Source organism: Urocitellus parryii, chromosome 16 (assembly GCF_045843805.1).
Source record: "Urocitellus parryii isolate mUroPar1 chromosome 16, mUroPar1.hap1, whole genome shotgun sequence".
In the NCBI taxonomy this organism is placed as follows: Eukaryota; Metazoa; Chordata; class Mammalia; order Rodentia; family Sciuridae; genus Urocitellus; species Urocitellus parryii.
The window spans coordinates 3,733,888-4,020,822 of NC_135546.1; the positions used below are offsets into that span (position 1 = coordinate 3,733,888).

Here is a 286,935-nt window from a genome sequence, read left to right on the forward strand (position 1 = left end):
TTACAGAGAAGAAAGCAGAGCTCCCAAAGAAGGTCCCCAGAGAGGGACAGCCGGAGGGCCCTGGTCTAGGGTTCACAGATCCAGAGGTTCACGGAAGTCAGCGCCACCCGGTCCTGCAGAGGGCACTCAGCGCCACCAGGTGATCATGCGGTCCAACCAGGAGGCCCAGGGCCCCTGCCCTCTCTGGCGAGGCTGGACCCCACTCAGGCAGGTCCCGAGACTTAAGAGTAGCCTTCTTCTAAGTTCTCAGCACGTATCTGCAGGTGCTGTCTGTCTCCGCTGCCCAGGAAGTCGCCCAGGGCCCCCTCCCGCCCCCAGGCTCATCTCTTCCTCTGAGGTCACCAGGAGACACAGGGTCAAGGTAGGAAGGTGAGCCCCAGGTCTCAGCGGTGCGTTCCCTTTCGTGGAATCGCTGGGGACCAACAGAGAGGAACGGACTGCGCTCTGGGCCCAGGGCTGGGCCTCCCAGAGCCCCCAAGGAGGGCCCACTTCCCGCATCACAGAGGAAGAGGTGGAAGACCTCTCGGGCAGGTTTGGTAAGACGCCAAGGTCACGGGGCCGCGGCAGCAGATCCCAGTCCACCTTCCAAGCAGGCGGCGTGCGTCCCTGACCAGCCTCCCATGCCCCTGGCCCACACCACTAGTCCCCTCTCAAGTAAAAGCAAACTCAGCTGCTGAACCAACACTGAAGAGCTTCCCGCGCACTTTCCCCATCTGTAAAAAGGCACAGTCTCCGCGTCCCTGGTGGGGATTCGGGGCCGGTGCTAAGTGACTGCTCTATCAACACGGGCTGTCGTTAGCAGCGACCTCGGGTGGGCAACGGTGAGCGACTCCTAGCAGATCCCAAGTCCGCAGGGGCAGGGCGCGTCTTTGGGGCCAGCCGTGGTCAGAGTGTGACGGGCAGCACAGAGGGAGTGACTCAAAGACACAGACGGGAAGATTCCACTGTGCCGCCTGGCCTTACACGTGACACACATGGGGACCACAGTGAACGGCCACTGCTTCTCCACGGGGTGGACGCTGGGCGCATCAACCTTCCCGTTCTCTCTGCAACACGCTGACCCGGCGCCTTTCTGGGTTGCCCATCTACTAGCCCTGCTGCTGCCCCTTCTGTCCCAGCCACCCGACAGTCTGTGTCCCTCACCTGCAGGGTGCAGTCCCCTCTGCCCAGCCACTCGTCCTCCCCGTCCTCTGGACTGTCTTCCTGTCCTCTCCTGCCTGTGGGGGGGCCTCCGTGGCTCCCGCCGGGACCCACACGCTGCCAGCTCCCGCCAACCCATGTGTCCTTTCTAAATGACATTGCAGGGGGCTTCCATCTCCACCACCGCCCAACCCACAGACCCCCTTCCAGCCTGTTGAACACGAGGACAGGCAGGAGAGGAGGGCCAGGCACCTGGCATGTGGTTCCAAGAAGGGCCCAGTGTCACTCGCCCTGTCCGTGCCACCCTCTTCAGGGGGAACTTGGCTGAGCCCGGTTTCCACACAGACAGAGGACTGTCACAGAGGGGTGAGGGGCACCTGCAGTGAGCATTCTGCTCCAAGCCGGGTGACACCTCGCGCAGCTGGGGTGGGGTGGGCCAGGCCCCGAGCTTCTCCCCAAGACCAGTCTCCCATCTTGGAAAACCCAGGCTGCCTGACTCCAGCTCCGCTCACAACCTCTGACTCTTACACACCACAGCCCCTGTGTTCAACAGAGCTGCAGCCTTGGGAGCCTGGCATCCGCACCTGCCACGTCCCCTTCCTGCCACACCTGCTCGGCGCCCCACCCCGGCCCCGCGGCACCAAGAGCAGATGGGTGATCACTGCCGCCTTTGGCCAGAGGCCCCTGCTGGGGGAGGGGCGCGAGACACTAGTCAGTCAGTGGCCTATGGCGCAGGTTAGTGGGTGGCCTCACAGCGCAGGATGGGCACTGTCACCTTGAGTATGTGGGGACCACGGCTCAGGCCCCTCTCCCCAGGGCCAGAGGCTGGGCCACCGCCTGCCCGTGCAGTGTGGGTTTCCTGGCCCTCCCAAGAGGTGCCTGGCTTTGCCTTTAAGCATCACCAGAATGAGTTATGTACGAATTAAGCCACTCATGTTGGCATGTCATCTGTCAAGTCCCCAGGCACCACGTGGCAAGGCCTCTTGTCTGCACAGAGGACAGGTGGTGGCATGGCAGCCTGCCTACCACCCTGCCCTGCCCCGCCCCAGGTGAGAGCTGTGATCCGGCCTCTCCCAGCAGGAGCCAGGTGTGGCTGTGAGTGACAAGGAGCAGCACCTAGTGTCCACAAAGCGCAGCTGCAGAGGTGGAGCTGCGGGCCCAGGGTGACAGAGGCAAGTCACGCAAGCCCCAGCCCAGCTGTCTGCTCCTGCGAGGTGACGGTCTCCACCCGGGCACTGGGCAAAGCGCCTCGTGGAAACCCAGGGATCTCTCCAGGCAGCTCAGGAACCAGAGGTCAGCTTAGTCCTCGGGAAGCAGGAGACGCGGCTGCCCATGCAGCGTCCCCGAGGATGGAGGCGACGGGCCAGGAAGCGGCGGGAGGAGGGAAGATTGGGCCTGAGCCAGGCATCAATGGGCCGGGGGACAAGGGTGTCCTGGTGGCCCCTGCCAGGCTGGGGCACGTGCCTGTAGCAGCGGCCCAGCTGTCGCCCTGCCCAGGAGGGGCCTCTGTGGGAGGGAGCAGGGCCTGCAGCCGGGAAGCCAAGCTGCCGGCTTCACTGCTGTTCTAGGAACCTGGGGCTTGGTGCAGGTGGGCAGCGCTGTGCCACTGAGCTACTGTGCCACTGAGCCGCGCTCCTAGGAGGCAGCACACCCCTGCTGTTTCCAGGCAGAAGGCAGGTGCCCCTGGAGCCCCTGATCCAGCAACTCCGGGACAGGGCCCAGAGTCTGCGTCTGCAAGTCCAGGTGGGGTGCTGCGGCAGGTGGACTCACTCTGAGGATGCTTCTTAGTCTCAGGCTGCGCTGGGGCTGGGGACAGGGGAGCGGCCACCTCCCTGGGTTAGTCCTCCAGCCTCATCTCCCAAGTCTCCCGACTCTGTCCCCGCTCCAGGGGTGGTCAGTGACTGCGACAGCCAGCCAGCACACCAGGCCACAGCGGTCCAGCGTGGACAACCGGCCAGCCCCTCCACTGGCCCCGAGTGAGCCTGGGTGTGAGAGAGAGTAGGCGGCTGCAGGGTGGAGTGGTGTCCGTCCAGCGGGATGAGGTCGACGTGGATCACGGCAGCGCAGGCAGAGCCCAGGAAGCAGCGGCTGTGGGCACACCGTTGAGTGGCGGGCAAGCCCCTCCTGAGAGCCACCTGCTGCCGGGCGCTGAGCGCTTGATCTAGTAACTTCTCCTCGCTGCTCGGAGTAACAAACTGTGAAGATCAGCAACAATTGGGACCAGTTCAGGAGGCACAGGCTCCAGCTAGCCACCCCAGCCCAGGAGACTGGAAGCCAGGTGGCAGTCCCCAGCCATCCCTGATGTCACTCCCACAGAACCAGTCCTAATGGTCGCCCTGGAAATAGGCTCCAAGACAAGAGCGGCCACTGGGGACACTTTCAGTACCAGGTGGCAGCAGTGTGGCCCCCACGGGCCCCTTCCCAGGAGCGGATCCTTCCTGCTGCGTCCCCGGTGCCTGGTCCCCGCCCACAGCCATCCCTCTGCAGCTTATCTTCCCGTGACTTTGGAGAGCAGCCTTCCTTATCTCAGAAACGAATGGCCTCCGAGAGAGTCGGAAACGGCAAAGCCATTTATCTGGCCGACACGTGTTTCCCTGTTGGGTTCTCCAGCCTGGAGACGCGCTGTCGGCGTCCACCGCCGTGCCCCTCCTGTCACTGGAGACGTCCATCAGCCTCCCCGCTGCGTTTATCACCGGCTGCCTTAAATCAAGCCTCATCGACGCCTCCTCCACTGGCTGTAGGCTGGGGCCGTAGATCACCCACCGGGAAGGCGGGCGGGCGGGCGGAGGGGATCCCAGGGCAAACTCCCACCTGGGCAACACCTGCCATCTCTGATGGGCTTTCACCGGGACCCTGGCCAAACGATCAGAGATCTGTGTTCATGAAGCGCACCTTCCGTTTACCTGGCGTGCGGGGACTTCTGTGGCAGATGGTTATTCGGGGAGATTCCTGCGTCTTTCAACATTTTATAATATATTCCGAGGACCGGTGTGTTTTAGGTGGACTTTTACTCCTGTATTAAGTCATCGTCTCATTTCTATGTCCTTTAGAGGTGTCTGGTTCGTCACCGTGACTATGCAAGACCATGTCTAGCGGTAATATCGCGGTAATATCTAAAATTGAAAATCCCTCTCTACAGGACAGCTCGGTGGAAGTCCCTGTTATAAAGTACGGACTCCACAGTCTCAGGCCTAAGAAAGCTGACTTTCTCTCTCTCCCTCGGTTCTTGGTAACAGAACCTGATCCACAGGACCACAGTGGATTTCTCACCAGCAGGTGTGCAAACCGCCCCCAGCTGTCAGCCATGTGGAAGGAGCAGCCTGTCTGACTGGTAAATCCATCTTGTGCCAGTGACAGATGACACGGGCTGAGTTAGGGCTCCTGCAACGCCCACAGCGTGGCCCATGAGTCTTCAGGGACCCCGGGAGAGGCGAGAGGACCTGGAGGAGGCGGGCGAGAGCAAACCGTGACGAGGGTTCACATTTCTAGCCGATGGCTGAGCCCCGTGGACTTCCACCACCGGCCTGCCTGCCTGCGGCCGGTGCCTCTGTGAGGGAGCAGCAGTGTCCTGTTCTGCTCTGGGGCGGTGGACACCGATGACCCCCTCCCCGCGCTGCTTCACCACGTGCATTTGAACAGTCTCACGGGCCAGCAAGAGAAGCAGCAAAACTCACTCATGCCCTGTCCTACAGCGTCTTGGCCGACAGTGGACTGCACGCACCACTGTGCTCCCAAAGGCCGTGACACATAGCCCATAGGTGCACTTCTCAGAGTGGAGCCCCCTCGTTGGTGACCCATGACTGTAGGCCCACTCCCATTTTCCAGACGGAGGGCGAGGCCTGGGGCCTGGTGTCCACCCACCCTCCTGGGCCGTCACACCTGGACTCAGTGCTGTCCTGCCCACCTCAAGCCTTGGTTCTCCCTGCCCAGCTGCACACAGGTGTCACAGCTCGCCTCCCTGCTCTTCAGCTAACGTCCCCTGCTTGCCCCCGTCAGCAGGGACCTGGGAGACTCAGGTGGGTATAGGAGGTGCCCAGGGCTGCCTGGCGGGTTGCCTACTTTAGCTGTGAGCGTGCTCTGGGTCACGGAATGAAGCCGCAGTGAGCGCAGAGGCTCAGACAGACGGGGAGTGGGAGGCAGCAAACAGGGGACTGCCACGGACACGGAGGCCCAGGTTGGGAGCTCGGGCGTCGTCCCTACCACCACAAGTGGCCTGCGGAGCCCGTGGCCATGGGAAGCCGGGCAGGGATCACACCTGCCCATGGTTTGAGGAAGGAGTCTCACTGAACCAGGTCCCGCCGAGGTTCCTCAGGACAGAAACTGAGGAAGGAGGACAATTTCCACCGCTTGAAACTCTGAGGCAAGGCGGGATCGGCCCAACCTTCGGGGCTTTAGTAGGAGCAAATGACTGCAGTGACAGATGGCGCCTTCCAGACTGTCCCCAGGGACGGTGCTGCAGAGGAGAGACGCCATCTCGATGGCCACAGCCACCTGCCGCTCTCCAGGGAGGCTGCGTCTGGAACACGTCCCGCCATGCTGTTGGTGGGTCCAGGCACTAACACCCACGTAAAGTGGCATCGTCGCCCACTACCAGGTTAACGCCAGCTGGGATTTTACCAGAAACACAGACCCTTGCAGTCCCCCTAAATCCAACCCTTTCTCGGAATAAAGATGCAGCTGAGATCAACGCGTATCAGATTTCAGGTCCTTTCTTCCCCAAGAGCCTGCGGTTGGAGGAGAACACACAGGTGCGTCAAGGCTGCAGACGCTGCTCCCGGTCCAGGTGGAGTGACGGAGGCCAGATCGGCTCCCTGGACAGGCACAGCCAAAAAAGAAACAGGGGACGCACGGGACAGTGGTGGGCACCACACTGAAGATCCGCAGGACTGACAACGAGGGACAGGGGAGGGAAGGCCCCACACACGGCCCTGAAGGACCCCAGCCTGGGCAGGAGGGACAGTCCAGGCAGAACCCAGTGGACCCCGGAGTTCACGACACAGCTGAGGGCCCGCAGGGACCAGGATGGGGCCCAGGGAGGAGAGGGCCAGGACAGGGCTCAGGCCTGGACAACCACAGGCAGCTGGAGGGAGAGGAGGCAGGGCTGGGCAGGGGACAGGAGGGCCCTGCAGCCCTCAAGAGCGCAGTGAGAGACCAGGCGGGGCGAGACCACCTGAGACCACAGGCAGAGGGGACGGGCCCAGGGAGGACACTCAGGAGGCAGCCTCCAGGAAAAACGCCCTCGGCACCACGCCTTAGACCCACCCGGCAAACCACCAAGGCCAGGCACACAGGGGGACACCACAGCAAGCCACCGAGGGGCACCCCAAACCAGGTGAGGAACAGCTGCAGGAGTCCAGGCCCAGCACCCACAAGATAGGACCAAACCAAGGCACCCGAAGTGGCAGGACGCTCGACCCACTAACAGAGACCCCCAAGACAGAGAGACGAGAAAACTACCTGTCTTCAAAAGAAAACTGGCGGAAGATACACAGACACTTCAAAAAGACGCCACCACCCAGGTGTCAGGAGAAGAGCCGACGCCACAGGAGCAGGGTGTGGGGGTGCAGCCTGTGGTCCCAGCAATCAGAGGCCGAGGCAGGAGGGCTGCAGGTTCAAGGCCGGCCTTGGAAAGTCTGCAAGACGTCTCAAGAGAAAAAAGAAAAAGAAATGGGATGTGGCTCAAGTGGACCGCACCCAGTGAGGGGGAGCCCGGGGAGGAGCTGGACTCCAGTCCTGCTGCCAGGACAGCAGATGGCCAGCTGTGAGCAAAGCTGCTCACGGGCCCTGGAAATGTCACGGGGCACAACCTCCTGACGGCTCAGCCGCTGCACTTCCAGATGATTACCTGAGAAACGAGAGCTCTGTCCACACCTCGCCTGAGCACAACCGTCACAGCAGCTGTATTTCTAACAGCCCCAAACTGGGAACGACTCGGACACTCACCAGGAGGTGAGAGGAGCAAGCTGTTCACCGACACGGCCGTCAGCAGTGGAGGAAAAGCCCCCGGAAGCTCCTGGCCCTGCTGCCACGGGGGTCAGCATCAAGGCAGCTACGAGGGGAGGCCTGGCCGAGACACGAGGACAGCCCAGGGAACCCAGTGCTGCGGGAGGGGCACATTAGTGGTCGCTGGGGGACGCGGGTGGTGGTGCTGGCTGCGGGGGAGGCCAGGACAACACAGGCTGGAGGACACCAGAGGTACGGGAAGCCCCCACTGTGGTGACGGCTTCTGCTGGTACTCAGCACGCTGCGCAACAGGAACGCGAGGTCCTCGACGGGGCGGAGGGCAGCGGCAGGACCCCTGTTCCCCCTTAGACATCAGCTGAACTTCAGTTACCACACTTCACAACTTTAATTTTCAAGAAGCAGCAAAGAGACCAATATGTATAAAAATCAGCTCACTAAGAACAATGTTGTATGTACAAAGAAAAAGTGCCAAGCCCACACAGCCCACGGAGGGTTCTAGCTCAGGAGAGGCGCCCGGCCCGAGTCAGTCCCCGGCGTCGCCTGCCGGTCTCCGTCCTGCGTCCTGCGGTGGCTCCTTGCAGCGGCTCCCTGAGACGTGGAAATCTGCAGGGTCGTCCTCAGATGGTCGCCGAGCTCCTCGATCAGAGGCCTGCGCCCTGCAGGCTCCTGGGGAGCGGCCAGCAGCGCCCCCTGACCCACGGTGGACCCCAGGCCGGCCTCGCCACCAGCAGGAAGCGGGGCACCGCTCTCCAGAAAGGGGCCCCGCAGAGAAGCCCCAGGTGCACGCTGCTGCTCTGCCCGCTCGTCCTGCTCTGAGGCCGAGTCTTCAGAGTCAGAAGATCCCGACGCCCCGGAATCGCTGGGCGAGCAGGCTGCGTTTCCGGCAGCTTCTTCCTCCTGGACGAGAAGGGCCGCAGCCTCTAGCTCCTCCAGCTCCAGCCCCAGCTGCCCCTTGGTGAGGGGGACTTCTCTCAGGGCTTCCGCAAGAGCAGACAACTTCTTGGACCTTGAAAATTCATTAAGAGGAAAGATTAATTAGGAGAATCATTAATTGGCTGAGGACAACCGGGCGATAGGGCTTCAATAAATAAATAAGCGAATAAAACAACACTTGATCCCATACTTCTACATGACACCCCAGGAAAACGCCTCCAAGCCATCAGTGTAAAACATGAAGCTATTAAAGCATCAGGAGGAAACAGACCTTCCTTATGACCTCAGAACGAGGAGGCCCAGCTATGTCTCAAATTACGGAATCTACACAAGAAAGATAAACCCAACTAGATAAAACCCGACAGCTCTGTCTGCACGGGCAAGAAAAATCGTCATGAGCCAGTCGAAAGGCTAATGCAAAATAGAGACCATTTACAGTGCACACCCCAGGCCAAGGCCTAATCTGCTGCGAGTTCCTGAACAGGGATGTGACGGGCCAACAGAAACAGCCAAGAACACCAGCAGGTGATCATCAGAAAAGGGAACACGACGACTCACATGTAGGATGTCCAACTTCCGTTAAATAAAGAAACACAGTTTAAAGTCATGTGAGCTGCGTCATTCATCAGACTGGCCAACGAGCAGACATGCCATGACACCGTTAGGAGGCTGGGGTAAAGGCTCCACGCAGGGAGATGAAGCCCGTTACCCCTTGAAGGAGAACGTGGCCACTGCTTCCAGGATTGAAAATGTACGAGCCCTTGACCAGGTCTGGACCTCAGGCACAGGCCTCTGCTTCCCTGTGGCCACAAGGACACTGTGCCTCCTCGGACACACTTCCTCCATGAGGTACAGTGCGCCCCGGGGTGACAGCACAACAGAGCAGCCCTGGACCATGAGCAGAAACGCCCCCTCCTCCTGCTAAGCTGACCGCGTCAGGTTCTCTGTCACTGTGACGGAGAGCTGGCAGACTGTGTTCCACAAGTGTCACCACGCTGGCTCCTGGTCACCTGCCGCACCACTGCATCATCCCCCAGACCCCGGGGACGGCTGGGGGCCCAGGGCCCACAGCTCCCAGCCAGAGGAGGAAAGGCCAGCTCTCCCCTGGCTTCTTCCCAGCCGGGCTCCCCTCACGCTGTCGAGAGGCAGGCTGTGACCTCCCCAGGCCCTCGCTGTCTGGAGAAGGTGGGGCTCCAGCCTCAGTTCAGCACCACCGGCTGGGTCCCCTCCAGCTTTAACTACGCAGACTTAGGAGAGCAGGGAACTGAACTGCTGTGAGCACCTGGGCGCAGTCGGCGGAAGAGCCTGCGTAGTAAAGCACTGTGAGGGCTCAGATCCCGGCACCAGCAAGAATAAAGGAAAAGCCAAACACCACCAAAAGACGTTCTCATGAATACCCCTGGATACACTAGCTTCACCCGCTCTCCAGCGGGAACCGGTTCAGCTTTCTCACTGTCGAGCACCCAGAGGCTGCAGGGTATAAACACTGTCAAAACTCCTCGCCTGCAGCCCGGCTCTCTTCACAGGGCACACCCCACTGATGCTGGGGCTCAAGTGGGAATGCAGCAGGTAGGAAAGGGCGAGGCCAGGCCACGGGACCACGTCACAGCCTCACCTGGAGCCAGCCGATGTGAAACTTCACACCAGGGAAAGCTTGCCCTCACTTAGCCGTACAATACGACTGCTAAAAAGTGACCTCTTTACCCAAGAAATGCTTAAAAACACTGCACGTCCATTTGTGCTCCGTCACCAGCTCTGGCTGGCTGGCTTCCGCGTGACCCCGAAGCTCTGATGGGAACTTGGTTCACAGACGCAGGGCTCCGAACTCTCCCTACAGAGCGCCAGGGTAGAAGCAGCTGGCACCTCGACTCAGCGCTGGTGCAGAAGGGGCCCAGGAGGCGGAGGGACGGAGCTGGGCGTGTTGCTGCTCAATATCCCACACAGGTGACTCAGCAAAAAAACCAAAGTCCCCGTGGGGGAAGTTAGGCTGGGACAGAGCGGCCACCTTGCTCCTTCAACCAGGCACCACCGTGAGCTCTGACCCACGAGTCCCCCTCAGAAAGGGTCACTATCACAGAGAACAGCTCCTCGAAGGTGGTCAGTGCTTTTCCCTGTCATATTCAAAAGGGACCTGACTACTTCACATTAAAAAGCTTCGTCATCAGCATCATCAGACTCCGGGTTCTACAAATGCAGGGACCTTCTGACATGCTCAAGGACTCAGGCTGAAGGAGCAGTTATAGTTACAGTAAGCCCCTGACACCTAAGAACATTTCACCTGTTAACAATGTGTTTAAAAGAGACCTGACAATCAGACCACACCAGTGTTAAGATTTTAAAAGTAACTTTTCTTAGAAAGTTACTAGAACGTAATCCCACCGTGTAATTAATGACAAGAAAACTTTTATTCGTTTCGTGGAGGTGAGATATCCTGTTTAATGTTGGTTTCTTTGTAAATCAGAGATGGCTGACAGGTCGCAGTAAGTGAACTACTGTGAAGGAGCGGTGGTGACAGCCGAGAGCTCACAGCCCCGGCAGGGCTGGCCTGGCAGCTGAGTGCAGGGACGGGTCCCCGTCTGTGAGACAGTCAGCCGTGGGCACAGAGAGCCTGGAGGGAGCGTGCGGTGCCTCCTGCTGCGGAATCCATCTAAACCACCACTGGCTTCTCTCCACTGCCTGCAGAGCGGGCCTCCTGTGGGTCTCACTTCCTCTGCCCTAACCGAGTAGCCGAGTAGCTGGCCAGGTGTGACACCTGAGACTCAGCCAGGGGCTGACCAGGCAGGACGGCGCTCCAGGGAGCAGTCTAGGCACCGGCACAGTGGACGACAGGGCTCCCGGGCTGCTGGGCCAGGACACCACCCCTTCTGTGGGTTAACCTGACAAACACAATCTCAGGTTCCATCAGGGCCAGGGATTCCTTGTGAAGGGCACTGGTGATGGTGGCCTGAGGTCATTATTCCTTCTCCTGTTCCAACCCCAGGCCCTCGGCCCAGGCACTTCACGGCCAGACCAGGAGGACTGCTCTGGCTCCTGGTGGAGGCGGCCAGCGGGTTCCCACCTTGCACCCTCCACTGGGTGACAAGAATGGCAACAGGCGGGCATGTGCTGGCACTCGGCAACAGCGGTCATTAGCGAAGGTCTCCCTCGCTGATTGAGGCTCCTGGTTGACAGGCAAACTACACCACAAGGCGCCCACTCTGGGCTCCTGGGCCCACCACACGGATCCCGAGGCCCAGGCTCAGCCACCATCTCACCATCTGGACACTGCGAAGCTGGGGTTTCCGCACGTTCTCCTGCATACTCTCCAGCTTCCACAGAGACACTCCTAGGGCAGGATCCAGAGGCCACTCAGATGCCACCAGCAGTATGTCTCCCATCACCTCCTCACCTCCCCTACACTGCTGGCCTCCAGACCCGTGGGAGAGGGCAGCAGGCCTGTCTGCTCAGGGGCTGCGCAATCCAGACAAGGATCCCGTGTGCAGGGACCTCACACCCTCGTGTCAATAAACACCAGGTAAGATGGAGCGAGCTACACGGTGCAAGTGCCTCGGAGGAAAGGGCTGAGCAGGGGTCGGGGTGCTGGGAGAGGGGCGCTTCGTTCGGGAAGGCCTCGCTGAACGGTGACAGGAGCACCACCCGAGTGGCCTCCATGCTGGGACCCAGCCCAGCCCTGCTTCTGGCCGCTCTGCTTCCTCAGGCCTGAGTGCAGCAGACGTGTCACCCCTGCTCGGCCCTTCCCACCTGGCTGCCTCGTCTCCAGGTCACCGTGGACCCTGTCCAGTGCTGCGGCCAACTCCAGGCCCCATCTGCCCAAGTCCACCACCAGTGCCTGAGCCTGACCTTCAGCCAGCACTGCCTCACACATGGCAAGTGGCCACGGGTCCTCTGGCTGCTTAGAGGAAGATCCGGAGGGCTAGCGGAGACAGGAAAGACCCTGCCCGAAGTTTACGTGACTTTATATCATAAACTATAAAACGACTTGAAGGCTCACGCTGCGTCATTCCAGAGATGCCACAGGCAGGACCCACATCCTGCCACCACGAGGTCAAGGAGAAAAGACTCTGCACACCCAGGCTCGTGGGGGCACTCGGGACAGTCCCCCGCAGAGAGCTGCGTCGGGGCTTGTCCGTCTTCCCGAGGGCTTTCACGGGCCCGGCCTGTGGGATTCTCTCACGTCAGCAAGCGCAGCTCTCCGTATTCCAAGACGCTCCCACACGTGCCTGGCGAGTCCCAGCTTGCATGAGCACAGTCCCCAGGCCATGCCACTCGCACTCAGGAGTGACACCACATGAGACTCCACCACATGAACACTGTCCAGCACAGCCGTGGAGACTCTGTCCCAGTCTCTGACACACTCTTTACGCACAGACCCCAGGGCAGTTTCACCAGGCTGGGAGCTTGGACTTGTCCTTTCCATATTCTATCCTGGTGGTTGTGACCCTCAGGATTAGGCCTCTACTAGTTGGTTGGGCATCTCTTTAAACCCACATTCACTCCATCCTCAAGACTTAGGCAAAAGCTCTTCTATAATTGGAACTGAAGAGCTGCCATCATGTCCCAATCAGACCCAAATTACTATCTACAAAAATTACCAGCTACTAAAAATAAGAAGGAAAAAGTGGCTCAGAGATATTATTTTGCTAAATATAGGAATACCCATGCGACTTGAGGCTCTGCTGTCAGATGGTCGTCAGAAGCAAACCTGTTGGGTGCTGAGCCTCTCGTGCTCCTGCAGGAACTGGATGCCAAGGCCCAACTACGGTGTGACTCAAACGATGGCGGAAAACGTCTTCTGCAAGGGACGGAAGGGCTCTGCTTCTTTCAACCCTTGCAAAGGGAGTCTGGGTGTGTTTTCTTGGGGCCTCCTCAATCCAGAGACAAATCTGGCCCCCAGGGTGCAGGATGCTGCAGGAGGGGCAGAGAGCTCGGCTCTGATCACAGCTGCAGACCCCACTGCTGAAAGAAAGCAGCAGCAGCAACAGAGCCCCTCCTTGCGCTGCTCACAACACAAGAGATCAGCAGAGACAGGCGGGCGGGCAGGGAACGCCCTGCCTGGAGGGCTGCTCGGCTCTGCTCTGGTGTTCCCACCATGCCCGAGGGACAGACGGGCAGCCTGACTTTCTTCTCCCGACGGCGAGGCACAGGCAGACAGAGCCTGGAGGATACCAAGTGCAGAAGAAAGGGGATAGATAAATAACAAGACGAGAGCACAGGCGGGGGGGGGGGGGGGGGGGGGGGGGGGGGGAGCGCTGCCAGGGCAGCCATGAGAGGAGCACGTGCCCTGCAGAGGCCGCGCGGGCTCAGGGGTCTTGCCGACACTCAGGCCTGCAGCGCTGGCTGTGGTCTCTGTGGGTGCGGGAGGCGCAGAGGCATGCGCCCAGCCTTCCTTACGCACTTGCTGCTCCACTGTTCAGCCTGTGTCCAGAGAAGACAAGAGCCGTGCCAGGGCGGCCACCAGCCCACCATGGGGGTGGGGACAGGGCAAGCCTGGAGCAGCAGTTCCTTCCTCTCACACACAGTTGGGGCATGGGGGCCGCCTATTCACTGCCGTGGGACCAGCTGCGGTGGGCTTGAGAAAGGCTCAGGGTGGCCGCCAGCGGCCCTGTGCGTCATGGTGTGTCCTGGAACTGCTGCAGGACACGGCCCGCGGCCACACAGGTGCCACATTCAGAGTGCTCCGTCTGCTGGGCATGCTGCTAAGCCCTCACCGGCCAGCAGTGCAGGACAGAAACAAGCTGCAGCGTGGAGGGAGGAAAGCACAGGGCCTCGTACGGCACCAGGCTCCCAGCCATTAGGCCAAGGCCACCAACTACAGCCCGTGAGGCCAGGCAGATGGAGTCTGGCAAGCAGGTGGGTCTGAACACAAGGAGAGCACACGTCCTGCCTAAGGGAGACGGCTGGCCCCAGCTCTGTGTCACCATGTGGGGAGGGGCTGGCAACTGCCAGAACCTCCTCCCTTGGTTCCAGGGCAGCTGTAAATCCCACTTACATAAAACTCCCCCAATCTGTAAGTGTTGACAGCCAGTCCAAAGTCCTTAGAAACCAGGAGAAAACGTGACCCGAGGGCCACTGGCTGGCAACCGTGACACTCACAGACCCACTTCCACCTCCCTAATTCCCTGACACACACTCAACCCGCACCTGACCAGGCACTGAGCTCGGCTCCCAGCCCAGCACAACCCCCTTTCCTTTTCTCTGCAGCTGAGGACTGACCCCGACCTGGAGCTGGGCGGGAACAGGGTACCACGAGCTCCAGCCCCAGCCTTCCAGCATGAGTGTCTGCACTCCGGGGATTGCCCCAGGCCGTGTCCTTGCCTACCCCATGTCCACTGCTGCTTCCTATGTCCACTCAGGCCCTGCCTGTCTCCAGATGCCCGCTCAAGACCCCAAACCCACCAAGCCTCGCACACCAGCCTGAGGCCCTCCTCCCAGTTACTGTCTGGAGTGGGGCAGGGGTCCTCGAGGTCCTCTGCCTGCCTTCTGCATGCGTGATCATCTGCCCCACCACGATGAATGCTCAATAGGAGACACCACGCTGGATTCTTTGCCAACAAAACATGTAGTGTTCTGCAGGGGCCCTGTGTTCTAGAAGACTCTAGAAGATGCCAGAGGACTGACATAGCAGGTGGTTAGGAATTCAGGTTCTGAAGTCAAACAGGCCAGGATTAACCAATCTCTCAGCCTCAGTTTCCATCTGGGTTACCTGGGGTTGTGATAAACGGGGTTCACAGCCCAAATTCATATGCAGCCTATGAGATGGAGTGGGAATGTACACAGGTCCCAGCACGAAGCCCGGTGTGCAGACCGAGTGTGTTAGGTCACCCCATGTCTCGGATTCTACCACATTTATGGAGAGCTGAAGCCAGAGTTCAAAGGGCTTGTCCAGGGACACTGAGACGGGAGGGGTGAGGCTGCTGAGTGCTGCAGAGCACACCCGGCCATCTACGGCCTTGCTGCACACAACTTCCTGGCCTTCGCCTTCCCCTAGAGAGCAGAGCTGGCTTCACGGACCTCAAGGGAGGATGGAGAACAGCCAGGGGCTGGCTTGGGCCAGGCTGCCTCTCAGAAGTCCAGGACGGAGTCTGCTTCTCTGTCATTTTGACCAAGGGCTCTCAGTTCATTCAATGAACTAAGATGAAGAAGGAACCGGAGACCCAGGAAGCCCGTGAGACCACAGCCACTGTGCGGAAGACAAATCTCCGGCACAGGGTAATTCCGGTGGTGAAGGCATCTGCTGGTAAGGAATCAATGGACCAGCCTCCGACCCCGAGCAGAGAGGAAAGCAGCGAGCGTGCCTGCTCACTCGCAGACAGGCAGAGGGACATGACGGGCCTGCAGTCCTGAACCAAGACTCTCTGGGGCGTGGGCAGAGAGAGGTGAAGTGGCGCGCTGCGGAGCTGCCGTGGTTCTCGGGACTGCGTCTGGGTTTTAACAAGGCCCAGGGCAGTCTCCTGGTGGGCAAAACACAAGGTGCAGGGGTACTGATGACGAAGCTGACCGGGCGCAGGCGAGATGCGACTCAACCTGAGGAAGGTGCCCGGTGGCAGGGCGCAGGTTCCCCTTTCAGCCTGGCTCACTCGACATTCTGTTGCTTTCTTAATGAAACACAAAACCCTCTTCTAGTTCCTGGAGGCCAGGCGCCAAGTCTATTTCTTCAGTTCCCCAGTGTCTGGCCTGGTGCCTGGCTCACAGCAAGTGTCTCAAAACGATTACTGAGGGGTTCTGGGGTCAAGTTTTCAAAGAGCACCACAAAGGTAACAGACAGGAGTAACCCACACCCAAAAGATCACGACCAGTGGACCGGGCACCCCAACCCACAGGGGACCCAAGCATGGGCAGAGGCAAAGGCCCGCAGGGCTGGCACAGAGCAGAAGGACGTCTGAGGCAGGGACGTCGGGTCCTGGGCGAGTTTAAGCAGCATGTCCAGCCCCGTGGTGAGGAGCTCCTAGACCAAGGAACGCCCCTCAACACAGCAACTGCTCCCCCGACTTCAGCCAGGCCTCGGGGGCTCCTCCCTCCTGAGTCTCCCCGGCCAGCCCAGTATTTCCAGCCATTGGCCCATCCTGGTCGCACGCAGCACACTCCTGCCGTGGCTGAGGGCTTTTAAAGGTACCTTCCAGGTTGAAGCCAGCACTCGAGGCGAGGGACAGAGCTTACGGGATGGGGAGGAGGACGCAGAGGGTCCCGGCGGTCAGGCTTCATCCCATGGACAAGAGAACCCCGGGAACTTCTCCACCAATCCGTCATGATCCAACGGCATCTGGTCGATGGGCACTGGTGTGGGAAACCTGGCAGGGGAGTGGGCAGCCTGGGGGCGGAGCAGAGGAACAGCCCGAGGAAAAGGAGGGCAGGGGGACCCCAGGCCGGGTGTACGTCTACAGGAGAGAGGCCATGGGCAAGGACTCGGCCACCGACCCCTGTGGTCTAACCACAGACAGAGGGCAAGACTCCTGGGACCCAATATGATACCTGTGTCACAACAGACCAAATCCCAAATAGCCCAAGTCCCAGTGGTTTCCAAATTGCTGATTTATTTACATTAGATGCTTCAAACAGATCTTTCACATACAAAACAATCGTAACTGTAAGTGAATTTGCTGGATACCAGAAGTTTACTGAAGCAATGTTCACAAAGACTCAATCTTCCCAGGACAAAGACGACGACACCCCACAAATACTGATCCAGAGGAAGCTGGGCTGGCCATGCTGACCTTAGCCCGACAGACTGAAGGTGGTACCCTCCTCAAGATGAAATGAAACCTCTGTGAAAACTGACTGTATTCTAACAATAAAACCCATCTCAATTCTAAAACAGTACAATTCTTTGACAGAAATGAGCTAGAAATCAGTAACAAATACATGAGTATAAAATCCACCTACGGGAAAGGAGAAAGAAACACAGTTATCACATCCACGTGCGAGGAAGCACCTGGAACGGAACAGGGAGGGCGAGTCAGCACGCAGCCCAGAGACCCAACACACAGATCCAGAGGGGACGAGAGGGAAGGGGGAGGGAAGGCTCAAGGCCGACGGGGCAGGCTTCTCCGTGTCCGGGGAGAAAGGCCAACGGGCCCTGGACACAGAGAGACTCTAGTGACACAGACAAAAGCAAAGGAGTGACGGATGGCAAGCAGAAGGGAGGGCTCCAGAGAGCCAGAGTACCGACGGGCAGCCAGCACCCTGCACCTGCAGGTCAGAGGGCAGCAGGCAGTACAGTAGAGGTGTGGATGACACGGTCACAGGCACTGTGGAGGACAGGCAGGTCAGGGTAAGTACAGACCACTGCTGGCAGACAGCTGGGACATTCAGAAGAAATGGACACGTTCTTAGAAAAAGGGAACCTATCAAAACGGACTGCAAGAGAAAGAAGGAAACAGTGTTTCTATAACAAGTAGAAAACATCAACCAATCTTTAAAAATCTCCCACAAAGTACTTTTATTTTTGATCCTATCAAAAACTCAAGGAGCAAATAATTTTCATCTTACATAAACTACTTACAAATCCAGGAAAAGCAATGCTCTGAGATCCCGGTATCAGGCTGGTATAGCCTCGATAACAATCCAGAAAAAGGAGGAGGATGCAGCGCTCCAGGCCAGCCACCCTCTCCCTCCAGCAAGGGGCATGCGCACCGCAAGCCCGGCCCAGAGTCACCATTTGTACAAGGGGTGGAGTGTCCCAGGAAAGCCAGGCCCCTCCAGCTGGACCTTTATCCAGGCCGTTCATCACATTAACAGATTAAAGTGGATAATGTCTAAAGATCAGCTCAAAAATGAGAAAACACAATAAAATCCAATCACCATTTGGGAACAAAACTCTGCAAACTAAAAATAACAAGAACCTTTTAAGGGCCGGGGATGTGGCTCAAGAGGTAGCGTGCTCGCCTGGCATGCGTGAGGCCCGGGTTCAATCCTCAGCACCACATAGAAACAAAGATGTTGTGTCTGCCGAGAACTAAAAAATAAATATTAAAATTCTCTCTCCCTCCTCTCTCACTCTCTCTCTCCTCTCTCACTCTCTCTTTAAAAAAAAAAAAAATTCTCTCTCTCCCTCTTAAAAAAAAAAAAAAAGAACCTTTTAAAATTTAACTTGATGAAGACTATCCTGTAACGCTCGCAGTAGTCATCCTACTTACTAACTGTCCAAGCGTCTCCTGAAAGACCCAGGTGGGAGATGCGTTTCCACATACCCACCCGGAACCGTACCAGACGGCCTGGCCAGGGCAGCGAGGTCAAGAAGGAAAGGGAAAAACAAAAGGACACGAGGGCTGGACAAGGAGAAGCTGGAAGCACCCTCCCTTGTCCAGAAAACACAGGTAAGAATCAAAGTAGAGGGGCACGGCAGCGGGCACGGAATCCAGTGTGGAAGGGGAAGGCATCTCTAGGCACCTTAAATGGGCTCTCTGAAAGTCACTGTTTTTTAAAAAAGAAGTTCCCGTTTACAGAGCAATCAAAATATGACAATAAACCTAACGAAACGTGTAAGCCTTTTATGGAAAAATCTTGAAATTTTATTGAGAAATATGAAGTTTAGGAGACTAAACACTGTAGTGTCCCCAAACTCATGAACAGATTCAAAGCGATTCTAACCAAGATGCTTCCCATGGCACTTGACAGGCCGACTCTGAGGTAGAAAGCCACAGGAATGAGGGCAGACGGGACTGGCATATGACAGACCAGCAAGGCGTGGGACCCACAGACACCGAGAAGCAGACCCGCCCCCCCCATGTAATCCTGGTGTAAGACAGTGTCCCAGGGAAGGCCAGACTGTTTAACCTCTGAAGCGGGGACACGTTATCCACATGGGGAAACAAGGAAACCAGACCCCCTATCTCCTAACATAGGAAAAATCCATTCCAGGTGGACTAAGAACTTACATGCTAATTGCAAGAGAACGAAAATTTTAGAAGATACTAGAGCAGAATATCTTTATGACTTCCAAAGCATACAGAATTTTAACAAGAAACAAAAGCAGAGCCATAACAGAACACAGCGATAAATCCTACAGCGCTAAAATTAAAAACTTCTGTTTAGAAGACACTATAATAAGACTGAAAGATAAGGTTCAAACTGGGAGAAAATGTGTACAACATATTTAACCAATAAAGGACAAATATCCAGAGTATTGGAAGAATCCTATAAATCAAGAAGAAAGACAGCTTTACTGAAAAATGGGGAATATGGTTCAGCTCACAGAAGAAATGCCAATGGCTCAAAAATACATGAAAAGATATTCAGCATCATTAATAATCAGGAAAATACAAGTTAAAATAACAGAAAGTATTTCATATCCCTTTGGATCATCAGATCTTAAAATATGACTATGTGTTGGCATAAAAGCACAATCAGGGAAGTTCTGCACTGCTTGTGGGGAGCATGAGCTGAAATAAATCGGTGCAACCACTTTAAAAAACCACTGGCTGTTACCCAGGGAGTCCACTTCACAATTCTCACCAAATCCCAGCAACTCCATTGACAGGTACAGGGCTCACCCCCGAAAGCTGTCTCAGTGCACCATGAACACGCACAGAGATGCGCAGAGCAGCCCGCTGCCAGCTCTAGAGCAAACTGTAAACCAACAGGAACAGGTCAGCTCTCAGAACAAGGAACACTGCAGCGCCCTCCCTCACACAACAGGACAGCCCACGGCAGGAAGATAAAAGAACCAAGGACAACTCTGTGCACGATCTCGAATACATGTTTAAAAATTAAGGGCAAGAAGCAAGTTAATAGAACAGATACAATATGATTTCATTTGTACAATATTCAAAAGCAAGTGAAATGGGAAGGTAAATCTGGGAGTGGCTGAATAATAGGAAAAGCAGTTGCAGTTGGGGAGGGTACGAGGAGGAGAAATGGTCTTGCAGGAGCCTCTGGGAAACATAATATTTTTTTTCTTAGGATCAATGATAGGAATGTGCATGTTCAGTTTAATATTCCTTAATTTGCACGAACACACACACACACACACATATAAGTAGGTGTATTTTATTCTTGTTTATAAGAAAATAGGGACACTCTGTAAACATACAAAAATGGCCTACCAAAGGTAAACCTTGAACAGAAAACAAAGTCCAAAAGTTCTTTTAAATAATCAGAGGCAAAGAAAATCAGTCACTACTTAGAATCATGAACTGAAGCACAAATGGCCCCAAAGAGCCCAAGCCCTGCAGACAGGAGCCAACACGCTGAGGTTTCTTTTCCCAAAACCAGTTTCCACCATTCCTTCAGCTATGCCAGCCACAAACCCAGGCAAGGCCCCCTCTTCATCCCCCTAAATTCAGTTTATTTCCTAAATCCTACCTCCCTAGCAGGCAACTCTTGTCCTGCACAGGGACACTATTACCTGCCTCGAAGTTGCCTCAAAACCTTCCCCACACGCCCCAGGGACCTCCTCCCAGCATGAACTCTAGGCCCTTCCTGACTTTCTGGGCTCTTAGAGTAAAGGTAACAGCTCTGACAATGACCGAGAAGGCACGGTGGGGTCGAGCCTGCCTACACGGCCAGCCCCACCCTGACCCCTTCTCACACACAGGCGCCCTTCCTGTCTGGCTCCCTGGCCGTCTTTTGATTTCTTGAACACACACACACTTCCCTCCTGCCACGGGGCCCTGGCACACAGGAGCTCTGCTGCACCTTCCCAAAGCCCACCGCCCCTTTCTCCTTGATCTGGCATGTCTTGAGTCACTGGCACACCTGCTTCTTCCCAGGGAGGCCTCCCAGGCAGACCCCACCTCCTGTCCATCAGGACCTGGGTCAGCAACACACGCTCCTGGAGATGCGCGGGTCCTGTCACCGCACTTTCCACGGCTCTTACTTTTTGTCTGATTCTCAGACCAAGGTCTCCCTCCCCCAGAGGCTGGAGTTCCAGCAGGGAGGGTCAAGTCTGGCTTTTGCTCACCACTGGAGGCCTGGGATGTAGGCCTGGAACCGGGCACACTTAGCCCTCCGTGAATGATGGACTGAGGGATGGAAGAGACTCGGGTGAAAGAGCCTCAGTTCCAAACCCACCAGCACCGCCGCTCAGGATGACCAGACCCCAAGAGCCTCGAGGACACCTCTAACCTGGCAGGCGCTCTGCCACGGTCCACCGGGGACGGCAGCACACTGACCTGCGCTGTGATGGGAGGAGCGGGGCTGTGTTCAGGACTAGAGAGGCACTTCCTCACGCACATCTGGAGCCAGCTGAGGGCATCCTGGTAACAGAGGCCTGGCCACAGAGTCGGGGAGCAAAGCTGCTGGACTGTGAGGAGGGCAGCGCCACATTCAGAAGGAAAGCCCCCCGGGGACCACAGCCTGGCCCTCACCATCAGATCAGGCTGAACAGTGCAGAGACCCTGCGCCGAGAGCCCATCGGATGGCACCAGCCTACATGGCTCCGAGCTCTCCGCGTGCAGCGCCCACCATGGCGGGTGCTGGGTACACTTGGAACTTACTCATAATCCAAATTCATTCACGAAAATAAGGCACAAAGAGCAGAGGTGTTCCCGTGGCTTGATCCAGGCATCTCCACCACCCACAGGCATCCACCTGCCGTCCTTCAGTCCCCTCACACATCACTCCGTCTGCCTCCCACTCGGGCACATCATCTGTAGGGGACAAGGGCAGGGAAAACTCCCTGGGGCTGAGGTGCAGCGCCCTTCCTCTCCACTGGTTCCTGTCCCCTGACTCCAGACACAGCGGCAGCACTTGCCTGAGGCCCCAAGAGGGCCACTTCTGGGGCTGGACTCCTGGAAGCCCCGATGCCTGGTTGGCACTGCTCAACACAGAGCAGGTAGCATCCGAGTGACCTCAATGTCCACCCAACACACCCACATCCCCACATCCACTCTTATCAGAGCGTCCAGCCCATTCTGACTTCTTTACACCCAGGTACATGAGCATCACGAGGAGGCTCTTTCCTGTCACCTGTCTGGATACTCGACATCTGTGTAGGAAGTGCATGTCCCCATGACCGGCACGTCACAGGGCATGCACTGAAGGTCCTCCCAGACAGGTCTGCCCTGTGGAAAGAGGGGGTGAACTGCTTACTGCCACTGGACCTTCTAACTGAGCTGAAAAGAAGCTTCTCAGGAAGAGCCAGGCTTCGGAGCAGGTGCTGGGCACGAGGTGGAGGAACTCTGACCTCTAGGACACCCAGAGTCCTGATTTCTCTGGGCCCTTCTTCCTTGCATCAGTAATTAACAATGAAATCAGAAAATCATCCCTTATGGGACAAACCTCTATCATACCCTACCCTACATGACTGTCCATTTCAAGTTCAATTCTTTTTATTCCCACAAAATGATAGCTTTTGTTCTTTAATCTTTTAAATTAACTTAAAAAGGAAAAAACATAAGAATCCCCAAAGCAAAGATGAGGGAAGCCAGGCGTGTGTGCCCAGCTGTGCACACTGTCACCGAGGCCAAAGCCCGGCCTTCAGCAGGCAGGCCACCCTTTCTATCCCAGGCCACGGGAACTTCCACCAGAGAGCAGCGAAGGAACTGGGTCCCTGGCCACAGAGTCTCACGCTCCAGCAGCTGAGACTGTCTTCAACTTTAAGCAACTGTCAGAGACGCTGGGAGTCCCGGAAGCCAACCCTAATGTCCTAGGAGAGGCCACCCCACCCCTTGTCTTATTTCTGGCTTTGAGAAAAACATAGATGCTTCTCTTTGGAGATGGATGGTTGGTCCATGAAGCAGTGGCCTTGAAGCTTCTCCTGATCAAGTATTTCATCACTAAAAAATGTAAGGTACCTACCTCCTAAAGAAGCTTTTTGTCTTATATAAACATCAGTGAAGCTTAATTTCATTCCTAAAAATAAACTTAAACAGAAGGTCTATAGCTGGTGTGGGGGGCACACCTGTGATCCCCGTGACTGGACAGACTGAGGCAGGAGGGTCACTAGTTCAAGGCCGGCTCAGCCACTTGGTGAGACCCTGCCTCAAAATAAAAGACAGAGACGGTAGGAATGTAGCTGAGTGGCAGGGCACCCCAAAATGACTGTCACATGTGCCTCCTATGGTTAAGTGCACCTCCTCAGAAAACGATGATAGAAAGTCTGGAAGATAAAAGTGGACCTCGACATCACAGGTCAGGATATTAGGAAACTCTCCAGGCACAGGAGGTAAAGCAAGCACAAAACAGAAAGCACGTCAGTTCGTGAAAGAACTAACTACATTTTAACCTCAATAAAAAGCACACAGCTCCTACAAAAAGACACGGGAATACATAAGGGCTAATATTTTTCTTTAAACCATCTAAAAGGTCACATTAAACAAAAACATCTGAACATGGACCAGAAATTTGCTGATATTAAAATTCAATCTGTCAAACTCTTCTAACACTCAAAATTTATATTTCCGAAATTATTTCTTGGAGAGCTGCTTAAATTGAAATCAATAAAATAATAATCAATGATAAAAATCATCTAAAATAAGGCTCCTATAAGTCACTAAGATCTGGAAACGCGCCTTGCGGAGGTTCCTTTCCAACTTTGGTGGCCCACAATATGCTCCAGAGCTCCATTTATTATTTTCCCAGCTTCTATTTATTCAAGAAAGTAGTCAGAGCAGGAAATGGGACAAGTCAAATGATCACAATCAATCTCGTCACCTTCACAACACACTGTGACTGTAATTAATCCTCTGTTTGTTTAGGGGATTTCACACCCTTACATCAGGGCAGCAGCTCCCTGCTGGCTTCAGTTGAGATAATGATGCCATAACAAGGATTGGGTTTCAATCATAATGGGCAGAAGAAAACCAAATTGTACTTGAGGTTGTCAAGTTTTTTAAAAAAGCTTCCTTGTGACTCCATTGAAAGGCCTCTTGACAAAGCCCCCCCTACACAGGGCCCTTTCTAAGTGCCATAACCACATCCAGGCCACATTAATCAAGGAAAGCCTCTTCTCCAAATAAGACCTAGGACAGGCCCAGCAGGAGGAGGTTCTGTTATAAAACCTGACTGAGTCAATCACCGCCCACACCCCTTGATCCTGTGGGCCTCTTCCCCTGAGCTTGGAGGTGCAGGAACCTACGAGCAGGAGGAGGAGGAGGCAGGGAAAGTGCCCTTGCTCACTCTGCAAACATGGCTCCAGCCAGCCCAGACCCAGACACAGAGGGGCCCGGTCCCGCAGGACCCCAGGGGTGAGGGCCTGGCGCTCCACACCCACCCACTTGAAACCGGTGATCATTTTACAAGAACTCCCATGTAGATCCTCTCCCCAACCTCCTCCATCTTAAAAAATTAACACAAAAATGTAAACGCTCAGATTATTTTTGTAAGTCACCTCTGCTTTATCAATAAACCAAAATCATAATGCCCACAGGATCCATATAATTAAGAATGAAAAATGAATTCTGTTTGTAAATTCCTAAAAAGTCTCAAATAGTCAGATCTATTTTTTCAAGGCCTGGATTCCTGACGGATTGTCTCCGGGTTAACTCCCCGGCAACGGGACACCTGGAGTACTACGTTACCCCCCAAGGGTGTCTCAGCTGTTAGACGCCAACACCACCAAGAAGCTGGCGTGACTGGCAGGAGCTCTAGATCCTACCAAACATGGCCGACCCAGCTGGAAAAAGGACAGCAGGTCAAAACTAGAAGGGTCTAAATCAACCTTGGTTAATAATCACGTTTTAATACAAGTCCATTTTCCAAGGGAATCTGGAGGGGGCATCTGGGAACTCTCTGTGCCCTCTCTGTAATTTTTATGTAACTCTAAAGCTACTCTGAAAAAAAGTTTATCTGAAAAAGCCCAAGTAGGATAAAATTACAAATGAAAAAAAATGAAACAAAGAAAAAACAACCATAAAAACCCCAACAAAACTTCAACATTCAGACATATAATTCTCTTGTTAGTTTTCTCAATGCACTTAGTTGCAGGGAACATTTGCATGTTTACCTAGGGTTATTTTAGTCTTAGGTCTGCAGGAACATTTGTAATCCTCTGATTTATTGGCACATTCCTTGTAAGAGAGGTCTAATGAAGAGCAACAGTCCCCAGCGGCACCGCTGAACCGCTGGTGATAAGGTAAGGAACCCCTGAGTAAATCCTTTCCACACGGAACCGCGCCGAGCAGAGGCAAGCGACTGGCGTGTGCTAATCTTGTCTTGTGGAGATAAAACCCACTTCCATCCAGGATGAATTTGTGGGTTTAATTAAAAGTAAACAGTAAAACTAAAGAGCAACTTGACATGCCAGAATAGGCACCTTACCAGGAATGATTTCAATTCAAGGGAGGTTTAACTTGCTTGAAATTGTGCACAATTGTTTCTTGAAATTTCTACATGCTGATAATTAGCTGCTAATGTAACACTTAATGCTTCACTATTTGTCAGAGGAGTAACTTGCTACTCAAAAGCAAAGCCACTCAGGTGGCTGAGGAGCACCTGCATGCCTGACATAAGATCCTGCCAACTGCCTTGGGTACTGCAGGGAGGGTAGGTACCACGGATCCTCCCAGTGCCGACTCAGGTGACGGGAACTGCAGCAGTGTCCTCATGAGGTGGCACTGTTCTCTGAGGAAGAGTGCAACTTATTATTGTAAAAAGTGGGTCCTGGAGCTGTAGGACTGCTTTAGGGGGTACCCTTGCACCCACTGTAAACCAGGCAGCTGGACAGGAGAAGGCACTGACCCACATGGGCCAATCACTGTCTCCCTCCCCTGGGGCTCTAGCTCATCTTTAATGAAAGTAAGACTACCTTGCAACTGTGAGTGGCCGCTCTCTTCCACGCGTAGGGAGAAAGAATGGCAGAGCCTGCAGAAGAGGGCGCATGAGACCTGTGCGGAGCAGGCCGCACTCTAGCAAGACATCAGCTCCTGAGGCCCTGCTCTGCTCCAGCACATGGGCACCAAGGGAAGCGTCAGCCTTCCAATAAGGCCCGCTGGTACCAAATCCAGAGGAGATTACTATGTGACCAGCTGACTTAAGAATTCTGCACCCTCCGCAGCACACATACCGGAGACAGCGATTCTATATGAAGCCCCGAGGGCTCCTCTTCTGCTGTACAGGGATACTCTGAGGACGACACACGCCACAATACAGCTGTGTGACACACAGGGTTTCCACATCTTCCCACTCGCCAGGGACTATTCCCAGACCAGAACCCCGCCGCCTCTCCTGCTATTTGTTCCTGTGGGCAACAGTACCCGGCCAGCAGGGCGTCTGCATGGTCTGCTGTGATTCGGACCACCTGCCGGTGCTCCAGTGTCTGCACTCCCCTGCAGCTGTGTCTGGACAGCCTGATATCCTGCTGAATCCTGCAGTCCCCCGAGATGGGTCTCCCATGCTCAGAGCATCCCCCACACCGACATCGGTGCCTGCCACAGCAAGGCTCACAGGTGTGGAGAACACACACCACTCTGCTTGCACACCCAGCACCGTGATGGACCTCTGCACACACATCAGGAACCAGCAGGAGCCCAGAGAAAGAGGTGTAAGCATCTGTGTGGTTCTGAGGGGCATCTGACCCACAGAGCTCAGGCAGAAGAAGCAACCCAGGTGCAGAGAGCATGCCAAGAGTTTCCCTTAAAACTGAGGAAACATTTCCCTCTACAGACTTCACTCCAGTGCCTGAAGGGTCATGAATCGAGACTTCATTTAGGGGGAAAGATGTCAAAAAGCCATGGAGAGGGGCTGGGGCAGGGGCTCAGCGGTGGCACACTTGCCTGGCACGTGTGAGGCACTGGATTCGATTCTCAGCACCGCATATCAATAAATATAATAAAAGTCTATCTAACTAAAAAAAAAGCGATGGAGAATTAAGTGCCTCAAGAGTATTAGAGAAGTACAAAGCGCACAGGAAAGAGACTCGCGTTTCATACACTTCCCCCCTCCCCCACAACGGCTGACCTCTAAAAGGTGCCTCACTAGCTGGGGTGGGGGTCGAGCTCACAGGCAGAGCACCTGCCTGGATGCACACACCATGGGGTCAGTCCCCAGCACCACATAAACAGTAACACAAAACTCGATCAGAGAGAAACAGTGATCTCACACTTTGGTGACAAGCTCAGATTTATACTGAAGAAAGCAGGCATTTTAGATTTCAGTGTTATGAAAAGAAAACCAAACTTTCCTATGTAGAAAGACAAAATAAAAATATACCATGAGTTATGACTATGTGTTAATCCCTAAGCTACCTTAATGCCAACTTTTCTTTAATGGGCGTATGTTCCTTTTACAATGAATTTTAAAAAACATATGTAATGGCTGTACATTGTAAGGGGAACTTACTTGAATACTCTCATAATTAAAAAACAGGTCATGAAATGATACATGTGATATTCCTTTCAGTTGTTTGAGAATGCACTGGCAGATAACTGGAGGAAATGTCACAATACTAATACCGGTTGCATTAGATGAAATGACAAGTCACTTACTAAGGTCGCATGGCTAAAGGGGAGTAGAGCTGAACGTATCTATCGCATTTCACTTTCTCATCCCGGCTGACTTAGAGGGTATAAACTGATAAACCTTCACCAGGTCAGAACGATCACTGCTCCTCCCAGCCGCAGCCCCCTGAGAGAAGCAGAGGAAGGCCAGGCACAGCGGCCACACAGGTAATCCGGCTGCTTAAGAGGCTCAGGCGAGAGGACTGCATGTCTGAGGTCAGCCTGGGCAGCTCAGCGAGACCCTGATGGGAAGTGAAAGAGAAGGCCTGCCTAGGAGACGTGGCTCAGGTGCCGAGCGGGGCCTGCCTAGCATGGCATCCCCAAACAAAAGAGGGAAGAAGAAATTTGATATTGAATGTGGTTGAAAATCTCAATAAAAATAAATGAGAGCTGGTTCACATTTTTTAAAGTGCTACATATTAAAAAAAAATGCTCTTTGAATTGGCTCTAAAAGGTACTATTCAATTCAACTAAAATTTACTGTGCTCCCAAGGAACTGTGAGGGACTAAGACGGGTGCTCTCTTGCTTGGCCCTTAAAGCTCCAGAAGGAGAAAGAACATGCACTTGATTCTGCAACCAGGGGCCGGCAGGAGCTGTGCCTGGGGGTCTCTCACCCTGGGGAAGACAAATGCGTCATGGATTTCTTTTCCTGCAGGACAAGACCCCTGCAGGGAGGGCTGCCTTCTTTGGCTTCTCTTCCATACCCCTGAATGAACCCAACTGGCTGTGCAGGATGTCTGTCTGGAAAATGTCCAGAACCAACCGTGACAGCATGGCAGGCCTGCTCACAAGCCCTGACCTCGAGCAGGTCACCGCTCAGCTGCCACCCAGGGAACGCTGTAGGGAGCCGCTCACAGGACGCTTCAGGAGGGCACTTAGCGAAGGGTGGTGGGAAGCACTCTTTTCCAGCAAAATAACTGGCAGAATCTGTAATTCAGAAGCATCAGGAGAGTCCATTCCCAGGCTCACACAGGATAGCCACCCAGACTGAAGCAGAACCCACAGGGCTGTCCTCCCACTGTACCACGCCTACCCCACGACAGAAGGCCCGCAACACCCGCATTCCAAAGAGTGTTTGCCAAAATAAAGGTAAAAACAGAATGCTGTGTTCTTTGTGCCAGTCAGGATTTCATACTTGTCTGGTATTCAAATAAAATTTTATACAGTTTTCAGGATTATAATCAAAACCATCAAATATATAGACTAAGGATAATTCACAACTATTTTACACACAGAAAAATACAAGGCCAGGTTTCATGGGTGCACTACCTGAAGCAGCAGCAAACCAGGAGGCAGGAGGTGGGGGAGCAGAGACACACACCCCCCACCTCGGAGCCCAGCAGGCTCACAGCAAAGCGCAACCACCCGAGCTTCAGACTCAAGGATGAAATTAGAAAATTTAATAAAAATTAGATAAACAGAAATATTTTACTTCAAAGGAAGAAAAAACAGCTGGATCATCATTGAATTTGACATGCAAAGTAAAAACAACACAGTCTATTTAGAGACACACTCTGTCCAAAGTGGTGAAGTGGAAGAAACACTTTTACAAAGTGGTGTGAAGAGCTCCTGCTGGTCTCCTCCTCTCCGCCTCTCCCCAATACATTATCCATTTTCAAAAAAAAAAAAAAAAATCACCGTTGATAGACTAAATACTAGAACCTATGAGTTTCACTTCATTCCCTGCAACTTAAAATCAAGAGAAAAAAAAAAAAAGATTTTAAGAGAAATAATTCTGACAATCCCCACACTGACCCGAGGTGCTGTCTCCTGCACTTTAATGAAATGTGATTGTCACTGTAGTTAAGAAGGAATGTCACAAATAGAGAAACGAAACGCACACTCTCTGAAATGGGATCCTGGTACAAACTTGATACCAATTAGTTTGTAAAATACCTACCCTTAAGAAGAACTACCCGCCCCCACAGATAGACTATTTCAATTTCATTTTATTATGAAAATGAGAGAAGCCACAGGAAATGGCAGCAGCCGGTGTCTGATGCGTTCCATCAGCAGGAGGGTCCACAACAGGCCATCATGACCTCAGGGGTTGAAGATCTGACCTTCCCTCTGGTGAAACCTAGACTTCCCGCCCGCCTGCTCAGGTGTGAGGATCCCTACGCAGCACTTTTCACACAACAGACACAGTGCCCAGGTTTTCCATCTTTCACTCTGTGATATGATCACTTACCAACAGTCAAAGCGGACATTAAAAACCAAACCAGCCTCAGCAACAGCAAGGCGCTAAGCAACTCAGTGAGACCTGTCTCTAAATAAAATGCAAAATAGGGCTGGGGATGGGGCTCGGTGGTCGAGTGCTCATGAGTTCAATCCCTGGTACCAAAAAACCAAAACCATACTAAAGTATTCATTGACCAATCACAGTAATAATAAAAACTCATGACTGAAGTCGTGCCATCGATTTCTATGGCACGCGGGAACCGTTCCAATCAAGAGCTCAGTAACAGACTCTTGGTGTGAAAGATACTTGGCCATGTCTGAGAATGCCCCCCTAGTGAATTTCACTGCCTTTTAAATTTAAATTTTATTTACTAGCTCCCTCAATTGAAGAAATGGTAAACACTTTTTAAAAATGCTGCCTCCCAAGTGCTGGAACCCATCTGCAGGCTCAGACTCTTGGATGTATAGGCCATCAGGAGCCCTGCTCTTAGGCTTTGAATATTTTTTGTACTTTGAAATGTGGACTCTGAAAACCAGCAGGAGTCGGGTGGTCAGCTGGTGATGCGTTTTCCACTGGGATCAGATCTGACTGGTGTGCCTCCCCGCTGTCTACACACGCCAGTGAGTGGGCACAGCACACATATGCTCACACCCACTGTTTACACCAGGGACGGAGGTCGGATGCTGTCGGGAGCCATCCTGTTGGGCAGCCAGGAGCGCGGTTCGAAGCCACGGCTCCACAGCTCATTTTAATCCCCACCTTCCAGGTCACGCCAGGGCCAGCTCCTTCTGATAAAACTGACTCCTGGGCATCGGCACTCCCTCCTGTCCCAGCACACGCACCAAGGTCCCCGCTGATCAGCCACTTCTGAAGTGCTACCTGCGACTCTCCCTCGTTCCAACTTACTCTAAATGAGAGCATCTAAAAGTCCAGTGGACAGAACTCACTTGGCTTTCTGAATCCACACACAGTAGTCTGAGATGTAGAGGTCGTTCAGAATGTAAGCAGGGTCATTTTCCTGAAATATTTTGTGAATATCCAGTAGACACTTGAGAACTGCACTTTTACCTGAAGGCAATTGAAGAAAGAAAAAAGAGGAAAATCAAATCATCCTAAAGAAAAAACACCTGATATTTTTAACTCAGAAATTCAGACACCAAGGAATAATATATCTAAAGCAGCTTAGAGTTTTAATCATTTCTTAAGAACATTTTTTTCTAAGCAATATTTTTAATATTCCTTTAGTATATGAAAAAATACCAGTCTTATTAGGTCCAAACCCTTCCTTTCCTTAAGGATTATGAACACTCTCTATTGTTACAGTTGATTAATCATAGCTATCATAAAATACCATAAAAATTCTACAGAATATAACTGTCAATTAAACAAAAGGAGAGTTTTCGAAACTAAATGGCTATTTAACAGCATCATATTTGTTTGTTTATTTGTTTATTTATTTATTTATTTTTGGTACCAGGGATTGAACTAGGGGTGCTCAACCACTAAGGCACATCCTAGCCCTTTAAAAAATTTTTTTTAGATGCTTAGGGCCTCACTAAACTGCTCAGGCTGGCTTTTTTTTTTTTTTTAAATATATGAGAGAGGAATGCATTACAATTCTTATTACACATACAGAGCACAATTTTCATATTTCTGGTTGTATACAAAGTATACTCACACCAACTCATGTCTTCATATCTGTACTTTGGATAGTAATGATCATCACATTCCACCATCATTAATAACCCCCTGTCCCCTCCCTTCCCCTCCCACCCCTCTGCCCTATCTAGAGTCTGTCTATTCCTCCCAGGCTCCCCCTCCCTACCCCACTATGAGTCAGCCTCCTTATATCAGAGAAAACATTCGGCAGCATTTGGTTTTTTGGGATTGGCTCTGAGGCTGGCTTTGAACTGTGATCCTCCTGCCTCAACCTCTTGAGCCGCTGGGATTATAAGCGTTTGCTCTGGCCAGAGCATCATATTTTTTTTTTTTTAAAAGATGGACAGAATATCTCTATTTATTTACTTACTTTTATGTGGTGCTGAGGATCGAACCCAGGGCCTCACGAGTGTGAGGCAAGTGCTCTACCGCTGAGCTATAACCCAGCCCCACATCATACTTTTAACTAGATAGTATTTTTCAACCCAAGCTTTCAAAATAACAGAGAATTAAATTCAGCTTTCAAACTTCTTTACTCTTATGGCAACATTTTTCATCAAGGAATTACCTAGAAGTATTAAAAGTTTTCACCTTAAAAAATTGAAGAAAACTGAGATTGAAACTAAAACATCATAGCACTAGTTGCTCACAGCGTCCCCAGGTCCCCCGCCCCCCCGAAGCGTAAACATGCCTATGCGGATTTCAGGGAGCCTCTCGCCTTGTGTCCGCTGCATTTCCATCTGACTTTTAGATTTCACAAGAACCACTTTAGTACAACTCACACTAGCAAGCCAGCTTGGAAGAGCTGCCACTCTGCTGAAGAAGCGCTGACCAGGGCCGAGGGAAGCCTGCAGCGGCCCAGGCCCTGCCATCAAGAGCCAGGAGAGGCATGAGGTCACAGGCCACCCAGCCACACCCTCCAGGCGCTTCCCCATTGGCCATGGTGATCCTTCTTGGACATGCCCTTCCCCCACCTCCTGAGCCCCTGTCCCATTCGGACACACAGCGGGCTCAGAGAGGATCCCAGCACAGCAGGGCATGTACACTGCTTTCCCTCCAGAGACAGCATGGCAGGTCTTCTCACTGCAGGTCCCCAGCCCAGCCAGCTGGCCTCCAGCTCCCAGGAGTGGGGCAGGAGTGGCTCCCTGGGACTCCCTTAGGAGGGACTTAACACTAGCACCCTGGTGTTGTAAGTGACAAGAGGCACAGACGGCTGACTTCAGGGAAAGGACTGTCTAACAGTAACACGTGGAAACGTAATGACGACACAAGGAGACACTGCGTCCCTAAAAGCCGGGGGCGGTTCACGGGGGTGCACACAGCCTCTGGCTCTGCTGTCACAGGAAGGTGAGGTCAATGCAGTGCGCTTTGCTGCCTGGGCAGACGCGGCACCGCAGGGTCACACGCCTCAACATGAAGACGAGCCGCAGCTGCGGTCAACGGCCATCCTTTGGCTACCCAAAGTCCTCTCGGCAGACCAGGCTTGGCAGTCACCTCCTGACAGACCGGCTCCTGGTTGGAGGCACTTAGGAAACGGCTCCCATCCCCACAAGAGATCAGGGCACTGGATGTTTCAGCTGACTGAAGGCCAGCTCAGGAGGGGGCGTGCCCACCACCAGCTCCACATCTCTCTGCAACTGCTGGCACCACGGCAGCCGGCGCCGGGCCCCGGGACGGCATTCCACCCTGGCAGCTCAGAAGTGCACGAGAGGAGAGGCCGAGGAGGCCGAGGAAAGGCAGGTGGTTATTTAAAGACCTCAAGGAAAACACAGCGTGGTCCTTATTTATAAATAACCTCAGAATGAAGGCCGACCTCCCCGTCATCTTCACATACGTAACTTAGACACCTTGCTGGACTCCTGGGTTCTGATGAGAACTTAGGACCAAACGGATCCTAAGGACTTTATTTTACATTAATTTTCATAAGCTAGAAACATTGTGTCAAATTAATTAAAATCTAGAGAATCAAAGCAGGTAACCCACTTTAGCATCAGGCTGCATTAGGTCAGAGAGTAAAATCAAGTCCCCAATGAGTAACACAGACATACACGATAAAGTCAGCATTAAAAAGAAAAGCTTCTCAGGGCAGGGGGTGTGGCCCAGTACCCAAAAAAGGAAAGGGAAAAAAAAAGCTTCTCCATCTGTGTAATTTTAAAATTCTCAAATTTCTCAGATGCTGTTCAAGTTTTTACATTTCTGAGTTGTAAGAAGAAACACATACTTCAAGCAATGAGTTACTATTTTAAGGACTAGTTGAGTCTTATAGCAACTGAAAAGTACTCCTGTGTTATTAAGATTATATTTATTATTCCTATATTCACAGACAAAATTAACATGAAGCAAGAGCCTGTGTAGATGCTCCCTTTGCTTAGAATCAACAAACCTCAACCAATCCCAAGCTACCACCCAGGTCTCAATCGGCCACGACTTCTGGGAACAGAGTTCCAATTCTCCCAGGCTGGCGTGGGGTCCCTGTGACAGCAGGCAGTAGCGACCCAGTGTCCTGCAGAGGGCACTTCACGCCCGTTACGTCATCAGGCCTGGGAGGTAGGTCCTTTCTTCCTTGTCTCATCAGAGGACGATGAATGTGGAGACTTTGAAGGAGCCGGCCCAGATCACAGCCAGGCCTGGAAACCAGGAGCGTGTGACCTGCAGCCGCTGTGCCATACACACAGGGTCAGCGTCCACCACCTTCTGAGCTGAAGGGACATGACAGTTCATCCTTCCTCCCTGGTCCAGAACATTGTCCTGCAATTGTGTGATCTTCTTCAATAAAGTGTGGGTCAATCTGCCCCAGAGGACATGCCTCACTCCAAATGTACCTGGCCAAACTGCTGGTCATGTCCCTTGTGCTCTGAGGACTGGCTATCGGTTACTGCATCGTGACACAGGCAGAGCAGAAGTTCCATGACTCCTTCCCTTATGATATTTACCCCCGAAAGAACGTGGCTGCCCGACTTTCTCACATCTCTGCATCATGAAAGTTCAATTAAGAAATGTAATCCTCAGGAGGCTGAGACAGGAGGATGACGAGTTCAAAGCAGCCTCTGCAAAAATGAGGCCCAAAGCAACTCAGCGAGACCCTGTCTCTAAATAAAATTTTAAAATGGGCTGGGATGTGGCTCAGCGGTCAAGTGTCTGAGTTCAATCCCTGGTACCCACCCCACCCCCACCAAAAAAAGAAACGGAACCCAAGGCTGCTTTTTGCCTTTTCTGCAGTAGCAGTCCCTGTAGGATCCGCTGGTCTGGAAGGACAGCCCTGACACCAACTCCAGCCTCCTCCCGGGCCACCTGGGAAAGCAGTGCTTGTGCCAGGCGTAGTGGCCCACGCCTTCGATCCCAGCTTCTCAGGGGCTGCCGCAGGAGGACTGCGGGTTCAAAGCTAACCCCAGCAACTTAGCGAGGCTAAGGGAGACCCTGTCTCCAGATGAAACATAAAATAGGATGGGGATGGGGCTCAGTGGTTAAGTGCCCCTTGGTTCAATCCTCAGCACCAAAAAAAGAAAAAGAAAAGAAAATTACTAATGGCAGCATGTCTAATTTAGGAGGGAGGCATCCAAGGTCAAGGCGGAACACGCAAAAAAATCCCCATTTACACAGTACGTAAAAAGGTAGGAAGGCTCAGAAGTTGACAATCTAAGACGGTCTTTAAAATCCAGTTGTGCAGCCGGAGCCTGCAGGCGCCTGTCTGGACTTAATCTGAGTCTGTTCCCACAGGGCAAACGGAGAGACAGTTGTTCAGAACTCACTGGGACTTAAAATGAGACAGTGAGCACGCAGGTGTTCACACATGTGGCAAGGGGGACGAGGACAGAGGTCTCGTGGGACCCAGGATCCTGGCACTCCTGTCCTGCCTCCAGCCTGCTACCTGCTGGGCTATGTCCTTCCTCCTCCAGGCCACACTGCCTGTCCCCGGCTACCTCAGGCCCCGACAGGAGTGTCTGCTCCCTTCAACGTGCCACCAGCCTCATCTCCATGCTAAGTGCCGCTGCCAGATGGACTGGGCTCCACGGGTCCATCAACAGGTGACACACGCTGGCGGACCTCCCCTAACGCCCCATCTCCTTGGCGAGCGCCTGGGGGCACAGGGCCATCTTTCCCATCTCTTCTCTCAGCCAGGCCCGCAGACAGATGGGCAGAGGTGCTGCGTCCTGGACACAGAACCGGTTACGTCTCTCTACCTAGTGCCTCCTGTGGCAGCACCACTCCCCCACTTTCCCAAACACTGGGAAGGTGCCAGGTGCCACTGGCACCTCACTCAGCAGCCTGTGCCGTCGGCTTCCTCTTGGCACCCCCTGCACACACAGCTCCTCCTGGAGCAGAGCAAGGAGTGGTCCTAGAGCTCCACAGCCCACCCTGTCCACCCCCCTGGGCTTTCCCACGGCTTTCCTGCCTGAGCTACCTAAGACGCGGGAAGGTACCCCGTCATCCCCTGACCTCACCCTGGGTCCTGCCCAGGGCTGAGACACGGGTGCACGCTGGGCCTGGAGGAGCAGAGCCCTAGTGCAGCCCTTGTGTGGCTGGAAACCGGCAGGTCCACAAGGGTGTGAGAGCAGAGGCTCCAGAGCAGACACAGAGCAGGCTGCCCCCCGCCAACGCAGGCTCAGTTGGGCTAGGGCTCTTACTGGCCGTTTACAGCCTCTTCCTTTATCAGACATCCACACCAACGACCACTACTTCTGCTTCTTTAACCACACCCCACTCTCAAGGGGAAAAAAAAAAAAATCAAACTGAACTGGCTCCACAGGCCCAGTGGGGCCGCGCCTCCCCAGTTCAGCTGGGCTCCTCACTCCTGTGCCCAGGCGGCCATGCAGGCCCCTGAGCATGCGCCTCCTAACTGTGAGCAACAGGGTCAGCCATGGCTCACGATGGGGTGGACAGCAGAAACTGCTGCACTGACCTGCGCCTCCACTTGAGACGGGGCGGCACTACTCTGTGAAGAGCTGGAAGGGGAGGACTTTAGCTTTGAAGGCCAGGTAGTACTTGTTGGAACCCTGCTGTGAAGCCACAAAGCAGCCACAGACAGTACGCACGTGAACGAGCATGACTGTGTTCCAATAAAGCTTTATTCATGGGCGCTAATATACGAACCACACACAACTTCATGGGTTACAAAACACTCTTTTCCTTTTAACCACTGAATTCTTAGTCCAAGGGCCACAGAGGTGGATTTGGACTAGTCGGGGCAAGTACAGTGCTTTCTTAAGGGACTGTCTGCTTTGTGTCTTATAATAGTGTTTTGTATCTTATCTTTCGTCCTTTCATTCCTGTTCCACAACAGACTCCATGAGCCGAGACCAAGACATGCACACCCTTATGAACCCTTCACTGATTCTATTACAATGCCTCTCAGAGAACAGACCCGTTCATGTCTGCTGAATAAATACATGTCTGTTACTTGCCACATTTTCAGTATTAATTTCTTAAAGAAACTCCAGATTGTATATTAATTCTTACACGTTCTCCAGATAACACATAAAATATTCCTCAAGTCCCAATGTTAATATACAACAGAACTTTAATCCACTAATGTCAAATAAATAAAAGATTTCTTTCTTTATTCCCCCAAATTTGTCTTAAACATATACAATTTCATGGCTTTACCTTTTTACTTTAAAAAGTAGGCAGAAAATTATTTCCTAAAAAGAAAGATCTCAAAACTGACTTTAACCCAGGAGCAGTGAAGCATGCCTGTCATCCCAGCAACTCAGGAGGCTGAGGTAGGAGGATCACAAATTAAAGGCCAGCCTCTGCAATTTAGCGAGACCCTGTTTCAAAATAAAAAAAAAAATAAAAAGGGCTGGGGATATAGCTCAGTAGTAAAGTACCCCTAGGTTGAATCACCATTACCAAAAGATCAAATTAAAAAAACATCAACAACAACAACAAAAAACCTACATGACTTAAAAAACTAACCTCCTAAAATTCCTGCACTGCTCAGCTCACAAACTGCAGAAATAAAACCTACCCTAAATAGTACAGAAATAGAATGCAAACTTTATAAAAGCATAGGAAATCAGCTTATTTTGTGCCATCGCCACCCCTAAAGGTAATACTATTTAACTGAAATTTTCAAAGAATACTAACATTAAAAATATTATAAGAAATTTTTTTGTAGTCGAATAACGTTAATCATTTGTGGCAATTAAAAGGTAATTTATTATATATAAACCATGCAGAAAATGCTGCAGCCTATAGTGCATTTGTGCAACAAAAGAAGAATTATGTGTACATAAATGTAGCCCCAACCTGCCAGGAGAGCACCCTGGACGTCTGTGGCTGACGACGTCCCCAGCGGGCAGGCCTCCTGGAGGCCTGTGGGTGACTAGGACCTGGCTCTCCCCTCTCGCTCACAGGCAACACCCTCCTGTGCTGGGACAAGGGCAAACCCACCCGCACTGAGGGTATGTGGCTTCTCAGGGGGAAAAACCTGCCACTGAAGACATTCGGAACACAGGCCTGCACCCTAAGGAAGGGACAAGACTGAGAGGAACCTGCTCTGCCGAGGACAGAACCCCGAGACCCACCACCTGCAGCAGCTCCTCCCCGGGGCTGTCTGCGTGTGACGGTCGGCTACACTGGGAGAAGCCCTGCTTCACTACGTGACTTCAATCTCACCCATTTTGAATTTACTGAAATGCCACGACTGTTCCAGCCGTAGAAAAGTAACTGCTATAGGGGATTCATTAGGAAACAAAAAGCTCAAACCAACTTAGAACAGGAGGAAGAAACAGGAACAGGACCGTCTCCTGCCGGGGAGCTGGGAGTTCAGTGATGACATTAAAGCAACAGACATAATTCTAAACGACTAGGGACTACCAACGAGTGTAGAGGATGCAGGGCAAAGGCTCAGATCGGAAGGCTTACGGCTTTCCATCATCTGGTTCCAAAAGATAAATTTTGTTGAAAAAAACCGCGCTGCTCTGGGCTTCCTCACGCTCTTCATGACAATGACCACACTGCCCTGCATCTTCCGTGACCCAGCACCATGCTTCCCCAACCCCAATTCCAATCCCTTACCCTGCAGAGCACTCCCTGCCCCCCAGGGACACCCACCCCCCCTCTGTGAGCCACTCAGTCATCCTTTCTTTATGATACCCCCCTGGTCTTCGAGGTATTGGCTAGTGACTGCCATCTCAAGTGTCCCTGCTAGTGCTCAGACTCTGCGCGTCCAGTACCATCCACCTGGTCAATTCCTTGCTACTGCTCTAACTTCCTGGGCGCCCTGCACAGAACGGCTGCTGAGTAGGTGATCATCCCACACACCGTGGGGTGAGCCAGTTAACAGATGAGCTCGTCAGCCAGGCTACACGCACTCTGGACGAAGTCAGATAAAGCAGAGGGTCCCCTTGTAGGTGGCTACGTGTCCCATGCTTTAAGCCCATCTGGTTCCCTGGCCTACCCTTTCACTCCCCATACTTCTCCTCTGAGTTTCTTACTACAAGTAAAAACAGAAATTATTCTTTAAACCTGCAGCATGATTCTGTGCCCCCCCCCCCCTTAGAACTACTGCTGGTCCAGGACCCAGTTCAGTACGGCAAGCCAGTGGGAGCCTGCTGGGTGAACGCAGCGCCACAGGTGGTCTACAGAGGAAAAGTTGAAAGGCGTAACAATTCCTCAGAACGTCCCCAGCCAGGAATGCATGAAAATTAAATAAAGATGAATATCAATATCGGACAGTCTTAGACTTCAGCCTTGCTAGTCTAGTTGTATGTCATCCCCTCTACAGTTCCATTTTCCTGAGTGTTTGCTAAGCTGACCGGAATAAATAGAGTGTGAACATTAAACAGAAATCCCCGTCACGCCCTCATCAGCATCTGGAGCTCCTGCAAGGAACTTAGCAGACCTCAATTTCCTGCCCATCCGTTTTCGTAAAGAAGATCAACAGCTAGCCCTGTGCTTGGTGCCCTGAGCCCTCCTTTCTTTCACACTGGTCAAGTTCTAGCTGTGGAAGGGTTAGGAAGCAGTCACTGCTGAGCAGCTGGCTATTACTGAGCTCGGGGATCAGCTGACCGGAGGGCTACTGGCTGTCTGAAGTCAAGCCAGACGCCTAGGGTGGCTTCCCTACCTGGGCTGCTAGTGGCCAGACTCCAAGTGTCTGCGGAAGTCAGGTTCCCACCAGCCTGGACAACAGACAGGACAGACAGAAAACTACAAGGTTTTTATTACCCAACATTCTCATACCACTGCCCAAACGCACATTTCGTTTTCCACACAAGGATAAATTTAAGTTTGAAACATAAAGTGGTGAAGAACCCAGACTTGCAGGAAACAAAACAAAGCAATGTTATTTATAAAGGAAACTCTCGACATGTACAAAACAGGCCAGTATCGTGAATACCAAGCCCTCAGTGCCGGCCAGCAATGATTACCTGTGACCAACGTGCTTCAGCCGCACCCACCACTTCCCACCATCCACCAGGAACTGCGGAGGCCAACCTCAGACTCCATGTAGTTTCGTTTATAACGATTTCCATGGAGATGCGGCCCAGACTTGGGTTGGAGCTGGGTCAAACCCAGGCTGCGCCATCTACAGCACAGACGGTGGCCCTGGGCTACTGACGTGGCTTCCTGGACACTCTTTTCTCCCTGCCCCTCAGGGTCACGGTGCATGGGAAACGTGATGAGGAGGCAGCGAGGAGCGACCCAGTGGTGGCACCCAGAAAGAAGCCTGCCCCAGGCTGTCACTGCTCGCTGTGCCAGCTTGTGAAGAGGCACTTTCCGGTTCGTTTGCCCTGAAGTCACTAAAGACAAGACGGGTACCAAACACGTATCTGAAAGAGGCTTGGGGAAGGGGCAACCCTGTGCCCTGGAAGCTGTAACTGTGAGGGACGAGGACGGGTACAGCAGCAAAGAGCAGCCAGGTGGCTCCGGGAGGGGCTGCTCTGGGAGCCAGGGGTCCTTCTGTGACAGGAGCAGCAGTGGGGCCACCTCCTCCCTGTGGCTTCCCAGCAGCTGGACCCAGGCGGTGGAAGCCAGGGGGGCTTTTTAAGTAAGTTCAAAGTGAGTGTTCTAAGTCCTGAAGTTAGACTCCGCTTGCAACTAGAAGGGATGAGAAGACTTGTTTGCTATCTAAAGCGACAGAGAAGAGTCACCGGATGTGTATTATAGGAGACCTGGTGTCACAACTCTTCCACCCACGGGGGCAGGACGACAAATGGGCTCCCAGGGGAACGGGAGGAAGACCGAGCCTGAAGAGCTTCCCCCTCCTCACCCTCGGCCGCCTCACAGAAGCAGGTGAGGACCCCTTCGTAAACCCAGGGCAGCCAAACGTCCAGGAAGGGTCTTCGCAGAGTGAAGTCGGCGTGATCCGCCGTGAGCCAGAGGAAGCCGATTCTGGGCCGTGAGGCACACACGAGCACTCAGTGACCTGCACATGTGACCTGTGGCCAAGCGTGAAGCTGAGGCTCGTCCCTCTGAGGTCGAGCAGGACTTCTGAAGTCACCAGAGAGCTCTTCCCATCCCTTCTTCTGTTATTCCCAGGTGCCTCCCCACGGAGTCCACCTCTCCCTTCCCAGAGGCATGGAGCGAGGAGGAGGTTGTGAAGGCTGCTGGGAGACGGGGACAGAAGGAGAAAGGGGAGAGCTGAAGATGAAGGGGGAGTCGTGGGCCACAAGCTGACAGCTGGAGGGAGCGCAGCGCCGTGGGCAAAGTCCAGTGTAAGCACTAAGCAGTACTTAGGGGGCAAAGCCGGATTTCCTGCCCCAAAGAATCAGGATCGACATTGGGAAACTTCAAGGGATAAGCACCGCCTTCTGGAAGAGGGAGGGAGGGTGGGTGGTGCACAGACCCCTAACAGGCCAGAGGTGTAGGAAAGGGTCCACACAACGGCGTGGGAGTCAGGTGGAGCCCAGGCTGGGCTCCGGGCAGACTGCGACTGCAGCCCCTGGGTTACAGTGAAGGTTCTGCAGATGCTGAAGCCTTGTGGGGGTTTGGGAAGCTCACCGAGACGGACATCTCTTGGGGGGCGAGTTATCCACGTTCTCGTCCCCACTGTGGAAGTACCACGCTGGCGTGTGTGAAGAAGCGGAATGCTGGGGCTGCGCTGCGAACCACCCGCAGGCACCAACGCATTCCAGGGTGACACTAAATGCCACAGCAGAGCCACCTTCACTTACTTATGGGTGTCCGTGCAAACGAGTCTAGAGTGACAACACTGGTGTCCCTGTGCTGCCGCAGGATCACAACCAACAACAGGACCCTAGCATCCTCGTCTCACGGTGTGGACTCGAGACAGTCCAGTCCTGTGTCTGGCACCAACCAACCACAGCCCAGATGAGCCACAGCACCCCGCGCCTTCTACAGGGGGCTCTGACACAGTCCCAGGAGCGAGGCCCACGCATGTTATTTCAAGTTTCCTGCTGCTAACACAATACTGCCAATATAACTACTGCTTATCAGAGTGACAACGACGAAAAGATAAGTCTCAATTTCAATTCCGATCTACTAAAACTGTTTGATTAGAGCATAAGTCAAGGCAATCAAGTTTATTTTTCAGTTATGCAATCAAAGAACTGATTACTTCTCAAATAATAAAAAAAAAAAAACAGAGAACTGGATTATTTCCCAGAATAAAAAGAAACAAGTAACAGTTTCTATGTAGGAGAGCAAGCGAGTGAGCATGAGTGTGGGTGCAGCCACACACAGGTCTCGCTGGCTCTGCTCCGGAAGCCGTGATGTAACAGGATAATCACATACTGCTTAAATCTAGGAGTTCTTGTGGTTTAAATCTATGAATCATGCCCAGATAATCTAGCATGACTTACAAAACAATTAATTGTGATGTGCAGCTCAAGCCCTACAATCATTCTTTATAGTACATTGATTTTCAAGGTGATTTTAGAAATACAAGAACTATCTTGGACAACAGGCAAGAAGAAATAATATATATATATAAAAAAAAGAGGCAGATTTTCCTCCCACTGGTAAAGAAGATTGATTTCTCAATGATATTAGCTCTTTTATCCTATAATCAACAATCTTTCGAAATAGTCTAATCTAACTAGATGACTCAAAAGGCTTCTTTCATTTAACTATGATTCATTTTTACAATTATTATCTACTTTAAGAGGATCTTCTTCAGACACGCCTTTCTCCCCCAGGGCAAGACAACTCCAGGTCACACAGAGGACAGAGAACCTCACAGGAGAATCATAACCACTGGCGACAAGAGTCTGCCCACTGAGCCAAGCCAGCACCTGGATCCCCAAGCAGGGACTCCCTTCTTGCCCTCTATCCTCAAGTCTGAGAACGAGGCTCCCAGAAACACTTGTGTCTAAGAGCAGAAGAAGGACAAGACTCCGCAGGGGGACATCTGAGAAGGACTATGACGCCCTACAGTGACTTCTGCATGGACATACTGCTGATCACACACACACAGATGCCACCCCCCAAAGTCATTATCTTGGCAACTAGACCCTTAACGTGCTTTGGAATTTGTTTCGGAGCCTGGAAGTTCGCATATTCTTCAAGCTAGTGAGTATCTGTCTTCTCAGGCTGAATTTAGCAGCAAAGTCACTCCAGTAGCTGTACTTTTCTCTGGAAGTCCCTCCTGACCTCCCAAGTCTAGGTGACAAGTGCTCCCAAATGGTCCCTGCACTTGCCCAACGAGCTCTTCTCACTGCCTCGAGCCACTCGCGAATCATCTGACACAGCGCCAGCTCTCACTGGGCAGGTAGTTATTGTCAGGCCCACAGTCCACCGCAGGCCTCGGAGGAATACTGAACCCATTACCCACCGGAAGGGCGAGCTGGTGTGCAACACGGCGTGCTCTTTCCTACCCTCTACTCTTGGAGAAGAACACTAGGCCTCTGGGTGAGTGTGTGTCTATGCAGAGGGACAACTACTTTATACCCCCGGGGAAGGCGTCACTCTGACTATTTTAACTATTATCACTTACATACAGGCAAAAGCAAAAAACATGATTAAGTCTTCACACCCTAAAAACTCACGACTCTCCCACTCCCAAATTTGCAAGCCCGATATCTTACCTAGCTGCAAGATCTTTATTACATCTCTGTAGGCCTTTGTCACCAGCTTGAAATGGCGATAAAGTGGGTAGCACAAAACTCTCCTTCCAAAAGACACCAGGATTTCATGAATATCGTTCCAAGTCTGTGAAATGCCATTTTAATCAGCAGTCATTTCCATAAAGTGTTACCAACAAAAGCATGCAATGAAACAGGAAGCCATTCTCAATCAAACACTGTGAACCTGGTCATCATGAAGTAAAGTACAAGAGAAACAGAGAGCCAGGAAATGAGATTCTTTTTGAACAGTTCACAATATTTTACTGCAGTCTTTGGAATCTCTCATGCTATATCAACATATCACAAATGCTCCTTAAAAGTCACTTATGTAGCAGGAAAGTTTTAAAGAGTCTCCAGAATTACAAATAAAAATCTAAAACACGTGGCACTAACAAAATGCAGGTGCACATGAAGGATATTTTTAACTGGTATGCGCTACGTCCTTTGTCTTGTTCTAAGATGGCAAAGATCCAGGATGAGGAGACTTGAGTCAAGCATGGTCACAGTCTCTGCCCTCCTGTGTGTCTTTATTTCTCCTTGGGGCATGAGTGGCACCTGTGATTCACCTCAGTCATCTGCTTTCACTGATAAAGAAGACTGGACTGGTGATTTCTGAAAAAATGTTTTATCTTAAAAGGTAACAAACTGATACCATTAGCAACTCAAAATCCACTGAAAACTCTAGATACAGGCGCTAGAGTATTGAGGTCCCAAGTTCAATCCCCAGAATCCTTGTAAAAAAACAAAAATTGAAGGAAATTTTCTACAAAATCGTTTTTAAATTGGTTTGGGTAAGTATAAAAAAGGAAATCACATGTAAAACTTGAAAAATAAAATTAAGACTAAGGGAGTGAGATAATCTCTACGTATCTTAATTCTCACAGCCATGAAAGCTCTGATCAAATATGCTGAATATTTAACAAAGAACATTTTTATCTAAAAGGAATTCTGAACTTTAAAAAACTCTAGCAATAACCTAAACACTTATGCATTTAACATAGCTGTTAATACATGGGAATTAAAATTATCTCAATTCAGAATTATCTCAGAATAAAAACTTCTAAATAAACTCATAAATGTGTGGATTTTCATGCAGATTTTAATTCCTTAATGAGGAAATGACTAGTCACCGACTTTCAAAATACCCATTGGCAGAAATATTACAAAGCCCAGCCCCCCTACTGCGTGCTGACAGTGGCCAGGAAGGAGATCTTTCTAACTATCTCCCTTGGAGGCTGCGGGTCCACAGCCAAACAAAGCTTCCGTGCTCATCAGGGTCTCTGACGAAATGCCTTAGAGTCCTGTCTCCTCAGGGAACAAAGTGACACCACACACAGCCTTGACTTGGCATCCCAAAGTATGAGGGTCTTACCTGATGTCACTGTGACCAATTGTCTAAACTGATACTTTGGGTTTTTTTTAAAGCTTCTACTTTTAATTACTGAATGCACGTAAAACAGTTTGTTTAAAAATTAGTAACTGTACAGATATCACCCTTTGATATTTCAGGTGAGACCTGCACATCTATTTTCTAGAAAACAGACATGAGAACAATCATTACTGCACTAGGACTCATCCGAGCCACCCTGACTGAGGGACGTGGGGTGTGTTGTCTAAGCTGTACGATCTCGGTCCCCACGTGTGCCACAGCGACACTCAGCTCACAGACTCGCTCAGAGGAGGAGCTAAAGTCACAGGCACGCAGGCCTGCCGCAGGCCCTGGGGTCCACCTCCCGAGTGCTGAGCTCCAGGACAGGCCACTCTGCACACCAGCTTCCAGTCCACCCACGTTCTCCCCCGACCACGTCCCTCTTCTTCCTCCAAGCTACATTTCCCCTCCCCAATTTCCACAATACCTAGTCGGCTCCATGACCCCGAAAAATGAAAAACAAACTTGCAAACAGAGCTTCCGTGCTGAGACAGAGTAGCTTGAATTACGCAGAGTGAAGTAAAGATAACCGAAAAATAACGTTCTGAACAACAAAAGTCTAAAACCTGCAGCCAGAACCATACCTCAAACCAGCACAGCGTGGCACTCAGTTTCCTGAGATTCCAAGAGGACTCCACCTTTGTTTTGGAGAAAAGAGTAACATCTGTTTTAGAAGCAAAGTCATTTGAAAATAAAACAAATCTCTCTACTCAAACTTGTACCTGAGTAGAACTGACAAGTACAAGAACTGAGAAGCGTGTATGAATGTTCAAAATGACTGCTTTACTAATACAGAGGCTATTAGACGTTTCTGCTTAGTTTGCTTAAAATCTTATAAAATAAAAATTTCTTACTAATAAGAATACCAAAACACAAAAGCAAATAAGCCGGGGCTTTAAAAGCTAAAGGTAAAAAACGCTTGTTCCGTTTCTGTCCCTCTCAGCTAAGCCCCTTAGTGCCACCTGTGTCAACTTCCTAGTGATCAAGAAATGGCCCTTCCAGAGAATACCTGTGAGGTTAAGGGTGTTCTAGAAAAGTTCTCCAGGGTGTCAGGTATCACAATTTCAAACAGGTAAACAGAAGAAAAAAAAAGGTAAATTTTATCAAATATAACCGAATGCTCTCACTCACCAAGATTCAATAATCGGAAGTACTTTCTGGTCAAAGAAAACATTTTATCCAACTATAGTGTCTTTATACAAGATGAGTGAAAACAAATTATTTTCAGATGCTCGGGCACCTAAGTGACCCTCAGGATAGGTCGGACCCTCGCCAACAGAGCTCAGGAGCCCATGTGTGTCCCCAGTGTAGCAGGTGCAGGGGTGTGCGCCCACATACACTTACATTCCTCTCACCCTCGGTGACCCGGGTCTCGTAGCAATACGCCAGAAGAATGTCAATTAAACCGTAGCACACCTGCCGGCGAGCTCTCTTGTCCAGCAGGAAAGATTTATTGACAAACTTCCGTAGCTGATATTTCTCTTCTTCAGAAAAAGACACTAGAAGAGAAAACATTTAAAAATCACAGTCTCATTCAGTTTTATAAAATCCTCAATGTGGAAGATTTGCCAAAATTAGAACATTGAATATAGAAACTGGAATAAGAGTTCTTTCTACTTAAGTCTACACAGCTAAACAACAGTAGACGGCACGGTTTTATACGGCTTCTGTTCTGGACCTAGTAGCACTGAAGGAGAAAACGCTAAGTGTCTGCTCTTCATTCATTTCCAGGCCCCCACTGTTCTGTGCTTCAGGCATTTAAACTCACAGTCATGAACTTTAATATTAAGACAATACATCTGGACCACAGAAAACATAACAAGTCATAAAAATCTCTATGACAATATTCATCATCCATTTTGAAAATTCAATACAAAGAAACAGAAACATTCCCATATCCAAATCAGTTTTATTTTTTACCACATAAACACACAGATGTGACTCCATCACACACCTCAGACTCAGGAAGAGGGTGCTTCTCTCCAACAGTTTCCTTCCCACCTTCAGCTTCATGAAAAGCTTTATATTAAAAATCTAATACACATCCCTGCACAGTTCCCTCCACACCAGGTGACAACATACAGACACACCAACAGGCAGGTACCACTCCACAACACGGCTGGTAACCTGCTAAGTCACCTGGAACAGCTCATTTTTGCAGTGGAGTAGAAGATTCCGTGATGGACTACGCTTTATCCAACCACGCCCCCTACTGATGGCCAGTCACCTCCTCCCGCCTTCCTGCTACTCAATAATAATGCAAAAAATGTCCTTGCCACATGTCCTTGTGTATTGGAGGCTTTATTTCCATAAGGTTCCCAAGAGTACATTTATTGAATCCAAAAGTTTATCTGGCTGAAAGCAAACACTTTAAAGGCTACAGTAATTCTCCCTCCTTTGTTTCCAGACATGGATACAAGATCCCTTTCTTACACAGACCTCCCATCTCACCTGGCAGGAAACATAACGATTTCTCCCCAGTCATTTCCAGGGTAATGGATTGACAATAATTATGGGAGGCAAAATCCTAAGATGACACGACCTCTCCAAGGGGTCCTATAACCATGCAGGATGGGGCTGGTGCCTTGCCTCTAAGAATATGGCAAAGGTGGGGCAGTCACTCCCACAGTAAAGCCCTCTATATACGCAGACCTGAGCCGGGCTTTTCCTGCCCATCTTGAAGAAGTGAGAGGACGTGTGGGGAGGAGGCCTGAGGGGGCACTTTACAGCAAGTGCCTCTGGTGGCCCCAGCAGATAGCCAGCAGCAGAGGGAGGCTTCTGTGCTACCATGGCAGGGGACAGAATTCTGTCAGCAACTGTGTGAGCCTGGAAGAGGACCCCAAGCTCCAGAGAGGAGCCAGCACCTGTCTGAAGAAGTTCAGAGCCTCCTGAGACCCTGTGCAGAGGACCCAGCAGAAGCAGCCTGACTTCTGCACGTGGAAACCATGAGGACATGAATGTGTGTTTTGTTAATTTTTTATACTGCAAGATAAAAATAAAACTGTCACACACCATGGCTATCTCATTAGCACCTTAATGCTAAACTTCAAGCATTTCATAAGTTTATTGGAAATCTGCTTTGCTCTCCTGTGAATTACCCATCTAAATGTGCTCCACCCATTTTTTTCTGCCAGATGCCTTGTCTTATCAAGTTGAAGAGCTCTTTGTGTATTAGACATAAATCCTAACCACCTCTCCAAATCCACTGTATCTCGATGACTTTGTTTACGGTTCCGTTTGCCATTGAAGTATTTATTTTTCATGTAGCCAAATAAATCTATCTCTTAAAAAATATTCTAGATTTATAACCTCAGTTAGTGTTTTCCCAACCTCTGAATTGCACATGAAGTCTAAGATTTATTATTTTGCTTTCTACATTTATGCTTTAATCCATCTGGGAGCTATTTTTTCACATTTTAAGATTTCAGTTTATTCCAGATGAACAGTTAATTGTGCCAGCAAAATTTGTTTAGTAATCCATTTTTTCCCAGTATATTGAACCACCAACTTTGTCAAACAGATCTGTTACTTTTCTTGCTAAAAATTACATCAAAGTATTCTTGTTTGTTGTCACTATTGTGAATACAGTATTTCCCCCCATTTTCATAATTAAGTACTTCTTGATAAGAGAAAAAAAGTATCTTATTTCATATATCAGACATTTGGCTAATATTGGTACCCTGTACAAGACAACAAACTTGAAATACTTAGTGCGGATCACAAAATACCTTAAGCTTACGTAAAGGCTAGCAAGCATGAGACTGGCGATCTCTGCCCACTTATCGTAAAGCAGCCTCTAAACACCATGTCTTCCTGTGCTTACACAAAACGATGCACAAGACGCTTTCCTTTCCAATCACGTATGTTCTCACATTAATGAAATATAAGTATTAGTTCATTATTTTACAAATGAAGCAAAATACCTTGCCTAGAGCAAGATGCACAGAAAGAGTAACAGCTGGAAATGGGAACTAAAGGCTCAGTCCTAGGTATTCTAAGTACAGCCTTGTCTTTCTTCCTCCCAGGGTCAGGGACTGAACCAGGGCCTTGTGCAGGCCAGGCCAGCGTTCTACTGCTGAGCCCCATACCAGGCTTGTCTCAGAGCAATTTTAAAAAAATCTAAGCATATATATCCTTCTAAGTAAAAGAGTTACTACTCTTTCATCTTGCAAAGTTATTTGTGATTTTCCTTCTATTTCCCTCAATCACTTTCAAATTCTCTAAGTTTTTCACCCCAAGAGGAGCATTCTGCTTCTACTTTCAGGGCTTCATATCAACATAATGTCAAAGTGACTTTCGAGTCTTCTTCTCCAGGTTTAGAGTCGTCCGTGAAGTTCAGGTAAAGACAGGCTACACGCCCCGACAGAGACCCCAAGACAGGGGCTGACGAGACAGAAGTCTCTACCACTGTGGCCCGTGACTCAGGCTGGCTGGACACCAGCTTCCTATCACATAACTCCCACCCATCCGCCTGACAGCACTACTCTGGCTTTTAGTAATCTCCTGGCCAACTAGAAAGCAGAAAGCAAGAAACGTCATCCGTAAAGTGCACCCAGCACCTCCGCTCACTTACCAGCAGGCACACGCCCCATCAGCTGAAGGAGGACAACCGTCATCAGTGAGAGGTTACAGCTGAGCTGTAATTAAGAAGGCCTCCCGCTGAGAGAGAGGAGAAGGACAATGAAAAGACCCCTAGGCTCTTTGCCACCTTTTCAGAGGCCAGAACTTATTATTCTTGATATTCCCAAACCAAGCTCTAGGTGGCCAGCTGGCCACACAGTCCAGCTCAGCCGGACTGCCTTTCTGCTCTTCCCAGCCTGGTCAGGGCAAGGGAACGACCACACACAGAGGACAGGCCCCGGCCTGCTGCACTGTCCCCTGCTGCACTGTCCCCTGCTGCACTGTTCAAGGCTTGGTCTCCACGCAGTGGCCTGTTGGTCGTGCAGTCTTGTCAGGGCTGGGCTTCCTGGGAGTTCTACATCACTGGGGTGCCCTGGATGGAGGGATGGAGCCCAGCTTCTTCCTGTCTGTCTGCAGCAGCACGGCTGTGAGACAAACAGTGTTCCAGACATTTTGGCCCTGACATTCTGTCCCATCACTGGCCAAAAGCAACAGGTCCAAACATGGACGGAAATCTCTAAGTGTAAGCCAAAACAAAACCTTTCCTCTTTTAAACCAATTATCTCAGGTATTTTGTTATAGTAATAGAAACCAGCAAACAAAAGCCTTTTCACATATAATTTTCCAAACTCACTTCCGTCTGTCTTAGGAGCCTTAAGTTTAAGATGGGTTCTTTTTATTTAAATGCTTCCAGTGTTTTAGCGCCCTGTTCTTGTGTTGGGGTGTGAGGGGGTGACACTTAAATATTCTTAATTAAAATACTGGAAGCAATACTCCTTTTACTAAAATATACTTACTGCAAGAAACAGGATTTGAAATATATTTATGTAATTATTTTTCAACCTATTAGCAATCCTATGCTAAAAAAAAAGGGAAGATAGGTACTTGTATAGCATTGCTTATATAAATAACAATAATTTAAAAAATGTATTTAATTTGCTGGCCAGTAATGTCCTAAACACAAGTTAAAATACTGGTAGGTATCAAGTCAAGCATTCTTTAAAGATCAATGTTCAAAAATTAAATTGGTAAGACAAATAAACCAGCTGTTGACGCATCTAAAAACACCTTAACTTAAATAGGAGCACTCAGTTCTCTTTAAGCAATTTGATTTAAGGCAGCTCTCCAAGGGGCGCACACTGAGGTATGAAGAAGGTCTGCTGACAGACTATCTGAAGACCCAGGTATTTAGCAAAAGACCAGAGACGGCATTCCCTTAAGCACATTTTTTCAGACTCATTAATTTAGCTAAAAGGATAGTGCCAGGCGTTCAGGGCACTATCACTCACTCGAGAAAAGCCTTTACACCCTCGTTGGCCAGCGAAGACCTCTGCTTTCACAGCTCTGAATCACACAGTGAGTGTGCCCAGAACCACGTGGCGACAGGCTCTTCCGCATGCTCTGCCTTTACACTTACCCCGTCATCCTGCACGTCTTTCAGCTGTCTGGAAAGGCTGACCCAGACGTCACACTATCCACATGCAGGGACATGCCCATGTTACATGTCACTTTCAACCACAGCACAGCACACGCACAGCTGACCCGACTGCACCCCTGGTTCTCAGGTGCCAGGTGCCCCAGGCTTTCCTGAAAACACCAACTTTTCTGAACATTTTTCAAGTTCCATTTCAGCCTGCTTAGTTCACTGATGATACACAACACACCCACATACTGAAATTCATGCCAAGAGACAAGAGAGGATGAATAACCTAAAGGAGCCAGGAAGTCTCTAGAGAAATCAAGAGTCTGGGCTCCCAGAGGCCTTCTTATTACAACTGTAGATCCTAGCACCCGGGGGAACTCGGGGAGGCTTGCACACGGCCAGATCTCACCACGCAGCATCCTGGAAATACCTGCAGGCCCAAGCCAGCAGGGCTTGGATGATGGCCACCACACGTGACATCTGCCAAGCACTTGTATGATTCAGACACACTACAGAGTGGCTCCGCGGTACAGTCCCCAACATTTCAGTTAATTATACTTGTAAAATAGTCGGCAGTGAACAAAGCCGGCTGGAAGCTCAGCAGGTCTGGGAAGCACAGTGTTCAGAAGATGCCCACCAACATGTGCAGGTCCGCCAAGGCACTCCCACCAGCAGGGAAAGGCGCAGTGGAGCCCAGCTTCCTCCCAGACTTTTTAAAATTTTGTTAGTTTCCAGTCCTCCCCTGCTCTCTAAACACTCCCCAGGCACCCTGTCTCTGGTCTGGGTCAGAGACTCAGTCACCATGGCCTGGTCCTGCAGAGCACTGTGCCCCCTGGGGGCAGGTCAAGGGAAGGAGAAGTGTCCTGCACTTGGGCCTCCCGCCAGACGGCCAGCCCTCAGTGCTGTGATGTCAAAGCTGGCGCCTAGAGTATTTATGCCAACAGGGTGTCCCTGCCAGGAAGTCCACTGATCGTGAACGTCGCAATGAGCCAGTATGTGCCAAGATGCTTGGGCTGAGAGTGACCACTGAAAGGCACCAGGAGAGATGTGGCAGGGCCATCCTCAAGAATCCAGCGCCCGGGGCTGGGGCTGGGGCTCAGGGGTAGAGGCTCACCTCGCACGTGCGAGACCCTGGGTTCCATCCTCAGCCCCACAAAAAAATAAATAAGTGAAATAAAGGTCTTGTGTCCAACTACAACTAAAAAATAAATATTAACAAAAAGGAACCAGAGCTCCAGGGGCACAGTGCTCACCACGGCCTCTATGGCCTCAGAGAGGCAGCCTGAGGATCACTGCAGACAGAACCGAGTCCAACCACAGAGTCAGGAAGACCAGGACAGAGTCACAGCCCAGGCCAGGCCAGCCATCGTGAGACTGCAGATGGTACAAAGGCCCCACGGAACTCTGAGCCAGGAACACTAAGTGAAGAACCACAGCCCAGGCCAGGCCAGCCATCGTGAGACTGAAGATGGCACCGAAAACTTAGTGTTAGGAAGACGGGGAAAGAACCACAGGTCGGCCAGGCCAGCAGCTAAGGCTCCCACCGAGGTCCACATGGAGTTCAAAGCAGGTGAGTAACTCTCAAGGTGAAGAATGGACCAAAGGAGCGCCCTAGCACAACACCACGCCCCGCCAGGAAGTGTTCAGGAGGCAGCGCCCACTGCCACGACCCAGGGGAGAGACCAGAGAGGCAGAAGGGACACAGGGGGGTGGGGGCAGAGCAGGCCCACGTGCCTGGGGTCAACAGAGATTTAAAGGTTGCTTCTTGGTCTGCTTCTTTCCCCCTCATTTTATCTGCTTCAGCACACTTTAATTTATTCCTCCAATTCTGAGTGTCCCGAGCACTTGGGTAGGAAGCCAGGCCCAGTGTACACACTGTCGTCCCAGCTTCCTGGGAGCAGAGGAGGAAGGACTACTTAAACCTAGGGTAAAGGCCAGCCTGGGCTACCCTGTAAGACACTCTCTCAAAAAAGGAAAAAAAATCAAACATGTGACTAAGGAAAGGGGGAGGAGATATCTCATTAACAAAATACTTCCCCTTAAAGCTTTATAAAGTACACAAAAATGGCAGTTTCACAGGTGGGCCATTCGACTCCTGGCTGGCTCTCCTACCACTGATGTACTCTCCGATGATGACTTCTAACGTTCACAATGCACAACACCTCATTCAGTCCTCGTGACAACTCAGAGACAGGTGTAGGATTTCCATAGCAACCAGAAGTCAGCAGACCACACCGCTAGACGTCTGAGCTCAAGCCGAGTTTAGCTCGCCCGGCACCTCGCTGGACAGACTGGAAGAGACGCCCCCTGCTCAGCAGAGCCCAGGCTCCCCTACCTTAGGTCACAGCCCTGGCTGTGCCTGAAGCCGCACCCCAGTGCAAGTCAGGGGACAAAGGGGGATCAGGAGAGCCCGTGGCTGGGAGGACAGACTCTGGGTTAACCACAGAGAGCAGTGATTCAAACGCAACACTGGACCGAGAAGGAGCTCTTCCCCTAGAGTGAGAATGTGAGTCCAGGGTGGCCTCCCTAGGTAAAGCCTTCCTTAGATCCGAGGGCAACTAGCTCTCCCTGGTGGACAGAGAGCTCAACTGCGTGGCTGCCAGGGTTTCCCACCCCACCTCCCTGAAGTGCTGGGCTACACCTGTCCGCCAGCAGACATCCTGCGCCATTTCAGCCTGGGCTACCTTCCGAGAAGACACACAGGCACAGAGCTAACTGCCCAACCATGTCAGCAACTCTACACCTGAAAATCTGCCGGTGACATGGGGGAACTCTCTGAAGGCTTCTTAAATTATATATAAACCCAGGATTTGTTGAAGAAAATAAATGTATCAAGGGTTATTATAAATGAGTTTTTCTCATGCAATAGAACCAATTATCTATTTTGTAAAAGCAACAATTTTTTGATCTACGAGAAATCACCTAAACTCTAACAAAACTACAAAAATAATAACTATTTTCCCATAAATACTTATTTTGTACCTGTTGCATAACAGGCACTTAACTAGATACTACTGCACTGCTAGGCCAAGAATTAAAAAAGATACCACACAGACCCCGCAGCGACTGCAGATGGAATGGGAATGCAATGGGAGAGAATTTAAAAATACATAAAATGATTACCAGCAACTACTTTAGGAAGAGGAAGCTGGGGTAGGAAAGGTCTATATTTCATTAAATATTCTTGAGAGAGAGAAAGAGAACCTTTCATTTACCCAATGAAATTTTAGTTTTAATATATGAGTCAAAGCCAAATCAGTATGTGGGCCAAAACAGACTCTTGTTCTTGATCTATCAGAAACGGTTACAACTCGAGCATGCAGACTTAATATGCAACCTAGAACTTAGAGAAGGAACTTCTTATTTTAACTCGGGCAATAACATGCGCTCCTAAGAAAGGACTCTTTGTGGGCCACGTCTGGCTGCGTGTTAAATATGGCACAGCCGTCCCTCTGGCTCATAAAACCCCAGCTCAGCTTTCATGGGGACATGCTGGCCCACCCGTCCCCTGGAAGTGGTGGGCATGAGCACAGCCATACTGGCCTCCTCATACAACTGGGTGTGAAAAAACAAGGAGGGCATATCAAATTCATTCAACAGAGAGAGACAGAGAACTGGGTCTGTTCCCACCATTACCAACACTTAAATGCCTCCCCACGGGACTGTGTGTACCTCTCAAGCAGTTTTTTTGAAAACCACAAATGTCCTGAATGTTAATACCCCTGAGTTTACTACAAATTGATAAAAAAAAAAAAAAAAAAAATTTAAAAGGACTCCAATGGTTCTAAAGGAAACTGAACTTCAAAAGCATTTTCCAACACAAAGAAGTGAAATGTAAATTTAGTGGCATTTTCAAGGAGGAGGATCTCTTTTCTAGAATCAACAATACAAGATCATATCTTCACATTGTGAGATAATTAAAACCATGTGTTTAAGAATAGGGAAGGCAGCAAACTGGGTACTCAGAGATTTTTTTTTTATTTTAAAAACTTTTTATTTTGGGCTGGGGATGTGGCTCAAGCGTAGCGCGCTCGCCTGGCATGTGTGCAGCCCGGGTTCGATCCTCAGCACCACATACAAACAAAGATGTTGTGTCTGCCGATAACTAAAAAATAAATATTAAAAAATTCTCTCTCTCCCTCTCTCTTTAAAAAAAAAAAAACTTTTTATTTTAAACTGATTTTAGATTTACAGGAATATAGTTGCAAAAATAGAAGACAATTCCAGAATATTTCTCACCCTGCTTTCCACCATGAGATTTTAAAAGTTTTAACAAACGAGTCTCATTGTGAGTTTCTTACCTAACGCAGCATGACTTTCTGGCTGCCGACTCTTCCCCAAACAGGCCATCATTTCTGAATATGGATCATTCCACCAAGGATTATATTTCAAAATCTGTTCGACTGCCTCGTCTTCAAAGAAGTCAGCTCTGAGGAGGAACAGTGAATGGCTCGTTAGGCAGGACTGGCTGGCTTCCATCTCTCCAGTTTTATCTTCATTCATCACATTTCCACTACAGACATGGACTGTTAATCCAGAGTTGTTTCGAGGAAAGACGGAGCCCTTATTTACTCCTTTCACTACCCCCGCACGAGACCGTGTGGAAGCCGACATCTGTGACATTTGTGATCTCTTTCAACAGAAGCACTGGATGGTCATCCTGACCTCAAGGCACATCCCTTCAGTGTCGTGGGAGAAGTGAATCTGAACACACTCACTGAGACCCAGCACTCGGGCTCGGATTTCACGCACCACAGATTTTGGAAAGGTGTCAATAAAGGAAAAGACCTTTCAAACCACCAGCAAAGGAAAACAGAGCAGGAAATTCAGGACAACTTCAAGAGAGGCGCAGACACACACACACACACACACACTTTTTATCATGTGCATGGATACTTTCTACGACAATGCAAGCTATTTTACTGGGTTTGCTAACAGTTCCCTGATTTTAAATTACTGACAAAGATAAAAGAAGTCAGCTTTGTAAAGAACAGAAAACTAATTTTCCTGAACTCCACTTCCTCAGTTTTAACTAGAAAAACCACAGCTATATTTAAAATATACGTCTCACTCTCGGAGGACACGTACTCAGAAAATATGCTATCTTGCATTCAAGGCTGGAAACTGGAATTCTTGGGAAAAGAGTGAGAAAGCACAGCTCATGAAAAATTCTGTCTATGTTTCAGACAATGAGAAATTCAAGGAAATGCTTGCTTTGATAAATCAAATTTGCTAGCTGATATTTTTATGACTTTAGACACTTTTTTCTTTCATCTGAGATACTGAGATCTTTTGAAAATCAGAAAGACCAGGTAAGAAGTGAGTCCATCCTTGGTTCCAGCCACTGCTCTAAGTGCTGGGCACCTTCCCTCCTCCCACCATCACCATGGGTGTGTGGCAGGGGCTGTTAAAACGCCCATTTTACAGGAGGAAACTGAGGCCTGGAGAACAGTGAGCTGGTAGGAAGTGTGGCCAGGATGTGGGCCCACTTGAGCCTTGCTCCAGAATCCAAGCTCCTACAAACACAAACTTCCTGTTTTTGTTTTTGTTTATTAAGGAAATAAAAAAATATGGGTCAAGACTGAATAGCTAGTATCTTAAACAGGAATTCCCAAATCCATTTTCGCCAGGCGCACAAGGCATATGGCACTAGGGTAAAACAGTGGCTTTACAAACGAATCCTCTTATTAGCTATTTCTTTTTCCTTAAAGTGAACAAAAAAACCTTGAAGTTCTACTATAGACTCATTCTCAAATCAGAAAGTGAGCTTTTTCTAAGAAATGACTTTCAAAAATGATGAACAAGAGAGTAAATGGCTAAAATGCTTCAAGAACTCATTCATTCCACAAAACTCTGTGCCACGTTCCAAGCTGCATGTGGGGCACCGGGCGCCGCTGCCCTGGCCCTGAGGGAGAATGAAGCGATCACAGCAGCACACGCTAGGGCAAAACGCACCCAGGTGGCAGGCAAGGGCCAGGAGGAGCGAGAGCTAACGCAAGACTGAATGGCCACTAGTTTATATTATTAAGAGGGAAGAATATTCTGGGCCGAAGAATAGTTGTCAAAATCCAGGTAATAATGCCACACGTTGAAGAAAAAGGTGCTGAGAGGAGATGAAAATAATATGCTGTGGTGACAACAATCTTGTAATTCATGCTTAAAAATATAGGGGTTTATCTGTAAGAACTGAAAACTTGAACTCCCACATAGGGGAATGACATGTTGAAGGGGCCAACAGGAGGAGCAGAAACAGAGTGGCCGCAGGAACAGCGTGGCAGTGGACATGAGCGAAACCACCCCCAGAACCCTGGGGTGAGGGGCAAGGGGTTAAGGAACTAGAAGAGTCAACAACCCAGTGGACACCCACCATGTCACTGAGACGGGGCACAGGCTTGGGACAGGCTGAGTTCCGGTGCCCTTATGTGACATAAAAACAGACAGCTGGACACGTAAGCTGGGTACTTGAGGAAGGCATGGGAGTTACGAGTATTTGGAGCAAGGCAGAGGACAGACCCACCCAGGAAGAAGGGCACACTGAGAGACAAGGGCCTTGGACGCTGGAGCACCGGGGACGCCGAAGGCAAGGCCGAGGGCCTCCAGCTGCCCGCCCCCCCCAGGGCAAGTCGGCTGGGGAAAGCCATCACCTGGCATGGTGGACGGCTCTCCTACCCCGTTTACCCGCCTCTGCCAACTCTCTAACTGGTGACTGTGAATAAGATCCACTACTCCTATTCCAGTAATCCAACGGGGTGGTGCCCTGCCCACTAGGTCCGTGAATTATGAGTTTCCTAAGAAGATTTGAGGCTCGGGTTCGCCTTATCAGCCAGGAGCACCAGGTGCAGGCGGGAGACCTCACTCAGCACAGGATCTGCCCAGCCCTGCGGCGGACAGGGCTGAAGGGCCCTGGCCTGGGGAGCCGGGCAACACGTCGGTCAATCATGGAAGGTGAGAAGAGGGGGTGAGGACAAGGGAGAGGAGTGGCACCGCCGTGGGACTGATGGATGTGGGGCAAAGGAAGAGCCAAGAGGAGTCCTGGCTTGGGAACCTAGGCGGCTGGGCTGGGAAATGGGGCAGGACGAAGGCTTCAGGGGGGACGGGAAGAGTCCCGCGAGCTGAGGCAGAGGAGTCGGTGCCCGGTGTGGTCGTGCTCCAAGCCCTAGGCGGCTTCTTCACAGCCCTCATCACCACAGAACTGTCCCCCTACTGCCATCACGGCAACAGGCCCCCGTGAGCCAGACCACCATCCTCGCACCACGGTGGTCCCCTTGTGCCCGAGGCACTGCCTGGCACGTGGCTCACTTAAACAAATGCCTGCCATCCTTAACAAACGCTGGATAATGTGAATTGTAAAGGGTCCCCAAATGGTGGATGGTCACTTTGTCCTATTTTTTTCTCAGAGATGTTCATGATTTTTATTAAATTCTACTGTTTTCTCCCAAAGAAAGAGGCACGGTCTCATGAATTGGTTAAGGCAAAGACTATGTGAACAATTAAACGACAACTTAAGTGTGTCATATGCCCAGCACTGTGCGGCCACAAAACCCACCAGGAGAGAAGTCCCAGCAGGAAGCACCCAGAGAGTACAGCACAGGGTTTTAGAAATAATAATCCAAAGTCAATTATTTTTGCCTTTGAAATTTATGAATTCCTTTCTATAATCAGTGGACCTCACTATGTTCTGCTTAGGCTGAAATCAGTTGGCTTTCATCATGTGCCCCCCAAACCTGACATCCTGAGACCTCATGACCTCCAAGGACAGGTGAGACGACTAAGAACAGGGACTGTCTGCACAATGCAGCACGTATTAGTGTCACAGGTAGAGGTTACCCATGCTCATGGAGGGGTAAGAGCATGAGAGCGGTGCACCACCTCGGGGTCACAGGACACAAAGGGACAGGTTTTCTAAATTGTATTAACTCTAACAAAAAAAGCACTGAACTAAATTTTTTTTAATTAAAAATTTACAAGAACTTTGTGTTTCATCAAATATAAATGATATTTGGGCAAGTCGGCCAGCTAATATGAATAATGAGTAAAGGATCCCACAAATCACAACTAGCCAGAGTCCTACTGCCTCAGAAGTCACCAGGAACCTGGACCCTGGGACTCCACTCTTCTGCCCCAGCCCAGGACTACACGGAGGGGAGGCCCCTCCTGTAAGAAGTCCTCGGTGAGCAAGGGAGAGGACCCTTCCCACATGCTCCTGAAGAAGGTGAGCTTCCAGACAAGAAACAGAGGTGAAGAACAAGGGCTGCTTCCGATACCACCCCGCCAATTCTCGGTCTCAATCTCCCAGTTCTCTCGGGCCACACTCTCGTTCTTCCAGCTTCAGAATAGACAGGCACTTCTAATTAAGCCTCCCCCTCCCCTCCCGCCACCTGAAATTTCAGTCTTGTAAAGCTCATTCTGTTTTCATGCTAGCCGGAGAAATCTGCTGACAATGAAATTTCCACCTTAAATATCCAGCATGATTTTAAATGGGTTTCTTCAGATGACTCTTCAGTGGACCTTTAAAACCACAACTGGAGAGAGAAAGGTAATTAGAAATGGCAACGTAAGTGGAGCTCAACTTCTCAGACGCCCTCCAAAACGCAACACAGCCTGCTCTCCCTCGGCTGCCTTAGGGTGGTGAGGAGGTCCACCCACCATTGTCACACATCACAAACAGATCTCTGCCAGTCCAATCAGCATCCTCGTGTCACAGGAGACAGCACGTTAATCACAGAGCAACCGCAGTTCAACCAGAATAGTGTACACAGAAAGGAAATACCAGTGACAAGGGCAGAGACTCTCTCCAAGTCCTGGCCAGGCCACTCAGCAGTAGCATGACCTTGGTCAAGTCTCTGGACTTCCTTTCCTCGTCTGCTGTGAAAACTAAATTAAATAATCCCACGAGAGCACTTGATAAGTGAAAGCCCAGTATGGATGTGCGGGGCTGTGATGATTAAGTCGCAGTGTAGCTGTTGGAGCCGTCAGCCTCGGGGAAGGTGAGGGAGGCCCAAGTCGACGCACAGGCCCGTCCTCCACAAAGGGGCCAGCGAGGATCGCACAGGGCTGCTGTCATCACAACCTCTCCAGTGATGGTGAGTCACGTAAGCATGCTGTGTAAATGGAGCCTGAGAGGATGGCACTCTGGCCAGACACCACTAAGGCAGACTGCAGCCCTCAGGTTCCCCTCGTGCTCCACCACAGGGACACACACTCGTCATCTGAACAGACTGCTCATTACAGGGAAGACCCTGAGCCAGCGAGAAATGCAGGACCTGAGGTTCAGCCTCGTCAGGAAAAGGAGACATTCCTTCATCACCCTATACCACCATACGCAGCAAACGTCTACTTAAAAGGAGGGTAAGATTCTCATGGATTCACTCTTTTCTTACTCGTAGTGAGAAAAACCTTAGAAAAGGATGTTAGGGAGTCCTCTGTTGCTAGGGTGAGCGACAAGACGCGAGAGCTTACAAACATCACCACCTTGGGGGCAGCTGCAGCTAACCCCAAGGTCAATTAAGTTTTCAGCCACCACTAATTTCCAGCATCCAAAATGTGTCCAATCTGTAGAGTCAGACACTCCTAAATGGGTGTCAATAAACTCTTTAGTCCTCAGAAAGCTCAGTACTCACAGATAATGATCAGGGTCGAATTTAGCCAGCTCGGCAGCCAGGCGCTTCTGCCTTCGCACAGCCGCAGGGGTAGAATCTGGATCCTTAACGTCAATGACGTCACTTAGCTCATCCTAAAGCACGCAGAAAAAGAAAGATAATTTGCTATCTCCTATTTTTAGCATTTAAAAACTCAACTTTTTCAAGGAAAAGAAATTGCAAAACACAGAAAGATTCTTAATGGATCAGTGAACTATGACGGTGCCCATGACCCAGAGATTCAGATCAGGCAAATGACTGTGAAGCGCGCAGCACTCCCTAGGCCCTGCTGGAGGTGATCCATCTAATCCCTACAGCAAGCAAACCGGTCAACATTACTACAGCTCCAACAGCTTGACAGGAAGCCACAGTGGAATACAACCCCTGCAGCAAACAGGACACTTGGTTCTCCATCATCTCCCAAGTGATGGAGATGCCCCTCAGGTCTGAAGGCTGAGTACAGACAGCCACCTGCTGCTTCCCAAGTCTAGCTCGGCAGGTCTCACAGAAGGGTCCTCACAGGAGGCCGCACACACAAAACGACACGGGCTACTCTGGAGGTGGACTTGACTAGTTTGTTTTGTTTTTCAGTACTGGGGACTGAACCCAGGGTCATTTTACCACTGAGTTACACCCCCAGCCCTCTTCTGTTTTGAGACAAGATGTCACTATGAGTTGCCAGGGCTGGCCTGGAACCTGTGATCCGAGTAACTGGGATGAAAGGAATGCACCACCATGCCCAAGGGATCAAAGAACTTTTGTGGGCTACTTTGACGTATATGACTTTCCACTGAAAAATCTAAGAATCTAAGAATCAACTTTACCATAACCGTCATTACAGAAATGAGTACATGTTAATACATGGCATGTTTTCCAAGAGGAATCCTACTGAAAATAAGTATATTAGAAAACTGCCTAGAATACCATATTGTCTTTATTCTTTTGGTCACAATTGTGAAGCAAAGAAACCTATACAATGTAAAATATCCCATGACTGTGCTTCTCGTTTCTTCAACCGCCCCATCTCCACCACCACGCCCAGCTGAGAAGTAGAGAAGGTGAAAGAAGCCTAAAGGACATTACTTGAAAAGAAACCAAAGGAAACACCTAGCTGGTCAAATAATAGCAATAATATCTAATCTTAACACATTCTAATACAATCAAAGGGACCAGAGACATTTTTGGAAGTCACTGGAACATCTAGAATACCTTAATATTTCCAAGTACAAACATTTTGGGCAAAACCAGATTTCTGACCGATCCCAAATTTATAAAAAATTTGCATTCCAAAAGTTTCCTTGCAATTTTCTTTTTGGAAACCTAACATGTCTTTTTTTTAAGTTTAATATTTTACTAGTTGTTGATGAACTTTTATTTATTTATGTGTTTATACATGGTGCTGAGACTCGAACCCAGTGCCTCATCCAGGCTAGGCAAGTGCTCTACCACTGAGCCCCAGCCCCAGCCCTTAACATATATTTTTCTATTGAAATACTAGTAAACAGTAGCTAGATTCTCAGGGCAAGCCACAAGTTTGTGCCCTGTGCAATAACCCTTACATAGAGGACCCCGACAGGGACAGCCCAACAAGCATGCAGCAGTGTCTGCCTGGGAAGTACGTGCAGAGAGAGAATCCACCAGAAAAGTCTCCCAGGGTAGCGCAATCTGGGTCCTTCCTGTCTCCCTGTACTTCCTCACTACCTGAAACTAGCGTGTGTAGTCAGACTGGGTGGGGTGCTGGCGAAGGCTTGGGAGAGGAGGTGTTAGAGAGCATCTGGGCTCACTGGCTGGAGAACACTAGAGCCACCTCCCTGGATGCCAAGTCCCTCCCCGTCACCAGAGGGCCACCCCTTTTCCTCCCTTCTTCCAGCCCCAAGGAGTGCCCTGGCCCCAACCCTCACTCCACTCTCCCCAGATACTTCTGAAGACAGTCTGATGAAGGGGAAGGGCAGCCCTGGAGTGAGGCCTGCCCAGCTCTGCAGCCCAGCTCCAGCTGTGCCACCCACTGTGAACCCCAGCCTGCTGTGTGAGATGAGTCTCGAGGCACCTCCGTCATGGGACTGGGATTGGGTTCCCTTGCTGCCTCTGCTGTGGCGATTACCACCAATTCACTCTCCTACAGTTCTAGAGGTCAGAACTCAATGAGTCTCAATGGGCTGAAGTCACTGGCTGGGCTGCATGCCGCTCTGCAGGGTCACAGGAGAATCATTTCTTCGCCTTCTCCATCTGAGAGGTGTCCCCATTCCTTGGTCTGCAGCCCACATCCTGAGACCCTCCCTCTGAGGCTTCTGTCATCACGTGGCCCTCTCTGATTGACCCTGGTCTCTTTAAGGACCCTGTGCTCAGACTGGGCCCACCTAGATAACGCAGGGCACTCTCGCCATCAAGATCCTTCACGTGATCATGGCGGTACACACTGCTGCGCTGCGGAGGTCCCCCGCAGGCACCCACAGGACGCCGCATGCCAACGGCAGCTCGACAGTTTGCCGTCAGCCAGGCTCCCGCGCCCCAGCCAACCAGAGCCCACTGCTGCAGCACACCAACCCCACCCCAGGCTCTGCACTGACCGTGCCCGCTCACCCTCCAGAGCGCAGCACACCAACCCCACCCCAGGCTCTACACTGACCGTGCCCGCTCACCCTCCAGAGCGCAGCACACAGCACAGTCCTCAAGGGGCCTTCTCTGTACTGAAGGAGTGGCCCCGTCTCTCACCAGCACAACCTGTCATGACCTCACTTATCTGCTGTCTACCTGCTTACTGTGCCACCCACTAGAATGTTCCACAGGGCAGGGCCTGCTCTACCTTCTGCACTGCGCCCCGGGAACTGTGCCTGGTTTGGTATAAAACCATGAATGAGCAGAGGCACGGGGCTGCTGCGGGCGGGTGCCGTGCTGGGTGGTGGCCTGGAGACCCAGCACTACACACACAGATAAGCTTCCTGCTCTCTTGGGGGTGAGGACTGACCCGTAAGCAGGCGGCTCTTTTCCTTCTCCCTCCTCTCACGGCTCCTGTCTCAGGGCCTTCAAGTGCAGTCACAGAACACGCACATGGTCAGCGTGGAGTTCACGGCAGTACAGGTCCTGCCAGACCTGCTCTGCACACAGACATGGTGGGAAACTCAAATCAGACCCTAAGGAACTGAAATAAACTAAAAAGCAAAAGCCAAGTTGGCTTGGAATATAAAAATGTAAGACACAATCAACAGAAGGAAACGAGGGTAAGCATTCCCCTCCTCTGCCCTGGTCCCCAGCCGTCTGAGCATTTAAGACAAGCACTGCCAAGGAAAGCTCAGGGAGGATTTCAGTCGGGCTCATGCACGCTACCACAGGGAAGGCAGAGCAGCCCAGAGCAAGAACGAAGCCCTGCGCACACATCTGGCCACTCCGTCCCCTGGAGACAAAGGCCAGGTCCCCAGTGCAGCCAAGGGCAGCAAAGAGCCAGCAAGCCCAGTGTTCCACAGCTGCTGGCAGCAGGGCCCCCAGGGCTGCTGGGTTGGCGCCCAGACTCTCTGGGACTGTGGTTGCTGGCAGCCTCCTGTGCCAGAAGCTTGTTGTGCAGCCCTGACTCTGAGCAGCCAGGGACGTTTTCCAAAGGCGCCCTGGTGGCTGGCAGTAATTTCAGAACGGAAAGAAAGAAGGGTGTGTGTGTGTGTGTGTGTGTGTGTGTGTGTATGTGTAAGGATGTGGGGGGAAGAAGAGATTATGTTTCAGCAAAAACTTTTTCTTCTCATTTATCAGTGTAAAACACAGACATTCATGAGCTACTTAACAGGCTGGCAGGAAAAAACAGGAGAGACTACACCACTTGTCAAGGGTTAAGTTACTCCATGAAGACAAGATGCTTGGGTGTTGGAATTACGAAAGATTTAATTTCTTCTTGTATTATATCTTTATAATGAATCTATATCTCTTTTATCATCAGAGAAAAAAAATAGTCATTTTTAATTTTAGAAGGGGGAAAAAAGAAGCTGTCAGAATACAGGTAAAACCTGAGCAATGAACAAACAACAGATACCTTCTCATCCAAAGGCAGAACTGGAGAGACTGAACTTGTGAGGAAACACTGTATTTTAGAAGACGGTGAAGTTTTAAGAATTACTTTAACTTAGAAGAGAAGTTCTAAGATCTCTTCCTTGTGCAATAGTTGTTTTCAGCATTTCCCACCTGCTTTACTGGTAGAAAGGGCCACACTGATCATCTACGTAGTCACTCAGTTTTCAACTGTCACACACAGGCAGCTGTGAAGACAGAAAATCTCCAGTACTGCCACTCACGTAGGGCTCTGTGCCGACAGCCGGCGGGACACCAGCCCCCTGCAGAGAGCAGCCTTCATGCACAGCCTTGGTCTGTGTTTCCTAGCTGTCAACAACACCATATTCCTCAAATTTAATAAGAAAATAAGATTCTCTGTAAAGACTAACATCCCCTGGTTGGTCCCAGGGTAAAATGCGCACCCATCACAGGAAGGAGCCGTGACCCAGCAGCGATGTGGGCCGGTGCTGAGTGCCCGGGGCCGTGCCCTCCAGGTCCTCTGACGTGGGTGGGATGCAGGCTGCAGCCCCCATCAGAATGGAGAAGGTGATAGGGTGCAGACACCACACTTTATTTAACTTCCTCCAAGAAGTCAGATGCACCCCCTGGCATCCAAATAGATCACTCTAATTTCTACAGTAAAGATTCAGAATATGCACACTACTTGCATATTTAAAAGACAACTATTAATTGTGTTATAAATATGTAACAATGAATCCCACTATTATCTATACTTATAACTCACCAATAAAAATATGAAAATATATTAAAAAACCTATATTACTTCAGATAAGGTGTTGCCACCAAATTAAATATTTTTAAATGTTTCGGTTTTCAGGACTTTTGGGGGTCCCAGTATTGCACACGTGGGGTGAAACCCTGTGCCACCAGCAGTACAGCAGGTTCACAGCTGAGCTCCTCGGACAAACGCTCATGCTCCCTCCAACTCTGAGGAAATACAAATTGTTTATAAAAGCAATGTTCTTTCAGTTAAAACTTGAAGACGAGTTTGATGATTTTAGACAACAGAGCTAAACGATGGGGAACTATAAACGTTAAATTCAATGGTTCATTTCTGAGGGGGAAACATAATGAGCGCAATTAGGAAAAGTTCAATGACACTGAGAATGTTTCCTTTTCAAGCAGGTGACAGACTTTTAACACCTGAGTGAAGGCATCAGGGTATCAAGAACATTTCACAATTACTTGTGTTTAAAATCATTCTAATAACCGTAGAGAACATTTTCAATAGACACCAGCACTCTCGCAGGGCCTCAGCTGGCGCATGCCTGTGTCCTTCAGAACCCGTCAGAAAGCCCCCAGGGCTCCTCCCTTCACAGCAGCAACAATCCCAGGGCCAAGGTCCCTGGCTGGGGAGACACTTTTAACAGGGATGTACAATCTGTACTTAGACTGTGTGACATTTACTACCCTTTATTTATGGCTTTGGACTGGAAAGCCCCTAGACCGACCACCAGCTAGATCTTGAGCAAATAGGTGACAAAGTGGCTCAGGTCTGACTATCTTCGAGCCCAGCAGGGAACATGAGCAGGCTGAGGAGTATGCAATTCACGATGCACCAGAAAAACACCCAGGCTTTTAGGAGATGTTTCACCAGCTACTCCTATATAAATCCCAGTTCTGTTTCCTTTAGGAGTCTTGAGAGTACTTTGTGTCCTAAAGACAGGAACTGTCAGAGCTTTCTACACTTTTCAGAGATTTCAAATGCATCATCTCCTTAAGTTTTCCAAAGAGCACACTGACCCCCCATTTTACAAGAGAAGACAAAACATTTGTGGTCAAGTAGTTGGCACAGCATCCCAAATTTAAACAGAGGCACATATGGAAGCACAAGCTAAGTCCTTCACCTTTCCTTGGTAAACCCAAATACAGCTTAGTGCAGACGGAGCATCAGTAGCTAGAATCCCCAAATCCAACATCTCCTGAGCAGCACTCAAAGGAGAGTCTCCACGTGAGCTCCACACGGAGGAAACGAAGAGCACCTATCCTACACCAGGACGGAGCCACCGATCCAAACACTAGGAAAGCATCTCATGTGCATAGAAGAACATTTCACATCAGAAGTATGTCTCCATTTTCCAGAAGTACTAATCAAAGCTTTCCAGGAGGCATTTGGAAAGTTCCTCTCTGAATTAAGGGGCAGACAGCACAAGGATGTCTGCAACAGCAGTGAGGCGGGCAGACAGCCAACAGGGGGGAAACACCTGGGGGACAGTTATGGGCAAGAAGTTGTGCCAGGGGCTCTCAACACACCGTCTTGATCCAAACTGCCCAGCACAAGCAGAACTGAAATAGAATGCCCACAGAGGAACCCTGCGTCCCCGCTCTGCCACAGAGGCCACGTACCTGCAACCGCTGAACCACTCCTGCCCGGGAGTTCCCGAACCCGTAGCTGCACTGCGGACTCAGCGGGCTTTCTGGTAACTCTTCATAGGGGGTCTGCTCAATTTCCCAATCAAACTCTCCATCGTCGTCTTCTACTACTTCTTCAGAAGCACCTGTGTGTATTAAAAGGTAATCATTTTTAAAGTATTGGATTTCCTAGGTAAAACTAGAGGAAGAAAAAGTGTACAAAAAACCTGCCTGCAGATATGCACTGAAAGACGCGCACAAAGATAGCCACAGCTCCATTATTCACGACAGCCAAGCAACTGGGGCCAGCCCAAGTGCTCATCAGTGGCAGGACACATAAAGAAACGTGGACACCACAGAGCAATGAGAGCAGGGGGCACGGCTGCAGGAGGGACGAGGCTGACAGAGTACGTTGAGTGAAAGAGCACACAGCCCGTAAGAACCACACATGCCACTCCAGCACAGGCTAAACGAGGGCAGTGGGGCCTTGGAGAGGAGCCAGGGCAGCCACACAGGTGGGGGTCAGTTCTAGACCCTGCTGGTGTCCACACTGGGGAACTCCTTCCACCGTACACTTCTGATCTTAGCACAAAATGCTAATATCCTGACTGAGACAAGACAATGTTTTAGTTGGTCCAAAAATGTGGAGCATCTGCTGGTCCAGTGGGTTCTTTACATCTCTTAATCAGAACACCAAAGTGAGCTTATGTTGTCACCTAAGACATTCTCTCCCATTTGCTACTTACTAAATCGTTTCTCCCCCAGAAACACACAGCAATCTAAATATTTTTAATTATCTCCATTTCTCCCCAACTGCAAAGCACTTACCTATTTCTTCCACAAGTGGTCTGGCTGTCCTGAGTCTTCTGGGTGCCAGAAGAGCAGTCAGCATGTTCAGCCCCTCAAAATGCTCGCCAGGAGTTTCTTTGGGTAATCGAATGGTAAAAATTCCTTAAATATAAATTTGTTTTATGCTTAGACAAATTAAAACTTTCAAAGGTTTTGCAAATATACCTATGAAATATGTATCTTGGTAAAACAATTTTAACTCACTAGGCTCCAAAATGTGTCCTTGATACCGATTTAGCGAACACAACTCAAGACAGCAAGAGGCTCAAACAGGGCTTTTCAGGAGCTGTTACTTCTCCAAACTGCTCAAGGGCCTGAGTGCTTTAATCCCACCCAGTATCACCTCAGCCTACTGAGACTATTAAAGTTCCAAATCAAAACTTCTGAACATCAATGGCCTGAGGAGGTAACAGCTTAGAATTAACCAAGAGTTACTTATAAAATATATAAATGTAAAATATATTTCTGGGCTGGGGGAAAATTAGGTATCTAATCCAAGGAGAACAGCAGTTTAAAAAATACAAAATATTCTAAATAAAGCAACTGTGGCTCACAGGAGTGTCTCTGATATCTCAGGACTCCACCCCTGAAGTCTTCTGCCAGCACACTCCAGTGTATGCACACCCCCTTCCTGACTGGTCCATCAACCTTGTCCAGTCCCAACAATCCTGTAGTCACTACTCTGCATTTCAAACATCTCAGCTCTTTCAATGCATCAACTACATCCCAACATATCAGACACAACTCAACCCAAACATTTCCACGTGTCTGACCTTATTAAACATCCGTGAACTTTCACAATTTAGTGACTTCATTTCTATATGCCACCGATCTGTAACTAAAGGTAGACTTCCTTCTAGGACAGCAGGGTCACTGTTCTCATGCTGCACTGTGAGAACTCTGCTTTAACAACTTCCTGCCTCTCCTCTCTCTACCCTGGTGCATAATTACACAGCGTACACAAGACACTCTTACTACAGATCCAGTGGCTTTTAGAAAAGGAAAATAAATGGTTCCACAGTTAGCTAAAATGAGCTACTTATCAATCATGAGAAGAAATTCAATCAGGCTTTAAATGCCACCCATGGATAGTTTCTCATCTACCCGTTATTAAAATTCAACTTTGAAAATTGTACAAGAAAGATTCCATTCAAAAGCTTATGAATCATCCACACCTTTTATAATCAATCATCTCATTTTACTTTTAAACACCTACTTAATGTAGAAGAAGTACTTCTAGAAAATGGGGTCAGAGTATTTAACTCAACTTTGCTTTGAAGAAATACTGTGAAATACTTTAAAGGACTGAGGAAATTCTAACTGTCACAAAATCACGAATAAAGGCAGCAGGCGGTACAGAGTGTCAGGAGCCCACTGCGACTGCGAGACACCTAGGTCCCCGGGTGTACTCTGGAAAGACTACCTACAGACAAGCTAACAGGAAGAACCAAGGGAAGGACCACGCGCATTCCAAAGGGGTACCTTTATCTGCGTCGTAGGATCCCTGCTCACTTCCATTCTCCACAACTCTTCCAGGAAGGGTTAGTCTGCAGAGGAACACGGGGGTCATGAAGTCCTTTAATACAACACAACACAGAGATCACCAGTCCACCAAAACCCATCAACCAAAGCACCTCAAGAGGCTGAGGCAGGGGGATCTCAAGTGAGAGGCCAGCTTTGGCAACTTAGTGATTCTCCCAGCAACTTAGGGAGACCCTGTCTCAAAATAAAAAGGACTGGGGACATAGCTCAGTGGTAAAATGTCCCTGGGTTCAATCTCAAAAAACAAATAAATAAACAAATAAACCTTACTGACCTATTGAAAGAAATGTGAAAGCATTTCTTTCACATTTATAAGCCAAATAACTTAGTTCCTCCCCAACAAAGAAAGTAAAATTACAGATGACTCATCTTTCTATTTGAATGTCCCCAGTCACCAAAAAAATAGACACTGAAAAAAAAAATCCAAAGTATTAGCTATCACCACTGTAATGGCACTTCCCTTCTTAATGAGAATTATTTATATATCTGGTACCGACATAGCAGGAGCTTAATAAAGGTATACTGAGTTCTAGAGGGAGTGGGTAGAGAAGAGGGGAAAAAAAGATGGAAAAATGACAAATAATAAAAAAAACATCAAAACCAATTGTGTATATCATGCAAAATACTACTTTTTTTAAAAAAGAGAAAGCACAAGTGTTTCTGTCAAATCTCATTATTACTGTATGGAGATGTCCTCCTCTTTCATATCAGAGGAAATGAACTGATTTCCCTGCTTCAAACAAGTCTTCTACTGAAGCCTCAAAACAATTTTTCTAGAACAGAAAGCTCACTGTCTCTTCTATTTGAAAAAGCTCTTATGGCTGCCTGATGTTGATTCCATAACTACATCTCATCAGTGAAACTACGGGACACCTTCCTGGTACCCCAATGTGAAGCTGGAGCCTCTTCTCCTTCTATGCCTCACTCTCTTATCCAAGTTAAAAACAAAACACAACGTGACAGATCCCAAATGGCCCAGACCTCACAACTTAGCTGCCACCAAGGTTTCCTCCAGCTACATGCATTGTAATGCATGTTCAGAGCCAAGGTCCCTTCAAAGCCCAGAATAATCAGTTTATGAATCAGCCATAGTGGTTACAAACTCTACAGAGGCAGAGCCTGACTCAAGTCTCAGCTCTGCCACTCTTCAGCTATGGAACCTGGCTGGACAAGCTAGTTAAGTTCCAGAATCCTAAGACCTCATAACAGCACCTATCTGCAGGTTACCATGAGAATGAAGCAACAATGCAAAGAGCTTAGTGGCCAGCACAGCAGGTGAGCTTTCAGAAAACATAAGCACTGCTGCTAAACCCCTTCTCCCAATCCCTTTATAGGTACACTTATATTCTTACTTCATAGTAATAAAAATCATGTGTTTGCAGGTGTGCCTTCCCAACTAGACCCGAAATTCCTTAAGGACAATGACAACTTTTATTCACCTCTGATACACTGTAGCAAGCTGTATTTTCAAAGACTGCCATCTCACATCACTACTCCCAACCACAGGGTCAACATCCTTTCCCCTTAAAATTCAGCAGGCTTCTGGGGCTGTTTTGATTAATACCGTAAATCAGAGGTGACATGACACTCTGCCCTTTCTGAAGTGCTGTGGTCTTAAAAGTTGATACAGATTCTGCTCTGCTTGCTGGAACTGTTCTTGAAAACTTCAGATGCTTGTTATAGATCCAAATCTCCCAAGGAAACACCAAATAGACATGTAAAGAGACCACGTGGGGAGGTCCTAGGAGACTACATGAAGAAAAGACACTCCACTAGCCTCCAGCTGTTACATCCCGTACTAACCTATATTCCAAGTCAAGCCACAATTTAAACACAATGGCATTAAAATCTTTAAAGCCAGGCCAGGTACGCTGGGGCATGCTTATAATCCCAGCAACTTGGAATGCTGAGGCAGGAGGATTATGAGTCTGAGGCCAGCCATGGCAACTTAACAAAGCCCTGAGCAACTTAGCAAGACCCTGTCTCAAAATGAAAAATAGAAAGAGCTGGGGATGTGGCAGAGTGGTTAAGGGCCTCTGGGTTCAATCTCCAGTACCAATAACTAACTAATTAAATAAACAAACAAACAAACAAACCTTTAAAGCCAGAACAGCCCAGCCAAACCCTTACTGAATTCCTTGTCCACAAAAGTAGGGTAGATAATAAAATAACCACTGCTGTTTTACACCATGAAGTTTGACTGGTTATCTAGCAACAGATATCTGGCACCATGAGCTCTCAATAAGTAATAGTATGGTGGTCCTCCTTATCTACTTTAATTTTCTGTGATTTCAATTACCCACCCCAGCTCCAAAAATACAGTATAGTACATATGACAGTACAGTACAAATGAGAGTCTGAGAAAGAGAACACATTGACATAACTTTTATCACAGTATATTGTTATAATATCTCAATTTTATTATTATTGTTCATTTCTATAAATTAAACTTTATTTTAGGTATGTAGGTACATAGGAAAAAATACAGCATATATAGGGTTGGTTGCAGGCATCCACTGGATTTTGAAACACATCACCCTCCAACAAGGAGAGGACTGTATATTCCAGCAGGTAGATAAGTTAGGGTCTAACTGAAATCCAGGTAGAGCGTTTGAGGCACTGTGAAGGAATTGGCTTGAATGGAGGGGAAGGTGTGTACTACACAAGTACTTGACCAAGAAACACAGGCTGGAGCCACACAGAAGAGAGAGCAGACAATGATGTTAACCTAGTTAGAAGGGGGAGGACAAGGAACTGGCAGTGTCCTTTGAAGAATAATCCAGCAGTGTTCCCAGTAGCATGGGGCTAATAGCAGTGCCTAATCTGCAAGGATTTCTGTCAAAGTTAAATAAGATGAGGCACAAATCAAACCTACAGGTGCTACTGGACCACCTCTCTGAGGATGAGCAGAGCAAACCGCAGATGCTATTGCCACAGTTCTGCAAGGAGCTACACAGAAGAGATCAAGACAGTGATGTTAACCTAGGAGAACAATCCTAACAGGCAAGTTCTGGCAACCCTCACTGAGACGCCAAACAACCACAATTAAGGGGCACAACCAATCAATGAAAGGGCACACGGGGAGGCAGGGGGCCTGGTAAGGGGCACGACTGAGCAGGAGTGGTACACAGGGGCGAAAGCAAGCACCTGGCCAAGGGGCACAGCCCAGCATTGAGTGGAACATGGGGAGATGGGGGAGACAGAAGACCTGGCCCATAGGTACAACCAAGCAGTGGAGCAGCACACAGGGAAAGAGCGAGAGCCTGGCCCAGAGTAGAGAGGGGCACACGGGGAGGTGGAAGCACCTGGCCCAAGGGCACCACCAAACAGGGCAGCAGCACACAGGGCAAGCGCTAGTGCCTGGCCCAGGGCACTGGGCAAGAGTGGCACACAGGGCAACAGTGAGCGCCTGGCCGAGGAACAGCCAAGCAGTGAGGGGCACAGGGGGCTAGAGCCAGCTCTTAGTCCAGGGTGAGGCCAAGCAGCGAGGCCAAGCAGAGGAGCTGAAGGGGAAGCAGAAGCACCTGACCCGGGAGCACCACCAAGCAGCGCAGCAGCACAAAAGGCAAGAGTGAGCGCCTGGCCCGGGCACAGCAGAACAGCGAGGGGCTCACGGAGAAGCGGCAGCACCTGGACAAGGTGCACCACCAAGCAGCGCAGCTACGCACAGGGCAAGAGGGAGCGCACAGGGCAAGAAGGAGCGCCTGGCCCCGGACGCGGTCGAGCAGGGAGGGCGCACAGGGTAAGAGCGAGCACAGGCCGAGCAGCAAAGGGGGCACCGGGCAAGAGCGAGCGCCTGGTCCGGGCACGGCCAAACAGCGAGGGTCGCACGAAGAGGCGGCAGCGCCTGGCCAAATGGCACCACCAAGCAGCGCAGCAACGCACAGGGCAAGATAGAGCGCCTGGCCCGGGACGCGGCCGAGCAGTGAGGGGAACACGGGGCAAGAGTGAGCGCCTGGCCCGGGGCACCATCAAGCAGCGCAGCAGCGCACAGGACACATGGAACTCCGAGGCCCGGGCGAAGAGCACGCGGATGGCCACACCGTCAGGAAGCCGGCCCGAGGCACCACCAAGCATCACAGCGGCGCACAGGGCAAGAGCCGACGCTGGGCCCGGGGCGCACAGGGCAAGAGCGAGCTGAGCAGCGAAGTAGCAGTATTAATAATAATAAAAGGAGCTAGCCTCCCGGAAACGCTGTGAGGGTAATGTGACGTCATGCGTGCTGAGCTCCAGCGTCGCAGCTCCTGCTGTCACCACCAAAAAGCGCAGTAGCCCACAGGGCAAGAGCGGACGCTGGGCCCGGGGCACCATCAAGCAGCGCAGCAGCGCACAGGGCAAGAGCGGGAGCCGGGCCCGGGGCACCACCAAGCAGCGCAGCAGCGCACAGGGCAAGAGCGGGCGCCGGGCCTGGGACACCTCCAAGCAGGGCAGCAGTGCACAGGACAAGAGCGGGCGCCGGGCCCGGGGCACCACCAAGCAGCGCAGCAGCGCACAGGGCAAGAGCGGGCGCCGGGCCTGGGACACCTCCAAGCAGGGCAGCAGCGCACAGGACAAGAGCGGGCGCCGGGCCCGGAGCACCACCAAGCAGCGCAGCAGCGCACAGGGCAAGAGCGGGCGCCCGGCCAGGGGCACCATCAAGCAGCGCAGCAGCGCACAGGGCAAGAGCGGGCGCCGGGCCTGGGACACCTCCAAGCAGGGCAGCAGTGCACAGGACAAGAGCGGGCGCCGGGCCCGGGGCACCACCAAGCAGCGCAGCAGCGCACAGGGCAAGAGCGGGCGCCGGGCCTGGAACACCTCCAAGCAGGGCAGCAGTGCACAGGACAAGAGCGGGCGCCGGGCCCGGAGCACCACCAAGCAGCGCAGCAGCGCACAGGGCAAGAGCGGGCGCCCGGCCCGGGGCACTACCAAGCAGGGCAGCAGCGCACAGGGCAAGAGCGGGCGCCCGGCCCGGGGCACTACCAAGCAGGGCAGCAGCGCACAGGGCAAGAGCGGGCGCCCGGCCCGGGGCACCACCAAGCAGGGCAGCAGCGCACAGGGCAAGAGCTGGCGCCGGGACCGGGGCACCATCAAGCTGCGCAGCAGCGCACAGGGCAAGAGCGGACGCTGGGCCCGGGCGCACAGGGCAAGAGCGAGCGCGGGCCGAGCAGCGAAGTAGTGGTATTAATGATAATAAAACGAGCTAGCCTCGCGGAAACGCTGTGAGGGTAATGTGACGCCGCGCGTGCTGAGCTCCAGCGTCCCAGCTCCTGCTGTCACCACCAAGCAGCGCAGCAGCGCACAGGGCAAGAGCGGGCGCCGGTCCCCGGGCTCCACCAAGCAGCGCACAGGGCAAGAGCGGGCGCCGCGGAGGCGGGAGCGTCGGGCCGACTCGGAGTCGGGCGTAGGCGGGCGCCACCCCGGGAAGGCAGGCAGGTGGGCGGGGCGGAGGGCCCGGAGGCGGCGGGGCCGGGGGGCGCTCCGGGGCCGCGGCACGCGCACTCGCCTCAGGAAGTAGGGCTTGGCGTAGAACTTGAAATCCGCCCCCTCAAAGTACACGTCGAACTCCGAGGCCCGGGCGTAGGGCACGCGGATGGCCACCGTCAGGAAGTCGGGGTCCTGGCTGAGCTCGAACGCGGGGGTCAGCATGGCCGCTCCGCACGCCGGGCCGCGGCGATCGGGATGCCGGACTTTCAGACAAGTCCCGCGCTCCGGGCACCGAGCCGCTTCCGGCGCGAGGCGGAAGTGTGCACCGCGGTGCCGGAAGTCCCGCCCCTCGTCGGGCTCCCTGGAAACGCGCCCCTTTAAAAGGAGCGGCGGCGCTGTCTCCGGGGCGCTGAAGGGTTGGGAGGGCCCTGAGGAGTGGTCCGCCGTGACTTCTCCGGGCGTCCTGGTGACGTTGCAGGTAGACAGACGTTTCCGGTGTGAAACCTCCGGGAGGCGCTGTGCCTCGGAAACCTCTGCTGTGAAACTGAGGCTAGGCCGGGCGCGGTGGTGCCGCCTGCTGTCCCCGCCGCTCCGGAGGCCCAGGCTGGAGGATGCAGGTCCGAAGCCAGCTCAGCAACATAGCGAGGCCCTGTCGCAAAATAAAATATGAAAAGGGCTGGGAGTGTGGCTCAGGGGCCAAGCACCCCTGGTTAACCCCCCAGTACCTAGTAGTGGTGACAGTAGTAGTATTAATAATCATAAAACAAGCTAGCCTCGCGGAAACGCTGTGAGGGTAAGGTGACAGGGCGCGTGCTGAGCTCCAGCGTCCCAGCTCCTGCTGTCAGCGCTCAGTGGGGTGCAGCAGGTGCCGCAGAAGCTGAGGTTTCCCTTCGTTCTCACGTGTCTTTCATCCCCCATGCACACACTCCCTCCCTTCCTTCCCGGCTCTCCTTTCTCTCCACTTTTTATATAATCCCTTATTTGAATAGGGTTTTGTCATTAGCAGAGTCTCCACTGTGACATCTGGTCCACGCTATGAACTCCAAAGAAAACTGGGCGCAGAGAGGTTACGAAATATGACTTATAGTCTTTGCAATGATGAGAAACCAGAACGTCTGGCTCTTAAACCCTGCCCATGTCTGCGCTGAGGAAGAGGAATCGTGGTCCCTCTGGATTTTACCCCGTTTCCTTCTTGTCACTCTTCCCCTCCCACTTGTCCGAGGCTGGCTTTTGTCTTTTCCCCTTCCCTGCATGTACTCCTGTTAGTCTGTGTTCCTCTGGGTCTCCCATCGCCCCTCCCACTAGTCTCCCTCTTCTATATATTCCCTTGGACTACTTTCCCTCTCATTCAACTTTTTTCCTGTTATTTCTCCAGTAACTAGCATAACCCAGTGATCATTCCCAGGTTTCAGACGTCAGTGGGAAAGGGATGAAAATTATCTTAACAAGACAACTTCAAGAGTCTTTTCAGGGGCTGGGATTGTCGCTCAGTGGTAGAGTGCTTGCCTAGCATAGGTGAGGCACTGGGTTCGATTCTCAGCACCACATATAAATAAATGAGTGAAATAAAGATCCATCAACATCTAAAAAAAAATTTAAAAAAGAGTCTTTTCAACAACTGGTTTTCTATGCTTGTAAAGAAAGTCTTGAAACTTATTAGGATTCAGAAAAAATAATAACAGGAGTTATTAGTGTTAGTTGAATACTTATTATGTACCGGCACTGCAGCAGACCCTATATATGATCACATTTTCCCTCCTAACAGCTCTGTGAAGAAGGCGTTCCATTTTCCCTCGGCCTGCTCGGGATGCTCATAAGTGGTTCCATGGGAATTGAAGCCTAGGTAAGTGTGACTCCCAGGTCCAGGCTCTGAACTACTGACTAGGAGTTGATTCCCTCTCATATGACCTCTTACCTCCCTGTTTCACAATCTGAGGCCAAGCCGGCCTGCTTTAGACCACAGTGAGATCTACAAATCATAGACACTCAATACAACAATGAATTGATGCCGACCTGGAATTAGTACCGCCCTTAAAAGGTCTCTTGAGAAAGGCCTTTGGCTAAATCATTCCAAATTAGCTTCTCTGGAAAAAAATCTTTACATCCACCATGAGACCTCCTTCCTGTAGGTCACAGCATTCATATTTTTAAATTATTAATGCCAGAAAATTCACTGGAACAAGCTATGCTGTCTATGAGCAAACTCTAATTAAAAGCAGTTTACACACCAGAGCTGTGTATTTCCTGGGCACTTGGTTATGTGGTTAATGCACTCACTATACACACTCACACATGCAGAGTGATGACAGCAGACTACATGGTCGTGCTGCTATGATTTATGAGAAATATAAATTACAGCTGCCTCATCACAAAACACTGACAGTTATAACCATCTGGTGGGGTTCTATGGTTTGGGGGGAGATTTGGCTGTTTTGGTTTTTGTTTTAGAAAGCAACAGTTCTAACTGTATTTTGCATTTCTAATTGTGGTAAATTACACACAGTTTAAAATGAATTTTAAACAGACAAAATTCCCTTTGACTGCATGTAGCTTTTTCTCTCTCCCCCAAAGATGACTTTTCTAGCCACCCTTCAGACCCTTTTATTTTTCTCAGGACATCTCTTTGTACCCTTGTGACTTCGTGCTTAGACTCTTTTATGTGGGTGCATTATCACACTATAAATGTAACGCTGCAGTTTTTTTTTTACTTTACTACATTTTTGAGACATAATTGTATTGCTATATAGATCAAAATTGAAATCCTTTTTGTGAAAACATAATGCTTAAAACTAAAGACATTATTGACAAACATTTCATATTAACTCTGATTTAGAGGTGGAAAACAAGAATGAAATATCTTGTCATTTTTTAACCAAAGCTTGCAGTATTAATTTTTTTATGTGTCCATATCCTTGAGTCTTACTTTTGGGTAGACATTCATTACTTTAAAAATAGTTGTGCTTTTTTGTTTTATTTTTTTTTCTGTAGCCAGCTTATTGAGGTCAATTAGGTAGCCTGTCACCCTCAATTACTTTAAACTGGTCCTTTCCTGGTGTACTGATTGAGGTCCTTAAGGTTCAAATTTAAATAAAATAAATTTTATAAACAATTTTAATTTCAGCTTCTGTTCCTGGAAGTCCTTTAATGTTGAAGTACCCTTGGTTTCCAGAAGGTGGCGTCTATCAGGGTGATTAAGACAATGTGATCTCCAACAACAGTTTTAACCTGGAGAGTGGTTTCTGAAAAACCGTCTCACTCCAGTTCTTCTCTAAGGTGTTTCCAGGAGGAGGTGACTCACACAGAACTGGCAGGTGACAGCTCAAGCACTATCACCATTTTGATAGACAACTTTTCAGGCTCTTGCTCAATAAAGCTCAATAAAGCCCCGAAGAATATGCAGAATGGCAGCCCCTGACCCCGCTGCGTCTGTTGACATTAGTCTGCACAGTGGAACTGAGGGCTGAACAGCACACCTGTGGAGATGCTAGCCCAAGCCCCGCAGACAAAACGTGAGGTGTCCTAGGAGAATGACCAGACAGCATCTTGAGCTTCCTTTGTTTTTTGACGTCGTATTTCTGAAAGACACCTCCAGAAGACACTGTTTTGATGTCCTGTCCAGATGCTCTTCGTGGTGCCCGGAACCCATCCGTCACTACTAGCAACGAAGGGTGCTAGCGGCTCACCACTGACCCCTTGTGCGCCAATTGCCCAAGCCCAGGGTTTCTCACCTCAGTATGGTGGGCAGGTCACGCTGCCACTGGAGGCCGTCCTGTGCATTGGCAGGATGGTTAGCAGTATCCCTGCCCACTCGTCCCTCCATTCTAGTCCCAGTCCCCCTGATGTGACAAGCACAATACCTCCAGACTGTCAAATAGTCCCTAGGGGACAAATCGCCCATGGTTGAGAACAGCTACTCCAGACTGATGGAAGCCACCAGGAAGTGACTCCACCACCATCCCAGGCTCCCAACGGTGGGGCTGATGTGGGGAACTAAAGCCCCTCAAAGAGGAAGTTGACTCTATGGCAGGAGACCGCCTGCTGGGATGCTGAGAAGGTAGCCCCTTTCTTGATGTGGATGGAGTGACGTGGGTCTATCCCCAGGTGACAATCCACAACACCATGGATTTAAGGTTCATGTGCTTTACTGTGTATCTCGATGAAAAAGAATCTGTGGGTGTTTGGTCGACTGTCAAGACTGGGTGCTGGAAAGGCAGGCTGCTGCTGCCTCGTGTCTGTGTTTTGCACAGGGCAGTGCCTGTGGCTGCAGAGCACAGCCCTGTCCAGTGTTACACCTTGGGTGGGCCACTGTACCCAAAGGCCTGACTCCTGGTTTCAATGACAGCTCTGAGGAAACTGCTAAATATTGGGGGCAGGGGGAGCCATCAGAGCTCCGTGGACTTGGCTGAGGTCTTGGTTTCAACTGTATCATCCAGTCCCACCTTCACCTTACAGGTGTTTCTCAAAGAACACTCCCTTCAATACCATATGCTCTCCACCCTCTGTAGGGTCTGTTTTCAGGTGTCCTATCTAATAACCTCTGGGGATGGGAATGTAGCTCAGTGGTAAATCACATGCTTAGTATGTATGCATGAGGACCCAGGTTCAATGCCCAGCACCCTAAAAACAAACAGATCTGCCCCATACACTAGAATCCCTCCAAATAGACCAGAATGCTGACTTTACTCTCCACGCTGAAATTCCCAAAATTCACTCTGTTCTCCTTGATTTTCCTAGAATTAAAGCCATGAGTTGACTTGTCTCTGAAAAACCCATGGCCACGGTTCACTATCTTCCTGAATGCCTCTGTGATTGCAGCAGCCACCCAAAAGAAACCAATCTCATGGAAAAGAACAAAACTGGGAGCTCTGTGCAGGGGAAATACAGGCCCTCCTGCAATTCAAAACCATCTCTGTTGATTACACGTATCATAAACTCATGGCAGGCACTTCTCTCAAGTGGAGCTAGCATAACTGGCTGTTGTGCATTGTGTCCCCAGAAGAGTTCACATTAGTCACTTTTCCCTGAATAAGGACAGATCCTTTCAACAGCTGCACTAGTGTTTAAAATGCAGGTAGTAATTATGTTATTGTCAACTGTACACAATCAAAACGCAGCTTCGGCCCTTCCCGGCCTCTCGTCTCTGTGCCACGCTCTGCACTCTGTGCTTGCATATCCTCTGCGAATCACATCTGTCCTTCATTTCCTCACACTCCACACCCTGCACGACATTTTCTTTGTTTCACATCAATGTTTTGATGATTGTTTTGGCCATATGGGTTTGGTTTATTTACACTGGTTTTCATGGTTCTTTCAGTATTTAATAGCTTTTTAGTTGTGATTTTTTTTTGTTGTTCAATCATGATTCATAGCCAATGAGGTATATTTTCTCTCTGGGTGAGACATGAAGAAACCAGACAATTTAAACTTAAGTCTTCCGGCCTTCAGGAAGTTTTCAGCCAATGGACAGTGCCTGAAGAGACATTTATAGAGCCAGTTGCTTCCATTACTATCATTTATGGAGTGGATTTTTTTTCCAGTTCAGAAAACAATGTTAAGGGTCTCTTCTTTTTCTCTCAGCAATACTGCCCCAAATCATGGAAAATTATGATATAAATTAAATGAGCAACAATTTGGCTGGTATTTCTGGATGTGTATTGTGTGTACAAGCCATTTTTCTAAGTGATTGGTAAGTGATCACGGTTTCATGCCACATCAGTTCTGCAAGTAAAGTGCTGTTGTATCATCTGTCCCATGTCACTTGGCTAGTAAGTGACACAGCCAGGCTAGGGACCCCATTGCTTCCAGTCCATTGTCCGTTAAAATATGTGTTTCTATTTTTGATGGTCTGGGAAGAGAGAGGGAGAAGAGAGTGAAGATAATAAAAGATGAAAGAAATGATTCCTAAAGTCACGTAATTTAGATATTAGTCACAAAAATAAAACACAGAAGACTATTTCCAAGGAGTCTCTCTCCCACCATGAGCTAGCACTCCCAGGGATCACACCTGCTGTGGTACCTCCACAGTGCACTGGGCTGGCCCTGTTTGACCAGTGGAATGCAGCAGAAGCCATGCCAGGTGACCTCTGAAGCCAGGTGACAAGAGGTCTTGCTGACACCCTGGACTCCTGGAACGTGGGCTCTGAGGGAAGCCGGCCAGCATGTAAGGAATCCAACCCCGCCCCCCAAGACCGCCATGCTGCGGGAGCCCACCTCACCAAGCAGAAGGGCAGTGGCCACCCTAAGCCATCTCAGCCGGCCCAGCCCAGCCGCCATTCCCATGAGTAAAGAGGACATCTTGGGCCTTCAAGCCCCAGAAATCGCCAAGTGGAGAACAGCAGAGTCCAGCTGAAAGAAAAGGGCTACAGGCTCTGAGCCGCCAGGAGAGGCAGGCCACCCCCAGTGCACCTTTCCGATTGGGTAATTCACAAAGCTGTGAGCACAACAAAGTGGTGATTGTTTAAAGTTAGGGGGTTTGCAATGCAGCAACTGATAAATGAAATAGCAGTTCTTGAAAAAACACTCACCCAAGAATGTACAAACTAATATCAGAGAGCTCCAGAGATGGAGAAATGCTTCGGGTTGGAACAATTAGAAAAATCTCCTTTCTGATAAGGAGGTCTGGAACTGGACCCAGGGCTTGGGGAGAAAAAGGGCAGATCCGTGGGGCAGACCCAGGTCACTTTATCTGATGTGCAGGGTACAAGAACGTGGAAGCCCAGGATTGGAAGGAAAAGGCGTCTAGTGCAAAATCACCGAGGGTGGGGAACGCCAAGGAAAATAGTCTCACAACGGAACAGGACCGTAAAAACCATCTAGCAGCACCCACTGGTTTTCTTCTTACAGATTCGGAAACTGGAAGCCAGACAATGAGATCACTTGGCAAGTTACTCGAAGCCTCCTCCCTCCCAGAGCCGCAGCTGCTGGGCCAGCAGGGTCTCTGCGCGGTGCCTTCTCCCCTGGCGTGGGAGACACTCTGGTGTGCCACCCTGTATTGTGCAGGCATGGGTGGGCGTGTTTAAAGCCAAGTTCTCTGCTTCTGTGGAGCGCAAGTCTCTCCATCTCTCTTCATCCTCCCCCCTCATGTTAAAGAGAAAGCAGAGCCAAGGCCTGAAACCTTCCAGCCTCTGAACTCTCACCAAGTGCTCCAGTAAGTGTTTTAAAGCAACTTTTCTGAGGTTTGATTTGCATTTCATAATATTCCCTCTGTTTTAAGTGCACTACTCAAGTGATTTTTCGTATCAAGTTACGCAACCAGCCACAAAATCCAGCCCATTTCCATTACCACGATCAGATCTCGGCCCATTTACACTTAACCCTGCTCCCACCCAAGCACAGGCTGCCCTTCTACTTTCTGCCTCTGGATTTGTCTTTTCTGCACATTTTGTATAAATTCTCATACGATGCACGGGGTTTTGCGTCCGGCTCCTTCCATGTGGCCCCGTGGTTTGGGGTCCACCAGCGGTTCATCCCCCGCCCCGCCCACACCTTTTTTTGGGTGAACAGCCCTCCATTATATGGATTGCTGTGCTTGGTTTCTCCATTTACCAGTTAAAGCACATTTGGCTCGTTTTCACTTTTTGGCTCTTATGAATAAGGCTTTTTCCACAAAGTTTTAAAAGTAGTAAGGATTGCTAAGTAAGCAGAGTCCCAGAAATTTTGAGTTTTCTGAGGAGATTGCTTATTAAAATAAAAAAAAAAATACAGGAAAACTTGAAGAAGAATGTAAATGTCCCGCTTAGCTATGACCACAAGGTTACCATTCTACCGTAAGCGTCTATGCTTTCTATAAGATGAAACTGCACATACTTTTTGATAGTTGATTTTAAAATTAATGTCGTCATGAAAAATCTGCCTATGCCAGGAACATTTTATTGAATTAATGTACCGTAATTTGCTTATCTAATCCCAACTATTAGACAATTCAGTTTAGGTAATTTGTTATTATAAACAACAATGACTATTGCCATGCTTACAAAGGTTATTTACAAACAAAAACCATGAAGCTGGTTATTCTATTTTATTTCACTTCCTTTATGATTTTTATTTACAGTCAACCTTTTATGCCATCCTGGATTCTATTTTTATTTAGTTTTGCATGCTGGGGATCAAAACCAGGGCCTTGTGCCTGCCTGACAAGAGCTGTACCCCTGAGCCCCTCAGTCACGTCCCCAGGGTTAGATTGCAGGTGCCTTTTTAGACAGACACATGCAGGAACGTCCAGTCCTGTGTGGTCCTCAGGCACGGTCCTCTTTCCATCCTGGGCTCCAATAAGTACCAGAGTCCTAAATAGCTCCTCAGCCTGTTCCAGTTTCCACTGAGACATCCCCGGACTGGCCCCAGGACCTGTGCTGCCCTACACCTAGCTAGAGGGGCCCCTACTGGCCCCACACTTTACAGAATTCCTGGTCTGGCCCTCTTCAGTCACTGCCCAAGCCTCCCATCTTCTAGAACACTCCCCAGACAGCAAGGCCCCTGAATTTCATGAATCTATTGCCTCCGCTGGTGCAGGCCACTTTGTGAAGGGGCCCTCCTAGAGGCAAACTGTGCCTCTGGTGTCTCCAATTCAGGCCTGAAAGGTGGCCAAGGGCAGCAGTTGGAATGGCCCTGATGAAAGGTGGACATATGGGCAGGGGTGGGCGGGAAAGAGGATGGGCCAGAGACTGGAGACGGTGTCTGCACACCCTCCATGTTCACCTGTAGGGCTCTTCAAGTCTGCCTGGCCCTCGAGGTCATCACACTGCTCACCTGTCAGGACTATGGAACATACACTATTAGCAGTGGTTGGTTTGACTTTGAACTCCTGAATATTTAAACGAATCGCAGGTGGGCCTTTGTTTATGTTCTTGCACCAGATCCTGAGAATACTGTATTTCACCTAAAAAATTCTTCAAAATTCTGTTTAACATTAGCTTTGTATTTTGTTAAAAATAAACAAAAAGACCTCTAACTTTAGATTTTTTTAAAAAAAATTATAACCAGTATTTCTATTCTCCTAAACAAAATGAGGATCATAACCTTTCATCTTTCCTTGAACTGTCCCCCAGTTGCCCTGTTTTGGTTTACAGATGTTAATCACACCTTGATTATAAGCCTCCGCCAGGGTGATTTCTATTCATGATTCTAGATCTGTCAATGTGTTCCACCTATTTCTTCACTAGCCTCTGCTTCTTGCATAGCACCCCTTTGCATTCAGTTTGCTTCTTGTTGAAGTATATTTTTATTCATTCACAGAGTTGATGAGACAACTTTTAGATGGTGTATCTTCAGATCATGTCTTACCCTCTGTATGAGTGCCCTGTGTCTGCTATAACAAGCTGCCCCAGGCTAATGGCTCAGAACAATGCAGGTGTGTTCTCTGACAGCTCTGGAAGCAGGTATGAAGCTAGTTTCAGCAAACTAAAGCCTGTGGTTCCAAATGCTTCGCCTCTGGGCCTGCAGGGGGCTGACCTCCCCTGTCCTAGCTATAGGAGGCTGGCAGCATTCTTTGCCTCCTGGACTTGTACCTGAAATCACACCCACCTCTTGCTTCCAACATCTTTTCTCTTCTCCCCCCTTGGACCCTCCTGCTGCACTTTCTGTGGCCTTGGTGACTTCTTGGAGCATCTGTTTAAAGTGATGTAGGTCCTTGCCTAAGCCGACCTTGCTTTCTCAGGCACACTCCTTTGATTCCTCTGAGCCTCTCCAGCAGCCTCTTCAACCTCCATTTTCCAACAGTGGCCCTTCCTGGAAAACTGGGCCCTTCTGAGGTGTGCCTCAGTCCCCGGTGGATCCTCAGACCCACTCCCCACTTGTGGGAACTCGTTCCCTCCCACCCTCCAAGCTGAATGACGTTGGTGAGGAGGTCTTGGTGGTGGGATCCGTCTCCCCTCCTTTGTCTCCTGTCTCTACCGTGGCTGGTGAGAAACCTGGTGTATTTGCTTGATGGTGTGCAACATTTTCTCTCTGTGAACTTCAGGGTTTTTCTTTTTCATTCATATTCTGTATTTTTGTTGAAATATCTAGGTAACAAGTTCCACATGGAATAAATTCTACTTTATCCCATGTGGAACTTGTTATGCTTTTACTATCTCATGAGTTCATCTCTTTTGCATCTGTAGACTGTGCAGCCATGTTCGTGAGGTCTGTTGCCGCAGTCGGCCTTCTGGAACACGCTATAGTCACGTTAAGTCTCACTCTAGCCTCGTCCTTCACCTCCATTCTATTTTGCAGTGCTAGGGATCAACCTGAAGTCACAAACATGCTGGGCAAGCTCTCTACCACTTTGCTACACTCCCAACCTTTAATTTTTTTACCCTTCTTTTTTCATCTTAGTGCTACGTGTGAGTAATTTCTTTAGATCCAACTTTCAGTTTTTTAGTTTTCTCCTCAGCTAGATTTAACAGACTCTTTAACCCACAGGTTGGGTTTTTAGTTTTAATCACTACATACTTTGAATTTTTAGATGTTACACTTGCCTCTCTCTCTCTCTCTCTCTCTCTCTCTCTCTCTCTCTCTCTCTCTCTCTCTCTGTGTGTGTATGTGTGTGTGTGTGTGTGTTTAATCTTCCCAGGTCCTGTTGATAGTCTCTTATATCCACAGTCTCCTTAGCCTCTCTCACTTTGTTAGAACTATCGAGTGGACTTATTTGTGTCCCACTCCGGCCACCCAGGGCCTGTACTGTCTGAAGGTTGTTCTGAGTCTTGCTTAGCATGGATTGTTTTCTCGTGTGCTTTATGGCTTGGGAGTATAAAATGAAGATTCTTGCAGTCTTACCTGTGTGGCTTCCTTGAACCTAGTGTGTCAGTTTGCTAGGTCTGCCACAGTGAGTGACCACACAGGTGGTTAGACACAGAACCTTGCTCTCGCACAGTTCAGAAGCCAGAAGTCTGAACTGTAGTTCCAGCAGGCCAGGCCTCCTCTGGAGGACCAAGGGGAGACTCTTCCCTGCTCTCCAGCTCCTGGCCCAGCAGGATCCAGTCTCCGGGTCCACCATCACATGGCCTTCCCTCACGTGTGCCCTCTATGTCCTCTTCTGATGCTGATAGAGACCAGTCCTTGGATTTAGGACCCATTACAACCAGAGTGATTTCACCCTGAGACCCCTCACTACCTACATCTGCAAAGACCCTATTTCCAGATGAGCTTACTTCTGAGGTTCTAAGGAGACATGAATTTTAGGCAGACACTATTCAGTCCATCACACCTGGAATTAAAATGTGTTTGGCCAATGAAAATTGATTTTTGCTCTTTGGAATTAGAGGAACTACCAACTTGATACCACTTTTTAATGTATTTAGTCTGCTCTCTTTAGTTATATACAACACCAGGATACACTCTGACATTCTTACAAAAGCGTGGAACACAGTTTGCTCCAGCTCAGCCCCAGCACTTCCCCCCTGCCCTCCCTCTCCACTCCACCGAGCCCTCTTCAAACCATTTACAGTTTACTTTTTTAACCTAAAATTTCTTCTTGGATTTTTTGGCCCCACCGAAGGTAAGCCCACGTGAGGGCCATTAGGAACTCCGAATCCTCAAATCCTCGGCTTCCTTTTCCTGCCCCTGAAGAGCGCGGTGGACGCAGGCGGTCTCTCTCCCACCTTTCCTGAGGTGGCTTGTTTTCTATGTTCCTACCACAGTGCCACTCTGTGGGGGACTCGCTCTTATTTAAGCTTCCTAACCTCATACCTTACCTGGAATCTAGGGCATTTCCTGTCCAGAGACGCGTTTGGCTTCAGTGCTGAGTAACCTCTCTGGTTTCCAGCCTTCTGTGGTTTCTTGGCCTCCATGATTTTCCTCATTTCCCACCAGCTCATTCATGCATATCAAAAGGACTTTATGCACCATTTAAGGACACCAAATTAGAGCTGAACAAACAGGGACATGTAATCATGTGGGATAGAAAACTCAACACCATGAGAACGTTAACTCTTCATAAGTTAATTTATCAATTAGCCTCAGTACCAATAAAAACTTTTTAAATTTTGGAATGAGACAAACCAATTCTGAGTTCCTATGGGGAAATAAATAAAGCTCTAGAATGCTGAGGCTTGCCCCACTGCATATTTAAGAACGTTGTGAATGCCAAGTACACAAGATTCACTCACACTCGGGAGAGGGGCAGGCAGATCAGAACAGCAATCCCACCTCAAACAATGTGGGAGACACAGACGGACCGGGCGGTGTTGGCGTGGAGAAGAGAGTGCCATGTGGGCCGGCTCTCCGTCACCAGCGTGAACTATCACGAGAGTTAACTGACAAGGAGAAAAGGGTTTGGCTCACAGTTTAGAGTTTAAGACTGGACAGATCGGTTGCTTTGTGCTTCTGGTGCACACGCCAGAGGGCCAGGGCAGGGTGCATGGTGGAGCAAACTCTCACCCCATGGCCAGGAAGCAAAGGAGCCTCAGGACTGTGTGTGTGTGTGTGTGTGTGTGTGTGTTCTTTTGCATTTTCCACACAGATAACCATGTTATCCATCATCAAAGACTGTTTTATTTCTTCCTTCCCAATTTGAATACCTCTTATTTCCTTTTCCTTTTTATGGCATTAGCTAGAACTTGAGGTCTAAAACACTGAGAGGACTCCCTACCTTGTCTCTGATCTCAGCAACAAGACTTTGAGTTCCTCCCATTCGGTATGATGTTAGTTAGCTTAACTGTAGGTTAATTGTAGATGCTCTTTATCAAATGGAAGAAGTTCCCTCTATTCCTAGTTTACTGAGAGTTATTATTATGAATGGATGTTGGATTGTAGCAAGACTTCTTTTCACATCCATGGATAAGATCATGTGAGTTTTCTTCTTTGGTCTGCTGACGTGGTGGATTACACTAGTTGATTCTTGAGTTTCGAACCATCTTCATACCTAAACTAGATCTCAGTTGATTGTGATTTATGACTTTTCTTATACATTCTCGGGTTTGATCTCCTAATGTTTTGTTGAGGACTTTTGCATCTATGTTCATGAGACATATTGATCCATAGATTCATTTTCTAGTACTGTCTTTGGTTTGGATATCAGATTAATCCTTGCATCCTAGAACAAGTTAGAAAGTATTTCATCTAATGTACCTTCTGGGGAGATGGTAGAGAATTCTCATACATTCTAACTTAAATGTTAAGTAGAATTCATCGGTGAACCCATCTGGGTCATATGTGTGCTGTTTTGGAAGATTATTAATTATTGATCCAATATATTTAACAGGTACAGACCTATTCAGATTGTCTGTTTCTTCTTGTGTGAGTTTTGACAGGTTGTAATCTCTTACAACCTGTCAAAACTCACACTGTCTGCCTCAGCCACTTAGCAAGACCCTGTCTCAACATAAAAAGTAAAAAGGCTGGGGACATGGCTGGCCTATGTGGGCAAGTCCCCACATTTATTTATTTTTTAAATATATATACCAGGGACTGAACCTAGGGGTGCTTAACCCCTGAGCCCCATACCTAGCTCTTTTTATATTTTGTTTACAGACAGAGTCTCACTGAGTTGCTTAGGGCCTCCCTAAGTTGTAGAGGCTGGCCTCCAACTTGCGATTCTCCTGCCTCAGCCTCCCGAGCTCCAGTTATTCAAAGTGGGTGACAGAGAGTCGGAGAACAGAGAGCCATGTGGAAAATGACCAGCCCCCTCCCCCTGAATCGAGCGCTTCTGATCACCCCCAACCCCTAAATCACACCACCATCTGGTTCTTACTCAGAGCCTCGTTTTTCAACAACAAGCTGAGCTATATTTAGCCCAGAAGAAGAGACAATGAGGACAGGGACTCAGATCCCTGGAATATTGTCCCTGTTGAAAAACTGGCTTCACAAAGAAGGTGGCAGCAGGAAAATTCCAGAAGCAAAAGCTTAAAAGCAAGTCCTGGGCAGTGTGGGGTTATTTTCTGTCTCTGTGGAGATCATCTGGTGTCCAAGGCCTGGGGACAGAGGTGAAGTCCTCGACTGTCCATCCAGGAGACGTCACTCACAGTCCTGACCTGTGCTCCCCCAGGATGTCGGTGGGTAACGAGCAGCAGGTCACAGGGGCCCCAGACCCTCCCTGGGCAGAACCCAGGGCTGAGGGTCAGCGGCCAGAGGAGAATCATGTCAACCACTGGCCCTGCCTGTGGTCCCTGAGGTCCTGGGGCAGTCAGCGACGCAAGATGTCCCCGTCCCCAGCCCGGCCTGGCTGCCTGGATAAGTGAGGACAAAGACGGTGTCCCTCCTCCGGGCCTGGCCCCTGCACCTGGTCCCGCTTCCTCCATGGCACCAACTGGAAGGGGAGGAAGTGACACCCAGGGGAAGGCCGGGAAGTGAGGCCACCTTCATGTTCAAGTTCAGGGTGTGACAGCTCAGTCGGCCCCCAACAGGACCCATGCTCAGTCCCCCTCCAAGGGCCACGTCCCCTCTGAGGGTCACGCCCTGCCCTTCATAGGCACCAGGACCCTGGATTTACCAGGGCACGTCCATGTTTAGGCCCAGGATCAGGAAGTTCCTCAAGCTCACGTCCATGTTTAGGCCCAGGATCAGGAAGTTCCTCAGGCTCACGTCCATGTTTAGGCCCAGGATCAGGAAGTTCCTCAGGGGCCCCTCCATATTTAGGCCCCCGGATCAGGAAGTTCCTCAGGCGCACATCCATGTTTAGGGCCCTGGATCCCGAAGTGCCTCGGGCGCCCATCCATCTTTAGGCTCCCCGATCTGGAAGTTCCTCGGGTGCACGTCCGTGTTTAGGCCCCCGGATGGCAAGTATCTTTTGATAGCAAAATATTCTTGCTATCTTTCCTCCTTTCCTTTGTACTATTGCTGTTATTTCACTTGAGTTTTAATCACCAAATACATTGTTACCATCAATACCATTTTGAACTATTTCTGTCAGATCAAGAATAAGAAGAACACAAATGTTTATCTCACCTTCATTTATCCATTTTCTGATGCACTTCCCTTCTTTAAGGTTCTGAATTATATCACTTTCCTTCTCCCTGAAGCATTTTTAAAATATTTCTTGTGAGGCAAATCTAGAAGCAACAAATAACCTCACTTTTTATTTAAGAAAGTCTTATTCCTCCACTTGTAGAGGACCAGTTAGTGGGATACAGAGTTCTAGGCAGGTGTTTTGTCCTCTCTCCTCACACTGCCAACTAAAGAGGAATCAGGCTGTAGTATGAGCAGAGGAAACATTTATTTGAGAACAGGAATTGTACTTTGGGCACCCGGCCAGAGGTGGACCCAAGGCACGTTCCCCTGGGGATCCAGGGAGAGGATCTGTAAGGGTCCAGTGGACAGGAGCCTGACCTTCCTCTGCTTGTTCTGAACCCTTTGGATTGGCTGATGGGGCTGAGGGAGGGGGTGCAGGGGAGTTTGGGTGCCGTGGCAGACGGTCTCAAGGGCTGCCGACTGGACAGTCACGCTCACTCACTGGTTCACCTTTCAAAAGGACAGAGACAAGGCAGAGCCTGCTGTTGGCTTTAGGCAAGCTCCGCAGTTTTCAATGTTCCCCGTCCTCCCTTCTCGCCGGCATCATTTCTGAGGAGCCAGATCCAGTGCTCATCTCTGCTCTTCCTCATGGCTGAGGTGTCCCTTCCCTCTGTCTTCCTGCAAGACTTCTTGCTGTCCTTGACTTCCACTCACAGGTGACATGCCTAGTATGGCTTTGTTGTTTCTGCTTTCACATTTACCTGCGTGGTGTCCTCTGAGCTCCTGGGTTCTGTGGTTTAGTGTCTGACATTAACTTGGGGAAAATTCTTAGTCATTGCCTCAACTATTTCTTGTATTTATTTCTCTTTTTCTGATATCGCCGTTATACATGTTAGACTTTGCAGTTGTCCCTTGGATATTCTGTTCTTGGATGTTCTGTTCCACTTGTTTTTCTCTCTTCAACTTTTTGTTTTAGAAGATTCTATTCATCTATCCTCCAGCTCACAGTCTTTCAAGGGGGACGTTCGTCTGTTAACAAGCATATTAAAGAGGTATTTTTGACCTCTAGCGTCTCTTTCTAATCCTGTCTCTAGTTTCCGCCTCTTGGCTTACCTGAGCATCTCTTCTTGCTGGTTTTTTCTTTAGAGCCCCTGGCCTAGTAATCACAGCTGTTTTCAATTCCCCATGTCAGTTGCATGTCAGTCTGGATCTAGTGCACATGCTGACTTTTCAAACTCTGTTTTCTGCTTCTAGTACACCTTGTAACTTGTCCTTGAATACCCAATATGCTGTCCCAGGAAGGGGATTTAAGAAAACCCAACATGCCGTCCCAGGAGGGATAAGCTGTGGGGAGAGGAAGCCTTCCCCAGGCCTGTGATAGGTCTCAGTGTTCCAGTGGTCTGTGCCCATAAGATGACTAGAAAGGCCTGAAATCAGGCATTTTCCTTCCCCGGGTGGTTGGGCTATGATAAACCCCAATAAATTAGTTTCTTGGTTTTTTTTTTTTTTTTTAAAGACCTAATAAAAGCTTCTTGTGAAGGGGCCTTGTTAGGAAGGCCTGATGTGTTCCCAAATGGTTCCTTTGAGCACCCGGCCAAAGGTAGACTCCAACACTGTGTGAACCTGGGAGAGCTCCTGGAGGCAACCTCACAGAGCATGGCACCCCTTAAGACCAGGGCCCCTGGGCATTCTAATTCTCAAGGACACCCACACGGAGCCTCCAGCGATTTGTCAGTTAAGTTTAGGTTTTCCTACCTTGCTACCGATTTCTGTGAACGTCTCTGCACAGGTGGCAGCTACATTTTAGAGGTAGATGTGACAGAACTTGGACTTTTGCTGGGTATGGGAGGTGAGGAGTACCTTCTAGAATGGCTTCCAGTGACCCCATATCTGGTCCTTGAGCCCCGTGGGATTCCCTCCCTGAGCATGGGCTGGTTCTAACCAGCGGCAGAGCCATGGTCTGCCACTCGTGAGGTGAAGCTGAGAAAGACCACTACTTCCATCTCTCCAGCTCTGTCGCTCTGGCTCTTCCTGTGTGCTTGTCCTGCAGGGAGGGCCCCTGGCAAGGAACGGAAGGTGGCCTCTGGCCAGCAGCCAGCAAAGCACTGAGGCCCTCTTGCCAATGGCCTGAGAGAACCTGGGTCTTCCAGCAGCCATAGGAATGAGTCTGGAAACCAGTGGTTCCACACTGAGCTTTCAGAGGAGACCACAGACCTGGCCCACACCTTGAGGGCAGCCTGTGGGGGCTGGGGGAGCAGAGGACCCAGCCAAGGTGGAATCCTGATCCCAGGAACCATGCGCTTATATGTGTGTTATCTTCAGCCACTAGGCTCTGGAGTAGTGTGTTGATTTTGTGTCCTTAACATCTGGCTGAGGCACCCACATCTGGGTGGGCCATGGCTCTGGGAGTCTGGACTGCTTTTCCATGGCACTAGAGATTGAGGTTTTCTCCCAGAGTAGTGATTCCAAAACATGGGTTGGCCTCGGGGGCTGGAGGTAAATCAGGCCTTTCTTTTTACTTTCAGTGGGATTTAAGAAAACCGAGTCCTCTGTTTGGTTCAGTCTGACTGTCTTGGATCCTACTCAGGTTTGAAGCCCTGGCTACCATCAAGTGTTAGATTTACTTGCTGGGCTTTCATATGGCCTTGAAGAAGGAAGAGGTGGCAAGGCACATTTATGGGATTCCTGTTCACTGGTCCATATATCAAAACAATGTGGCATTTGTAAATTGAAAGGTCTGAACAGCGGGTCTTGTCCTGGCCCAGCCTCTCTCAACAGGGTCTCCATATTGGCCCTTGACCCATGGCAAATGTTCGTTTGTGCTGCTGTGTGCTGGAAACCGCAGTAGGGTTAGCAATGTGCTGCAGAACCTGCGGCTATCATGTCCACCCAAGACATCCTCCCTCTTATTCCAGATGCCCTGCGGTGGGTGCCACCTCCCCTCTCCTGGCTCCATTGAGAACCAGTGCATCATTTATGTTTGCTCACCAGCAACATCTGCCACCCATATTTTGAGCTTGCACCTGCCATTTCCTAGATGCCTGCTTGAGGGTTCAGGTTATTAAATATTCTTACTCCTAGGCATGTGAATGCAATGGGTTGCCAAAGAATTAAGATAAGAAGCTATTATGAGAAAAATTCAGAATATAATTGAATTTGAGATGATTAACAAGGCAACTTAGAACCTTGTGGACACTTAGGAACATTGTTATAACGAGTGTTTTTTCTTCTGTGACTGTGCTGCAAGGAGAGTCAATAGACAGCTGCTGTCAGTTCTTGCAGAATAATGGGAGGATGTGTGCAGATGTTTCCAATCTGTAACTGGGGAGGCCCTGGAAGAATAGGTAGGAAATCCTGACCTTGACCTGGTGATTGTGGCTGTTAAAGTCTCCAAAGAATGAATATATTCTATAGATAGGTAGATAAGGGAGGGAGATGGGGATGGATTTAACCCAGGGATGCTTTACCTCTTAGCATCTGTGGAGTCATTTGTTATGCAACAGAACATCACTGCTCTGGGAGGTAATGGAAGAGAAGGGTTCCCACCTAATTTCTGGCCTGAGTAACTGGATAGCTACAGGTGTCCAGATTCCAGAGGGAGAAATATTCCCATCCCTTTTTGTTTTTATTATTCTGAGACAGAGTCTCACTAAGTTGCTAGGGCCTAAGTTCCTGAGGCTGGCTTTGAACTTGCCATCCTCCTTCCTCAGCCTCCGGAGTGGCTGGGATTACAGGGTGCGCTACTATGCCTGGCACACTGAGTCGTGGAGTTGTTCATCTCAAAGCTATGAAAGAATATAAAATTCGCACTTACGTCTATAAGATAAACTATGTTTTCTTGTACTAATGATCACGGGGAACTGTTAGTGGGCACTTACTGTGAGCCAGACACTGTGCTAGTTCCTTTGAATGTATTATTTGGTTTGGTATCTATCCACAGAATGCCTCTGTAGTGAGCAGCATATCATTCCCATTCTGCATTCAAGGAAATTGAGGCTTAAGAGAGTTCTGCAGATGGCTCAGGATCACCAAGCCAGTAGTGACAGTGTCCGATTTTAAATCTAGACATTGAAATTCATTCTCTCCTTTCTGTATGCGGATCTAGAGTGCTTTTGCCCAACATACTTATTGGGCAGCACCGTGTGCAGAGCCGTGTTCCGGGCAGACAGGACAGGGTTGCCCCCCCCCCCCCCCCAGCAGATGTGGCTGTTCAGGCAGCAGCGCGGCTGGGTGGGAAATGCATGGGATAAATGGATCAACGGGCGAATCGTCGTGGCGACAGCGAATCAGATGGAAGAGTGGCGGGAACGGGAGGTAAGTGAATAAGCGAGTGGATGGCAGATGACCAAGTGGATGGATGAATGGGGTGATGTGTAGCCGGTACTACCTGAAGTTCCAGCGCCCGGCGGCTGGGGTGGGCGGACCGCGGGCGGCTACTCCACACAGTACGGTAGGCGAGGGCCGCTCCTCCCGGAGCCCTCGCGCCTCCTCCTCGCCGCTCTCCTCCTTCGCCGCCCCCCGGCCACCCGCCAACCTCCTAGACCCCAGTCCCTGGCCGGCGGGCAGAGGAGGCGGCCGCGGCGGCGCAGCGCTCGTCCCCCGCCGCTGCCGCGGGGCACGCCGCGATGCGCAGAGGGGCCGCACCGCACCATGAAGCTCCGCAGCAAGGCGGCGGCGCTGCTCCTGCTCGCGCTGGCCGCGCTGCTGCTGGCGCTGCTGTCCCTGCGCGCCGGCCGCTCCGAGCCCCCCGCATCGCCCGGGCACCCCGCGTCCGCCCCGCAGCGCCACCCTGCGCCGCTTCCCGCGCGCCCGCCGGGGTCCCGCGCCCTCCCGGGGGCCCGCCCGCGCGCTCCGAGGCGCAGGCCCCCGCGTCCGCGTCCCCGAGCCGGCCGCCGGGGCGCCGGCAGCCTGGACAAGTTGGCGAGGTGAGTCGTGGCAGCCCCAGAATCCCATCTGGGGACCGGTGTCTCGCCGCCTCCACCCTCGCCAAGTCTAAGGGAGGCTCTGGTCTAGAGGATCAGACTCCAAGTTCCCCCGCGCGCTGCCTGTCCCTCTCGGTCCCTCTCTGCCAATGAAGGAGCAGCCCCTCGGTGGAACCTTCAGGAGCCCGGGCTGGCAGTGACCTACCTTTTAGAAGAAGTGTTAGGGAAAGTGGTTTGTGTATTGCATTTTTAAACGGTCAGGGCAAAGCGGGGGTTTGTCTTTCTTTTTCTTTTTCTTTCTTTCTTTCTTTTTTTTTTTTTCATTCTTGCAAACATACGCCCTTTGTTTAATTTTCAAAAAGTCATCTAGAGGCAAACATGCCTTATCTCGTTCTCACGTTCCGCTGGAGCATTTGTCCCGAACTCAGGTCTGCTGGTGTGGAGAGCGAGCTGTTCTCCAGCGCCGGCCCCTTCTTCGGGCCGCGAGAGCCCGTGCTCAGAACCCAGAGGCGCTCCGAGCGCCCGGGGGTGCGGGGAGGCAGGCGGGGCTCCAGAACGTCCAGGGGCCCGGCCAGGAAAGCATCTTAACCAGGGGCTTTATCGATGTCCTCTTTCCAGACACCAAGTCAAACACGCCGGCTTTTCGTCGGAGCCTTGGTCTCTGGCGTTAGGGCTGCCGGAAGCCCGCAGGTCGGGGGTTGGGTCGTTCCCTTTGTTGTGGGGAGCTGTGGAACGATCCCCGCCTGTGCGGCTGTGTCCTCTGCTGTTCCAACTGCCCTTGCAACGTCCGCATGTGCTGGGCTCCTTAATTACTTGAAACGAGTTGAAGAATTCTTCTTGACCATAATGACTAAGTCTGTTTGGTGCTTTTACTGTAACTCTGAAGACACGAAACCTCAAAAAGTAGCTGTGTCAGCTTTTGTTTCGCTTCTGCCTCCCAAGAGTACAGATGGAATCACTTTTAAAGTATCTACACTTCGCAAGTTCGGAACCTCCCAGTTCTTTAAAATAAGGGTATTTCTATTAGGAACTTGATAGGATTTTCTCGATTGCATTTGGGACTGAGTTTGAGACACCTTGTAAGACAATAAAAACTGACACCACTTCGAACAGCTATGTGCAGTAGCAAAATGACATGTGTAACTATGTAGTCTATGCGTAACCCACTGAGAGTGGATCAAGCCTTTTGGGGAGGTGGTGGGAATTCAACCCAGGGCCCCTGAGTACTAGGCCAGCGGTCTACCTCCACACCCCAACCTCTCTCAAACTTGGAGACCAAGGGCATCAGTGTCATCTGAAGACATGTTAAAACGCAGATTCTCAGGCCCCAGCCCAGCCCTTACAGAGTCAGAAGCAAAGGGAGTGGAGCCAATGGTGTGTGCTTTCACCTGCTTTCTTTTGGAAACACATCAAAGTGGAAGAACCTGCTCTATGATGTGAGCATTAGTTTTATCCCCATTTTAAAGGTAGGGAAGTGTCACATCACACTTTGTCCAGGGCTCCTGGGTAACAGGAGGTAGGTAGGATAAGGATCCAGGCAGCCTGGGCGCAAGGTGAGCTCTTGCCTGCTATAGTGATGTCATACAACAGTCTGGCCTGCGACTCTTGGTTTTACTGAGATTTTTCTGAAGAAACGCCATAGCTTTTTGAACTGTCTCATTCTTCAAGGTGTTGGGAACATTGGGGCAGCATCTTCTTGTCTCTCTCTGAACAAATTGGCTCTGACTAGGAGGAGATCATGAACGGAATCCAAATGGATGCTGTGGGGAAGGAGCATTTCTGTGAGCAGCGGCACCCTGGAAGCCATTTTTCTTGTGAACATATCTCTTAGATGATCATGGAAATCAGGCCCAACACCGCAGGAATAAAGAACGGAATTTACAAACTTGGGAAAGATTAAAAAACAAAAAGCCACAGGAAGTCTCAGGCTCACAGGCATAAACAGCTGCCATTTTCCAGGACTTATTTATTGTTCTTTTTGTTTCTGTTTTCTTGCTACCTCAACAGAAACTATCACAGAAGATTCTGAAGCAGGAGGAGCAGGAGGACAAACATCTGTATGGACTCCTTTATTGCTTTCCTAATTTTGCCTGGGTTAAATTTTTGTGGTTTAGGAGGAATTTCATTTAGGGAGGGAAGAGAGAGCCTCATGGTTTCAGAAAACGAGCGCTTTAATCTCTTTCTGTGGCCAGAATCCAGAAGAGAGGGAGGCTACGTGATCTCATTTCTCTGGCCCGGGAGGTCAGGCTTGTGGCTGCAGAAGCAGAAGGCCTGGAGCTGGGAGCGACCCAGCCCACCACCTGCCGACCATGCGTGCTGGGACTGCCTGGCCTCTCCAGGTCCCTCGCTGGTGAGGTTCTGCCACGTCAGCACAGGAAACAGCCCTCTCCTACCACATCTTGTTTTCATTTCGAAGTTTCCAAGGACTTGCCTAGTTAGCAAGCCGACCCTACAATTTTACAACTGTTCATTTGTGTGCATCCATCCTACGGTGGCCTCCTTCTCTATAAATACGAAAGTGGGAGGCAGAGTCAGGGTCAGGGGCGGTATCTGAAAATGGACACCACACTGAATGTAGCAGTCCTGGTGCCCAGGAGAAACAGAACCTTCCTTCTGTTTTGGTTATTGGTGATTTATACCTGGCTGACTTCCAAAAAAGGATTTGAGACAATATATAGTAAAAGACACACAGACAATAAGACTATTGGAAAAAAATTTAAAGAAAAAAATCATAAAAAAAGAGGGTAAGTGCTGTTTGTAAAAACTGAGATCACTATAATTAGGAGGATTAAGTGTTAAATTTAGCTTTAAGCTTCCTGGCAGCCATGTCAAAAAAGGAACCATCGTAGGGGCCTCATTTTCAATGAAGGAGAAGAGGAAATGTTTATTAAGAGGTTTTTTTTTTCTTTATTTCTTTCTTTCTTTTTGATGGAACTGAATTCTAAAATGAGAATTTTACTTAGGAATAGATTTTAGACTTTAGAAGACTAATCTTTGCACCTGACTTCTGAAAACTCCTCTCTGAGCCTGTACATGAAAAAAGAAGTTTAATTTAACTGGTAATCAGCATAGTATAAAAAAGAATATGACCAGGCAAGGTGGTGCGTGCCTGTCATCCCAATGGCTTGGGAGGCTAAGGCAGGAGGATCTTGAGTTCAAAGCCAGCCTCAGCAAAAGCAAGGCGCTAAGCAACTCAGTGAGAACCTGTCCCTAAATAAAATACAAAATAGGGCTGGGGAGGTGGCTCAGTGGTCGAGTGCCCCCGAGTTCAACCCCCGGTGCAAGAAAAAGAAAGAATATGGCCAATGGAACCCAGCAAATTGGGTCCTGGTCGGAAGTCATCACACCTTATTTCCTTCCTCTGTCAAATGAGCAAATGCTTCTAAAAGTTTCCTCAGATCCCCTCCAGCTCTCACATTTGTGGTCCTGGGATGAGATCATCAAGCTGAGCAGCAAAGTCCCACCTCTGCCAGTTGCGTGGCCCTTTGTGCTAGCTCTTGCAAAATCAGTTTCTTATTTATTGGCTCCCGCCCAGAGCTCTCGCTGATTGCTCAATTCCAACCCGCTCCTGAACTTTATTCTTGTTCCTCTGCATTGGTTTGGACATTGCTGCTCTCACTTGAAGAATAGATTCCCAGGGAAGCTCCCGCCACCTCTAGGCCCCGCAGTGTCCCCTCTGTCCATGTGTTCCATAGTGGCTCAGCAAATATGTCGATTTGCCAGACATCACTGTACAATGGTGAGTGGTATTGCTATCCCTCCAGGGTTTGGGGCAAGAGCAGACAACCCAGAAACACGTTAGGTACCAGTTGGCGGCTGCGCCAGCTGGCCCATGGGAGGAAGTGGGCACCCTTGCTCATCAAGAGGCACGGTTTCCTGCAGTGCCCTTTGGTCTCTGAGCTAAATCTTCTCAGGGAGTTCAAGCCTGAAAAAAGGTCTCAGCAGATACGGGCGATGTTTCTGTGAAGAGCCCCCCGTTTTTGTCGACTGGTCCATGATTGGTCCTCTAGTCCCCCCGCCCACCCAGTCAGGAAGTCTTCCTCAGGTGCACGTTCCAGCCCAGCACTTCTGCCCCCTCCAGGGTGGCTAGCCAGTGTCCTCTCCTACTTGGCCACTGTTGCCACCTATTCTGGTTTGGGTGGTTCTGTTCTCATGCCCCCAGTGCGCCATTTCCATACAGCTGCAGAGGTGATCTTAAATGAGTGGCCAGAGCAGGGCCCTTCACTGGCTGAAGCCCTGCGATGACCAGCTTCTATCATGTGGGGAATGTGATTGAGTTCTTCAGTGCTGTTTGAGCCCTGCCTAACCTCAGCCCCGCTGAGCACTCTGGCCTCATCCCCACCACTCCCCACTCGCCCACTCCCCGTGACCCCCACATCCTGGCGTGGGCAGCTCCCACACTCCTTTCCGGTCCACGTGCAAATGATTCCTCGTCAATGCGTCCTCCCTGGCACCCAAGGAATCCCAGCCCTTTCTTGCCTTCTCTGCTCCCTCACCCTGGCCGGGGTTTTGTTGTTGACCACACTCTGCGTTATCTGGATATTGTATGGTATTTTCTCCTCCCGCTCCACGTGCACTTCCTGTCTCACTCATCGCTGCTTCACTGGCACCCAGGAAGACATGACCTCAGAGGAGGTGCTCAGCAAATGCTTGTGCAGTGAACTAATGGGCCCGCGCAGCGCCCAGCTGCCCCGCACCCACCTGCCCCGCGCCCACCTGCCCCGCGCCCACATGCCCCTCGCCCACCTGCCCCGCGCCCACATGCCCCTCGCCCACCTGCCCCGCGCCGTGCTCAGACTTACTTAATTTCACACAATTCAAAATTCAAAATAGTCTTTTAGAAGAGCAGTGAGGATCTTCAGTGACAACATTAAGGATTTTTTCTTTTTAACAGATTTTTTGGATGATTTTACATTTATAGCAGAGTTGATAAAATGCAGAGAATGTCCATCTCCTTTGCACTCAGTTTCCTCCGTTGTTGACGTCTAGTTCCTGCAGGATACACTGGCCACGGCCAATGAACTCATGTCAACATGTTGTCCACGTTCATTCAGATGTCCTTAGTTCTACCTGATGTCCTTCCGGCTGCGGGATTCTATTCAGGAGACCATATTATACTTAGCTGTCACTATCTCATAGCCTCGAGTTGGCTATGACAGTTTCTCAGATTTATCTGTTTCTAACGACCTTGATATCTTTTGTTCAGGCTTGGTTTGGGTTTTTTATTGTGTGTATTAAGGATCTTGCTCTGGTACTTTTCCCTCTTATTCTTCTCAGTATGGGGTTGAACCCCGGGAGCTCTGCCACTGAGCTACATCCCATTCCTTTTTTATTTGGAGACAGGGCTGGTAAGTCGCTGAGGCTGGCCTAAACTTGTGGTCCTCCTGCCTCGGCCTCTCAGTCACTGGAATGACCGCGGGTACCACCATAGCCAGAGGCCCTGGCAGCTCTAAGAGCACTCTTCAGTTACTCCAGGGGATGTCTCACCACGGGAAGGTGCCTGATGCTTCACCTGTGACAATCCTGGGTTCTGGACCCTTAGGAGGGAAACCGGAGGGGTAGGGTGTCCAGGACTCAGCCATCGATCCTTTCATTTCTCCACAGAAGTTCTTGGTGAACAGGTGTCACATAACCTGGGCTAGTCCGTGGGCCTGAGGGAAAGGACTTAGTCCACTGACAAGAGGCTCCCTCTCATGTGCTAGATAGGACCTAGAAAACAGCCCCAGCCGGTACCAGGATCAGAGAGAACCATTCTGGGATGACGACTTGACTCTGGGCAGTGGAGGGAGAAAGAGATGACAGAGGCCCAGGGTCAGCAGGTCTGAGGTCTGCCCTGCCTGGGATCCTCTGTTACTGGGTTGGAGTTGAGGTTTCAGTTACTAGTATTCAAAGTCATCTTGCTGAACCAGAGGTTTCGTTTAAATGAAGATCTAGGGACTGTTGATAGAGACCCTAGAAGGAAGTGGTTTCAGGGCTATGCAGGAAATGAGCACCACCACGCCCTGGGTGGCCACTGGCACCCTAGCCTCTATCCTACTGGGCCCAAATAGAGCCCGTGGCGAGCTTTCAGACCTCAGGGAAAGCAACAGCCAACTGTTTGTAAAGACTGAACGAGACGGTGGGAAGCCCAGGGACTGCAGCTGCGTTTCTGCCTGAGGAGAGAGCCGGTCAGCACTGAGAGGACGTGGAGGAGTCATGCAGGGCCCCTCTGACCACCTGGGCGGCTGGTGCCAACGCCTTTCCGGATTCCAGGATCGAGTGACTTCCCATGTTTTCTTAATCCAGCGTGACATGGATTCTGTCAGATGGCACCCAAGAATCCTGGCTAACTTTGATTTGCACCATCTGCTTTAGTACCTCTTCTAAGTTCAGCAAAGAGTGGCCGTGCTGGCTTTCACCAGCCACACTCACTGGTGAGATTCCTTGGAAGAAAATTGACCTCACCCTATAAGGCACTGCCAGAAAAGAAGAGACAGAAGTTTATAGTGTATACCTATTGTCACGCCCTCAGAAGTCACAGCAGCAACCACCAGCACCACGCAGGAGAACTGTCTTGAAGGTCAGCGTCGGTTTGTGTCCCTCCTGAACACTCTCCAGCATGTGATTCAGTGCAGACTGTGAGGCTCTGGAAACTGCTCCTACAGACAGAAGTTTCTTGTCTTGACACCTTTATTGGGACCCTTGATTCTGTGCCAGCAGAAAGTGAGTTTGATGTGTCTAAAGGTGGCCGTCTCTTTTAGCAACATAAGAGACTGTAAACTACTAGTGGAAATTCACGTTGCACAGTTCAGAATCCATGCACTACCTGAGCAAAAGCCCCTGGAGGACACCAATCCAAAATATGACCCTTTTCTGAGTTGCAAAATTGAACTCCAAAGAGGAAAAATAAAAATGTACACTAAAAGGGCCGGCGTTGTGGCTCAGAGGTAGAGCACGCGCCTAGCATGTTCGAGGCGTTGGGTTCAATCCTCAGCACCGCATAAAGTAAAATAAAGATTGGGTCCACCTCTAACTAAAAAAAAAAAAATAAGTATTAAAAAAAAAAGACTTACTTAAAAATGTACACCAAGCAGCAGGGGTGGCTTGGGAGCATCACCCAGAGGCTTCTCTGCTCTGAGTGCTGTCACTGTCGTCCACTGGACTACAGCTGGACCCATGACCTGTATGAGACGTGGAAGCTGGGCTCTCTCCTGAGCTCCTGATGCACCCCCATGATGCAGGTGGAAGGCTGGTGCAGGACGAGTGTGCACCAGGCGGGGTGCAGATCCCGGCAGCTCTCCTGAGGGACGGCTAGGCCTTCAGGAGCTGGCTTGGCTTCCCCAGGGGAGGGGGCGAGCCAGTCCATCGCCTGGTACTCGTTAGAAGCGGACAGAGTGCAGAGTGGGGCTCTCACTTGGCTGGTTGCAGACCTGCGGTCCAGGCCAACTGGACAAACCTAGAGAAACATGAAAGCTTCTGGTGGATTTCAGCTCCATGTGTACTAACTGATAACGATGACGACTATCACCAGGTATAATGGCAATGGTGACCCGTGCTTCACGGTGGCGAGAGTGGGGGGCCTGTGTTAAGCTGGCACCACACGACTCCATCTGCTCTCCAGAGCCACCGGCCAGGGAGGCACTGCCACAGAGAGATGGGATTTTTCAGTTGCGAGTATGGAATCCCTGGTGATGAGTTTGTGTCCCCTCCTCATGAGGGGATTCACCAGCCCTAAAACTGGAGTGAGGAGGGAGACAGAGGTGCAGTCCGGTGTGTCCAGGATGTCTGACCAGCTGGGCTCCATCTTTGGCCTCCTCTGGGTGGGCGGGGCTGTCAGGTAGGTAGGTCCTGGCCACAGAGAAGTAGCCAGAGGCCTGAGCCTGGTCTTCCTCCCCTAGTCGCCCTCAGGGACCCAGGGCTGCCTCTGACGGCCTGTGTTGTGTCACATGCATGTGCCCTCACGATGGTCACAGCTGGGAGTGATGGACAGATGACTGTGCATCTCTGAACCTCATGGACGGAGAATAGAACAACAGCTTCCCCAAAGGAAAATGGAGATGCTCTTGTCAGAAAGTTCTGGATGCCCATGAGACCCACTGAGACCAGAAGCAACAGCCATACAATCAACGTGCGGTCTCACAGATGGGAAAGTCGAGGGCTAGGGATGGTTGAAGCCTTGCCCAAGATGGACAGCAAATGGTCGACTAAGACGTTGAAACCAAGTCCGGGTGCTTGGAAGAACAACAGTGCTGATGGCCATGCTGTCCTCAGCTAAAGATCCAAAGTCTGGACCATCTGAACCATACTCCTAGAATCCCTTTGGAGAAGAGCTCTGATAAAATCTACTTTTTTTTTTTTTTTTGTAATTGAACATTATTTATACTTTACTTGTAAGGGGCATAAACAGGTTATACAAATTATCCCATTTCAATTTTTTTTAAACTTGCATATGTTTACACACACACACACACACACACACACACACACATTTATCTGGGATTTCTGGAAGATGGTATGCCAAAATGTTAACAGAGGTTATACAATTGGAATTATGGGTGTCTGCTCCTCTGCTTATCTATATTTTAGATTTTTTCTATAATAAAAATATATTACTTGTCTAATGTACAAAATAACCAGAAGCACATAAATTATCATAAAGTCAGAAAGTCTTTTTGGATAGAGGACGGAAACAAGGGGGGGAGAGCCTTCTTCCTCTTTCTTCCCTCTAAGTTGGTCACTCCTTCAAGCCCATCTTTAGGAAATGACAAACTCCCATGTGCAGAACTGAAATCCTCACCTAATTCTTCTCCCTCACATGTCAACAACTGGCCCTGCTGGTTCATGCTTGGAAATCTCAATAATATCTTCATTTAAAAGGAAGAGGGAGATAAGGAAGCAGCGTCTCCCCTGTGTCAGGAGCAATCATAAAGAACCATGAAGTGGCAACCATTCCAGGCACACCACAGAGTGTCAGAGGGGGACAAGTAAACCCGGGTGAGAATGAGCTTGGCTGACGGGGAAGGGTTGGGGGAGGTATCTCCTGGGAAGGGCCCTGGAGAGGGGGACGCAGGGAGGCCAGGAGCGGGGGGGGGGGGGGGGGGTAGGCTTCAACTCCCCAGCGAGGCCTCTCTCTGCTCACTTGCGTGTGACTCCACAAATAGCATAACGTGAAATCAGGGCTTCGGCCCCAGGGCAGCCTCAGAGTGTGATCTGGTCTAGAAAAGTCTCAGCCGAGGCAGTTAATTAGGGGTCTCTGGGTGAAAGCCCCCTAGATGTAGGGTCACCCTGAATGTGATGACCAGTGTCCTCATGAGAAGAGGAGAGGACGGAGAGACACATGGAGGAGAAGGCCCTGTGGAGGAGGAGATGGGGCGTTGGAGCAGGGAGCAGGGGGCCGTAGCAGGGGCTGGGGACGCAGGTGAGGGGGAGGAGAGGAGGGATTCTTCTCCAGAGCCTGCAGGGGCAGCGTGGCCGCTGATGCCTGGATTGTAGCCTCCAGAACTTCGAGAGAGGAATTTCTGTTGTTATTTAAAAAAAAAAAAAAAACCTCTAAAGTCCAATGTCCAACGCTCTAGATTTGAATTCTTTCTGTGACACTAGTCTTAAGCCATACGTATGTGTAATATCTAAAAGTGTGCGCGCGCGGGCACACACACACACACACACACACAGAGTTACCAACTTCAGACACCAGCACCTACTCTGAATTAGACCTAGACTTTGTTTAGGAGCACAGCCACGTTTCAGACATCATGAAACAAATTAAATATGTTCTATTAATAATTAAAAGCATTTATCAAATACTTTTATTAAGTGCCCCCATGGCAGGTTTTTGGCACGCTGCTGACATTCATATTATACCGTGACTTCAAGGCAAACGTTAGCTTTTGTGTCTGTCTGAAAAGATTAATGACACTTGATTTAACTCCAAACCACAGGTCATTAAAAGTGATTTAACTGCGAGCGGAGTCCTTGGTGTCGTGTCTGGGTTCCCAGTGAGGGGGTCAAATCGCAGCTTCGGAGGGGAAACTTTCTGTCAGTTGACTCATGCCTTCCAAAAGCCGAGGTGTGCAGGGAACTTTACTCCTGCTGCCAACCCTTGAGGTGGCTCTAGCTGCTGTCCCCTGGCCCTCCTTCCAGAGCTGTCTTGAGGTGCTCCCTCTCCACAGCAGCCGCTCTGGCCTCGTGTGCCGACCTCCACGTGAAAATCGCTAGCTGGTCTCATCTTGCAAAAGACTCCAGGAAACAGGAAGGCTCTGCTCATTCGTTCTGCCCTGAGCAAGCACATTCCACTCCTTTCGTTTCTCTTCTACCATTTCCCTGATGCTTCTGCATTTCCTAGGAAGAAGCGGCCAGCAGTCCAGTTGGGGCTGTGCTTTAAAGAAGTGTGGCGTTCCACCAGCGTCCTCTGCTAGCCCGGATCCCAGCAGCAGGCTCACTGACCCGGGGAGCTTGTCAGTTCCCTGGAAGCGCCGGGAAGAGGTTGCGGGAGGCGCCAGAGAAGAGGGTCTGAGAAGAACCAATTACTCGCTTTAATAATTCAGTGTGTTTTGCGTTAATAGGCTACAAAGTAAACAGCACTACACATAAATGCCGTATTTCATTATTTATACACTCCAGAAATTGAAGTTCAATTAAGTCACATGCGGGAGATTGTTGATCTCTTAAGGAGCGGCTCATCTCAGGGGAAGCCTGGAAGCTGCTTCTCTCTGAGCCACCTCTGGGATGGTGAGGATGGTGGTCATCGAAGCAGGGCATGTCCTGCAGTCCCTGTCATTCCCCAAGGCTCCGCAATCCTTACAACGCTGCGCACTGCCATTGCCTACTTCAATTTTTTTTAAAACAAAATCTATGTATGTCATGAACCTGAGGGCATTTCTTTACTTATTTAATGATAACAATGTTACAATTTAATCCCAACACTCTTTAAAAGCATATAGTTCCATGATTTTTTCAATCTCATCACCACTGGCTATTTTCACATGTTTATCACCCTGCCAAGGAACCCTGTCACCATTAGGCAGTCACTTCCCATGTGCCCCCAATCCTCCTTCCTGATAACAACTAATGTGTTCTTGTACATGGGGCTTTTTCCTCTTCTGGCCTTTTTACATAGGTGGAATCTGTTTTACATATGTGGATAAGTGTCCGTTTTCCAGGTTTGTACACATGTCAGTATTTCATTCCTTTTCATCGTTAAGTGATATTGCACTGCGGGACATACACTGCATGATGTATCTCCATTAATTGATGGACATTTAGTTGGGCTTCTTGATGACTAAATTATGCTGATATGAGTAGTTGTGGGCAAAATTCTGTGTGTATGTAGGTTTTCAATCCTCGTGTGTACCAGTCGTAAAGTTGCTTTCCCTATTTAAGGCTTTCAGGAGCTGCTAAAGTGTTTTCCCCGAGTGGATGTGCCCGTTCACAATTGTGACAGCTGTGTTCAAGGATCCTAGTCTCTCCACATCCTGAGCACATTTACTTTTTTTTTTAGGAAATTTGATGTCAGTGCCAGAAATTGCCAGTAATAATATAAATAGAAGGTAACTGTTGGGCCAAGCTCTGAGACAAAGAAGCAGTGTTGTTCGTTTCTAGCTTGGAGCTCTCGCCTGCTGAGGTTCTGCACTGGAGCTCCCTGTCCACTAAAGGGAGATGGGGCAGTATCAGAAAGGTGTTCTCTCCTAGTGGCACTCCACTGAGACTTTCTCATGGGCGTGGCCAAAAGATAACCGAACCTGGCACAAGCCTCTCACTGTGACTCAGGATCACCTGGTGCAGCAGGTGACTGCCGGCACCCCTGTGGAATAGCGGGACTCCGGGCGTGACTTGCGGAAGCCGTTTCCTCTCCTCCCGGGTCAGGTCTGCGACCACGCTGTGGAGTAGCTCGGGCACCTGGGTGGTCTTCTTTGCCTTTTATTTGTTCCCCGTGACCCAGTAAACTCCTAGAAAGCTTTGGAGAAAATGTCAGAAGCTGTTGAAGTTGCTTAATCAGATAATGGATATTACCCCAGCAATTCTACTTCTAGGAATGCAATCTAAGAAAATAATGCCAAAAGAGGAAAAATCCATTAGCCCACAGTTTAGGAAAAGACTTTTAAAATAAGAGAATAATTGGAAACAATGAACAAAAAGGAAATGGTAAGTCACGCTGATCTGGTGGAATGGAATTGTGGTAGTGAACAGAATGCTATCAGGCCTTGGGGCTGCGGCTGGGCTCCGTGGCAGAGCGCTTGCCTTGCACCATGAGGCCCTGGGTTCGATCCTCCGCACCACATAAAAACTAATAAACAAAATAAAAGTCCATGCACAACTTAAAAAAAAAGTAACAAAAGAATCAAGTCAACAAAGTAGGATGCAAAGTTTCCACCTAGTGCCTCTATAAAAACAGGAATCCAATTGAACAAAGACCAGAAGGCAGCTTGTGGAAAAACAGTTTAGGGAGCAAGAATTTTTCTTCTTTGACCAACTTTGATAATTAAGTATATCATGTTTTGTGTTTTTATTTGAAATGTACATTGTATATGCTATTCTGATCTTTTTTCTAAAGATGAAAAGTTTCGTTTATATCGTTTCCTGCATTGAACCCCACGTGTGTTTGACACGAGCTACAATGAAACAATACGCTCTCAGCTGATGTGGAAGGAAATCAACAAGAACCATGACGGAAAAGAAAACCAAGTCCACTTTTATGAAAAGTGCATACAGCAGGAAGGTGGTCAAGGAAGCCCCCGTGTCTTCCTGAAGATCTTCCACGGACAAGGACAGAGAGTCATGCGAAGACCACAAAGAACATTCCAGGCTTTGCTGTCTGGGCCCTGCTTTCGACTTACGCTAGTCATCACCGAGGCCAACGCGGTTATCATCAGCTCCATTCTCAGCAGGGTCTTGAAGAACCCTGGCCAGCAAGCGTCCACTCCAGTCCCCTTCACAGAGTGTAAGTGAGAAGGTGGTCACGCCAAGCTCAGGGAGTCGAGGGTTAAGGAGGCCCAGGTTCCCAGATGAACTCCAGCCGGCCCCAGGCAGCTCAGGTGACGCCCCGAGTGTGCCAGTGTGCCTTGGTGGAGCTGGAGAAAGGCGCCCGCGGGCCCCTGAACCGCATCACTCAGGCCCCCTGGCCCCAGCGCGCACCGCCTGGAGCCTGAGATTGTTGATGTAATGTGAGAGGGAGGAGTGGGGCCAGCAAGGTCCCTTAAATCCCAGTCACTGACACTTGAACTGGCCCCAGGGGGGGCCTTTCTTTTTTCTCTTCTAATACCTGTCACCAGACACCAAGAGGGACACATTGCCTGGAGCCTGAAAAAAGAACAGACGGGTGGCTTGGTTGGCAGCAGGGGAGTGCAGGCTTTGGTGTGTGTGTGTGCGTGAGTGTGTGTGTGTGCGTGTGTGAGTGTGCATGTGTGTGTGTGTGAGTGTGTGTGTGTGTGAGAGTGTGTGTGTGTGTGTGCGTGTGTGTGCGTGTGAGTGTGTGTGCATGTGAGTGTGTGTGCATGTGTGTGTGTGAGTGTGTGTGTGCGTGTGAGTGTGCGTGTGAGTGTGTGTGAAGAGCTGGGGCCTCCCTCAAGCCTTCTGCCCCTGAGCTGCACCCAGCCTGCAGGCTTTTTTGAGTGGGGAGAAAAGTATTCTTCCAGAAGTTTGGGTGACACAAAATATGGAGATGATAACAAATAGAATTTCTTTGTGTCCAGAACTCAGCTTAAGTAAAATATCAAGTCCCCAGAAATAACTTAGCACTCTCCATTTGATGGTTTTCCTTCTCGTGCTTATCTTACTTTGTGTATCATCTGCCAAGAAAATGCTGTGCTCTTTGGCTAGTTTTTTTTTTTAACATTTTTTTTTTTTTAAGTTGAAGACAATACCCTTACTTATTTATTTTTATGTGGTGCTGAGGTTCGAACCCAGGGCCTTGCACATGCCTGGCGAGCGCTCTACCGCTGAGTCTTTGCCTAGTTTTTAAGCTTCATGGCAATACTGTCCCCCTCACAAGCCACTCTTTTCCTCTCTGCTGTATGTTGTACGTGTCCTTCAGGCGTGTTCCTTTTGCTGCTGTAGAGTATTCCACCTTTCAGACATGTCAGGCAGACTCGGGATTCTCCTCTCAGTGGATGGCCAAGTCTGTTCCAATTTTCCATTTTCCAAAGCAGGGCTGCCGTGAATGTTCTTGCATGAGACTCGTGTCCATGTGCACACTTCCTCAGTTCCTGTGAGTAGGTGTGAATCTGGAGGGGTGGAAGGCGGGTGCCCATCTTCGTGCCTGCAGACAGTTGCCAATGGCTCTCCAGGTGTCGGCCAACTTCCCTCGCCCACCCCACATCCAACTGCGTCTCGATGCAGTCAGACTTTTCTGTGTCATTTTTGCCAGTCTGGAAATCAAACTCGTTGTTGTTTGAGTTAGCGTTTCCGTCACTGCCAGGTGAAGGCGTGTCATTCGGCAGCATCTCAGTCTGTAGGGTAAGCAGACACCCGGGGGTGGGGAAGTTGTTCATATCTAAGACACGGAAGTGATGGGATTTGCTGGTAGCACCTTAGCTTCTGTTTTTGGGGTGGTGCTGGGGTTGGAGCCCAGACACGCTCGGCAGGTGCTCTCCCACTGAACCACACTCCCGGCCCCCAAGTCTGTGCCTCTGAGTCACCCTCGGGTTGCTACACAGTGGGCGAGACTCAGAGCAGATGTCCACGACGCATCTCTCTCTGGCATGTTTCGGCTCATGTCTCTAAATTGACTGTCGTGTTAGTTTAACATGTCAGTGAGTGGGGAGCTGGCTTTGATAGCGGTCATAAAAGCCCCCACGAAGCCTCCTGGGAAGGAAGGGCAGGCGAGCCTGCAGGGGCAGCCTGCTGTGCTCTGGCTGTCCCTCCGCCTGGGCTCCTCTCCCAGCCATGAGGCTCGGGGCTCACGTCCTGGCCGCCCCCGTACCCCTAGCAGACCTGCCTTGTCGGGAGGCCCCTGCTGACTCTGAGCTGTCTCAGGTTGCACCGGCCGGCCAGCACGCCCGGGCCTCCCTGGCCCCCACCGCGCTCCCACCCTCTGGATAAGTTACTAGTCACCACCCCTTGGACTGTCACTTAGCTCTGTCTTTCCCTAATCCTCTGCAGAAAGTAACTTTGTTTTGTTCACTGTCTTTCTACAACGATGCCTGGCCCGTAGTTGGTGGTTAGTAAAGATGGGTTGATTAATAAGTGGGCTGCAGCTCATAAGACAGAGGGAGAAGATGGGACTGCCTGTGTGAGTCCTGGCACCACAGCGTAGGCTGGGAAGGAAAGAGTCCAGGACACAAGTGCGACTGTGCCCTCGGCCCTCCAGATGGGTGGGGGCGGTTGGGGCCGAGGCAAGAGCTGTGCGCAGGAGCCATCATCAGCCCTTGGGTTTGACCTTGAAGCCGGTGAGCGCCTGCATGACTTTAATCAAAGAAGAAATACACTCTGTGTTTTAGAAGCCCACCACTCTGCCCCAGTTAGGAGAACTTATGGGGTGAGGGTAAAGGTGAGACTGGAGGCTGGTGGGCCACCAAGAGGACTGTCAGAGTGACCGAGGTGACAGAAGACATTACCGTATCAGGTAATGGCAGGAGGATGACAAGAAGTGGACAACTTCCAGAGACGCCAGCTTTCCCCAGGATCCCCAAAGTGAATAGGGTCCAAGAACTCGCCACATCTGGCCTTGGCAGGGCTCAAGGCCGGGCTTCGACTAAGCATGCTCTGAAGTAATCCGATCGGAGCGCTTTCCAAAGTGCTCCACCCACATCTCAACTCCCCTCCTGGTGAAAGAAATCTGGAGCTCGGCTGCCATGATTCTACAGAGCGGCGAATAATGGAGCAGTGTGTGGATTGAACTCGAAGTTTTTGGAAGGAAGGCAGCATTTGACATCCAAGTTCCCCTGGTCTCCAAATCTTTTGTGCAAGTAAATTAGTTTCATTTGTCTCAGGGCACCTATTCCGGGCCAACTTCTTCCAACTTGCCTGCAAATGTTTCTCAGTGGTGTGTTTGAGACTTGGCTTCGTCCTCTCGTCTGGAACAAATCTTTTATTACTAGGAAATAGCTGCATGATGATGGTGGACTCTTGGACCCTGTCCCCCTCCCAGCTGTTGACTCAGTATCTGATACCTTGCTCATTTGCAGGGCTAACGTGCCCCTCTTGTGCCTGTTTCTCATTACTGTGGATTCCGTACTGCAAGCCGCAGGCCGTACCCACCACCTCCCGTCTCTGGCGAGACAGTTAGGGTTAACACCTGTTTCTTCAAGACTCTCCTGAGATGTGACAGGGAGGGGCGCCCGCGCTGCCTCTTTGCTTACCTCCCCGCCGCGCACATGTCCCGTGGTGCAGTGGTCATGCATTCCAGCTCCACCTAAAAACATCCAGATGATGGGAAGATCGCGTTGCTTCTTTCACATGGGAAAGCCACAGCTCACCCTCCTCTCGTTCAAGTTGCATTCAAATCTGATTTCCATGGCCCGTGCAAGTGGGGGCCCCCCAGCCCCGTGTCAGCTGTTGAAGTTTAGCAATACTATTTCCAAACATGGGCCAGTCGGCAGCCAGCAGGCACTAGACAGCTGAGCACTGGCAGAAAGCGTCCCCGACACCTAGAGCCGTCCAAACAGTGACTCATCCTGCTATTGCCAGGATAAATATGGGAATAAATGGCATTTTTTTCTAAGCAGGAAGAATTGTCAAAATGCTTATCACTTTATAAAATATAACAGATTGTGCCTGTTCTGTTTGAAGTGTTCCAACCATTCACTGCATTTTTTTTTAAAGTTTGGTTCCAGCTTTCACTTGTTTTTCTTCTCTCTAGGAGGCCCGGACAGCTGAGGAGCGTCCATGCTGTCCTGCCGCCTGAGCTCTGGATCCACCTGGCCGTGGTGGCCTGTGGCAATCGGCTGGAGGAGACGCTGGTCATGCTCAAATCGGCCGTGCTTTTCAGCCACAGGAAGATCCAGTTTCATATCTTCACTGAAGACTCTCTGAAGCCTGAGTTTGATAAGCAGGTGAATTTGCGCAAATAGTGGCGTACTGTTTCCCAAGGGCACAGACTGCACGGCAGGGACTGCTTATACTGCTCTTTTTAAAATCAATTTTCTTATTCTAATTAGTTATGCGTGACAGCAGAAGGCACTTCCATGCAGTCCTACATGTACCTAGGGTGATGATGTCCATCTCATTCCACCGTCTTTCCCACCCCATTGTCGGGTCCTTCAATGTTGAGTGTGGATGTTGTTGAACATGGGTGCCCTGTGTTGCTTCATGCTCCGTGGCGTGACCTTGAACGCTTGACCCTGACCTACTGTCCTCGCGTATAACATGGGGATAATCACCCCCACCTCCGACAGACACGGCGAGGACTGAATGAGCTCGATCCTTCTTGCAGTGTGACCAGCCTCATTCTCAACTGGAGGTCAGAGAGCCTATGTTCATGTGTCTATGTGTGTATTTAAACAGCGAGCAACACGTGTTCATTCACATCAAACCAAGTAATAGAGATGATAAAGTAAAAGACAGAAGTCCTCACTGCCTTCTTTCTCATGCAGGAAACAGAGAGAGTTAGCAGTCGTGATTTTATCATCTGTAGGTGTGTGTGTGTGTGTGTGTGTGCGTGTTTCCATAGGTAGACACGTGTGTCTGATTATACGCACATTTACACACACATATCTATATCTCCAATTTACACGTGTTTCTTTTATGCAATCATGATCATACTCTGGGTATCATAGAAATAATTTGTTGGTTTGTGTGTTTTGGGTTTTTTTTTTTTTTGCACTGGGGATTAAACCCAGGTGCACTGAGCCATTGAGCTGCATCCCCAGCCCTTTTTATTTTTTCCTCTGACACAGAACCTTACTGAGTTGCTTAGCACCTCACTAAGTTGCTGAGGCTGGCCTTGGACTTGCGATTCTCCTGCCTCAGCCTCCCGAGTCACTGGGATGACAGGCGTGCGCCACCGCGCCTGTCTGCAAAGCGCTTCTCTTTTCCACACTTAAGTCCCTGCGGGCAGTGTGGTCCCCAGTGAGCACTCAGCACCCTGGCCCCGGCCCTCTGGTGGTGACACAGCATTTTGAGGTGTCACTGGGTCACCGTGCTCCGGCTCTTCTCATTCTGTGTTTCTAGCAGAGCATAAGAAGAGCTCTGGAGGTATGTGTGTGGCCTTGGAAGCCAAGCCTTGCTGTCCTTGAGGATCTCTACGGGTGAGTTCTTGAGTGCTGGCAGAGAGAGCCTGCTGTGTTTTGTTTCTATGGACTTGCGTCAACAGTGCTGTGTCCTGTCACCAGGCTGGCCTCGCTGACAAGAAACATCCAAAACGGCATGCTTGGCAGAGAAGAGCTGACAACAGAGAGAAAGAGCTAGAAAACATGTTATATTTTCTAAAGAAAAAGGTCGCCATGAGTCTTGTCCAGGAGAAGTCGGGGAAGCAGCAGTCCTCGGACTTTGGGCGTGGTGGGAGGGTTGACTTGGAAAAGCCCAAGTCAGAGAAGGGGAGTGAGGATGGCTGCAACGCCCCCAGTTAACGGCTCTAGAGCCTCAACATGAGGGAAACAATAGTGAAGACAGAGAGCAGATGCCAAGAGCTTCCGCCTTAGGACATCATCTCATATAACCCTCCCCATGCCCTCCAGAAGGTACCCATCATGTCCCCTATCTAAGTTAGTTCTTCATCACTGTAGCGAAATACCTGAGGCTGGGTAATTTTATAAAGAAAAGAAGTGTATTTAGCTCTCACAGTTCTGGAGGTGCAAGAGTTGGCACCAACACCGATCTAGCTCTGGTGAGGACTTTGTGGCAGATGCCACCATCATGATAGGCATGTGGAGAAGGAAGAGGTCACATCACCAGACAGGAAGCCACAGAGAAGCTGGGTGTGGTCAGGCTTGCTCTTTAATAACAAACCTATTATAAGAGCTAACTTAGGAGTCCCAAGAGAATCCTTGATCCCTTCCACAGGCATGTCCCCAGTGACCTAAGGACCTCACATAAGGGGCCACATTAAACATCACCACACCCAGGACCAAGCTCCTAACACATGAACTCTTTGGGCAAAGACTCGAGCCATGTCCAAGTGATAACATCCCCATTTTACGGGCTAAGGAACCCGAGGCGCAGTTCAAATGATCTGCATCACAGAAGTCAGGTCCAGTTCACTGGCTCGAAGCTCCATGGGATTCGGCACTGTGTCCTACTACCTCTGAACTAGCAGACAGAAGTCGCAAATCCAGGGCTCAGCCCCACTGTCCACTTGCCGTGTGGTCATGGCAAGTCTCTGGGCCTCCCCAGGCTTGGTCTCCCCATCTCCCGCTAGGGGTCAGTTGGGTTGGCGAAAGGTAATTGCCCTGTGGTCAGGAGTGGTTGGGTCAGGTTGTAGTGACAACCACAAAGTTCAGGACTGTCTGCGTGCCTGCCGTTTGTCTCCCACAGGGTCAGGCCCTGCCACTTAGGTCTGGGATGGACGTGGACAGCAGCTGTGCCTGCATACAGCTGGGCCTGCCAGAGCACGTGGCGTCCAGGGTTCCTCGGATGCCCTTGCAGGAGAGAGCCTTTCACTCCCTAGTGTGACAGTGACAGGTGTCTTCCACACACTGTGTGTGTGTGTGGGGGGGGTGCCAGGGACTGAACCCAGGGGTGCTCTACCCCTGAGCCACACCCCCAGCCCTTTTTATTTTTTATTTGGAGACAGGATCTCAATAAATTACTGAGGATGGCCTCAAACTTATGATCCTCCTGCCTCAGCCTCCCAAGTCCCGGGGATGGGAGGCATGGCCACGATACCTGGCTCTTCCACATACTTCTAACTGGCTAGACACAGCCGTAGGCTCATCCAGCCGTGGGGACTGAGGAGCACTTCTGTGTGTGACTGACCATGGATGAGCACAGGCTCGTCCTGCACAATACCCACCCAGTAACGACTTGTCGGTACCTGCTGAGGCTTGGAGCTGGGGTGTGGGGTGGAGTGGAAGGAAACGCAGACTTGGACTTGAATAGGATGAGGGAAGGAAAACGGAGATGGCCTCACCTGAGTGGCCTTTCCGAGGAAGCCCCCGGGCTCCAGGCTCATGACCCATACCTTGTGTCCTTCCCTGCTATCCTAGACTTGGCCTGTGTGCAGTTGCATAGGACAGAAGTGACGGTGTGTCACCTCTGAAGTTTTCATTTGGGCTGGGTAAGCCAGCATGGGGGCCCCTGGAAGAGCGAGGGCCTCTGGCCAGCGCTCATGAGGGCACCGTCAAGGCGACAGATGGCCGCAGCCCCTGACTTCATGAGAGGCCGTGAGCTACGACTACACTCCCACAGATTCCTGGCCCTAAGAAACCACTGGAGATGATGCATGTGTGTGGTTGGAAGCCTTCGCTTGGGGTAATTCGTTGTAAGGCCACAGCAATCCTTCTACACACGTGTGCACACAAACATACACACACGTGCACAGTCAGACCCATGCTAGATACGACAGAGCATGCCAGACAATGCTTGTGACAGCCGAGGCTCCTTCAGGAGAGGACACACCTTCTGCCTGGCTCCTTGATGGGAGGCCTGTCCTGGAACCCAGCCTCCATGCTGGAGCGGACACTGCGCGTGCTGGTGAGGGTGTGGACACAGGCCTCCCGTCCCGCAGAGCCCCACGGGAAGACAGTTAGGCAGTTTCTAGAAAGTCAGAAGGAGGTTTACTACGGAGTCAGCAAATGCAATCCAAATATTGACCAAGGGGTTGGGAACTTGTGTTCCCAGAAACCTGCACACAGATGCTCACGAGCCTCAGTCACGATTCTCCCCACCTGGATGCAACCAAAATGTCCTCCAGTCGATGACTGCAGGATTAAGCTGTGGCACGTGCATACAGTGGAGTATAAGTCGTGAAAACCAAGCGAGCTGTCAGGCTACAGAAAGCCACCTAGAACCTCCGTGCACATTTCTAAGTAAGAGAAGGTAGAATGAGAAAGCGCCACACTGTGCCACCCTACCCATGTGACGTTCTGGAACAGTGAATCTGGGGGCTAACAAAAGGTCAGTGACTGCTGAGAGTTCAGGGGGAGGGAGGGAAGGAAGGTCGGGTAGGGAGGACAGGAGGTTTAGGGCAGCCACGCTGTTCTGGGTGCTACTGTCATGGGGGCTGTGACATGATGCCTTGCCCAAGCCATGGAGTCACCACACAAAGCAGGGACCCTCCATAAAGTGCCAGTGTACATTACGACTTAGCAGTGATTACAACTGATGATGATGACATAATTAGCTAAGAGTGATTATAGTAGTAGTGACAGGTGGGTGTTGGTTCATCCATTGTGACAGTCACATCACACCAGAGCAAGATGGCAGCAGTACTGGAGACCATGGGCGGGGGCCGTGAGCAGCTGACGGGGACTCTGTGCTTCCTGCTCAGCCTCTCAGGAAGCATAAAACTGCTATGAAAACAAAATTTGTGTTGTAAAATTAATATAGTTAAGGAAAGCATTACATTTCATCTACATGGAACATTTGAAAGAACCCAGGACTATGAACTTAGAGACTGAAACTCCACCACTACCTCTAGAGGTGTGAATGTTGGGATGTGCCTCTGTCCTCCGTCCAGGTTGACCTCCACATGTGAAACACACGTGCGCGTGTCTCTCTGACAGGTAGAGCCAGGGCGCAAGCACTTCTGCACTTGGCGTCCCCAGATGGTGTTTCCGCGTCAGCACACACGGGACCTCCTAGTTCTAGTTGCGCGTTATCCCATCATATGACTGTGTCATACTCCGTCTCCCAGTTCCTTGCAACTGGACAGTTAGACTGTCCCCAGGCTGCGACTACTGCTAAGGTCGTGGTGAAAGCCGCTGCCCCTGCGTGCATCGGGACTGTTGTCACCGTGCCCAGATTGCCCTTTGACAGCTTGTGCAGGTGTGCCCTCCGCTTGGCAGGGTTCTGGTGCCAGTTTCCCAGCCCCCCTGACAACTGTGACTGCCGTGTCAAATCCTCGCGGTGCCCATGGGACAACCTGCTCTCTCCTTTGGTGAGCGCCAGTCGTGGCGCCGAGCCGAGCCTCTCTAGGTAAATCCTGGGCAGTATCCGCTCGGCCTTCCAGAAACCTCCCAGGTATTTTCCGTATTTCGTGGCGTCTAACCGTCCTCCCTGTGCCTTCCGTGTCTTCCAGTTACGACAGTGGCCTGACTCATACACAAAGAAGTTTGAGCACAGGATCTACCCCATCACCTTTTCTGTTGGAAACCCTCAGGAATGGAAGAAGTTGTTCAAACCCTGCGCTGCCCAGAGACTCTTTCTTCCGGTAGGAACACCTGTTTTTAATAAGTCGCAGCTTGGGAAAACTTGCTCTTGGAAAGTTGGAGAAATCAGCTGAGATGTGTTCAGAAAAGGTGAACTTCCAGCTAAAAGTGTGTCTCCCTTGGATTCTGTCCTTGATGCTCTGTAGGCTGCTGAGTGTGGAGGGAGGGTCCCTGTGTTCCAGGGGTGTCTTGCCCCGAGACTGAGGGTCTGAGAGCACCCAAAGCATGTTCAGGGTCTTCGTGACTAAGGCTCCTCTGTGGACGAGCGTGTCAACCTGAGGAAAGGCCCAGGTTTTCTGAGCCTCGCTGTCCTCCACGGGCTCAGCACACAGTCAACGCTCAGTGTCAGCTTCTGTCATTGTTCTCTCTACGACTGTCACTGGCGTGAGATGTAGCCACACAGTTGTAGCTCACAATGGCCCCAGAGCTCTGGTGCAGGCTTTCCCTTCTGAAGTTTTAAATGGTTTGTTTTCTAAAAATCCTAAATAGAGAAGCCAGTTAAGTTTCATCCAAACAGGGCAGCTTTGAATTGTGCGTGGCAGCCTTCATATCTACGGGGCCCCTGCCTTCCTTAAACCTGTGATAATCGCCCGTCAGGTGCCAGGCCAGGGGACCACGGTGACAAGTGTCAGGGACACCAGGAGACAGCCAGGGCCCTACTGCCTCAGCGTGCTTCTGGCAGGGCACTGAACAGGCTATCGGGGGAGTGACTGGCTGAGGTGGGTGTCGGTAACACGGGGGTGGGGAAGAGGTCACAGAGCAGCAGTGCATATACTGAGACCTGAGCCAGGTTCCTGGGTGACAGGGACTGGAGAAACGAGAGAGAGGAGGGTCCAGGAAGCAGAAGAGCGTGCAGAGGCCCTGAGCTGGGAAGAGTTCTGGAAAGTAGCCTGTGAGATGGGACTGCAGAGGTCCCAGGCCCGTCAGCCCTGCGGGTGGGTCTGCTCTTTGTCCTCGGGGTGGGAAGCTCTGGGGTGACTTCTAGCGTGGAGGTGGGATGGCCTGCCTAGATTTTAAGAGGGCACGTTGGGCACTGCAGTGTGCACAGCTGGGCTGGGCTATGGAGGGTGCTAGGGGCATCCGGGACCTGCCCTGAAGACACAGGACTGATCAGGCCTCGAGATGGGCTCCTCTAGAGCTGAAGGAGAATGAAAGGGACAGGATCTCACCCTGGATTCCCCCCGGGCAGCTACTTAATATTGGAATTGCCAATATCTAACCGTTTATGACACGCAAAAAGGCGATTTTTAATATTGTCCAGCCTACGAAATGCGTGCCGACCTCATTTAGAGGTGGCAAAGACTGCAGACGAGCACCTTAGGTAAGGGGGAGGTGGGCTTAGTTGGGTCCCATTTGGTTTGGAGGCTGGGGACAGCCATGCAGGGGAGTCTTCTGTGTGCTGGTCTGGAAACCCTGGGTGGCGAGTGGCCCTGTTCATGGTTCTGACTCAGGGACCAGTGAGTGGGAAGGACAAAGCCTGGCGAGTGCGTGGTCGGTGCTGCCTGCAGCCCATGCTCACCCATGCCCACCCACGCCCCACGGCCTGGCTCACATGCTGCAGACCCTTCTCCACGCTGTGCGGAGGGGTTAATGGCACAAAATGGGGATGAGAAGTGGCCACCTCAAAATGGGACTGCGAGCTCTAGGTAGGTGATGGATAGACTAATTGCCATTGGAGAAGACAGAGGACATGTTAGGTTTCTGCTTCTTAATTCTATTTTAGGCAAGAAGAAACATTAGAATGTCAAAACTAATGTTGGGAAATTGTTTCCCTGCGGGATCCAAAGATTAGCACCCCAAAGGGACCTCATTTCAGTCTTCTGTGACCTTGAGTCATGGTTTTATTACCACTATTCTAAAAACTCACCATGAGACGGTTTTCATTCATTCCCAGTTAAGTGACTGTTCCCTTTTGAATGACAAATGGGTGCTGGCTTTCCTTATCTGCTTCTGATAGTGGGAACTAGCCCTGCTTAGAAATAATAAGGAGAGACTGCACTTGACAGGACGTTCACCTTCCCGCGGTCCTACCCACAGCACAGACCCGAACGTGGCATCTCAGAGCATTACCCAGCTGCATGGATCCTCATGATAACTTGAAATAGACTCTAGCTCATGTTTCCCCTGAAATTTGCCACTATAAAACCGAACAGGAGTGCCTCTCAGGTGGCACAGGGGACGTGGAGACCCTAGGATGCAGACACGGGAGCAGTGGCCAGTGGGCCGAGGGCCGTGGTTGGGCCCCTTTCCTAAGGTGCTGCTGTCTGCCCTAAGCCTGCAGGAGACACCCTGTCTCAACCAAGATTTTGCCATCAGAATGATATCAGAGCACAAGTCTTCTGGTCCCAAGCTTGTCACATTCTCAAGTGTCAGTGGGCTTTGGATTCTACCACTGCAAGACCATGGAGTCCGGAAACGCCTACTCTGAGCCCGGAAGTAGGACCATCCTTAGTGAAAGTCCACTGCAGGTGGCTTGAGCTCTCCAAGACGCACAATCCTTTCAGGAAGTTCAAGACTTGAGGTATTTAAAACAACATGCCAATTACAAATAAGCCACACTTGTTCCTGAAAATGGGTCCTGGGAGCCCTCACCCTCAGGAAGGCCAGGAGCCCTTTATTTCTATCAGGATAATTGAGTTCCTCAAATCCAATCACCTTTCCCTCATTTAATGAGAAATGGTGAGACTTTATAATAGGTCTACACATTTTAGTACACGTTGTGGCCATTAGACCACACAGATTTCTCTCCTGAATAACTGAGGTCCTCTGAGGTCCTAGAGATATTTACTGTGTAATAGAGATGGCTGGGTTGCAGGACCTTCAGAGACTTTATTGGCACGTGGCACCCCACGTGGTCGTGTCATGGGGTGAACTGCTACTCAAGCTTGACCAGGGACAAAGATTTTTCCAAGCCAGGTTTAATAAGCTCTGAGATTATACTAATGGGTGACATCATTCCTGCTGCTATTGCTTGACATGAGTGTCCACATTCAAGGAAAGAGTTAGGGAGGAATATTACCCAGAGACACAGGATAAAATCGCTCCTAGCCTTATTGGAAAATTTATTGTGAGAGTTCTGACCCAGTATTTCCAAGAAACTTGTCTCATTCTTTAATATTTTAAAGTAAACAAAAATCTCATGTTACCTATATTTCGTTTATCACATTCAAGGCCACAACACGGAACCTCCCCTTTTTTGTTAAAAGGGCCTGTACCTGGTTTCAGTGTTGGGAAAGCTGTGTACTTGCCAGGGGGGTTCTAATAGGTCAGCTGTGGGCTGATGGCAAAGGGAGGCTTGTGGAGTTGTCAGAACTCTGTATTATTACTATGTCTTACCTCCCATTAGCAATTAACGTTGTAGCATCTCTGGAACCAACACTTTAGATAGCAACAAAAATCGACAGATGTATAAAAATATATTAAAAATCATTTGTAAGAGGAATACCATGTATTTTGTTTTGTTTTGTTTTGGTACCAGGGGTTGAACTCAGGGGCACTCAACCACTGAGCCACTTCCCCAGCCCTATTTTATAATTTATTTAGAGACAGGATCTCACTGAGTTGTTTAGCATCTCACTATTGCTGAGGCTGGCTTTGAACTTGCGATCCTCCTGCCTCAGCCTCCCGAGCCACCGGGATTACAGGCATGCGCCACTGTGCCCGGCTAGAGGAATACCATGTAGAGTCATCATGAATGATGTATGTGTTTTCATCAAGCACCCAGAGGCCATAAATTATTGGGATGAGATTAACTACCAAAATGATCATGTGAAATGAGCCTAGATACCAATTTTGTTGAACAAGCTTTCTACAATGTAATCATTTACTTACACACTATTGTTTCAGTCAGCTTTTTTGTTGCTGTGACTCAAGGATCTGACCCGATAAATTGTGGAGGAGGAATAGTTTATTTTGGGGCTCACGGTTTCATAGTTCTCAATTCATAGACAGCTGGCTCCATTCCCCGGGGGGCTTGAGGTGAGGCAGAACATCATGGCGGAAGAGTGTGGCAGAGGGAAGCAGCTCACATGATGATCAGGGAGCAGAGAGACTCCACCCTCCAGATACAAATATATCCCCCAAAGACAGGCCCCCAGTGACCAGCCTCCTGCAGCCGCACCCCACCTGCCTCAGTTCCCACCCAGTTACTCTCATCAGGGGATTAAATCACTAATTGGATTAAAACTCTCACAGCCCAATACTTTCTCTTCTGAACCTCCTTGCATTGTCTCACAGGTGAGGTTTTGGGGGACAGTAAATCATAACACTAGTCAAGGAAGGACATTCAGAGTATTAATTAACTCTTGATTACACATAAGAAAAACTCAAGGCCACCTAACTAAGCAAAGAAGGAAACTCATTTTTTGGCTTACCTCAGCTGCAGGCAGGACTCAGGGTCCTCATGTACCCAAACGCAGTGGGGCCACCTCTCGTGAGTGTGAAGCACAAGATAAAAGCCTGGGGAGAGATTGCCCCTGGAGCCCCCTGCAGAGCAGTGCTCCACCAGAAGAGGGCAGCAGGGGGGTCATGTGGCACCACTCACCTCCACCTTAGAGACAGGCACACTCCTGAGCACGCCCAGCTCGGGGTCACTGTCAGTTCTCCGCTGGAGGTCACAGAGCACACCAGCAGGCCAAAGTGATGAGCACACACACTCTGTGGAGCTCAATGCCATGTTATACAACTGTAAGGAGCCAGTGGACACCCAGAGGAAACGTGGGAGTGGCCCCGTGATCTTGGACGTGACAGCTGGATCTTTGTGTGTTTCTCCGAAAAGCTCCAGCTGCCGAAAAGCAAGGGACACATGAAAGGTGCCTGTCCCACCCAGCGGCTGACAGCCAGGGCGCTCTCTCTCAGCCCCTTGCAGGGCTTATTCAAGGAGCATAATAATTGTGCGAGGCAGCCTGAAGCCCACATTCCAGAAGCTTAGCAACAGCAGCAGAAAACAGGATGGCAGGAGCATGTCCTCCAAAATGGTGACACGAGGAGCTCTGTGAAACACGCATACTGGTGGAAGTTATTTTTTAACCAGCTGTCTAAATTCTTTGGAAATTTCCCTAAAGACCTAAGCAAATAAATGCACATTTATTCAAAAAAGCCTACTAAAGCTTGGCGAGAAGAGTAACTGTCTGTGACATTGGAAGCAGGATCCACTTTCCCCTCCACTCCCAGCTCAGAGGGAGGGAAGCTCAATTCCAGGCAGTCTACCCAAGCACACGGGGACCCCTCGCCCCATGCCCCCAACGGAGGGACACAGTACTCCTCAGGAGGGCTGGCCATCAGCCCTTCTCCCTTCCGCCAGCAATGTGTCGCAGTGTGGCCACCTCGTCGAGGACTTTCTTAAGTAAGGCCCGTGTGTTCATCAGAACAACAGCAAAACCATAGCTAGTTGCTCCACAAGGAGAACCGGGGAGAAAGAAAGGAAGCAGTGACTTCCCTGTGCCAGAACAAGCTTCCCAGATTGGACCTCAAAACTGCCACTGACTTTGCCTGGATCAGACTCTGGAGCAGTTTGTATTCCACAGAAGAAATAATTAAAAAAAAAAAATAATGAAGATCATTGTATTAAAATACTATATTAGAAAATGTTCACTTAATACAAAAGAAAGCAGTAAGCAAGGAAAGAAGGGGGAAAATACTTGAAACATATTGAAAATTAAGTGGAGGTAGAAATCACACTATATAAATGATAACATTAAAGGTGAATTTTAAAAGTACACAAGCAAAAAGCAGAGAATGTCAGAGGTCACTGATAAAGCATATGGTCCAACTGTGTGCTGTCTGTAAGAAGCACACTTCAGGTCAAGGACACCAAGGAGTAAGCAGGAAAAGGGTGGAGAGGCTAGACCATGGAACACAGCCACAGGAAAGCACTCACATCAAACTCTGCAGGACTTTAAGAAAGAAAAGAAGCATTACCAGAGATAAGCAAGGACATGCTATCATGACAGAATGATCAATTTATTAATAAAGTATGACACTTAGGGGCTGGGATGTAGCTCAGTGGTAGAGCACTTGCCCGGCATGCATGAGATTCTGGTTTTGATCCCCAGAACTGCCCCCCCACACACACACACAAAAGTATGACAGAGCTACAAAATATATGAAGCAAACAATGACAAAAATAGGAACAATAGATAACCCATTCGCAGTGGAGACCTCCATACCTCACTTTCAAAAAGGAACTGAACAGTTAGGCAGAGCGTCGGCCAGAAAACAGACGTGAACAACACTCTCACCCAATGACCATCCACCTAAGAACACGCTCCCTGACACCAGCACTTGTTTTACTCCCATATTTTTATTGGTGCGTTACAATTATACATAATGGTAGGGTTCATTCTTAGATATTTATATATCCATGCAATATAACAATATATTTTGGCCAATACCATTCCCCAATATTTCTCCCTTTCTTCCTTCTCCTCCCTCCCCCGGTCCTTTCCTCTATTCCACTGAGCTCCCTTTGATTTTCAGGAGAATTCCCCACTTTTTCCCTTCCCCCCCTCTAACTTCCACATGTAAGAGAAAACACATGATGTTGTCTTTCTAAGTCAGGCTTATTTTGCTTAACCTACATGTTCTCAAGTTCCGTCCATTTTCCTGAAAAGGACATAATTTCATTCTTCTTTACGGTAGAATAAAACTCCACTGTGCATATTTACCACGTTTTCTTTATCCATTCATAGGACTCCACAGTTTGGCTGTTGTGAACTGTGCTGCTATAAACGTGGGTATGCATGTGTCACTGTAGCAGGGTGACTTTAATTCTTTAGGATAAACACTGAGGAGTGGTCGAGCTGGGTCATGTGGGGTCATATGGTGGCTGCATTCCTAGTCCTTTGAGGAGCCTCCATACTGACTTCCATAGTGACTGCACTAATTTTCAGTCCTACCAAAAGTGTGACAGGGTTCCTTTTTCTCCACATTCTCTCCAGCATTTATCATTGTGTATTCTTGATGGCCACCATTCTAACTGGAGTGAGATAAAATCTCAGTGTAGTTTTGATTTGCATTTCCCTAATTATTAATGGTATTGAATTTTTTTTCATGTATCTATTGACCATGTATGTTTCTTCCCTTAGAAGTGTCTATTTAGTCCATTTGTCCATTATTAATTGGGTTATTGAGGGGGGTGTTGGTGTTTTTTTGTTTGTTTGTTACTTTTTAATATATTCTGGATATCATCCTCTGTCAGGAGCGTAGCTAGCAGAGACTTTCTCCCATTCTGCTGCGTTTCCTCTTCGTAGTCCTGATTGTCTGCTGGGCAGAAGCTTTTCAGTTTGACGCCATCGCATTTGTACTTTCTGGCAATATTTTCTGAGCGCTAGGGGTCCCATGAGAGAGTTGTTTCCCGTGCCTCTGTGTTGGAGGGGTGACTGTACATTGTCTTCTAGGAGATGCATAGTTTCTGGAGTAGTTTTGAGGTCTTTGATCCTGAGTTGACTTTTGTGCGGGGTGAGATAACAATCCAGCCTCAGTCTCCGTGTGTGGACAGCCAGTCTTCCCAGCACACTCTGTCGAAACGCTCTCTTTTCTCCAGTGTGTGTTTTTGGCACTGTTGTCAAGGATCAGTTGACTGTAGATGTGGCTTTGTCTCTGTGTCTTCTATTCTGTGCCACTGTGCACGTGTCTGTTTTTATGCCAGGACCATGCAGTTTTTGTGACTGAGGCTCTGTAGTATAATATGAAACCAGCATTGTGATGTTTCCAGCAGTGCGTTTTCAGTTGAGAATTCCTTTGGCGATTCTGGTCTTTCATTCTTCCAAACAAATTTTAGGACTATTTTTTTCTAGTTCTGTGAAGAATGTTGGTGGTGTTTTTATGGGGATTGCATTAAACCTGAATTCATTGCTTTTGGTAATATGGCCATCTTAACAATATTAATTCTGCCTGTCCACAAGCATGGGTGGTCTTTCCATCTTCTTTTTCTTCTTCAGTTTTTTTCTTCAGTGTTCTGTAGTTTTCATTGTAGAGGTCTTTCATCTCCTTGGTCAGATTTATTCCCAGGTACTTTTTTTAAGGTGATTTCAAATGCGATTGTTTTTCTGATTTTCTTCTCAGAGATCATTATTGATGTGTAGGAAAGCTATTGGGTTGTTGTATGCTGATTTTGTAAACCTGCTCCTTTGCTGGCTTTGTTAGCTACCACAGTCTTCTAGTGGAGCTTTTTAGATCTCCTAAGTGTGGGATCATATCATCTGCAAAGTTACAATTTGTCTTCTTATTTTTACTATTTTTTTCCTTTTATATTCCCTAATTTCTCTAGCTAGAATTTCTCCTACTATGTTGAATAGGAGTGTGAGAGTGGAAATCCTTGTCTTTTCCCAGATTTTAAAGGACATGTTTTACTCGGGGATTCACAACAATGTTACCTAGGGTTTCTCCTATTTAGTCATTATGAGTGTTGGGTAGGTTCCTTCTACCTCTAGCTTCTTCAGTGTTTTTGTCATGAATGGGTGCTCAATTTTGTCCAAGTCTTTCTCTTCATCTACTGAGATGTCTAGGTGATGTTTGTCCTTAATTCTATTTATGTAGTGAATTCCATTTTATTGATCTGCATATGTTAAACCATCCTTGCATTCCTGGGATAAAACCAATTTGGTCATGATGTACATACAATCTTCTTAATATATTGTTGAATACAATTTGCTAATATTTCATTAAATATGTTTGCATCTAAGTTCATCAGGGATATTGGGTATCTTTCCTTGATGTGTCCTTATATGATTTCGGTATGACTTTTTTACTGGCTTTGTGGAATGAGTTTGGAATTGTTCCATCCCTTTCTGTTTCATGGAATAATTTGAGGAGCATTGGCATTAGTTCTTCTTGAAAGGTCTGGTAGAAATCAGCTGAGAGTCCATCTGGTCCTGGCCTTTTTTGTTATTGTTTCTGTTGGAAAGCATTTTATTAGTGCTTCTATTCCATTGCCAATTAATTATTGGTCTGTTTAGGTTTTCTGTGTCCTCCTGGTTCAATTTTGGCAGATCATACTGTCTATAAATGGATTCATTTCATCTAGGCTTTCTAACTTATTGTAGCATGAGTTTTCAAAATAGTCCTTAATGATCCTCTGGACTTCTGTGATGTCTGTGGTGATCGCTCCTTTTTCATCTCTAATTTTATTAAACTGAGTCTTTTCTCTTTTTCTTTTGATTAGTTTGGCTAAAAGTTTATCAATGTTGTTTATCTTTTCAACAAACTAACTCTTCATTGATTCCTTGCATTTTTTTATTCTCTATTTGTTGATTTTGGCTCTGATCTTAATTATTTTATTCCTTCTACTGGTTTTGGAATTGGTTTGTTCTTGTTTTTCAAAGACTTGAGACATATGATTAGGCTGTTTATTTGGGATCTTTCTGATTTTAGCACTGATAACTTTCTTCTTAAAACTGCCTTTATAGTCACCCAGAGGTGCTGATATGTTGTATCACTATTGTCATTTGATCTAAGAATTTTAAATTTCTCCTCTGATTTTCCTATCTTCTATTTATCATTCAAAAATGTATTTTTCTGGGGGAGGGGAGGTTGAGTTGTAATTTTACTCCATTACCATCAGATAAGGTGCAGTGAATTGTATCCGCTTTTTATATTTGTTTACGGTTGCTTTGTGGCCTAAAATATGGTCTATTTTGGAGAAGGTTCCATGAGCCAATGATAAAAAAGTGAATCTGGGTGTTGGATGAAACATTATATAGGTATCTGTTAACTCCATTTAAATCATAATATTTTTTAGGTCTGAAGAGTCTTTACTGAACTTATGTCTGGATGACCTATCTATTGGTGAGAGACCCTGGCTGACATAGAAAGGGCTGGGGGTGTAGTTCAGTGACAGAGAACTTGCCCAGCGTGTGTGAGGCCCTGGGCTTAAAATGCAAATTTAAGAAATTGTAAACAAGGGACTATATTTAATATGATTTAAGTATTACACAACATATAGGCCTCAAAATATTACATTACTCCATTGATATAAAATTTATAAAAATAAATTTAATTTAAAAATTGGAAGGGTGGTTTCTGTGGGAATGGGCAGTATGGTGGGGTTCACAGAGGAGGTGTACTTGCTCCGTTTCTGTGTGTCTCTCTGTCTCTCTGTGTATACTTCCTTACCACATGTTATTAGCTGTTTGTCTTTACAGAATTAGTTTCTCAAATCATGAGAAAGAGCCATCAGTGACTCTTCAAAATAGTTTTGTGGATTATTATCAGCTTTTAAACAATGAAATGGAATAGAATAGAACATGATGGACACAGAATCCATGTGGCGAGGACAGAGATTTTTGGCATTTGGTTTGTCTTAGGCAGTCCTGTGGCAGGTACTAGAGTCGTGACAGATATGCTGTCTTGCCGTGAGGCGCAGGTAGAGTCGGGAGATGCTGCTGTAAGGGCAGCTTGGCGGTAGAGCACTGAAAGAAGAGAGGGTCGAGGGCTGGGCACCGTGTCAGCAGGCTGGGGTCCTTGGGCTGGGGTCCTTGGGTCTGTGACTTTCTTCACTTGTCTTGGGAAGGCACTCACTGGTGTCCCCTACAGATGAGGACACTGAGGTTTAGGGACACTGTGTCATTCGTTTTCCTGGAGTGACCCCTCACCTCCTTGTCTGGGGCCCAGGTCCTTCCACGGTCTGGCCATTCCATTCTGTGGGCAGCATTTCCTGGACCTGAGGAACCTCCCAGAGGTGCTCAGAGTTCCTCCTGGGGAGACCCCCTCCTCCCCACTTCACCTGTGGGTGTGTATGAAGACAAGACACCTCCGCCAGGCTCACGGGGTGACGACGCGGTGTGCTTCCAATTCCTTCCTCATGGCTTGATTCCCATCCCGCTGTCACTGAAGTCAGAACCGACGAGGCTTACTTATGTTTTATCTTTTGGCTTCTCTCATAAGTAGGCCCTATAGCTCTTTGGTGTCCAGCTCCTAGAGTAACCCTGAAATGTGTCAACAACAGGCGCTCCCTAAGATCAGATGGAGGGTGGGTGAAGGGGTGGACGGATGGTGGTCGGGTGGACAGCCAGACAGGTGGACAGATGCTTTATAACGAGGGCACCAACAACACCTTGGGATTGTAGTACCAAGGATTTAAAAATATAGCATTTAAAGAAATGGTCAGCCCTGATCCCAGGGTCCATTCAGTCAGTGTCACTTGGATTTGATTCTCAAATGTAGGGAAAGGAAAACCTTCTTTGAAAAGCAGTCCCAATTCAGGTGAGAACTGGGGACCCGGTGAATTTGTTTACGTGTCTCTGTAGCAGAGAGGACTCTGGGGAGGCACAGAGACACCACGCTGTGCTCCTGCACCACTCTGCCGCACAGGCTGCTTTCAATGGCAGCTACCAGGGCCGATGGGGCGTCTGCAGCCAGCAAGGAAAGAGTAGGCGCTGGCTGGCTGGGACCGCGACACCTAATAGCGGGGAGGCGAGCCAGAAGCGAGCCATGGAAGCAGATGGAAGAGCTGAGAAAGCCATCATCTCAGAACACGCCAGAGAAACCAGACTCCTCCCTACACAGGCCTGGGGAACACGTCCTGCCTGCGGTCCAATAGTTGGCCCCGCAGCCGGGATGATGGAATCAAAGGCCAAACACGCATTTAATGAGCCAGAATGTTAAGGGAACCATCTTGAGCGAAGCCTTCATAGATTTGCCCAACTCGGAGGCAATCTGAGTCTTGTTTGCAAAGATTAACTTGTAAGAAGAGTGTGCGTCACTGACGGGAGCATGTGCTGACAGCCCTGACATTGGTACACCCTGCTGTTTGTTAAAATGTCACCAAAATGAATATGCAAATCACACTTGATTCCACAAGGGGGCACAATAGAAGCAAAAATAAAAGCTGATATATTTTATTTTTTCTCCTGGGCCACCCTATTTTAAGCTATTGGTTTAATGAAATGAATAACCTTAAAATCTGAAAACAATTAAAATTGTGGTATACTATTTAATTAATAGTGCATATCTATTCTTGTGCAGATTTCCAATATGTGTCTTTAAAAAGAAAACAGAGGAATAATACTTACCAAAGTTCCATTATTCCCTCTGCTTACATTATTTTCACAATATTAAAAGGGATTTTTGAGCATGTACTGCACTGAACAGAACACCCTTTGTTCTTTGCACATACAGAATGAGGAGGACCTACCCCGAGGTAGACAATGGGAAGGAATGGACAGTATGATTCCATTGGTATTTTTAAATATCCATAAGTGTCTGTGTTCTGTGATTGTATTGTACACATAAGTGCGTACATACACACACATACAGTTACATACATACACTGTTGCTGGAGAGATGTCACATGCCCATAATCCCAGCAACTCTGGAGGCTGAGCAAGAAGATAGTGAGCTTGAGGCCAGGCTGGACAACTTAAGGAGGCCCTGTCTCAACATAAAGGGCTTGGGAGGTAGTTGGGTGATACAGTGCCCCTGGATTCAATCCCAGTACAAAACAAGCAAAACATCCATACAACTGTCCTTTCAACAATATTTGCTGAACTTCGACTATGTCTGTGGCCCTAGAAATAGGACTGAACAATGCATCTGAATTTCCTCCTGTCATTCACATCAGGAGAGAGTGACCCAACGATGTAAGTAAATCGTAAGTTAATTTTGAGTAGAGATGAGAACTATGAAAACAACGAAGGAGTCCAGAGTGGGCTGCAGTGAATGTCCCCAGAGGGTCGCGTCTGGGTTGAGCCCCGGCTTCCTGGCCATGCGGCTTATGGCCAAGTGCTTGGAAACAGCAGGGTCCCGTGGGCTCCACAGTTGGTTGGTTAGTGTGGGGTAAGAGGGGGTGGCGAGGGCTTGGATGGTGCTGTGCAGGACCAGGGGCTGGTAAAGATCCATGGCGCGTCTTGCTCCGTCAACTGGAATTTGCGCATCATGGAACTCAGGGGTTTTTCTTTCCGTAATGTATCAAGCTCTGTTCACAGTTGCAAGGACATCCAGATGCCCCAGAATTATTGAGCCTTGAAGGTACGGGCCTTTTCCGGACCTGGTGTTCTGGGTCTGGATAAACTTAGACTAATTGAACAGTAAACGTGGCGATGATAACAGAGAAAAAGGTTGTGGTACGACCTGTTTGCTCATCTCCCAGACACCTGGGTCCCTCTTCTCCAGAGGACTACTCCTGGAGTTTGGGCTTTGTTTTGTTTCTGAACTGGAGATTGAATCTAGGAGTACCTCACAACTGAGCTATATTCTAGCCCACCCCCTTTGTTTTTTGTTTGAGACAGGGTCCTCTAAGTTCTTAGGGCCTCACTGAGCTGCTGAGGCTGGCCTCAAACTTGCAATCCTCCTGCCTAAGCCTCCCAAATCGCTGGGATTACAGGCATGCATTACTGAGCCCAGAGAGTTTTGAGTTTTGAATGCCATGTTCAGCAGGTAGATTCAGGCTGAGTCTCCCCAGAGCCCCTGTTCCCTGGTAGAATCCAGTCCTAACCTCTCAGCTTGGTGTCCAGGGCCCTTTGCATCTGACCAGGCTCACCTGGGAATGTACAGCATTCTTCCAAATCATGCATTCCCTGTGCCTGCTGGGGCGTGTGGCCACTGTCTCCCTGTGAGGTGTGCATTACCCTCCTCTGTGTTGTCCCTGAAGATGACACCTGGCCACTGCGCCTCACTTGGTAAAATCACACCTCTTTCTTCAAAATGCAGACCAGCTGGTAACCTAAGCTCCAGATTGTCTCCAACAATGACTTCTCAAACGTACAGAGGTTTCTGACATCAGTACCAATGTGAACTTGTGTTTTTAAGAATATGTGTGCATACAGAGAAATAGGTATAGAACCGATCCACAGTGTCCCTGTGCACACGTGTCTGTCCCAGCCACTCCCCAGAGAGGCTGGAAGTGTGACATCCCAGCAGCTGCAAGCACACAGCCGGTTTGGTCTCTGACCTCCACCCTCCACCCTCCCAGGGAAGGAGCAGGACCCTTGGAGAAGTGGGTGATTGCAGGTCCCTGTCACTGGGCTGGAGGATTGGGTACTTCAGGCCTTCATGGACCTCCTCAGCCCCTGTCCTCTCCTGGGTGCCAGCCTGGAAGCATGCTGGACGCTGGGATGTCCTGAACCAGTCACCAGCTCAATCTGTAGCGCGTGCTCCTGCTTATTGGATGTCAGGTCCAGGGACCTAAGAAACTGACCTGACAGAGCAGGTCCCTGTCCCTTAGAGCTTCCCTTGTAATAGAGGGAGACAACAGTAAGAGGCCCCTGGCTACGAGGGGTGGCAGAGGGAGGAAGTGACGTGGTGTGATGCAGGGTGTGTGGCCGGGAAGAGCCCCTCGCAGTGCCTTCTGGGAAGGGGTGAGTCAGACCCCACCCACACTGAGGAGCCCTGGCCACTGCAGCGCCCTCACCACCCACTGGGACAGCTGCAGAGAAGCACCGGAGCTCTCCAGCCTCCCTCCAGACCAAGGAGAAGGAGAAGAGTGGAAGCCACAGTGGCCCCCACATCCTGTCTGGTGTCACCAGAGGACTCGCAGTTGCTGTAGGTGCTCCCTTCTCCTTGTGCCCAGAGACAAAGCCCCCTGGAGCGCACGTGGCTAGAACAGTCAACAGACAGAATCCAGGGAGAAGGTAGAAGGTCCCGACCAGGCCCCACCCAGTGACCAAGGGACAGCCAGAGAAGTCCCTGGACACTCCCAACAGTAGCTGCAGGATAAACATTTGCCTGAAAGGTACAGGCAGCACGCCCAGGTGGACCATGTGCTGGCCATAAGATAAGTCTCAGGACACTTGAGGCCATGGGAATCCCACAGGGTACCTCCCCGACTACCAGGGTCGGGTGGAGTGGAAGTGGAGAGCAAGAGAACCTGGAAAAGCCCAGGACTTGGAAATGCCCGTGAGTGGAAGAAATCACAGAGACTAAGAAGCCCTCGGGCTCCACACACCGAGCCTCAGGGGCCTGCTAGCACACCCCGCAGAACCAGCACCGTGGCCTCTGGGAGAGGAAGTGGGAGGGGAGACAGGAGGGCCCGGGGGCTTGCAGAGGGTCAGGTGAGGACCGTGTGGGTGGATGGTGCAGGGACAGCCTTGCCGTTTCCAGCCCCAGTGGCTGGACTTGTCGCTGTCGCCGTCAAGATCAAGTCCAGACTTGTCTGCAGGCTCTAGACCTGAGCGCCTTGACCAGGACTCTCTCCCTCGTGCACCGCACCCCCTTTCTTGCCCGCTGGCCTTCCTCCCTTACCTGGACCTTGCTGTGCCCCGTGCCACCCTGTCGTCCCTGCACCTCCCTTTGCTGGGCCCCTGCTCTTCTTCCCCAAGCCCTGAGAATAAGCAAAGTGTCTTGTTCTCTGCCTAGTACTACTCCAGCCAGGTACCAAATCCCCGGGCTGGAGTCAAGGAGCCTAGTCCTCAGGAGAGTGGGATGGTGAAAATGACTGCAGCATTTATTGACTCCCTGCTGTGTGCACCAGCTCTTCACGATGGTGGTGCCATGCAGCCATCTCAGCAGCATGTGGCAGGGGTTATCAGTCACATTCACCAGATGCTGAGCCTGAGGCTTCAAAGCCTTAAGCAGCTTGTCCAAGGTCACCCAGGCAGTGGTAGAAATGGCATTTGACCACAGGTAGTCAGACTTCAAACCCAAAACTTTCAACCACCAAAGTACCCAGCGTTGCTGAGGGGGCTCCCTGGAGGTGCTTGCCCACGGTGGGGCAGCAAAGGAACAGAAGCAGGAAGAGCCCGTGGGTACAGACTGCCATTGTGCACGCCCCCATGTCCCCTGAAGACACAAAGGCCTCGTTTCTAGGACGGATTGATTTCCATAAGGCATTAGAACGGCTACATTTATGTCCTTTTGGTAATATTCCTCTTCCCACTATAGTGCAGCCAACAATGGTCCGCTTCAAATTAATACAGCAGTAACTGCTGCAGAATCAGCCCCCAGAGGTACAGTGCTATAGACAGGGTAAAAGAGTAACCATGCCTGTGCACTAGTTCCAGTGAAGGTGGTGAGTGAGCCGTGGTGTTAGAAGGCGAAGAAGCTTGTCTCCCCTCTGCTCCACCGGGCTGCTTGACAGGCTCTCGTGGTGACGCGTGTTGGAATGCCGTGGGCGCTGAAGGGAATGGCAGCGGATTGCACGTGACATTTTCAGAGGGAAAACAGAGACGTTTTACTTGCAACCCTGCTACTTACTGAGTATTCACTTATGCAGCCACTGCTGAGTGCCTTGTGTGTGCGTGTCCTTGTGACACTGTTACCGCTGTTGGCCGGTGACGAGTCCTTGCTTCCCCAGTGTTGAAGAATAACACCAGGCAAGGTCAGAGTGGAAAATAGAAGCTTATTAAAGGACAGCAGAAAAGACTTGTCCTGGAGGAAGAAGGGGACCCAAGAGGTGGAATCCGTGGAAGTGCGGTTGTCTCTCCATTTTATAGTTTTCGGTGATGGAATGTAGGTGGGAAGGCCCAGGTGTGGGACACAGGTGGGCTAAAGAAGTAGTCTGGGCAGGAAGGACTTCTGAGGCAGCATCTTCAAGTTTGCTGTTCATGAACACTTCTTTGGGATGGGCTCTCTTCAGATCTGCTGGGGGCTGTTTCCTGGGCTTCATTAATATTCCGAGAGTTGTTCAACTTTTCCGGAATTCATTCTCGGCATGGCCTCCATTTTAGATCTCACTCGATATTAGACCCCATTTACCTAATGGCCAAATGCCGCAGTCTGGCTGGGCACAAATCACGAGCCACTGAAGCAGGAACAAACTTTATTTCTGAACTCCACCAGCACACTCCACACACGCTCCCCGGGAACTCCCCCCCCACACACACACCACCCACGCGGCTCCTCCAGGAACCACCAACCGGAAATCCCTCCTCCAGCACTTCCCCAACCAATGTTCTCCCCGGGAGAACTCCAAAGTAGCAGGCCGAGGGGGACAGCAGGGGTCTAATATATACAGCTTTAACATAACCATTATCATCTCAATGGCTTGCTGGCGTCACCTCTCAACCAAAAATGCCCTGCATCATTCCTACTTGGCTGTGGCTCTCAGCATCTACACTATCTAATTTTAAATCTGGCTTTGACACCACTGTGTCACCTAGGGGACTGAGTCCTGGGCGCCACTTGTGCAGAGTCCCAGGGCCAGTCCACCAGGAATCCCCGTGGCTTCCGTCTACCGCTGGGATTCGGGATGGGACCCCTCCTGGGTCCCTGGGTCCTTACCACCCAGGCCACGCCATCGTCACCTCTCACCCGGATGACTGAGAGCGCGTCCTCAGAGGTCTCCCTGCCTCTGTGCTCCCCAGAGGTCCGTTCTGGACAGCGCGAGGCCGCCCTCAGTTCAGAGCCACAGCAGCTCACAGCCCGCTCGGACTCCAGGTTCGCACGGCCACCAGGGCACAGGGTGCTCTCAGCGACCCCCGCCCCCGCCCCACCTCTCAGTCCTCATCTCTGGCCTTCCTGCTGCTCCTGGGGTCCAGCCACAGGCCCAGGGCTGTTCTGGGAGCTCAGGTGGCCACCGCCTGCTGGGCCAGCCTTGGAGCAGCCTGCTGTTTAAAGCGGCAGACCCCTGCCTGGGACCCCTGCCGTTTCCCCACACGCTGGGCCTGCTACTGTGCAGCCAGTGGGTTCATCCAGTATGATCTTGGACTCCCTCCTGAGGCAGAGATATCTGCCTGACTCACTGATGGTCACAGCTGGCTCCTAAGGGACCCTCCCTGAATGTGTATTGCATGGAACAAACCGAGGACACAGCAGGTGTCTGTGGCCCGGCCAGGAGATCTTTCTCTAGTAGGACGCAGGCTAAAGGAAGATAGAGATGCAGATATCTTTGTGAACTCTCAGTTTCAGAAAACATGTTGGCAACCAGTTCAAATTTTAAAATGGGCTAGATAGGCCAATAGGAGTTAAAATAATCTCACCTGGGGCTCCTCCTTTGCCACTTTTAGGTTGAACTGGCTTTGCCTCTCATTTTAGTCTGTTTTCTATTGCTATGATAGATACCACAGACTGAGTAATTTATAAGGAAAAAAGGTTTATTTTGGCCCCCAGATCTGGAGGTGGAGACATCCAAAAGCAAGGTGCAGGTTCTGGTGAGAGCCTTGTTATTGCGAGGCGGCCAGTTCTTTCTGCACAGGAGGAGATAAGCCCACCTGAGAAAATTAAAGTCTGAAGTGATTACTGAAGAACTAAAACAAAGTCAGAATTAGTTTTAAGGGAGCACTTCATAGCTTCTTCCAGTCCTGGTAGGAGCTTAGAACAGAACAGTTAAAAATGGCTCCAGTTGTTTATTGAGGGGTACATCAAAGGCAGGGATAGGTTTCAGTGAGTGGAGTCTTGCTTCCTGATGTCTTGCAGTCGACAGGTTGATTGGCATCTTGGAAAGTCACACCCGTCTCTGGAGTCTGTGTGGCTGCAGCAGGTCACCCCATCTCCAGTGCCGTGTGGCACCTGCAGAGCTGAACAGAGCTCACATGATTCTTGTGATTCTGGGCGGCCTTAACCAGCAGGATTGCCACTGGAAGTTCCCAGACACAAGATTTTCCTGTTCAGGGGCTACGATGCCGGTTTGGTCCAGGCCCAGTCCACGGATGACTCTCCACGCCTCCTGCTGCCTCAGCATATGGCAGACAAGCGACAGGTCAGAATGTGCAGAAGAGGCAGGCTGCAAGGGTGGGCTCGACACTTCATGACCTGCTCTCTCAAGAAAGCCACTGATCTGTCCATATGACCTGCTCATCTGCCGAAGGTCCCCCCACCTCTGCACACTCACCTCAGGGACCAGATTCCAACCTGAGTTTTGCAGGGGACAAGCCACATCTGAAGCACAGCACCCCTTAACTGAGCACCTATAGGAGTTTCAGAAGCTGAGGCCTTGGGTTGTTAAGTCTTCGTCCCTTGGTTCTGGTCTGCAGAGTGCCGCTCCAAAATCCAACCTTAGCCGAAGGGACTGGAATGTTCTAGAGACTGTTTCTCAGCTTCTGCCCACGTGGATCTGTTCTGGGGCCTGTGTGGCTGCCTCCAGGAGAGCCAGAGTGTTCTTCAGGTGACCCTCAGTGCTCCGTGCGTGTTGGCCATGGTGCCTGAGCCCAGCCCAGGCCACCATGGCAAGGTCAGCGGGAGACTCCCTAACAGGAATGATCGGGCCAGGACCCTAGTGAGCAGCCCTCCAGAGCATGGCCATCGCTGTGCTGGTGAGGATGAGGGCTAGCAGACCCGTCACAGGGCTGGGGACACCTCTGTGGCTTCTCTTCTGAGGAGGGAGTTTTACATTATCCAGTTTACAAATGCATGTATTTGGGGGCTGAGTAACTAAATTTAGTGCTTATATTTTGGGTAATTTTTATTGACTTAGCAATTATCTTTTTAGTTGCTTTATTTTTATGTTCAGGTATATCTGAAATATATCAAGACATAGGAGGACTTTCAACGTGACATATAAAACCTCTAGAGCAACCGAAATAGTCCACCGTGGGTGGCTGGAGGACTCGTGGTTGACCCACACAGTGGAACACTGCCCAGACATAAACGTGACACATGAACTTGCTATCACAGAAATGGGAAGCTTCCTACGTGTGGTGTTCTGCTTACCATAAAGCAAGCAGCCTGGTGACACTGTGCATGCTGAGTCACACTTGTGCCCCCAAAAAGAGATGCACATGCAGAGCTGTTTATTCTGACATGCACGAAACGTGTTGGGAACGATGTCCAATAACACTGGCTGCTTCTTAGGGGAGACCTGACAGCTGAGAGCCCAGGAAGAATAACTCATCAATGAACTTGATTTCAGGTATTTTCATTTTTGAACCACATGGAAATTTACTGTTAAGAAGAAAAAGAAATGCCACAGTATATTCAGATCTTCCCATATCCGTACATAGAGATTCATTTGTTATTTTTATATCTGTACAGTGTCCCATTGTGCAGATTGACCATAATTTATTCACCCACCCACCGTCGACGATTCAGGTTGCTCTCAAGTTTTTATATGACAGGGTCACAATGAAAAGCCTCCTTGTCTTAATGCATTTCAGATACACCTGAGTGTAAAATTTCCCTGAAGAAAATCCCATGGTAGCATTGCTCATAATAAAAAAGGAAGCAATTCATATGTAAAATAATAAGATGTTGGGTAAATAAAAATTTTACCTGCCAGGAATGGTGGTGTACCCCGATAATCCCAGAGACTTGGGAGGCTGAAACAAGAAATCAGTGGTTCGAGGCCAGCCTCAGCAACTTAGCAAAGCCATAGCAACTTAGCAAGACCCTGTCTCAAAATTTAAAAAGTTTAAAAAAGGGCTGGGGGTGTAGCTTAGTGGTAGAATGCCCCTGTGTCCAAAACAAAATGAAACAAAAACCTGTTCTAAATTGTTCTGATTTCCTTCATTTCTGATGCAGACGGATAGGTTTTTCCCTCCTGAGTAAATGCCTCGCCTGTGACCTTGTTACCTCATGTCATAATACCCCATGCTTCCCATCTTTTAAGTTTTCCTGTTCCGGACTTTCTTTTTTTTTTTATTTTTATTTATTGTTGGTCGTTCAAAACATTACATAGTTCTTAATACATCATATTTCACAGTTTGATTCAGGTGGGTTATGAACTCCCAATTTTACCCCGTATACAGATTGCTGAATCACATCAGTTACCCTTCCATTGATTGACATATTGCCTTTCTCGTGTCTGATGTATTCTGCTGTCTGTCCTATTCTCTACTATCCCCCCTCCCCTCCCCTCCCCTCCCCTCCCCTTTTCTCTCTCTACCCCTTCTACTGTAAATCATTACTTCCATTTGTATTATCTTGTCTTACCCCTCCTTTCCTCTTATATGACATTTTGTATAACCCTGAGGATCGCCTTCCATTTCCATGCAATTTCCCTTCCCACTCCCTTTCCCACCCACCTTTCATCCCTGTTTAATGTACATCTTCTTCTCAAGCTCTTTGTCCCTACCCTGTCCTTGTTTACTCCCCTTATATCAAAGGAGTCATTTGGTATTTGTTTTTTAAAGATTGACTAGCTTCACTTAGCATAATCTGCTCTAATGCCATCCATTTCCCTCCAAATTCTATGATTTTGTCATTTTTTTACTGCAGAATAATACTCCATTGTGTATAAATGCCACATTTTTTTTATCCACTCATCTATTGAAGGGCATCTAGGCTGATTCCACAATCTTGCTATGGTGAATTGTGCTGCTATGAACATCGATGTAGCAGTGTCCCTGTAGCATGCTCTTTTTAGGTCTTTTGGGAATAGACCGAGAAGGGGAATAGCTGGGTCAAATGGTGGTTCCATTCCCAGCTTTCCAAGAAATCTCCATACTGCTTTCCAAATTGGCTGCACAAATTTGCAGTCCCACCAGCAATGAACAAGAGTGCCCTTTTCCCCGCATCCTCTCCAGCACTTATTGTTGTCTGACTTCCTAATGGCTGCCAATCTTACTGGAGTGAGATGGTATCTTAGGGTAGTTTTGATTTGCATTTCTCTGACTACTAGTGATGGTGAGCATTTTTTTCATGTACTTATTGATTGATTTATGTCCTCCTCTGAGAAGTGTCTGTTCAGGTCCTTGGCCCATTTATTGATTGGGTTATTTGTTATCTTATTGTCTAATTTTTTGAGTTCTTTGTATATTCTGGTTATTAGGGCTCTATCTGAAGTGTGTGGAGTAAAGATTTGTTCCCAGGATGTAGGCTCCCTGTTTATCTCTCTTATTGTTTCTTTTGCTGAGAAAAAACTTTTTAGTTTGAGTAAGTCCCATTTGTTGATTCTAGTTGTTAACTCTTGCTCTATGGGTGTCCTATTGAGGAATTTGGAGCCTGATCCCACAGTATGTAGATCATAACCAACTTTTTCTTCTATCAGATGCCGTGTCTCTGATTTAATATCAAGCTCCTTGATGCATTTTGAGTTAACTTTTGTGGATGGCGAGAGATAGGGATTCAGATTCATTTTGATGCAAATGGATTTCCAGTTTTCCCAGCACCATTTGTTGAAGATGCTATCCTTCCTCCATTGCATGCTTTTAGCCCCTTTATCAAATATAAGATAGTTGTAGTTTTGTGGATTGGTTACTGTATCCTCTATTCTGTACCATGTTCCGGACTTTCTTCACGGTTCATTTTCTTCCCTTTTTTTTGGATGGGAGGTGGTAATCTCATTTATTCTATTGGAGGAAGTATTAACAGTAACAACCACCTGAGACCAAAGAGTGCTTCTCACTCTTGAGATGGCCAAAGTTCCCTGAATGTGTCTGCTTTCCTAATTAAGTCTCTGACTATGCCTTGGGTGAGGGGGCAAGTGAATATTAAAATAATCGAGTCAGTGAGCTTGAGCTTGTTGTGTATATTTCTGCACAGCCCTTGATTGATTAAAGTATTAGTATTATATGCTTTTATTCAGGCCTTACTAGGTAATTGGCCTTAAGGAGAAATTTATACTGTCTCACTAGGGTTAAAATAGCTTTCTCTTCTCTTCTAATTCTTTAGTTCAGAACTAGCTTTTTTTTTTTTTTTTTTTAATATCATGAGTTCTCTTGTTCCCTTAAACACGTTCTGGAAAATGACTTCATTTTGCTATAACCTGTGGGAAATGGAGTTTGTGGGGCTTTTTCTTTTCTAAAATCCAGCAGTCATTGAAATTATTTGATACATGAACTGGACAGAACACTTTTCTGTGCTTAAATTTCCTTCCCAGTGAAGGGGAGAAAATGCAATCCTCCCCCACCCCCACACACCCCTGCTCATAGTGTGTAGTTGGGGCAGATACCTGTGACAAATGACAGCTGCCCGGAGAAGCAGCAGCAGGTTTAGAACCCGTGCAGCTCCACGACTTGGGAGGAAAGTAGCTCAAGGCTCAGGCCTAGGTGTCTGCCTCATCTAGCACACCCCATAAAGAGCAGTGAAATTCAGAGATGTGCCATGGGCAGGGCAGTACATGGGAGACATCTAGGGAGCAAAGTCCACCCTCAGATCCCGTGCACTTTGAGCTGGTAAGGGGGGTGAAACACAATTCTCATCCACATCTTTTTTTGGTGGGGGCAGGTAGCAGGGACTGAACCACTTAACCACTGAGCTACATCCCAGCCCTTTTTATTTTTTATTTTGAGACAAGGTCTTACCAAGTTGCTGAAGCTACCCATGAACTTGTGATCCTCCTGCCTCAGCCTCCGGAGTCTCCGGGGTTATATGCATGCCCCACTACATCCTCTCTTTAGGCAGAAAAAGGAGGGGAAAGATAGAAAGACCAGTTCTTTTTGTAAATCTCTGTCCTGTTTCTCGGCACACCAGCTGAGAGGGGAGGGGAGGGTGCAGAGAGTTCCCTGTGCCTTGGTTGTCTTCAGCCCAACAATTCTTCATGTCTCTGGAAGGCACATTTTGGATCCTTCACCTTCGAAATAAGGTGGACAGGAGACTGAGCCCTTAGGTATGCAAGACATCATAATTGCTTTTATATATGGTATGTAATTATCATATATTATACATAATTATATGAATAAATAACATGTACTTATGGTTGGGCATGAAGCTCAGTGATAGAGCACTTGCCAACATGCATGAGATCCCTGGTTTGTCCCCAGTACCACAAAAAGAAAATATAAGTTATTTATTAATACTTTCATAGATAATTTGCCCTTTCTCCACAGTACTCTGGAATTATAACTAAAAAAAAAAAAGTCAGCAAGGATTTTACCTTTCCATGGAAAAACAAGAAAAAAAATAAGAGAATGTGGCAGATTTTTTAAAAGATATGTGTATTCAATTTACAGAATTTATCCTATATCTGAATGGATCTTCAAATTGTTAAGATAGCTATTAAGATAATTTTCATTTATAAAATGTGGATGATCATTATTTTCAGTATCATTTGTAAAATTCATTTCTTTAATTGATGAAAGATAAATCCAGTGGCTAATCATGTAGACTTTGAAATTACTCAAGTCTGAAATTCCTATGATACCTGTATCATACAATTTTCAATATTGGAAATCCCAATGAAGTATTATCTTGGTCTGCTTAGCTTGCCATAATAAGATATAGCAGACTGGCCAGGAGCAGTATTCCGTAATCCCAGCGACTCACGACGCTAAGGCAGGAGGATCCTAAATTGGAGACCAGCCCGGGAAACTTAGCAAGACCCTGTCTCAAAGTGACATAGAAAGGGCTGGCCACAGAGCTGTGTGGTAGAGTGCTTGCCTAGCATGCGTGAGGCCCCGGGGTTTAATCCTCAGTACCTCCCCCACCAGACTGGGTGATTTGACATCAGAAATTTATTTCTCTACCGTTCTGGAGGCAGAGAGTCTGAGATTAAAGCGCCAGAAGTGTTGGGTTGGGGAGAGGATTATCCCAGCTCACAGATGGCTACCTCACCTTTTGTCCTTATTTGGTAGAGAGACGCAGGTTCTCTGTTGCATGTTCTCATAAGGATGCCAGTACCATCACCGCAGCCCCAACCTGGTGACTGGGCTAAAATTCATGACTGTCTGAAGCCCCATCGCCAAATGCCGCCACGTTTGAGGTCAGGGCCTCAGCATGTGAATCCGGGGGTAACACAAGCATTGAGTTTGCAACATTGTGTGTTATGGGGTTAGGATGAAGTGAGGCCCAGGATCCTAGAAGATTCAGTTCCTTCTGGGGTTAAACTACTCCTAGGTTTGGGGGACAAAAAGGGCAAATGCCCGGTCACTGACTAAGACTTTGAAGTCTGGAACCTCAGGGGGAATCTCTGGAAACCAAGCAATCGGCTCACAAGAACACACCCAGGGAGGCTGACTTGAACTACCTGCAACAATCTCATCATCAAACTCTGGGTCATGAGCAGAGAAGGGCTTTTACATGTCAAGTGGATGAAAATGGATACTCAAAGAATACTTTGCAACATCTAAAGATGATATAAAATTCAAGTCTCAGTATCCCCAGGTAAGGTTTATTGGAACACAGCCACTCACGTTCCTCGACATGTGGTCAGTGTTGCCCACCTGCTCCAGCGGCAGACTTGAGACTAAAATGCTTACTGTCTGGCCTTTACAGGAAAAAGTTTGCCAGGCCCTAATCTACCAACAAAGCTGGCCAATGACTTCTTTTGCCTATTCCTAAGTCCAAATCCTAGCTAAAAATGTATTTTAAAAGGTGCAGCGCCGCATCCATCAACATAGAAGAAATGGAGCCAGAGACAGACCTGTATAAAAACTTGCAGAAACTGGTTTATGGATTGTCCACTTCAAGTTTTCTAATGCCTGGGGCTGGGGTTGAGGCTCAGCGGTAGAGCGCTCGCCTAGCACGTGCAAGGCCCTGGGTTTGATCCTCAGCACCACATAGAAATAAGTAAGTGAAATAAAGGTATTGTGTCCAACTACAACTAAAGAAAAAAAGTTTTCCAATGTTTGACTGTTCCAGGGAAAAATTGAGAAAGACTGCTGGCCTTCCTGAGGAGCGGAAGTTCACAAGAGAGCCTCAGGAAGCTGCTCAGGTTTCCAACCCTTGGGACGTTCAGCCCTTATCAGATACCATCTGAGGTCCTAGAACTGGGCCAATCTAGATCAAGAATCACCTTAAGCCTCCTCCTTGATGGACACTTATCCCTCTTGTCAAAAGAGAAGGGAGGACAGGAGCTAAGCTTGGTGCCTTTTCTCAAATTCAGCACTTTGCAGTGAACATTGGTGACACTCTTCTTATCAGGCCACTTCCTTTATGATGGTTTTTGTTTTGTCCCCCTTCCACCCAAAGGTGATTTTAAAGGATGTGGACTCGCTTCTCTACGTGGACACTGACGTCCTCTTCCTGAGACCTGTCGATGACATCTGGAAGCTTCTGCGGCAGTTCAACTCCACCCAGCTCGCAGCCATGGCCCCAGAGCACGAAATCCCCAAGATCGGCTGGTATAGCCGCTTTGCTCGCCACCCTTTCTATGGCTCTGCGGGAGTTAATTCAGGGGTCATGCTGATGAATTTAACTCGGATAAGAAGTACCCAGTTCAAGGTAAGAGTGAGTGCTTTGGAATTTCTTTTACAGATCGGGAGTTGTCCATCGTGACATCCTGGGTCATCCATACGCTGATTCAGGGAATGTGGCAGGTGGCCTGCAGGTCCGGATGGACGTCCCTAGAGGAAAGGGTTTAATCTGGAAAGTTATAGGGTATTTGTTTATTTGGGGAAAGCCCAGATGGCTATGGAATGTGTCGCTTTTACAGTCCCCGCCCAGGGGTATCCTGTGGCATTTCTGAACTCTGTGCGTGACCAAGGCTTCCAAAGCTATGCAAAAAAAAAAATTGGGGGATCACTCTAGCCACATGTTGATATGAGTATGCAGAGAGAGTGATACAGGGGTGTTTGTGGTTTCATATTTTATCCTAGGAAAGAGCTGGAAAGCACCTAAATAATATCAGAAAAAAGAACCAGTAAAAGCAATTATCCTCATATTAAAAAGAAAGTTAATTATGGCTGGCGTAGAGCTCAGCGGTGGTGGGGGGGGCCCTGGCCTAGACTGCACAAGGCTCTGTGACTGGTCCCCGGCCCTGAAAAACATTTAAAAAGGATAGGTTAGTGTATAAGTGAGACTAATAAGATCTCCAAAAAGAACCAAGTGAGAAAAACCTACATGTAGCAAGCATACCATGGCACTGTCGTGTGCTCATGTTGATGGCTTAGAAGTTTCCAGAACACCTAGACTGTTAAGTGTTCATTGTGGATGCTTCTGGGGAAACTGGGAATGAGATTTGGAGGAGGATAGTGAAAGAAATATTCTTACTTTTTGAATTTTTATCTCTATATACTAATTGAATATTTAATGTGTTACATTTAAGAGTCAATAATTGTTGAAGTTAAGATACCACAATTTTGCTATCTGTGCTTTGCTTCTGTACTTCAGAGGCAAGAAATAAGCCTAAGAAATAGGTTCAGTGTCAGGCACGGGTTTCAGAATAGAAGCGGCAGGTCCACCGTCCAGCTCCAGGTCAGTCGGCATCCGTGTGTCCACCAGGAAGCCTACACCCTGCGGCCCTGATTTTGCTTTGTCCCGGGCCCGAGGCTAGCAGCAGCCCTCTTTGCTTTGTCCTGGGAGGGAAAGAAAAGCAGTCCCCTCCCCTGCTTCTCAGTGGACATGGTCCCCTGGCTCCGCCTCAGCTGCTCTGATGGTGTCCTCTCTTCCAGAACAGCATGACTCGGACGGGCCTGGCCTGGGAGGACATGCTGTACCCGCTGTACCAGGCGTACAGGGACGCCATCACGTGGGGGGACCAGGACCTGTTAAACATCATCTTTTACTTCAACCCAGGTAGGTCCTCCTTCACAAAGGTCGTGTCGGGGGGAGGATGCCCACCTGGCTCCACAGAGACACCCCGGGTCCGGCTGCTGTTGACTGGGCCCGAGTGGGGCAGAGGGGCTGTGTCCCCTGCTCCTGCCCTTCCATCTGCCCCCTGGGTGTCCGGTGGAAGGGGAACCTCAGCTCCAGCACAAAAGAGCAGATGTTGAGGTCTCCAGCATGGGCCTCCGTTTTGAGGGACTGTCTTTGCGACTCTGCGTCACCACTCTTCCAAGAAGTCCTTCAGATACGATGCACAGGTTGAAATGGCTACAAGTACGTGACATAAACTCACTGCCCACCTTCCTCTACTGAGGCATCCAAAGGGGCCTCACGGTTGCCTTCCCAGAAACCCTCATAGCCTATTGCAGACTATTTGAGGACGAGATTGGTGAGTAAATGCTCTTCAAAGGCCATCGTAAGGAACTTCGCAGTTAGACATGAGTCCCCTGTCTTTAATGGTCACCGAACCAGCTGAGTTTAATGGCTTCCCTACTCGTACCTAGATCCCCTGAGTAAAAATATCATAAAGTGATTTTGAAGCTGGTTCCGAATCCTGGTTCCAGGCAGGTGAAGTAAGTCACCAAGTTTTAGATCCCCACTAGGTGCACTGCCTGTTCCTTGTTGGCCGACTTTGATCTTGTTTCACACTCCACCCCGGAGCCTCTAACCGGAATCCAGCAATGTCCCTCCCACTGTCCGTTTCCCTCCAATTACATGGTCTGTGAGCACCGAGTGTGACGTGTCACCTTTACCCCTAGGAAGGAGAGAGGGAGGCAGCGTGGGCTGTGACTCTGGAAATACACATTCATGTGATGGCCGCTTGGGTTGCTGTGGATGAAGCAGCCACATAACCCCATGGTCCACCTGGAGTGCCATTGTTATTAGCGTCTCCTCTAGCCAGTAACTCTGCATTTTAAAATGTGTTTGAAACTCATGAGGTAAAAATGTTTTAGAACTCTTGCTATAATTAGATAGTAAAAGGCTGTGGGGATGTAATTGCAATGATGGGTAATAAACTGGCTCAAGAGGAGTCCCCCGAAGCCCTTGGGGCCCTGCAGGTGGCTCCTCCCACAGGACCCCTGGGGAGGGCGGCTCCTTCCAGGGAGGAAGACTGAGCTCACCTCCTGACAGGGGTGTTTGAGTCAGACCAGAGTTCTGTGGAGTCTGAAAATCTGACATGAGCCCAAAGAGAACGCTCTAGAAAGAGATACGGAGCCGAGTGCACGGAGGCAGGCTAAGCGAGGGGGAGACTCAGTAAGTCTGGGGGCTCTCACGACAGGTGGGTCAGGCCACACAGGCTCCATGGGGATGGCTGCAGGAAGGCCTGGTGGGCTCTGCCGTCTTGGCCTCTCCCCCTGCCTGTCTGGCTGCTTGCTGTCTCCCGACACCTTGGTTTGCCCAAGGCCCATTTTGGTGGCCAGGTCAGCATGATCATAGGAGTCCACTGGCTAAAATGATGGCTTTCTTATGTTCCAATTCAAGACAGACAGACAGACACTGACCTCGCCTGGCTCTGAAGACCCCCCTCAGTCCAGTCAATAGGACCAGCCATGCAGCCATGTGACATTTCCCTCTCAAGGTGACCACTTAGATCTGCTTCTTCTTCTGGGGCCATTTCTAGAAAAGTGGGCTGTGGGCAGGGAAGAAAATGACCCCAACCAGGTACAGATGACCAGGCGGAGCACCCGCCAGAGGGGCAGCAGGAGAGCTCTGCCAAAGGGGGCAGAAGGGCGGGCACCCTGTGACCGTCACAGGCTGACGTGAGCTGAGTGCACGACCCGAGGGAGGCAGGAGGGACAGCTCTCCCCAGTGTTCTTATTTAAGCCTGGCTCCCTCCTGCCAGGATCCATGTGCAGTCCCCAGAAGCAGCCAGCATCGGGTGGCAGTGAGGGCCGCACTCTGGGGCTGACACCGCCGAGGGCTTCACGGCAGGACCCTTCAGGGAAACCCAGCGTGGGGCGTCTGGGAAGTTCCCGAGCCCTGAGACAGCACGAGAGAAGAGTGGGAGGTGCCAGGTCTGTGACAAGGGGTGGTGTCCACTTTGTGTCCTTCCTGGTGAGAGGCTCAGCACCTTCAGGGAAGTTGGTCTTCAGAGTTGGGGTTGAATTAATGGAAGTGAGAGAAAGGAGGGGAGGGGCAGGGCCAATGGAGGGAAAGAGGCCGCAGCCGGGATCAGGAGAGAAGCAGGAGGAAGGACAGCCAGCGTGTGTCGGATGAGGCACAAGCTCCACTTCATTCATTCATCCAGGGTTATTTTTTGAGAACCTACTGGGCGCCCGCACAGGGTAGGTGCTGGGATGTAGCATCAGAGAGTAGAAGCGCAGGTCCTGCTGTCATGGAACTTGCCTGTTACTGGGAGAAGAAGACTCCCAAAGAGTCCCCTGTCCTTCGGAACCACTGACGGTTTGATGGTGACATGAGGGAACAAATGAGGCGCTCAGGACAGGCCACTGGGCTGGAAGCGGGAGGGCCCCCTAGATTGCATAATAAGAAACGTCTTCTTGGAAGAATGATCGGCCCTTTTCTGGAACAAGGTGTGTTCTAGAAGAAAAGAGGAGACTGGGAGAGCCGAGTTCCAGGAAGGGGCTTCACAAAAATGAACGCTGGGACAGGGCAACCAGCAGCCTGGCCTGTTGGCATGTGGCTCTCAGTGACCATGTTGCCATGAGGTAGAGGGGGTCGGCTGTGAACAGAAAGGAATGTGAGGAGCAGCCGACCCACAGGGCTTGGCCCTGGCTGAGCCCTGGAGCCCATGTGGGCCTGGGAGCCCCAGGGTCTCACGCGCACAGAAGTTCTCGAGCTTCTTCACATAAAACTGAGAGATACAAGACCAAGGGCTCAAGATAGGTTGGCTTTGAAAGGACTTTGGTGTGTGACAGAGGTTGGCGCTTTTGGGGATCTGGGATTTTAAAGTCATGCGTGGTCTTATTCCTTCAGCAGTGAGTAAGTCCACCTGAGCTGTCTGTTCTAAACATCAGACCGTGACAGCCCTGAGAACCAGGCCTACAATAGACCCATTTCAGAGCAGGTTATTGATCCTGTGCTAAGTAACTACCCTAGTGCGCTCCGGGGTTGGCTACCTGATCTGCAGGGGTCCCGCCCTCAGCCCTCTCCATGACACTGCCTTAGCCCCTCTGTCTTTCCATCCCCGACAAAATGGGGATCTCACAGTGTAACCCCTGCAAGGTGGAGCTGTGAATAAAGGACACATCTGTCACCCTTAACTGCCACAGTGGATTTCCCTCTGCTTCTAGTGACTTGAGGGGAATTTCTCTTCCGCTACTGCATGCAGTCCTCGTGCCCTGCCCTCTCTGGGGCTCCTCCTAACCAGTCGGGCCGTCTCCTGTGAGCTTAACTCTGGAGCCCAAGAGCAAAACAGCAGCCAAGGCTGGTTCACCTGCACTGCTCAGTCCCAGCCCAGATGGCCGGAGCTGCCCTCCTTCCTGCCGACATCAACGCCACCTCCACTGGATGAGCTTCCTCATCTCTTCTGCTTCACAAACTAGAATGGAAGTTAATTACTTGCATTCTTACATAGGCTTCTATGTTTTGAATATTATAGGCCAGAGCAAAATTACTTTTTTCAAAGTAATTTTTATTGGTACATAAAAATTACCAATGACGTCATAGTTGTACCTTCAGGTAACATGATCTCATCAATGTCATGCCCTGCTTGCTCTAGTCTACTGATCCTATTTTTAATTGGTATTTAATTAGCATTATAATTTTATTTATATATATTCATATATGAATTATAATTATATATAAAGGCTGCATTCATTGTGGTTCATTTGTACATAGATATAGCAAAATTTGGTAGATTTTACCCCAACTATGTAACAAGAAGGGTTTTATGCAAAGCACGAAGTGGCCCCTGGTGCAAGTCCTTCCCAGGCCTTCCCCTCTCCCTCCTCTCTGTCCCTTCTTGGGCTCTATCTGTCTCCCTTCTGTTCCCCGAGAAGTCTTTCTTTATCCTTTCTCTCTGCCTGCCTCTATAGCTTCCATGTCTGTAGCAAAACGTTCATCAACCCTTGACTTCCTGGGTCTGGCTTATTTCCCTTAGCATGATGTTGTCCAGTTCCATTCATTTGCTGGCAAATGTCATAGTTTCATTCTTCTTTGTGGCTGAGTAAAACTCCGCTGTGTATCTATCCCACATTTTCCTCATCTGTTCTTCTGTTGACGGACATCTGGGCTGGTTCCACTTGGTGTTGGGAATGGCACAGGGCCATGTATTCCTGAGACAACTTTTTTCCTTTTGCCTGCTCCATTTGAAGAGCTCACCTTTGCCCCAGGAAAACTAAGATCATTTGTCTTTTCTAAAACACAGTCTGAGCTGGGTGTGGTGGCGCACACCTGTAGTCCCAGCTACCTGGGAGGCTAAGGAGGAGGATTGCAAGTTTGAGGTGAGACTCAGCAACTTAGCAAAACCCTGTCTCAAAAGGCCTGGAGATGCAGCTCAGTGGTAGCACACTTGCCTAGCATCTGTGAGTCCCTGGGTTCAATGGCCAGTACTGCAAATATACACACACTCACTGATTTCCAAGCATTTTCCCTCCATCTTGTCCTCCTCGACTGTTCTTCCAAGTCTCTGTTGTTGGCTGTGAGAATTCCATCCTCACCTCACCTCCTGGGGAAGAGCTCTCCCTCCAGGACTACTGAATGCACCGTTCATCTCGCTCCTACTGTGCACCGTCTCCAAGACCATAAAGCCCTAGGGGCAGAAGCAGCCCCTTATCACTCACTGACATGGGTTCCCCTCAGCAGAGCACGGAGCGAAGCTGGCGTGGACTGTGCGCTCAGTGTGTTTTGCGTTGTTCTGGGAGATTCTGCAGGGTGTGAAGATGTGAATCAAATTCTGTCTGGAATCCTGTTTCCTATTTGAGATCCGACAGCTGAGGTTCTTAGCTGGTCTTTATGAGATTTATAAATCCCTGAACTTGTAAGCAAATGTTCTTTATGAGCCTATATATGTTCCCAGTTGTATTTTTCCAAAGTCAGGGTCTACAGCTTTCATTAGACTCTCAGACAGATCTGCGACCTATAAAATATTAAGAAAGACTGGCCACCTGCATGTCCAGGAGCAGTTGGAATAAGTATTTATCACAGGTAGACTCTGTTCAGAAGTAGTCCACTCTCGTTCAGTTGAAGTTCTCTGGTTTCCCCTTCTAGTAACCTAACGCCCACCACCTCACGGTGACGCTGACGGTGGTGACAGGTAGTGTCGCTGCTTGTGTTCTGCTTCTTAGTGCCAGCCCCTATTCCCAGCATGCGTTTAACACCCTCCACCTCCCATCAGGTGGTGTCTGTGCTTCTCCCCACTTTACAGATGATGAAACTGAAGCATGGAAAGGCCATGTGGCATGTTTGGATTGACTCCACCAGTGGTGGAGTCCTGTGTTCCAACCCTGCAGAGGTTGAGCTCAGAGCCGGTTCCCAGCTGCTCTGCTGCCAGGTCACAGCCCACGAGGGGGGGGGGGTGGATTCAGGCCTTGACTGAGGCCAAGTGTCTCTTAACACCAGGGTTAGAGAGCCAGCAGGGGGTAGAAGCCAATTTGAACCAACATCTGTCCGATTCCCAAGCCGTGGCCATTTCTACTTCCTGCCACGCAGTGCCCCTTACTGGGTCCAGGCCTCTACTGAGGCCACTGTGGGAGAGAGGTGTCCTTGTGCACGAGGTCCTAGGCGCTTGCCAGAAGCGAAAGCCTCACCAGTGCTAAGCCCCCAGAAGGCAGGGCTGGACTTGCCCAGGATCTGCTTTGTCCCCAGCTCGCACAGCGGGCACTCAGCAGATGTTGATCCAGTCAGTGGATTGGTAAAAGCAGAGATGGGTTCTAGACCAATCTGTGAAGCTGGGAACCTTAGCAGGTTCGATTCAAATGCCCACGCAGGTGTCCTGTGTGGCTGATGTGAACCACTGGGTCACGGAGGAAGTCACTGGGCACCGCTGGGCTTCTCGTCCCTCCGTCCTCACATCCACCCTTGCGGTAAACACAGAAAGGCCCCACAGGGGACAGAGCTGTGGGTTCAGAGCTAGGGATTGTGACTTGACGGTGGCCACCCCACTCATGGACTGTGAACCTGCAGTGTGGGGTAAGGGGGAACAAGCAAGGGGAATGGGGTGCTCCGGGGAGAAGAGAGCCGGTGCTGTGTGCCGTGAGGCGTTTGGGAGGGTCCTGATGCCTCTGGCCCGTCAAACACCAAGCTGCAGAAATACACATGGTCTGCGAGGCGGGGCGGGGGGGGGGGTGGACGGGGGGGGGGGTGCTGGTCCTTGGTTCTCTGGTGTCCATACTGGAGCCTTCTGTAAGTAATCTGTTTTTGGGGGGTGGGTCCTGGGGATTGAACTCAGGGGCACTCCACCACTGAGCCACCTCCCAGCCCTATTTTGTATTTTATTTAGAGACAGGGTCTCCCTGAGTTGCTTAGGGCCTTGCTAAGTTGCTAAGGCTGACTTTGACCCTCCTGCCGCAGCCTCCCAAGCCACTGGGATGACAAGTGTGCACCACCGTGCCTCTTAAAGGTGGTCCTCTCCGTGAGGAGGGAGGCCATCGGCCCAGGAAAAAGCACGTCCACCAGGGCTGATGGGCTGTAGCCCTTCCTTGGGCTCACAGGGCCCTCCTCACCCTCAGTGATGCCTTTGCAGAGAGCTGTGATCTGATCCTACTGCTCAGGCCTCAGCCTGAAAGGCCTCAGGCCTGGGAGCCAGCAGCTCAGGCTCAGGAACTTACTGCCATTCGCATAATAACTGCAGTCAGCAAGGGGGAGTCTTCCGTGTCCAGTAGGATTAGAGTGGCAGTCTCAGTGTCACTGTAGGACATGACAGCATCCCTGTCCCCTATAGGATGCTTAGAGCACCCCAGTAGATGCCAGTAGCAGCCTCCCTGTACCTAATGGTGGCAAGACCAGGTTGGGGAAGAGTCTTCCAAGGTGAACCAGCATGCTTCAGAGATGCACACACAGAGCACTGTGCACACGCTCGTCCTGGGGGAGGGCTTCATCTAAAGAGGAATCCCGGCTTCCATCGCGAGTGGGTCTGTCCATTTCACAAAATCTTTCCTAGGAGTTGGTTCTAGGCCTGGGAATGGAGCTCAGGGGAAGAGCACCTGCTGAGTAAGCATGCGGCCCTGGGTTCGAACCCCAGCACCACCCCCAGAAATGAGTTGATCAAGCTGCCAACAGTACTGAGTACTGCTGTGTGCTTGACCCTCTGCTAAACATTTTCCATGTATTTAAAAAATTCAATTGTCAAAATCACAGGGATAAACTGCTGGGCACGGTGACTCATGCCTGTAATCCCAGCAGCTCAGGAGGCTGAGACAGGAGGATCTCGAGTTCAAAGCCAGCCTCAGCAAAATCAAGGCACTAAGCAACTCAGTGAGACCCTGACTCTAAATAAAATACAGAATAGGGCTGGGGAGGTGGCTCAGTGGTCGAGAGCCCCTGAGTTCAATCCCTGGTACAAAGAAAAACAAAAATCAGAGGGAGACCCTGCTATTTCCACTCTGCAGATGCGGAGTTCAAGGACATGGGTGACTGGGACTTGGGCCAGGCTGTCTGGTGCCCTGATTTGACTTCCATTGTTTTGGATGAAACTCTCATGCTTGTTAGTGGGTGTAACTTCAGTTCATGATCTCAGGATGTTGTCAGGTTTGCTGAAATTTGGTCTGAGTCGCAGTCGCCCTCGTTCCTGTTGGAATGGCGCAGCCATTGGGGACGCCCGCTGGCGGGCGGGCCTGAGCGGGTGGCTTGCCCCTGTCTCCGCAGAGCGCCTCTACCTGTTCCCCTGCCAGTGGAACTACCGGCCGGATCACTGCATGTACGGGAGCAACTGCCGAGAGGCTGAGCGCGAGGGCGTGTCGGTCCTGCACGGCAACCGGGGCGTCTACCACGACGACAAGCAGCCCACCTTCAAGGCGCTCTACGAGGCCATGCGGGACGTAAGTGGCACTGCTGAGCCCGCGTGCACTGCCGCGTGGGGCGCTGTGGTCGCCAGGCCCTTCGCAGTGCAGATATTCCCAGAGCCTGGGGTTTCACCAGTTCCCCACCCCCCAGCCACCACATCACCAAATCCCCTTGTCCCCAGGACCATAACTGCGTCTGCTCCTGACCTGATATTTCCACATAAGTCTCTCATCGTTTCTGACTTAAATCCACTTTGGGAGGAAATCTCACATCCAAAGAGAACTCCTGTGCCGTTTGCCCTGGGAGGGGTCCCAGGATAAGGTAAAGACGACCCAGGAGAAGTAAGATGGCACCACGCGGTTCCAGTCAATGTCTCCTGTCTACCAGCTCCAAGCCCTGGGGCAGTCGGGAGTCCAGGGGACAGTTAGGACAAAGAGCTGAAGGGAGGCAGCAGCAGGCCGGTGTTCACCCACCTGCAACAGTGCGAGAGGGCTTGTCGTTTCCCACCAAAGGGCCCAGGGCCAGGGTCAGGGGGTGCCACTGAGGTGGCAGGAGCCTTCCCACTGCCAGGGAGCCCCAGACAGAGGCTTTTACATCTCGTGGACCCACGAGCCAGGGATGGAGGGAGAAAAGGAGAAGCAGGACAGAGTGGAAAGGCACGGAGCCAACGTGGAGAGAAGTGGCAGAGCCACCGCCCCTGGTAAGGTGGCCTCCAGGGGTTGAGTGTTTGCATGGATGGCCCAGGGCGGAGGCCTGACCGCTGCAGAGCCAAAGCTCACACCTGTGATCCCTGCTGCTCAGGAGGCTGAGGAAGGAGGATCACAAGTTGGAGGCCAGCCTAGGCAACTTAGCAAGATCATTAGCAAGACCCTGTTTCAAAGTAAAAGTGGTACAATCCTCAGTACCTTAAAAAAAAAAGTCACCTGTGCTGCTGTGGCACCAAAGCAGCCAGACAGTGAACAGGTGAATGGCTGTCCCCACGTCCTGATGAGATCATTCAGTAGTGCTGAAATTTGAACCTCATATGGTTTCCTCCTGAATCACCAGTCTCAGGCCTGAGCCACCTGGCTGGCACAGAGATGACCACTTGTGAGAGAGACTGCGAGTCCACAAACTATAGTCTCTCTAGTCCCCCTTCCCGAAGCCTGCCCACCCTAACAGGCCTCATAGAGACTTCTTCCTAAGGGCCCAGGATTTCACAAACAGGCTTGGCAGGGGTGCGGCAGGACGTGGGGACACACCGTGTGTATGTGAGAGGGCATTTTACCCGACACCACCGGAGAACTCCAAGGGCAGCCCCAGGCCTGGCCTCTCGCGCAGCCGGAGCTCTGCGCACACGTGGGCCGATGCCACCGCTCTCCTGCATTCCCCGGGCCTGGCTTCCAAGGGCCAGGAGACTCAGCTACATCAAACCTCTGTTCTAACTCAGGGGTGTTTTCACGTGTAGTTATTCAAACACTGAGTCCAGGGCCGGGCGCAGTGGCCTTGCTAAGCAGGCAGCTCGCAGCCAGGACCTCTCGGCTCTCTCTTGCCCATCAGCCCTGGCCTGGGCCAGGAAGTTGTGCTCCTTGGGTTACAGCTCATCTCGTCTGTTTTCTCAGGGGTCAGAGAGAGGCCAGAGAATCTAGTTTCATAAATAATTCCACCAACTCACTCCGTGACACTCCTCAGTTGGGCCTAAAAAGACAATTTTCACTGAGGCCTTTGAATCCAGAAAACCCCCAATGGCAGTGTGAGTGCACCCGGCCAGACTCTGTCCTAACAGAGTCCTCCCTCCCACCAGCCATGGTGCTGTGCCTGTGATCGGGGTCACAGCCTGGCCATGGGCCTGGACACATAGGCTCCAGTTCCTATTCTGTCACTTTCCAGTGGCTAATCCTTAACTGTGCTTTCAGCCTACGGGCCTCAGAATCCTTGTCTGTGCAGTGGAGATCATTATGCTGATTAGCCACCTCAGGAGAAGGTCATGAGAACCCAGCAAGACGACTGCTTTCAGCTTTTAGGACACCACCTGACAACTGTCAGCAATAGGGCAGACTCTTCCACTAGCAGGGACCTCAGCCAATCCTAGGACTTGGTCACATGGAGACCTTGGTGATGGGAACCCAGAGGAGGTCCTGCTAAGCAGAAGGACCAGGGCTGAGTCCCCAGGCAGGAAGGAATTCCATGTGCCCAAAGGACTGGGAGGAGGCCACATGTCCAGAATGGGAGGGGTGGGGGATAAGACAGAGGGTCCCAGGTCACCCTGGGCCTCTAAGACCAGGGAGGAGTTGGACTTCTTATTGCAATGGGAAGCCCTGCCAGAGGGTGGGGGGCTCTGATTTAGGGCTTGGAAGCACCCCTGAGGCAGCCTGGTGGAAGGGTGCGGGAGCGGAAGACAAAGGCCCCCTGTACCTGGGCTGCATCACTCAGGGAGGGTCTGCAGCAAGGGCTCGCAGGAGGGACGCAGAGGGAGGGCCTTGCTCTGGCTGACTGTCAAGCTGGTGCTTCAGGACTTGCTGAGGGGTGGGCCGAGGGGCGCCGGGAAGAGGAGTCCAGGAGGACTCCAGGTCCACCTGCTGTTCCGCTGGTTGGGGACACGGTGATGGACAGGGGCCGATTCATGCCCACCTCAAGGGTGCAGCAGTGGCATAGACCATGCCACTGAAGAACAGAGTGACCCAGCCCTGACCTGGGCCCATGCACTCCTGTTCTGTGTCAGTCATCACCTCCTTCCGGGAAGGAACTGCATTCTGATAAACATGCTTGAGCAACATTTCTGATGAACTTGAAGGGCACTGAGACTTGTTCTGGGAAACCGAAGCCCACACACGAGGCTGTCGGGCAAGAGTATCCTGCCCTTTAACCGTTCTTTTCTTCCATCTCTCCTCTTTTCACATGAAATGTTCTTGCTAAGAATGAAGCTTTGTCTGGGTCTGCTAGCGGCCTTTTCCCTTTCAACAAGAGTGGGGTGAATTTTGACATATGCCCGTGACTAAGTAGTCTGTACGATTTCTTTTGGAAAATACTGCTCATGGACACATCCCGTAGGAAAACAGGAGCGTTCAAATCCAGGACAAAAAAACAAACCCTCAGACGTGAAATACGAATTATTACAGTAAAGTGGATGGCCGTGAATTACACCAGTCCTTGCTGGACCCTGGACTTTCTGAGGTCATCATACACATACCCTGAAGCTGGTTAAGATTGCTTCAAAGGCAAAAAATAAGACTTCAGTAGGTAAGGCACAGTGGATTTCGAGCACCTGCTTGAGTTCTGCCCCTCCTCAGCGTGAACAGTGTGTGTAAAGGGTTCTGTCCTAAGACACAGGCATTGTCTTCAGGTTCTAGGAGCTTTAAGGACCCAGTAAATCATATATGTATATTTTTAAGAGATGGAGACTTGCAGTCCACAAGGTTCAATGATTGCTTGGGGTTGCACAGTAGACCAGATTTGAATCTAGGTCCTGCAGTTCCTTTCTCTAAGCCTATGAATACACAAACCTGGACCCTGGCGCTGACAGTCCGTCCCTGGGTCGGTTTTAGTCAGCATGATTTGTATTTTAAATGGCATTTTAGTGACTAAAATAGACTTCTTTGTTTTATCATCTTTCAGTTTCCCTTTCAAGACAACCTCTTTCAGTCCATGTACTACCCTCTCCAGCTCAAGTTCCTGGAGACGGTGCACACTCTCTGTGGACGGATCCCACAAGTTTTCCTGAAGCAAATCGAGAAAACCATGAGGAGAGCTTACGAGAAGCACGTCATCATCCACGTGGGCCCTGACCACACGCACTGACCGTCTCCTCGAGTTCCGGGCCCTCAGGCTTCTGTGGCCAAGGAAGTGCCCAGATCTTTTCTGTGTGAATATCTTTAATGGTGCTTCATGACTGTTGAGTCTTAGAAGGCTTATTACATTTTGCTAAATTAGTTGCCCCCAAAAGGGAACATGCCTTTAATTTTTTCTAAAATCCTATTTATCTCTTTAAAAACAAAAACAAAAAGCCTACTACTGTGCAGGTAACAGTGTTCCAGCAGGTCCGGCTGGCTGTGGAAAGGAACTTTCCAGAGCCTTCCAATTCTCGGCTAGTGTGAGAGGCCTTTTCAGTGGCATCTAACGATCCCGAGCCTCCTTCTATGCAATTGGCACCCTCACCCCTGGTTATAAAAGTCATCCGTCGTTATGAGGCAAACAAATAGACTTTAGAGTATAGGTCAAGGGTCCAAAATCAAGATTAGGTTAGTCGTCCCACCAACCAGTGGAAAAGATGGTCACCATTTTAATGTACCTCCTTCCAGCCCTCCCACCACCCTACTTTTTTTAAACCTTTTTTTCTTATTTTCTACGTCTGATTTTCCATTATAACTCATATTTACAACAGGTAATCTCAGTAACAGTGGCCCCTATGCTGAGATTTTTATGTAGGAGACTAAAAAGTCAGACAAGATGATTATGTTTACAGCATTTTACTCGAATGTATCTGGAAGAAGCATTCGGATCTCAACTGACTGGGCAGTGTTCAAGGATGGAGCATCTATCTGAGGGTGTTTCTCAAGAAAACTGCTTACATTTGTGGAGGACTAAATCATGAGAAATGTCTATGCAACAGTAATTTCTGGAAGGAAATTCAGTAATTGCACGGACCCAGGAATCTCTTTAGCAAAGTGTGACTTTGTGTTTACTCAGAGACAAACGAACTGGGTGTCTTCAGCCATCAGTAGGCGTGGGCACCTCTCTCCTGGTCTTGGGAAGTGGTGGAAATCAATACCAACTTCAGATTTAATGGGATCAAAGCCAACAGTTCTAATTCCATTGGTAAGAAAATTTACCTCACTACCAGCCTCAGAAAGTCTGATTTTTTTTTTCCTCTTTTCCTCTGGGGTTACCCAGCTGTTCACCAAGAAACCCGGCAGGTCTTAGGACCAAGCTACAATACTGGAAATTCTATATTCTCTTCCCTACCGGAAACTGACTTTTCCCCTGTTGCTCCTACGTTGGTATTGACAGTGGGACATTTCGCATATTTCTTTATCACAAATGGCTTTTGCATAAATGACATCTTTAAAGTTTCCCACAGCCTCATGAACTTGGTGGGGACCTACATCATCTCCATTAGGTAAATAAGGAAATTATGATACAAAGAAATGAATGTACCAAATAAAATTGCTTTTCTATAAGTCACACAGGTCTGCGTAAGATGCATCCAATTTTACAGAAACATTTTTTGGAAATAAAAATATGGAGCCCCTTGCTTCGTAGACAGCAATCCACAAGAGAAAAATGGAAAGCATGATTTTTATTAATGTCAATATGGCATCCTGTGTATCAGAATCCTAGGACATCACGTCAGCAGAGTGTCTTCCCCTGAAAGAGATGAAAACCTCAGCATTCAAAGACATGAGCAGATTCCAGTCACTACTGGTGTATGTGCCACAACTGTGGTTGTCACAAGCTCAAGTCTGCAAGAGCAGGCAGGAACCCCTGCTCTCCTGGTGTCCAGTTGGATGGCCTGGTTTGTCCCTTGTTAAGGAAACTGCCACTGCGATGTGGAACTCTTATTCTGCTCTTTTGTCCCCTCATGCACCACCAGAAGTGACATCGTCCACTCTTTCATATCTCAGTGTTGGGCCTTCCGTCTGTGTCCTGGGCACCTCTCATACGTGGCCATCTTGGACTTGTCTTTGGATGAAGGAAAATGCACCTCACATTCCCAGATCTGCAGTGAAAGAGGCAGGATGTGAACATGAATCCGCGTGTTCAGATTGGCCAGTAAACCCACAGGTACTGCTCTGGATTGGTTGGTGGCTCCCAGACCTAAAGAAGTTCTTTCCCTCCTTTGGTGGTTCCAGAGACTTGGAGTCTGCGGTAGGACTTTGAGCAGAGCGACACCCCTTCTTTTATGAGAGCCAGGTGCGCTCACAACTCTCTGCTGTTGCTGTCCACTGAATACACAAGTAAGTACAGTGGCCAGCAGAGGCCAATGATAGAGCTCTAGAACATTCCAGAGTGATGAATGATGAACCTGCGACACCTTAGAACCTGGTACATTTGTCTGCTGTGAGATTCTGCCGGGGTCCGGCTGCAGCAAAATAACCGGGGGGTGACGAATAACTTGTGCACGTTGATACAGCAGGAATGGGAGCCGTTTATTGTAGGACAACAGAGCTATTTATACATTTTGCACAGCTTATCTTAATTAGCATAAACTAGATACATCAGTCAACCAATAAGGAATCTCCACACTTAATGGCTCACTTTTGTTACTTTTCAAACCACTCCCTCTGGCATTTTGCCAGGCACCATCCAGACTTGTTTACGAACTCTAACATTCCCCTGGCAAAATACCAGGTGTTATTTTTGACTTATTTAAAGACCTTAACAAGATTCCAGCGCTATCTCCTGAAATTTTAGGTGAGTTTGGTGGAAATTTGGGGGGGAAATTTGCTCTTCCAGGTCCTTTTGCCTAAAAGTGCTAACTGTTTTCTACAGCCAGGATATTACCATGAGGCGGGGTGTTCTCTGACTTTGGTAACTCCCAGGAAGTACCTTGGAAAAAAAATCTTTCAATATGAGAGCCACAAATTTTAAGTCAGTGGACGGACGTCTAAAACTTGCAATCTGTGGTCTGAAGTTTGCCAGAAGTTCTGTTAGAGCCCTGAAAACCTCGCGAATCCACAGGCGGCTCTCTCCTCTCTTCCTGCCTGTCCTTTCCCCTCCTGGCTCCTCCTCTCCTGCCCTCCCTCTTTTCTCACTTCTTTTATCTTCTGAGGTGTTGGGAACGGAACCCAGGCACTCTGTCACTGAGCCACACTCCCAGCCCTTTTTTTTTAATTATTATTTTATTTTGAGAAAGGGTCTCAGTAAATTTCTGAGGGCCTCAGTAAATTGCCGAGGCTGGCTTTGAACTTGAGGTCTCCCTGCCTCCGCTTCTCAACCCCCTGGGATTATAACCATGTGCCACCATGCCCCAGAAAAAAATCTAGATTCATGTCTAAATATTGCCTGATGTTCATATATAAAAGATAAATGCCGTGTGTTTGATAAACCAAAATGAAAATGATTTTAAGAAATCAGAAATGTGTTGCATGGAGAAATACACTGGGCTTCATGGGAGTCCACACTCTCAGATTTTCATTTAATAAAAGGGTAGGTAGTCTTTGTAGGGTGTCCTGTTCCCCTCCTGTTTCTTTCTTATTCTCTCTCAATCTTTGCTTTTCCCTCTCTGTTTATCGTGGAAGCATCTGAGTAGCACAAGAAGCTGGCCTTCAGCAGCTGAGCCACAGACTGGGGGTCCCTATGCAGGCAGAACTAAGTCACTCCTTAGACCCCACCTTTCATGACTGTTTCAGAAACGGGAGAAATCAGCGCAGCTCACACCCACCCTGCAGCTTTGCAAGGAGGAGCCGCCATCTGTGTGGTATGAACTGAAGAATCGCCACCAGTCCGTTCTCGGGTCCAGTCATCTCACAGTTGCGTGGCTGGCACTGAAAGCTGACGGGGTCTCCCTGGCTCGGAGACCAGCTTTGTCCTGGCTCTTGTTTTTCACAGGTCAGAACTGGAAACCTTCTCTTGAGTGTCCAAGAGGATGCACACACAGGCAGTCACGGGTGGCACTTTCTGCTCCATTGGGTTCACAGGTTGTGTTGTCTGTGACGAACTGTCCCGAGGCTCAGAGCTCCCAAGGAGACCCTGGATGCACTTCTTATGTCGGAAATGATTTTTTAAATAATTTTTGTTTGTGAAGAAACGAGCATACTCCAAAGAAAAGGAATTATTACAGCTAATAAAAAGGAATAGGAATATTATGATTTTATTACTGTCTTATTGTTTTAAATGCCATCTCCTGTTTTATCTCTGTTAAAAATTAAAAGCTTTAAATACATGGCTTTTGGTATTATTTTGGAACTGTGTGTTTTTTCCTTTAAAATATTTCAAGCTGAAAATTTTATAAGTTAAATAGTAATGTTTAGGTCTATCCTGCTAGTAAAGAAGTATTTAGCAATTTTTCTGTTTGTTTGTGTAAAAAACTGAGTTTGTCAACTGGGCATGGTGGTGCAAACCTATAATCCCAGTGGCTCAGGAGGCTGAGGCAGGAGGACCATGAGTTCAAAGCCAGCCTCAGCAAAAGTGAGGTGCTAAGCACCTCAGTGAGACCCTGTCTCTAAATAAAACACAAAACAGGGCTGGGGATGTGGCTCAGTGGTCGAGTGCCCCTGAGTTCAATCCCAGGCACAAAAAACAACCACAACAAAAAAACAACTGAGTGTAAATCAATTGTCATTCCCAGTAGAGACCAGGGTTCCTGAATGGGACAGCTCTTACCGATCTTGTTCTCAGCTCTATGCTTCACACATTTCTTATGAACCCCCCCCCCCCAAATATTGAATGGACAAATAAATGAAATGATTCAGCTTCATCCTGAACTTGGACCAATTCCTCTCAGATAAGCTTCCCAGCACATCATATTGATTTTGAACCTCAAAAACTACTGTTCCTGTAATGGTATGTTGCTGTAATGACGATAGTAACCCATCCTACAAAATCTCTTTTTTTTTTTTTTTTGTCTTTTTTGGAACTGGGGGTCGAACCCAGGGCTTTGCGAATGCAAGGCAGACGCTTTGCCACTGAGCTACATCCCAGCCCCAAAATCTCATTCATTGAAATTATATTGAAGCCCAGCACAATGTCGTACGCCTGTAATCCCAGCTCCTCAGGAGGCTGAGGCAGAAGGATCTCGAGTCGGAACTCAGCTTGGGCAATATAGCAAAATTATATAATATATATATAAAAGAAATTAAGCAATTATGTGTGTGTATATATATATATATATATATATATATATATATATATAGAGAGAGAGAGAGAGAGAGAGAGAGAGAAGCTTAATTTCTTGGAGACTCATTTACTTACCCATTAAATGGCATGGTTGGGTCAGATCATGTTAAAGTCCCTTTCTTCATAAATATCTCCTATTTCCACAGTGTTCTCTTTGTGGCTCTGTGGTAGACATTTGTGGGATTTGGGCTGCTGGAAACCACCCTACTCCTGGTTCCAATTTATGTAATAGTTGAAACTCTTTAAATTGTAAGTGGCAGCAAACACAACTCAATCAGTACAGATGAAGAGAGAGAGAGAAAGAGAGAGGGGAAGAACGTGTTGGCTCACGTAAATGAAAAGTCCCCAAATAGCTCTGGACCCAGAGGCTCCAATGATGCCAAGGGATATGTATCATTTTAACAATGCTTTTTTCATGAATATTTTATTGAAAACCACACATCCTTCTAGGATTCCAGCCATGAAATTTTCATGTCATTTGAATAGAATCGTTCCATCTTTGGAGAAATACATTGTCTCCAGGTCCAGATGAAAAATGGTACTGCCAGCCTGGGTCTCCAGGATAACTGTCCTCCTGGTGTTGTTTTGAAACAACTGTCACATATCTTTTCCCTCTCATCGAGAACCACCACTAACCAAATAGAGCCTCACCAGAAATGATTCTGCAATCTAATATAAATGGATGTTGGGAGGCATTGCCATAACCCTGATGTGCTGGACAAAAGCGCTTTAGCAGTTCTTCAAATCCAGAGTCAAATCGTGAGGGTAAATGTGTATTCCAGCCTCGTAAAGGGTGTCAGTCTCATGTGTGACCTGTGGGCTCAGACTATAAAGAAACTCTAGGAATGCTTGTGCCTGTGTCCTTGCTGAACACTTAGGGTTTATGAAAACAATAGTGTTTCTTATTTTGCAGGATTGCTATTTTGAGTCAAGTGGCAAAGCAAGTATAAATGTCATATTAGAAAACTGGATTCTTCTTCATCTAAATTACTGTTATTAGAAGTGATTGCAAGTGCCCAGAGTTAAAGGGAAAATAAAAAAACTGATGCTAGGTATATTAAATGTTTAAAACTGACAGCTATTTATGAGAGTTTCCCTGATGTGATTTTACGTTTGCATGTTTATGGGAACATAGGAGATAGTTAATAAGACTAAGAAGACATGTTCCAATGAGAGAAAATGCAGACAAACCCAAGAATTAATTAAGAAAGTGGTTGGTGTGTAGTATGTTTGAATTTAAGCTTCTTAAGTTTAAGCTTCTTGTCATCTGTCTCTTTAGACCCCATGGTTTCTGGAGGGTAGTGGGTGACCAGCGTAGCATGTCCTGCCTTAATCCCCCAACACACATTATTGTCCTGCGTGCCAGCTCAAATCCTGATTCCAGCCCCTGACTGCCCAAAGGCTCTCCTCTGACCCTGCAGCGCCCAGCTTGCCTACAGGCAGGCTGAAAATGTTGGAAAATTAACCCTCCTGAGATGGCCCCAAACCACTGACCAGCAGGAGCAGGTGGACAAACACCCCAGCTTCCTCTCCTTAGCTGTCAATCCCAGAATACCCCAGTGGGAGAAGCTCAAAATACCCACCCTTAATGATATATTCTTTTTTTTTTTTTTTTTTTGGTACCACGGATTGAACTCAGGGGCACTCGATCACTGACCACTTCCCCAGCCCTGTTTTGCATTTTACTTAGAGAAGGGGTCTCACTGAGTTGCTTAGGGCTTCGCCATTGCTGAGGCTGGTCTGAACTCTCAGCCTCCCCAGCCACTGGGATCACAGGCATGTGCCACTGCGCCTGGCGATAATATATTCTTTATTGGTTCCCTCACCTGCCCTCTCACCTCCACACTCTTCCACCATTTCCTCAGATTTGGCTCTGAAGATTTGAGCTGGTGATCAAATCTTTGTCTCACCATCTGTGGCTGGTAAAATCTTTATCTGATTAAAAAATTGAATTTAAGAAATATCTTATTTAATACTCATAAGAGTAATTCCCTTCCCGCCTCCTGCTCTACCTCCGGTTTTCCTCCTCCTGCTCCAACTTCTCTTTCCCCTGGGTGTCTCCTTTTTATTCTTGTAAATCTCTGTTTTCATTTAGAGAGTTTGAATTAACTCCCTGCAAACATGGTTTGGAATTTAGCATTCTATATATTCTCTTATGTGTCTTTCTCTCACCAGTGGATTTTATTAGCTATTTTTATTTTACGTATTCAGAGTTGATTACATGGTCCCTCCACTTTATAGCATGGAGAGTATTTCAACTGTATTTTGAATAGTAACATAGTTGCGTGATTTATTTTTAACTCCAAAGAGCCTCAAATGTGTTCAGTTCTATTATTCCTTCTTCATTTTTTCCCCCCTCAGTCCTGGGGATTGAACCCAGGGTCACTCTACCACAGAGCCACATTCCATCCCTTTTTCACTTTGAGACAGGGCTCTCACTGAATTGCGGAGGCTGCCCTTAAACCTGGGATCCTCTGCCTCAGCCTCCCGGGTGGGTGGAATTATAGTCATGTGCCACTCCCATGCCTGATCCTTATTTCCCTTTTATGGTATGGAGTTTAAATGCTTTGTATTCTAGGTAAATGGTTTTGTTTATTTTGTACTCTTACTGAAATTATTATTTATCTACATTTCTGGCACCGGCTTAGTCATTCTTATTTTTGTACAACATTGTTAAAATATAATTGAAATACAATAAACTATATCTATGTATCAGGAGTATGGTTTGATCCATTTGACTTATCTGTGCTCCTTTAAAACGTCTCCACTCTGGGACCAGCAAGCATTTCCTTCATCCACAGAGGCTCCTCTTGCCTCCTCGACTCATCCCTTCTTCCACCCTACCCTCTGTTCCAACTCACCGTCTGCTCTGCCCTAGAATTTCATAGACATGCAATCATACAGTGGGTATTATTTTTGCCCAGCTTCTTTCATTCTGCGCACTTATTTTGAGATTCACTTGGGTCGTTCTTTGTATCAACAGTTCATTTCTTTTGTTATTATTTTTTTCCTGCAGCGCTGGGGATGGAACCCAGGGCCTCAAGCATGCTAGGCAAGCACTCTAATACTGAGCTGCATCCAGCCCCTTTAAAAATTTTTAATTTCAAACAGGGTCTCCCTACATTGCCCAGGCTAGCCTGGAACTTGTGATCCTCCTGCCTCAGCCGTCGGAGCAGCTGGGATTGGAAGTGTGTACCACCGCACCTGGACTCATTTGGTTTTATTATTGGTTAATATTGACTATAATTTGTTGCTCATTCTCTTGGTAGTGGATATTTGCTTGTCTCCAGTTTCTGGCATTTACAAATCAAGCTGTTGTGAACATTTGTGCACAAGTCTATCTGAATATGTATTACCATTTCTTTCTAGTAAAATTAGCGGTGGAGTGGGTGAGTAGTATGGTAGGCATGTGCTTGACTTTTCAAGAAACTGCCACACTGTTTTCCAAATTGGTGGTACCATTACACCCCCACAGCATCTCCAGTAATTCCACAGCCTCACGAATCTTTTTAACTTTAGCGAATCTAATGAGAATAAGGTGGTGTTTCCTTGTGGTTTGTGGTGTTGGGCATCCTAACATTTGTTTACTTGACATTCACATGTTTTCAATGGTGAAGTGTCTCTTTGGATCTTTGCTCCTTTGAAAAAACTGGGCTATTCTTTCCTTACTGAGTTTCAGGAGTCTAGAGACAAATCCTCTGATACATGTATTATAAATATTTTTTTCTTACTTTGTAACTTGTCTGTTCATTCTTACTGGTGTCTAAGAACAAAAGTTTTTATGTTGAGCTGGGCATGTGGCACACGCCTGTCATCCCAGCAGCTCAGGAGGCTGAAGCAGGGGGATCACAAGTTCAAGGACAGCCTCAGCAACTTAGTAAGGCCCTTCGCAACTCAGTGAGACCCTGTCTCAAAATAAAAAATAAAAAAGGGCTGGATGTGGCTCAGTGATTGAGGGCCTCTGGGTTCAATCCCAGGTACCACCCTGCAAAATGTTTTTATGTTTATAAATCTGATTTATCAATGTTTTCCCTTTTGTTTTATGTTTTGTGTTCTAAGAAATGGTTGTCTATGCCAAGTTGCAAAGATTTTCTCCTAGATCTTTTTTTAGGTTTTATATTGTCATGGACTAAATGTTTGCTTCCCCCACCCCCCAATTCATACATTAAAATCCTAGCTCTCAATGTAATGGTGCTGCACATGCACTCTTTGGAAGGAAATTAAGTCATGAGGATTATGGGATTAGTGTTCTTATAAAAAGAAACACAAGAAAGATGATATTTCTCTTGGGCATGTGAGCAAATAATGAAAAGAAGGAGGTTTGTCTGCACACTGGGAAGAGTGACCCTCACCCAACCAACTCTTGTGCCTTGATCTTGCGTTCTCTAGGCCCAGGAAGCCTCCATCCTGGGGTTTCTGTTACAGCAGTTCAAACTGATGAGAAGATGCACATTGTACCGGGAACGGCCCCCAGAGTCCCTCGTGCTGACAGCTTGGTCAGTTGCTTGGTGCTGTCTGGACGTGGTGGAAGCTTTAAGCCGCTGGGCCTCGTGGGAGGTCTAGAGGTCACTGGGTGTGCCCTGAAAGGGGGTTGTGGGGCCTCAGTCCTCCCTGCCCTTCCTGTCCCTGGACAGGAGCTGAGCAATGCTCCACCAGGCACTCTGGCCACGCTCTCCACCTTGCCACAGTCCCAAAGCAGCAGGGGCCAGTGACCGTGGACTGACTCCTGCGTAACTGTGAGCACAGACCAGCTGTCCATTAGCTGACCATCTCGGGCATTTGTTAGAAAGCTAACAGGCATTCAATCCATTTTGAATTGTTTTATGTAAGGTAAGAAATAAGGATGACTGTTCTTTTATTGTTGTTCTTACTTGTGTAAAGCTGGGGATGGAGCCCAGGGCCCTGTGACACTCACACTACAAATCAGCTTAAGTCTCTGTGCCCGTGTTTCTCCAAGGTGATCCCAGGAGCCACCTCTACTAGAACCACCTAGCAGGGTTCTTACAGGGTGGCTCCTGGGTCAGCAGTAGCACTGTCTCTGGACATTTGTTAGCAATGAAAATCCTTCGTCCCAAGCACAGAATTTCTGGATCTGGAGCTTTAGGAGTGAAGCCCCATAACATGTATGTTTTGTTTTTTGCAGATTTGATTTTATTTTAGGTATTTTTGTGATGCTGGCATCAACCCACAGCCTCGCAGAGGCTAAGCACATGCCGACCACTGGGCGGCCTCCTCAGCCCTACCATCTGTGCTGACCAGCCCTCCAGGTGTTCTGACGCCTCTTGACCTAGAGCCCCCTGGCCAAGTGCTTGTTAAAGCAGATTCTGGGGTCCCATCGGAGTCTAGTAACTCAGACTCTGGGGAAAGGAACCCCAGAAAGGTCTTTTCTTTGCCCTGCGGGGAATGGAACCCATGGCTCCACATGTGACAGGCCAGCACTCTGCCTTGGAGCTTCCTCCACTGCCAGGGCATCTGTTTGTTACCAAGCTTCCCTGAGTCATTCTGATCCACTCTGAATTTCGGAGCTGACAGTTCTTGGTGGTGTGTCACCTGTTGCAGATTTTAGGATGTTAGAGGAAATGTTAGGCCATCCTTAAAAGAGGACGGTCCCCTTGGGGGTTCCTGGAGAGGAAGGCTGGGTAGGAAACCATGGTGATTTTGACAAACATCAATCAGAGCCTGTCATTTTAATGCCTAAAATATTCCACTGTCTGTCACCTTTAAGAAATGAGAGTCAGGGCTGGGGTGTGGCTCAGTGCAGAGTGCTCGCCTGTCCCACGGGAGGCCCTGAGTGAGTTCCCCAGCACTGCAAGGAGACAGAGGGAGACAGAGAGCGAGAGAGGGAGACTCTAACTTTTTGGCACAGCTGAAAGGCCCCTGGCTGCTCTCTCCTACCCTTCTGCACAGCATTTACATTGATATGATGTACGGTTTAGAGAATAATGATAAGAAAAAAGTCTGTGCATGTTTAGTACAGAAGCAACCCCCCCACCAAATATTTTGGATCCATGTTGATTGACTCCACGGATAAGCCCCCAGGAACTGTTCAGCCTGAGAAACTCCTTTGTGAGTTCCGTGTCCCCCAAGCCTATGGATTTGCTAGAAGGGGCTGTCCCTCTCCCACCCTACCTGCCCCACCCTTCTGGGGTGGGGACACAAACAGCATCAACATGTAATTAGGCAATGGCAGATGTGTCATGCTTCCTGACAGCCCAAAAGACAGTCACATTCAACCAGCATATCTTTGGGTTGTCTCGGCTTGTACCTTCCTTCCTTCTGGAAGAATTCAGTTTAACTCTAGTCAGGCATGGCCTAAAACAGGAATCCAAAAGGAGATGGGGGACAGTTGGGTGGAGCGGGGTGTCAGAGCCCAGGAGAGGTGAGGAGGGCAACTGCTGAGGGGACTGGAAGTGGTGGCAGGAGATGGATCACATACCCGGGACACTGATCCAGCCGGAGGAGATGTCAGGGTGATGGTGGCCAGGTTCTTCATCACTGGAGAGCAGTTGTGCATCTGGACGGGGGTCAACCAGAAAGAATCTTCTAGTGTGGGCTTGGAATTGCAACCTGTGAACTCAGAGTTTTCAGCAATATTTTTATATATGTAGATAGAGAAATAAATTGTGTGTGTGTGTGTTGTATGAACACATGCATTTATTTTCTAGCTCTGTTTGAAGATAAGACTCCATGATAATAAACATTCTACAACCTTCATTTTGGTTTACAAAAAGCATTCTCCACTGAAAAGAATCAGAACTTTTTGGAAAGGATGACTGATTCCAGGACTGGGCATGAAAGATGGAAGATGATCTGAGAATAGCTTTTTTTTTAAATTAATTTTTTAAGTGACATAAAATTGTATATATTTATGGTGAACAACAGGTTGTTTTGAAACGTGTCTACATTGTGAAGTGGCTAAATCAAGCTGATTGGCATATGCACTACCTCACATATTTATTTGTGGTGACAGAACTTAAATTAGATTTTCAAGTATACAATACATTGTCATCAACTATAGTTATGGGTTGTACAGTAGGATTAGCTCTTTGTATCTGAAAATTAGGAAGTGCTCCAAAAATAATGGAGACAGATCAGAAGAACTGAAAGACCAACTTGAAGAAGCTCCCACTAGCCAGGCTGAGAACAATTTAGGTGTCAAAAATAATTTAGGTGTCAAAAATAATAGTGAAAATAGATCATATCCACTGAATAAACTAGGAGTGACCGTGTCCAAGCTGGTATGACCTCTAAAGGGGAGTAAGGCAGATGAGACTCACCTTACACTGGAGTGCCAATTGTCAGCATAAAAGAAAGGTGGCATTGGGCAATCACCACTTGGCAAACATCACAGTAATAATTCATTCAGCCAAGAACATCAATGAAGGCTAAAACCAGGGAGTGGAAGTTTGATTAGAAATGGGATATTTGCACAGTCTCAAATACCACTGCCCCCGACACACCAAACACTTTAGAACAATACAGTGGACCCCAAAATGCTAAGCCCCATTCCCTGGAGTCTAGGAAGTTTCCCTTATTTGAAAAAAGGGCCTTTGCAGATGTCATTTAAATTAAGGGTCCTCAATGAGGACTTCATTCTGCATGACGTGGGTGGGCCCTAAGTCCAATAATGGATTTCTTTTTAGAGAGTGAAGCAAAGGTGGGCATGGAGGGGTCTGCACACCTGTGGTCCCAGCACCCAGGAGGCTGAGTTAGGACCATTGCTAGAGCCCGGGAGTTTGAAAGTAGCCAGGCAACAAAGTGAGACCCTGTCTCAAGCAAAAATGAAACAGAGTGAAACATATGACTCTGGCCTGGATTCTTGTCTTATAAAGGACACCACTGAGTGGATGGGTGCGCGGTAAGAGAGGCCTGGTGGTCAGATGGAGGCGATGTACCCATGCTCAGCTCTTGGGTTCTTGCTAGTGTCATGGGCATAGAGCAGCACAGCTTTGTAGGAACTGCATTTGTCATTTCTTTATGGTGAACACACTAAAATTCCTTTCTTCTAGCTTTTTGAAATAGCCTGTACATTATTATCATCCATAGTCCTCCTACTGTGTGACGGTATCCCAGAGCTCCTGGACCCAACTGCAGCTTCAGCACCCATGGATCACCCTCTCCCCCTGTCCCCCCACCAGCCTCTGCTAATCACCATTCTACTCTCAACATCTCCCAAGACCCACCTTTTGAAATTGCACCTATGAGTGGCATCACTTGGTCCTTGTCTTTCTGTGCCTGGCTTATTCTGCCTAAGATGAAGAGCTTCATTTCCACCTATGTTATTACCAATGGGAGGATTTCCTTCCCTTTTATGGCCAAATCGTATTCTATTGTGTATAGGTACCTCATGTCCCTTGTCCACTCATCATTGATGGACACTTCAGCTGTTTCCATGTCTTGGCTGCTGTCAATAGTGACGCAGTAAACACGGGGGAGCAGATGTCTCCTCAACATACCCATCTCACTTCCTCTGGATACAGATCCAGGAGGGGGATTGCTGGATCATATGGGAGTTCTATTTTTTCAATTTTTGAGGAATTGCCACACTTTTTTTTCCATAATGGCTGAGCAATTTATCCTGCCCCCAACAGTGTGCAAGGGCTCCCCTCTCCCCACACACTCGCAAGCCCTTGTTATTTCGAACCTTTTTGATATTAGCCATTCTTACTGCACAGAGGTCTCATCTCATGGTGGTTCTGATTAACGTTTCACTGATGGTTAATGATGATGAACCTTTAACAGGTCCTCCTATTCTGTAAGTTTTCTCTTCACTTTGTTATTTCTTGTGCTGAGCAGAAAGAGAGTGGTATTTTTTTTACATTGTTTATACCTTTGTTTTATTTATTCTTTTTTATGTGGGGCCAAGGATCAAACCCAGTGCCTCGCACATGCTAGGCAAGCGCTCTACCACTGAGCCACAACCCCAGCCCAGAGAGTGGTATTTTGACCCAGACTCTTCCCCTTCTCCAACTGGATGTTAGTTTTTCTAGATTTGTTCTCAGTCTCTCCTTGTTCCTTCCCACAGACTCCTCTCAGAAGGACAACCAAATCCATAAGTTCTTGCTAGGGTTATAAAAGGATCCTCCCACACATTCTCTGACCTAGTTCTGGCCCTTCTATCCTCCTTCTATCCTCATCTTCCACTACCAATACTGCATCGTCTCCAGGTTCAGGCCTTTCCCTCTGGCCAGTCTTTCTGCATGTTTGCAATCCTTAAGGTTGACCTCCTCCATTCGACCATGAGCTCCATGGGGAAAGAGAGATTCTCCACTGTCTCCTCCCTTCTTTATATCTCCTTCCACTTTATTCCTGTTTTCTGAAGGGCTCTTCTCTGTAGGTACCCATCTTTCCAGTCTTCAAGTGAGGCCCTCTTGAAAAGCCACTTCTAGCCAGGAGAGTGCTACACACCTGTGATCCCAGCTGCCTGGGCAGCTGAGGCCAAGGACTAAGAGTTGCCCATTCTCGCTGGGCAACACAGTGAGACTCTGTCTCAAACAAGTAAATAAATACAGAAGTAAGAAATAAAAATGAATACAAATAAAAGACACCTTCCCTACCTGCCTGGGAGAGTTTTGGCAGGCCTCTGAAGGCCTGGTTCACATACTCGTCTGCTGGCCTGCATCAGGGTCTGTACTTATGTCTCATCTCTCCTGGCATTTTGTAAACTTCTTGAGGATGAGACAGTATTTGGGGACTCAGAAGCCAGCCTGGGGTTGACTCACAGGTGAGTCCCTGGCCTGAGTAGTTATGTGACCTTCCACAAGTTATTTTACCACTTTATACCTGTTTCCCTTTCTGTGAAGTGGGGATAAAATAATGTCACTATCTCAAAGGACTTTTGTAAAGTTCTTAGAATAGTGCCAGGCACCAAGAAAAAACTTAATAAATATTGTTACTATTTAATTTCTTATTTGTTACATTAGTTTTCTATTGCCACATAACAAATCATACTGAAACTTAGAAGCTAAGAACACTTATAAACATTTCTTGTCTTTCATTGTTTCTTTGCATAAGGAATTAGGAAGTGACTTAACTAGGCTGTTCAAGCACAGGATCTCTCCTAAAGTTGTGATCTTGATGTGACTTGGGTGTGAAGTCATCTGAAGGGACTCCTGAGGTGGAGGATCCACTCCCAAGGCCTTGGTGCTTCCCTCTGTGAGCCTCTCCAAGGGACTGACTAAAACTCTCCAGTCAGAGCAGCTGGGTTCCCCATCAAGACCCACTGAGCAATCTAACAGTCCAAGGCTGAAGCTCCAGTACCTTTCAAGATCTAGCCTCCAAATCACATGTCATCCCCTCCGCCATACTCATTGGAAGTACTCTGATTCAGCTTGGGTGAAGCTTATTCAAAGGCAGAAATCCCAGGAGGCAGGATCATTGACAAGGGTAGGTGCAGGCAGCCATGTTTTAATTCTGTTTTCCTCCAAGGGAATTAGCAAGAGTTGGTTCAAGGCTCCAGCAATGCAGACACGGGGACACATGGAGGCTGGAGAATTCCAAGGAAGAAATGAACCAAGGCAAGTAATTCCTTAGCCTCATCTCTTACCTCTCCTTCCTTTGCCATCTCAACTTCCAAACACTGCTCAGGTATGTGCACACAACAATGGCAGCCCAAGGAAACCAGGGAAGTATCCCCAGAGAAAGTGGTGTTTAAATTGAAACCAGAATTGTTTTAAGGAGAAATTTTGAGGCAGAAAAATCATAGGCCTTGAAATGAGAGCCAAGAGGGATGGGTGTAAGTCAGGGATACGGAGCTTGGCTAGCACACATAAGGCCCTGGGTTTCATCCTCAGCACTATCAAAAAACAAAACAAAACAAGAGCTGGACTCAGTGGTGTGCATCTGTAATCCCAGTGGCTTGGGAGGCTGGGACAGGAGGATCAAAAGTTCAAAGCCAGCCTCAGCAATTTAGTGAGGCCCTAAGCAACTCGGTGAGACCCTACCCCCCCACCCCTCAAAAATGAAGAAGAGCCAAGTGGGCTCTGAAAAGTCAAAAGAAATCCAGTCTAAAACTGAGTGTGATGGAAAGGACAAAGTAAAGAGGGAGAAATTAACTTGTTTGTTTGCTAATATAAAGTTCTAACAGAATTTTTTGGACTAATGAATTCTCTTTGATTGTGCTGTACAATTCAGAAGCCACTAGCCACGTGTGCCTATAGAGCACTTGAAATGTGGCTATTGTGACTGAGGAATTGAATTTCATTTAAGAACTCAGGAACTGAATTTAAAATTTTATTTTATTTTATTTTATTTTTTTAAAAATATTTATTTATTTATTAGTTATTGGCGGACACAACATCTTTGTTTGTATGTGGTGCTGAGGATCGAACCCGGGCCGCACGCATGCCAGGCGAGCGCGCTACCTCTTGAGCCACATCCCCAGCCCAAATTTTATTTTAATTATGTTAAACTTAAGTATCCACACATGGCTAGTGGCAACTGTGTTGTGCAGCTTAGCTCTTAGGTAGGAGACCTGCTGGAAGAGTGGACCAGATGGCAGAGAGAAGGGGAGGCTGAGCTGTACTCTGGAAGCAGGAAATCCCTTCAGACCTCCAGGGACCACGATAAACTAAACCCCAGGCATGGTAAGCACCGGCTGAGCGTTTGATGATACCACTCTACTCCTCTCCCTTTGCATGTTTTGCTTTGTGGTGCTGGGGATTAAACCAAGGGCCCCCATATGCTAGGGGAGAGCTGTACCACTGAGCTGCACCCTGAGCCCAGGGACATTTGAAATGGAACTGGATGCTTTGAGGAGGTTAAACAGAGGACTTGTTCTCAGGTGGGGAAATTTGAGAGAGATGTTCTGGATATGAGGGGCTTTTTCCTACAAGTACTGCTCAGGGTGAGGGTCAGGGTCAAAGCCATTATTTTTTAAGACTGTCAACAGTGTCCAGAGGAGCACCTTCTGAGATAAGTCAAGCCTTGGGCCTCTTCCCTGCTTCCCTCCCGCCCTTCCACGACTCTGCCACAGGTCCTGGGGAAAAGCAGGGACTGAGTGACTTTGTGAACTCAAACCAAAGTCTAAAGATGCGTGCACGCGGGAGCCTCGCCGCGCTCTCTGCTCGGGGACTGTCACGGTCGCGCACCGTGACCCGCCGGGGCTGGGGTCCCTGCCCTCCCGCGGCGCCGAGGCGATGCGGGGGTCGCCGGCAGCTTCGCGGGCCTCGGCGGGCGCGTTACCACTTCCCCCACCCTCAGGTCCCAGGCGCAGGTGAGGAGCCGAGCTCGGGTAACCCGGGGCACGGTCACGCGGGCAGAGCGGGCTGCAGGGGGACGTGGACCCCCGGACCCAGCGCCTGAGCCTCCAGCCCTGCGCCGAGCGCGCGGCTCCCTGGTGGGCGGCAGCGGCGGCCGAGCGGTGCGGCGGGGGGTGCCGGGATCCTGACGGCTCCCGCGCGCTCAGGGCCTCGGAGGTCGGCCCCGGGCAGAGTGGGGCACCGCGCCTTCACTGTGCGACCGGGGAAGGCCAGGCTCGGACAGACCAGGCGAACGTCGCCGGGCCCCGCAGCAGGCAAAGTCGGGCTCGCCAAGTCCGGGAGCGCGGCTGCAGCCTCCGCGGGACCGGGCCACGACCGGCGGCGCCGCGCACGCGCCCTGGGGCCCGGCGCGCGCCACTGCCGCGCACGCGCTCTCGGCCCGGGCGGCGCGCCGCGGCCGCGCACGCGCTCTGGGGCGGGCGCGAGGACGGCGGTGGGGAGCGTGCGCGCGGTGACGTGCGGGCGCCATGTTGGAGGGCTGGTGGTAGCGGCTCGGGGAGGTGCTCGCTCTGTCGGTCTCGCTCTCGCTCGCTTCCCCCGGCTCCCTTCGGTGCCCCCCCCGGTCGCCTGCGTGCCGGAGTGTGTGAGGGAGGGGGCGGGCGTCGGGGGGGTGGGGGGAGGCGCTCCGGTGCCCCGGAGCCCGAGGAGGGAGGCGGAGCCGGCGAGGGACTCCGGGACGCCATGGACGTCGAGAGGCTGCAGGAGGCGCTGAAAGGTGGGGGTCGCCGCGCGCCCTCCGCGGCGCGCTGCTCGGCGGCCGGGCGGCGCGGCCCGGATCCCTCACCCCGCGGCGGCGGCGGCGGCAGCGGGCGGGGCGGGGGCCGCGCGCTTTGTGCCGCGGCGGCGGGGGAGGGGCGCGGCGGCGGCGCCCACCGGGACGGCGGGCGGGCGGCGGGCGGGGAGCTGCCTTCCGCGCGCCCGAGCGCTCCGGCCGCCCCCGAGCAACAGGCTGCAGCGCCGCGCCTCCGGGTCGGGCGGCGCGCGCCCGCGCGGTCGACCTGCGACGCTCGGGTCGTCGGGGGCACGCGGCCGGGGCCTCCCAGTGGCCCGGGGCGCACTCGGGGGCCTGCGCGACAGGCCCGGGCGGCGGGCGCTGCCTGGGGCGCGCGGTCCGCGAGCCGAGGCCGACCTGTGGGCCGAGCCTGGGTGCAGGCCGCTTTGTGCCGGCTGGGCTCCGGGGCAGGGCTGGGCGGAGCGGGGAGCGGGGACCTGCGGGAGGCATCGATAACACGGCTCTCCCTTATCTAGATTTTGAGAAGAGGGGGAAGAAGGAAGTTTGTCCCGTCCTGGATCAGTTTCTTTGTCATGTCGCCAAGACTGGAGAAACAATGTGAGTTGAAAACGCGCTCGTCGCCCTAGGCCCGCTTGCCACTCGGAATTGCTTAGCGAAGGGGGAAAAGGTGTGTTTGGGAAGAATCGAATAATGTAGGTGTGTAAATCAGAGAAGCCCTGGTCACCTAAAGAACGTAGCAAGCAAGTATAGTTCCACTCTGTGCGTGCTCGGCCCCGGGCTTCAGAAGATCCTTGACGTGCAGCTTTGCAGTGGGTCTGCCTTGGCATTCTTGGAGAACCGACTGGCCCGAAAGGACCAGAGAGAAAGGCCGCCTGTTTCCCCATGACCCCCTTCTGGCCGAAACAGGCGTGTACTTCTTATTTTGTGACTTTGACTCTGTTTCAGTCTTTATTGGAGTTTTCTCGTACTGTCCTGTATCCAGACTTTTGCTATTTGAAGTGTAACTTCTCTTTATCGTCCTCAGGACTCAGGGTGATTATCTGACAAATTCCAGATGCTTAAGTTTTGACTGTCCTGTAAACTTTCTAAGATAGCTAACTTGTTACATATACTCAGCATTTTATTAGGCTTGTTTCCAAATGTTCTGAATCTGAAACCTACAAAGTTAGGGCTATTGTCAAAAGGAAAACTTTAGTTCATTTGTTTTGCAGTTTGTGTGGTAGGAGTTTTGACACTGGCTAAGTTAATTTGTTGAGGACAGGACATTTTTGGCATCTTTCCTATTCTTAGGGGAACATCAGAAAGGGGAAAAGTTTCTTTGGGTTCAGTATTAAGTGGGCTCTCTGCTTAGTGTGAGTGTATCCTTCAGAAGGGGTGCTGTATACTTTCTTTTTATTAGGTAATGTTCACGTCTCTCCAGATGTGCTTATGGTTGTAGCCCAGTTCTCCTAAGAACTAGCCTAATTTTAGAAAGGAAAAAGAATCTCTGAGGCAGTAATGTGTGAAAAAATACACGATGTAACCTAACATGACTGTAATGTGTTCAGACTTGTATTTCTACTTATCTTTAAATTATGGAACTCCCTAATGAAAAAAAGCTGTATTTTAACCTCAGTTACAATCTTTTATAGAACATTATATTTTAAAAAAATTAACACAGAAAGCTAATTACTATTATACAGATAAGCCTAAAAATGACTAGGTGCCATCTTTCGAAAATAAATTAATTCCTAGAATATAAATACTTACAATTCCCTTGTTCCTTTTGAATCACTTATTGGTCCAAACTTATTTTTCTCTGTAATGTAAAGGAGAAACATTTTACTTTCAGGATTTTTTTTTTATTTTATTTACTTTATCAGGTCTGTACAAACTGCCTTCTCTTTTTGATAAAATAACTTTTATCAAACTTTCTGAAAGATAGGTTATTAATATCCTGTCTTACTATATCACTAAGTGGCTGGGGAAATTATCTGATGGGGGACAGTTATGACAGAGGACTCATATACTCCTATTTCCACCCTACATTAGGTGTTGTATATTTACCAAGAGTGTTTATATTGAAATGACTGATGTTCTTATATTTGTATTCAAGTAGCCAGCATTTATACATTTAGCTTTAGTTCTTTTTTTTTTTCCCCTCCCCCCCCCCACCACAAAGATGGAACCCAGGGCCTGGCATGCCAGGCAAGTGCTCTATCACTGAACTATCCCTGTAGTCCCAAACAGTGCTTTTTAATTTAGTTTTATTTTTGTGGGATGCTGGAGCTCCATACTGGGGCTTTGGGTGTGCTAGGTCAATACTCCACCACTGAGCTACATCCCAGCCTGATTTCCTTTTTTCATAAATATGGGTGTACCTTAAATTTTGATGCTGCAATTTGCAGTTTCTCTTTCATTTGTTTATTTTATTTCACCTTTTTAATTAGTTTTTTAAAATTTGTTCTGGGGATCAAACCCAGGACCTCATGCATGCCAGGCAAATGCTCTACTACTGAGCCACATTCCCAGTCCCTCTTTCATTTGTTTATGATGACAACAAGCTTTGTCTAGATTGTAAATATTGCAGCAGAAGAGTGGAAATCTGAAGAAAACTATTAAGATCTCTTGGATGTTTTAAGATGGGTTGCTGAAGAATCCCAAGAAAACATTAACGAGAAAAGTTTGTGAAACGGTTTTTACATGAAAACCTTTGACAGAGCTGGTGTTGTGGCTCAGCAGTAGAGCGCTTGCCTAGCACCTTGGAGCCCCTGGGTTCCATCCTCAGTACCACATAAAAATAAACAAAATAAAACTGTTGCGTCCAACTAAAAAACAAATGTTAAAAAAAAAAAAATCTGTGACAGCAAAGATGGTTTTCCTTTTAAAAAAATAATTGATCACACACTTAACTTTTTAGCTTTACACAGTTTTTAGAATTATGGGTATAGACTTTGTACTAAGGAAGGCATTGGAGGGAAATTAAGGAACATTGAACACTTTGTCTCCTTAGTCTATTAAAATTACTTGAAAACATCTAATGTAGGAAGTTAGGGAAGATGCCAGGACCACTTCTTCAGACTTTTTGTATTGGAAAGATCACTTTTGAAATGGACATTTTCTTGGGGATGGGGATGTGGCTCAAGTGGTAGCGCGCTTGCCTGGCATGCCTGCGGCCCGTGTTCGATCCTCAGCACCACATACAAACACAGATGTTGTGTCTGCCGAGAACTAAAAAAATAAATTAAAAAAAAAAAGAAAATGGACATTTTCTTGAGTGAAGCTTATTTTTCTGAAGTTAACAGTTTTCAGCAACACTCAGTATATATGCTGTGTAAATACAAATGTGGCTTTCACTCATGCAGTTAAAGGTATTTGATGCATTTGAGTCTCATTGTTATCCAATTTGATGGTCCCAGATTGTCTTCCACGTGACCAGTGGCAGCCTCTTCCAGTATGCTCCAGTGTTCTTTTCACATGACTCTAGTAGTCTTAGTTGGCACCTTGTTGTCTGGCTTGGAAATCTTTTCTAACCTCACTTCTTGCCCCAGACCTGGCATCAGCCATTTTTCAAGAAGCCCTGCTTTCTTTAGTGGGAAGTGGTGTTGAAAACTATAATCTTGGGGTTGGAGATGCATATTACTCAGTTGGTTGTTGTTTCTAGCCTCTTCGTTGAACAGAGCTAGATAAAAATACTTTACTGAGACTTGTAGTTCAAAATCTGTACTGCAGAATTTTTCTTCCACACCAGAGATCCTGTTTTTCAAGCATATCATATAATTATTTTTATCTAGCATTGCACAGCAGAAAATATAAGAATGCTACATTGCTGCTAGCACAATAAGAACATTATTTTTTTTAACCTAAACTCACCTAATTTCTATTCTCCATTTTAAAAAAGGTAGTTGTATCTGCATTGTCTGAGCACATTGCTGTAATGTAACTCTTAGCTGTTTTTTTTTAGTCAGTTTTATAATAGTTATATTTGATGTTTAATGGTGAGTACTTACACCAGTGTCTGTAGTCAGTTTGGTTATCTGAAGCTCACTCTGTACTAGATTTGTTTTTAGGGTGTGGGGGCAATGTTGGGTATTGAACCCAGGACCTGCACTTCATGCTTTGATAGCACTGATCATCACTTCAGCCTCCTCTGGCACATTCTTGCCACAGGGCTCGTGGGGATAGTGTTTCCTGAGTTCTTGTATATATGTTTGGGCCTTTACTCTTGAAGGTTATATTTTGGCTGAAAATCAAGTCGGCTCACATTTTCTGTCCTTGAATATCTTAAAACATGTTATTTCCATTGTTCCCCCCTATTAACTTAGTATTACTGTTAAAATCTGATTGTATTTTAATATTTTTTACCTTATAAACCATCTGTTCTTTTTACTTTGCTTCCTAAAGGATTTTTTAAATTTAAAGTGCAGTGGTTTTTTCCTAGCATATTTTAACATTTTATTGTTTTAAAGATTAAAAAAAAAAAAGTGTCGCAGGGGCTGGGATTGTGGCTCAGAGGTAGAGCGCTCATCTAGCACGTCTGAGGCCCTGGGTTCAATCCTCAGCACCACATAAAAATACACAAATAAAATAAACATTTTGGTTTAGTATAATCAAAGAATGTGGTGTGCTCTTTCAATATGTATTTTTAAATTGTTCAAAAAAAATTTTAAAGCATTTCAGGAAAGTGATTCTTGAATCATTTTCTTTGGTTTTCTTTTTAAGGGATTACTTTTCCTATATTGAATTTTCAGTGCATTTCTTCAGTAATTGTCATTTTTTCTTGAAGTCTTTATTTTTTTTTAAACAGCATTATTGAGGTCTGATTGACATATCTGTTGCATCTGTACATTCACCATTTGATAGCATTTGGATTATTTCCAGTTTTCTTATTATAAATGTCTTTGTGTGAACTTAATACTTTTTTCTACTGAATAAACACTGAGGTGTGGAAGGCAGGATCATACTCTAGGTGTGTGTTTAACTTTCTTCATAAAGTGCCAAACTTTTCCACGGTAGTTACAGCTGTTTACATTCCCACCAGCATTAAGGGAGTTGAGCGTCTTTATATCTTTTCTAATACTATAGTCACGGTGGTGGTGGTGGTGGTGGTGGTGGTGGTTGTTGTTGTGTGATTGCAGGAGTCTCAAGCATGCTGGTGTGGTCATTGTTTTTCACTTTGGCCATGCTGCTGAATGCATATTACATAATGGTTTTTTGTTTTTGTTTTTTTTTTACAGAATTTTTTTAATATTCATTTTTTAGTTTTCGGCGGACACAACATTTTTTTTTGTTGGTATGTGGTGCTGAGGATCGAACCCTAGCCGCAGGCCTGCCAGGCTAGTGCGCCACCGCTTGAGCCACATCCCCAGCCCCTACATAATGGTTTTAATTTGCATTTCCCCAATGCCTGATGATAGTTGAGCATCTTTTCACATGTTTATTGTTAAAAATCTTTGACCATTTTGAAATTGAGTTGTTTTATATTGAGTTTTTAGAGTTTTTTATCCCAGAAGAAAGTCTTTTTTATCCATGCTTTGCAAATGTTCTACTGTTTCGTGGTTGTCTTTTCATTCTCTTGTTTGTCAAAGAGAAGATTTTCACTTAATTCTACTTCAGATTTTAAGAATTTCCTTCTTTGAAAGACTACATTATAAGTGTGTTGTTCATTTGTGCTTATATACTTCCTAGTTTAGTTTTTATTTTAGAAGTAATTTTTTTTTTCTTTCCTGAATTCTTTCACTTTTTCTGAGTTTCTTTAACTGACTTTTGTTGTCTTGTCATTCTTCTTGGTGCCTTAGTTCATGATGCAATTTTGATTGATTTTGAACAAGGCTTTCTAGCGTGGTTTTTGTTCTCTCTGGGGGTGGAACTCTGCTCCTTATTCTTGGTCTTAAAATAACTTCATATTGAATTTGACCTTGATATTTTGTTCTTAACTTGATTTTATGTGAAATTAGTTTTCCTGAATCTTGAGGAGGAGGCGTGATTTTGGGGAGTTTTTCTAATTACATAGACTGTTTTACTGTTCAAAGATGTGGCACCTGTTCTGAGATTCCAGACTCTGTTCTTACTCCTGCCTTGATTTGGACCAGGTCTTTGCTTATTTTCCACTGTCTCTTGCTCCTTTGTGCGGAGCTGCCCACAGCTCTTTGGTCACTTGTTGGAGCGTTGTGTGGGCAGGACAGCATCCCCCCCCCCCCCAGAGGTATCCCTGCAGGTCCCTTCCTTTCACTCACTGCTGGTGCCAGTGGTCACTTCATTCTCAGCTGCTGCTCTCGGGCTGCTCCACTGTGACTCCAGTGAGAACCTGTGGGCTATTTTCAGATTATGGTCTTTTAGGCCCTTGAGGTACTGCACAACTTCTGTTCTTTTGCAGATCCTGATAGTGTTACAGGTCCTGTGAGTATCTTTCCCTCACCCACTTACTGTGGATCCTTAGACTAACTTGTCAGCTAGTTTCTTAATGTTGTCCATTAGTCCCCCTCCCCTGCACTGAGGATTGAGCCCAGGGTGCACTGAGTCATACCTCCAGCCTTTTTTTATTTTGACCCAGGTTTGCTGTGTTGCTGAGGCCTGGAACTTGCTCAGCCTCCCAAGTTGCTGGGGTTATAGGCATGTGCGGCCCTGTCCCCGCTGACATGGCACTTTGAAAGATGGAAAACTGTAGTGTTGCCCTCCTCAGAAATCCCTTTTAAGTCAGTTTTTTTTTTTTTTCCATTTATAAAATGGTGATAACCTCCTCAAGTAGTAAGCAAATAGAAGTAGTAGTTGTGGTTATGTCATTGATAATGTGTGGTGGTTTTGTTTCTGTTTTATTTCGTTAGTGCTGGGGATTCTCCCAGGGCCTTACATATGCCAGGCAAGTACTGTTCCCGGAGCTACAGCCCCAGTCCAGTAATGCATATTTTTGAGTCTGCTGTTTTCCTCTGTGCAGTCACTGTTAACGTATCTGTATTTAGATATTTTAAAAGTAGTTACCGAAATATCTAGCTGCATTATTGTAAAGAAAATCTTTTTAAGCCCATGAGGCTGTTAATCTTTCGGTGCTTTTTTGAGGGAATTTTGTTTGTTTTGATCCTGGAGATTGAACCCAGAGTTGCTCTACCACTGAGCTATATCCTCAGCCCATTTTATTTTTTATTTTGTGACAGGGTCTTACTAAATTCCGGAGGCTGGCCTTGAACTTGTAGTTTTTCCTCAGCCTCCCAAGTAGTTTAACATAGTATTCTTAAATACTTAAAATGTTTCTAAAATGCCAGCATTTCCTTTCTCCATTTGCCATCCTTGTAGCATCTGTACAATTATTTAATGCTTTCCTTTAGGACAGCTTACTTTTTCCTTCAGGATATTTTAAAATGGAACAAATATAGCAGATAAAGGTAAAGCCCTTGTTTTGTCACTTCCCAGGGATATAACTGCTGTTAGTTTTCCCCCTTAATCTTGAGGGAAATAAGTTATGAAATAATTGGTTTGTTATATTGTACTTACCCACCCTTCCTTCCTTCCTTCCTTCCTTCCCTCCCTCCCTCCCTCTCCTCACCCCTCCCTTGGCACTATACCACTGAGGTACATCCCCTTTTGAGACAGGGTCTTGCCAAGTTGCCCAGGCTGGCCTCCTGTCTTGGCCTCCTGCATCACTGGGATCCCAACATGTGCCACTGGCAAATCAACTCACTGCCTCTAAACACTGCAATGTATAATTAGTATAACTTATCCATTTTATCTGAAGTCCTTTCATGTACTGTCATCACAGTGGCACCCAAAAGCAGAATACATTTTCAATAAGTATTAGTTGAGAAAATGTTCGTTTGCTTGTAAATATTCAGTTAGTGCAGTGACAACAAGGTATGAATATGAAGAATAGTGATAGTTTTCATTTTTTTCTCACACTGTGTTGTAAACCCGTATAGTTCCTGTATGCTACCCAAAGTCTAGCAAGTGGTGCACTAGGAGCTAGGTATGGCAACTTTGTTTTCTGACTGTAGAGTTAATTTTTCTAATCATCCTTGAGTGCTCCAATGAGCTCAGGTTTTCCATGTTTAGTTGAGATCCTTAGTTGGCCAGCTCCCTTAGTTCAAGTGAGCCAGCATGTGGTGGGAGGTAATGCCGTATCTTGGAAGGAGGAGTATGGCTTGAGTTCTGAACTTAGCTTGACCACTTTTGTGTGTGGCTAGGATAAATTACTTGTGAGCTTGTTTTCTTACTCGAAGAACAGGTTTTGTGTCTTACAGTTGCCTCAGCTGTAACCACACCTCACTTGGGGTCTGTTGTCCCAACCATGCATGGTGTTTTATTTTCCATCTCCCTGTGATTTGTCTGAGTTCCCAATAGGGGCTGTGGTCTTTCAAGTATGTTTGACTTTTTAGTTAGTTTATTATGATGTTATTCTTGTTTTATGTGATGCTTCAACATTCTAACCTCAGCTGGGGCCTTTGATTGGTTTTTAAAATAAATGGTGAACCTGAAATTGTGTTTTTGTCTTGTATTCCGTGAACTAGGATTTTTCACAGAAATCATGCGTTGGGTGGTGGTTGGTGTTTTTTTTTTCCCCCCTCCAAGGGACCAACGTTGCATGAACATGAATTTTGTGCCAGACATTATCAGGTGATTCACATGAATATCTTCCTTAGCTCTGCAACTCTCCTCTATAGCTGTATCCCTTGTACCCCATGAGACACCTGCCGGTGTTATAGAGCCCAGACAGTGTGTCCAGGACGGGCAGCTGGGGAGTGACGGAGCCCAGAGTGGGTTCTGGTCCTGATCTCAGGTCCTCTCCAGCTCACACTGGGTGCGCTTTCTTCTTCAGTCTCCTCACGAGGTCTCCTCCCCTTCAGAGCCACCACAAGAACCTGAAGCTGTGCTGTAGGTGTAGGACAGGTCTTCGAGTCACTTCCTCAGCCTGCCCTTGTGTTCCTACTCTGTGTTCCTTGTGGCTCAGCTGGGCAGTTTTGAGATTTTCCCAATTCATAGGGTTGTTACAAGGCAAGTTATCTGTCCCTTCCTCAGGTTCAGGTTTCATTGTCGTCTTTGCCCCAGTTGTTCATATTAGAGGGTTTGTGGGTATCTGCTTCGTTCCTGTTACCTGGTCATGTGTGTTTCTTATAAAAGCTGTCTGTGTCTCCATTTTGTTTGAGGAGGAGTTTGCTGAGAATAATTTCTTACTAAGTGTAAAGTATATGAATTAAGAAATTAGTATTGTGCCCATGATGTGAAAAAAGCTCGTGTCAAAGAGTACTGACATCTATCCTGCTTTTGACTATTCTCATTTTATGAGCTTTTTGTTATAAGTGGGGTGCAGAGGCACACATCTGTAATCCTGCTGCTCAGAAGGCCTCCCTGGGCAACTTGGTGAGATGCTGTTTGGGGATGTAACCCAGCCATCTCCACCCCACTGCAAACAACAGAAAGTTTCCTAGTATAAAAATCGAATAAGGAGAAAAGAAAATTCAAACTGTACTGTTAACTTGCTCCTTGTTTGTTCTTCACATATTTTTTTTCCCGTTCTTAAATAAGTTAAATCCTTTTGAAAATAACACAGCACCAATCTTCAACAATTCACCTTTTCCTACTGCTGTATTTAGGTATTACTTTAAAACACAAAAATTTACCTTGTTTCTATGGCTGCATAGTATTCCATTGTTTGGGGTCTTCTGTAATGTACTTTCTGTCCCTTTTAATGGTCCTTTAGGTTTTTTACAGTCTTAGACCATTCAAACAATGCTTAAGAGAGCCAAGATTCAGATTTATGGGTTATGTATATTATTTGAAAGTGATTGCCTTCCATAAACATCCTCAGTGTGTGCTTCTATGCAGTGTATGAAAGTTACCTCTGTACTCTCATCACTGAACATTATTAGGCTTTTAAATGCGGAAGTCTGGTAGATGAGAAAGGCTTTATTTAGTTCGCTTTATTTTGTGTTGGTATCTTTCCAATTATTACAACCATTTGTAATCTTTGTCTTCCTTGTTTATTAAGATATGATTTATTTATTTTTTGCTGGATTTTTAAATTGCCTGTGTCCTTTGTTTCATTGGAGATTTCAAAGTGATATTATTCTATATCTATTTTTTATCATTTATTAGTAGGAAGTCATAAAAGAATGTTCATCAGTGATATTTACCATGAAGTTCAGTTTGACTAGTGTTGTTGTACTTCCACAAAATCCTGCTTAGGTTTTCTTTTTCTTGGTGGCTCAGTTTCTTTGTTTTTAAATTGACAGGTAAAAATTGGATGTGGAGGGGGGCTGGGGTTATGGCTCAGCAGTAGAGCCTTGCCTGGTGCCTGCAGGGCGCTGGGATCCATCTTCAGCACCACATAAATAAATAAAATACAGGTATTGTGTAACTATGTATGTATATATGTGTATCTGTCTATATTTGTTGTATGTAAGTATCATGTACAAGGCGTTTGAAATATGTGTGTGTTGTGGAGTGGCTGAATCAAGCTGTTACACATATATATTGCCTCCCATACTTTGTACATGTGGGGGGCTGGGGGGGGGCCTGAAAGCACTCAGTCTGCTTTAACCAATTTTCAAGAAGACCTTACACAATTATTAACTATAGTCATGAGTTTTACAATAGATCTCTTTGATTGATTCCTTCCAATGACAAATATCTTTTAGATTTTTACTGATAGAAATAATAATAAAATAGCCTGATGAAAATAAGAACAAAAGAGCCTGGTAAAGTTATTTGTAAGTAAATTATACTTTTGTTAGGAGTAATTTGAGTTTAAGATGGTCATAAACATCAGGGTTTTTAAAAAGGATGTTCTTTGTAATGGTAAGTGGATTGAAATATTTTTGGCAAAACCCCTCCTTTTAAAAATCACATTCCAAGACAAGTGGTTTCCTTGACCAGTAGAATAACCTTCAGATACAAAGTATGAACAAGGTATTTAATTTTGTTTATTTTTATGACTGTATTTGAAATGTTGTCCTTGTAAATTTGTTTCTCAAAGTGCAGCCTTAATACGTAAATATAACATGATATATAATATTAATATTTATAAACAAATAGGCCAGTGTAAGCTAGTCAAGATATAGGGAGAAATCTGCATTCTGCTTTTAGGTTGACTGATGAGTGGAACCACTCTGAGATCATAGAAAGGTTCTAAAGTCCTGCACTCACAGAGAAGGAATAAAGATGCTACTCAAAAAAATTGACACAAGATTGTTCTCGTCTGTCTAAAAAGCAATTTGAGTAAACACATACTTGTGTCTACTTAAACCAGTAAAAACCTGACAGTAAATTGGAAGTTAAATTAATTGGAGATACACAAAATTTTTGAAATGTGGGATTTTTATTTCAGTTTTCATTTAACTATTTATAGCAGTGGTTCTCAACCATCAGTGACAGGATGTGGCAACAGTTTCGGTGACATGGTCCTGGCATCCTGGTATAGGCCAAGGATGCTGGTGTTAGTTAGGTTTTTGTTGGTGTGACCAAGATACCTGACCAGAGCAACTTAAGAGGGGGACAATTTTATTTTGGCTCATGATTTCAGAGGTGTGGTTCGTGGCCTACAAGTCCATTGCTCTGGACCTCAGATGAGGTAGACCATCATGGCAGAAAGTGTGGCAGAGGAAAGCAGCTCTGCTCATGTGGCCAGGAAGCAGAGATGGGGAAGGGGCCACAGGGACAGTGAACCCTTCCTGGACACACCCCCACGGACCTGCTTCCTCCAGCCATGCCCCATGTGCCTACAGTCAGCAGCCAGTTAGTCCATTCAGATGAGGATGGCCCGCTGAGGTCACAGCAGTGACAGTCCAGTGCTGCTTGACATCTTCCATTTCTTAGGACAGCCCCAACATCAACGGATTATCAAGCCCCAAATGTCTGTAGTGCCAAGGTTGAGAGACCCTGCTTTATAGTAAAAAAAACTTTAAAAGGTGTGCTATTGTTTTGTTCTTCACTGTGACCTGTGAAATAAAAATAGTAGTGTGATAAGGTTCATTAATAAAATGCACTTAAATCTGAAAGGTGACAAAAATAACCAAACTCTTTCCCTTGCCTTTCCAGATTTTAGTCTCTAGCCTTTCTTTCCTTTTAAGGACAACATAAGTGTCCAGGACTAGGGCAGCTTGTGCCTCTTTTCTGAGTAGTGGGAAGTCAGCACTGCTGTCTGTAACCATCGTGGGTGTATCAGCAGTTATGTGACTTGTAACTTGGTCTGTAAAGGTGCACATGGGTGCCGGGCTACCAGTGAGCACAGTCCATGGTAAGTTTTAGGTTAGAGATATGTGACTACTGAAAACAAAGCTACTAATGACATGAAGGGATGGGGAAGGAAAGACTGCCTCCTGCACGTAAAGAGAGTGGTCCTGTGAAGCTCACTAACAGATACCTCATATAATTAGTTACAAGACAAAACAGATGGCACTTTTATCCTCACTGAAAATTAAGAAAGAGAACACTTAGGATTATAGATGACAAGCCTTTTACAAGTAATTTTTATTTCTCAAAGTAGATATGTTTTAGTTTCTTTCATAAATTGTTTTTAGTTATAGATGGATGGACACAATACCTTGATTTTATGTATTTATTTTTATATGATGCTGAGGATCGAACCCAGTGCCTCACATGTGCTGGGCGAGCAAGCGCTCTGCCACTGAGCCACCACCCCAGCCCTTAAGTAGAATTTTGAAAGGTAAAGAAAACTTTGGTTCACGTGTGAGAACTCTGTTCAGTATACGTGTATTGTATAAATAACAAGATCATGGTAGAATTTAGTGGAGAGGTCTGTCATACCCACACCAGCATATTTTAATGCCTGTGTCACAGCATTCTGTTACATGTCATACAGATGGTACAGTGGGTGGAGCACTGTGTACAAACCTAGCCAAGGACTGATCTGGGCTGACAGGGTGCATTACTCTTCCTCGTGTCCTTTGGTGTCTCTTTGTTCAGCATTTCTGGTTAATATACTTCTTTATATACTTCAATGCAATTACCCACTTAGTTTTTAAAATTCTTTTTTGGTTTGGGCTCATTTTGTCTTTCTAATCTCGTGCCTTGTCATTCATAACTTCCCTGTTGCTTGGAATTCACTGATTACCTCCCGAAGGCCCCACCTCCAGATATAACTACTATCACATTGGGGCTTGGGGCTTCAAAGTTCTGAGTGACCGACTTTCTTCCCTTTCAATTTCCACATATCCAAATTGTGTCTGTCCTTTAGTTTAGCACTAGTGTTGAATTCTGGTAGCACCTTGTTCTTGCCTCAGATATTTTTCCTCCTAGGATGACTTCACGTTGTCTTTTAAGACTGTACCAATGGCTCCATGCATACAATCACGTATCACTTGATGGGGGGACTATGTCTGAGAAACATGTTAATAGTTGTTAGGGTCATTGTGTAAAATCCTCATGTGCACTTAACATAGTCCTAGGTGGGAGCGGCTTAATCTCTCCGTGTGGCCTCTTTTTTCCCTTGATGTACTGGGGACTGAACCCTGGGTCTTGCATGTGGGGCAAGCACCCCATTACTGAGCTACATCTCTGGCTGTTTTATTTTAAGATTTTTGCCAAGTTGCTGAGTTTGGTTTCCAGGTTGAAATCCTTCTGCCGCAGCCTCCAAAGTTCATGAGATTAAAGATGTGTGGAAATAACTCTGAATTTCTAACTATAGAAAATAATCAAGAATGTTGGTACCTGAATGTTGAGTGCTGTTGTTGTGTGTGTGTGAATATTCTGAGTAACCGACTTTCTTCCCTTTTAATTTCCACATATTCACATTGTGTCTGTCCTTTCATTTTAGCATTAATATGATCCCTGATCCTTTCCAGATTTTCAAAGAAGATAGTAACCTTCCCATTCTAATTTCTCTTGCTTTGCCTTTTTCTGTTTTGTATTATGGATCTTCTCTTATAAGCACATTTTTTTCCTGCCAAGCCAGGTTTCTTAGAGGTCATAATATGATTCATCATTATATCTTCCTGTATCATGTGTTGCTATTCCTTCAAAAGAGCAGATTTGCTATCTTACTTTGAGCTGCTCTAAGAAAATGTCAGACTGGGTGCCTGAAACGAGATTTTTTTTTTTTTTTCCTCTCACAGTTCTATAGGCTTTGAGACAAGATAAGGATATCGGACATGATCCAGTTGTGGGAAACCTGTCTTTTGGTCTGGTCTGTGTATACACACATAGACACACACACACACACACACACACACACACACACACACGTGTGTGAGCTCTCTTGATTCCTGTGATCTTACTAGGAAGGCCCCCTGCTCATGATCTCATCTGACCCTGATTACCTCCTGAAGGCCCCACCTCCAGATACAACTACTATCACATTGGGGCTTAGGGCTTCAAAATATGAATGTGGCCAGATAATAGACCTTTAGTTTGTAACTCTTGCAAAAGATTTGTGCAGTTAGTTTTTTTTTTTTTTTTTTTTTTGGTACCAGGGATTGAACTCAGGGGCACTCAACCACTGAGCCACATCCCCAGCCCTATTTTATACTTTATTTAAAGACAGGATCTCACTGAGTTACTTAGCGCTTTCCTGTTGCTGAGGCTGGCTTTGAACTCATGATTCTTCTGTGTCAGCTTCTTGAGTCACTGCACCCAGCAGTATCTCTCTGATATACTGATTAGACTCAGATATAGATTGCTTTATAAAGATAGGCTTTTGAAGATCTCTGAGTTTTGTAAAGTAAACATAAGTGTAGTCACAGCTGTGTAGAGTGGGTAGGAGAGGAGCTAGGCTTTATTACTATGTGACAAGTTAGGTGCTGATGAAATCATTAAACACCTACTCTATGACAGGTTCAATTTTTATGGAAAAAACACTGGTGTCAGTTTTCTGAAAAGGGGAAGTTCCTTTCTGTGTGCTGTTCATCATGTAGTATTTGTGTAACTTCTGATTTTACCTTATTTACTTAAATTCTTTCATGTCTAATTAAGGTATCACTTAAGTTAACAAATATTTATTGAGCAAATACTGTATTCTAGGTACTGTGTAGGTGCTGGGGATATAATGGTGAGCATGCCAACTCAGTCCTTGCTAATATTCTTTAAAATTCTACTTTTATTCATGCATTATAACAGGTGGGATGCATTACACCTATTTGTATATGACACAATATGACTATAGTTTGGTCAGTTTAGTTCCCCACTGTCTCCCATTCACTGCCCCCCTCACCCCCGTTAGTGTTATTTTAACACTAAAGATTTATATTTCATTTAATACTTTGCTCACTACTTTTATCAGCACTAGACTGTACCACATATGTTCACTTTGTTTTAAAAAGGAGGCCCAGGGAAAACTTTTATAAATTTAGCTCTGTAATAGTAATTTTTTTCAGTTAAACCAGGACGCCCACAAATAATTGTTATTTTTGTTATGTGTTTCTGTGTTTCTAGTTTGAGTAGGTAAATGAAAACTTTAGTGTCAGATGTGAGGTGGAACACACAGAACTTGGTTAGATGAAGATGGGGATAAAATTGAGATGGCTTTACATTTTGCCTTTGTAATTCTGCTAATTATGTGTATAAAATTCCAGATATCATGGGTATAAAATTCCAGATATCCTTAAGATTTTTAAAATTTGCTCCTTTTAGATACACATGACAGTAGAGTGTGTTTTGACAGATTATACCTGGAGTATGGCTTATTCTAATTAGGATCCCATTCTTATGGGTATACATGATGAGAAATTTCCCTGGTGGAGTATTCATTTATGCATGTAGGAAAGTTCTGTCTTTTTCATTCTACTGTCCTTCCTATTCCCATCTCTCCTCCCTTCCCCTTTGTTAATCATATGAACTTCTACCCCCCCCTCCCATTATGTGTCAGTACCCACATACCAGAACATTTGGCATTTGGATTTTCGGGATTGACTCATTTCACTTAGCATAATCTCGTGTTCCATCCATTTACCAGCAAATGCCATATATTCTTAAGATTTTGACAGAATTTCAAACTTGATTAAAATAAAAGTATAGGTTCTTTTTCTATTTAGACATTTTAAAGCCTCAGTAAATATTCCTAACCAAGTGTGCGTTTTTGTCCATATTTTAATGTGTAATTCAAGTCTTTCAAACATCAATAGTGTTGAGGAAATATAGGTGAGTACATTTTTTAAACACAGTGCAAAGTTACATAATGGATGCTGACTTAGATATAATGAAGACAGTATATGAACAGATCTTTGAAGGTTTAGGGGAAGCACATATTTAAATTTAATGAACAGTTAGTAACTTCAAAGAGATTTATTTGATCTTATAGACTTGCAAGTAGGTCTGTTTTAAATGATGGCATGTTTCAAGTAAGGAAAAAATTTATGAAACATTTTAACATTGCTTTTGTATTTAGTTGGTATAATTTGACTTTTTTCCCCTATCCACAGTGGTATAATGGTTCAGATTTTAGTTTTTTGGAGTTTGGAAATTTGGGATATTTGCATAGACTTCACCAGTTGAGCATCTTTAATTTGAAAATCTGAAATCTGAAATGCTCTTAAATCCAAAATTTTGGGGGCAATGACATGATACTCAAAAAATTTGATTTGTGTGTTCTCTGAAAAGACTTGAGGATTTATGGAAAAAATCATATCCCTATTTTATGACTGTTAGATTTTTCTTTTAAAAAACTTGGAATGGAATAGTACAGAAACTTTAAATTATGGATTCAAATGTACAGAAAGCGGTTTTTCTACAACCCCTATTCCCCTGCCCCTATGCTGAACTTTGGTATGATGAAGCACAGAGTATTGAAAAAAAAAAATACAGTAGGATATTTTAAATAAGCTACTTAATGTAAAGTAATTTGAATAATACAGTATTTCATAAAGGAAGATATGACAGTTCCTATATTTATGTTCAATGAGTGAAAGAAAAAAAATGGAAGTAGGCATTTGGTTAGTTGCTTTCTGAAAAACCCTTTTAGGAAAAAACTAGAGAATACTTGAGATCTTTGTATTTAAAGAATTTGGATTTTTCAGATATGATTTATTTGAAAAAGAAATGGTTAAAAGTATGGTTTAGATCCCTTTGCTTTTTTTAGTGTTAAGTCTGAATAGTTTTAATATTGAGTTTTAAAGTTTCACTATTAGTAACTTAATTTTTCCTCATTTTGTAATTTCATGGACCTTAAGCAATTGCTTTTTATTCTTTTAAATGAATAAAGGTAGAAAGCTTTCATTAGGAACAAAAAAGCTTTTAGACAAGATTAGCCGAAATGAATAGCCTTCATAGTAGAAACTTAAATTCATAAGTCTATACATTTATAAATTTGGATCTAATTTCTCATGTAGGAAAGTTGAGTTTGGGTTCTGATGCAGGAGCATTTGTGTATTTTGAAGACCTAGGATACTTATGTTGGATAAAGCTAAAATTCCTCAAAGTGCAATTAAGGGAAACATTTTAATAAAGAAAATAGTATTAAAGTTTATTTTATTGTGTGTGTAACAACATAGAGTACTTTTTACATTTTGGCAGATTATACTAACTGAACCAAACTTTTAAAAGTCAAATTCTCTTAAGTACCCTGGTGGACCTTTCCCCGTTCTGCTTGGCTAGTGCTTAAATGGTTCTTTGGGAACATCCATTCTCACTTAAATTGCTAGTCTCACAGCATTTTAATTATTAAAATACAACAAATAAACTTTTAAAAATTGTAATTTGGAAACCTGAAAGATTTTTCCCCCTGCTTCTTAGATTTCTGGTTAAGCTGAAGCATTCAAGATTTAGTCCCCAAAGATTATTTAGCTTTTTGAAGATATCTCATTAATTTTAAACTTTTTTGCTTCCAAGCAACACAACTGATCTTGTTTCACTTAAGCCCAAAAGAGTATGAGAAAAGAAGTGGTATTTATTGGAAAGCTATCAAAATAGTGCTTTCCAGGCTTGAGCTTTCCCACCTGGCCAGGACAGGAGGAGGAGGCCTAGCTGTAGTGGTCAGACTTGTTCTTCAGGTTGCTGCCAAGGCCCAGTGTGCTTCATTGCGTTTCAGTCCCAGCTTCTCTCCATATTTCACATTTCTGATGTTGAGTGCCTGTTTGGCTTATCCTGGGATCATCCCAGTTTTTCCAGGGGGCAGGTGAGATGGACAGAGCAATAGCAGGCTCCTAGGCCCATTCCTGTGTTGTAGGTTCTTTTTAGGAAAGTGGGAATAATGGAGCAGGAAACCAGCTCATTAGTATGGATCAGTGTTTTTGTTACAGAGGTAGTACCCTCCCCCCAAAGTTCACTTTGCCTGCATAATATTTAGCCTCATGAAGTTTGATCTTATAAGGGGGAACAACAACAACAACAAAAAAAAAAAAAAAAAAAAAAAAACCAGTGATTCTGGTCTGGAGCAGAATATAATAGTTGCTGTAAGGAAGTTGTAAACTGTTTTGGGAGCAATAAAGTGAGAAGTAGATTTCTGGCAAGGAAGGTTGGTAGCTTCATGATCCTGGGAGGCATTTTAGCCCAGTCTGGGCAGAGGAAACATGGAGCAAAGGAGTAGTCAGGAAAAAGTGCAGGGCTGTAGAGGTAGATTTAGGGGAGATCAGAAAGTACCTTGCTAATAAATAGAATTCTGGATTTAGGAAGACCTTGGGAGTTATTGAAGGATTTTATCTGAAGAGAGAAACCAGAGCTTTGCCCTTGAGGAAGTATATATAATTGAGGGGAGTTGGGGAAATCTCAGGAGGCTGTTAGGTTATTTAAAGTTAGAAGAAATGAGAACTTGCAGTAGGGCATTGTGAGTGGTAATGGGTGTGCAAATTCAGACAGCAATGGATGTGGTCCTGTAGATATTATCTGTTCACTGCTCTGGTGCCCTGGGGTTTTGTAAAAGTTTTGTAAATGGATTCCAGTCTTGCGGTTTTACTTGCCCTTTCTAGTCTGAATCTATGCTGTTAACAGTGGCCTTGCAACAATGTAAATATTATGTTATTCCCATGATTAAACTTTTTCTGCACCCGCTTCCTTTACTTAGGTTATATAGTTCAAGATCCTTGTGAAATTTAAGGGGTAGAGTTATGTCTCTACTAAAGTTGCTCTTCTCCCCCTTGCTCCCTGTGTTTTTCTGCTCACCTAAACACAATTCTGTTCCTCATAATGACTTCTGCAAGGACTGTTTTCCTCTTTTTGGAACCAAAGACCTTTGTGTTTATCATCATCTTTTCTCTCTCTCTCTCTCTCTCTCTCTCTCTCTCTCTCTCTCTCTCTCTCTCTCTCTCTCTCTCCTGGGTATTGAACCCAGGGTGCTCAATCACTGAGTCATATCCCTATCCCCTTTTAAAATTTTTTATTTTGAGATAGGGTCTTGCTGAGTTGCTATGGTTGGCTTTGAACCTGTGATCCTCCTGCCTCAGCCTCTGAGCTGCTGAGATCACAAGTTTGCATCACCACACCTGGCTTTTGTGCTCATCTTTTAAGGTATATGCTAAAGACCATTTGTTTTAGAAGACTTTCCTTTATTCTGAGTTAGATGTGACAATGCATCATAGAAGTTAGTAATTACTTCTGTTACACACATATTTTGCTGTGGTGTTATTTTTGTTTAGATTTTGAGCTCCATGAAGGCATCTAGACTTCTTCATATGTTTTCACATCACTGACAGCTTGCAGATGCATATTTTGCATTGGCCTTTGTTTGGCTTATGCTTTTAAGATGTCATATATTGGGCTGGGGATATAGCTCAATTTTTGCAAGCACAAAGCCCTGAGTTCAAACCCCAGGACCACCAAAAAAAAAAAAAAAAAAAAAGAAAAAAGATGTCATGTAGTAAGAAGGCAGATTCTGATACCAAAGTGCCTTGATGTTGATTGAAATCCTGGTTCTGCCACTCACAAGTTGTGCAGTTATGGGCCAGTTATTTAAGACAGTTTCCAAGATGGGATTAATGCTACCAGCTAACTCATAGATGGGTGAGAATTGAATTAATATGTTTAAAGTGGTTAGAAAATTGCCAGACATTTGTGATAAGTGTTTGCTATTATTATTATGCATTGCAACTAAAGAACAAGTGTATACCCCGGGTTATTAATTAAAATAGTTTTACTTATAATACTTTCCAACTCTGCTTGGAAAGTGTCATTTTTTTCCTATGTGATTTTCCCCCCTTGTTATATGTGGGTTGTGAACATTATTCACACAAAGTAGGCTTTTGTATAATCATTTACCCATAATTAATTGAGCACTAAGTAATTATTGGGCACTTATTTTTTGCCAGACTTTTTTTGTGGAACTTGTTATACATATATTGGTGAACAAATGTGCAGGCAATAGAAAATACAATAAATACATTACCTTTTATATTAGTAGGTTGTTCAGATGGTGTAAAAACAAGAAAATGGGTAAGGAGAATGAGAGTCGAGCGTAGAGAGGTAGTTGCAGTTTTAAACAAGGTGGTCAGGGCAAGCCTTATTGAGAAGGTTCCATTTGAATGAATAAGATTCAGGAATTATGGGAATTGGCCATGTGTATATAAAAAGAACATACTAAGATAGAGGAATCTTCCAGCACAAGTAAGAGTGTGCTCAGCCTTAAGAAGAGGGCCACTGTGGCTGGAGTAGACTGACAGAGGAGGCGATAAAGGGTGACAGATTGTGTAGAAAACACTGTGGACCATTGTAAGGACTTTGACCTTTGCTCTGAGTGAAATCCAGAGCTATTGCGAATTTTTGAGCAACAACCTTACCAAAATGAAGTTTTGAAATAATTGTTCTGTGATGGTACTGAAAATGTTTTAGATAAAGAGCCAGACATGGGTCATTTTATTTTTTCTTCTGATTTTCTTTTTTTCTTATTGGGTATTAGACCCAGGGCCTTGTGCATGCTAAGCATGTGCTCTACCACTAAACTGCACCCGGTGCTATGCAGGTGTTATTTGAATTCAGATTAAGGGATGAGAGATGTTTGCATTAAGTGGTAGCAGGAGGTAGTAAGAATTAGTCACATTCTTCATGTATTTTGAAGGCACACCTGATAGGATTTCCTGACAGGGTGTGGTATGTGAGAGAAAGAAAGGAGTAGTGACTCAGGAGTTTGCCTAAGCAACCAGAAGAGTGGCATTTCATCACACCTGAGAGGGGGATACCTGTGAGAGGAGCAATTTGTGGGAACAGTCAGGAGTTGTTTTGGACACGTTGAGTATTAGTTGGCCAAGTGGAGACATGGAGTGGGTGGTTGAAGATATGAGTCTGGGGATATGGATAGTATTAAAAACCTCCATACTCACTGAGATCACCAAGTATAGATAGATAGAGCTTTTAAATGCTGCCGCATTAAACATTTGGGGAAACCAAAAAGAAAAGCAAGCAGAAAAGATGCGGGAGATTAAAGAAAACCCAGGAGAGTAATGAACAGCAATCCCTTCGACTGTATATAATTTATACTGTATATAATTAAGTAGAGCCACTTGCCGTACAAGAACTGACCATCAATTGTAGAACAATATAGAGGGTCGTTGGTGACCTGGATCTAACAGATTAGGGTTAGTGATGGGGCTGAAAGCTTGGTTGGAGTGGATTTGAGAGGTACTGGGAGGGGGAGCTCTTTACAGACATTTTATTACAGAGGAAATTTTATTTTTATGAAAACTAGGAGGGAAGAAGGAGTAAAGAAAAATTTCAAGATGGGAAAAATAGCAATATTATATGATGGGAATGATCTGTAGAAAGTCGACGTAGATGTTTACAGGAGAAGGTGGAGGACAGCTTAAGTGACAGCTCTTGAACAGGGGAACAAATGGAGAACCTGGTGTGTAGATAGATGGAAGCCTTGGGTAGGTTCTTGTGTGATAACAGGTGAATCCAGATGTGTGCATGTGCGTGCTGCAGTTTGTCCCCTGAATTCTTTTGATTTGTAGTTTGTTGAATCCACAGGTGTGAAGCCTTTGGATATTTTCTCTTGTCATTATTATTATTTTTTTTCTGTTAACCACCTACAGTTTAATCACTATCTTTTCCAAATCACTATCTTTCTCCACTTTCTGATTTAGAACATACTGTTGAAACCCTCTCACTTCATTACTCTGCCATGGAATACTATTCAGCCAGAAAAAGAAGGAACTAGCTTAGGTAATGATGAATAAATTCAAGGTATATTGTTAAATACAGAACCATAAGCATCAGATACTATCTTGGCATTATTTTCTATAGAGTGCAGTATAACAGTGATTTACATATCCTTTGCATTGTATCAGTTAGTATACGTAATCTAGAGGTGATTGAAACCATACAGGAGATGTTTGTAGGTTACATGCAAATATATAAGAGCCATGAGCATTGGACGATTTTTTGGAGGTGGGGAGTAGTACCAGGGATTGAACTTGGGGGGGCACTTGACCACTGAGCCACATCCTCAGACCTGTTTTGTATTTTAGAGACAGGGTCTCACTGAGTTCCCGAGGCTGGCTTTGATCTTGCGATCCTCATAACAGGTGTGTGCCATTGTGCCTGGCCTTACATTGAAGGATTTTGATATCATGGGGGTAGAACCTAGTCCCCTTTAAGTTCAGCGAATAAAATATTATATGATACAATAGGATAATATAGGAGGAAACTTCTCGTTTGGGTCCCTCCTTGTAAATGTTTTTGCAATTCTCTTTTATTTTTGCTTTTTTGCCAATCTTATTTAATCCAGTGTTCAGATTAAATTTTTGAAATTTGCTCGCCTCAGCCATAATTTTAGTCTGAATTCTCTGATGTTGTATGTCTCCTAATTCAAATCTCTTCCTTTTAGAGATTATTTTATAAGTCTTGTCCCCTTTCATGAGTGATCAGCTCCTGCAGATTTCTCTTTTTTCACTCATTCTCCTATTCCCCTTCCTTGTTTACAGATGGTGCAGTATTCACTATACTTTGGAGTATTAACTGGTAGTAGGACTTTTCCTGGTCTCCTGCTTGCTCTCACTTTAGCTTCCCTTCAGTTCTGTGTGGAATGCAGTTGGGCTGATTGCAGAGATTTACTTACTTGTCTTGGCTGTTTAATTTTGAGGTGGTGGTAGGGCTTGAACCCAGGTGCTTCTTCAGGTTAGGTAGGTGCTATGCCACTGCACTACATTCCCAGCCCAGAAAATAATCTTAATAGATTGAAACAGTCTAGAGACAGTAAGTTAATGCTGTGGCCACTGGCCACTACAGTGTAGAATCAGCTGGGGGAAGAAAAGATAGATCCATCTGTCCTGGAGCCTTTGAAATATATCTTAATCTTTAGAGAATTGTTAGGGAAACATGTTTAATATAGACTTATGAGTTCTTGTGGAGAAGAAAAGAAGAGCTCGGTATGGTGTTTAGCCGGAAGATATATTTATTAGTGTTAGGAGTTTTGCTTTCCTAGAAGAGAAAAAACAAAAAAGGAGAAAATTGAGGGAAACAGAAAAAAAGGAGGCAAAGGGAGGGATTTCTTGAAAAATTAATGGGTAATGAGTTTCAGTAAATTCTTGAGGTATTTCAGCAAAGTAGATTTAAGTTGTGAATGTGTTTTGTTTAGGAAGAATATTTTATATAGAGAAATTGATTTGAAGTTGAAAATTTATCTCATAAGTATCTGTTTAGAATAATTTCATTTTCATATTGAAAACTAAGATTTGTTTTCTCTTTTCCTCTACTGAGTACATTATTAAGAAAATCATTTTTATTAGCAAATTTTTAGTTGATTGCCTCGTGACCTGTTTTCCTAAATTCTATATATTTTTTAGGGAAGCATTTTCTGTTTTTGTTTTCATCAGATAGTTGTACTGCAACAAAAAAAAAATGGGTTCTAGAGGCTTTTAAAAATTGGCATATAGCATAGTATCACATTAATTGTGTCTTTCGATCTAACTTTAATACTTGTGAAAGTTTAAATACAATGTGTACATAATTTGTCAGTTTATGGGACTTAATTCCTGTCTCATGACTTAGTATCATAGTCTTTGAAGCCCCTCATAATTTTCCTTCTTATCTGGCTATCCTATTAATGTGTGCTTTCTTGGATACCATGATTATTAAACCAAATGAATAGGGGAGGAAAGGAATCCTTGTGTATAAGGTAATCTGAATTCATAAAATTATAAATTTTGTGATTATAAATTTTATAATTATAAATTAGTGGGTAGTTATTAACCTATTTTGTCCCGTGGTCCCAGGTGTGAAGCACTTATAAAAACAAATATTGTATATAATTTGTTAGTATAATAATTATGATATAATAATATAAATAAAATGTGTAAAGTCTAGATTATGGTCTCCAGCCTGTTTTTATACACTGGTGTTGATTTCATTGAAATATTCACATAATTTGACAAACTTGGGATTTCGTGTGTTAAACTATAAAGAAAAGCTGAGCCTTGTTCGCACACACTTGTAATACCAGTACCTTGGAAGGCTGAGGCAAGGATCTTGCAATTTAGTGAGGCCCTGTCTCAATAAAATGGGCTAGGTGTTTAAGTACCCTTGAGTCCAATCCCTGTTGTCCACCTGCCCCCCCCCCCAAAAAAAAAAACCTTCAAAGAAAGAGAAAAAATTTTAACTTGAAATGTAAAGTATAAGGCTTATTTCAGTTTTACATTTCTTGGTATGCTTTGGTATTAGTTAAATTAATATGGGAAATCTTATACAATTTTTAGATAAATTTTAGAAAGCATTTGGATGTGTGTGTGTGTGTGTGTATGTATATGTTTATTTTTGGTGGTAGTGGTGGAGATGGAACCCAAGGCCTCACATGTGTTAGGGAAGCACTATTTTGGTAAGCTACATCTCCCCCAGACCCATCTTTTAAATTTTATTTTGAAGCAGTCTTGCTAAGTTGCCCAAGCTGCCCTTGAACTTGGTATGCTCCTGCCTGAGCTTCTGAGTAGCTGGGGTTATAGGCCTGCACCACTGTACTTGGCCATTTCTCCTTGTTTAACCTCAAATTTCCCTTCCCTTTTTAAACTTCATTCCCCATTTGAAAACAAATTAGAGAAAGGAGGAAAAAAGTTTTTATACAGGTAGCTTCTAATGATCTTCTTCACCAGGCTCTTTTATAATTGTGGTAACATTTACATACCATATAATTTGTTCACTTACTAGAGTAAGCTTGTTAGATCACATGTCAACTCACCCATTAATCTTTTGAGGAACTGCCCAGGTATGTTCCAAAGCAGTGCCACATACCCAACAACAATGTATGACATTCCAGTTTCTTCATGTTGTCACGAAAACATAGTGTTCATCTCTTGTTATAGCCCCTCTGGGGGTTGTAATTGGTATCTGATTGTATAGTGTTATGATTTGCATTGCATCCTAATAGATAACAATGCTGAATATCTTTTCATATGCTTCATACATAACTACTTTAGAGAAATGCCTAATCAATATTTTGCCTGTTTCAAGACTTTTATTGTAAAGCATACATACCATAAATTTTATTGTTGTAACCACAGTGTTGTTTTGCCATCCATACCAGCCGTTTCCAGGATGTTTTCATCCACCCAAACAGAAACTGGTCCATTGTTCTCATGCTTTTGGTGCTACTTTTACGTCAACACTGATTGCTTTTAGAAGATTTGGGGAATATATATGGAACTTTCCTAGCTCATGGTGAAGAATAAAAATTTCCCAGACTTTGAGTTTCTGGCTTAGAAATTTAAGTTTTATTGTTCACAATGAATCTTGTCAGTTTCTCTTGAAATGGCAAGCTCACTTCAGTCGGTGCTTTTTGAGAAACCCATACACACATCCTGATTTGAAGAAGCACTGGCTTCCTGGTAGTACTTCCATGTAGAAATGGCCTTCTGTGAAAAAGAGCAGGTAGCTTAGATGGTCCTCTTGTACAAGGTTGTTTCCCAAGACCTCCATGCAACTTTGGTAGGTAGTGTGCACGTATGCACTGTATGTGCATTTATGATTTTGATTCATAGAATACTAAAATTAGTTTTTCTTTGTTACATTTTTAAGTGAAACCCCCCCTTTTCCCCCCTTAATTAACACTATGAGGACTGGGGATTCGGCTCAGTTGATAGATGCTTGCCTTGCATGCACAAGGCCCTGGGTTCAATCCCCAGCACCACACACACAAAATAATAATAATAATAATAATTAACACAATGAATTTGTGGTAAAGAGTACAATGAGTACTACCACTAGTTTAGTCTTGTTCCCTGTCTTGGTTGATGCTAAATTGCCATCACTTACCCCCACCCTTTCTTGGCAACATCAGCACAGATGTCAGCCTACTCCTCCGTCTATACCCAAAGGTCAAAGCCACATCAGTGTTTATAGCAGCCCAATTTACATTAGCTAAACCTAGATTGCCCATCAATAGATGAATGGGTAGAGAAACTGTAGTATATATACACAATGGAATATTACTCAGCATTAAAAGAATAAAAATATGACATTTTCAGGAAGATGGATGGGGTTAAGAATATTATGCTAAGTGAAATAAGCCAATCCCTAAAAACCAAAGGCCAGTGTTCTCTCTGATATGTGGATGCTGATGTGTAATGGTGGGGGTGGATGGGAAGAATGGGGGAACTTTGGGTTGGGCAAAGGGGAGGGGAGGGGAAATGGGACTAGGAAAGATGGTGGAATGAGAGGGACATCATTATCCTAGGTACATGTATGCCTGTACATCACTGTGTAACTGTACATCATGTTCAGCCAGAGAAATGAGAAGCTGTGCTCTGTTCGTGTACAGTGATTTACAGTGCATTCTGCTGTCATGGGTAACCAGTTGGAACAGTAAAAAGAACTGGGGAAAAATACATAGTGGGAAAGCAACTCTTTTTCTTAACAGCTGAGGCGTTGATTTCTTGGACCACATTTTGGAAACTGCTGTCCTAGTGTTTGTCGGGATGCTGGATGGGACAAAAGTGTCATAGGTTAGCAGTGTAGCCGTTACTTCTGTGTAATCAGTGTAAGAAATGGATCTGCTGATGGTGGTGCTGTCTGCTTGGGGAAATAGGGACACCCCTGACATGGCATCCCCTGGGATTTAGGTATTCATACAGGAGTCACCATAAAACTCCCTCTTAGTATTGAAGTTTGAGGGGGAAAAGAATTAAAAAGTGCTTATGTTAATTCTGTATATTAACAATAAAAAATCAATATAGGTAATAATGTATTTTACTAAGTCACACTGAGTGAGTGGATATCAATGATGTAAACATGTATCATGACAAATGAGCCTGAAAATATTCACTACAAAGAAATGAAAAAATAAAACTTGTTATTTAACAGTTTAAAGACTAGAAACCTTAATAGTCCATGGGAGCATTATTGTAGGATGTGGTGAGATTATGGTATAAATTACTTTCTGACCTGTCTTAAGTGGAGTAGTTGTACCTCCCTGCTTGCTTTTGTTTTGGGAGAGTCAAAATCAAACTGTTCAGATACTCAAAAAACCTAGCACCCTGTTGGCTTTCTTCCAGAGTTAGTGCATTTCAAAATTCTTACACAGATTTTGGTTTTGTTTGGTCAGAGGAGTTGGGGAATTGTGTAGAATAGGATTTGAGCTTGTGAGCATGTTGATCATGCTTGGTGCATGCTTTTGAGCAAAATCATTCCCAGTAATACTTACATTTGAATTTCATTCAGTTAGTGTATTCTGGGTTTATGCTTTGCACTCCAAGAATTTTGAAGTTACATGGTGTTATATATTTTGTTTCCTGTTTTGCTTATAGGATTCAATGGTCTCAATTTAAAGGCTATTTTATTTTCAAACTGGAGAAAGTGATGGATGATTTCAGAACTTCAGCTCCTGAACCAAGAGGTCCTCCTAATCCTAATGTCGAATATATTCCCTTTGATGAAATGAAGGAAAGAATTCTGAAAATTGTCACTGGATTTAATGGGTATGCACTTAATATTATTTTAAAGGTTTCATTTTTAGCAGGACTTAATTTTTTTCTTCTAGTTTTGATATGTCATAATTTTATAATTGATTATATATTAGAATTCTATGTCTCTAGCAACTGATAGTAAGTAGTTGGGGATTTTTAGCTTATAGGTACTGAAAATGCTTACAGCCTTAAAATATTTTTTAACCAATTTTTTAATGAATATTAGTTAATTAGGTATAACACAGTGGAAATATTTATTTATCAGGAAATGGTTTCATGTTTTTTTCTTTACCATAGAATATTTGGAATTAAAAGTCTGTATACATAGTACAGAACTTGTGTATCATTAAGAGAAGCCACATTTTTAAAAAATGAAAAATACCAATTTATAAAATTATTCTACTTATCAGTTTTTATTTGGTAATTTTTGAGTCCTTTCTCTTTCCTAGCAAGTAACCAGTTTTAGTCTTTTGTAAAACATTAAAAACCCTGACGACACACGGCACTAAAATAAAGGTGATCTTTTTAAAAATAATGCTGAGTCTCATATTCTGTCATTTTAAATTCTTTCCTTTTAGAACTTCATATTTTCAGGTTTTCCTTTATTGAGGGGAGGGAGTGTATGTTAATTTGAATTGTGCTGTATTTTGTCTTATGTGAACAAGGTGGAGTGTGGAATGACAATACTAAGTGTAATAAATTGTATTTCTGCTAACCATTAAATGATTTAGAGGTAGGTTTTATTTGAATGGTTTTGATTGTAATTTTAGATAACATAAATAGCTTGAATTACATGGAATTTTAAGTAAGAGAGTGTAATTTTTTTGACTAAATGTCATGTAACTTAATTTTTTAAGTTGTAGGAATCTTGCTTTAAATGTCTGACGCTTATGCATTGACTTTGGGGCTAGCAGGTGTCATGGCTTTGTCTTTGAGGTTCATGGTCTAGCCTTTGCCTCAGGGCTGAGGCTGAGCACCCTTTTGTCCTGTTGAAATTGTGTAATCATGTGTTTCCTTACCAGTTTGAATTAAAACTGTTTTTCTTAAAAGTACATATCTAGAAGAAGCCATATCCTATGTATTAGATACGTTGTATGAGATTTATTATTGAACTGTAATGTGTTCAAGAATATTTTTGAGATATTTGTAAATACAAATAAAAAGTATTTAGACATTATAGTGACTTTTCTTTTGAATAAATTGTGGCTACTATGAATAAGATGTAAAGTGAAACAAGTCAAATTATACCACAGCTTCGTGAATACTAAATTCATTTACTTGTGATTCTGAATTGGTAATAACAAATATCATTTTTAATACTTTAAAATGAAGTTGGATGAGATGCCGTATGTAGATTATTCAATAATCTAAATATTTATAGTTTCTTAGTTGTAAAACAAGCAGTTCATCTTCTTCAGAAAATGATTTGAACAGTCATTAAATGCCTAAGCATACTTAAACATAATTGCTTTTAAAACTTTTTTCATCTTTGAGCTGAGTATTTTGAACCTCAATTTTTTAAATTCTTTTTTTCAGGATGACAGTTTACCCTAATCAAGTAGAAATTAAGTCTTAATCAGTAATAGGCTAGGAACTGTCACTTTATATTTACTTTGTGTTATGTTAAAACATGTCTATAATCTTTTCAATTTAATTTAACTTATAAATTAATTTTTTAAAAAATACTTAAGAAACATTTGGTTCTTTTTAAACCACTTTGAGGGTGTCCTTTGTATTTGTAATAGGTTAAGTTTGAAATTACAGAAGTGGTATATGTTCATACTTTTCAAAAGATCCCCAATGTCGTAGAAGTAGATACCCAAAGAAAAGAATCTAATGAAATCATGTTACATGCTAGTTGTAGTTTCCTTTTGGAAGAGTTTTGCTGTCTTCTTTATAATCAGTACAACTTCTGTGTACTTAATTGAAGGGACTGCATTGTTTTCCCTCATAGCAACAAGGCCACAGTTTACTCACCCCATCCCTGTTGGTGGTGGGCATTTATATTTTGACCTTAATGAGCCGTGCTTTCAGTGAACATTCTTATTCATGTCTTTTGTTGGTGAATGTCATGTACTGAATATATCTATATGATTATTGGTATTTGTGACTTATATTATAATTGTTAGATAAGATCATATACTCAATTAAAATTTAATTTATCAGTAAAATCATGGCATTTGCAGGTGAGTAGATGGAGCTGGAGAATATAGTGCTAAGTAAAATTAGCCAATCCCCCAAAACAAATGCTGAGTGATTTTTCTGATTAAAGGATGCTAATTCATAATATGCTGCAGGGAGGGGGGATGGGAGGATTAAATGAACTCTAGGGGGGAAAGGGGAGAGATTGGAAGGGAGGGGGCACAGGGTAGGAAAGATTGGAATGCCATGGTCATCATTACCCTAATTACATGTATGAAGACACGAAGGATGTGACTCTACTTTGTGTACAACCAGAGGCATGAAGACTTATGCGCTATATGTGTAACATGAATTGTAATGCATCCTGTTGTCATATATAATAAATTAAAGTTTTAGAAGTTTTTCTTAGTACTCTTAAGAAATTCTTGAGTACTCTAAGTACTCTACCTCACAATGTGTTCATTTATGCTTCCATGAGTATTAAATGCAGATATTGGAATTCTGGGTATGTTTTTGTACTTGTTTCTTTGGTTTTAGGTGTAACTACCTTTTTATGTGCTGGTTGCTCTTTTATAATCCCTTTTTTCTTTTGCTGATTCTTATTTTTAAGTTTGTTTTATTGTTTTGTTTTTGCCTTTAGTTTGTAAAGGCACTATATTAAATTCTTCGTAGTATTTGGCCACAAAAAGCTTATCCATTATCCAAAATTACTTTAGTACAGTGTCAGATAAAAATTTTTTCCTCTTTGCCGGTAGGTTTTCCAATTTCTTGTTTGCTTGTGTGGTAGGTTCCTGGAGGAAGGGGGCAGCACCTTCCAGGGGAGGCTTGGGAGAGTGAGTACCCAAGCCTAGTCCTGACTCAACAGATAGGTATAGGAAGGGAAGGGTTTCTGTTTGTATTTGGTTTTATAGGACATTGAGTAATTATACAAACAAATGCTTAAGTTCTTTTAATTTTAAAGTCATTGTTTTGTCCTTTTAAAATACTTTTGAAACTGGGTGTGGTGATGCAAGTGTATAATCCTAGCAGCTTGGGAAGCAGGAGGATCAAAGCCAGTCTCAGCAAAGGTGAGGCGCTAAGCTACTCAGTGAGGCTAAATAAAATACAAAATAGGGCTGGGGATGTGGGTCAGTCAGTGGTCGAGTGCCCCTGGGTTCAATCCCCAGCCGCCCCTCCTCCAATTACTTTTGAACTTTGAAATTTTATAGGAAAAGATGGATTATAGCTACTCCCCAGAACTGAAGTTACTGCTTTTTAGGCAAGAAACACCCAAAATTAAAATAAACAAAACGAACATTTTTACTGGAATGGTCAGTTACAAGATCTTTATTGCCTCTTTATGCCCTCTGCTTGGAGCAATGAGGAGGAAGAGAGGGCATCCATTGACTCAGACCAAGGCCACGCCCCCTGAAAATCTTCCCCTCAGACATCATGAGTGTAATTTAGGAACTAACTGCTGGTAGCTAATGGTTCAGAAAGGGTTTTTGAAGGGTAGAGAAAGTAACCCACAGTCCTGGTAGTTAAACCATTTTATGATCTTCAAGTTATTTGGAAGGGAGAATGAAGAATGTGAGTTAACCTGTTAAATCCTGCTCTCAGTTGACACTGTTCTTTCAGCTGTTCTTTCTAAAATGTTTCACCTGAGTGGCAAACAAAAATGGTGTCGCTGTGTGTTTAGGAGAGTGTGGGAAAGTTGCCTAGCATGTTTGTCCAGTCAACTTCCAGATTTCTTTTCTAGTTATTCTAATGTTCATGATCAGCCAGAGTTGACTTGGCGCTGAACATCATTTCCATGATTGGTTTATGAGTGTCTTGGGAGTTTCTGTGCCCAAGAGGTGCCACTTTGAACTTTTAAAAGAACAGGGCTGAGTCTAGAGCTCAGTTGGTAGAGTGCTTGCCTCACTTTCACAAGGCCCTGCCTGCATTCAGTCCCCAGCGTGTGTTTGTGTGTGTGTCTGTCTGTCTGTCTGTCTGTCTCTCTCTCTCTCTCTCTCTCTCTCTCTCTCTCTCATACACACACACACTCGATTTCCATACTTTATGAATTACAGATTTAAAACATAGTTTTTCTGAGTTTTTTATGTTTGTCTTGGAGTCAGCTGTGGATTTCTCAGGGACTGAGAGAATGGTCCTTAGCCTTTCATTCCTTTGTTTTCTGACTGCTTTGACTCGTTTCTTTCTTGTGTAATTGGTTAAGAATTGGCATTATCTAGCATCCATTCCTCCTTTCTTGATGTGTGGTACTCTCTCTAGTAGTTACTTTCTTGAAGGGCTGGGACTGGACTTAGGCTCTGGTGCCTGCTGACAAGTGAACTACCACTGAATTACACAGCCCTAGCCCATCTAATAAAATTCTCAAAATTGAAAAGCAGGAATTAGCAGAAAATGAATTAACTTTTATTTATATTTAATCCAAATGAAATAATAATTTAGAATATTGCAGGCATTCTTGGGAGATGGTTTACGTGATTGAAAACTTGGACAGTACCATAGATTAGTTTTGGGGCATGGAATGATGCAGTTGATTTGCAACATTGGGATTGCTTCCAATTATTGACAAAATCCTAGCCTTCATTTTCTTAGATCTTTTATACTTGTCCTTTCATGATGACATTTAAGTGAGTCTCAGAATTCTTGACATTTGGTTTGAATTGTAAAATACTTGTGTATGAATGTGTGTGTGTGTGTGTGTGTGTGTGTGTTTTCATGTTCTGTACCTTGGTACACAAAGAGCATATTGTTCAAGTAGAGATAGCATTAAAGGGTTCCAAGCTTTTTTTAAAAAATATTTTAGTAATTGTTGATGGACTTTTATTTATTTATATGTGGTGCTGAGAATCGAACCCAGTGCCTCACACATGCTGGGCAAGTGTTCTACCACTGAGCCACAACCCCAGCCCCCTAATAGGGGGCTTCGTAAGCTTTTGTTAACAGGGATATTTGAGTTAGTTTCTACTTGAATAGTTAAGTTCCAATGTTAGACTAGTCAGAATATGTTTGTAGATTTTTACTCTGATAACGTCTGTGTTATATTTTATGTTCCTTTATTTTTATTTTTTGTGTGAGTAAACTTGCACCAAAAGTTTGCCTGATTTATCTTAGACCCTGAATAAGATGTGCATTTTCCTTTTTCTTCTTTCCAGTTGAATTCCTTGATATATAATCAGATAATTTACATATTTTTATAGTAAGTAATAAAAACATCAAACAGCTTAAGATAAATTTAGTCAAATTATATTCTCAGGTTAAAATTTAACAAGGAATGATATGTTTAAGGATGTTTAGCCTCATTGTTTAAAATTTATCTTTTCCTGGTCTTTATTACATGTTTTGTTTTATAGTACTAAGGCATCAAACCCAAGAGCTTTGCCCTTGCTAGACAAGCTCTCTACCCCTGAGGTACATCCCAACCCCTATAATTTCTCTTTTTGAAAAACAGCACTGAGTTGCTACTTCATGCTTAGGTATGGTTCTCTGATGTTTAACAGCTTTGTGGAGTGAGCATTTCTAAAACTTTTAGATATATGAGGCTTGGGTCTGTGTATTAAATAAATGGGGACAATGAATTCAAATGAAAATATATAACTAATATAAAAAGCATGGTCTTGTTTCGTAATGGTAGTTGCTTTTCTTGAAATTATAAAACAGTTCTGCTTTGGGCTTTATTCTTTCCCAGTTGGTCTTTGGAGAATTTGTGCCTTCCTCCAGTCTTCATTAGATGTGGATGGGATCAGGGTTATGATAGCACCAAGATTTATTTACAGAGCACTTTCTAAGATATTTTAGGCATTGTTAAATGACTTGCATATGTCATGTCATACTTGGGCCTCATAATCATTACATAAGAGCACTTAGTAGTCCCTGTTTCACAGAAGAACACGAACACTTAGAGGAAAATTCACCTTGGACTGGCAGGTTATTGTTTGTTTTTAAACCTACTTTATACTCTGTACGTTGAAAGTGAACTGCTCAACTGTTTTCCTATAGCAGTTCTGAGTAACGCCATTTGAGAACTCATTTCTTCTTGGATCCTTTACTTAATGACTTTTAAAAAAATGTTTTATTGACTTATATAGGTATGTGTGTGTGTGTGTATATATATATATACACACACACACACACACACACACACATAAAATAAGAATATAAGTTGAAATGTTAGCTAGTCATGCAAATTTTTCAGATTCATGCACACCCAGTTTTTCATCTTCCTATTAGCAGATAAGCCAACATATCATTGCAGAAGAAATTGACTAGATTTCATTTTAAATAACCCTAAGTATTTTCTTTGAAGTAAGTTACTTTACACCTTTGCTAGTGAACGTCGTTTCCCTGTCCACTCCCATTCTAGGCTTCTGCTTCATACTTTATTGAGAAGGAGTGGCATGCATGTTTTCAGACAGCACCCAACCCAATTTTTGCTCTTTATTTTTCTGAGCTCATGTGTCTTTTTAACTAGTGGTTTTTATTAGGAGAAGACTTAGCATTTCCATATGCTTTCTACTGCAAGTCAGAGAAAACACACCTTTCATACAGCCATGGTGTATGTGCATTTTTACATCTTTTAATGGCTTGCCTTGGATTAACTGTTCCCAGTTTTGTGCAAGTTCTCCTGGCATGCAGTTTATTCCATAGCAGTGTATACGAACTTGATTAGCAATTATCATCATCAGTCTGATTACTTACATGTTCTACTGTAGAGCCATGTGGTGTTTCTGGTTTGTAGTGGCCTTTATATTTATAGGATACATTAAAAAGTAAAACCTGTATGTAACATGAGACTTCAGTGCATTTTGTTTTAATATTCCTAGGGCTGAAATATTTATAAGAAATGTGAGTTTGTGTCCAACCAGTCTGAGTGAGGAAGAGTACTGCTTGGTGTGCCAGTGCCATCTGTTGGAAACTGGGTGAAGCAGTACCAGCCCACTTGATCCCAGGCTGCTGCTGCCACCATGGCATATACACACAGACTTCCAGCAGCAGGGTTGGCCTCGGCTTTACACACATTCATCAACAGAAATAGCCCAAACTGTAAATTTTAAACAGGAAGTTTAAAAGGACTCAAATGATAAAGCTAATTTTTATTTAAGAGAAAATACCTCAGGAAAGAATGGGAATATGGTATAGGAAAGAATTTTAGTTGGATAATATTAAATTATGTGTTTTAAGTACCAACCAAAGCTCCATTTGGTGCTATTCTTCATATTTCAAATAATATATAAACCCTCTTCATTATAATATTACTGTAAATAGTGAGAATAGCTTAGGTGTGGTGTTACATGTATTTAAAGTTTTAAAAGCAGTGATATAGAAGAGGGCTAACGAACAGGTATATACCTCTAATACTTGGAAATTCTGATAGTGCCTTTCGTCTACAGATAAATTTCTTATTGATGATAGTATTGTTTATTACGAGGGCCTTCCTTAGGCTTTTAGCCGAATGAGTACAAGAAGGGACAGACAATTGAGGAACTGATGTTTGTTTTTATATGCAGCTTGGGAAAAATGCTTAAAAATTTTTTATTGGTGTTGTTGCTTTTTTTGTATTAACTATAGATTTGTAATTGTAGTTTGTGTTGATAGGAATGAACAAAAAAAAGATGTGAAAAGTTACTGATTGGTTCTTAGTAAGGCTGTTGGTGTGCTTTGTACTTCTCCATTTTAAAAGATTCTTTAGTGTACTTAACACTGAGTAGATTTGCAAAAGAGATTTCAGAATATTGTCAGAAACTCTGAGAAATTTCTTCTACTAGTGACAAATGAATTTAATGTTAATAATAACAATTATTAATAGTAATAAATTAATGCTAATTATTAGTGTTACATTTCTGTATTTCTAGTTGCTTCTAGATATTTTTTATATCAGGAAAATAGTTAATCTTTTACTTTGTACCCTTTCCTCTGGGTCAGGTTTGAATGCTAATTGAGTGAAAAGACTGATTCTTGGACTTAACCAGATAACTGATACATTGTTTTCCTGTGAATAACATTTATTTTTCAAAATTTATTATAAATTAAATATACAGAGAACATAAAAAATGATGCTAAGAATATGAGAACCGAGTATAGTTTATGCAGTTAGAAAATAAACACTTTTATTTTTTAAATATATGTGGTACGGTGAAAAAGATGTAGGACTGGACATGAGGGCAGCTAGATTTGAGTCCTACCGTTACTTCTCACTAGCTGCATTACCTTGACGGGAATCCTTGGTCAAACTGCCTGGGAGAAGTAAATGACGTCGTGAATGTTGATTATTCATTTGAGGCTTTTGTGGTTTTTTCCCCCAAAGATAATGAATAGATGTGTATGGCAAATACTGAAGTCCAGAGATGTGTGTTTGTACTTTATAGCCCTATCTGTCATTTCTAGTCCTCACCATTCTGTTGTTCAATTGTAATTCTGATGAATACTAGAAGTAAATGTGAGCTCAAACTTGATATTTATAAAATGATTCTGGCTCCATGTTATGTCAGTTTTATATTTGCTGTGATCAAGTGAAAAATGTATTGTGAAAGCATTTAGTGGTTAACTGTGGTTCTTAACAAAATACTGAGTATGTTTGTGTATACTTTAAGCGATAAAGCATATAGGTTTATGTAAGCTTGTAACATTGAGCAGAATCATATTTAAAATACTTTTTCATTGGAAGGATGTGTTTTATTAGTCTATCTAGTATTAAATCATTGATACTTTTTTCAAACTTCGTATGCAGGGGGATGAGGAAAAGTTTCTGTATGTAAATAAATTGTAACTTGATTTTGTATTACCTCTCACCTTAAAGTATAGAACAGGTGTGCTTATTGTTTACTTATAAATGACTCATCCTTTTATTTCCCTTTGTAGCTTAACATGAGTGACTCAAAGCTTTAGCTACCAAAATAAGTATTATTCCTTGTTTTTTGGTAACCGGTGACCTCAATCTATAAAATTATATTCTTTTGCAGTATCCCTTTTACTATTCAGCGACTATGTGAATTGCTAACAGATCCAAGGAGAAACTATACAGGAACAGACAAATTTCTCAGAGGAGTAGAAAAGGTATTTATTTTAATTATGGGAATTATGTTAAACTGAAGCCTAATAGATTTCAGAAAAGAACATTGGGTAAGATCTTTTTCAGGCACCTTTTCTTCAGAGTTTTCTAGTCTGTCTTGAGTTTTTTCCAATTTTTTTTTTTTTTCCAAATGATATTCTGTGTTTGGGAAAAGATCTATGGGAAGGGGCAGAGGAGGACCTGAAGTGCTGATTTTTAGGAATGGAAAGAGCAGCTTATTAGATATTCATTGTATGTATTAACATATTAATGTTCTGAAAAGCTCCACAGATGATATGTAACTTTTTGGAGGTGGGTAGGTATCAAGGATGGAACTAGGGGTCACTTGATCACTGAGCCACATCCCCAGCCCTGTTTTATATTTTATTAGAGACAGGGTCTCACTGAGTTGCTTAGCACCTCACTAAGTTGCTGAGGCTGGCTTTGAACTCAAAATCCTCCTAAATCAACCTCCCAAGCTGCTGGGATTACAGGTGTGCACCACTGCTTCCAGCTGGAGATTAGGTATTTAGCTTTTCTCCTTTTGCTATGATGTTGGCTTTTGGTTTGTCACAAATGACCTTTAAGATGTTGAGGTGGCTTTGAACTCAAGATCCCCTTGCCTCAGCCCCCCAAGCCAGTGGAATTACAGATGTACGCCACCGCGTCCCACTCTAATATATAACTTTAATGTTAGAGTACTCTGTTTCACAACTTGTAGAATTGTAATTTGGTGGTAGAAATCTTTGAAATTAAGTATTGAGTAGAGAGAGGGGCAGAATCAATGTATTTGACCCTGGAAATCGTAATCCAGAACCAGTATAGTGGCTTGTAATAGTTCTTAGGACCCTTATTGAGCTAATGTTTTGTGGAACCTTTACAACCTCAATTGAGTAAGATTCCCAAACAGCAGGAAACCACAGTGGTTCATAAGTACTTATTTTTCCAACTCAAGGGCCTTGATGTCACAGTAACCTTACGAGGTAGGGGGGTGCCCTGCCTTCACATTAAGGCTGCAGTAGTTCATAATTGTGTGACCTTGGGCGAGTTACTTCACTTTCTTGTTTTTCTCCTTTGTGATATTTGAATTATAGGGCTGAGAAGCACTTACTCTTTTAAGCATATTGCCCAAAAAAGAGAGGTTCAGGTTTCTTTCCTTGGGATATATTGGTGGCTGGGTGTGGTGGCTCATGTGTATGATTCCAGCAAATTGGCAGTTGAGGCAGAAGGATCTCAAGTTCCAGGCCAGCCTTCTTAGCAACTTAGTGACACTCTGGCTCGAAGTTTTTAAAAAAGTATATATATATGGACTGGGGGTGTAGTTCAGTGGTTAGATGACCTTGGGTTCCATCCTTAGGACCATAAAAGTAAGTACAAAAAAAATAAAAACAGCAAAGAAAAAAAGTGACTCTGGATTGGATATTGCTTTATGAGGAAAGTCATTACACGTGCCCTAAGTAGGTGGCTCTCGAGTGTCTTCAGAAAAGGGCAAGGCTAGTTTCTTGTTATCAGTTTTCATTTTTAACCATTTATTGTCTTTTATTAGCAAACTGGAATTATTGGAAACAGCCCACTAAGAGTGATTTTGAGAAGTTAGAAACAAATTATTAAACCTTTATATTATATTTGTTTTCTCTCATTAAATCAACAATTTTTGTTATTGCAGAATGTGATGGTTGTTAGCTGTGTTTATCCTTCTTCAGAGTAAGTATAGTTTTTTTTTTCTAATTTTAATGTTATTATGTTTTAGTACATTATTAAAATACTGACTTTTTGTATTATGAACCTCTCACCCAGTCCCCAGAGTAGACTGTGACCAATAATATTACGTATGTGTTTTACAAGTAAAGAGATGGGCCATCTTCTGTAATTCTCATGTTGCTGATGTTATGTGGTGTCCTGGCACCAGAGCCCCCTGATGCCCTTGTAAGGCATGACTCCTAGGTTTGAAGCAGACACTGGATGGCATTCCTCTTCAGGCGAAGAAGAATTTGTTGTTGTTGCCATTCATACCCTGAAGCAAAGACTTGGTTTAGGGTACATTTCCTCAATCTTGGCATTACTGAGCTTGGGACCAGATAGTTTTAGTTATACATAGGTGTTCTGAGAACTGCAGGTTTAAGTATCTCTGGTCTCTGTCCACTGAGGCCAGAAGTGTCCATGCTTCCCACACCAACACCTGTGGTAGTGGGGGAGGGTGGCCCCCACTGAGGACCGTTGGTTCGACCTCAGCTGCTTCTGCTTTCTTGGGTGGCAACTGTGTGAAGTCTCCTTCACTGTTAGCAGGATCCCTGCATTCATCAGTGTGTGTTTATATTGGTTCCCACAGAAGTCTGGGTGTGTGGCAGTTAAAAACCTACAAGACCTTTCAGACCTAGAGTTCTTATAAAAAAATTTTTTTTTTCTTGTAGGAAAAACAATTCAAATAGTTTAAATCGAATGAATGGTGTTATGTTCCCTGGAAATTCACCAAGCTACACTGATAGGTGAGACTAGCAATTTTTATATACTTGAGCTTGCATTTTCCTGAATTTGAATAGCAGACTCTGTGTACTTTTTAAAATTGGATGTTTTATGGAGGATATAGGATGTGCTTCACTGAATTTGTTAAAACAAATTTGTGATGTGTTCTCATGAATGTCCTTTGGGAGGGGGATGGCTTTTTACAAAAGGGGGAAATGATGGTGGTGTGTCTTACAGGTCTAATATAAATGGGCCTGGAACACCCCGGCCACTGAATCGACCAAAGGTGTCTTTATCCGCCCCCTTGACAACCAACGGTTTGCCCGAGAGCAGTGACAGCAAAGAGTCAAACTCACCACATAATGAAGAAAAAAACCACAGGTTTGTGTGTGCTCTATGTTTAAAAACAGAAGGCTGTTTTCACCAGACATTAACGTTTATTGATGGTTTTCAGGACCCAGGTACCATTGACAGTGTACAGTCGGCTTTTCCGCCTGTGGGCTCCACATTTGTGGATCCAGCCAACCAAGGATCAAGACTATTTGGGAGGGCTGGGGTGTGGCTCAGAGGAAGAGTGCTTGCCTAGCATGTGTGGGGCGCTGGGTTCGATCCTCAGCACCACATAAAAATAAAGGTATTGTGGCCACCTTCAACTAAAAAATAAAAATATTTTTAAAAAGAATATTTGGGAAAATAAACAGTATGTCAGTAGTAGGCATGTGTAGACTCTCTCCCCTTCCTGTTCCCTAGACAGTGGAGCAGAACAGGTGTTACCTGGACTCGTGCTGTGTCAGAGTTGCGAGTGACTGGGCTGTCGGGAGCCCTGGGGAGGACATGTGTGGTGCTGTGCAGAAAGGTGTGCCATGTTGAGCCAGGGCTCCGCAGACACTGAGGGCAGGCAGGGTTGCAGTTTTGTGGTAGGATCTTTGGCTCTCTTTAACACAGAGTAAGGTAGACAAAAGACTTATTAAAAAGCTGATTTGGGGGAGATTATCGCACATAGGTTCTGTCCCAAGGAAGTAAAGTAGTCATGATTCAGTTTTTGTCTTTTTTTCAAAAGTTACTTGAGAAAAGAAATTGAAATTCTGAGTAGTTTCTTAGTATGGGTTATGAAAGGGAACTTTTTATTTTACTTCAGAGTTTCTCTGTCACATTAAGGGGAAAGAAGACTAAGTGAGAGGACTTGAGTGTGTAAATCTGGGGGACCTCTAGTTTCAGGGTAACAGTATTTAACTTACTGGGAAATGCCCAGAAAAGTGACACTAACTTGGTGACTCGGCACTAATGAGAAACATTCATGGAACAGTTAGGTTGCCTTGAAATTATTCTCTAATGTTTTTCTTCAAACAGATATGACAGTGTAACTTTGGCACTAAAATACAATTTAAAAGAATGTAGAAGTTGAGGAAAATAGTATTAATGACACTTTAAAACAACATTTTCAGTGACTCTCCAGCATCTGAATCAGAAGGGTCTTCAGTGAGTCCTATAAAAAACAAACATTCAGATGACGACGCCGTGGAGGCTGAAGGGCATGAGGCCAAAAGACTCAGGTTTGACAGAGACGGGGAAGTCAGAGAGACGGCCAGTCAGACCACGTCCAGTGAGGGGGCCTCGGTCCTGGCGGAGGACGCGGAGGCACCATCATCATCTCAGGACAAGGACAAAGGAAGTAGTTGTACCCAGCAGCACTGCACAGAAGAGGAGGAGGAGGAGGAGGAAGAAGAAGGTATTTAGAGACATCTGTAGAAGGGTGTGCTTTCTTGTTTTTCGTGAAAGAACTTAACATAATGGAACTCCTTACAGTGCTGATGTTGGCCCCTGTGTGTACTTGCTCCTGAGTTTGAGGGGAAATTAGTTGACTGTAGAATATCAGAATTCATGACACGTGACTGGAGGTATTTTGAAAATACATTTAACTACAACAACATTTGCTTATTTTTAGAGTCTTTTATGACATCAAGAGAAATGATCCCAGAAAGAAAAAATCAAGAGAAAGAACCTGATGATGCCTTAACTGTGAACGAGGAGACCTCTGAGGAGAGTCAGGCGGAGGAATCAGCTGTGTCTCGAGCTGAGAAGGATTTACATTCTGAAGGGAGTGACACCCCAGGCCCTGTAAGTAGTGGTTCTGACTGCCACCAGACAGAAGAATCAGTAGGATCCAGTTCCAGTAAAACTGGAGAGGTTCTCTCAGAATCCTCCATGGAAAATGACGAGGACGCCACCGAAGTCCCCGAGGAACCAATGGAGCAAGACTGACTACTTCACCACATTTAGATGCCGTATTTTACATACAGTTCTGGTTTTACACTGTATAAAACTTTTATGTAATAAAGTGGACCTTTAGTTTTACAAGAGAAAGAGAAGCAGGTTGTTAAAGTACTTTAAAAAGTACTTTAAGTGTGAATCCTGAAAGAGTTGTACATGTAAGAACTGTGAATAGCAGCTCCTCTGGGTCCTGCTTACCGCCATCTATTTTTTGTTTTTGTTTTGGGGGATTTTTCTGTTGTTGTTTCTGCCTTTTTTTTTTTTTCTCTCTTTCCTTTTTTTTTTTTTTTTTTTTTGGTGTCTGGTCAAATCAGTGGTTTGTGTATAGATTTTTTTTTTTTTAATTTAGAAGTTTTTAAACTGGAACATTATAATTACAATTTTGAAAACCTTTCAAGATTATCACATTTAGTTTATATATGTGCAAGAAAGCTTTACATCTTGTCTCTTTTTGACAGCTGTAGCAGATTTCATATTTTGGTCATAGTTTCAACATTTTAACATGTGAATTATAGGGTTTCATGCTGGTTTCCAGGTTTTATTGGTTGACTATGTACAATGGAACTTTAAGTCATATATACATACATATATATATACATATATATATATATAATTCTAAGGGGGGAAATGTTATATTTTTCTGTTTCTATAAGAGATGAATACAGTGGATAATTTTCTATTGGTGATGATTGAGTTCACCTCTTTCACGAGACATTTTCTTTCTCTTCTGAGTAATTCACATAAAATCTGGCCCTGTGAAACCCTGGAAATCTAAGTCTGTTGTAATACCAGGTTAAACACATTCCAAGAGATCTGTTCAAACTAGAATTCTTTTGTATACTTCAGAGGTGCCTGATAAAAGACTTCATTATTTATGAGAAAATGTGCTTTATCTTGGGAATTGTGTTCACACATCAGCTGACTGTTCTCCTGAGTGAATGCTTATGAAGCTGACACGAGCCCATCTCAGAAGAACCAGGCAGGTTCCTTAAACTTTTGCTTGCTTTTCTGAACATTGTGAATATTACACATTTCTTTCTAAATTATTCTAGAGTATGCAAATGTCAATGGTATGAAACACCACTGTACTGGAAGAATTAATATATTACTTTAGTAATGTACCTGAGCTAAAATGACTGAAGCTTTAGGGGGTGCATAGAAACCACCATAATTTGTATGACATTTTGAAGTGAATTAATATTTTTGAACATGCTTCTTCGACAGCCAGTGTTATATTTTTCAGATCAACACAAAGCACAATGATTACTCTAAACTCAATATTTTCAAATTCACATATTTAAAGTCATGCAAGCTGCAACTTCCCTGTCAAAATTACTGGCTGCCAAATTTATACCTGTTTCTTCAGCTGTACCTTTTGATATTTAGAATTTTTAAATTTCTGTAAAGTAGATTTTGTAGAGTGTAATGTGTTCACTGCCTTTGTGAAGCGGTATATAATTGTATGATTTCTGTGTGTAAACCGAATGCTTGGGCTTTCAATACAGTATTCATATGAAGCAATAAATATTCATGTTATGAAATACTCGAGTACATTTTTATCAAAATACAAAAGTATCCCTTTTTTTAGTTTCAGATACCTGAAGTACACAGATGAACTTATAAAAAACATGCAAACAATTTCTCACACTGTATCATATGCTTTGGGTGATTTGGAGGGAAACCACAAGTTTTGCATTTTGACTACTTAAATTGCTATGACTAAAAAATACCCAAATGATTGGACGCCACGTATGTTTGTAGGGTATATACTACTGACTGACTTGACAGGTTCACAAGCAGCTCGATGATATATTTATGAATATGTCTGATAGTTAAAAACTGAATATTGATTTACTGTAATAAGAGGGGGGAATCAAACGTTGTAAATTTTAAAAATTTTTTGCGATGATGTTAAAATGAAGCAATTTTAATGTGACTTTCATTCATAGTGACCTGTTACTTTATTTTGTTGAGGGATATTTTGCCAATGAGAACAGATTTTAAACATTTTAAGTTTAGAAATTTAGGAATTTTCTTTAGAATATTTATGAAATTATTGTCAATAAACCTATTCTTTAATCTCCTGTGACCTTTTGATATGTTTTATTTTAATTATAGTGCCATGGACCACTTGTAAACAGATCTTTACTTTTGTCCGTTATAAGTTGAAGATTTAGCATCATGACTTTGAGGTCTGTGGTTTTATTTGTAAACTTGCAATTGCTATTTTTGCAAGGGCAAATGTATTTCTTTATTAAATAAAGTACAATAATGGTGAATGTACCAAAATGACATCACTTAACTCTATGAGGGATCTGCATTTTAATCTATAGTTTTAATTGTTTTAATATTTATTAGATGTTCACATGTCGATCATAGATCAAAATTGTTGCTGTTTATACAGATAACTGTGGAATGCTGATGGAGTATCTTCTTTAGGATAGGTGGAATACTTCTGTCATTGAATTGGGAACCTAGTTGAGCTGGCTTTAGATATTGGTGGCCATTGGGAAGTAAATCTCCACAGATGTGCAGATGTGCACTTTGACAACTGCACCAGAGAACATCAGGCCTGAGGTCAGCGGGCTGACTGGTGCACGGCTGGTTTTTTTCAGCTCATTTCCTTAACACATGGAACAAAGTGCTATCAGGAAGTTGAAATGGAGAAGCAAGGCTTGAGTGATTAAAGGTATTTTATTTTTTGACCTTGAACAGATCCTTTACCTGTTGCTCTAGTCTTTGAACCCAACGTGTAAAAATAATTTGGAGATGCTAAGGAGGAAAGACAATTTAAATATAATGTGTTTTTATCACTCTTCCCTTTTAAAAAGTGAAAACAAAAATTCTCTTACATTTTTTGGAAAATAAATCTTTTCAGTTCCAGAAATATAGCAGAACAGAAATTAATGAAAATGTTATATTTCAAATGTTGATTATTAGATAGATTTAATCCACTTAGTACTTATCTGCATCTACACCTTTCAGGAGTGTAGCCTGAGTGATGGGGTTGCCCATCAGGGAGTAAGAAGCATTTGGTGTGCAAAGGCCTCCCAAAGGACGGGGCTGGATGGCGTGGCCTGTTAAGCATTGAGGTTCAGAGTATTTTATTTTGCTGGTGTAGATAGGCATGTATTTATGCATTTGTAAAATCGGCAACTTCTCAAATAATGTAAATGTAATATACTAGTTCACTTATAAAGGTACTTGGGCAGAATCTAAAGCTGCTGCAATGTTTGATTTGTGAAAAAAATGTAACATGGTAAGGATGAAAATGTAACTTGCAGAACCAAAGGAAATAAACATTTGGGTAGTGCTTCAGATTGTCTTCTGAGCAGGAGTTTTTTTAAATGGATTGATTTTGATAAAACGAAGGTCAGTTCTCCGGAGATTTGTGCTACTCATAAAATGGATGAATGGAAAAACACCTTGTAATTTCATATGGAATTATTAAAATTAGGTTTACTGGGTTATTGGCCTCGTAAGGATGCTAGTATGTATTGGTTAGAATACATCTTTCACATTTAAGAAATAATCAGTACACTTCAGAATTTTATTTCAACTTGGAGCCTAGATTACTTTGCCAAATAAATGTATTATTTTCGTAATGCAATAAAATATAAATTAGAAGACTACCTTCCTGTGTGGAATGACTTTTTTTACTGGTTCACCCCGCCCGCCCCTGGCCCACCTTAGATAGTCGGATCAAGAGCATTTTCTGATCTCTGAAAAGAAGCTTAATGTGTAACTGTTACAGTCCTGCTTCTTAAGTGATCTTGGCGTGTTCAGTAGGGAGGTGGAGCAGAGTTGATTGGAAAGTTGTGGGCTTTTTCCTGACATTTTAAGCCTGATTATCTGACCAAATCCAGATTTATCCAAGTAAAATTTCTGCTGGCTGATTGGTCACAAGTGCATGCCCAGCTCTCCTGAGTCCCACTTTGAGTCCCTGTGTGGGAAGAAGTGTGGTACTTGGAGAGGTGGGTTGTTTGACTTGCAGTTCCATTCTTTGTACCTATCACTGGGTGGCAAGCAGGGAACTTCTTTCAGCTTCTTCATATTTGATCTCTGTAACATCCCCCACTGAATTTTATTTGCTAAAGATTAGTTTGTGGGAAGACTGATTTTTTTCTCCCACTGACCAATAATTAGATTTCTGACTACTTTGCTGTCTAATGAGCATATTTCTGTTCCTTCTAGCAGTTATAGTCTGCAAACTCCATGGGTTAGCTCATTTTGCAACATTACAGCTCAGTTTGGTGCTTGGCCAATGGGTGAGTCAAAAGCAACTGGGCTAGGAGGACCCTGAGTGATTCCTTAGTTTTACTAGTCCTTTTTCTATGTTGAAGGTACTGAGTTCATCCCTAAACCTTTCTGAGATGCTAGGTTCGTGGAGTTGAGAGCAGTGCACGCTACTAGACTTGCTTAGAGATCATTATGCAGTTGGACTGTGTTACCAAGTATGAGCACCCCATGAAAGATGTCTGTGAATATCATACCAGCTACCCCTGACCTATGAAAAGCACAGCATAGCTCTCTGCTGGAGGGTAGGTGCTTCTGGGAGGTGGTGTTATTAGGCCACCCAAGTCCTGCCTTAGAGGTTGCTATGGGACTTGGTCTTGGGTCAATAATATTTGTATCAAGAAATTGTGGCTCAGTGGTAGAGCACTTGCCTAGTATGTGTGAGGCACTGGGTTCAGTCCTCAGCACCACATAAGAAATAAATGAATAAAATAAAGATATTGTGTCCAAAATAAAGATATTGTGTCCATCTACAACTAAAAATGTTTAAAAAACAAAATTGTGGGCCAGGCATAGTGGTGCATCCCTGTAATCCCTGATACTTGGTAGGCTGAGGCAAGAGGATCAAAGTCAATTTCAGCAACTTGGCAAGACTCGGTCTCAAAAAGGGGGGGAGTATGTCTCAGTGGTTAAGCACCCTGGCTTCAGTCCCTAGTACCAAAAGAAAAACTTGCCACAGATGGTGATGTGAGATTTTTAAAGCTGTTTATATTTGCTAAGAATTTTAGGGGTGAATGTGGCTAGTATTCATTTTGAATCCTACTCTTCTTTGCATTGCACAAAGTTCTGCAGCTTAGAAGGGTGAGTCTCGTTAATGGTGACTGACAGTTCCTCTGTGCAGTAGGGAGTGTGTGAGGTCCCACTTTCAGCCTGAGTTGGTATCTAAAGTTAATTTACTTGGTTGGAATTCAGGATACAGTTGTTCAAAAATGATTAACACTGCAGCTAAGGCCATTATACCCGAAGCTGTTTAGTCCTTAAGGTGAGTGTGTTATAGCAATTAAGTAGCAATAATAACATTTGTTGGAAAAATGAGTGAGGTGCTCCAGAGTTGTGCAAAAACCACTTCTCCCGGCAGTGCGAGCAAGGATTCCAGGTGGAGACGTCAGGGTCCAGTGGTGGCTCAGCAGCTCACCAAGTATGTTTCGCTAGAACCAGGGATTTGATACACTGTACCAACTATATCTCTATATTTGTTGTCTTTTGGTCATAATACTTGATATTTCAAGATTGAACATTTGAAGTATATTCCAGGTACAAGAGCTAGAGAACAGTTCCCAATGTTTTTCTTAAGTGTTCTAAAAAAAAATGGTAAGGCACAGAAAGAAGTCCAGGTGTCTTTTCAGCTTGGATTCCGTGTATCACCGTTATTACACTTTTTGCAGCAGAGGAAGGATACAAAAAAGCATTGGTGTCCTTAGGTGGCAACTTGCATAGTTAATGTGCATTTCAGGGCTGAAGGAATAAATGAATGAATAAAATAAAGGTATTGTGTCATTTAGACTCAGCCCAGTTTTGACCTTTGGGTAATTTCATTACCTGTTGAAGAGTGGGCAAAAAATGTGAGTTGTTTGGATTTTGCAGTTTTGCAGTGCGAGGGACGAACCCAAAGCCTAGCATGTGCTAGGCAGGCGCTCTGCCACTGAGCCACACCCCAGACCGGCAGTGCAGGTGTTTAACTCAAGGTGGTCTATGAGTTGAGGTGCAAGGAGAGCTGGGCTCCTCCCTTAGCTTCACAGTAAGGCGGGGTGACCTCACCGCCCCCAGCTGGGGAAAAGGCACATGGTCCCTGAAGAGGACAGTAGTTTTATTGGAATCCGAGTGCAGGTTTCAGTCTTGGTCAAGACCAAGATAATAATAGCACTAGTTATGCACTTACTGTTTGCTCCACATTGCCTCAGTAAATGTCACCCACTATGTGTTATTTGCCTTCCCATGACATTAATATTTTGTGGGTAAGATGTTTGAGGTAAAGACAGACACTTCCCCTGGGACCCTTCAGAAGTAGATCAAAACCAGGGTCAGGGACTCTGTGTTGCTAGCCCGTTGGTTTTGCCCATTAGGCGTAGGCACTGTCTGGTCTTGGGAGACTTGCCAGGTCTGGGTGAGAGTGGCACCTAGGAGGTAGACAGAGAAGGCCACTCCAGACCTCCAGGTTTCTCGGAGCTGGTAGGTGAGTCCTCCTTGTGCACAAAACCCCAAGCTGCTTCTGGGTGATCACTCTGCAAGCTTTTCTGCTGCACCTGACCATTCTAAGTGGATCGTTCATGTTTTTCCAGCTACACATCTTAACACATGATCTATTGCTTTATTTATTGTGGGGGAGGGTACCAGGGATTGAACTCAGGAGAACTTGACCACTGAGCCCCATCCCCAGCCCTATTTTGTATTTTATTTAGAGACAGGGTCTCACTGAGTTGCTTAGCACCTCGCTGTTATTGCTGAGGCTGGCTTTGAACTTGGAATCCTCCTGCCTCAGCCTCCCGAGCTGCTGGGATCATAGGCATGTGCTACCGTGTCGGGCTATTGTTAAATTTATTTTTAAAATTAGATAATTCATGTCCAATAAAAATTCAAGGAGAACAAGATGGTGTAGATCAGACCGTGGCCCATACCCTTGCTTCTAAAGTCCTGAGTTGGACCCCCCTCTTCCCCACCCCAGAGGCAGGTGCTCTGACCATAGGACACAGGACTCCAGAGCCAGGATCGTGTAGTTGGGTTCCTTGGGCTCGAACCCCAGCTCTGCCACTTGGCTGTGATCTCGTGCCTCTGTAAGATAAGGAGAATGCCGTGCCTGCCCGTGCTGGCCTGTGCCAGTCAGCTCTGGATCACTGTGGCCAAAATACCCAACAAGAGCAACTTGGAGGAGGAGTTTATTTATTTCTGCCTGAGATGAGGCAGATCATGGAGGAGGAAAACCTGCTTGGTTCGTGGTTCAGGAAACATGGGAAGGGAAGGAGTAGTGCCGAAGAGGCCCCCTTGCGGCCATGTGCCACCTGCCGACTGTTACCACTCAGTACACCAGTCCTTTCGAATTATTAATTCGTCAACTAGATCCCCACTGCTGACGATGCAGCTCTCACAATCTAGTCATTTAATCTGTCTCTGCATTAGCAGAGGAGATTCTGGGGGGCGCCTCCTATCGACACCCCAGCAGGCTGCAGTGAAGGTTTTCCACTGAGAGAGCCTGGCAGGGGTTGAGCCCTGCAGGCACATCAGTTCAAGACCACATCCACCAGCGGCCATGTCCTGAGATCATGATTCACCTTTCAAACTGGGCGGTCACCACTGCTTCTCCTCCTGGACTTTCCTTCCATGGTGAACGCACACCACGGACCTTGAGAGGGTCTCTTGTCTTGAGAGGGTCTGTTGCACTGCTTTGGCTTGTGATCCGTGACCCTACCCGAGGCCCTTCCTTAGGGCTCTGCAAAACTCTGGGTGGTGGCTTGGTAAGAAAACACAAGGCTGCAGTCATTCCCACGGTGACCAACACCTGCTTTACAAAGGCAACCTCCTTTGTAAAATTGTTTCCACGATTTTGCTGTTTGTACTGATGGGACCATAGCGTGGTTTCGCTGGGACGGTTTCTCTGGCCGTGAACTCTGGCCTACCGGAGCAGCCTCACGGAGCAGCCTCCCGTCCCCCCCCCCCCCCCCCATCCTCCGCGGGATCCAGAGCAGCTTGTGGGTTTCCCAGGTGTTAAAAGCAGTGCCTTCGAGTCAGAGCCAGACACCCGGGAGAGCACCGCCCATCCGTGCAGGCTGTGGTCTGCCTATCTGTTCGTCCTTAGAGATTTACTAAGGCGCTACCCAGGAGGCTAGTCCCGGGATGCCACAGTAAAGGAGACAGACAAGATGCGTGGAAATCGATACGAGAGGGGGGTACCCGCTGTGAATCTGAACAAGCCCCGGGGAAGACTGAGGGGTGCCAAGTTTGCTTTTCAGTGCCTTGTGTCCCCATTGGCATCTCGAGTGTGGTGGCGACTGTCCCCTCCTGCAGGGGCTGGTCATCCTCAGAGGCAGCCACTGCCAGGCTCTGAGAAAGCCCTTGCATCCTGAAGGGGGTCTCTCTGGGTCCCCCATCTCCGTCGTCCTCATGAACTCTCAGTGAACGACCAGGTCTGACTCTCGTGATCGTGCGCAATTTAATGACATTCCCTTGCACCCAAGCAGGTGTCCGGAGATAAGTTTTTTTTTTTTTTAATATTGAAAATCTGTGGGGTGCGTGGATCTTCGGGAATGCAGGCACATTCTTTTTTAGAAAAACCAAATCCTAGGGTATGAGAAACAGCTGCTGCGAGGAGGAGGCAGGCAGACCCAGGAGGGCAGGGTGCGATGTATTGCTTACTTACGGACAGACAGACGTGTGGTCACGGGGTGACAGTAAGACAAGGGGGTCCCCCAGTGTGGGTAAGAAGGAGGAGGCTTCTGTAGTGGTCAGGACAAGAGTGACTTCCTCGAAGTCAGATGGTGGTGGAAGGGTTTCAAGGGAATATCAAAGGGACAGAATCCTGGTTGTGATGTTTGTAGAATGTGGGGAAACCACTTGGGTATCAGACCAGGGCTCATGGGGACAGTCGCTGTAAGGACCTTGCTTAGCATCTGGATGGCCATCTTTTTTTTTTAATATATATATATTTTATTTTTTAGCTTTAGGTGGACACAATACCTTTATTTTATTTTTATGTGGTGCTGAGGATCGAACCCAGTGCCACACGCATGCCGGGTGAGCGTGCTACTACTTGAGCCATATCCCCAGTCCCCATGTTTTTATTTTTTATTTTTTTTGGGGGGGTGGGATTGAACTCAGGGACACTCGACCCCTGAGCCCCATCCCCAGCCCTATTTTGTATTTTATTTAGAGTCAGGGTCTCACTGAGTTGCTTGGGACCTCGGTTTTTGCTGAGGCTGGCTTTGAACTTGTGATCCTCCTGCCTCAGCCTCCCGAGCCGCCACTGGGAATGCAGGCGCGCACCATCGCGCCGGTCAAAGTTGTTGTTTTTCATAAACAGTGAAATAAGTCAGTCTTCCCTGACCCCCCAGTTTGGTCTTTTTCCTTTGCTATTTATCGCATGATAGAAAAAAAAAAACTCACAAGAAAAAAAGGTTTGCATTTATTTGACTTTGTGAACAAAAAGTTCCCAATTTTAAGCCCCCCTTTTAAGTTAAATGGATCACTTCTGACGTTTAACACTTGGCCTGCTTGGGCTTGGCGTGTTCTATCATCCTGATGACTGTGTGGGTGGACGGGCCAGCACGGGTTGCACCCCTCATCACCTGGACGCAGACTTGTTCCCGCTTGGTCCCCACGACCCTCCGTCCCCTCTCAGGTGCCGATCCCACTCCTGCTTATGGAGTTTATGGAGCTGACCTTCGAGGGTAGCCGGCGACTCTTTAGGGCTCTGAGTTTTTCAGATCTAATCTTTCTTCTTCTTTGTTTTCACCGGAACTGGTGCTATTCCAGAAAAAAAAAAAAAAAAAAAGATTTTTGAAGTTTTAGTTCAGATCCTCATATCTATCTCTTTATTTAACATTTTATCCTTTTTCTTTCTGTGGTAGTGGGGGCTGAACCCAGGGCCTCCCGCGTCCTGGGCAAGTGCTTTACCACTGAGCTCCATCCTCGGCCCCTTCGCTTTTATTTTTTTTGCTGTAGGGGATTGCACCAGGCCCTCGAGCAGGCTCAGCCTGGCCCTCCCATGAGCCACACCCCAGCCCCTGGGTGGTAAGACATTTTTAGATTCACAGTGGAAGAGTCCACATCTTGATGATGTTGGATCTTCCTCACGGAGAACTTGGTGGCTCTCTGTTCAGCTGCTTTTGTGACTTCAAAAACATTGAAGTTTTAGCCAGGGGCGATGGCGCACGCCTGTCATCCCAGTGGCTCGGGAGGCTGAGACAGGAGGATGGGGAGCCTAAAGCCAGCCTCAGCAATAGTGAGGCGCTAAGCAACTCAGTGAGACCCTGTCTCTAAATAAAATACAAAATAGGGCTGGGGAGGTGGCTCAGAGGTTGAGTGTCCCTGAGTTCAATCCCTGGTACCTCCCACCCCCCCCCAAAAAAAATTAAAAAATCAAAACATTTAAATCTCCCCTCCGAGTTTTGCATGTGCCCTGTTAAGTTTGTCTCTGAGCCCTTTACCTATTCTGTTTTCTGGCTCAGAGACTCATCAGCCAACGGCAGCCCACGGACTGTTTCCATCCAGCTCATGAGACAAGAATGGCTCGCACATTTTAATGGGACTGGAAAAGAATCGAAAGAAAAGCAGCAACACTTCCAGATGTGAAACATGATCTGAGATCCAGATGTCGGGATCCATATTACGGTTTTCTTGGAAGCCGGCCTCACCCCGAGCAAGGACCGGTTGTTTTCACCTGCAGGTCCGCCCTCCAAATTCAGAGTCACTTGTGACTAGCCTGGTCCTGCTTCTGACAATTCAGAACCCAGCTGAAGATGAGGGGAAATGAGCAGGAAGTCTTGAAGGGCCTACGGATAACTGAAATGCCCGGAATGTCTGCAGTGGAGAAATAAACTGAAGTACCACTGACCATTTTTTTTTCTTTTTTTTTTTTTTTTTTTGGTACCAGGAATTGAACCCAGGGGCGCTTAACCACTGAGTCACATCCACAGCCCCCTTTTTAAAAGTTTTTATTGAGAGACAGGGTCTCACTGGGTTGCTTAGGGCCTCGCTAAGTTGCTGAGGCTGGCTTTGAACTCACCATCCTCCTGCCTCAGCCTCCCCAGAAGCTGGGATGACAGGCGTGCACCACTGCGCCCGGCACCGTTGACCAGAGATTGAGAGTCCGTGTTCTCTTCCAGGTGAGCTTTGCAGTCTTCTTTCACGTGTCCATTTTTCTCCTGAGAGGTGCAGAATCTGCTCTGGGGAAGGAAGGAGAGCTTCAAACCACCTGCCATGTAACCTGTTCGCCAAAGAGAAATGGCAAGGTGACCTTGGAGCTACCATGTCCAGTTTTTCATGTTTTTATGGTCCGTTGTGACCCAGCAGAAAGAGAGCCAGGAGGGCAGGTGCCGGAAGCCAGGTGAGGGTCCTGGCCTCCTGTTCAGAGTGGCCACCGCAGCTGCTCTCCTCCCAGGCGTCTGGATGATGGACAGCTGGCCCCTCTCCTCCATGGTACCTCCCCTTCCTCATGGAGGAGGTGGGTTCTCAGACTCCAGAGTGGTCTCTGCTATAATGGTGATCTGGTAAAAACTAGGCTACTAGAGGTCTGGCCTAAAGATGTACATTCCACCCTCATCTGTAATAAGACCTAAGGCCACGGAAATTTATTCCAGGGTCATTTATCTGAAAAAAAGCTGAAAAACGTTATTTTACCATGTTCTTCACCAAGAGTCCCTGGCTGGGGATCGTGAAGGGGTCTCTCTGTCTGGGCACAGGGGGCAGTGATCCCTCGGCATAGAGCCCATCCCCGGGGCGCCAACCTGTGCTCAAGTTTTCACTGAAAACTCTGCAGAAATCAAGGACGAGAGGCAGATTTTTTCGTAGAACTAAATGGAGCAGTTGGTGATGCTAAGCCCGCCTCTCCCCTGCCTCGCTGAAACCCCCCTTCTTTTAGGCAACGGTGGGCTAGAGGGCGAGTCTGAAAGGATCCCCCACTGGGTGCCCAGCCACCGGCTTCCCATCCCCTCCCTTCCCCGGGAAGCTGCAGAGGTGCCAGCCTGTGCACCCCAGCCCAGCCTCTTCAGGGAATCCATGCAATTCAGCTGCCCAGGCTGGGGTGTCCCCGCAGGGGAAAGTTCTGAGTCCCCTCCGCTGGCCTCTTCTGCATGCACCTCTAGCCACCCCAGGCTTTAAAGTGACCAGCCACCTTCTGCCCCCAGGAATCCAGCATGTGTGGAAAAACCAGACCTGACCCCAGAGAGGGCAGAAATGCACTGGTCACCAAGACCCAGGCGTTGGGAGTCAACCCCGTGCCCAGTGGATCTGCCCCAATCCCAGATCGTGTGGTCAGTAGAAACCTGAAACTGGGATGGGCTGATGAGACCCTCCAGCGAAGGCATCTCTCTGCGAGTGTCACTGGGTTTTGAACTCCCGTGTTTGTGAAGATTCCTTTACAGTAGGAAGAGTCCCTCCTCCAGCCTCCTCCCCCACCCCCAGCAAGCGCTTGGCAAAGTACTCTGCAGACGCCTTATTTCAGCCGTTGATGTGAAGCTGATGTCGTGGACACTACCTACAAGTTGGTTCCTGGATCCACCGGAGCCTGGCTGGGGACCGTGGTGTCTGAATGGTCCCCAGGATCAGTTGTGATCATTGTCGTGAACCCAGTCAAACATCATCAAAAGTTTTCCTGGGAAAAGCATGTCACAGGGGACCCAATTTCGAATCCACAGCCACGGAGAGACTTTCTTTTTAAAACTAAGTGGCGTTTCTCAAGTTGCACAGCCCGATGTAAAGGTCATTAGTGAACCTGCTTCAGCATCTGTGCACCAGGCAATACATCTGATCTGCTATTCTTCATCCCCTACAGAAGTAGAGCCAAGCCCAGGGAGGTGGATTACTTTCTGTAATGACACACGGGTAAATGTTGGGCAGAATTCTCTGATATGAAAGTCTCAGTTTCTCATTTAGCATCGTCCATAATAAGCAAGGGTGACTTATAACATTTACTTGCTCATTTAAAACCTTTTCCTATTCCCCTCTCCAAACGGATGAAACCACATCACGAAGTCCAAAAGTCCTCTTTGAAATTGTTGCCATCTATGAAATGTCTGCAGTACTTAGGGGTTACAAGAGGGTTGTAATTTTTAATCAAGCTATTTGCTTTTTTTGGAGCTTCTGATATAGAGAGAATCTTTTCTGCATTTCGTAATTGACAGGAGCTTCAGATTTCTTCACATGCATGCTTACAGCTGTTGCTCTATTTGCTTTCACCCAAGTTTGCATCAAAGTCTATTGGAATATGTAGGGTTACTTTTGAAAAGTTCCTACCAGCTGGAAGTTCTGCGGTTTGTTATTATTAATTCCATTTCCTTGCCCTGCGCTCCTAGGGACGTACTGTCACTGAGGGATGCCGCTCTGGATCTCAATGAAAGGACATGCATGAACCCAGTGTCCCCGAGGTTTGCACCGCCCCTCCGGGTCCCGTCTCCTCTGCTCGCCACCGGTGGAGCCCAAGCGCGGCCTTCTGCTGCCCTCTTGCGGCCGTGCGTTTCATTGCAGAGGGTGGTGGCGGTTACAAAAAAAAAAAAAAAAAAAACAAGAAGAAAGAAAAATGGAAAAAAAGGTCCTGCATATGTTTCTAGTCAGCAGCACGTTTTGTGATGTGACAGTCCCGTCAAAACAATACGATTCAACAAACTTCAAAGTAACCACAAGAGGAAAACATGCCGACGCCTTGGGGAGCGCTCTCGCAGGGCCTCGCGGTGCAAGATGCCAGGGACACTCGGGGGACCAGGACGCGGGGGCGGGAAGCGGCGGGTCCCCTCGAGGTGTGCCCGGAGCTCCAGGCCCTTGGAGACCAGCCAGAGCGCGGCCGGGTGCTGGGGGCTGCGGTGGCCTCTCGGGACCCCCTCCGTGGATATGCGCAGACAGAACCGTCTTCCTGTCCCCACGGGGCACAGGCTGCAGAGGGGGAGGCTGGTGGCAGAGTTCAGGAACTGCAAAGTTAGTTCCCCAAAGGTTTCTACCAGGCCGTGTCCCCCACGCTCTTCAGAAAACGGGCCAAAGAAAGTTGACTAGTCACTTCTGAGACCCAGCAGCTCTCCTAGGGAAGTGGATACTCCAAGGACATGGCCAGTAGGAGCCGGTGGGAGGGCATGTCCAGTGTCCCCCAGAGCAGGGGACACTGTGCTCAACTTCTCCTTGTTTCTCTGGCTGCTTCTGAATTTCTACTCTCTATAAAAAGACCGGGCTTAAAAATTCAAGGAAATTAAAGTGCTCCCATGTCTGGAGTCTGATAATCACGTAAGGATTCCCGGAATTCAGAGCATAATGAGGCTTGGTCAGGACTTGCTCAGTCTTTCCCAGGCCTCCTGGTGAAGGGAATCCATCTGCCGCCCAAGGAGGTCCATTCAGATCTGCTCCGTGGCTGTTCCAAGGACCAGGGATTTGGGGGTGCCGTGATGTTGGTCTTTGAGGGTGACGGAGCTGGCGGGGCCACCCCTACCGCTCAGCTGTCTGGTGGGCAGCCGCCTGCAACTCTGGGTGATTCTGCAGAGGACATGGGTCCATCATCTTCTGCCCCCCTGGTGAGATGCTCCACCACTGAATTACGCCCCCCCTCCAAGTTGCCCAGGCTGGACTTGAACTCACGATCCTCCTGCCTCAGGCTTCCAAGTCACGGGGGGGATTATACGCATGCGCCATCTTGCGGGGCTGTGTGTGTTTTCTTGTACACCTGCAGTAATTTACCTGTAGGGCTGGGGTCCAGCCCACCTGAAGCCAATTACCTTCCCACTCGGCAGGCAGAGGAGAGGCCAAGCTCCCTTCTTGGCTGAGGGAGCCCGGACCTCTTGTGGGAGCCACCTCCTGTCCTAAAGGAGTAGAAGTCTCACCTGCTTGTGGCCCCCCTGATGTCCATGGTTATTGGGACGGCATCAGAAACCCAAACCAGCATGTGCGCAGAGACCACAGGATGTTCCAATAGGTGTCCCCACCAAAATGCCCACTGAGGTCCAGCTGACGGACAGCGGCGCCGGCAGACCCTCAAGTGAAGACCCCTCCAGGTGAGCGTGGTCCCAGCCCTGTCATTGTAGCCTCTGAGTCTCCTAGTTGAGGCCTCTGCTCCCAGGTAGCAGGGACAAGCTGTCCCTACTCTGTGGGACAAGAAATGGACGTCTCAGAATCCGTGAACACAAGAAAATTCAGTGGGGTGGCTTATTGAAACCTTGGGGGGGGGGTTCACGGATGGGTTACTATGGGAATTGGTAAGATGGTGAATGTGATTTGTGGATATGAACACCGTCCCTGTGGGGTTCGCTGACGTCACCCGTACCCCTGATCACAGAGGCGCCGCTGCTCCCCAGGGTGAGACACATCCTGGTCAATTCCCAGGCAACCGAGACCTGGTTGTGAAGTGGGGGTCAATAGATCTGGAATCACTGCTTCATAATTCATTATCTCCATCAACCAGGGGCCCCTCGAGGTGCCCAAAGCCAGCAGTTCTGGGACTCCTGTAGACAACGGGCCACAGTCTTGGTAAATCCATCAGGCAGAGACTGCTACTATGGGGACAAAAGCCAGGGCAGTTAGGGAGCCAGGAAAGGTTGGGTTGGGATGGTAACGGCATAGAAGGTGACGGGGAGGCCTCTAGGTGGTGACAGGTGACCAGACATGGAAAGAACAGCAGGGGGCAAGTTTTGCGCAGCAACAGCACATAGAAAGATCCTGAGGTGGGAGCGTGCTGAGTGAAAGATTAAGATGGAGTGCAGTGACCCACGGGGGAGGGGTACACAGTGTTCTCTCCCCACCGTGTAAGGAGGTTGGACGTTAGTGATGCAAAAGCTAGAATATACATGTTCGCAAATGTGAAATTATTTCTAAGCTACTCAGAGTCCAATAAATAAGCATCTTGTCATCTGAGCGCTGGGTAGAATGGAGCTCATGGAGGGATATGGCATATGGGGGTGCTGGAGGGCCCCCAGTCAGGCACACAGAAGCTCTTCCTAGGCATTTAGACCTGGGGGGCAGGGGAGGGCAGGTAAAGGGGGCTACTAAATAAAATACTAGAGGCCTGGTTGGACATGAATGTCAGCTTTTGGTTCAGCGGGTGGCCCCTGCACTACGTCGGACATGCTAAAAGATTCCTCGTGCCTTGCGGTTGGAATTCAAGGCCGCCCTCCCTGTGTGCACGTGCGCCCGCGGTTTGAGCTGGCCTTCACGCACGTGGCCGCGGGGCGCGAGGCGGGGTCCAGGTAGGCCTGCGCCTCGTGCGCTCGGGGTCTTCCCGGGATCTTGCCCTCGCGGGCGGGCGCTCGGCCTGGGCGGGTGCACCTGGGCAGCCCGGCCTCTTCTAGGGGTCAGGGCAGGCTGCACTGCGCGCTCTGAGCCACCTGCTTGCCCTGCTCCAGGCCAGCTTGGACCTTGCAGGCTTGACCTGCAGTAGGGCTACTCCCAGGTAGCTCCTGGGGCACAAGAGCCCCGTTTATCTGCAGAAGGAACAAGAAGTGCGTCCGGGGGTGGGGGTGGGGGGTGGGCGGACCCCTCCTCCCGCGGAGCCCAGGTGGGGCGCTCGGGGAGAGTCTCCACTTCATTCCGGTGGAGGGGGGATAACGGCGCCTGCGCGGTGCATTCCGACCACGAACCCGTGAGCACGTGCCTGCGCGAGAGCCCGCGCTGGGACCCAGTAAATGGCACCTCTCGCGTTGTTTTCCTTGTTTGCGACCCCCATGGGCCTTGGAGCGCGGTGCTCACAGGTGCGCGGGGAGCCCAAGGGCGGCGCTCAAGCTGCGTTTGCATTTTTTTTTAGTATATATTTTTAATTGTAGGTGGACTCACTTTGCTTTCATGTGGTGCTAAGGATCGAACCCAGGGCCTTGCACGTGCTAGATGAGTGCTCTACTGCTGAGCCACAACCTCAGCCCCAGCCCCATTTATTTAGTTTATGGTGGGAGGGGGATTGTGGAGAATTCTCCTCCTCCTTCTCGCAGGTGGACTTGAGGACCTTGTGTGGACAACGAGCAGTGGAATTATTTTATTATAGACGTAACTTGCAGAGAGAGTTCCAGAAGGGACCATGGGCTATTGTTTTAGCGAGAAAAACTCGAGTGGAGTTTCTCGTAGACGTTTGAATTAGCTGTTCAGACAGTGGAGCTGCCCAGGTTGCTACTCTAGTCCATGCATATGTCTGTCCCCCCATTGCTTGTATTTTAGTGACACACACACACCCACACACACACCCACATATATATATATATATTTTTTTTGTACTGGACACTGAACCCTGGGCCCTTCATACATGCCAGGCAAGTGCTGTACCATTGAGCTACATCCCCATCCCTCATGCTATAAAATTTTTAATTATGAGTCAATGAACCTGGTAATTCCCACACCTGGCTGTGCCTTAGACTCGCCTCTGGGGATTTGTTTAAAATCGCAGACTCTTGTATTTGTCACCCAACTTCAGACGCCATCCTGGCTGGGAATCTGCATTTCACCAGGACATGCCCGGGAAGCACGGCTCCCGACTCTTGGGTTTGCGGTTTCTCAGTTTGCTTTAAGATGGAGTCAGTTCATAGCAGCACAATGCACAATAGCTACAACTGTGGAGCCGACCCAGATGCCCTTCAGGAGAGGAATGGATAGGGAAACTGTGGTATATATGCACAATGGAGCATTACTCAGCATGAATAGAGAATAAAATCATGGCATTTGCAGATAAATGGATGGAGTTGGAGAAGATCATGCTAAGTGAAGTTAGCTAATCCCAAAAAAACAAAGGCCCAATGTTTTCTTTGATATGAGGATGCTGACTCACGATGATGAGGGAGTGGGGGTAGTATGGGAGGACTGGAGGAACTCCAGATAGGGCAAAGGGGAGGGAGGGGAGGGAGGGGCCGGGGTAGGAATGAGGATGGAATGAGTTAGACATCACTACCCTAGGTACATGTATGAAGGCACGAATGGTGTGCAGATACTTTGTGTACAACCAGTGACTTGAAAAATTGTGCTCTACATGTATAATATGAAATGAATGGCATTCTGCCATCATGTATAATAAATGAGAGTAAATAAATAGTTTAAGAAAAAGAGTAAACACTACGACGCCAGAGAACATGGCTTCTTGGTGTGTGTTCCTGGGGCAGCAGCTTGGGGGTGTCCCCTGAAACCCTGCTGACAGGCAGGCTCTGGGGTCGGCCGCTCTGGGCTGAGCCCATGCCTGTTTTCACCAGCCCTGCAGGGCCGATGCCCACTCAGGTTTGCAGCGCGCACACGTCTTGGCTCTATTTAGTTCTTTAATTCCACTGGCGTCCGAGTTGGGGTGTGGTTTGAATCGTGTTCATTTCTCCTTGTTGGACGTTTATCTCCTGGTCATTTGCTAGGTGAGCCGTCCACTCCTGAGCATTGGAGAGCATCCGCTGAGCACCCCCCATGACCTAGGCATGGTACCTACAAACACCTGTCTCCCCCACCTCACCACGTCTAGGGGCAGAGGAGGGTTATCATGAGTGGTGCCCGGCCTCCTTCCAACGAGGGTTGGAAACCCAGCTGTTTTAGTCAGGTTTTTTAATGTCCTTGGGAACAAAAAAAAAGTGACAAGAACAATTTTAGAGGAGGAGAAGTTTATTTGGGGCTCTGGTGTCAGAGGTTCAGTGCATGGGGGGCCGACTCCATTTCTCTGGGCCTGAGAAGAGACAGAGCATGGGGCAGCAGAGCCTGCAGAAGGAAAGCGGCTCAGCACAGGGAACAGAGAGAGCTCTGCTCACCAGGGACGAAGTAAGAACCCCAAAGGCACATCCCTGGGACGCACCTCCTTCATCTGCACCTACCTGCCTACAGCGAGTCCATGACCACCCGGTTAATCCATTCCAGTGGATTGAAGCATTAGTTAGCTAAAGGCTCTCCTAACCCAGTCACTGCACCTCTACACTCTCTCTTGCACAGTCTCACGCTTGAGACGGTGGGGGGACACCTCGTATCTACACCATAATGCAAACTCCTTGGGGGTGGGGGATAAAGATGGGATGAGAGATTCCGGAAGGCGTCCTTGGAATCCACCTCACTTGGGGCACGTGCACACAGTGGGTCTTTCTTTATGTCTTGGGATGCTGGGGAGGGAGCCTTGACCCCATCTAGGTGAGCGCTGTACCACTGAGCACACCCAGCACGGATGCCCTTCTAAGCCAGACTCCTGACGCAGGCTCTTACCATTACCACAAGCTCTTGCTTGTGCAAGTACGTCACAGACCTGGATGCCCACTTACGGGGTGTTCCGGGCAGAGCTCTGCCATGTCCGTTCTCTGGGACAGCAAGCGTGGCTGCCTCTCTGACTGCGTAGGGTACTGTGTGGTGGGCTGTCATATGTCACTGACGGACTTCCGCCTTGGGCTCAGCTTTGGGTCATTTACCATAAAGAGGGAGTAATTCTGATGATGGGTAGGGAGGGTGTGGGGTTAGCTGGAGCCCAGCTGCTATTCAGAGGAAGCTGGAGGGTTTTCAACCTTAGCAATGGGAAATTTATCAAGAAAATGGGAAATTCACTGGCTTCTGGTGGGAAATGGCTTCAGCTGAACAAAGAAAAGAAAATTGTGGGTGAGATGAGGGAACCCCAAGGGATCTCCCCAGAGAGCTGATTTGGGGCTGTGCTGGGCGCCTCGGGCCCCATATTCAGATGGTCTGGGGGCTGTCTTTGGGCCCCATCCAGCTTCTCTCTGCTGCTGTCTGCTGGGGCGTGGCAGCCCCTGCTGCTGGCCCAGCCTTGACTTCCCTCCACCCTTAGCCCTGGTGGATTTCCAGGGAAAGCACCTCTCTGTGTTTCAGTTAATTTGCACCAATCATCAAAGGAGATTGCGTAAGCACCTCGGATTGCGTAAGCCCCTTCTTGCTCAGCACAAACAAATCCCAGCATTTCCCCCACCTCCCGTCCCCTCCAGGTACGACCTGGCTTTGAAATCCACTGGCAAAGGATTCAAGGTGCAACCTTATTTTGGCAAAAACCCTTCATCTCTGTTGTTTTTAAGAGGTAATGCCCACTACCCTTCCCCTCCCGCATATAACTTAATGAAAGTCATGTGGGAGAGGGGGCTGTCCTACATTCAGCTGGAGTAAAAGTTCCTCTGGGTGTCCCCAGGGACAATTCCCATTGTTCCAGGAGCCTGGCTGGGGTAGAGGGTGCCTGGCACACGGGTGTTGCAGTTCAAATACTGGCCACTAGAGGGGGCACAAGGCCTTGGAAACCTCCGGGCTCCTGCTCAGCCTAGCGGCTCAGGGGGGGCAGGCCTGTTCTCCCCTGTGTCCTGCCCCATGGGGACCTGACTCCAAGCGCAGGACAGCTGTTGAGAGGGGGTTTCTTGCTGGGAACCTGAGTTCCAGGAGAGCCATGTCCAGGATGCCAACATTAAGCTCTGCAATGATTGCTATCACTGGTCAGCTCCGGGTGAGGCCTCGCAGGCTCTCACCATGGACATGCAAGGCTTCAGAGGACGAGGATGGGGTCCTGCCTTAAGGAGGACCTCAGAACCTGCCCCGGAGGCGCCGTTGATTGGTCACAACAGATCTTTGAGCAGGATGGTAGAGAAGTGACAATTAATGACATTCTGGTCCCCTAGTATCTGTGTGACGGTTTTCTCCACCCATCTGCGGGGGCCGTAAAGAGTCCTGTGCCGGACGGTTCTGGGGAGAATCATGGATCTGGAAACCCAGGGAAGTGCTGCAGGTGGCAGCAGAGCCCGCTGGGGTGGGGTCCTCGTGGGGGACTCTGGCTCCCCAGATTCCTGTGCAGAAGGCTGGCCGCGGCTGGCCCTGGGCTGCGGCTCCACGGGCATCTGTTTGCTTTATCCCCCACGACGGCCTGGCAGACGGAGCTGTGACCAGGCCCTCTAACACTGGGAGCCGGCTCTGGACAGCTGGATGCTTACCTGGGACACACAGCGCAGAGCCGGGATTTGAACCTGGGTCTGTCTGAGTGGCTCTGTTGCTCGGATCCTGGTCCAGATGTGAGGCCAGGGGCCAGGGAAGAGTAAGGGAGACGGACGGATCCCCGTCCTGTCTGGCAGTGTTCCAGGAGGGTAGACTCTACATAGGAAAGTAGAAGGAGGACCAAGTTAGTTTTAAAATGTAGAGAGATTTTTATTACACGGATCATCTAAGTTAGTGGGTCTCGCCATGGCATTGCGTACACAAATCACGCTTTGATCACATCTGTCCTCTCTAATGCCCTTCTTCCTCTTTCCCCAATCTCTTTCCCGGTCCCTAACAGTTCCTGTTTTATTTTCAGGTTTTGTTTCCACACATGACGGAAAAACACATGCCACTTGGCTCTCTGTGTCTGGCTTCTCTTTCTTCATAAAAAGTTCTCCTGATCCATCTCTTCGGATGCTCATGGTAGGATTTCCTTCTTCTTCCTGGCTGAATCGTCCTCCGTCGGTCTCTGTGCCATGTTTTCTTTATCCGTTCGTCCTTCGACAGGCACCCAGGTGGGGTTCTGTGTCTTAGCTGCTGTCAGGTGACAGGAGTGCACGGTCACCTCTCTTGTTTGCTGCCTTCATTTCCTTTGGTTGTGCACCCGGGAGTGGGATAGCTGGATCCCCTACGGGTTCTGTTTTTAGATTTCCAGGGACCTCCGTATTGTTCTCCAGTTTTGCATTTTTGCATTTTTGAATTCCTGCCTTTGACAAGTTTCTGTTCTGCTCACTTGCCCGTTGGTTGATTGGATTGCTGGTCCTTTGGAGTTCTTTATATGTTCTGTATATTAGTCCCCTGTCTCATGAAGAGCTGGTAAAGATTTCCCCTGGGCTGCAGGTCTTCCCCCGACCCTGGTTTCCTGCTCTCTTCTTTCCTTGGCCGCGCTGAAGATTTTTGATTTGACATCATCAAATGCCGAGAGGACAGAGTCCTGTTAAGGAAATAGTTGCCTGGGCCCGTACCTTGGAATGTGCGTCTTATGTTTTCTCCTGGTTTCAGATTTTCTTCCACGAATGTGTTTGATTGACCCATCTTGAGTTGGTGTTTGGGTGGGGTGAGACTTAGGGGTCTGGTTTCGGTCTCCTACTATCTGGACATGCGGACGCAGAAGCACCGTCTGTTGAAGAGGCTGTGTTTTCTCATGTTTTTGGCATCTTTATTGCTTGGCCGTAGATGGATCGATTTATTTCAGGGTCCTCCATTCTGTACCATGGGTCTCCTTGCCTGTTTTTATGCCGATACCGTGCTGTTTTTTGCCTTATGGCTCTGCGGTGTGTTTTGAAATCGGGAATCGTGACGCCTCTGGTGTGGCTCTTTTTGCTCAGGATTGCTCTGTCTATTTGGGATCTCTTTAATGTCCATTTGAACGTCAGGGCTGTTTTCTTCTCGTTCCATGAGGAAAGTCGTGGGCGTTTTAGGGAGGGGGATTGCACTGGATCTGGAGATGGCTTTGGGTAGCAGCCCATTTTAACAATAATAATCCCCCCTGCTCCATAAGCACGGGTCTTCCGGTGCCATCTTTAGTTGCTTTCTTCAGGGTTTGGTAATTTTCACTGTAGTGGTTTTTCACCTTATATTAGGTAGCATTTTATTTTAGTTTCGTTTTTGAGGCATTTCGTGAATGGAATCGCTTTCCTGATTTCTTTCCCCGAGAGTCATGATTGTCGTATAGAAGAGCTACTGTTTTTAATATGTTGACTCTGGATCCTGCTCCTTTACTGAGTCGCTCATCAGTTCTGAGAGTATTTTGGTGGAATCTTTAAAGTCTTCTAAGTAGAGAATCATAGCACCCACCCAACCGTGATAATTTGGCTTCCTCTTTTCCTATTTCTTTCTTTTTCTTGTCTGATTGCTCTGGTTAGGATTTCTAGTACTGCATTGGAGACGAGTGGCGACAGAGGACAACTTTATCTTGTTCCGGATCTTCGGGGAATGGCTTTACTTTTTCCATATTCAGTAGGATGCGGGCTGTGGGCTTGTTGTCCAAAGCCTTTGTTGACCATGTTGAGGTCCGATACTTTAGACCTAATTTCTTCAGGGCTTTTCTCCTGGAGAGATGTGGAATGTGTCAGAGGTTTTCTCTGCATCTGTAGACATGATCCCGTGATTTCAATCTTTGATTCTATTCGTGTGCCGTAGCGTATTTATCAATTTATACTGAGTCACTCAGCATCCCTGGGGTGAAACAGTTGATCACGGTGCATTCTCTTTCAATGTGCGGTTGAATTTGATTTGCCGATATTTTCTTGAGGAGTTTTTGAGTATCATTCAGGATGTTGGCGTACCAGAGTTTTATCCCTGCTTCGGTGTGGGGTGTGCCTTTATCAGGTTTTGGTAGCAAGGTAATACTGACTTTGCCGAATGCGTTTGGAAGGGTTCCTTTCTTTTTTCTATTTCATGGAACAGTTTGAGCATCGTTAGTGTTAATTCTTTCAAAGTCTAGTAACATTGGGTAGTGAACCCATCCAGTTCTGGACTTCTCTTTAATACTGCTTTATTCTCATTACTTATTATGGATCTATTTATTTAGGTTTTTTTTTTTTTTTTTTGGTACCAGGGATTGAACCCAGGGGCGCTGAACCACTGAGCCCCATCCCCAGCCCTATTTAGGTTTCTCATATGCTCTTGGTCCAATTTCAGTCGGTTGCATGTGTTTAGAAGTTTCTCCATTTTTTTTTATCTAGGTTTTCCAATTTACACTTTAAAAAAAACCCTTCCCCCGGAACCTTTGGATTTCGGTGATATCTGTTGTAATGTCTGCTTTCTCTGATTTTATCCTTTGGGGTCTTCTCTCTCATTGGGTGAGTTTTTCTGTCTGTAATATTTTCTCCTTGATGCTCTGTGGGTCCAACTGAAGTTTTTTTTTTTTTTTTTTTTTAAACTTGTTGAGCTTTTCCTTTCTAAGATTTCCACGTGGTTCCTTTTGTGATTCTCCGACCTCATCGAGATGCCCACGCCTCTCCCCGATTCTTGTCATGAACTCATTTGAGTGTTCGCTTGTCCTTTTTTAGGATCTCACGGAGGTTTTTGAAAACCATTCCTCTGAACTCTCTTTCTGGTGTTTTGTCACCCTGACCCCTTTGCACTCGGTCACTGTGGAGCTGGGGACTACAGGAGGTGCCGTGGGACGTGGCTTTTTGGGTCCCTCGGTGGAGAATTGCAGCCTGCTGGGATGGTCACTCTTCTCCGTGACCCGAGGCCACCTTGGAGCACGGGGGCTGCCCGATGCTGTGTCCTGGGGTCTGTTTGCTGTGCAGGGTTGACTTGGGGTCCACTGGCCTTGGTCTCCTGGTGGTGTCTTTGGCTGGGATCCTGGGATTTGCACAAAGGGAGCCGTGCTGAGGGCTGAGGGCTGGCTTCCTCCTCCTTCTTGCCCTGTGGTGTGGACAGTCCAGCACGCGGGCTGCGTCCGTCCTGTGTGGTTGTCTGTCAGGGCTGGACTCCTCAGGCTGTGTTCGCACTGTCCTGTCCTTGAAGGCACCTCTGGCCCTGGCTGTTCCCCTCGTGCTGAAGGGCCTGGAGCTTTGGCCCTCTGCTGGGCACTGGTGCAGACCCTGGTGCCTTGTGCAGTGAGTCAGGGGCCGGGGCCTTGGCTCCCGGCTGTGGACTCTCCTCCAGTCCTGTCCCATGCGGGATCTGGTAGAGTGTCGGGCCACCTGTGCTGAGGACCTGCCATGGCTGTAGGAGTGAGTGACCAGAGTGGACGGTCCCCCCAACTGTCCTTGCTTGGGGGCGGTTGTCAGCTGGGGGATTTTGTCTCCTGTTCTTTAAGTTGAGGTCTCCACCAGGGTGTGAGCGGGCTGGACGGGGCTGGGACAAGGTGCCAATCCTCTCAGCCTGGGCAAATTCCCAGGCAGGAGGATCCCAAGTTCAAGGCCAGCCTGAGCAATTTAGCGCGACCCTGTCTCCAACAACTGAGCAGACACCTCCGCTCCTGATGTTTGGATCCTGAGCTGCAGAAGCAGGTGAGGCTGGTGCCTCTGATCCTCCGTCTTCTAAAATCTCCCAAGATGCTTTTGGGGGTTTGCACAGGGGCTCGGGGGGCAGGGTGGGGTCTGAGGGAGAGGAGGCTGGTGAGTGCTACCTGATGAGAACTCACCATCTCTCAGAGCTGTGGGGAGGGCCTGCTGGGAGGATCCCCAGGCTGTGCAAAGGCCCTGAGGTGGACAGGCAGGGCAAGGGCCGACAGCTGGCAGCCGGGGAGGCTGGGGGCTGTGAGCAAGATGGGGAGGGTCTCGCAGACCCTTGTCACCCCCTCATGGGCTCCGCCTGAGTGTCAGCGTGGGACCCGGCTTCCCCGGCATATGGGCCTCTGTCACATGCAAGACGAGCCCGTGGCTGCATTCCAGCTCATCTCTCCTGTTTTAAAACATCCCATCCATCCCGGCCGGCCTCCCTGCCTCCCCAGGGAGGACCCAGCTGCCGATTCCTTCTTTATTCTAATCTTTCTCGGGGTTCCTCCATCTGCTGCGGACGTGGGGAGGGGCTGGCAGTGTCAGCCGGGCCGTCAAGCCCTACGTCTTGTTTACCCTCACCCACTGTGACACCAGACCTTCTCATCCAGGGCACACCCGGCCTTGGGGACCTTGAGGACGGCTGCGTCCTGGAGGGAAAGAGTCCAGCGCCCGGAGACAGGGAGGCTCTGTGAGGAGGCTGGAAGGTGTGTCCGCTCAGCCGTCCATCCGCGTCCGTCCACCGGAGCCCTCAGCTCAGCTTTGGTCCCTTAACAAACAGAACAACAGACACCCGTTAAAATAAAGGCCCCGCGTGCGCTGGGCCTGCGGAGTGGGGTTGCCTTGGGGTCCTCCTTGGACGCCTGTCTTCTTTTCCTTTCTCTGCATTTAGACTAGAGGTCAGGGTCATATCTGAAATGTCCCCGGTGGTGACCACAAGGAGGGTCCTGCAAGATGCTGTATGGAGCCAGTTAAGCAATTTCAACAACCGCACCCCACGCCCAACCTTGATGGACATCTGTGCGTGGGGCTGTTGTACTTGCTGTATCCGATTAACCCAGCGGGTCCCTGTCGCGACTCCGCCATAGGCCAGCTTCCCTCTGAATTCATCCACCAAGAGGCTGAAGCACAGAGAGAGCATCCAGCTCCTCTGCGGTCACACAGCCCGTGGCTGACTCGGGAGCTTGCCTTGGAGGATCCGCTGTGCTCTGTGCCTTTTTGGTGGGTTGGACGCCTGGGTGTCCCCTCTCGGCAGGGTTTTGTGGGGAGGACTTCTCGGAGCCTTGGGTGTGCCAGTGCGGGCTGGGGCTCTCCTACAGGCTGGCCGGGGAAAGGCTGCTTTTCAAGGTCACTGGCCACAGTGGCCTCTTCTCGGACCGTAGCTAGGAGGGGACTCACGGGGTCAGCCCATTTTAGCTGTTTCCATGAAATTGGTTTTAAAAACTAAACTTTCAGAGCCTCCATGAGAACGAGCAGGATTTGGTTCTGTGCCGTGGCTGCCGTTGGTGACCGGCTGGCCTCGCTCTCCCGGGCGGAGACAAGGACGTGCCTGGAGCGCGACGGACCGGGGACGTCTCTTTTGGCAGGGCCCTCAGATGCCCTCCTGCTGCTCCATCCTGGGGACAGAGGCTGTGTGGGCTCATCTGGTCTGGGGAGCGGGCGCCCCCCGCCTGTGCCTCCTGATGCCCACATGAACAGGGCCGTGTGGCGCTGCCAAGGCTGCTCCCTGCCAGGGCGGCTGTGCCCAGCCCTGCCCTGGGCTCTAGGGACCCTCCCTGCGCACCTGACCGCAGCCTGGCTGGTAAATGTCGCTCCAGAGGAGGAGCCGTGGAGGCCGTCCTTCCAGAGGCCACAGATAACCGCTTTCCTGGAACACACACGGGTGGAGCCTGGCTGCCCCTCACTGTCCACCCGGTGGACAGCAGTGGTCCTGACTCCTGAGCCCCCCCGGAAGGCTCGGTGAGCCCAGATGGCCCCACCAGGGTCTGGTTGGGGGGCCCAGAGGTCCTGAGGATGCCCCCTCGGGTCCAGTGGCTGCTGCTGTGGGTCCAGGGGCTGCATGTGCAGAGCAGTGAAGCTGACCTTTCTTGATTTGCTCGGCCTGGCTTAAATTTTTTTTTTTTTAAGAGAGAGAGAGGGAGAGAGAGAGAGAGAGAGAGAGAGAGAGAGAATTTTAATATTTATTTTTTAGTTATTGGCGGTCACAACATCTTTGTTGGTATGTGGTGCAGAGGATCGAACTCGGGCCGCACGCATGCCAGGCGAGCGTGCTACGGCTTGAGCCACATCCCCAGCACTTGGGCTGGCTTAAATCCAGCTCTGCCACTGAGGGAGATCGGTTGCCAGGCATGGTGGCCACACCTGTAATCCCAGCGGCTCCGGAGGCCGAGGCAGGAGGATCGCGAGTTCAAAGCCAGCCTCAGCAACGTAGTGAGGCCCTGAGAAATTCAGCGAGACCCTGCCTCTAAATAAAAAAGTAAACAGGGCTGGGGATGGGGCTCACTGGTTCAGCGCCCCTGAGTTCAATCCCCGGTACCAAAATAAAATAAAATAAAACAAAAATCGAAAAACATAAAAAGATCAGGTGTGGCCGATGGGGAGTGGGGGAGACCTCGGCCCTCAGCTGGAACTTTTCTGTCACTCTGAAGCCATTCTAAAACAAAAAAGTCTACATACTAGACCCCGGGCATGCTCTTCAGGCCCCTGGTGAGCTCCCCAAGTCCCGGCGGTCGGCACACGTCCTGGGCGCTCCTACGGCTTCCCGCTAGGATTTGCCGCACAGAGAACAAGTGTCAATGCCGTCCCTCTCTCCAGCCCACACCTCATGGCCACCCTGCCCCCAGAGCGCTGAAGGCTGACCCAAGGCCCACCAGGAACAGAGACCACGTGGGGAAACACGGGGGCAGGTCACTGGTGCAGCGCACACTGAGCACCTGCTGTATACCTGCAGTGCCTGAGGCCAAGCCAGCCTGTTCTCACTGAGGGCCAGGAAGGGTGGACACTGTGCCCAGAGGCCACTTGTCACAAAGGATTCATGACATATCGGAAACCTTTTCCAAGGAGTAGGGTTGCTCCAGTGGCTTCAAGATCAAAGCCAGTGGCCTCCAAGTGGCCTTTGTTTAAAAATGATGACTATTTAAAAAATATATATATATATTTTTAGCTGCAGGTGGACACAATAATTTCACTTTATTTATTTATGGGGTGCTGAGGATCGAACCCAGGGCCTCGCACACGCTAGGCACGCGCTGCCCCACCGAGCCCCCGCCTCAGTCCTAAAAGTGATTCTTTTTATGGTGCATCATTTTGTGAAGGAAAAAAAAAATCGGTGCTGGGAATGACCGTCTCTCTGGCTGCTCCTTCTAGAAGTGGCCTCAAACAAACAAACAGAAGAACACCACGTAGGTTTCCTCTGGCCCTCGTTCTTTATGAGACGAAAATCCCTTAGGAAGCCCGATCCCGCCGTTTCAGAAGTGCCGACGACGTGCAGAATCTCTGGCCGAAACCGTTGACCTGGTTTGTTTTGCTCATGAGCCGCTGACCCTCCCAGCCTGGCGCGTCTCAGGCCGCCGCCCTCCGGTGACAGAGGCATAAATCGCCCCCACCCAGGTGGGTCAAGGGAACCCTGAAGGCCACCCACCGCAGCAGATTCCACCCAGCGGGGGCCGGGGGAGAGGAGCCCAGAGGCAGTAACCACTTCCTGGAAGCCGGGAGGAGACTGCCACCGGAGATGGCCCGGCCTCGCAAGGTGAGGCCAGCTGTCACTGAGGGGCTAATGGGACCCCATCACACAAGGGGCCATGAACGGAGAAGTCATTGGCAGGGAAAGACGATGTCGAGGGTCACACTTCCGTGATGTCCACCGGGGCAGCATCGGCCGAGCAGCCGGCGAGCCTCACTCAAGGATGGGCAGGGGCGTGGGGGGTTAGAGGCTCACCCTGGGAAGTGGGGTGCAGAAGGCGGAGAGTTTCTGAGGCTGGAGGTGGGAGGGATGGGTCTCTGCTCCTCTTTCTCTCCCTCTTTCTTCTCTACCTTCTTTCTGGTTAAGACCTCAGTGGAATCTAAGTGACAACTAAACTTTTATGAAATAGGCTTTTAGAAATCCTAACAGATTCCCGTTAAAAACTGAATCACTACGCTCACACCCGTGATCCTGGAGACTCCGGAGGCTGAGGCAGGAGGATGGCACGTCGGAGGCTGGCCTTAGCAACTTAGTGAGACGCTCGGCAATGTAGCAAAACCCTCGCTCCAAATAAAAAGATGAAAAGGGCCAGGGAGGTGGCTCAGTGGTACAGCACCCTGGATTCGGGTTCAATCCCCAACGCCCACCTTCCAAATTGTTATACTCGTAGATAACCTCAAAAGTCAAACATCCTCTGTGAACCCGTTTCTGATGGGCCATGCCTTTCTACAGTCTGGTGTATTTTCTTCTAAGTTCATTGTGTAAGGTACAGACTCACCCGATTTTATTTTAACAAAATTTTACTATGTCCCCTGCCGCTGGACATTTCTGTTTGCAGCCTCCGCCATCTCTGAACACCCCGTGGAGTCTTGACGGTTTTCCACGCGCTGACTGCTTTGCTCACTTGGTAAATCTGACGGGGAGGCTTTTCCACCTTGTGACCCGTACATCTGCTGCTGGCTGTGCTTAGTGACGGTGACCCCATGGTGACCCGCCCTGTGGACTGTTTCTGAAGTCTAGTTGAACAACTAAAATTTTATGAGATAGGCTTTTTAGAAATCCTAACAGATTTTTCTCTCTTTCCCACCCAGTCCTCACCCGCGGACTGGAGTAGAGCTTGTCTGCTTGGAAGCTCTTCCTCCCTTGCCACACACGCGTGTGCACATGCACACGCACACGCACACGCACACCCTGAGAAGGTTTAAGCTGAGCTCCTCCTGCAGGTAGGGAGAAGGCGGGTCCTGAGTGCACAGTCGCAGCCAGCTTCTGCGTCCCTGGCTGAGCTCGGTGGTGGCAGCTGCTCTTTCCGTGTGGATGACGTGTGTGGGTTGTGCTGCTGGAGGGGACAGAGACCCGCTCTTCCTGGGAAGCCTGGTGCAGGGGAGAGGGGCTTCGGGTGGCAGCTCCGTGCTCTGCGTGGGTCAGAGGAATGGTGCTCGGGACGTCTGGCACTGAAGGCCCCAGGAGAGCAGCAGGGTGCTCCTGAGTGACGTTCCCACCAAGGCGCCGTCCCAGGACTTGGGGATGTGGGAGGACGGAGGCTGGGGCTGGGCGTGGTGGTGCCCACCTGTGATCCCCGCGATTTGGGAGGCTGAGGAGGGAGGATTGCGAGTTCAAAGCCAGCCTCGGGAAGCTGGCGAGGCCCTGAGCCACCCTGACTTAAACGAGAAAGTCAAGGGCAGGGAGTGTGGCTCAGTGGTTATGCACCCCTTCAACCACATGGGACAACAACAAGCCAAGCCACTTTTAAAATGAACCCAGGATTCAAATACAGATGTCTTCAAAGACAGCGACCAAGCAGCACACACAAGATGCCCAAGAAACAGCGGTCACAATGAGCTACGCCTTCCCACCCGCTGGGTGGTACACAAGGCAGACAGGAGTGGGGGTGACGATGTGGAGAGGCCGGGACGTTCCAGCTCAGCCGCTGGGACTGAGGATGTGGCAGGGACCTTGGAAGCTGTGGGATCCCCAGTACGTTAGACACAGGGGACATGTGACCCAGTAGTCCCCCTCCTCGTTCCACCCAGGAGAACGCACACACCAAACCTCGAGCACACGAGTTTTCACAGCAGCGCAATCTTCAGAATGCAGAAACGAAGCGAATGCCCATCCCCCAGCGAGTAGGTAAAATGCGCTACAGCTACACACAGGAATACTATTTAGCCATAAAAAGGAGCACAGTCCTGCCACACGCTCAGCGTGGCTGTGTCTTAGAACAGGACAGTAGGTGAACGTTCTCGTGAGAACAAAGCCCCTGTGCCGGTCACCTACGAGACGTGCACCCTCCAGGTGGTGGGTTGGAGATCCTGTGGCTTTTTTTCCCCATCTTGTTAATACGATATTTATTTTTCTTCCAAGTGTTTTCTGGTCTCAGTGAAGGGTTCCTGGTATCACCAAGGATAAAGCTTCCCCCAAACTGTCCCAATCCCAGCCCCGGAGCCAGCCACCCCCGCTGTGGCCACCCAGCCCCAGTGAACTTGACCGCTGTGTTGATGCCCATGACACGGTGCTGGTTTGGAAGGTGTGGTCAGGGATAAGTGAGGTCGGGGCCGTGGGACAGCCACGTGAGGACTCCACTTTAGTGCTTGGTGGCCCTGGGGGAGCATCTGCCCCTGCTCTTGGTGACCGATGGTGGGTGGGCTGAGGCCCCCAGGCCTGCTGTCTCCCGTGGCTTCTGAGAGGTGTGACCCCGGGTCTCCAGAGATGAGAAAGGGCCTCCTTCACCCCGCAGCAGACCCCTGCTGTCATCTCATTCCTGCGAGGCCCCGTGTGACATGGGCCCAAGGGCATTACGGCCACCCTGAATGGGGCGCCACCCTGAGCATGCCACGGAGATCCGGCCGGTCAGCTGTGGGGCCAGAGAGCCCCGAGGGCCGCGGGCGAGTGGACGTCGACCGCAGCGGCATGGCGGCTGGGTCTCAAGGGCTCCGTGGCCATCGCCGTCGGGATCCAGATTTAGGGGTCCGCGGTGGCTCCTGAGTTATCTCCCCCAGGTGCCGAGGAAGGACACGGGCCGCACCTCTCTCCTGTCCAAGCACAGGTCGGGGGTTGTCAGTCCTGTCACCGTGCCTCAGGAGTCAAGGGAGAGCCAAGAATTAGAGTTGACCGCCAACGCAGCGCCCTGGGGACATCGTTACCCTCTGGGCACTCTTCCACGGGGACAGAGTTCCTGTCCCCATCTTGCTGTGTGCGTGTGAGTCTAATCTCTGATTTAGTCCCTTCAGTGTTTAAATACGTGGCCTCACGTGGCCGGTCGTCCTGTGGGACTGGAGTCTTCCCCAGTGTCATCCTCTGGGTGCTCATCTGAGTGCTGACTCTGCCCCAGAGTTGATTCCTTTTCACTGCCGCGTCGTAGTCCCTGGATGAACCCCAATGTGCATAACCGTTCAGTGATTGAAAAGTATCTAGGCTACTTCTGGTTTTCAGCTGTTCTAAGGAAAGCGTCTGGGCACAGCTACTTGCCCAGCACAGTAAGAGATTATTTCTATGCGATATGTGAGGTCCATTGAGGCCTGCTTTGGCTGGGGTCAGTGGCCCCCTGTTAAGGTCACCTTCCTCCACTCAATGACGCTTGCATTTTTGTGGATGTCAGCCTGGTCCCATTTCCGGGTTGCCCGCTCGGCTCTACTGACCTACACATTCCTCCCTCTGCCGGGACCCGGGGGATCTTGATGGCTACATAGTGGACATCAGGAGCAGGTGCTCTGAGCCTGCCCACTTGTCTCTTTAACTTCAGATTGCTTGAGTCCTTCTCTAGATCTCGCCTCTCTCTACATATTTGCTTGTCTTGTCTACATTTGTTTGAAAAAAGCTTTGTCACGCCTGCGAGAACTTCTTGACCAAAGCGAGTCACTTGGCCGGCCGGGCGTCAGGGGAGGGGGTGGCCAGCCCGGCTCTGGTGGACTCTGCAGGCTCACGTGGCCTGGAGGCCGGAGGGCCAGGATCGGGGGGTTCAGTCCTCCTGCCTGCAGCTGGGGTCCAGCTCTCTGTTAGTGACTGAGACCCTGGACGGTGCGGCTGTCGATCTCATGCTGAAGTGAAAGATCACCAGTGTGTGCACTGCAAGTCTCCTGGGACCAGGGACCTGGGCCACGTCCCCGAGGTAGTCACTATGTCCCTCGTGTCAACGGCAGGTGGGTCACCAAGGTGTGTCGGATGGTGGACGGCCCAGCATGGAGGCACCCCTCTGGGTGCAGAGTCACCATGACTTAGCTTTGGTTTTATCCTCTGCAGGTTTTATAAACAGAGTCCCCAGCCCTGACCTGACTCGGAGCCAGATAGGCCGTGTAGCTTCTTAATGACCCGGCCGTGACTGTGACCCAGATTTCCAGTTTGCTTTGGACTTTGTAACATGCCTGAGTGAGTTGCTGGTAGCCCTGGACTTCCTGCTGAGATGGCCACCACGGGCCTGACCCCAGGGCTGACAGTCTGGTAAGCCGGACTGCTCCCCTCCTCTGAGGTGGTCTGGACTCAGACTAAACCACACCCTCGTCTCAGATGAGCTCTGGCTCTATTTCCTGTCCCCAGGTCCCCAACCTTGAATCTTAAGGTCCCTGGCCAGGTGCATGGACGAGGCGGGAAGAGAGAACAGAGTCACGGCCTCCCTGCCCAGTGACCCCCTGGGAGGGAGCACATGGGAGGGTTCCAGAAGCACTGATGCTGATATTTAGTCTCTGTGTGTGTGTGTTTTAAATTTGTTTTAATTAGTCACACGTGACAGTAGAATGCCCTGTGCACTGTGATGTATCACACAGAAATGGGGTGACGACTTCTCGTTTTTCCGATGGTGCATGTTGTAGAATCACGTCTTCGACTTTCGAAGCAGTGGAGGTGATGTGAGGTCAGAGTGGTGATGACAGCGGCTGACATTTATTTATCCGTGCACGCGACAGATACCTAGCATTAGCCCGCTGGGCCCTGACCGCCAGCCCGAGAAGTCGCTGCTACGTCCAGCCCCGCTTTTCCGAGGAGCAAACTGAATCTAAGAGAATGTATGTCACTTGAAAGTGGCCTCCAAGCCGGGGAGGAATGGCCCGAGGACGTGCCCCTGTCCCCTGCTCCCCCGCGTCACGCCGTCTCTGGAGAGCAGGACGGAGCAGGCTGCTGACTCCGCGGGCACAGCGGCTCTTGGGTCTCTCGGGGCACGTGCTGGCCCATCACTGGTGTCCGTCTTCTGTGGCAGAGTCAGCATGGCTGCTGGTTGGGCGGCTGCGTCTGAGAGCCACCTTAGAGCCATGTGTCCATTTCCTCGTCCCCTTCCTCCGTGAATCACCGTCAGCCACCCGGCCCTTCCACCAGATCCGTGCCCGGTCCCTGTGCTCCGTCCTAACGGGGACGTGACAGCAGCTGCCCACCACGGCTGGGGAAGTTCATGGAGAATCAAGTATTTGCCTCGTCCAGAGTGATGGATCACAATTAAAAGGAATAATTATCTGTCCTTTGGGTCACGTCAGAGATCGTCACGGGCTTCACAGCGGGAACGTGTTAATAAATCAAGCCAGAGAAGGGTCTTCCTGGCTCTCGGGAAGCCCAGAGGAGTTGGTTGTGAAGACGGTGGTCAGGGGCACGCGGGGGGCATGCTGCACCACCCCCAGATGTCGCTTGGAAAGGGCCTGCATCCGTGAACCCAGCGAGCCCGGTCAGGTGATGTCGCTGCCAGAACTGTGGTTCCCTCAGTGCCAGATGTGGCTCAGAGATGGCGCTCCCAGTGACCCTGGGGACAGTTGAGTCACACGTCCCGCTCCTGTTCTTTGCAGGACGGTGGCTGGTCGAGGGCACAGAGGACAGCGTCATCTGCCGGCTTCCTTCTTTCCCTCCCCTGCACCCTCTGATTTTTTTTCCTCTTTCGGATGATGCCTGTCTCTGAATTTGCAGAAGGCAGATGAGCTCTGATGCAGCCATTCTCTGGCGAGATGCCACTTTGGTGGCCGTTCTGGAAAGCGCCGTTTCGTCAGCCTGGGGTTCAGCAGGAATGGATGACCTTTCACTCCTGATAGGCTTCAAGCTCAAGTCTGGGCCCGTGGTCCCAGCAGACCTGGGAGTCAAGCTGTAGCTCTGTGTAGGCTGCCTAGACGCTCGGCTCTGGCCAGGCTGTTACCCGCCAACCCTTAGGGACACTAGATTTCAGCTGGGACACGGGCTCAAGCTAGTCCAGCAGAAGGGCGTTGGCTGAGGCCGGCCTGCTGGGCATGAAACGGTGGTGCCCGGAGGCCCCATTCAGAGAATCAGGTTTGCAGCTCCGGGATGTCAGAGGCGTTGGGAAGGCGGAGATTTATTTCATCCCGTGGAAAGCGGTTGGTCTATACGGCCTGCTGCCTGGCTGACCGCAGGTGGCCCAGGCTGGACGATTCTCCCAGCGAATGCCACCGGAACAGGCTGCACCCAGGGAGAAATAGAAGACGCTTTGCCTTCGGATCCGAGAAGAGGCGGTGGGGTTCTGCCTGGGACCCGAGACACCCCAGCCCACCGGGGGGGGGGGGCACGCACGGCCCTCTCCTTCCCTGTCCCCTTCTGCTCGCGGCTTCAAGTTGCCACCGCTAGCTACCTTTTGGGTCTGGTGATTTCTTAATGCCGCCTGCGATGGAGACTCGACTAGTAAAATATACATAAGTGGCTGTTTTACCGAGTCGTCCTTTATGAATATGGCTCCATTAATTTGTTGAGTCAGACGTAGAGGGGTCATAAAAAGTGATTGACTAAAAACAATTAAAACAGTAAAAGTAAATTGTTTGTGTCCATTAAAACCTGCTGAGGCCGTCAGCGGAAAACCGTGGGCCTCCACGTGAAAATTAAAACTATTGATTTCCGCCCCCGAACGTAGGTGAATATCAGAGTTCTAATTTGTTTTGTTTTTGCTGGTGATAAGCCCCTGAGGTCAGAAGGAAGGGAGGGCTTCAATAAGCTCTTTTGGTGGAGTTAATAAAGATTCGGAAAAACGAACACGAGGAGACACTGGCTCCATGTTCGAGGGAGAAATTATGGGTCTGATCCTTCCCCAGGTCGCCCTGCTGCATCCTAATACTCGGTAATTTATTGCGTTTTTTGGGGGGCGAAAATGGAAAATCAACTGCAGAATGTATGATATTCCTAGGGTTGAATTTTTTTTAGGGCTGCGCCTTAATTTATGTGAGTGAGATAGATTTTTTTTTATTATTGTCATTTTATATTTTTATGCTCCGCACTAAATCTTGCATTCCGTGAACTATTATTTTTTTAGTGTTCAATTAAAATACCAACATAAAGGGAATTTTTACATGGGCCGATCTCGACTCCTAATAAGAAAACTTTGGGGTGAAAAAAAAAAAAAACCCTCCGGATCAGAGAGGACGGAGGTTTTTCAATCAAGAGACAGGGTGGAACTAAACCCCAGAAGGCGGCGAAAATGGCCCAGCATTTTTGCGAAGCTATCTATCATTGTATCAGGCTGGGAGTGAATGAAAATCAGACTTAACGTCATTCATGAATCATATCGAGAATGCAAACGGTCGTGTTTGGTAATTAAGTGAATAATCAATAAACAAGCCAGACTTTCTTTTAATCTCTAAATAGAAGTCAGGCATATATTCTGTTTCTTTTTCTTGTGGTGCTCTGGGAATTGAACTCACTCTAACATTGAGCTGCATCTTTGGCCCTTTTTATTCTACCTTATTTTTATTCTATTTCATTTTTAGACAGGGTCTCACGCAGTTGCCCAGGCTGGAAGTGGACCTGCCATCCTCCTGCCTCAGCCTAACAAGTCTCTGGGTGGACAGACGCGCCCCCACCACGCCTGGCCAAGCACGAATTTTGGAAAAAGGGTTTAAAAGTTACACGCGCAGCTCTTTGAATTCAGCATTTAACCGGCGATGGCAATTGTGGCTTTATCGGAACGTGACTCTCATGCACGGATTTTTTTTTTTTAAGGAAAAGGAGGTTCTGAGGGAAATGGTGCATTCTCTTCCTTTGGGAAGTTGGGGTTCCTTCTCCCCCATTGCCGCCCACTCCATGAGTCTTCCAAAAGGAGTGGTGTGGTTCCTGTAGAGTTGATGAGTCGGCCACTCTCAAGGGTCCGACAGAAGGCGTCTTGTTTCCAGCCAGACTCCCAGGTTGCAGAGACTCAGAAGTGACGAGTGGCTGGTGGTTCTGGACACGAGCGTCCCAGCAGGGCCACCAGGGATTGTCCCAGAGGGAGCACAGGACCACACGGAGAGACTCCCTTCAGGTGCTGAAGCCGTCCTGGGCTGGGCAGCCTGGTGGGAATCGGCTCCGAACAGTGTACACACCTCTCTCCTCCTGAAAACATCTGGGTTTTATGGTTAAGAACTCTTCCACATTTATTCATTTATTTACTTATTTATTGTTGTTGGGAGTCGCCCGGCTTCAAAGACTAACTTCCCCATCCCCGGAGTCAGCAGCAGGAAGAGCCGCCCAATGGTGAGCCCTGCTGACTCACGTGATCCTTACCCACCAATCAGACTACTAAGTTCCCCATTCCCCACCCCCAGAAGAGCTGTCCAATGGTGAGCCCTGCTGACTCATGTGATCCTTACCCACCAATCAAACTACTAACTTCCCCATTCCCCGCCCCCAGAAGAGCTGTCCAATGGTGAGCCCTGCTGACTCACGTGATCCTTACCCACCAATCAGACTACTAACTTCCCCATTCCCCACCCCCAGAAGAGCTGTCCAATGGTGAGCCCTGCTGACTCACGTGATCCTTACCCACCAATCAGACTACGAACTTCCTCATTTCCTCCCCCCTCAGAAGAGCTGTCCAATGGTGAGCCCTGCTGACTCACGTGATCCTTACCCACCAATCAGACTACTAACTTCCTCATTTCCTCCCCCCTCAGAAGAGCTGTCCAATGGTGAGCCCTGCTGACTCATGTGATCCTTACCCACCAATCAGACTAGCCCTGGTGACTCACGTGATCCTTACCCACCAATCAGAAAGCCCCTCGTGCCAACTGTCAAACCGTGAAACCGTTAAACTGTCATAACTGTCAAACCGCCCCAGCTCTATAAATATGCAGAGTTGTTCCTCAGTCAACGGGCACTTCTCTGACGAGGAGCCTTGTTCAGTCGGGTGGGTCAGCAGTCTCACGTGAGAAAGGGAGGAAGCCCTCTCCTCACTGGCAGGTGATTGGTTTGAAAGCAAGTTAGGGACACCTAGTGCTTGGGGCTGTGTGGGCAGGTGAGACTGGATAGAGGTGCCCGTCCTGCACCCACGGGGACCCCGCCACAAGAGCTGTCCCAGCAGAGGGGACAACCGGCGTGGAGTTGGAGGGGCTCACTGGCTGAAGGACAGGCAGGGAGGGTCAAGGTCAGCTCTGCTGTCAATCAGCAGGAAGCTTGGCAATGCCTGAGGTCATCTTTCCCGGTGTCTGAAAAGTGAGAATTTTGTGGTTCTCAAACCCAAGGGTCACCAGAGCCATGTGGGGGGCTTCTGAACGGCACAACTTCCAGGGTCCTGCTGGGGGGGCGGGGTCCTGCAGCAGTCCTGCCTTGGGCTCAAGGAAGGCGCAGCACGATTTTGGATAGTTTGGCTGCAGGGGACCATGCCAAGAGGCTGACCTGTCCTCCAGGCTCTCCAAAACTCTTGCCCAGCCCCGGAGTGAAGTCGTTTGAGCAATTCCTAGGGGAACACTGCTCACCTGGGCCACCGGGAGTTAATGTACCGTTGACGACTCACCTCCGGGCGGAATCGACATCAGAGAGAGTGTTGCTCAGACTAAACAACTGCAGCCCAGGCACCACGGGCCCCAAACTTCCCCACCAATTAACTGCAGCAGCTGTGGGTCAGACAGACGCCCCTGGTCCTCATGAGGAGCAGGTCTGTCCCAACCCTCTCACCCCACCACCTGCTGCTGTGCAGCTCGACCCAGGCACTATTTTTTGGGGGGTGGGCAGGGTGTACTGGGGATTGAACCAGGGGCACTCGACTGCTGAGCCACACCCCCAGCCCTATTTTGTACTTTTTTTAGAGTCAGGGTCTCTCTGAGTTGCGTAGGGCCTCGATGTTGCTGAGGCTGGCTTTGAACTTGGGATCCTCCTGCCTCAGCCTCCCGAGATGCTGGGATGACAGCATCCTGATGGAGGATGTGCGCCACCGCACCTGGGGACTCAGGCACGTGTGTGTGTGTGTGTGTGTGTGTGGTACTAGGGGCAGCCGAGTGCTACTTCCTGCCCGGCTTCGTGCCCAGGGTCTCCTGCTGCTGACTGGGCACAGAGCTCCTGATGTCAGCTGGGATTCCCTGGTGTCATCGTGAAGCTGCGGTGTCAGCGTCACCCGGGGAGCTGGCTAGAACATGAGGGCAATGGGGAGGTCTCACGTAGCCCATGGAGTCAGGGTGACCCCCAAGGTGATGGCCCCACCTGGACCAGCGGTCCCCGGTGGTCATGGGCCTCCTCTGGTTGCTCTGTCTCCCCTGTGCGCGGAGCCTGGCGGGAGTGTGGCTTTCCCATCCCGTTAATCCAGGGCTCTGGAGCTGCTCCTGCTCCGGCTCCTGCTGCTGCTCCTCTGGCCGCTCTTTGAGCTCAGCACTCCTCAGCCCCATGTCCCCAGGGGCACGGCTCCTTGGGGACCTGTCACAGTGTGACCCTGACTCCTGGACGCAGAGCTTCTCACGTGCCCCCCCCCCCCGAATCCGCGTGTGGGAAACTTAGTCTCTAAATCCACATGGGGATGGAGTTTGGAGGTGGGGCGTTTGGGAAGTAATAAGGGCCAGCTAAGGTCATCATGGTGGGGCCCATGGTGGCCTCGGTGGCTTCAAAGTAAGCGGAAGAGGGGCCTGAACTGGCACACGCTTGCTATCTCCCTGTGATGCCTCTGCCCTGTCGTGGTGGGGCAGGAAGGCCTCCCTATGTCCTTGGACCTCCAGCCTTCAGAGCTGTGAGCTCAATAAACCTCTCTTCTTTATGCATTATCTGGTCTCAGAGATTTTGTTATAGCAATGGAAACTGGACTAAGATGGTAGGTCTGGACGCTGACACTGCCAGTCTTTGGCCACACTTGGAGTACTCTGTCCAGCAGGCAGATTTTGGTCCCTGTCTAGGGTCCCCTTCCTAAGGCCTGTCTCATGTGACTACCTGCCCATGGCTGAGCATCCTGGTACTGACTCTGAATCCCACTGATTTTGTGCTTCTTACAGGTATCGGAAGCCTGCCACCTCTGGGAGGGAGATCCAGCTCTGTCCCTACCCAGGACCTGCAGGGGAGGAAGGTGGACAGTTACATCACAGGTAAAGGGCGTGTCCATCTGGTGCAGTGGGAGGGATCAGTGCTGACCTGGGAACGGGGAGTCCTCAGGAGGACAGAGACCTTTGCTTTGGTTTATTTTATAGTGAAGCTAGAACACTGCTCGAGGGCTGGGGTTTGAGCTTATGTCACCCACTGTGAGGCTGCCACTTCTCCTGTCCTGTCTCTTTCTTGGTGGCTTCCTGCGAATGTCTCTTCTCCTGGTGGTAAGCTGAGTGGATGGCCGCGTCCCAGGCGGACTGCACATGCGTGGCCCCCTCAGCCTGCACCGTGGGGGTGGTGAGGGGCTTCTGAGGCCTGTGTGTGTCGGGGGTGGACTTGGAAGTTCTGAGTCTGAAGCTGCTGGTGGCAACTGTGTGAGCCGGGGACTTCCCAGAGACCCCCGACTGGGGACCTGGCCCAGAGGAGCTGCGACGTCACCTGGGCTCAGAGTGTGGGGCCTCCCTGGTGAGCCCCTCAGATGGCCCCGGGAGCAGTACTGGGCTCTCTGTGCCCTTCACCCCGCGTGTTCCTTTGTAGCGTGGATTGTGGCTTTGACAGAAGCTCGGCGGTGCTGGCGGGCCTGGGTCTGCTGTGCCTCCCGGGCCTGGCAGGCACCTGGCTCGCTGGGGGCAGCCGGTCCACACTTGGGCTGGCCTGCGAACCTGGGATTTTGCTGAGTCCTGGGCACAAAAAACATGTAGTCCAGACACCATCATGCCACTGCAGAATTCACAGACATGTACACAGGCCTTCTGTTTACAAAGCAGCTCTGCAGGGTAGAACCTGGGCGGCTCAGACGCGGTAATTAGGTCTCTCAGACTCCTCTACCTGAGTCTACAGGTGAGCGGATCTTGTAAGCTGGGGGCGTTGGCGGAGCCATCCAGACACTGGCTGCCCGCTCCCTGGAGATCTAAGCTCAACTGGAGCGATCCGTCCTCCTTCTCAGAGTCCAGAGACCAAAGCTTCTGGAACCTTCTTTGCTCATTGCTGGTCTGCGTACCCATTTTCCCACGTGCTGCTTTGGTTTACATTTGAGTTTATTTAAGTCTTTTCAGCTAAATTGTGAGGAATTTGAGGGCAGGGGTTATGTCTACTTTTCAGGTTTGCTCACAATTCTCAGGAAAGTGGTATTTAAATTTTTTTTTTTTTTTGGCACAAAATAATTGTACAACTCTCTGGGCACAGTGTGAAGTTTTGATTCACGTATACCTGTGTGACGATCAAATCAGGGTAACCAGCGTCCCCATCACCTTAACTTTGATCATTTCTTTCTTTTGTTAAATAACTTTATTTTGTTTATTTATATATATGTGGTGCTGAGGATCGAACCCAGTGCCTTGCACACATATAAGGCAGAAGTGCTCTACCACTGAGCCATAACCCCAGCTCTTACATGGATCATGTCTTTATGATAAATATGTTCACAACCCTCTCCTCGTTTTCTTGAATCATGCAGTATAAGGCTATCTACAGCTGCCCTACTGTGCGACAGCACTGCAGAGCTTGTCGGTCCTGTGACTTGGTACCTGTTGATGACCTCTCCCCCGCTCCCTGCAACCTGCCAGGCCCCAGTAGCCTCCCTTCTGCCCGACCACTGAGCTACACCCCTAGCCCTTTTTAAATTTCATTTTGAGGCAGGTTCTTCCTAAATTGCCCAGGCTGGCTTTGAACTGGACATCCTCCTGCCTTAGGCTCCGGAGTCCCTGGGACTACAGGCAGGCTCCCCAGCCCGATGGCGATGGGCCTGGCTGATGGCACTTGACCTGTTACCCTGGTCCCTTTGCCCTGCTGAAAATAGGATTTCGTCCTTTCTGACGTGGGACTCGTCTTCCACTGTGTAAACAGGCCATGTCTCCTTGGTCCAGCCGTCCCTTGGCAGGTGGGTTCCGTTGTCTTCTCTCTGCACAGGGGGCTGTAGTGAGCGGAGGTGCGGACGTCTCTCCAGGGCCCTGATTCCCTTTCCCTTGCCCACACTAGTTCGGGGGTGCGATGGCTGCCTCTTCTGATACTTCGGGTTCTAATTTTTTGGATTGTTGTTGCCTTGTTGTGTTTTGTCTCCTTGCTGTGGGTTGTGGGGGTTCCTTAGACCTTCTGGATAGGAGCCATCCAGACATTTTTGCAAAAAGTGCGTGGTTTTGTTTGCGTGGTTTACGAACGTTTCCCCCCACCCTGTCCAGGCCAGCATTTTATGTGTAATTCCTTGGACGCTTGACTGGCCGGGGTGGACGGCTAGGATGTCAGAGCGTGTGGTTTCCGTGCTGTGGAGGTAGGAGTCTGGACCCAGCTGCCGGAAGTCAGCCAGCCACCAGGGGGGGCCCGGTAGGCGGCTCAGAGACCCAGGAGGGGAGCCCTGGGAGTTCCAGGAGGGGCCTGGCCCTGTCTTTGAAGGTCAGCCCTGATTTGCTGGGCCTCCCTCTGCCTCCTCTGTTTATCGTGTCTAATAAAATGGAGTGGTTATTTTATTATTTAATAATTTCTAAGATCAAAGGAAATTAAGTAGTCATTCCTGCTCTTATTAATTAGTCTTTTCTTCTTCAAATTAGTTTTCCATTGATGTTCTCAACAGATAAATGTAATAACATTTATTTCCTCTCCAGGAAGGCCATATTCAATAGTCTTAGCGGATTTAGCTTTTGATTTATGCTTGAATTTTAAATAGAAAAAAAAAATGAGATGGACGTTAGAACAGATAGGTTTGAAAAAAGACATTTAAGCTACTTTCTCCCGACTCTCATCTCTTTTTAAGCAAGCCCGGAGAAGCACATAAAAACCACCCATTATCCCTCTTAACTGTGTGAGCTCTGGTCTGTGTTTGGGGTGGGAGAAGAGAGCATCCTGGGTATGTAGTCAAATAATAAAATCTAATGATTCTCTGATCTTTGCGGCACATATCCTAGCAGTATTTTCATTTTCATGAGTCGTACTTTATTGCGGGTTTCTTTCCTCCTTTGCAGTCTTGAGGTTCGGCAGTTAGGTATCTCTGCTCAGAAGGAGACACCTGTTCCCTTCGGAGCGCGCCCCCTGAGTGTCCTGCTCCTGAGCGGGGCCGAGGGGTCAGTGATTTTGTTTCTGTGGGGACTCAGGGAACAGCACTGTCCTGACAAAGAACTCGGGCCGTCATGTTCCTACGTGTGATTCTGGGCACCGTCACCAGAGCAGGGGCAGATGTGACGTGTGGATTTGGGAAGAAGCCTCCATTTTGCTCTCCCAAAGGCTGGACTGTGGGCAGGCCCATCTGTCCAGGGGAGGGAGTTTTGTAGGGTCCTTTAATCTTGTGAGGTCACCTGCCGATGAGAAATCAAGAAGACCCGGGAGGGATTCCCTTGGAAAAGCGGACACACGGCACATTCCACACACAGCCTCCTGGGTTGTCTGGGGCGGGGTCTTTCTGTAGCATAAACAGCCCTGGAAAAAGTGGAGAACGTTCCAGGATCCCAGCATCCAAATATTTGTAGGAAAACAGGGAGGAGCGACACCTCAGGGACTTGAAAGAAAGGGTACTTGGCTGGGTTACCTTCCCAGGAGCTCTGGGCTCAGAGCCAGTCTGGAATGCACCTCCCAGATGGAGACGTCGACTCCTTTTGGAAACCACTTATATCAACAAATAGGTCCAGATCCTTATTTTCTCTTTGATTTCTTTTTTTTTTTTTTTAACTCTCGTTCTGACGAATGACAAACATATTGGTGTTTGGTTAGGAGGTGCAGCACCCCGTGGCTCTCTCTTGGTAAATAACAGTGCAAGCCAGCAAACAAAATCTCATTAGTCCTTTTGAAGTCCTCTCTGGGCTCCCCAAGCCCCTCCCTTGGATCGTCTGGCCTTAAGTGGTTGGTCTTCGGGTGTGCAAAAGTCTCCTTTTTAATTCATTTAAAAGCAGGTGGCATGCTGTCCATCTCCGGGCCGTATACTGAGGGAGAAGCCTAACTTCTATCTGCAACCTTCTTTGAAATCTATTAAGTAATGATGGGTCAGTGGGTGAAGAGAGGCCTGGGTAGGGAGAGGTAGGAAAAGGCAGGACTAGTAAAATATTAATTGTGGACGCTAGCAGTGCACATATAGATGTTCATGGTAAAATCCGGGTTTAGGCATGTATGAAATTATTTATAAAGAGACCTTGGGAGAGAGAAAAAAAAGGCAGGTTCCCCAGTAGATGAAACCCAGGCTGCATGAGTGGGCGGCTCAGTCCCACAAGAGTCCTGCTTCCAGGCGAGCTCACGCCGTGCTCATGAACTCCAGAGAGTGGGGAATTCCCAGTTCACAGGAATTTATTGTGTTTTTTTTTTAATGTAAATGGGCACAGTCCTTTCAGGGGGACCTGCTGTGCCCTGAGGACAGCCTGCTCCTTCTCGTGAGCTAGCTGGGGTGTCTTTCCCTGGCAGGGCTTGGGAATCCATGCTCATTTCTTCTCCAGCTGTTTGAGGGTGCTCTACCTTGTGTTCCCAATCTTTGATGATAGCCAGGTCTAAAAACCCCTGAGACTGGGCGGCTGAAGCAGTGACCTCGTTCTCTAGAGTCTAGATTTCCCTGGCACCATGAGCTTCACCTCCTGTTGGCTACTCTCTAGATTGGTAGATGAGCCACCTCCTGGTTCATCACATGGCCCTTCCTCCACTTGCAGGTAGAGAGACCTCTGTATCTCTTCCTCTTCTTATAAGAACCTCAGCTACATAGAACTAGGGCCTGACTCTTCATTATTAAGTCATTAAGGGAATGACTGGGGATGTGGCCTTCTCACCTTGAATTGGCATATGCAAATTCCATTCACATCCTATTGGTCAGAAAAATCACATGGCCATAGGAAGCTGCAAGGGAATCTGGGAAATGTAGTTTTGCAGCTATCAGGAACATGCTGACCTAAAACTGGCAAAGGCAGGAAGGGCAGAGCAGATATTGGACAGTGAGCCACTCTTTAAAACTCAAAATAAATGACTGCAAAAGTAACTTTCCTCGTATTTTTAATATTTGAGGTTAGGAGCATTCTACTATGCACCAGGAATGTTCTTAAAAAGATTAAGACTGTATTTTATTCTAATGTGTAGATTTCTTTTGATGCCTAAAGGTGAGGAAAGAAGAGCTATAGATGGAAGGAAAATTAGCAAATTGCACTCACCCCGGACTTGGAAATGAGGTGGTTTGAGATCGTTGCCTCTGGGGTTGGCATAAAGTGGACTTTTTTGTATGCCCTTCTGCACTGTGCTGTTGAAAAAAAAAAACCACGTCTCTTAACTTTTTAATAAAAATTAAAGTGCTTGAAGAATGGGCTTCTATGAAGATAAAGGCTGATATGGCCAATGAAAATGAAGCCATGAGCCCTTGGAATTAATGAAACGCAGTTCTAAGCTGTGTTTCCCACTTCGTTTTTTACGATTTGACCTGGTTATGGGAAATGAGAGCACACCAGCAGCCCGACAGCTGGGGACCTTAATGACAGACTGCCGTGGGCGCAATGTGGCGTTAGCGATTCATTTCTGCAGGCGCTAAGGGAGGGAGGTCCTACGGGCGTTGAAACTGACTCGTGTTCATGGCGATTTTCAAAAGGCTTCCTGTTCACCCAGTTCCTCCTTTTTAACATGTGGGAAAACACGTTTTTTATTTTTCTTTTGAGATCTTCTCCTGCGGACCGCAGCGAGCTTCTTGTGACTCTGAATCCGTGGTCCTCCTACTTACTGGCTCAGGGAGGAGGTGACTGTCATGTACTGAAGGCCCCAGCCTGGGGTCACCTGCAGGACATCAGGTCGGTTTCCTCTTGGTGGCAGTGTTGGGGGAAAGCCCTGCATTTGTAAGGAAACCAGGAGCTGTGCTTTTACACCTGCCCAGCCAACGCGGGAGACCTATGAACCTTTTGAGCCCGTGTCCACACCTGTCCAGGGAGCACCCTCCTGGGGCGACTGGGAAGCTCAAGGAGAAAATGCCTAGAGTCTGGGCCCGTGGGTGGCTCATGGGCTGCAATGTGAAGGTACAGGAGTGGTCCTCACCTGGCTTCTTAGCAGCTGGGGACTTGTGAGGGGAAACTACCTGCCTGAGGCTGGGCCAACGGAGGGAGAATCTTCAAAGTGGGGAGAATTGAGGGAAATGGTATTTAATAAATAAAAACACCCCCCCACCCCGCAAAAAAAAAAAAAAAAAAAAAAGAAGAAACTCTGTTCTCTGGTGATTTCTATTGAGAAACACAGCAATAGAAAAGGTTCCACAGGAAATGGACAGGCAGAGGAACAAACTGACCTCAGTTCGAAAATAGTCATCAACTTTGAGCTGACCCATGGGGATCGAGCTCCGGCACAGAGATCCTGGGGACGGGGACAGGAATCATGCCCGAGCCACGGCACGGATGCACACTCTGATTCTGCTTCGGGCTCTCCTGTCCTTTCAAATGTGCTTTTTCTCACACCAGCGGATCGTTTGTGAGCTGCTGCCTCTGTCTGGAGGGTGTGTGGGTAAAGTGGCTGCTGACTCTTCCTACTTGGGGGTGCATTAGCTGCTTTTCTCTCCGTGTAACCATGGCATCCAGAGCACATCGGTCATCGTTGGGGATGCTCACCAACCTCCTCTTCCCCCTCTTTGGGAACATGGTAAGATCGTGTACCCCCTGCCCCTCCTTATAGCTCAGCCCTATCAGATGACTTGCTTCGGCCAATGAAATATGAGGTGGAAGATCCAAAAAGTAGTCATATTTAGCCATTTTCTCTTTATTTCTGCTTTTGCAACCATAAAGAAGTGAAGTGGGGGCTGCCATGGGACCCCAGGAGAAAACAGAGCCCCCTGCCAGCCCACCATCAAGATACTGTATAACCCCAAACTGTAAAAGAGCTGTGTCACTTTCCACCACCAAGATTTTTAGGTTGCTTGTTATAACAGCATCCGCATGCTCATCCTGACTGATAAGCCCTCTGTTCAGCACATAGTTTTGTTATTGGTTTTACCAGAATGTCTCTCCTTAGCAGACAGGGGATTCTTTATGGTAGGTCATGTCATGCTTAAAAGGGGGGCAATAAAACACCATGACCCCGAATGTCCCCTTTCTGTTCCCCAAACCCCAGCCAAGTTAAGGGAACAACAAGAGCAGGCCTGGGCTGGAATGTCCAGATCTGTACCATCTTGAAGGTCACGGGCTCTCTCCATGCACACTGGAACCAGGGCCAGGCCGAGTATCCGTGGAGAGCTGCCTTCTCATAGGCACCGCAGGTCAGCTGCTCCTCGGGATGCTGGCCATACGAGCAAGCTCATGCTGACAATGTCACTGCTTCTGCAGCCTCAGTGGTGAGGGGTGTGGAGCTGAGGGCACGTGGAGAGCACGTGTGTCACTTGTCCCTACCACTGGACAAAACTCTGAGGAGGAGGAGGCGCTGCTTGGCAAAGCACAGTGAGGGAGGGACATGCTGTCGTCCAGCCCCCATCTGCTGGACCTTCTCTGCAAGAATGTCTCAGCGTAGCCTTTTGCTCTATAGTCATCTCTGGGTACTTTCTTTGGTCTCTCGGCAACCGATCCCACGGCCCTGGCACAACCAGGCTGTTGATGGACAGAGGGCTCAGTTGTTTTTGCACCTGTGTTGCCAAAACTTGGCCCGTGTCAAGCTGTGTCACCCATCTCTCATCGTCTTCCAAATTAGCTCAGAACTTAGTGGCTTACAACAGCCAACGTGATTCCCAGGCAGATTGGGGATTTGAAAACAGCTGTCAGGACCGTCCTGGCTCAGCGTCCCTTACGCAGTCACGTCAAAGTGTTGGTCAGAACCGTGGTCATCCGAAGGTCTGGCTGGGGCTGGAGGACCACCTGGAACACCTGGCTGGTTGGTGGTGAGGGGCTTTGTTCCTCCTCCTGGGCCTCTCTGCAGGCTGCCTATTGTCCTCTCAGCATGGCTTCTGCCTCCCCAGAGCAGGGGACAAGGACAAAAGTGGCAGTGTCTTTTGAGAGCCTCAGAGGATGCACACGGCCACTTAGGCCACACTCTGCTCAGGCCACACTCTGCTCGTCGGGAGTCCAGCCTGCATTGCAGAGAAGGGGACCAGGTGCTGCCTCACCAAGGGAACAGCGTCAGCCCCCCACAGGCACATAGTGGGTCCTCAGAACACACTCCTGCAGGCAGCACCGGCTCTCTCTGTTCAGCTTGCTGGGGAAGTGTCTCAGTTGCTTTCCTGTTTTATTACTTTTCTCCTTCGGCAAGGCAAAGGGTCCTCCCTGTTTCGATGAGCCTTTATTTCAGTCTCCATTTCTTTGTTTCTTGAGCTCATCTGCCTTCGTGAGAATGAATTATGTAGAACAGTCCCGGGACTTTTCGAGTCTGCGCCCAGGTTGCTTAAAGCAGTAGAGAGCTAAGTCTCACCAATCCTGTAAATTAGGCCAAAAGGGTGTTTGTCCGAGGAAGTGAATGGGATTTAAAACAGTTCCTGCTCCTCAGGTGGACAGCATCATCTCTGGCTTGTCATTAGAGGTGCCTTTCTCTTTCCAGCGGGCGATGACACTCAGGTCCCATCATGACGGCTTGTCCCTGGAGAGGGAGGAGGGTGTTTTACTGTCCCTGGGTTTTGAAGAAAGCCCTGCTGGTGTCCCTGGCTGTGCTGGGTCTGGTGCTGGTCTAGATCTGCATCTCAGCCTGGCCCACAGTGCTACCCGTATTCTTCTCTGAGACTCCCCAACACCTGGCTGGTTAAAGCAGTTGCTCTAAAACACGTTCACTCTCTGAATTATGCGCCTCTGGTTTCCCTGGGGAGACTGCAGCTGCTTCTCTGCGGGGGGCTGTCCCGCCTGCTGCCTTGCCACCAGGAAGCCACAGCATGGCTTCCCCCCAGGCTCCTGGCTGGCTCTCGGCTGCCAGAGTGGAAATGGGGCTCCGAGGGCACCAGGGTGTCCACAAAGGAGGCGAGGACACCACGCTGGAAAGGAGAGGTGACCACCAGCGCCTCGGCCTGTCACGCTCTGCAGGCAGGGTGCAGGGTGACTGTGGCCTGCTGCCGAGGCCCGTGCTGGTCCCTGCTCGCCCTGGTCCCTGCCCGCCACGCACTTGGCCTCGGTTCCCTCCTTTGCGGACTTGGTTGCTTCTGTGGCTCCACAATCTGCAGGAACCCTTCACGCCACCGTCTTCTAGCAAAGCACCCTGTCTTTTGCTCGGCCTCTCTGTGAGGTTGACGGGCTCTGCGCTCATTTCTCCACATCAGCGTCCCTCCCCGTCCCCCTGTGCCTGGCGGTGCTTCGTCCTCCTGAGTCTGCAGCGCTGTTCCCTGCTGCTCAGAAAGACTGACCTCGTCTCCCAAAGCCCGAGGGTCTGGGCTCCCTGCTTCTCCGGGCTTCTTCCCTCCTTCTGGAAGCTTCTGTTTCTCACACCTGAGCGATGCTGGCCCTCTTGGCTCCCCTCTCGGCACTCCTTTTGCATGACTATTTTACCACCTTGCCTTTCTCTGCTCGCTGACTGCGGACAGCATCTGTCCTCTGCTCTCTCTCCCGGGCCCCCTTGATGGCAGCTTCTACCCAGTGACTCTGGGAGTGCGTTTCTTCCCTCCTCCCTCCCGTCTTGGCAGCTTCACTTTAGTGCAGGCTCCTCCTGGATCCCGGGGAACATCATGCACCATGGGTGGCTCGCCCAGGTCCTCTGTCCTGGCTGGAGGTCACCCCGTCTCTCCTGGAGCAGAGCCTCTGTTTGGTGTGTGTGAACTGGGAGAGGCTTTCTGCTACAGACTTGGCTCCTGCTCCCCATGACAAAAGTCCTTGAGACGGTGGGTGGGGTGAGCCCAGACCTGGGAGGCATCCTGGACTCAAAGGGGGACCTGAGCTTAGCAGCTGAAGTCACACTGTCCTTGTGCCCAGGTGGGCAGTCTCTGTACCCTTCACTTGTGGCTGATGATGGAGAACTTCTCCTGGCTGCTGCTCAGGCCTGTGGAGGGCCAGCAGCTCAGTCTGTGGTGATCACACGGCGGCAGCCACCCCTAGTGGAACCGAGCTCAGAGCTGAACAGCATCATGGTCCCAATCTGCTTCCAGAGCAATTAGACCTTGACCTCTGGTGTTGGACCCAGGATCTGGGGGGCGAGGGAACCCCTTCTTTCCTGACAAGAAAGGGGGTACTGTCTCCTCCTTAGCACCAGCCACTTCTGGGGGCCCCCAGACCAGGTCACCCGAGCAAGTCTTCAGGAGGAAACCTTACAGCGCCCCCTAGGAGGTGTTTGGAGAATGGCGGGGCCTTGCGTTGATGGGCGGGGTCTCACAGTGGGTGGAGCCAGGGTGCCACTTGGATTTGGATCCACAGTGCCACACGTCTAGTCTCCTCTTTTGTTACGATCACGCGTGTTGCTGTAAGCACTGACAGCATCCTTAAGTCTTTTAGTGTTGCCACATCGAATGTGAATGTCCCCATATTTAATACCAGAACAGATGTTATTTTATTTTCAATTCCTGCCCCTCTTTTTATTCTGTGTATTACAGTCAGGGTGTTATGTGAATTTGTGAAAGCACACATGCAGGTAGAGATTCCCTGTGAGTTTCATTTGACATGGTGCAGAGGTCAAGGTCGTACAAGGAGAGCCAGGAGTCCGCAGGGCTCATGCTTGCTTGGGGAATGTGGGATTTGCTCCTATGGCTGAAAGCACCGTTGCAGAAATACTATAATCCATCAATTCTAGGGAGACCATTCCATCATATTTTAATAATGTTACAGTCATGTTTTCCAAATGACGTGCTTGTTTGGTCGCCGTGGCAATTACTAAGAAAATCAATGCACCACTTTGAACAGCTGGTTTGGCATTGGGGACGTCTTGGGGGGTCTGGAGTTTGTTTCTAAAATACCTGATAATTTACCTTTGTTCATTGTCTTTTGATTGCAAGACTTGTTTATCCTTTTCCTGCAAATGGGTCCCTTTCAGGGGACTCCATGGGTTTAGGCCAAATTAAGCAGCATGGGACTGAGGTTGCACGAGGTGTCTCTGAGGACAGCCAGGTTGGCATGGCGGAGAGAAGGGACACTGCAGCCACACTTCCCCGGGGCACATCCTGGCTCTGCTTCCTGGTAGCTGTTGACCGGGGTGGGGAGGGGGCCCGGTGTCCTCATCTGTGAATGGCAGCACCCACTGAAGAAGGTGGAGGGCATGGAGGGTTGGCGGTGTCTCCACAATGTCTCTCCTAGGACATTCTGCGTGACATAAGGTCCTCGGATAAAATTCCCTTGCACTTTCAGACATTTGCTAACCAAACTGTCACGAGTAAACGGCACACGGTGCGTTGGTACCCGCTCTCTGGCAGGTGTGAGACGTCCTCCGCGCTCTGTCATTTCTCACGGTGCTGGCTAGCACCCTTCATGCACGCTCGGCTTGAGGTTCTGCTGTGTTGGCACCAGGCAGCCGGAAACGGTGGACGGGGACAGGACCAGCTAGGAGTGGGGCTTGGCTGGGCCATTGCTAGGGGTGCAGATCCCAGGCCTCCCTGGTTCTAGTCTCCTGGCGAAGAGGGAAGGACGCCCTCCAAGTATTTCAGCCAGGACACTCAGCGTGACTGCCAGGAGCCCTCAAGTGTTCACCATGCCATTTGGTGAGCTGTTGATTGCACCAGTCAGTCTGTTTCTGGCATTCATTATGCTAAACAGCCCAACCTTGAGCTTTGACAGATACATAAAGAGAAGCCGCTGTAGCCACTCTGGAGGGCGCCCTCCTGATGTGCCATTAGGTAGCCTCAGCTGAGCGCGCGTGTCTTATGAGAACCACAGATTGGCCTTGGAGTCGGAGCCCGGGCTAGTCCTCACACGCTCATCTTCGTGTTGTCTAAGTGGAAGTGTTTGAAAGTGAGCTGTGGACCTTGTACCAGCTTCCGGAGAGCTTCTTCCCCTCATTCTTAGAAAAGTGACACTGTGCCGGATGGACATGGTAGCTCATGCCTGGAATCCCAGCTACGCGGGAGGCTGAAGCAGGAGGGTTGCGAGTTCAAAGCCAGCCTCAGCAACTTAGCAAGGCTTTACACCACTTAGCAAGATCCTGTCTCTACTAAAGTATATATATTAAAAGTGGGCTAGGGATGTGGCTCAGGGGTGAAGCATCCCTGAGTTCAACCCCCAATAGTGACATTGCCAGTGCTACATGTAGGTAGCACCGGGGGCTTTTCTCTAGAGTAACCGGCATCATTCCTGACTTTATTGCTGTGGCACGTGCTTTGACCTTCTTGCCACTTTGGGGCCCTAACATGGTCACGTCTGTTATTTTTCCCACCAAGTATCTGAGCTCCCGTTTAGCACACCCACAGAAGGTGTGGCACAACCTCCATTGTCTGTGGAATGCAGATCCGTGAATTCGCCCACGCGCTAAAATTTATCTGTAGCCCCCAAACCAACTCTCAAGGGTACCTCAGTGTCACCTGTAGATGGGCACATGGCAAAAATGTGAGTGGCCAATGGGACCGTTCCTGCTGAGGTGGACCCGCCTTCTTGCTCCCGCTCTTGTGCTGAAGGCATGTTGCTCTCATCTCTGTGTCTGATGTTGAGGCCTTGGCCATGGAAAGTAGGTCCCAAGCCACTGTAGGGTCGAGGTTCCCGCATGCAAGAGGGCGGTGGTGTGTCTCCTGCAGAAATGATGCGAGTCGGGTGAGCTTCGTTGAGGTCCGAGCGTTGGTGCTGTTGGCGAGTTCAGCGTCCGTGGACCCTCAGGGGGTAATAATTAGGGTGTCCTTACACAGAAGCACAGGAAAGTGAGGTCCTGAGCAGTTAATGGCCATGCTGTGACCAGGGCTCGCAGGAAGCTGCCTCCACTTGCCCCCTAGGAACGTGGCTCAGCCAGTGTTCACCAGTTCAGTGTCGCTGGCTCATCGATAGAGCATCACTAATAGTGAGACTCGACTGTGCCTGCTTCCGAAGGCCTCCCTGACCACCCTGTGCCTCTGCCGTTGGTCAAGAACCTGAAAAGCAGCTCCCTACACAGTTTATGGGGCTCGGTGCGAAGTGAAATGCAGGACCCCTGTTCACAGATGGCACGTTTCAAGATGAGCTGCCGACCCAGCCGGGGCCCCCTGGCGGCACACATCCTGTGCCCCCCAAGACAGCCCTGTTCACGCTCACTCGGTCTGAAAGACTCCCCCTGAGCAGCAGGCTGGGAGAGACGGAGGAGCTCCCCACGGCACACGCCACGGGTGCCCAGCCAGCTCTGGCCTGGACGTCTCCCCTTCTTCACACCTCCCTTGGTGGCCCAAAGTGGTCCTCCCTGATGGCTCGTCCACTTTGATTTTGGGGGGAGAGGAAGTGGGACTTGTGATATTCTCACCCAGGGAGTTTCTAGGTCTGGAGGCCCATTTGACTTTCCATTCCAGAGGTCGGCAGAGCAAGCGTGAGGGATGCTCTGTCAACTCACAGAGCCTGAGACGTCCCCCTCGCAGGGTGAGTGCCTAGCAGCCGGGCCTGCGTCATAGAACCGAGTGGCTGCTCAAAGGAACGTCCCGGGCCCTTTGAGCAGACGCCCTTGTCTTGACTCTGCCTGACCCGGGCCTTGGTCCCCATTCTAGTCACCATAACCCAGAAAGGACAGAGAACTCGCTTCTCTTGGGCCAGGAGGCTGATGTCTGAGATCAGGGTGCCCCAGGTGAGTCTGCTGAGGGCCGACGGCTGGTGTAGAAACTCCTGACTTCTGGCACTATTCTCACTTAGGGGAAGGGCCAAACGTCTCTCTCTTTTTTATTTCTTTCCACATATTTACTTTTTCTTAATTTGTTACTGTTTTTTTTTAAATTTTTAAAAATATATGTATATATGTTTTTAGTTGTAGATGGACACAATATCTTTATTTATTTATGTGGAGCCTCATGGGGGCTGGACACCCAGGATGGGATCCGTCCTTGTGTGTCTGGCACTTTGGAGGGACTGGCTGGCCATCTCTTTCTCCTTGTGTCCTCACCCTGTGGCTAGCGGGGGCTTCTCCCAGCCTGGCCATTTCAGGCAGCTGGACTTCCAAGAGCACATTCCAGGAGTCCAGTGCCTGGGCTTCAAGGCCTCCTGTCACCTGACCTTGCAAATCCAGTAGCGCACCTCTCCTTTTGCCAGCGCCAGGTGTGATGGTTCATTTTGTGTCCACCTGGCTAGGCCACAGTGTCCAGATACTCTAGATGGTCCTGTGAAGGCATTTTAGATGAGATGAACATTTAAATCAGACCTGAGTAAAGCAGGTGGCCTCCCTGATGTGGTGGACCTCATCCGTAGTTGAGGGCTTCACTGAGGAAGAGGGAACTGGCCGGCCAGTGGCCTCTGAGTTACATCTACAGCCTCACGTCTGCGGATCTGCCCTGCGGGTTCGGGGCTTGTCAGTTTCTATAGTCTGTCTCTCTGGCCTGTGGGTCCGTTTCTCTGGAGAGCCCTGACTGGCCCATGGGTCCAGTTTCAGAGGGAAGGCACTTAGACTCTTAATTTGAGCAACATCAAAAATAAATCCTCAGCCTCTAGTTCAGCATGGCTCTTAGCTGCCTCTCTCTGTCCACTCCGGGGATGGTGAGTTGGATTTGAAAGAGCCTCGTGGGGATTCTCCTCCCTCATGTCGTGGTGGAAGGGTTTGGGGTTGGCATGGGGATGAGCAGAAGGATGGCTTTCCGATGGCGGAGGGAGCCGTGCTGGAGGCTCCAGATGGCTGGAGGGGCTGTGGTGCCCCTGCCCTGAGTCCTGAGCTCCGGGGAGCTGCCCTGACTCATGACAGCACACGCTCTGGCTGGGACTCTCTGCTTTATGTCTCGCACTCTTCAGAGGCACGTGGCCTGGCCCAGCCAGCAGGGGCTGAGTGGACGCTCGCGACCTTCTCTGGGAAGTTTGTTGTTGGAGATCTCAAGGTCGGGACTTCCCTGAGCTTTCTTTATTATTTGGAGCCCACCTGCTCTAAGAAGTGAACCACACGGTACAAAGGCAGGTGTCACGGGCTCCCGCCCCCCTCTGACTGCTGGTTGTGGCCAGTGTTGTCTCCCTGTCCCTCGCTGGACAAAGTGGAGTGGCCACATGGGCTCCTGGACAGGAGGAGCTTTTCTCTCCTTCTCAAACACAGGCCTTGGGACCCACGTGACTTGGTGTATTTAGTTGCACACTGAGGAACTGAGACGGAGGAGCTGGAACCCGGTCACAGCAGCCTCTGTGTCCTCTGCTCACTGGAAGGAGCAAGTGGCCAAAGCCACCATCATTCTTGGCAAGAGTGGGCAGTTTCTGCTGTCCTTGTTCAGTGCAGTGGCCTTGCCTGGGGCCAAGGTGGCACAGGGGACATGGGATGCTCCCAACTCATGGGACACATTCAGGACTCCTCCTTCCTAGGGGAGCAGATATGGGGGCTGAAGGAGGCCACTCCACGTCGCCCCCTTCTGGGGAAGGTGGAAGAAGCCTCTTGTGCACAGGGGTTTCCAACCAGGGGACGCTCAGGCCACGCCATAGTCCTGCACGGGCAGAGTGGATGTGCGCTTCGATGTGAGGGTCATTGTTGTCCTTGATCTGGTGGTGGCTGCAGGGTGCCCGGCTTTATCCATGTGCCTTAGTTGTCTCCCTACAGAGACAAGAGGCTCGTGTCTGGAGTTTCTTATAAACCGCCCTTTCCTCAGCCACCCGACACCACGCAGAGCCACCACAGAGCCACCACACAGCACTCTGGCCACCCTAGGAGCATTTGTGAGTCCACCAGTCCCACAACTAGTGGCCGGGGCGAAGGCTGGGTGGGTCCAGCAGGGGCAGGGGGAAGGTTCCGGAACACATGTCAGTGAACTTGAACGATGCACAGAGAAGCAAGCGTCTTCTAAATGAAAGCAGATTTGTGAACTGCTAGGGCTGATGGGACATTTTTACCTCGATGCTTAAATTCTAAGAATTAGAGAGCGGGGTGTGGCGGGTCTTCTCCGTGGACCTCTGACCTATGGGACGTTGGTTCTTTATGCTCTACTCTGCGCCCTGGGAGGCCAGCCTATCGGACCGTCCACTCTCCCCTCCCCTCCCTCTCCCCCTCCCCTCCCTCCCCTCCTCTCTCTCCCCCCCACTTGCCTTTTGCTCCCTTGGCAATAGTCTTCCCCGACCCCTTCCCCACGATTTTGTAAACAGTCTGCATATTAAACTCTCCTTGAATTTCCCAGTCTGAGTACGTCACCCATTTCCCCCCGACTCACGCTCTAGGTCAGTGGTTTTAAATTGGGGACCATTTAGGCTCCCAGTTCTGCAGACCCTGTGATTGTCACAGCTGGCGGCAGGTTGGGAATGTGTGCTGCTGGCATCTAGTGGGCCGAGGCTGGGGACACTGCCGAACGCACTGGGATGCACAAACAGCCCCTGCGTCAGACTCTCCCGCCCTCCACATTATCAGGCGAGCTTGAGGCTCTGCGTGTGATGTGCCCTCGTGAGTGGGCTGTGCAAACAGAAGACCAGCAAGACGGACAAACTGGATGCAAGGGAGACAGTAAACCACAGAGATTCAAGCTCATCCTGTTCGTTAGAAGTTCAACGTGCAGTTATTTTGCCGCAGTGAAGTTCCTGCTCACAGGGCTAGTGTGGTGCCGACGGCTTGGGGGCTGGTCGTTTTCCCCTTTGTGTGTCTGGGCTCTGTGAGCTGGGGGTGACGTTCCTCTGACAACTCTACACAAGCTACTAGGAAACCTTTGATCGGGGCACAGAGGAGGGTTTGTTGGTGACTTTTATTTGGCGTCCAGGTTAATTTTCATCTAAACACTGCGGTGATTATTGTTCTTACTGACCTGCGTTCTCACTGAAGCTATGTCGATTGGTGCCGATACATTCATTAGGACAGTTGTGAAAGAGGGCCCGTGGCAGGGCCAGTCCTTCAGATATCGCTAAGGCCCTGAGAGGGCAAGACAGGAGGTTAAGATGGAGGATGGTGGGGAGCCCTTGGAGGTTCACTTCTGGCCTGCCATGCTGGACGGAGAATGGAGATGGACCTCAGTTCCTTGTAGAGTTTGCCTCTGGGATCGCAGAGAGCTCCCACCGTGGGCTGACGGTTTTCTGAGGAACCAGAAACGCATCACAGATAGAGAAAGGCCTCCCATAGGATCTTTGTCCCCAGGGGGTACCAGTGGGAAATTCTCACGCGTTGTAGGCAACGGGTTCTGCTTTCCTGGCTCTGGCCATGGAGACACGCTTCCCCGTGGTAGGAGGAAAGGTAGCAACTGAGATCCTTCTCTTCCTAAACACTATTTGCAGGGCTTCTCACCTTTCCCTGGCTGAAGGCTGTTGAGTTTGCCCTGTACACACCGCTCTGCGGACGGCTGTATCTGAAGTCCCCCCAGGACAACGCAGATCTTATTTCCTGTATCTAATAACACATCCCTCTGATGGTATCAATCACCAAGTCTTGCGCTGCTCTTGATTTGATTCACGTCCGAGCACCTTTTGCAAATCTAAAACAATTATGAAACCATTTTAAAACAATAATGCTTCAATGCAAATACTTCAATGTTATTAAACTGTTAGCGTCCCGCTGAATTATTTCCTTATGGTTAATTACTTCATTTCTTTATAGTCAGCCAGGATGGATTACCAGTTAGGGTTGTTCCCCACTCTAAGAAGACATGGCGGCCTGCTCAGGGCCACTCAGGAGGCTCCCCACTGCTCCCCACAGGGTCTCAAGGTGTTCTTGTGTTTGGAGGTAGGAGTGAAGGGCTCTTTGTTTTAATTCGGGTTTTTATTTTTAAATAAATATTTAGCCACCGTGGTTTTGATGAAAAGCTCTTTACTGGCTTAGTGAAGGATTTTTATGGATCTATATAACATCAGTGTCTTAATTACTACAAATGGATAATAAACCCTTTCTCATATGTGAGAATGGGAAGCACACACAGTGAACACCATTAGGGGCAATTGGATTTTCACTTGATAATTCAGGGGAAGAAAAAAAAGAGTAAATACTGCAAATAACAGCCCAAGGGGAAGTCTCTGCGGCTCCGCGAGAAGCCAGCGAGCATAACTAATTCTCACCGAGATTTTGCTCCGCGTCTTCCGGACTGTGACAAAAGCAAAATATAAATTCATGCAGAGAATGAAATAGTTGTTCATTTGGTGTGTGCTAATTAATTTCTCTCTGGATGCTGGCGACATTCCATCCCTCATCCGAAAGGGCCTCGGATTGAGGAAGGTGCCAGAGAGGAGCACAGGACCCGAGGCAGATGGCTGCAGAGGAGGGGCTACCCTCCCGGGCGCGTGGCCACCAGTAATTCACTGGGCTTTCGAAACTGTCACTTGTGGTTAATGCACAGCGGACTCTGCCAGGCTAGCAAAGGGCCAGTCAAAAACCGTCAGAGAGAGACAGAGAATGAGGAGAAGGAGGAGCAGGAGGAGCAGGAGGAGGAGGAGGAGGAGCAGGAGGAGGAGGAGGAGGAGCAGGAGGAGGAGGAGGAGGAGCACGAGGAGGAGGAGGAGCAGGAGGAAGAGGAGGCAGGAAGGAGGGAGGGAGGGAGGGAGGGACGGATAGATAGATAGAGTTTTAGCACCTCACCCAAGAAAAGAAGAGTTCTCTAGTGGTTCTTGGATGCATCAGGGAAATGTAGCCATGGCCATGGGCCACACCATGGGGCTCAGGCAGCAAAGGACCCGTGACAGTGGGCTCTTTTTTTTTTTTTTTTGGTACCCAGGACTGAACTCAGGGGCACTCGACCACTGAGCCACCTCCCCAGCCCTAGTTTGTACTTTATTTAGAGACAGGGTCTCACTGAGTTGTTTAGCGCCTCGCCATAGCTGAGGCTGGCTTTGAACTCCTGATCCTCCTGCCTCAGCCTCCTAAGGCACTGGGATTACCGACGCGCCATCATGCCCAGTTAAAAGTGGGCTCTTCAGGTTGCACTGGAACCCGGAACTCCTGTGGCCCAGGATGTTGTAGGGTCAGGAGGCCATGCCCAGTGCCTCCTCAGGTGTTTGTGTGGATGCTGTCGAACACAAACCCACTCTTCCCTGGGTATATGGAGCTGGCAGAACACAGCAGTTGATGCTCACCAACTTCCATGCTGGTTTCTATGTTTCTGTATCATGCTGTTATCTTAGTGCATTCCTTTTAACCTAAAAAAAAAATAGTTTACTTTAAAACTGCAAACTGAGTGACAATAGCAGTGGCCTTCCGTATGTTGTGCTTCTGCATCTTTTGGTGGCATCAAGGGGCATGTGGAGCCGGGCATGGTGGAACACACCTGTCATCCCAGCGACTCAGGAGGCTGAGGCAGGAGGATCACAAATTAGAGGCCAGCCTCAGAAACTTGGTAAAACCCTGTCTCAAACTAAAGTGATTTTATTTCATAATTACAATTATTCTGAATAATTTCCCAGTCAGAGGTTTTGGAGCTGGAGTGTCCCTAGCAATCTCTTGGAAAATAGGGCAAATGGGTGACTTTGGGGACTTGACTCCAGGATTTTGCTCCAGTAGATTTGGACAGAGTTGGGATCTTTCGTTGATGATTACGACAGGTATAGACCACATTTGGAAAACACTGGTTTCTCTTGGCAGGTTTAATGTTCCTTTTGAAAATTTCCTCTTTTTTTTTTTTTTCTTCTTCTTTATTTGTTGTTGTTTTTGTTTTTTCATTGCATGGAAGTGTCTCACTGTGGGCTGGGACGTAACAGTGGTAGAGTGCTTGTCTAGCATGTGCAAGGCCCTGGGGTCCACCCCTGCACCCCCACCCCAGTTCATAACTTGACTCAACTCCTAATCAATCAAAGCAGCCCAGGTTTCCAGTTAAAGTCACAGAGCTGCTCACCCACGTCTGCAGGAGTCGCCCTTGGGCTGTCAGGGTGCAGGGTCTCCACAGGGCAGCATCCCAGAGGCACCCTGAGAATCGGAATGGCAGCTATGTGCAAGCTGCGACTCCCCTTGGGCACAGATCTGTCTGCCCACCTTTTCCACAGGCCTGGTTTGAATCCAGGCAAGAGCCTGGAGTCTCTGGAGTTGGACACGATTCACAGCCTTCTTGTCATCAGATTTTGGAGTTTATTTGCAATGGTCTTTGGTTAAACATCTATCACCCTAACTGGGATTTAGCTTTTAGTTCCAATAGCATGAAGCGATGGGTCCACCCTATCTATTTTCCTGAGGTCCCACATAACTCCTGTTTTACTTATTGGGTTAAAAACCAAGGTTTGTACTTTGATGGAAAAAAAGGAACACATTTGCAGTTCTTCAAAGTTTTTTTTTTTTTTTGAAGTACAAAAGAGAGCTGGGCGCGGTGGTCCACGCCTATAATCCCAGTGGCTCAGGAGGCTGAGACAGGAGGATCACAAGTTCAAAGTCAGCTTTAGTGACGGTGAGGCGCTAAGCCACTCAGTGAGACCCTGTCTCTAAATAAAATAGAAAATAGGGCTGGGGATGGGGCTCAGTGGTGGAGCACTTGCCTAGCATGTGTGAGGCACTGGGTTCGATCCTCAGCGCCACATAAAGATAAACACATAAAGGCATTCTGTTCATCTACAAATACAAAATAAAATAAAATAAAAATTAAAAAATACAAACAGGGCTGGGGATGGGGCACAGTGGTGGAATGCCCTGAGTTCAGTCCTTGATACCTGCCCCCCTCCCCCCATAAAGAGAAGTACAAAGGACAAAATGAGGATCACCTCACTCTGCTCCCCTGAGACAACTCTGTTCTACTGCCGGATGGACCATGTTGGCACAGGTAACCCATCTGCCAAATGCACAGTTGGTTAAAAGGGTTTGAACTTCTCTGTCCTGCCTCTTAGAAAGTCGTTGGCCACGTCTGACCTGTCTGGTCACATCGGGTCCTGTCTCCTGGAGTCCCTCCTGAGAGAAGAAACAGCTGTGTGTTCTTAGGGACGTCCCCAAGCCCCAGGGCACCTCTGTTGGTGACTTTCCACGCCGGCCGGTTCTCTCTCCTCATCCTCTGGGAAGTTTTGAGACCCAGTTTGGGGCCATGAGAAAGTTCTCTCTCTCTCTCCTCCTCCTCCCTCTCTTCCTTCTCTTCTCCTCCCCTCGCCTCCTCTTCCTCCCTCCCGCCCCCCGCCTTCTCCCTCGCTGACCTGTCCAGATGAACACACAGCCCCGTCCCCGGGGTCTTCCAATCAATGCCCACACAACACACTCGGGACGCACGTTTTCCTCTCTGTTGCGGCTGCTGTAATTTGATATCTGCCATGCCAATAGCCACCACATGTTTTCTTTTAGTTAAGTGACATTTATTTGACATCCTTTGTCACATGAATAATCTTCATCCCGTGCGGCCATTTATCTTCTTCTGGAGACCGCTGGCGTCTAAGTGATAACACCGGCGTCTATCTACGGGATGGGGAACCCTGACAGAGAGCCAGGTGCTGGGGCGAGAGCTTAAAAGCCATCGACCGACCCGGTCCTCGTCCCCTCCTCGCGCCCAATGGTGGCGTCGTGATTTGACAGGTGGGACTCTCAGGCTCGGGGGAAAGGAATCTGCCCAACCATGGACCATGCCAGAGCTGAGATTCCCACCTGGTCTCCTGGATGCTGAGATCCGACAGCTGGCGGAGTGTCCTCCTGATGGTTGGAGGACTTGGGGACTGTGCTGCTGAGACCCCTGCCAGGTGGCCCCCTGTGAACAGACAGGTCCCTCTGCCAGGAGAGTCGGGGCCACAGGAAGAGCCCGGGGGTCTTCCCAGGTCCGTCTTGTCCCGTCTCTCCTGGCCAGAAGGCTCCGGCCTCTGGGCCAGGTGTCCTGTCTGTGCCCAGTGGTGCCTAAGACTCTAGCCTGGCCTCTTCTCAGAGCCTGTGGAGGGCTCCGATGGCCGAGGGCTTGTTCCACCCCCAGGGAGCCTGAGCAGGGGCTGCTGTCTGTCTGTCTGTTGGTCACCAGGCAGCGGAGGCCATACTATACCCACGTGGTGTACAGTTATGCTAATCAGGATCCCAGCCTGCCGAGGAACACAATGTGGGGGTTCACTAAGGTCTTGTGTGTCCATTGACTTTTGATCCTGGTTGATCCGAGGATACTTTTTATTACTTTTAATTTTAAAACGTGTTTCTTTTACATGAAGAAAGAGGTACACAAATGGCTGGGAAACATCTCCAACAAAAAAATTGAATTTGAAAGTGATCCACAAAAAAAAAAAAAAAAAAACCAAACTGATTTTACCACAGATTCCAGAAATCGCAGCCCTGCCCATGTGTCTGTGTATTTAGGAAGGGTTCTGGGGACTGTCGAGTGTCTCCTCAGTTGGAAAAATTCAAACAGGAACACGCCACGTGGTCATGCCGAATGGCCGGATTGGCTTAACTGGGATTCTGTATCCTGGACTGTCCACGGGGTGGTCTTTATTTATTTGGAAGCTCCTATTTAAACAGAAATAGTTTGTAGCTCAGGGTGAGGAAATAGGAATGGTGGCCAGGACAATGGGGGCTGTGATGAATGCTCAGAATTGACTTCCATGTAGACGTGATGCTCATTAGGGACCAATAAGGCTGGGGGTGTGGCTCGGGGTAGAGCCCTGGCCTGGCAGCATGAGGCAGCAGGTTCCATCCCCAGCACTGAGTGCGTGCACACACACACACACACACACACACACGTGCACACACACACGTGTAAACACACGTGCACACACACACACAATGCTAAATAGGGAAACCATCCTGTTTCATTGGCTTTATGTAGCTGTGAACAACATGCTCATCAAGAACAACGTGGAGGAGGAAACGTTTACTTTGGCTCAGGGTTTCAGAGGTTCAGTCCATGGTTGGCCAACTCCATAGGGGACGTCGGAGGAGAGCTGCTCAGGACATGGTCACGAGGAAGCAGAGAGAACTCTGCTCACCAGGGACAAAATATAAACCCCAAAGGCACGCCCCAATGGCCCACCTCCTCCCTACACCCCGGCTACCTACAATTACTGCCCAGTGAATTCACATCAGTGGATTAATCCACTGCTTAGATTAAGTCTCTCACAACCTGATCACCTCTAAATTTTCTTGCATCGTCTCACACGTGAGCCTTTGGGGACACCTCCTATCTAAACCATGACACACGCTAAGTAAACAGGTGCACGTCTATAGTGATAAATATCCATTTGTATCTATATTATACAGTTATATGTCTGTAACTCTGTTGAGAGCTCTTGACGGCATGTTTGTAACTATGATTATAATATAGGATAGATGTATGTAGTATCGAAAGGAACCAGAGTGACCACAGCAGTCACTCAGAACTGAGACCAAGGAAACTTTCTACTTTCCTGAGGGAGGGGTATTTTTCACTGGGAACCTGGAAGGTCCCCAGGACACAGTGATAGGAAAGTGGTGTGACCATCGCGAGCCTCAGCATCTGGGGGGGGGGTGTGCCTCCTCTCCAGGGAGGTGGGGTCCCTTGTGTACAAGGGCGCATCATCTGCTGGTGACCCTGGCACCCGTCTCGTGGCCTTTGACTCATCTCTGGGTTACCTGCCATCCCTACACAGTGTACCAGCTGCCGTTATCCCGCGTCGGTCAGGGAATAGCGAGGCCCATGGCAGACCTGACTGTGCCATGCGCACACCATGCACCAGGCGGGGGATGCGCAGACCATGAGAGCCCAGGGGCCTGAGGACCCGTAAAGTGCCCGAGGCTCCGGTTGTGTGTGTGTGTGTGTGTGTGTGTGTGTGTGTGTGTACACACGTCAGTTCATTTGCTCAGGTCCAGCGAGGTGCTCAGGTGCACGGTAAAACCAAGTGTTGCTTTTTGGAACTTAGTGAAATTAGGGAAAAAAATGTCTGATCCACCCTGGGTCAGTCCTCCGCTGCACAGCCCACAGATCCAGGGGACCCTGTGTGAGCGGGGTTCCCTGTGGCCTTTTGTGTCCTGCCTTTGGGGAGGGAGGGCCACACCTGGCCTGGCCCTCGCTGGCTCCGGCTTCAGGGTCGAGCTGTGTCTAATCCATGGTTCCACCCTTTCCGTCTCGCTCTCCTCCCACGAAGGGTCCTAGCAGTGTCTGGGCCGGAGTCAGGATTCTTTGGAAATGCAGCCACTGGGGATCACCACCTCTGTCTCCCCTGGATCCTGCTGTCCCAGTACCTCGAGAATGGGAGCCTGTCCCAATCTCTGGCACACTTACTCCCATGCCCAGGGGGGACGCCTGTGGCCACGGTACAGAGCCGAGGTGAGCCGCTCACATCAGGACTGGTGGTTCTCTCCGGCAGGCTCACACGACAGCCACCCCAGGCTGCCAGGGCTGTCCAGGCCCGAGTGAGTGCCCACCCCTCTGCCTGGGTGGTGCCAGCCAGTCAGATTGATGGATGGATGGATGGATGGATGGATGTTACCATCTGTGTTTATCCTCCTACGGTGTTTTCTTCTAAACTGGCTGCTTCTCAGCACTGTGTACCAGGGGGACAATCTGGGTCCCTAATCCCATTAAGAGATGGGCCCTTTGTAGGAAAATCTCATCAGAAATTCCCCTTGAGGAAAAACCAGTATTGAATTTGGCAGAGGAAGTCCTAATTGCCTACAAATCCAGTCTCCGCGTGGCTCTCCCTCCGTGATGAGGCTGGGGGCGAACGTTCGCTCCTGTTTTTGCCTAGAAACGACAAATACAGCAAGTACGTCCCGTTTGGTTTGCGGTGTGAGGTAGAATCAGGAGCACTGGGAGCCCAGGACCAAGAGGCCCACAGAACATCTGGAGGAGACGCAAAGTCAACGTTTTTGCAGAGAGTTTGTGGGGAGGGGAGCGGAACGAGTGGGACTCAGGGAGGAGAAGGTAGGGACCGCTCTAGCTAGGATCTTCAATGCCCCCCAAGGCCCGCGTGTTAAAGACTGGGTCCTCAGGTGTTGTGATCGGTAGGTGGCAGGACCCCTAAGAGGTAAGTCTAGTGGGAGGTCGTTTGGTTACTGGAGTGTGGGCTGGGGACCCCGTCTCTTTTCTTCTTCTCCTTTGCGTCCTGGTAGTGAGGCGAGTGGTTTGGCTCTGACATGCATGCTCCCACCACAGGGTACCACATGTCACACGCCCCAAGCCACAGGGCCAGTTGACCCTGGACTGTCCAACCAAACCTTTTCTCTCTAAAAAGTTCCTTATCTCAGGTGTTTATTATAGAACAAAAACTGACAAATACAGGACTGATGGAAAATGTTTTGTCTCATATGAAAGATGAAAAGTGACCAGCCCAGGAGGTTCCCAGGGAGCCCTGAGCAAGGCAGTGACATCAGACGCTTCATGAGTGAGTTGGTCGGCCAGTCTAGGCCATTCCTTGCAATTCCACTCTCTGCTCAAGGAGGAGAGGGCCCTGCAGGCCGTGTGGACTGGCTGGGTTGGGCTCATGGGGCGCATGCATGAGGGGGAGTTTGAGGGACAGGGAGTGGGATGAGCCCAGGGATTCTCCTGGCCAGTCCTACCGCTCTCCCTCCACCAGTGTCCCGGGCAGCAGCCTCTGTGGCCTCAGGCAGGGCCACCTCTCCCCGGGGCTCCCTCTGCGGCTCGACTCTGCTCTGCCTCCCTGTCCTGTGGTTTTCTCCTCTCTCTCCTCCGGTGGGCAGCCAGCTCCTTGCTGCATATGCTTCCTGCTCCCTGAGACTTCATCTCACTCCCGTCAGAATGGCGGCCATCGAGAGCCAACAGTGCTGGAGAGGGTGGGAGAAAGTGGCTCTGACGGTGAGGGTGGGATTGTAGATCAGAACCACCACCATGAAAACCCTTGGGGAGGCCTCTCAGAGGACCAGGCATGGAACCGCCCACCACAGGACCCCACTCTGCCTGCCCTCGGAATTGAAGTCCTCCTTCTCGTACAGCCCATGCACACCCTGTGTCCGCAGCTGCCCCGTTCACCACAGGCAAACTGTGGAAGCACCCTAGGTGCCCATCAGTGGAGGAATGGATAAGGAAAATGTGGTGTAGGTCCACAGTGGGGCTTTCTTCAGCCACAAAGCAAAACGAAATTATGTCATTGGCAGGAAAAGGGATGGAACTTGAGAGCATTATGTTAAATGAGCTAAGCCAAACTCAGAAGGTCACGGGTTTGGGCTCATATGTGGAAGCTAGAGAGGAAAAAGGGAAAGAAAGGTGTGTGTGTGTGTGTGTGTGTGTGTGTGTGTGTTTTCTCATAAAAACAAAAGGGAGATCTGTGGACTACAGGAAAGGGACCAGAAGGTGGGAGGGGGAGAGAGGGGGAGGTGCTGGGGAGTCAAATGGGGCCAAATTATCTCGTCACATCGTTTGCTCGCACTGACGTGTCACCACGAATCCCACCATCGTGCATGACTAGAATGCATCAGTAAAAAACGTGGGAAAAATTCAAAGGCTTAAACATTTCTTTCTTCCACTTCAAATACAAAGTCTGTATCCTTGGGTGGGATCGGGGGGACACGGCCCCGTGAGCACCACATGCTGGAAAATGTCCAGTTTGTTCTTCTCTTATGTTCCTGTCCTTGTCCCCCTCTCTGTTTTCTATCCAGGACCAGAACCAGGGTGTTCTAGATTCATCTCTGAGCTCACCCTGTGCACCATTGGAAACTGATGGGGTTCCTGTTGACAGGGTGAATTGATGGGTGAATCAATGGGATGCTGGAGCCCTGGGCCGAGAGAGGGTAGGAAGCTGGGCTGCTCTTGGAGACACCACTGTGGCTGACCTCTGGCTTCCAGTGACCACCAAGGGTCCCAGCAGAGAGAATCCTACTGGCTAAGCCAAGTGGCTCTGTCCCTGGGTTCCAGTGGGTACAGGTGTGGGAGAAAGGAGCCGTGTCCCTCAGCTTGCATAGTTGGTGCAGGTCTCTGCCCAGCCATCCCACTAAGCATGGGCGGTCCCCAGAGGGAGCCAAACCACTGTTGGAAAGGGCGCCGGGGACGGAGGCCTCAGCCAGACACACTGGCCGTGTGGGCATCACAGGAGAGGTCCTCTCTGCAGGGCCGAAGGCCACCGCTGGGTATCGACACTCACACTCCTCTTAATAAGTCAGTTTGCTGAGGAGCTGACTGTGGCCCAAGGAGTCTGAGAGAGGAATTGGGGAGTACAGGGGGACATGCTGAGTATCAAGGGAAGAGCCATAAACCAGAGCGATGCAGAGAGCACCCAGGAACTGTCAAACTCCCGAGCCCTGGCCCTTGGCCTGAGCATCAAGGGCAGGGAATGATGTACCTGCCCCCTGGCTCGACCCCCAGTCCAGCCCCTCCCATGTCCCTCTGCAGACCTAACACCCCACAGCAAGGCTGCCGGCTGTGCCTCTGGAGATGGCCCCCATTCTCCCTTGAATGTGGATCTACTTCCTCAATAAACCTCTGACTATGACTTTGCCTGGTGCACGCTGAAACCCTTTCCCATCGTGTATGCCCAAAACCCGGGTGCTGAGTCAAATTCCCCCTTCTCTGGAGAACGCCTCAGACCCTTCTTGGGACACAGGTCTTTTAGTGTGACAGAGCCAAAGTGGATGACAAAGTTCACACTGCTGGAAAAGTAGCCCCGCTGGGTTCTGATGCTGGCAGGTCTGACTCCAAGGCCTCCCAGGGCAACCTCTGCTCCACCAAGCCTCCCTCCCACAGAGGAGCGGGCGTGCACTCTCCCAGATGCACTCCCTTTTATACCAGGGCTCACGGGGCAGGAAATGGGGTGGGGGGCTGAGCCCAAGGTTGAGGTGGGCACCGTCTCCTCTGCGCTCTCACTTGCTGGCGTGTTTTCCCAAGAACTCAGATTTCACAGAGCATCCTGCAGAGAAGAGTCCAATACAAAACCCTTCCCTGGTTCCATCCACCCGGAGAAAGCTTCCTGGGACTAACGTTCTTCAGGGACCCAGGGCAGATAGTGTACTGGAGCTCTGAAAAGCCCTAGAAATAAATAAACCCTGTCAAGATTTGTTTTAACCTAACTCCACCTGGGGCGACATAACGTTTACTAACAGGTCTTCTGAAGGGCGGAGCGTAGGAAAACTCTTGTCCAGATAAACAGATGAAGAGGCTCGTGGCTGGTGATGACCAGCCTGGGGACAGGGTCCGCTTTGAGGGATGGTGCGGGGGCTCGAGATGTGCAGCTTTGATACCCGTCCAGAGTTCCTGGGCCCTCCCCAGTCCTGCCTGCTCTGCAGACACTGCTTATTTGTGTGAGCCTCTTTCCCCTTGCCTCTCCTCCCCAGTCACACAGGTGTGCCACCTTCTGTGCCACCTCATAAGAACGTTCAAATGCATTTAAATCTATTTTGTGACCATGGTTAAGGCAACTAGAGGTGTCCTGGGTATTTCAAAACTACATTCGCAGGGCTGGGGATGTGGCTCAAGCGGTCGCGCGCTCGCCTGTCATGTGTGCCGCCCGAGTTCGATCCTCAGCACCACATACAGACAAAGATGTTGTGTCCGCCGAGAACTAAAAAATAAACATTAAAAAAATTTCTCTCTCTCTCTCTCTCTCTCTCTAAAGAAAAAAAAAACTACATTTGCAGTCAGTGCTAGTTTCTTAGTTCTTGGACTGTCGTATCCTGGAGTTAGAACCACACAGGTGACACCATCTAGTCTTTCCCTGCATAGAGATACAGGAAAAAAGCAGGGGGGACTCTATAATTTGATTGAAGCCTCCCCAATTAAAAAAAGCAATCTCACCTCCCATCTTTTATACCTGACCTCATTTTCGATACAACACGGTCTTTCTAAATGGAATGTTCGGGCTCGTGAATGAGGAAGGTGTGTGAATGCTGGTGGCAGTGGTGGTCACTTAGTGAGATCCTCATTAGAGAAGGAGGTCTTGGTGAAAGCGCAGGGAGGCTGGAGCGGTTGGCCATCTTCCCACGATGCATTGCGGCGGGCCTCTCCCTGCCGTAAGGTGGCAAGGGCCATAAATCTGGAGGGAGACAGTCAAATTACAAATTAGCCATATTGTGCTATTAGCCGCAGATTTCATGATAAATTCTGCACATAAAAAAAAAAAATCTCCCTGCAAACTGGTTCTGTCTCTGAGAATGCGAACAAACTCCATATATATATCTTTCAAAATGAAGACCGGTGAATAATGGTTGGGCCAAGCAATAAATACATAATGAAGCATCACCTTTGATCTTTCTTGCTTTCGATGAGGTCAAAGTTGGGATGGGTTATAAATCATGATTTATGCCCTCAAGTCTCTGGTAATTTTTATGTAGCCTTTTACCCCATTGGTTTGATTTCGAGTTCTTTAATTATTCATTAGTCTCCGTCACTGTCCCTTCTTCAGTATCAGGTGTATTTGTTTGATTTGAGGTACAATTTGATTTTTAAGATTTGGCTTTGTTTTTCCACCTCAACGAATCATCTCTTGTTTTTAGTTGATTGCCCTGTTGTAGCATGAAGGGGAAGACTTAGTTGCAGTGAATGAAAATCTAAAAGGCATACATACACACACATATAAAAAATATATCTATGACCAACTGCAAACCATGTTTTTTTTTTTGTTTTTTTTTTTTGTACAGAGTTTTCTGTCATTTTCTTTACCCAATGCCTCTTTTTCTATTTTCCTTCAAAAATCAGATTTCCCAATGCTCCCAGGAGCTATGGTGACTCAAAATCATGAGGTTTCCCACGTACATTTGCAAATGGATTTAAAACAACTGCTTGACCGGGTGTCACAGGCTTTGGACAGGAAGAGATTTTCAAGGATGGTGCTGTCTTCCCAAGATCATCCGCTAACCGTAAGTGACAGTCTGAACTGGCTCAGCCGTCCTGAGAACCAGCTGCCCCTCCCCATCGAGACAGAGGCGTGCCCCATTCTTTCTGATCTTCCTGGTTGGTCTGGAATTTCACAGTTGATGGATGGTGGAGACTCTGAGGCCCACTTAGCCCCTCCACTCCGCACTCTTCGGTGTTCAAATACATCCATCAACTGTTTAGCATAACCCGATGCGATTGTTGACGCTGGGAAGAGCTCATTTCATACGTTACTTCTGTTAATTTGTTTTTATGCCCCAGTTAAAGTTCCATGCCACTTAGCGCCTCATGGGGAAGAAATCCTTGGCATTGCACTTAGGAGGAAACCTCCCCGCGGTGCCTCCCCCAGAAGGGAAGGACCTCTTTCCTGCCCTGGCATTGTCCTCCTGCCTTGGGAGTCCGTTCCCCTGACTCTGAAATCGTCGAAACAGCACAGAATATTTCAGCTACACCAGCGCCACCTCATTAAGCATCCTTAGCAAGGGTCGAGAGTGGCCGTGTGGCTACTCTAGTGAACATAGTCCCGGCACTTAAAAACATTTATTGCCACTATTAAAAAAAGAACTTTTCAAATGAGTTTGAAAGAAAGCCATTACCTCCTTAACTACCAAATAAACTCAGTGGTCTATGTAGATTATGATGAAATGTCTCTTCGGCTCGTCTTGCTGTCTTTGTTCCCTGAGCTGTAACTCACGCTGGGTCTGCGCTGGCAGTGGGGGGGGGGGGTCTGTGCTCCCCGTCCTTGTCTCACCCCCTCCCACCCCGGTCCCCTCAGCTTAACAACGGTCTTTGCCCTGTTGGCTTTTGGCCCTTGTTTTCATCTTGGAATTAACTTGTTTGCTCCTTATTTCCTTTCTAAGGGTGCGTGGGGGCGGAGTCGAAGGCATAAGGAAATTGAAAATAAAACTGGGTTGCTTTTGGGGGGCTGAGAAGTGGCCATTACGGCACGTGTTACTTACAGCATGGCAAACACTGTCTACGTTCCCCGACGTATACAGTCGGTAGGTAGCAGACTTGCTGTTATGGTTGGATATGAGGTGTTCCCCTAAAAGCTCACGTGTGAGACCGTGAGAGAAAGTTTAGAGGTGAAATGATGGGGTGATCAGAGGCTTAAGCTCGTCAGTGCATTAGTCCCCGGTTAAATCTATGCAAAAGTGTATTACACATACTTACATGGAAAGTGCCAGTAGGTTCCTGACTTGCATAGACGAAAATCAGATTTCACCTACAAGAACGTCTCCTGGGTCACTTGAATGCCCTAAGGGTCATCACAGGGAGACAGAGGAAAATCCTCTGATGTGGGAAGTCTAGCACCCCTGAGTCCTACCGCCCGGGGCAGCTGCACAGCTTCTCCAGCGATCATAACAACCACAGATTTCCAAAAGTACTTGCCACCAACAGAGGTGAGTCCCAGGTAGCATCAAGAGCCCTAAGGGTTTTGCAGAAATGTCACTTTTAAATTTCTGCAGTTTCTGGCAAACCTCAAGAGTGACCTGCAAGGGTGACCCGGCGGCCTTGGTGTCATGGGCTTTCCCTGTCCAGCTGCTCTGCCTTGCAGACATGGCTTCCCGTGTGAGAAGCTTGTTGTGGCCAGCTTCTGAGTCACTCTGGCCCGAAGAGAACGACTTAGAGGAGGAAGGTTTATTTGGGGCTCAGAGGTTCAGTCCATAGGTGGCCGACTCTAGGCAGATGGGGAGTAGCTGGGGGAGGTGGGTCATTGGGGTGGGCCGGGTCTTTGAGGTTTCTGTGTTGTCCCTGGTGAGCAGAGCTCTCTGCTTCCCGGTGGCCCTGTTCTGAGCTGCTCTCCTCCACCATGTCCTTCCTCCACGATGCTCTGCCTCACCTCAGGCCCAGAGCAATGGAGCCGGCTGTCTGTGGGCCAAGACCTCTGACACCAGGAACCCCAAATAAATGTTCCCTCCTCTGGGTTGCTCTAGTCAGGATTTCTGGTCACAGTGATGAGAAGACTGATAGACACTTTGGAAAGCTCAAGCGTCTTAGGTCATCAGAAACAGAGGAGCGCCGGGCCCCCATCCCTCAAACTGGCCAGCCTCGGAGCGAGTCAGCTCCGGGTGGTGGCTCCCCCCAGGACTCAGCAGCAGCGTCCCACTGTGGAGGGCAGATCGTGAAGGCCTTCCCACCTGCTGCTCTCTCCTGTCCGCTTGGCAGCACACTGACCGTGGTCTGGCTCTGCCTTTAAACCCGAAGATGGGAGCAGGGCTTGGCCTGTAGGGCTCTCAGCTCCCCCTGCTCTGCTGGGCTGAGCCAGTCTTGGCCTCTCCCTAACGTTTCTCCAGCAATATCTCAAGTACTTCTGGCAGGAATAGGCCAAGTCTCCCTTCTCTGGCTGGTCTAGTTTTCTAACTCGTGGTAAACCACCGATACCATTTTACCAAGGGAGGTTTCTTGGGATGAAACCCAGGCCTGCCCATTGTCGGGGCTGAGGAAGCCAGTGCTCTCTCTGGAGCCCCGAATCCTCTGCCCTGGGGTGAACCCCACTTCTTGCTGCTGGGGCTGGCAAGGTGA

General features: G+C 48.3%; 3 protein-coding genes and 1 long non-coding RNA gene across 7 annotated transcripts; 3 read left to right on the forward strand and 1 right to left on the reverse strand.

Annotated features, from left to right (window-relative positions):
- Positions 1 to 7,496: 7,496 nt before the first annotated feature.
- Positions 7,497 to 74,881, reverse strand: Shq1 (SHQ1, H/ACA ribonucleoprotein assembly factor). Of its 4 annotated transcripts, none has more exons than XM_026392678.2 (11): positions 74,670 to 74,881; positions 69,128 to 69,192; positions 67,625 to 67,720; positions 66,791 to 66,942; positions 60,374 to 60,486; positions 55,055 to 55,182; positions 46,055 to 46,209; positions 45,295 to 45,348; positions 43,243 to 43,366; positions 30,541 to 30,661; positions 7,497 to 8,110 (listed from the first exon to the last, which is right to left on the reverse strand). In XM_026392678.2, the coding sequence occupies exons 1-11, from the start codon at positions 74,810 to 74,812 to the stop codon at positions 7,600 to 7,602; spliced, it is 1,662 nt and encodes a 553-aa protein (XP_026248463.2). In that variant the 5' UTR covers positions 74,813 to 74,881; the 3' UTR covers positions 7,497 to 7,599. The 4 variants fall into 4 exon arrangements, with proteins under 4 accessions (XP_026248463.2, XP_026248462.2, XP_026248464.2 ...); XM_026392677.2 differs by having other exon boundaries at positions 67,625 to 67,747; XM_026392679.2 differs by lacking the exon at positions 45,295 to 45,348 and having other exon boundaries at positions 67,625 to 67,747.
- A 222-nt stretch (positions 74,882 to 75,103) lies between these two features.
- LOC113185509 (uncharacterized) lies at positions 75,104 to 79,412 on the forward strand. Its single transcript, XR_003301139.2, has 3 exons — positions 75,104 to 75,207; positions 76,356 to 76,433; positions 77,712 to 79,412. It is a non-coding gene; the product is annotated as an uncharacterized LOC113185509 (long non-coding RNA).
- Positions 79,413 to 94,102: 14,690 nt separating this feature from the next.
- On the forward strand, positions 94,103 to 155,673 carry Gxylt2 (glucoside xylosyltransferase 2). The gene is made up of 7 exons (XM_026392684.2): positions 94,103 to 94,377; positions 111,149 to 111,341; positions 116,465 to 116,596; positions 142,251 to 142,502; positions 143,672 to 143,795; positions 151,593 to 151,765; positions 155,325 to 155,673. The coding sequence occupies exons 1-7, from the start codon at positions 94,103 to 94,105 to the stop codon at positions 155,505 to 155,507; spliced, it is 1,332 nt and encodes a 443-aa protein (XP_026248469.1). The 3' UTR covers positions 155,508 to 155,673.
- A 17,797-nt stretch (positions 155,674 to 173,470) lies between these two features.
- Ppp4r2 (protein phosphatase 4 regulatory subunit 2) lies at positions 173,471 to 215,472 on the forward strand. Its single transcript, XM_026392685.2, has 9 exons — positions 173,471 to 173,519; positions 174,053 to 174,134; positions 201,113 to 201,283; positions 210,361 to 210,454; positions 212,116 to 212,153; positions 212,861 to 212,935; positions 213,150 to 213,293; positions 214,358 to 214,641; positions 214,858 to 215,472. Exons 1-9 carry the CDS (start codon positions 173,486 to 173,488, stop codon positions 215,172 to 215,174), a joined length of 1,239 nt encoding a protein of 412 aa, XP_026248470.1. The 5' UTR covers positions 173,471 to 173,485; the 3' UTR covers positions 215,175 to 215,472.
- The last annotated feature ends 71,463 nt before the right edge of the window (positions 215,473 to 286,935 follow it).

Excerpts from the sequence above, each read along its gene's own strand:
- Gxylt2 (XM_026392684.2), top strand. The coding sequence starts at position 94,103 with ATGAAGCTCCGCAGCAAGGCGGCGGCGCTGCTCCTGCTCGCGCTGGCC. Across the intron at positions 142,503-143,671 it reads TAAGAAGTACCCAGTTCAAG|AACAGCATGACTCGGACGGG; the intron begins GTAAGAGTGAGT and ends CCTCTCTTCCAG. Across the intron at positions 151,766-155,324 it reads TCTACGAGGCCATGCGGGAC|TTTCCCTTTCAAGACAACCT; the intron begins GTAAGTGGCACT and ends ATCATCTTTCAG.
- Shq1 (XM_026392677.2), bottom strand. The coding sequence starts at position 74,812 with ATGCTGACCCCCGCGTTCGAGCTCAGCCAGGACCCCGACTTCCTGACG. Across the intron at positions 67,748-69,127 it reads ATCCTACGACGCAGATAAAG|GAATTTTTACCATTCGATTA; the intron begins GTACCCCTTTGG and ends TTTATATTTAAG. Across the intron at positions 66,943-67,624 it reads ACCACTTGTGGAAGAAATAG|GTGCTTCTGAAGAAGTAGTA; the intron begins GTAAGTGCTTTG and ends TAATACACACAG.
- Ppp4r2 (XM_026392685.2), top strand. The coding sequence starts at position 173,486 with ATGGACGTCGAGAGGCTGCAGGAGGCGCTGAAAG. Across the intron at positions 173,520-174,052 it reads GCTGCAGGAGGCGCTGAAAG|ATTTTGAGAAGAGGGGGAAG; the intron begins GTGGGGGTCGCC and ends TCCCTTATCTAG. Across the intron at positions 213,294-214,357 it reads AATGAAGAAAAAAACCACAG|TGACTCTCCAGCATCTGAAT; the intron begins GTTTGTGTGTGC and ends CAACATTTTCAG.